The sequence below is a fragment of the Solenopsis invicta genome, chromosome 11 (genome assembly GCF_016802725.1).
Source record: "Solenopsis invicta isolate M01_SB chromosome 11, UNIL_Sinv_3.0, whole genome shotgun sequence".
Taxonomy (NCBI): domain Eukaryota; kingdom Metazoa; phylum Arthropoda; class Insecta; order Hymenoptera; family Formicidae; genus Solenopsis; species Solenopsis invicta.
The window spans coordinates 14002465-14290822 of record NC_052674.1 but is presented as its reverse complement, the minus strand read 5'-3'; the positions used below and the strand labels follow the sequence as shown (position 1 = coordinate 14290822).

The 288358-nt window shown below is 31.4% G+C and overlaps 12 protein-coding genes across 49 annotated transcripts; 8 read left to right on the top strand and 4 right to left on the bottom strand.

The window, feature by feature from the left end:
- Window positions 1-9949: 9949 nt before the first annotated feature.
- Window positions 9950-72383, top strand: LOC105203368. Of its 9 annotated transcripts, none has more exons than XR_005575820.1 (5): window positions 9950-10081; window positions 13193-13408; window positions 13973-14330; window positions 14445-14664; window positions 14765-14982. XR_005575820.1 is itself a non-coding variant. In XM_039454794.1 (5 exons), exons 2-5 carry the CDS (start codon window positions 14662-14664, stop codon window positions 16075-16077), a joined length of 276 nt encoding a protein of 91 aa, XP_039310728.1. In that variant the 5' UTR covers window positions 13415-14330; window positions 14445-14661; the 3' UTR covers window positions 16078-16342. The 9 variants fall into 9 exon arrangements, 6 of the variants coding, with proteins under 6 accessions (XP_039310727.1, XP_039310728.1, XP_039310724.1 ...); XR_005575821.1 differs by having other exon boundaries at window positions 9955-10063; XM_039454794.1 differs by lacking the exons at window positions 9950-10081; window positions 13193-13408; window positions 14765-14982 and adding exons at window positions 15001-15163; window positions 15884-15953; window positions 16038-16342 and having other exon boundaries at window positions 13415-14330.
- LOC113005664 lies at window positions 37057-39507 on the top strand. Its single transcript, XM_026141491.2, has 3 exons — window positions 37057-37371; window positions 37978-38137; window positions 39230-39507. The coding sequence occupies exons 2-3, from the start codon at window positions 38062-38064 to the stop codon at window positions 39460-39462; spliced, it is 309 nt and encodes a 102-aa protein (XP_025997276.1). The 5' UTR covers window positions 37057-37371; window positions 37978-38061; the 3' UTR covers window positions 39463-39507.
- Window positions 72384-81189: 8806 nt separating the features above from the next.
- Window positions 81190-103804, top strand: LOC105203367. Of its 3 annotated transcripts, none has more exons than XM_011172156.3 (11): window positions 81190-81425; window positions 85939-86209; window positions 88070-88308; window positions 88407-88738; window positions 89315-89350; window positions 90079-90691; window positions 92162-92513; window positions 93892-94297; window positions 97463-97728; window positions 100029-100213; window positions 101087-103804. In XM_011172156.3, the coding sequence occupies exons 2-11, from the start codon at window positions 86108-86110 to the stop codon at window positions 101148-101150; spliced, it is 2595 nt and encodes an 864-aa protein (XP_011170458.2). In that variant the 5' UTR covers window positions 81190-81425; window positions 85939-86107; the 3' UTR covers window positions 101151-103804. The 3 variants fall into 3 exon arrangements, with proteins under 3 accessions (XP_011170458.2, XP_011170459.2, XP_025996991.2); XM_011172157.3 differs by having other exon boundaries at window positions 81347-81567; XM_026141206.2 differs by lacking the exon at window positions 89315-89350 and having other exon boundaries at window positions 81347-81567.
- LOC105203366 (tudor and KH domain-containing protein homolog) lies at window positions 103343-198490 on the bottom strand. 7 transcript variants are annotated; one of them, XM_039455273.1, is made up of 10 exons: window positions 198357-198490; window positions 133368-133542; window positions 132163-132583; window positions 125927-126313; window positions 122444-122629; window positions 122101-122258; window positions 121354-121571; window positions 120868-121051; window positions 116402-116458; window positions 103343-104717 (listed from the first exon to the last, which is right to left on the bottom strand). In XM_039455273.1, the coding sequence occupies exons 2-10, from the start codon at window positions 133479-133481 to the stop codon at window positions 104400-104402; spliced, it is 2043 nt and encodes a 680-aa protein (XP_039311207.1). In that variant the 5' UTR covers window positions 133482-133542; window positions 198357-198490; the 3' UTR covers window positions 103343-104399. The 7 variants fall into 7 exon arrangements, 6 of the variants coding, with proteins under 6 accessions (XP_039311207.1, XP_011170456.2, XP_025996992.2 ...); XM_011172154.3 differs by lacking the exon at window positions 198357-198490 and adding an exon at window positions 136413-136736; XM_026141207.2 differs by lacking the exon at window positions 198357-198490 and adding an exon at window positions 136608-136736.
- LOC105196609 (glyoxylate reductase/hydroxypyruvate reductase) lies at window positions 161197-208136 on the top strand. 3 transcript variants are annotated; one of them, XM_039455275.1, is made up of 7 exons: window positions 161197-161577; window positions 181836-181921; window positions 182002-182129; window positions 189291-189480; window positions 190664-190827; window positions 195607-195897; window positions 207892-208136. In XM_039455275.1, exons 2-7 carry the CDS (start codon window positions 181842-181844, stop codon window positions 208005-208007), a joined length of 969 nt encoding a protein of 322 aa, XP_039311209.1. In that variant the 5' UTR covers window positions 161197-161577; window positions 181836-181841; the 3' UTR covers window positions 208008-208136. The 3 variants fall into 3 exon arrangements, with proteins under 3 accessions (XP_039311209.1, XP_025995934.1, XP_039311210.1); XM_026140149.2 differs by lacking the exon at window positions 161197-161577 and adding an exon at window positions 174898-175497; XM_039455276.1 differs by lacking the exon at window positions 161197-161577 and adding an exon at window positions 181141-181159.
- LOC105196606 (ejaculatory bulb-specific protein 3) lies at window positions 169801-172307 on the top strand. The gene is made up of 2 exons (XM_011162624.3): window positions 169801-170027; window positions 171946-172307. The coding sequence occupies exons 1-2, from the start codon at window positions 169829-169831 to the stop codon at window positions 172110-172112; spliced, it is 366 nt and encodes a 121-aa protein (XP_011160926.1). The 5' UTR covers window positions 169801-169828; the 3' UTR covers window positions 172113-172307.
- On the bottom strand, window positions 207843-215285 carry LOC105196605 (ragulator complex protein LAMTOR3-A). The gene is made up of 3 exons (XM_011162623.3): window positions 214935-215285; window positions 210980-211207; window positions 207843-208948 (listed from the first exon to the last, which is right to left on the bottom strand). Exons 1-3 carry the CDS (start codon window positions 214941-214943, stop codon window positions 208811-208813), a joined length of 375 nt encoding a protein of 124 aa, XP_011160925.1. The 5' UTR covers window positions 214944-215285; the 3' UTR covers window positions 207843-208810.
- A 1905-nt stretch (window positions 215286-217190) lies between these two features.
- On the top strand, window positions 217191-229563 carry LOC105196608 (sulfhydryl oxidase 2). Of its 2 annotated transcripts, XM_026140148.2 has the most exons (5): window positions 217191-217303; window positions 217403-217492; window positions 221264-221603; window positions 222656-222908; window positions 224949-229563. In XM_026140148.2, exons 3-5 carry the CDS (start codon window positions 221309-221311, stop codon window positions 226378-226380), a joined length of 1980 nt encoding a protein of 659 aa, XP_025995933.2. In that variant the 5' UTR covers window positions 217191-217303; window positions 217403-217492; window positions 221264-221308; the 3' UTR covers window positions 226381-229563. The 2 variants fall into 2 exon arrangements, with proteins under 2 accessions (XP_025995933.2, XP_025995932.2); XM_026140147.2 differs by having other exon boundaries at window positions 217214-217492.
- A 767-nt stretch (window positions 229564-230330) lies between these two features.
- LOC105196604 (probable palmitoyltransferase ZDHHC24) lies at window positions 230331-232209 on the bottom strand. Its single transcript, XM_011162622.3, has one exon. The coding sequence runs from the start codon at window positions 232039-232041 to the stop codon at window positions 231196-231198; it is 846 nt and encodes a 281-aa protein (XP_011160924.1). The 5' UTR covers window positions 232042-232209; the 3' UTR covers window positions 230331-231195.
- A 151-nt stretch (window positions 232210-232360) lies between these two features.
- On the top strand, window positions 232361-239846 carry LOC105196603 (coenzyme Q-binding protein COQ10 homolog B, mitochondrial). 6 transcript variants are annotated; one of them, XM_039455218.1, is made up of 3 exons: window positions 232361-232559; window positions 235548-235665; window positions 236711-239846. In XM_039455218.1, the coding sequence occupies exons 2-3, from the start codon at window positions 235649-235651 to the stop codon at window positions 237153-237155; spliced, it is 462 nt and encodes a 153-aa protein (XP_039311152.1). In that variant the 5' UTR covers window positions 232361-232559; window positions 235548-235648; the 3' UTR covers window positions 237156-239846. The 6 variants fall into 6 exon arrangements, with proteins under 6 accessions (XP_039311152.1, XP_011160920.1, XP_025995937.1 ...); XM_011162618.3 differs by having other exon boundaries at window positions 232362-232679; XM_026140152.2 differs by having other exon boundaries at window positions 232369-232559; window positions 235548-235670.
- An 8822-nt stretch (window positions 239847-248668) lies between these two features.
- Window positions 248669-262041, top strand: LOC105196602 (carboxy-terminal domain RNA polymerase II polypeptide A small phosphatase 1). 6 transcript variants are annotated; one of them, XR_005575914.1, is made up of 7 exons: window positions 249128-249549; window positions 250288-250721; window positions 251045-251230; window positions 251440-252372; window positions 252900-252968; window positions 253953-253975; window positions 254133-262041. XR_005575914.1 is itself a non-coding variant. In XM_011162616.3 (4 exons), exons 1-4 carry the CDS (start codon window positions 249048-249050, stop codon window positions 251635-251637), a joined length of 888 nt encoding a protein of 295 aa, XP_011160918.1. In that variant the 5' UTR covers window positions 248669-249047; the 3' UTR covers window positions 251638-253834. The 6 variants fall into 6 exon arrangements, 2 of the variants coding, with proteins under 2 accessions (XP_011160918.1, XP_039311150.1); XR_005575913.1 differs by having other exon boundaries at window positions 253953-262041; XR_005575912.1 differs by having other exon boundaries at window positions 251440-252968.
- Window positions 262042-262332: 291 nt separating this feature from the next.
- Window positions 262333-285386, bottom strand: LOC105196607 (LIM and senescent cell antigen-like-containing domain protein 1). Of its 9 annotated transcripts, none has more exons than XM_026140142.2 (9): window positions 284886-285016; window positions 284685-284810; window positions 281959-282069; window positions 280674-280787; window positions 278538-278650; window positions 278230-278422; window positions 276825-276966; window positions 270059-270317; window positions 262333-263836 (listed from the first exon to the last, which is right to left on the bottom strand). In XM_026140142.2, the coding sequence occupies exons 3-9, from the start codon at window positions 281964-281966 to the stop codon at window positions 263634-263636; spliced, it is 1032 nt and encodes a 343-aa protein (XP_025995927.1). In that variant the 5' UTR covers window positions 281967-282069; window positions 284685-284810; window positions 284886-285016; the 3' UTR covers window positions 262333-263633. The 9 variants fall into 9 exon arrangements, with proteins under 9 accessions (XP_025995927.1, XP_025995929.1, XP_025995924.1 ...); XM_026140144.2 differs by having other exon boundaries at window positions 281959-282066; XM_026140139.2 differs by lacking the exon at window positions 284685-284810 and having other exon boundaries at window positions 285010-285386.
- Between the last annotated feature and the right edge of the window lie 2972 nt (window positions 285387-288358).

Sequence of the window (288358 nt, the reverse complement as noted above, 5' to 3'; positions counted from 1 at the left end):
GTTCCTTGTTGTTGTAATTATCGAATTCAAGCCACTTGTTATCCTCGCTCGGTAGTAGAACGGCGCAGTCGTTTAATTGCTGACAATCCACTTTGTGTGACTGCAACTTTTCTTCTGAGCTGAAGTAATGCAGACAACTACAAAAATAGAAGACGATTTTTTAAAATTAAAACAATTTTTATAAGTGAGAAATATTTTTTTTTTAACAGATTTTATTATTACACTTACCGATCACAGATGAATTTCTTGTGTTCGTTTTTGCTCAGCTGTAAACTGATTAGTCGTGACAGGTTCTTAATCCACGCAAGTGGCCGAGACTGTTATCACGTTCATCTTCCAAGTACAGTAGATTGGCATGCTTCTCCTTCTTATCCTTGGTGAGCCTTATCGGGAATACGCGTAGTTTCTTTTCTTTTCTGTCGAATTCGGTACCGTACACATTTACCGACACGTCGTTCAAACGTTCAAATTTTCCAATGTCTTTTATGTTCATTGGAAATGTTATGTCACTAGCATTTAAAACAGTCGAATAATGCGGATATGACGACTCTCGGTCTGCATGTCTTTCGGCAGGGTACAGAGCGGCCACTACCGACCACGCGAAACACGCATTGTCTTTCGATTGCACTGTTACGTCCAGGGTTAAAGAAGGGTAGACAAGATATAGAGAGAGAAGGGAGGGACGTAACAATTCGTGAGCGTGCACGTGCGGCACGGGAGACCGCGTCGACAACCCGGGATATAGATCAGTAGGGCCCATAGCGGGGGACCCCAATGGCAAAATATCCGAGATGCTCCGTGTGCCTTGGTAGTATTTTGAGGCAACAAACTTAATTGCTTTACCTCGGGATTGGACCTAGTGCTTATCTTGTAAGAGCGAGGGATGGTGGTAGTGGTTATGAAATTAGCACCAATTAATTATTGTACCTGGTTTATTTTAATCAGTAGTAAATGAGAATACAAATTTGTTTATTTTGAAAAATGATTTATATTCATAAGAAAAAAAACGGTTAAACTAAAGGCTCTGTAATTTTTAAGTTAACAATTACAATGTCGAATACAACTGGACTTGTGATATAATTATAATGTTAAACTAAGAGAAGGCTAAAATCAAATATTATATCCCTATAGGAACGATTTAAACTGAAGGTTCTATACTTTTAAAGTAAACAATTACAATGTAGAGTATACTATACAACTGATTTATTCTTATATCGGATAATTACTACTTATAATTTTCTTAACTATATAAATACATATGTATATATATATACATGTATGTATGTGTGGATGTAGGTGTGCGATTTACATTGGAAGTTCTTTTAACACAGCGGTGTTGGGGCGGAAATGATTTAAGAATATTAGCTTGGGGACTAAACAATACCTTGGGTATGTATGGGGAAGGTACATAGGAACGAGCGCATCGGGGGGAGAACGGGAAAGGAAGGCACGGACCGCTTCGAGATCAAATTCTTTGGGCCCGAGCGAGAACGCGCCAGGAGGGAGTGGGGCAGTGGACATTGGAAGTATTGACAAAACAGATTCCAATGACTGAAGGGGACCAGGGGCAAAATAGCAACGTGGGGGGAGGGGTGGCAGCTCCTCTACGAATTCCACACTAAGCGCGGGGCTAGGAGAACGATTCTCATCCTCGAGATCGTGAGATCCGAGGATCGAAGGAGTTGAGAAAGTTTCCTCCTCCTCTTCAAGATCGCGGGCCCCTACACTAGGAGAATCCGCAGGAAGTTGGTCTTCCACCGGATCGTAGACAACAGGGATCGGAGTTCCAGGAGGAGAGAGTGAAACAGGAGAATCTGGGAAGATCCTATAAGTTAATTGAGAATCGGGGGAGTCGGCGCGAAGAAAATTATCTATGGGGGAGTCAGCGCGAAGATTTTCTACGGGGGAGTCAGCGCGAAGATTTTCTACGGGGGAGTCGGCGCGAAGATTTTCTACGGGGGAGTCGGGGCGCGGAGAATTATCTAAGGGGGAGTCGGCGCGATAAAAATTATCTACTGGGGAGTAGGCGTGGGGAAAATTATCTACGGGGGAGTGGGGGAAAAATGCGAATGGGGGAAGTCGCTCTTCTTCCGGTGCGACCGGCGAGTACGAGACAGGGGGGCAAAGCCGATTGACTTGGGACGCGATCTGGTGGATTTCCTCCTCAATGGCTTTGAGGCGGCGGATTCGGCGATTGTGGCGATTCCGGTGCCGCTTCACGGCTGCTCGGGACTTATATTCGTGGATTCGGGGAATATTATCATTATTCACTAAAAAAAAACGAAACTCCGTTTCTCTCTATGTTTATCGAAAGGTTGGAGTTTAAACACTCCCTCGGGTTAACCCGAACAGGGTTCTAGTGAAACCAGAAGAGATTGAAGGTAAAAAGGGTTCGGCTGAATCTAAAGAGAAGAAGAAGAAGAAAGAAATTCTTACGATTGGAAGAGAAGAAATAAAGAGATTCTTCCGGATTGACTCTTGTGAGTAAATCCCAAGAAGAATGGAAAATTAGTAAATAAAAGATTCCTCCGGATTGACTCTTGTGAGTAAATCCTAAGAAAGAGGAAAATTAATAATAAAAAGATTCCTCCGGATTGACTCTTGTGAGTAAATCCTAAGAAAGAGGACAATTAATAATAAAAAGATTCCTCCGGATTGACTCTTGTGAGTAAATCCTAAGAAAGAGGAAAATTAATAATAAAAAGATTCCTCCGGATTGATTCTTGTGAGTAAATCCTAAGAAAGAGGAAAATTAATAATAGAAAGATTCTTCCGGATTGACTCTTGTGAGTAAATCCTAAGAAAGAGGAAAATTAATAATAAAGAGATTCTTCCGGATTGACTCTTGTGAGTAAATCCCAAGAAGAATGGAAAATTAGTAATAAAAAGATTCCTCCGGATTGACTCTTGTGAGTAAATCCTAAGAAAGAGGAGAATTAATGATAAAAAGATTCCTCCGGATTGACTCTTGTGAGTAAATCCTAAGAAAGAGGAAAATTAATAATAAAAAGATTCCTCCGGATTGACTCTTGTGAGTAAATCCTAAGAAAGAGGAGAATTAATAATAAAAAGATTGACTCTTGTGAGTAAATCCTAAGAAAGAGGAAAATTAATAATAAAAAGATTCTTCCGGATTGACTCTTGTGAGTAAATCCCAAGAAGAATGGAAAATTAGTAATAAAAGGATTCCTCCGGATTGACTCTTGTGAGTAAATCCTAAGAAAGAGGAAAATTAATAATAAAAAGATTCCTCCGGATTGACTTTTGTGAGTAAATCCTAAGAAAGAGGAAAATTAGAGAGAGAGAGGGTGGGAGAGAGAGTATGGGAGGGGAGAGTAATAATTTTAGTGAATATCTTATGTTTATACAAAAATCCTTCGCAAAGAGAGAAAAGGTGTTCGAGAAAAAGAACAAGAGCGGAAGTAAACTAGGTGATTAATTCTAGACTTACTACTTGCTGAATGTGTGAGTGTTGATAATAGTGAATGGAATACTCTCGGAGCCGCAGGCCTCCAAACTGGGCCGCACTCAGCGGGAGATGGTCCGGTCGGAGGGATTCCGCGTGCGATGGGCAATGGTCTGCAAACCCCAAGCAGGCACGTTTCGAATGGCACTTTTCCTTTCGACCGAAACGTACGCTCCGCACGAGTTTAAAGGCCGCGATCCGAGAGTCAGAGAACTCGAGCATACAAGATGCCACGGAACTGCGACTCGGAATGATCAAGACTAGACTGCGCGCTCCGCTGGAAAACGCGCCTATTTGTACAAATTTTCGTCTATGATTCCCTTTGTCCCATCGAGGGCCGTGTGCACCACTTTATTCATTAATACGCCCACGTGCAATATTTGTTTTTATGACTTTTTATATTTCTCGGTAATTGTTATCCGAGAAAGCGGCAGGTTTGACAATTGAACTCCTGAAAGCATTAAATGTCAAAAATTTTCGATTTATTGCTATGTGGGTGCCGGACGTTCAGAATTCAAAGGGGTGCACACGTGCGTCTTCCGGCTCCCTGATTTCATTACCTTTGATGTCTTGGGCGTCAAGCGACAGTGTCATCTCAAATCTCCATGATTGGTGAATTTATCTCTACTTAATTCACGACATCTAATTATTGCCGTGAGAGTCACCATATTCTTGGAATCAGGGTGAGATCACCGCCGCTCGGCCCCCGTTAATTGGAATATCCGCTGGTTGCGAAGGAGAAGAATCGTTACTCCGCAGGACGTAACAGCACATTAATCACGGCACGTTTATTCTTTATTCCCCGCGGCAATTCGATGCAACATCCCGCGTGCATGGGATTATGTTTATTAATGTTTACCGTTAAATTCAGTATTCGCGTAAGAGCCCAACCACTATCGCGTTCTTGGAACTCGTCGAGCATCGCCAACGTGACATCGATGACACTCTGCTGATACCACTCGCGCAAATTTGACGACCTATAAAGTTCATTGTTCTTCGTAGCGATATTTTTAATATTACGTTCTTCATGATTATTAACATATTCACCATTAAATACGGTGTTTACCTTTACACTATCATGTTTCGCGATAGCGTCTTGCACTCGCTCAATCACCAAATCACTGGCGTCCTCCAAAAAATGTCGTGGCTCAATATAATCAATGTTAATAACAGCGCCAGTCACAATGCGATTCTTGAACGCGGTCTCGATCTCGCGCCATACGAGCGATTGCTTATCATCAGCGCCAGTGCTTGCATAATTGCCACCAACATGCATGAAACGTCTTTCTAACTGCGCTTTTTCACCTTTGAGTCGCGCGATTCTTGACACAAGTGATTGTCTTTTTCCCACGGCGAGTCGAGGACGTTTGGCACTACAATGTTCTTCGAGCTGCGCGAGGTACTCATCGCATCGTTGCAACCACTCGAAACATTCAGCTAAATTTGCAATCTGCGAGCATTGCTCGAGCAGTTCGCGTTCTACTCGCTCACTATTTTCCATTTTTTCAAAAATGCTTATCACAATATTTTTATGTTAAGGAAGTATAGTTTTATAACGAAGTTCCACTGGTGAAGTTTCACTATGTTCGTCAGAAAGCTTACCACGAATCATGTGATTGCACGTATACAGCTTTGAAATTATTTCATCATTACAATTACCATTATAATTTGATATATCAATAAATGTACGATAATGGTATCTGCCATGTAGAGAACAACGAAACAATCTATTTTCATGTTGACGTGTTAAGGTAGCACAGTATTTACTTGTATCAGAGGCAAGCGCGTTATCAAATCCAAGTTCTCGACCACGAAGGAGATGCACTAACAGACAAGAATGATTAGTGGTTTCCATGCTCTTTTTCACTGAGCATATTAAAAAAAATTAATTGTTCAATGTAAGCACACTCTGCACATGTTAGCTGGAATATATACAAACATGGGCTGGTGGCATTTGGAGCAGATACGTCCGTCAAGTTGTTCGAGGAAATTTGTTTCGTGCATTTGAACGGCGTCCATTGAGTCCGATTCGATGTCAGAAAGTTCAATCATGCATGATGCACAAACGGCAAGGGCACCACCCGTCGAGTAGTAAAATTGTATCATGCAATATTTCGTGCGATTCAAAGCGCGTAGTTCAGCAATTGATACAACGCGAATCTCAGGATGTTCACTTAGATCACTGTCACATCCGCTATCGTTTGACATCTCTTCGTCACTTTCTTTGTCTATTAAATTTTCAAAATTTATTTCTGCATTTTCAAATGCATCATTCACTATGTCCATAAACTCATCGTCTGCAATATGATCAACCATTTTTTTATTGTTGAGGTATGCAGATTGGACACATATTGGTTGGAAAATATGTAAATAAAGGCAATGCGCAGTGGGAGCAATATTGACCGAAGAGTTCACCAAGGGGACCGGTCTCGTGGTCTCGGACGGCGCGCATTAATCCCATTTCATTGTTCGAAAACCTTATCATACACACTGAGCATATGCCTGGCTCCATCGAATAATAATAATAAAGTAGAAACATGCAGTGTTTGGTATTTAAACTTAATGCATGGAGTTCCAGAGATGGCACGACTCATTTTACAAGTTCATCAATACTTTCACTACATTCACTGATATATGCACTTTCATCGGACAACACAGACTCTTCATCAGACGATTCCTCTAAAACTCCATTTTTGACTGCTTTTAATGTGAACTTCAATATGATCAACCATCTTTTCGAGAGTAACTATTACGACTGATTCAGTGTCCACATCGAGACTGATCGTATAATACATTCGCCAAACTTATAACCGAAACATGAGTTTTGTTTAATCGATCGAAATATTAACGCTTCTCTCTTGCATCATCTAAATATTGTTTTACCGTGCAGCAGCCGGATTATCGGCGCTTATCTTTACTAAGAAAGATACCTTGCAAGATTAGACATGCCACTGGGTGGCAACCGCACATGAAAAAGAGCTCACGTAAACAAATCTAAATATCATTTACACGTGTCATTAGAAGCCGGACTATCGGCGCTTATCTTTACTAAGAAAGATATCTTGCGAGATTAGACATGCCACTGGGCGATAACCGCGCACAAAAGAGAGCTCACGTAAACAAATCTAAATAATATTTCAACGCGTTATTAGCACAGCTGAAAAAGCTGTTTAGCGCTTTTCTCTCTCTCTCTCTTACATCCACCTTGACCAAAAAATTATTAGAGGATAGCGAGCGGCGGCGGTGGCGGCGGCGGGCCCCGCGGAAATAGCCGCGCACACCCCACAAAATATTCGCCATCGTATCGCTTATCCCCCTCGTGATGACAGACATTTCCGATTTCAAAGAACAGTCATACACACCTCCTCGCGGTGTGATTTATTATGTTTATGTAAACAGAGTGACAAGTACATGGTCCATGTTTACATTAAATGGTCAGTAGTTGCCTCCACGCGACACATTTCAAAGGTATCGGTCAAGAACATGGTCCTCGAATCGTTATCACTCTGTTTACTTAAACATTGATTACGAAGAACTACCGGTTAGGTTCATACACGTGTCCTCGATTTAATTCCCCCCCTCGCCCCGGTCGCATGACATCGTCTCCGGTTAGACTCCCCGTGAGACCCGAAATATCCCCCCCCCTTCCCCGCACGCGGCACATTTCAAAGGTGTCAAATTTATTTAAACATCGGTCAAGAACATGGTCCTTGTTATCACTGTTTATATAAACATTGATTACGCAGAACTACCGGTTAGGTTTACACGTGTGACCCCGTTTTAAGCCTCCCCCCTCCCCCTCCTCCACCCGTTTGGTCCACCCGCGGGACCTTATCGCCGGTTAGGTCCCCCGCGCGACCCGAAATATTCCCCCCCTTCCCCGCACCCCCCTGAGATCCCTGGGTTTGAACCGGCCCCTACATTCTACTTACATATTGTTACGTCCAGAATTCTCGAAATAGGTCTCTCGGGTCGATCGGCAGGTAGAGACTTAGGGAAATAATTTGAGCGAGATAGGAAGAACGGAACAGGCCTAATCTCGCGCACACATGTTTCCGGGCGAGTGCGACGAGTCGAATGCGTCAGGTGAGTCAGAATGTAGGTCAGGTGTCGAGAATGACGACCTATGACTCTCATTCAAACTCTTGCATTCGTGTAGTCCTTATTTAGCGTAAACGAATTGAATCGCTTTTACGCGGGATCGGACCAAGTACAATTTTATCGGAGCGGGAATTAGAGGTGATTGAAATAAACAAAAATGATTAAAATTAAGGGATTACAATTTATTTTAACATAATAAAAGTGCCAAACGTTCATAAAAATTACGCCGAACATTTTGCAAGTTTTCCGGGGTTATTGATGCTACAGTATCTAAAATGCGATTTCTTAATTCATTTAAATTCGTAGGTTTTGTTGCAAACACCAAATTTTTTAAATGACCCCAGAAAAAATAATCCAATGGATTCAAATCAGGAGATCTAGGTGGCCATTCAATTGCACCTCTCCTGCCAATCCATTTTCTTGGAAAAGTATCATTTAGGAATCGACGGACGTTTATGCCAAAGTGAGGTGGTGCACCGTCCTGTTGGAACCAAACGCTATTAAAAGCGACACCAACTACATTTTGAATAGCAGGCAGTATCTGATTTTGAATACGCGGCGCGCGCTCTACCGAGCGGTATTCGCAAGCTCGACCTTCGAGCGGCGAGCGGTAGTGGGGGAAGCAGTGGGCGTCGCCTCAGGAATCGACCCGAATGTGGAGATCATTGCAAGCACTGCAATACATTGAGCAGAACATTAAACATAACATAACATAAAATTAAAAATGCATTTATCTGAGAGAGAAAGAATAACATTACTCACAATGCGAGGATACGGAGACAATGTTAGATCTTATGAAGCAGTGGCTGCTTTATTTAACAATACATTTCCTAATCGTTTGCCAATTACAAAGTCTACTGTTCAGCGAACTGTAGCTCGATTTGAACAAACAGATTCAGTTAAAGACCGGCCTCGAGCAGGAAGACCGAAAACTGCAAGCAATGATGATAACAACATCGAAGTTCTACAATCATTTGTAGAAAATCCTCATACGTCAATCCGAAAAACAAGTCAGCAATGTGATATTAGTAAAAGTACGGTTCAGACAACTTTAAAAAAATGCAATTATCATCCTTTTAAAATACGTTTAGTTCAAGAACTGTCAGAAAATGATTATAATAAGAGGATGGAATTTTGCGAAGAAATGATGAGGCGATTTGAGACAATAACTTTTTTAACTGGATTGTATTTTCCGATGAAGCGACATTCGAATTGCATGGATCTGTCAATCGACACAATTGCAGATATTGGAGTGACGAAAATCCACACTGGATGAGAGATTCTCATACTCAGTATCCTCAAAAGTTAAATGTATGGGCGGGAATACTTGGAAATACAATTATAGGACCATTTTTCTTGAATGAGAACATCAATGCGGAGCGTTATTTGCATCTCTTACAAAATCAGATACTGCCTGCTATTCAAAATGTAGTTGGTGTCGCTTTTAATAGCGTTTGGTTCCAACAGGACGGTGCACCACCTCACTTTGGCATAAACGTCCGTCGATTCCTAAATGATACTTTTCCAAGAAAATGGATTGGCAGGAGAGGTGCAATTAAACGGCCACCTAGATCTCCTGATTTGAATCCATTGGATTATTTTTTCTAGGGTCATTTAAAAAATTTGGTGTTTGCAACAAAACCTACGAATTTAAATGAATTAAGAAATCGCATTTTAGATACTGTAGCATCAATAACCCCGGAAAACTTGCAAAATGTTCGGCGTAATTTTTATGAACGTTTGGCACATTGTCAAACCGTTCATGGCCGTCAATTTGAACATCTTCTAAATTAAACAAACATTAATACAGAGAGGGTTTGGAGTCTCTAAATACTACGGAAGTGACGAACCGTAGGGTCCCTATTTCTGTTCACACTCACGCACGTACGCATGCACACACGTACACACACGCACACGCACACACACACACGCACACACACACACACACACACACACACACACAAAAAAGAGGTGTAAATCCGACTGGGCAACCTCCACGTGGTACATCTTGGGTAATGCCAATGCCAGCGGTACTGTAACTTTCAAGTCTTGTAACTCGAAAAATACTCAACGAAAATAAACTTTCTTGTAGGGTTTTGGAAAGGTCTTGACACCAGCTATTAGATTCTAGAATCAAAAATAGGGTGTTCCATTTAAAAAAGTTAATGTGATTTCGTTATGACCTTGGCGACGCCATCCAAGGTCAAACTGATAAGATCAGTAAATAGGTCTTTTAAAACCCTACAACTTTTGTCTGAAATATTTTTTCCTAAAATGCTTACTTTTCGAGATATTTGACCGTTGCCGAACTTTTTGGACACTCTGTATATATATATATATATATATATATATATATATATATATATTAATATGTATGTATATATTTTTTTCTGTTACTAGATTCAATAAGTACGATCCGTGAAGTGTCAAGGACATTCACACTAGTCCAACGTATACGGAGAAATCCACCATTCCAACGCATAGCTGTTGAGATTGGTATTTTATTGAATAAAGGTTGTGTATATTTAACATTTGTTTCTACTGTACATGAATTATAAAACAAATAGTTTTATATTTCATGTACTGTAGAAACGAACAAATATTAGAAGATCTATTAATTGAAGCATATAGCTATTTCAGTTTTGATTAGTATATTATTTTATTATAAAAATGGATAGAAAACACAAAAATTATTCTTTTCTTTCTAAACGGCATTTCCGAAGAATTATTGTCAATAACACTGCTTCAGATTTATTAAATCTTTCCAATAATGAACATCTTGAATTGAGAGACGAATTATTACAATCTGATACTAGTGAAGATTTAGAGCTATTAGAAAACGAATTTGTCAATAGAAATGATGAACTTGTAGACAATTTAAATGAAAGTGACACGGTTGACGATAATGAATCAAATAATGAAGAGGGAGAAATGCATAGAAATGATAGTAACAATAGTAGTGAAAGTGATACAAATGCAAATGAATTAACTGAATCAGTAGTACATTATATAAATGTTGAGCCTGGCAATAAAACTGATAATCAAGATGATCAATTTATTAAGGATATAGCTTCTTGGGCAATTATGTTTAACATTTTCCAAGTTGCTATCAGGGCACTTTTGATTATATTACGTAAATATACGCGACATTTGTTTCCAAAAGATCCTCGAACATTACTCTCAACTCCAAGGCACACAGCAATTATTGAAATGGGCGTTGGACAATATTGCCATTTCGGTTTACAAAATGCATTAAAAAAAAATGTTAGATGAATATAATACAGTTTTAGGCCGAATACCTGCTAGTCTGGATATTTTTATAAACATTGATGGTTTACCGATTTCCAAATCAAGCAATGCGACTTTATGGCCCATTTTATGTTCAGATACAATTTTAAAATCAGTTTTCATTGTGGGAGCATACTATGGTCAAAGAAAACCGCAGTGTAACAATGATTTTTTAACACAATTTGTTGACGAAGCAATTTTATTAATTAATACAGGACTCTTTTATAATGAAATTCAAGTACAAATTAATTTTCATGGATTAATTTGTGATGCTCCAGCAAAAGCTTTTATTTTATCAATAAAATATCATACTGGTTACAATAGTTGTTCGCGATGTACTATTACAGGTAAATTTTTAGATGGACGATTATGTTTTCCAGCGACAAAAATAATTGATGCTTTAAGAACTGATGAAGATTTTGCTAATAATAAATACGACGATTTTCAAATTGGTGAGACGATTTTAAAGCAAATTCCTAATTTTGGATTAGTTTCTAGCGTTGTAATTGATTACATGCACCTTATATGTTTAGGAATAATGAAAAAATTGATATTACTTTGGATTAAAGGTCCGCGTACTGTAAAGTTATCTCAACAGTTATTAAATCAGATTTCAGGAGCTTTATTAAATTTGCAAAGTTGTGTACCAAATGATTTTGTTCGACGCCCACGATCACTAAAAGTGTAAAATTATGGAAAGCAACGGAATTTCGTCAGTTTCTTCTTTACACGGGTCCAGTTGTGCTACAGGATATATTAAGAAAAGATGTGTATATCAATTTTATAACATTACATATTGCTGTAACAATTCTTGCTAGTCCTAATCTTTCGAAAGATAATAATAATATTACATGGGCCCAAATGTTAATAGAGTATTTTTTTAAATGTTTCAAAAAAATTTACGGAGTTAAATTTATGTCTCATAATTTCCATACTTTGTTACATATTTGTTCTGATGTGCGGAAGTATGGACCCATTGACGAGTTTAATGCTTTCAGATTTGAAAATTACATGTCAAATATAAAAAAAAATGATTCGAAAAAATGAGAAACCTCTTCAACAATTGTCACGAAGATATTCCGAACTCAATAACTTTAATATGCTTAGTAAGAAACAAAAAAACAGTAATGAAATTTGTTTTGAAAAAATTCACTCAAACGGACCTTTAATTGATGGTTACAACTTTGCTTTTCAGTATAAAATATTACGTACTAAAACATATACGATCCATTCCAATAGCACAAGTAATAATTGTATTTTATTTGAAAATGGAACTGTAATATCAGTTTTAAATTTAGTCAAATTTAATGATAATACAAAATTTATAATAGGTAGGAAACTTAAAGTAGTAAAAAATTTGTATTCTGAACCTATCTATCCTTGCGCATCAGAAGAGTTGGGTATACAAGTTATGCGCGAAGACACTGCTGTATGCCTTTGGCCGTGCGAGAATGTTCGAAATAAAATGTGGAAAATGCCGTACGATCATAATCAGTTTGTTGTTTTTCCAGTAATACATACTTAAAAACGGTCGATAATAGTTCATATAATCATGAGAGTATTTTCAATTTGATAAACAAAATATATAATAATACATTGAACAAAAATGATTATAATGATTTTTGCATAATTAGATTATTTTATGAAAAATATTCAGTTTATTGTCGCGCAATAGTATATAATGTATTCAACTTTTTTTATATATTATATATAAACTTTAGCAATGCTTTTAGGCAGGATATGAAGATTTTTCATTAAATTTAATTAAATAAAGTATTACATATATACTGCGTATGTGTGTATGTGTAGATGCGTGCGTGTGTATGTATGTATGTACACACACACACACACACACTCACACACACTCACACTCACACTCACACACACGTGCGTATGTATGTACGCATATGTGTCTGTAATTGTCATTGACTTACATTTTCTGTAAAGAATAATATTCTTATTATTATATTATTAATGTTTAAATTATTTGTATTTATTTGTCAATTTATCGCGAGTCGGTTATTTGTCAATTTTTTACGAGTTTTTTTTATTTATATAAATTTAAATATTTTTAATATATATATATATATATATATATATATATATGTTATTTTTAAGTTTAATATGTATATGTTCTGTATATGTTTTATATGTATAGAATATTTTTCATACTAATTATAAAAAAAGTAGTTGTATTTAAAGTATACTTGTTTATGGTCGTGTTTCGACTTTATACTCAGACAAACACATATGTTCAAAATTAGGACACAAAAGATCTCTGTTAAAGGTATTTTAAGCTCCAATAGAGTAGACTGCGCTACAGTTTTTGTGTTGCAGAATATAATAAGTGAAAAGAAATGAATCGATTTTCTATCGTCGAATTCGAAGATGGACTGCATTTAGTCCCTACCAAGTGGTTAAAAGGATCATCAGAATGCTTCTGGCCAACGCATAAAAATATAAAAAGACTTCATAAAAATATTTCTGAGTGCGAAGAACCAGATGATGAAACTTGGGAAACCGTGAAAGTTGTCCGTATTTTTGGAACAGCAAGTGAGTAAATGTTTTAAGATACATGTATGTTATGATTATTAGTAATTAATGAAAAAAATTACCTACATATATCAATTGTTTTTATAACATCTCACTACAGAATTTAAAGCGTCTTTTAGAACCGATGTATAATATATTGCTTATGTTGATACAATTTATATCGTTTATATTGTTGTCATGATGGCTTTCTTTTCTTAGCGCATGGCAACAAACTTAATAACCTCTTGAAATTTGATTACACTTTTATATATTTGTATTATCCAAATTATAATAATTTACATTGCTTGCACTGTCTACATAAAAAAGATTTATATAAACGTAACATAAACAATGCGTAATTTGTAGAGATGTAATTTATTACAAATTTGCAAAACCAATTAGATATAGATAAATAAATACGCCTTTATATGCTTTTTAGCATTGATTTATAATCCTATTTTTTACTATATATAATTTTACTCATAATTAAATTTCAATTTTGGGCTGATATTGCAGAAAAATCACATGCTGATGTTATGGCATTTAGCTAAATGTGTTAATTGCATTAATTTGTTTATAATCCAGATTCATATGAAAGTGGGATGGCAAAAGTAAAGTTGGCTGAGAAGTTTTCGGACATCGAATCTTCTGACGTCGATGATGCTCATAAAAAAAAACTTCGTAAAACGACAACAACTAGCGTTTCTGACGAAAGCGATAATGATAGTCAACATATGTTACCTCCCCCGCCAAAGAAACCATTTTCGAAAACGTCCATGAATTCCAAAAATGATAATGTACCAATGGAGGATTCACCTTTAGAAAATGCTGCTAAAAAAAAAACACAGTAATGATAATACATCTGTGCAGAATGTTTCAAAAAAGTCTTTCACTGAAACAAATGTGTCAAAAGACAATAATGCAATACTTTTGGCAGATATCGGTATCTAAACATATTTATCTATAATCATATGAATCATGTTTTTATACTTCATCGACTTTTTTATACTTATGCGACTTACTTTTAATAATATTGTATTTATAACTAATATTTTAGATTTAAAAAAAGAATTACTACGTAGATGTAATAAAATGGATGCTAAGTTAATCGCATTGATGGGAAATTGAATAGTCTTGAAGAAAAACTGGAGAATAATCTTAAAAATAAGAAGCATGATATTGACATAATAGAAATTGTATCCTTTCCTTTAAAAACGAAAGAAGATCTGGACAAGTTAGAACTAGACCTTCAAGAAGCCGACTTTTTCCAAAACATGGTAAAGTATATTAGATATCTTATTGCAATATTTGTTTGTAGTAGTAATAGGACCATATCAATCTTTTTACGTCACCTACATCTAAAGAATTCTTTTGTAGCTCTTGTGAAGTTATCATTGCAATACGAAGAATTTGAAATCTGAATATACGGGGAAATCTGAATTACTTGAAATTTAAATATACGGGGATGTGGGCTCGAACTCGTGACCTGCTATTTATAATGCTCACACGGAGCTATACGATATCTTGATATTTATTGTTAATCCGGAATAAAAATTGTGTTATTTAATATCACAAATAAAATGTACTTATTATTTTAAATTTTTATGTTTTAGATAATTTATATGAAACACTTAGGTGGCAAAACTTATCATGAAATGACGGTTATTATTTTAAAACATACCATTAGTAATTTTTTTTCCACCCTGTACTGTTGGAATGGAAAAGATGGAAAAAAGACAGCATTTAAAGATTTAGTATTCGCCAAATGCATAAAACGTAAGTCAAACAATGAACAAAATGTTCTTATAAAAAAAGAAAAATTATTGTAAACAATTCTGAATTTCTATAATTTCTAATTAAATTGCAGAAATTTAGATATTTTCTTAGACCATAACTAAAGGAGAAAGCCATCGCTTGTGTGTAGGACAGAGAAGAAAACAGTAGATTGTGATGCTCTCTCTTTCCTTCAATTTTGATTGGCCCGTCAGACCTCACACCTATTCGGTGATAATTGAGTGTGACACAGAGAACATCATGATCAACTATTCCCCTCTCTGCCTTGTTTGCGTCACCGTTTGTTTCCTCCATAGTATATACTTTAAGGATGTTTTAATATATTGTTAACTCCTAATGGATTTTCATAATGTAATATATCTGTTCGCAAAAATTACTATTTTTTCAAAAATTTATTGTGTTATGTAATCAAAAATTTTTATAAATTTTCGTACTTTTTCTCATAAATATTCAATCTTTTTATGAAAATTTATAATAATGAAAAAATTATACTTTTGAATTGAGTTTTGTTTTATAATAAGAAAAGTTATAGACATTCTATTTCTTAATAGAAAATTTATAAACAAATTTTAATTAATTCTCAATCATGTTATTAATTAATTATTTAATTATGTGTTAGTCATACAGATTTTCAATAATTCTGATTCAAACGAACAATATTCCTTATTTTAAAATGTGTCATTTCAAAATTTGAAACTGCAGATGACCAGCAAATTACGCAAATTATAGCAAAATGGTTTATACAAGGAAAATTGCGATGTGACAGAGATGAGTAAGTAAATATTGGTGCGAAGTAAAACTTTTTCGTAAATTTATTACAAGAACATATTTTAAATTTAGATTTGTATGTTTTCAGGGAACGATTGCAACGTAATCAAAAAAAATCACAAGATTAAACTTTTTATAAGTTCGGACCGCTTTTGTTTAATTTTATATTTACATGCATGCATAACTTACAGAAATTTTGTAAACGTTTTTCTCAATAACTTTTAATTTAGAAAAAAGTTGATGTATTATTTTATGTTTCAAGTGTTTTACGTTTTCAATATTATATTATTTTAAGTTGTACCTATAATATATATGTATATATACATATATAGAATTTAAGCTTTTTATAATAAATACATAGAAATAATTTAAATAAAAATTCACTTTGTTATTAACATTACTTTTAAAATGCAAAATTTCTCTAAATTGAATTTTACACTCCTATCCACACTTCGCTCATTGCGGAGAAAAATAATTTATTCAATTATTGCATTATTTCCTGACAAACAGCTCTGAAAGGTTTCAAGTGAAAGAATCGCGGACATTTTGCTATTGCAGAGCTGTCTCAGAGATGTTGCATAAATATTTTGCAATGTTTCTGAGGTGTTTCAATTTTTACATGAAATACTTCTGAAATCTTTCAGAGATATTTCAGAATTATTTAATGTAAAAATTGAAACATCTCAGAAACATTGCAAAATGTTAATGCAACATCTCTGAGACAGCACTGAAAGGTTTCAAGTGAAAGAATCGCGGACATTTCCCTATTGCAGAGCTGTCTCAGAAATATTGCAGAAACATTTTGCGATGTTTCTGAGATGTTTCTGATGTGTTTCAATTTTTACATGAAATATTTCAGAAATATCTCTGAAAGATTTCGGTGCTGTATGACGTTTTATTGTAAGGAATTGAAACATTGCAAAATGTTTCTGCAACATCTCTGAAAGGTCTCAGACAGCTCTGAGACAGCTCTGAAAGATTTAAAGTGGAAGGATCGCGGACATTTTGCTATTGCAGAGCTGTCTCAGAGATGTTGCAGAAACATTTTGCAATGTTTCTGAGATGTTTCAATTTTTACATGAAATATTTCTGAAACATCTCTGAAATATTTCGGTGCTGTATGGGTTAAATTCTATTTGGTTACATTGGTGCTTAACGAGATATAAATGAGCGTGTATGAGTGTATATTGTGATCAGGGGATTTTTAGCTATCCAGGTAGGCTTTGGAGCGAGTCGAAGATTTCTTCCAATTCATTTAGTACTCTTTGATTCGTTTCGATATTTTCATTTACTATATTCTCTACTTGTTCGGGAGTAAATAATGAATCGGAATGCGGGTTTTCTTGGGGAAACTTTAGCGCGGGGGAATATGGATCTTCCGGGGGTCTTCGAACAGGTGAATCGGGATTACGATGAAAAAAATCGGGGGAAGGTGTAGGAGGAAAGTCTGTAGGAGAAAAGGTTGAATCCCGAGGAGATGCTAAGGGCTCTGCAAAGGGATCGAAGGTAGAAGAAGGTGACTCTGGTGATTGTTTAGAATCTGTTTCTACATGAGATCCAGGGGAGTAAGAGGGGGAGGGATAACGACAGGGAGAAAGAGACAATGATTCGGGGGACGGATTTGAGACTGGTGGAGATGACTTGGTCGGTTCGCCGGAAGTTCTTAAATTAATTAAAGCGTTAGGCTAAACAGAAATTTTTCCTCGCTGATTGTGTAATTTTCCGTAGAGCGATAACGATGCGCCAAGCTTCCGGAGCTTCTTATTTCGACGATTCCGACAGTTCTTAATGCCTCTTCGAGATTTATGTTCAGGGACTCGCTTACGCAGTAAAATGAATTTGAGAATTAAGGCTACGTTCTCTCTTTCTAATAAAGGAAAATGAAATCTATATTGTAACTTCTTGAAAGAAAAAAAAAGGGTAAAGAAAAAGGAAAAAGTTTGAATTAATAAAAGGAACAGAATTCTTTGTTTCCGATGGAAGGAAAGAAAGCTGCGAATTCAATCGAACGAGAGTTCGATTGTATCCAGCAGGGAATAAAAGGTAATTGCGGATTCAATCAAAGAGCGCGATTGTATCCTGCAGGAAATAAAGAGTCGCGGACCCAATCGAAAGAGGTTGATTGTATCCTGCGGGAAATAAAGAAAGTCGCGGACCCAATCGAAAGAGCTCGATTGTATCCTGCGGGAAATAAAGAAAGTCGCGGACCCAATCGAAAGAAAGAGAGAGAGTTCGATTGTATCCTGCGAGAGATAAAGAGAGTCGCGGACCCAATCGAAAGAGCTCGATTGCATCCTGCGAGAAATAAAGAGTCGCGGACCCAATCGAAAGAGCTCGATTGTATCCTGCGGGAAATAAAGAAAGTTGCGGACCCAATCGAAAGAGAGAGAGAGAGTTCGATTGTATCCTGCGAGAGATAAAGAGAGTCACGGACCCAATCGAAAGAGCTCGATTGTATCCGGCGGGAAATAAAGAGTCGCGGACCCAATCGAAAGAGCTCGATTGTATCCTGCGGGAAATAAAGAGAGTCGCGGACCCAATCGAAAGAGCTCGATTGTATCCAGCGGGAAATAAAGAGAGTCGCGGACCCAATCGAAAGAGCTCGATTGTATCCTGCAGGAAATAAAGAGAGTCGTGAACCCAATCGACAGAGCTCGATTGTATCCTACGGGAAATAAAGAGAGAAAGTAATAGAGGGAGGAAAAGAAGGGTGGTGCAATAATACTGAGTATATGAGTGTTTTGAAAAATATAATAAATATCTTATTAGAGAGAGAAGGTAGCCTTATGAAGAGTAAAAATAAAAAAAAATAATAATAATGGACGGCTGAGACTTACTGTTGGGTGAAGTTTTGAAGGTGCGAACGATTTGGTGGTTGGCGGGGCGGATTCAGCTTACAATGGCGGATGGTTGGTCGACGGTTGGCACTCAGAGTGTTCGGATCTCACAATGCCGCGTCAAATTTAAGTACGATAAATACGAATCCGAACGTCACAAACTCGGACATATAATGCCACGGAATGTGCGACGGATCGAATTAGAGTGAATCGCGAACGAAAAATGAGCGATTGAGCAGAATGAAAAAGGTGCGGTAAGTGCTCGTAGGTGATTGTAAATGACTGTAAGTAAGTAAGTAAGTAAGTGCTGTAAATGACCGTAAGTAAGTGCTCGCGGGCTTCGGAGCTCCTTCCTTTTATACCTGATTCCGCCTATGATTTCTATGGGATTTTAATCCGCAGGTGTACTGTCTCTTATTATTGCCCGCGCGCTACCTATTAATTGCGCGACAAGTGTTTCGTGTCGATGGGGTCAATCATCCGCCAAAATCGGCACGTGTCAAGGGTGGACCAGCCGTATTGACTCGACTTTAGCGTATCTGCGCGGTAAAGATAGATCATCTTTTCGAAATTTTCGGTCGCTTGGCTGCATCTATTTCGAAAGAAAAGAATTGTTACTCCACAGGACGTAACAATATCTTTGATAAATTTTTATTGTTATAGTTTAAAATTCTCAAAACATGTAAGTTTTCTAACAGCTTTTAATATTCATTATTTATTAACTCTTTTATTTAATAAAATGTTTAATAAAATCTTTAAATAATAACTTAATTTCTCTTATTTGAATCTTACTCATTAGGTTGGCCATTGGGATCCTTTTCAAGCCAAATTTGTGTATGCAGAATCGTTTCTGCATATCTTTTATACGCCAGACAAGCAGTTCCACTCTTCTTCGTGAATACAAGTACATTCAAAATGCTTGGTATTGCTAAAAGGGACAATAGGCCGCAAAGTTTTGCTATCATCATAGAAAATATATTGTTGCAAAATGCTTGCTGTCTTAATCGGAATTTCTTCTCGTCGTAGAACGACGGTAATTCTGGTTTCGCGTTTTCGAAGTCTATTAGACTTTTTGCTCCTTCATTAATAATCATTTGTAGACGTGCCTCCATATCTAAAATTAAAATTTTTTTTTGTAATAGTGCATAAAATATTTTTACCTGATAAACGCAAATCTTTTATGTGTTACGACTTTATATTTTTAAACGATGAATAATTTAAAACCGTGAACGAGTTATTTTTGGTTGTGCAAATCGTAACAATTTATTTTATTCTTATAGTCAAGACAAAATTGGTAGAATGTTTAGAATGTACTTGTTCTTTTTCAGCCACTTTACAGTTCTTCAGAGTTAATTACATTTTTCAATTATTTTATTTGTCATGCTTATTACAAATATAAAGTTCTACGTGAGCGCCTATCTATAAGATGTTGTCTATTGTCCATGTTACATGCAAAAAATCTGCAAAAATTTCTTCACAAGAAATGTATATAATAGGTATTGTACCTGTTTTTTTGTATAGATGTTACAGATTAATTGTTTTGTCATTAACAAAAGACGGATTTCCACAAAGTGATATAGACGTTAAATCTGTGTAAGATTTTTCGTACGACAAAGTCGTATTAAGCGATTTCTCGATTTGCTCGAGTTCAAGTGTGCAAGAAAAATTGTACTCATCATTGTCTTTTGATGTATAACATACTAATAGATACAAGGAATAAACGTTAAAACTAAATGTGAATGTCTTCAAATTTTTCTCTCACGGAAGAACTTATACATACGGCGTTGTAAGGTTTTAAAGTTACTTTCTTCTTGGTTAGAATTTTTAATATTCTCGGCACTCTCGTGTGAATCATTATGCATCTCCATAATGAAACACTTTTACAATAATGTGTTTCACAGTCTAAAATTAATAATTTCAAGGATATTCTAAACACCACACGCGAGACACAACAGAACACAACAGAAGCTTTATGGCTTATGGCTGCCGCTAATGCGGAGCATGGTTAGGAAGAAAGCAAAAGAAGACAGCCGACTTCGCGCACGCAACACTATGTTCAATTGTTCAATCATAAGCGTACAATTTTCTGTTACGCACCTTTTTTAAAATTTAAATGTTTTTGAACTTAATTCTCAATTACATTATTTTTAATAATAAATATAAGTAATTAATATGAAATATTACAAAATATGAATTAATATTTTAGTAAGAGCATTATTAAATTCATTAAATTTATGCGATCCAATTCATGCTGTAAATGGTTTGAAGCATTCATTTATTCGTCAATTTGTAAAATTCTTTCTTCTGATTAGTCAATAAAACATTTGCAGCATTAAATGGATTGCAGCCATAATTATATATTTGTTATAATATTAAAATCATATAAAATGCATAAAAATTAATGTAACAACCATTCATCATTATAAATTTCAGCAACAATGTAAATGTTTTTTTCAAAATAAAGTTCCGCATTTTGTACCCCTTTGATTTAACATCTCTAAGGCATTTTATACCCCTTTGATTTAACATCTCCAAATGAAATTTCATGTAAATCTTTAGATAACTCTGAACATTTAAAAATTCCTACTTCTCGTGAGTCTAGATTATTAATATTGTAAAGCGCATTAATGAGTTGAAATTTATTCACAATTAGACGATACTCGTTACTATCACTGTGTTGCAATATATTTACTATAATGCAAACAGTATTATCTCGTAAAATGCAACAATCATTGCTTTTGTCTAATTTGTAAGTAACTCCATTTATTTTGTACATGAAAATTGCTTAATGTTTTCTTGTTGGTACACAAGGAAACTATTACCACATGGGTTAGCATAGAAAAATTAAAGTTACAGGTAATTACCACATGGGTTTGCATAGAAAAATTTTTCTTTTAAAATACAAAGATAGTACCACTTGGATTTTGAAGAAAAATAAAGATAAATTGCTCGCAACATACGTTAGGCGCTTTTTTTTACCTTTTTTTTGAAAAGGTAATTTTGTACTGATATCACGTGTTTTGTAGTGTTAAGCAGTATGTATCTTTTTTTTGTAGTAAGACACGATTTACACTAACTTAGGTTTTACGTAATCAAATACATACCAATTAGGTTAGAATAGGAAAATTTTTTAATGGAAATATAAAGTACAAAGTAGTACTACTTGTTGGATTTTATGGAATTAAATTAGCATAGAAAATTTGTTTCTATTTGAATACAAAGATAGTATCACTTGGGTTTGGAAGAAAAATATTATAATTTACAAAGATATATTAAAGTTCAAGATATTACGATATGAGCTGGCATAGTAAGTTTTTCAATTAACACAAAGATAGTACCACTTGAGTTTTGTAGAAAAAATAAAGATTTTTAGGCGCGCGCGCACACACTTACTGCCTTTTCTTACCTTTTTTTTTTAAACGGTAATTTTGTACTGATATCACACGTTTTGTAGTGTTAAGCAATATGCATATTTTTGTATTTAATAACCTCTTGAAAGTTTATTTACTACCAACTTTTTCTAAAAATAATATATAAATATCTTTAGCACCCCTAGGCCATTGCTTTTTTGTAACTTGCATATCATCACTTTCAAACCATTTACCAGATGATCCTTCTCTACACATACTTGTAAAGTGACCGTTTTGGATACATGAACCGTGATGAAATACGGCATTCATAACTTTATACTCCTGACCAGATACTAATATTTTACTTGTCGGAACAGCAGTTGAATTAAATTTTTGTGGTACCTTCTCTAATACACCGTTATGTAGTGAAAATATAATTAAACGGATAATAAGTATCTGTTTGGTCTATGTTATTTCATTCTTACTTGACATATTTTCTTCACAACGTTCACACGGTTTGTCAGAATCAGACAAACGTAAAAATGAAATATTCAGTAAATCATTAAGATTAATACTTTTTTTCTTTACATTGCTAATTGCAGGAATTGAAAAGATCATCTGATTATAAGTATTAACATTTATGTAACTACATATTGGACATCGACTAATAGAAATAACTTGATGCTCTACCAAATATTTTATAATATCATATTTTTTTATAATATCACAAAGAGCGTTAAGAAAATCAAACGCATCTCGTTTAGTATCAGTCGAAAAATACTCTCCTAAATCACTTCGTATTGTACAGGTATTTAAATTGCGCATTCCGCTTTCATATTAATGCGCTAATGTACTTAAAACATCCAAATTATCAGAATTAAACAATTGTTTTCTAATAATATTTAAATGAAATATACATTGCAATGGAGTATTCGCATAGCACGAAATTTTGTCAGTATTTTGGAAACCATATATAATCCAATTACCAAAACTCTGGTGAGCTTGAGCTACTTCTGGAGCTGATTGTTGAACAGAAATATTTGTTTTCCTTAATATCCATGATACATCTTTAACTTTTTTACGGTAATATTCTTCTTTTGATACATTAATAATTTGAGCTTCTGGTTTATGTAACTTTTTTAAACGATTATATTCGATAATCGCTTCTTCACTGGTGAATACAGATGAAGGATCATAATTAATCAAATGCAATCCATCTAAACACGTTACTCGGAATAAAGCAACGTAAGTCTGACCGCAATTAAATATTGAGTTACCTATGTCCTGTATAATGGCAATGTATAATGGCATTTTGTAAACTTAAACCTTGACTTTTATGAATGGTGATACCATAACTCAAAGATAATGGAAATTGTTTTCTAATAACAAATGCTTTATCCATGACTTGAAACTTGACATTCACTCTTTCAATAAAATATTCTCAACCAGACGGTAAAAGAAGTTTGACTTTTTCAATTTAATCAGTTGATGTATCCTGTACAACTGAAATAACTTTAGCAATTGTGCCATTTAGAAGGCCCAAACTGGCATCGATATTGCGTCTTATCATTACTTTCGCTCCAATTTTAATTGAAATTTGTTTCGAAAGGCCAGCTGTTCTACTATTATCATCTTCTTTATCCGACAATACCTTTCTAACTCTTTTCTTTATATATGGAATACATTCAATCTCATCTTCAGCAATTAATAATATTTCTTTTGAAGCAATACGAGTTAACATTGCAGTGTTAAGAGCGTCACACATATCACAACGAGGTAATAAACAAACGGTATCAGAAGGCAAACTGTCAATATAATTACATATTTCGTTTAATCTTGCATCAAAAGATTCACCTTTAAAAAATAATTTTCTTTTTTCAAGCATGTTACAATCAGATTTTGTCAATAAACCAATACGAATTCTCGAGAGTAATTCACGATAAGATACGTCTCCTTGTTGACGCATATTGATCGTTAATTCATCATATTCGAATAAAGTAGTCCATAAATTAATAGCGTTTAAGGAACCAAGGAACTTTTGAATTTTTTCCTTCAATAAAGTGACAAAGGCAGGATCTTCGTGCACAAGAAGTAATTGAAGCAGATCTCCAAATAAAAGAATATGCTTTTGACCAAACCAGCCATCATCACAATTAGTAGTATCGAATATTTCAGACAATCGTAGATGGTATATACAACAAAGTAAAATTAGATATCATTGATACTTCATCAATTATAAAAAGGACGACATCTTTAAGATCTGCTCGTAAAACTTTCAATACGTGATCAGCTAATTGTTTATACTTAGGAGTATGACCGTGTTCAACGGGTAATTAAAGTAATCTGTGTACTGTCAAACCATCTACATTAAACGCTGCTATACCAATAGATGCCGCTATAGCAGTATCCTCGTTGAGATTTTGTTTTATCCAACATTTAATCGTTTTGATTAAGAAACTTTTGCCACTACCTCCTTCTCCACTAATGTATAATCGTAGTAACAATTTTTCATTTGATACAGTATTAGTAACTCTATCAAATACTCTTTTTTGGTCCACATTCAGTTTTGAAATCATTTGAGACATATCGACTTCTTCGAGACTTTTATTACCAAGATCTTTAAAATCTTGCATTGCTCACCAGCTTGAACAGTTTGAACACCTATTGGGTTATCAGGATCATCCTGAGACACATGCTAGTTTTCGTCCAATTGTTGTTGAACTAATTGCTTCGCAGTTTCGAATGCTTTTTGCAATTCATCCATTCTTTCGTGATACTGCAATGCCTCAACGAGATGTAATTTTATAGTGTGGAATAATTCCGTATAAATATCACAATCATTTTTAAGCTCTTCTATTTTCCGCCATGGTTGAAACAGAAGAAGTAACGCAAAGAAATAACTTTCCGGCTTAGTATTAACATCATATCTATAATGATTAATAAGATACGCACGCTGTCGTCGTTTAAGATAATAACCATTATCCATCTTGATAATAATAATATTTTTACCTCGTGGTTTGATTTTCATAATATCATACCATTGTGCAAATTCATATAAAGACGTAGATTCCAATTCTGTTGGTCTATACAGATAATGATTGTCTATTATAGATGGACAAAATATGTCTTTCGATACTCTACCAAGAGCTTCAACTTCCTTACAGCTTTTAACTTTTCTGTATCGTATTTGATTAACATCTAGCCATCTAATAGTCGTTTTTGGATCAGTCCCACATAAAGGAATGCCTAGCAATGTATCAGCAGCTTCAAGAGCTCCACATTCCCTATGATTTAAGAATCGTAAAGCAACGTTTCAGAGACAACTCCCTACTGATTTATTTTTCTTATCTACACTCTCAAGAACATTTTCAAATAATTCACACTTTCCTGCTTTATTTATACAGGGTGATTCAAAATAACCTATTGGTCCCGAAGCTGGCATATTCGTAATCGAATTTTGAGACGATTTTTTCATTTGCAAAAATTTGTCCGGAGCTTAGTTTTCAAGTTACAATAAGAATTAGTTAGCGTATGACGAGTCAGGTACAAGTGGTAGACAGGGGCGGCGCGACTCACTGTTACACGTGAGTGTTTACGTGGGGCACCTCCTGCGCTCAAATGACTGACAACAGTATATGGACAGCACATTCCTATTTAAACTTTCTTTCTCTCTCTCTCTCTCTCTCTCTCTCTCTCTATCTCTCTCTCTCTTTGTTACTTTAATTATGCTACATTTAACTTGTCAAATTTCGATCTGTCATCCGGCCGTCAAATATCGGGATAACCGTGAAATCTTCAAGTAAGTTTACATTATTATAATTGTAAGGTTATCTGATCTGCATAGAGAGGAAAACTGAACAATGACTACAAGTGAAAAGATTTAATTAAGACAACTGGAAAACTAAACAAAAAGTTAATACAAAGAATCGTCTCGACTCGACACGACACGACGAAGAAGGAGACGCGACGTTACCTAACTCCTTTTACAGTCACACATCATTGCATCATCTCACGACAGAGTGCGCTCCTTGTTCATCTCTCATACCAATCAGACACAAGCATATACAATGAGTGAAATTGAACGGACTTGACATCTTTAATTGTTACTCTCCAATACTTCCCCTACAATTTAAGATGATTGATCTCTCTTTTAATAACCGAAAGACTATTAAACAATACAAACGCAAAAAAAACTGTTTAATACATTCCAATGAGAGATCTCAAGTAGCAAAACTGAACTCGTGGAATCGGTTTCGTACAAATATCAGCTACTTGCTGCTTACTACACACATACGTCATACACAAACGATCATTTACAACTTGATCTCGCAAATAGTGGTAACGCACATCAATGTGCTTACTTTTCTTGTGAAATTCAGGGTTTTTAGACAATTTCATCGCACTGGTACTATCTACGATCAACGTTGGCACGGACTTTAAAGGCGAAATGTCCTCAAATAGATACTTTAACCACACTGCTTCTTTCGCCGCTTCACACGCAGCCACGTATTCAGCCTCGGTTGTCGAGAGACTGACACACTTTTGCCGATTACTCGCCCACGTAATGGCACCGCCACAATACATGCTGATCATGCCACTGACAGATTTACGCGTTTTCGGATCACTTGCATAATCAGCGTCACTATATACATGCAGCTCTCCAGACGCCAAGCTCGTCGAATAGCGAATCCCCGTAGATGATGATCCTCGCACGTACCGTAAGATCCTCTTCACCAATTCCCAGTGCTTCATCTCCGGTTTCTCCAAGAACTGCGATGCATAGTTGACAGCAAAAACAATATCTGGCCGGGTTGCCACTGCCAGGTACATAAGACAACCAACTGCCTCACGATACGGCGCCGATGACAGAACTACATCAGCAGTATTCTGATGAATATACTGATCAATAGGAGTGGACACAGGGTTTGCTCCATCCATTTTGAAGCGACGCAGCACTGTCTCGGCATAACCTTGTTGATGGATTGTTATTGAACCATCAGCATCCTGAGCAATTTGCAGATTCAAGAAGCAATCAAAACTCTCAATTGTAATTTTGAACCTTGACCGTAACTCCCTCAAGAATTTATCAATGTCACTCTGTCTTGTCGCTGCCACCAATCCGTCATCAACATACAGAACCACTAACAACTTGTTACCATTGACACTCCTGACGAATAAACAAGGGTCTGCACTACTCTCTGTCATACCAAGTCCCATCACGACCTCTTTGAATTTATAGTTCCAGCAGCGGGGTGACTGCTTGAGTCCGTACAAGCTCCGTTTCAGCTTGCACACTCGATTGCTACCATCTGCGAATCCCTCGGGTTGTGTCATGTAAATGTCCTCAGATAGGTTCCCGTTAAGAAACGCCGTCTTCACGTCAAATTGAGCGAGTTTCAAATGCTCAGTGGCTGCAACACTTAGCACCGACCGAAGAGTATCGAATCGTACCACAGGGCTAAAAGTTTCCAGGAAATCCACACCTGGCCTCTGGTTGAAACCGCGCACAACCAGTCTAGCCTTGTGTCGGTTAATACTACCATTAGGATTCCTTTTGACTTTAAATACCCAACGATTCGTGATGGCTCGACGATTGGAAGGCAGCTCCGTCAATTCCCAAGTAGAGTTCTCAGCCAGTGATTGAAGTTCCTCTCGCATCGCTTCTTTCCAAGACTCTCTCTCGACTGACTCCATTGCTTCCTTGTAGCTTCTCGGTTCAAGCTCAACCACACACATCTCAACATAACGTTCTGGTGGACATAAAGTACTCCTGTCTCGCAAACGTCCCTGATACTCAACTACAGGTACATTGTTACTTGTCTGCTTTCCACCGGCAAACTGAGTCTCACGTTCTGCGTCGATCTCAGACTCATCTGGCATTTCATCAGCTCTAACTCTTCCAGGATGAGACTCTACTGGCTCAACTGCCTTAGTCTTCGGCTCACAATCATCAGACACAACAGTAACAGTCTTTCCACCAACTTCAGGCTCAAAAGTCACGTTCTTGCTCCGGACTACAGTTTTCTCACCTTGAATCCAGACTCGATAACCGTCGATATCTTGAGAATAGCCCACCAAGACTCCTGGCTTTCCCTTTGCATCCCATTTGTGTCGTCGCTCCTTTGGAATTTGTACAAAACAACTAGTTCCAAACACGTGCAACTGATGCAAGTTCACGGATTTTCCAGTAAAAATCTCATAAGGTGCTTTTCCACTCTCTCCAGTAGGACCGGATCGATTGAGTAAGTGGACAGCGGTGTTGACTGCTTCAGCCCACAATATTTTAGGCAATTTCTTTGCTAAAAGCATCGTGCGTGCTGACTCCACGATTGTGCGATTGGTACGCTCCGCGCATCCATTCTGCTCTGGAGAGTAAGGGTTGGTAATCACAAACTGGACTCCGTTGGCCTTCATGAGCTTCTTCATCTTCTCATTATTAAACTCAAGTCCTCCATCACTCTGAAATACGCGCAATGGACGTCCACATTGATTTTCAACAAACTTCAAAAGCTCCTCGACTGTAGCAACAACCTCAGATTTTTCTTTCAAAAACTGTACAATGCGAAACTTCGAGTAATCACAGGTGAAACAGACAAAATACTTAGCGCCTCCCAAAGACTGCTCCTCCATTGGCCCACAGACGTCAGCATGCATGATTTCGCCAGCTCTCGTTGAACGTTGCGTTCTCGACTTAAAGGTAGTCCTCTGCTGCTTCCCCTCGACACACGCCGCACAAAAAGAGTCATCAGTGATGACTGTCACACCACGATCTCGCAGGAACTTTGTGACATGACGTTTGTCCTGGTGACCCAAGCGCTCGTGCCACACTTGAAGAGACTCAGCAGACGCCAGATTAACCTCACAAGGGGTATTGCTTGTTGCACGGATATGCAGTTTATACAGCATTCCATACCTCTCTCCACATAAACGTACAACTCCATCTTTGACAAACTCGCACCTCTTCCGATTCACTCGCATATTCAAACCTTTGTCAAGAATGAGACTAAGTGACATCAAATTGCGACGGCCGTCTGGAACATGCAAAACGTTATCAATGTGACAGGTCAACCACTCTCCATTTACCAGAGCCTCAGTATTGATTCTTCCTTTTCCAACAGCAAGCATTGTCGAGTTATTACCAACAAGAACAGTGAGAGGTTTTGCAAAAACTTCATAGGTAACAAACCATTCTCGATGAAGACAGTAATGATTCGTAGCTCCCGAGTCCATAAGCCAAACATCCTGTTCGCATTCAGCGTTCTCAACTTCCATAACAAAAGCAAAATCACCGCCACTAGTACTACTAGAGTTACTATTGCTTGACGTCTTCTTGCCCTTGTCCTTTTTGCAGTCCTTCCTCACATGCCCTTTTTCGCCGCAACCGAAACACTTTGGCACTTTCTTTTTCTTCGTGTCAGCAGGTTTCCGCTCAAGAACACGCGTCGAAGTAGCACCGTTTTTGTTTTTCAAATTAGCCGCTGCAAATAACGCCTCCGTTTTTTCTTGTTTCACCTTGTATACGTTGCGTCGCGTGTCGTCGGCGGTGAGAACTGCAATAAGTTCCTCGAGCGTCTGTTTGTCTTCTGGGCGTGCCCACCATGACTGTCGAAAACTTTCGTAGCTTTCCGGCAAAGTGTCCAGCAACCGCACCATTAGCGATGAGTCATCCGGCTTCTTGTTCAACTGTTGCAGTCTCAACACAAGCGCCTCGAATTTGGCAATATGGCTGACCAGATCGTCACCCGGCGCCATGCTAAAACCGAAAAATTCTGACTGGACTGCGTGAGCAGCCAGCTTCGTTTGCTGCTCAAAAATGGCGTGCAATTTTATCCACATTTCTCTTGCACTTTCACATGCCACAAGTAACGCCAGCACTTTCGGATCAAGTGTTTTCACCAAAATTTGAGCAGCAGCACGATCCGCTTTATCCCACTTTTGCAGGGCCGCCGAATAGGCCTGTTGTTCGGCCGGATTCGCACCTGCAGCAAGAACCGCCGGTTTTACCAGTTCACCAATGCACACCTCGTAAGCTCCTTCAACGCCTCTTAACAGATTCCGCGACGAGAACTTCCACGTGGTCCAATTGTCCTTTCCCGTTAACTTCTCAACTCCGTGAAAAAACTCCATGTCTATAGCGATCACCAGCAAAAACTTTCAGTCAACGAAAATGACAAAGTTCCACTCACGCCGAAACACGCGTCTCTCGAGAATGAACAGCAACGAAAAAAAAAAATGGCCGACGAAGATCACGCGAACACAAGAAATCAATATCGATCTCCCCTCCTCTACACCAAAAACCACGCTCTGCTACCATGTAAGGTTTTCTGATCTGCATAGAGAGGAAAACTGAACAATGACTACAAGTGAAAAGATTTAATTAAGACAACTGGAAAACTAAACAAAAAGTTAATACAAAGAATCGTCTCGACTCGACACGACACGACGAAGAAGGAGACGCGACGTTACCTAACTCCTTTTACAGTCACACATCATTGCATCATCTCACGACAGAGTGCGCTCCTTGTTCATCTCTCATACCAATCAGACACAAGCATATACAATGAGTGAAATTGAACGGACTTGACATCTTTAATTGTTACTCTCCAATAATAATAAATGTACGCGAATAATAAAAATTAATGCAAATTAGATTACTTAAATGTGCACTTGCAAGTTAAAGATAGCACTTTTAAAACGCACAAAAAGGGATAGAAAGAAGAGAGAGAGAGAGAGAGAGACGGAGGGGGCTTTGAACAAGTTTAAGCACGTTTACTTACGCACACGGCGATCAGCTTATTGTTTCCACGATGCGACAGTTCAATTTAAATTTATCCTTTATCCAGATCTATCCCTTGAAGTTGTTTCATAGTTCACCACATTTACACTATTTACTCTGCATTTGATTGATAAACGCGGAACTACGCGACGAACCGATCGATCGACTTTATTAATTACTATTAATCACTACTGTAAACACTACAATCATTTGATGCGTTAAAATTACTCGAAGAAATACATATTTACGTTACGATCACACAACACGTGTTCACTCGACGATATGAAGCAGTCGATTGAATGTTGTTGGTTATGTCGTTATAAGAGTGTCGAACGATTGGTTAAAGCCGTAAGTCAAAACGCGGTAATTCAAAATGAAAATATTGATTAATACGATTTATATCGATACAATTTATTAGAAAAATGTGGCAAATGCATGTTTATTATTACTTGTTGAAAATTGTAAATGACTTTATCAAGATAATTATTTAGAATATTTATTATAAAAAAAACTTCAAGGATATAATTCTTGAAATCTCCTTGCAGCAACGGATAATCTGCTCTTTTCAGGGCAACCAAATATTTTATTTCGAGGAATATTTTCACAGTTTTCGCAAATATTCAAAAATAAGAAATAAAAAAAAATGCTTAGAAAAAATTGATTTTGATAAAATTATTTCTTGAATATTTAGAATGAATAATAAATATCTTGATAAAGTCACTATCATACAATTTTTAACAAATATTGATAAACATGCATTTGCAACATTTTTCTAATAAATTGTATTGATGTAAATTGTATTAACCAATATTTTTATTTTAAATTGCCGCGTTTTCACTTATGGCTTTAATCAATCGTTTGACACTCTTATAACAACATAACCAATAACATCCAGTCGACTGCTTCATATCGTCGAGTGAACACGTGTTGTGTGATCGTAACGTAAACACGTGTTTCTACGAGTAATTTTAACGCATCGAATGATTGTAGTGATTAGAGTAGTAATTAATAAAGTTGGTCGATCGATTCGTCGCGTAGTTCCGCGTTTATCGATCAAGTGCAGAGTAAATAGTGTAAATGTGGAATAATATGAAACAACTTCGAGGGATAGATATGGATAAAGGACAAATTTAAATTGAACTGTCGCATCGTGGAAACAATAAGCTGATTGCCGTGTGCGTGAGTGAACGTGCTTAAACTTGTTTAAAGCCCCCTTCTCCCCCGTCTCTCTCTCTCTCTCTCTCTCTCTCTCTCTCTCTCCTTTCCTTTTTGTGCGTTTTAAAAGTGCTACTTTTAACTTGCAAGTGCACATTTAAGTAATCTAATTTGCATTAAATTTTATTATTCTTGGGCGTACATTTATTATAATAATGTAAACTTACTTGAAGATTTTACGGTCATCCCGATATTTGACGGCCGGATGACAGATCGAAATTTGACAAGTTAAATGTAGCATAATTAAAGTGACAGAGAGAGAGAGAGAGAAAGAAAGTTTAAATAGAAATGTGCTGTCCATGTACTTTTGTCAGTCATTTGAGCACAGGAGGTACCCCACGGAAACACCCGCGTGTAACAGTGAGTCGCGCCGCCCCTGTCTACCACTTGTACCTGACTCGTCATACGCTAACTAATTCTTATTGTAACTTGAAAACTAAGCTCCGGACAAATTTTTGCAAAAGGAAAAATCGTCTCAGAATTCGATTACGAATATGCCAGCTTCGGGACCAATAGGTTATTTTGAATCACCCTATATACTTAGTAACGTATCAAGTAAGTAACGATGATTTTTCACCAACAAATTGTATATCCATATTTCCTTCCCACGCAGTAAGAAGAACAGAATTATAATCATTTACATTAACTTCATTATCTGTTCGAGGAAGATCATAAAGCCTACTTCTATGCTTTAATTTTTTTCTACCTGCTATCGAACTTACAACGTCTTTGATGATTAACGTTTCCGTAACAAGACGAGGAAAACCAAAACGACATACACGAATAACCTTACGCCCCGCTTTCTTAGAACAAAAACAATAATCGTTATGTTTGTGTAGCTGATACATATTAACTCGTTTATGCAATGTTGGAGAAATATTTTTATCTGGCATTTTACAACTTATATGTTGTAAAATAAATTTGGCAACATCTTCGACAAATGATTCACCAATGATTGGAGCATCTTTTATCCAAATTAACAGATGAAAGTGTTGGATGCCTCTGCCTTAATATTCTCGCCGCCAAAAGTAATGTGTAATTTCTCCAATTGGATGATCTTTGGAACAAATAAAATCAAGCATCGCCCGAAATGCATTATCGAGAAATCTCGATGTTGATACAGGATCTCTAGCAACGAGACTACTGATACAAGACGAATCATTACACCATCCATTTACTGCACAAATATATTTACCTAAATCATTCCACTCCCATTCACAAGGACTCAATGTTACAAACCATGTCGCTGGTCTGTAATGTTGCGTCATATAATTCAAATCACTTCTTGGTCTACACCAGTACTGGTCCGTATTTCTCAGTGGCGAATATTGTGCTCAAGTTAGATTCTAATAATTCTTTGTGGATTGCTTCTAAATATTGCAAAGCCGTATACTGATCTCGCAAATTAGTTACATTGAGTTTATGGTAAATACCACGACTTAATTGACGATTATTTGTGTTATTTAATAAATAAAATATTAGGAGTATAAATAAGTTTCCGCCGTTTCACAAAAAATGGCGCCACTAGTATGTTATGGTTGAAATTGTTTGTTGTAAAACGTTATATCGTAAGGTTGGACATCTGGCAACAACATAACTTTAAAATATTAGCGATTTTGTATTAGCATCATATATCTTTTTTCGTGCTAAAATGTCGAGTTTTGAGCCGAATAAGCATCATTTGCGGGAACTTTCGATTTACTTCTTTAATTTGAAGAAATCTGCAGCCAAGGCTCATCGATTGCTTGTAGAAGCATATGGTGAGGCTGCCTTAAGTGAGAGAAGTTGCCGTGAGTGGTTTCACAAGTTTAAGAACGGTGAATTTGACGTCGAAGACAAAGAACGTAGCGGAAGGCCAAAAGTGTACGAAGACGCGAAATTGGAAACATTATTAGATGAAGATTCGTGCCAAACGCAAGAAGCACTTGCACTTACATTAGGAGTGACTCAACCAGCAATTTCACATCGCTTAAAATCATTGGGAATGATTTAAAAACAAGGAAACTGGGTTCCATATGAACTGAAGCCAAGAAACGTTGAACGCCAATTTTTCACATGTGAAATGCTGCTTGCCAGGCATAAACGAAAGGGTTTTTTGCATCGTATAGTCACTGGTGATGTAAAATGGATCCACTACGATAATCCAAAGAAGAAGAAATTATGGGGACCACCTGGCCATGCTTCAACATCGACAGCCAAGCCGAACATTCATGGAAAAAAGCTCATGTTGTGTATTTGGTGGGATCAGCTTGGTGTTGTGTATTATGAGTTGCTCAAACCGAATGAAATTATTACTGGGGCTCTCTACCAAACACAATTGATGAGATTGAGCCGAATGCTTAAGGAAAAACGTGCCCACTACTACTCCAGACACGACAAAGTTATTCTTCTGCATGATAATGCTCGTCCACATGTTGCGACGTCGGTCAAAACCTACCTGGAAACACTCAATTGGGAAGTTTTACACCACCCGCCGTATTCACCAGACATTGCTCCTTCTGATTACTACCTGTTTTGATCGATGGCGCATGGCCTGTCTGAGCAACACTTTACATCATATGAAGATACAAAAAATTGAGTCGATTTGTGGATAGCTTCAAAAGATGAAGCATTCTTCCGACGCGGTATCCATATGCTGCCAGAAAGATGGGAAAAAGTAATGGCTAGCGATGGACAATACTTCGAATAAAACATTAGGTACCCAGATAACCAAGCTAGATTCAGCACATCGGGCAAATTAATGCATTGCATGTATTGTTGTGAATTTGCCGGCAATTTGCTGGCTACAGAATTTAACGTAAAACTGAGTCAGCAACAAGAGAGCAAAAACACAACATCACTTAATGAAATGTTAAGAGCAAATGTTTATTAATAATAACATATCATGTTGACAGCAAACTGTCGGCTCGTCATGAGCTTGCATTTGTATATGTCTTAATAACAGCAATATGTTAGCAAAATGATGGCACGTATGATATCAAAAGTTTAATACAATAAGTAGAATATTTGATGAATATTGTTAAAGATTCTAGCTTATTATCGACAATTTGGTGACATGACAATATTTGTTTATTTTGACGACAATTTTTCGTCAATAAGCTATCATGCAGTAGTTTTATTATATTGAGATATCCTAAATAAATCTTATATTAAAAAGTTGGTAAAAATCTGTGAAGTGCGTTTTTGGTCGCATTTATCATGATGTATCCTATATTAAAAAGTTTTCTATATTTAAAAGTTGGTAAAAATCTGTAAAGTGCGTTTTTGGTCTCATTTATCGCGGTTGACCGCTTTCCGCGATGCCGATTGGCTGGCTGCCTGGCTGGCGTGGATGAGTCTATTATGGTGTAATAATGGTCGAGTCGATTAAGCTCACGTTTTGACGTACGGTGGGGTAAGGGTAAGGGCGTACTTAGTGTGTGCAATCCAGGAGTTATGGTACTAATGTCTCCGGATCTCATCTAGGAGACAAGTACCATTTAAAAGAATTGAATTAGTGTATGCAACCGGCAAGTCACGGCAAGTCTACTCGATACCAAATCTTTAATTTTGGCCGCGTATCAGTGAGAATCACGCTCACTGGTACGCGGTCATGAAAAAAATAAACGCCTTGCCTATAATCAGTGGTAAATATTATCAAATTATCCAAACTAATACAGATAAGTTGAATTCCACAATAATATACGAGGTGTGTTCAAAAAGTATCGCGAATTTTGAATTTTCGCGGGTTACGTATATTCGAATTTCGATCTTTTTGTGGCGTTATGTTGGTACTCATGTCTCTCACTTATGCCGACAAGCTCGGCCATTTTGAATGTTCACTTAATTGTTGACAGCTGCTTTGCTTGCACGTGTTTTGGATCGTCTTCGATTTTTACCTATTCAAAAAAATGGATCAAAGAACCTGTATCAAATTTTGTGTGAAAAACGAAATTAAGTGCGCGGATGCATTCCGAATGTTGACTGTGGCATACGGAGAAGCTACCTTGGACCGAAGCAACGTTTATCGGTGGTACAAAATGTTCTCAGAAGGCCGAGAAGATGTGAACGACGAAGAGCGTGCCGGACGCCCGAGCACTTCAACAACAGACGAAAAAATTAATGAAGTGGAGAAAATGGTATTGGCCAATCGTCGAATCACCGTTAGAGAAGTTGCTGAGGACCTAAACATATCGATTGGCTCGTGCCATTCGATTTTTATCAATGATTTGGGCATGAGACGGGTCGCCGCGAAATTCGTACCAAAATTGCTCAATTGCGACCAAAAACAGCATCGCATGAACATTGCTAATGAGATGTTGGACTCTGTCCGCGACGACCCAAATTTGCTCCAGAGGGTCATAACTGGTGACGAATCGTGGGTTTATGGTTATGACGTGGAAACCAAAGCTCAATCATCTCAATGGAAGCTGCCGCACGAACCAAAACCGAAAAAAGCGCGCCAAGTTCGGTCGAATGTGAAAGTTTTGCTGACAGTTTTCTTCGATTGCAGGGGCGTGGTGCATCATGAGTTCTTGCCACAGGGTAGAACGGTCAATAAGGAATATTACCTGCAAGTTATGCGCAATTTGCGCGAAGCAATCCGCCAGAAACGCCCGGATTTGTGGAAGAACAAAAATTGGCTTTTGCACCACGATAACGCCCCTGCTCACACATCGTTGCTTGTGCGCGACTTTTTGGCCAAAAACAACACACTAATGATGCCGCAGCCACCGTATTCCCCAGATCTGGCCCCCTGTGACTTTTTCTTGTTCCCTAAACTGAAGCGGCCCATGAAAGGACGACGTTACGCTACGCTTGACGAGATAAAGACGGCATCGAAGGAGGAGCTGAACAAGATAAAAAAAAATGATTTTTTGAAGTGCTTCGAAGATTGGAAAAACCGTTGGCACAAGTGTATAATATCTCATGGGGATTACTTTGAAGGGGACAAAATAGATATTCATGAATAAATAAATAATTTTTGAAAAAACACAAAATTCGCGATACTTTTTGAACACACCTCGTATGTACGCAAAGTGCAAAAACTTTTTTTAAAAAATAATACAGGTCGGCAATTACAATTGGTTGGACGTGATCGTGTAATAGTACAATATTTTATTTTTAGACTTATCAACACGAAATTGGATAAATTGTTAAGAAAAAGAAAAAATGTAATGCCTGTAAAACCTACGTCGTTCCCTTTGTCATCCGGAAGAAGTGAAAGCATTTGAAGATGTAAGCGATGAAGCATATGAAGCTGCAGTGAGTATTAATAAGATACATAAGAAATGAAAAATAGGAAACGAAAATAGATTTATGGTGCTACAATCTCATTCCTATAACGTGAATTAAAAATTGCGCTACTGTTCTCATAAAATACGATTAGAAAGAAAAGTATTTAATTGTAACATGTTTAAAACATAATAAATTGCGTACAAAATTTTTTACCATCTTTGAGGTGGGTAAATTGTAGTCATGTAAATCAGAATCGGTATTAAATTTTATTTCAATTTAATTATATTTTATTTTCGAGAACTGTGTTTGAAACTGAATGTAACGGCACGCAGTTCAATATGAATTGAAACATGTAAAATATTATTTCAGCGTCAAGATTTTGCTACGATTGTTTCAACCCATCTTTATTTAAATTATACATTATTTTTTGTTATACTATAGAAAAAGTATTCAGTTCTAACTCTCTGTTATTAAAAATATAATAAATTGCATATTATTTATAAGCGACTTCAGATACATTGATATTAATTAGAAAGGCATCTTTTAATCCATTCTCGTTTGCTAGAATAAAGCCAATATGAATAAATAAAAAAATGCAGTAACATTTATATTTTTCTTTTGTGTCGAATTCAGGTTGATTATTTTATATTTCTCGGCGGAAGAAATGTACACGAAGCAGTTATCTTTTGCCTAAAAGAATCAATATCAGATCTGACAATGTGCCACTACTCGACATGGGGAGAGCGTGGGAATCGCTCCTTGTACGATACCAAAATCATTAAAGCCATTTACGGTGAGTTAATGTTTATTAAATATTTTTAAAAGTTTCTCGCAAACTCGCCAAGAGTTCCCTGTGCTGTGTAGGTATACTATTGCAAAAAAATTAAATAGCTTTTTTTTTTTTGAAATCATATAATTAGCCATAACAGATTTGCTGTTTTATATGTTGTAATTTTGAATTCAAATTCGGAATTAGCAATCTTGAAAACCCGAGAATACAAATTTCTGACTTCGTTGACGAAAGCTTTCCACGTAAATGGTTCATAAAAATTGTTATACATAATCCAGACAGCGTGTCTCAGCTGTCTAAAATCGCTTAAATCTGTGATTGCTTATAATATTGGTAACTCGCCATATACTTCTCCTCAACGATTTCAAAATCAAACAACACGCAAACAACAATGTATATGTCGCAGGCAAATAGCAATTTTAGGCAAATAGCATTTACCAGGTTAGGTTAGGTTAGAATAAATTACATAATTTTTGTGTTTTTAAAGCAGGCATTTTGTGTTTTTAATTCTCTACTTTAAATACACAACATGCCTGCTTGAAAAACACAAAAATTGTATAATTATTGGGTTTTTAAAGCAGGCATTTTGTGTTTTAATTCTAAGCTATTTGACCAGGCAAATGCTATTTGCCTAGTCAGATACTATTTTCCTAAAATTGCTATTTGCCTACGACATATATACATATTGCCAGCAGTTTAACAGCAAAACACAGCAGTATTAAAATTACCTTGTCTTATCGGCAATATGGCAGCATTGTATGAACTCTGTAGTTATTATGATATAACGATAACAGTACGAATTTTATTGATTTAAAAATTGCCAATAAATCATCGGTAAATTGCTACTAAAAATTGAAATATTGCAAAGACAATTTATCAACAAATGTGAACTCAGTTGCTGCAATTCTACTAGTATATGCATCTGATGCAAGCAATAATATGCCAACAACAATACAAACATGTTGCTATCTAGGAAAATATTATCAATTTCCAATTAGAATAGACATTGTAAAAATCGTAATAAATTTGATAATTATTTAGAGCTTTTTCTACATAAGAAATTGTTTATTGAAATATGTTTGCTTTTTATTTCAGATGCCGTTGCTACAAATTTGCAACCACCTCCTAATCGCGACGAATTCTTCAGAGAAGTTTCTGAAGGTGTTCGTTTTGATAAACAACGTATTCGGAATGAAAATATTGGAAGGGCGGCTATTCGGGTTGGTATACGTAAACGAAATCGCAGAGCAGCCGACAACAATTTATACGGCGATCAACACGAATGCGAAGAAAATGAAAATGAACAAACGGATGCTAGTGAAAATTAAACTGGTATTATTCTTAAGAAGAAAATAAAATCAAAACTATTAAAATGTTAAAAAAATGTTTTTGTTTATTTGAAAAGTTTATTTTCTGTTTGTATGTGTATTTTCTGAGTATTTTCTGTTTATTACGTAAAATTAAAATAAATAGTGATTTAATATTACATTTCCTTTAAATATATAATCGATGTTATTAGTGTTTTTATCTAAATTTGGAATCCATCCTTATAAAAAAGTACCATAATTTCCCACAATTATAGTCCTGTATTACAATTATGGTTCAAACTCCCGTACTAAAACATCGATATTTGATATTAACTAAACTTTTTGTAATAACTTTTATATGTACAATGTTGTATAAAATGATTTGTGAAACATTCTTAGCTAACACAAGACCCAAAAAGTTGACCCAGTTATAATAAATAGTCAATTTTTTTCATAATTTTTTTTACAATTTAATGATAATTTACATCTATAAATTGAGTATATATTATTGGGTTAACTTTTTTATCTTGTGTTAACTGAGAATGTTTCAAAAATCATTTTATACAGCGTTGTACATATAAAAGTTATTACAAAAACTTTAGTTAATACAAATATCGATGTTAATACAAAAATCAGATTATACGGAATGCGTACTTTATATTATTAGCATATTTGATTAATCATGCCATCATTTTGTTGATCATTTTGTTGATTACAGCATCAAAATGCTGTAAAAATATGTTAACACAATGACATAAAAAATAACGTTAAAATGCTATAATTGCAAAGTAATCAAATTGCCGACAAGAAAACTTCACCTGTAGATATCATGTATGATGATGACTTGTTGACATTTTGATATCAAACACCTCGATTGAATGTGGTACACGCATGATAACAATTTGCTGCAAGTTTGCTGAATTTAAATGAAGACTTTAATGATGTTAGAACAATAGACAGTTTGTGGAAACACCTTGGTTCTAGTTTGATGAAATTGAATGCAGAATAAGTGACAACAAAATGTCATCTGATTATGGTCATTTGGCTATCAGGGTACCGTTCTTTCACAATAAATGTCCAATTTTTGATAAAAAACGGCGGAAACTTATTTATACTCCTAATATAACTTTCTAACAAAATACTATGTCTTTTTAAACTAAACCGTTTTTTAAAAAACTATTTTTAAGCTAGCCATATTACCACTACTTTTATCTTCCACCGATTATGCAATGCGTCACATTTTTATAAATCGCGTCCTAAGTACTAAACATTTTATTACTTTAAACGTAGAATCAATTAAACACGACGAATATAATCGTTCAACTTTCAATACAAAGTATTGATTGTAATCAAAGTTATTCAATAAAATAAAAATGGGGGCCATATTACTCTCTTCTCCTCTACATGTCGTAACAGAGCGATAATAAAGTAACTTTGAAGACACGGTTGTTTTCTTATTAACTTACAAAGAACGGTGACACTATATGTTGAGCAATTTTCAAACAAAATGAGAACAATTCTTCGCGAAAGTTATATATATAACGTCGTCTACTATTTAATCTATGTGTTTACTTTACTTTTATGATAAAGTTAGTACTTGGGAATATGTGATTATTTAATACGATAAGTGCCATGCCGATTTTACGTGCCGTTTTGTTGACGCCACAGTTAGCCGTCAAGCGTCCCCTTTTCGGGCCGTCGATAGGCAAGGCAGACAAAGGTCTGCCGCCGGTCCTACCAGCGAGACCTGAACGGAAAGTCTAGCGCCAGTACCTAAGGACCGCGTGGCAATTAACGTGTTAATAAAAATAAAATGTTATGGTTACATAAAATAATAATTAAATTAATAACGGAAAATTTTTATATACTGTATCAGAGATTTGGCCAAAAATAACACATGTATTCTATATATCTCAGAATTTTTTCAAATTGGTCTAAACCTCCGTCTGTTTGTAATCTAGGCAAAATCAAAAAACGTAAACTTTTCGAGAAAAATATTCAATCCACCAATGAGGACCAATCCCAGTAAACATTTCGCAGCAGTAATGTCTTTAAGACATCTAAAAGACATCTTAAAGACATCTCAGAAAAGATGTCTTGAAAAAGACATCTTCAAGACATCTAAAAGATGTCTTAAACAAAACGTCTTGAAGACTTCTTTAAATAATGTCTAAAAGATATCTTCAAGACATCTCGTAAAAGACATCTTTCATATATCTCTAAAAGATGTCTTAAAGATATCTTTAAAAGATCTCGTAAAAGACATCTTCCACTTGCACGCGCATGGTAACGGCCAATCAGACTTAGACACACTTTACCTCGTCGCAACATTCCGCAGTAGCTTCGCCCCGCATCGTAATGCTCTCTGTCCCTATATTTCTATGTCCATGGCGAGAACTATAACCTAACGTTGGTCCGTGGCCGTCATTGACGTCGTTGTTGACTCTGGTTAAATCTGCTGTGAAATCCGTTGGTCCGTTTGGGGCAACAAACGTATGTGGACGCGTTTATTGTTTATCCGTTACGAGTACCAAAAATTAACTAAGTGAACTGTGCTAATATAATCAAGTTTAAGAGCAACTTAATTATATTAACCTTATCAAAGATTAGTAAATTGGTTTATCATGAAATGTAATAATGCTTAAGCTCATTACAAAATGTCAATATTAATAAAAATAAGGCCAATATATTAACGAGTCTAATTTCTGATTGAGGAACATATACAGAATTCCGTTGCATTGGATTTTGTTGCTGTGCTTTTATTTGTATTCCTATTACTGTTGTTTGACATTGGGCAAAGGTCGAACTTCAAACGAAACAAATATGTGGTTTTGGTGTAATATTCTAAAGCTTCTTTTATATCTTTTCCGTTTTATATGCATGATACGCAGAAGTTTTTTTTTAAGAATTTTTTTCGGAAATTTCAAGCGGTCACCCATCCAAGTCGCGACTCCGGTAAACGTTGCTTGACCTCCATGATCGCTGCGAACTGATCTCTACCGATGATCCGTGAATACTTTGCGTTAATACATGTATATCGCTGATAGATCAGATAAATATATGTTATTAAAAAAGTAAAACACATATAATTAAAACATATTAGTTATATAAACATATATAAAAATATAGTTTTTTTACTGATTTTTACAAATAAGCATCTGAACTTTTCTGTTATTTTCATTTATATAAGAATACAATTAGAAAAAAAAACAAAAAGTACAATAATTAAATTAATATAAAAAAATTCTTATTGTTTTATTTTAAATCATTATTCTAAATAATTCTGTAAAATAAATTAAAATTTAAACTTTTTTAAAAAAATTTTAAAATAAATAATAATTGAAATATAAATAGTTTAAATGTTGAATACACATTAAATACATAATAAATAAATATTAAATAAACATTTGAAAAATTGAAAGAATTCCTTTAAACAAATATTTTATAAAAAATATACTAAAAAATATTTAATAAGAATATTTAATACATTATTAAAAATTAAAACAAAATTTTTTGAAAATTTATTTCTCAAATGTATAATACAATATAATTATTGACTCAAAGGCCGATATTTATAGTCGACTCTTATTTCAAAACTGTCTTAACACAATATATTATTGCTGCTATAGAGTAGATAATAAATTTAAACTTTTCAGTGATGTAACAACGTTAATGCAGGTTAGGAAAATATATCAAAGTTAAAAATGTCGCATATGCTACGTTGCTGTGGTGTTTTTGAATGTGTAAAAATTAATGTTTCAAAGAAAACATTGAAGAAACGTAGCGAAATGAATGTTTCACAAACATTATACATGTAATGTTGAGGTAATGTTTTTAAAGTTGCAAAAAAACGGTTTATATAAAACGTTACTGTTACGTCACAAAACGTTTATTTTGTAATGTTCAAAAAGATAACATTTAAAGTAAAAATGCAATGTTTACGACACGTTCCACGAACTAACCTAAGTCAAACGTTTAATTTACTTTTAAATGTTACAGGATTTGTTAATTATCTGTACATATAAAACGTTACAAATTCACTAAATTAGGATCAAAACGTAACGTTTCCTGAAGGTTTCATGTTTAGCGGGATGTGATTCAGTGTACACGACTTAAAGCAATAAATCGATAAAACGGTGTCACTGATTTATCGATTTGTTACGCAAGACGATCAAAAATGACTTTACAACCTTGAGCTCTTGTGAATGCAGTTTTCAGAGCTCTTATTATCCGCACCGGATTATTATCATCTAACAAACAAACACGATGTTTATTAATGATTGCATACATTTTACCATAAAAAATAATCTTGAATAAAGTATTGAACGAAAACAGAAAGAGAACAAAAATAAGATAAATTTGCTCCGTCTTTCAACGTAAGTACGTATATAAAAAATGCATAAAAAACGCAGCCGCATTGAAGCCGCACGTTTGCACGGTGTGTTATTGCGAGCGTTATTATTGTGCAGTGACATTTGTCAACAACTTTCAGAAGCACAGGCGCAAATTTGAATATTATCAAGTAAGTATTTTTAATTCAAAGTAACTTTAAAAATTACTGAAAACGATTATAGCGTTCTGATTATAGCGTTCGTAATTCTATCAATATAATTAATACTCTATTGTGGCCAAAATCCGCCACCAACATACGCGCGCGCGCGAGCACGCAGGCAAGCCGCAGGCGCCAGCGTGGGCGTGAGCGCCGGGGCTAGTTCAGGCGCCGCTGATAGGCGGCCGCTTTCTCGAGAGTCAAATGCATCCACCGAGCGCATATAATACGCGACCGCAACCCGTCAAGCACGCATCCTCCGATCGAGGCTGAGCTCCCTTTGGGCCCTTCGATCTCGAGAATCGTCACTTGAGGTGCGCTCCGTTAAGGGTCCTCTCTCTTGGTGTACCCAGAGGTGCGCTCCTTTACGGGCTCTCTCTCTTGGTGTAACACGAGGTGCGCTCCCTTCAGGGCCCTCAGTTTTTTGGTCGAAGAGCTTCGTGGCACGCCAAACTGCCTCGTCGACGTCTTCGACGGTACCATCCCGGTCCTTACCCGCATCCGGACTGTCCGGGCTGCATTTGTCCCGACGGTGGTCAGGGTACTTCCATAACCGACCAAGGAGTAGCGTTCCTTCCCTGGAAGCTAGTGGGAGTAGAGCTACCACGTCAAGACGATCCTCGACGCCGGTGCACCGTGACGAGGAATCAAGGGACACAAACGTCTCTACCCGCTTCGACTACGTCCAGCGGTATCCAGACGTCCCCTACGCCTGCCACGAGCACTCCGCCGAGGCCCAGTCGATCCAATAGGCTTCTTAGCTTTTACCCTTTACTTGGCTTCTTTAACTGCGCGTAACAAAAATCACTCCATCGAAATGGGTAAATTAATAAGAATTTTAAGATAATGAAACTATAAAATAGAATATATTGCTAATGAAAGTCATAAATTTATAACAAGATATTTTAGTTTGGCGCACGAAAAATTTTGCATTTTTTGGAAGTTTTTGAAAAATAAACTATTGTACACATATATTTCTCCGTGCTTTTACATACATTGTTTGTACTTATTGAGTAAATACCTAAAATTTTAATATAATCAATATTTATTAGTTTTTGCGTTACAAATATTTAAAAATAAATACATTTTTCAACTTGACTGATAAGATTTCTCAGAAACTACTAAAGTTATCGGGGGCGACTTTTGTATTTATGTAAAATATTGTAAAACACATATTGCTCATTTGCTAGAATAACGATATAATTTTAAAAAATATTTTTTAAGTTGTGCAAGAAATAACGAATCTTTAGAATTCTTACTACAGGTAGAATTATGTAAATGAGCTTATAAAATTAGAGCTTATAAAAAAGATACATGTAAAAAGAAAATTTTGTATTAAAAGTGTCATAAGTCAAAAATGGTTGTTTTTAATGGTTTATTTTTATCATGGATGAGAATTTAGTACAGTAAATAAAGAAATAATAATACTTTTATTCTACTATAACTAAATACTCCAAAAACGTATAAAGAAATAATATTTTCATGATTTTAATAATTTAATATTTTTATGATTTATAGTTTATTTTTTGATGGAAACCTTGTCTTTTTAGTTATGACATTGCTCTAATTCAAATGAACAATATTTGTTTGCTGCCCAAAAGGTTATTACAATTCTATAAATTCACTTTTTTTTATATAAGTTAAATTTAATCAATTAAAAAAGCAATATTTATTCTTTATAACCATGTTATTTTAATAATTTGCAATATTTTTTATTAATTTTAATTCGGGCAATAAACAAATATATATTATATACGCAAAAATTAAACGTACTTGAGTAGTTTTTGAAAAATTGTGTCAGTCAATTTGAAAAATGTGTTTGTTTTTGTGTAATACAAAAACTAATAAACATTTAGCGATATTAAAATTTTAAAATTTTTTATAAGTTTAGTATTAATTTATTTGAATAAAGAGAATTAATCCTAAAGTGCTTTTTATAATTAACACTATGCTGGATGAGAATTCTGTGGCTAATCACGAATACAAATCACGTGTATTCATTTAAAGAGATATATTTTTGAGAGTAATTTTATACAGATAATATAAACAGTCATAAACGTGAATATCTTCAGAAGGAGAGCGGGGCAACTGAGTAACATTCTGCGTTGTCAAGTGGGGAAAAAATAAAAACGTAATTCATAGTTCTTCCTCCTGTCACACATCCTTCAGTCATCTATAGCAATCTATCTGTATCCCTAGGAACAAAAAAAAACTAAAGACATAGAACATAAATGATAAAAACAATATCCCACAATCCGACCCCTTGATTTTATCAATCCATTGTATTTATGATCTTCTTTATATGTTTTGACAGAGTCGGAGCTCCTAGCGGCTTTGTCAAACAATCTGCTGTCATATTCTCGCTGGATACGTGCTTGACTATAATATTTTCCTTTCTAACAGCCTCTTGGATGTAGTAGCATCTTCGGTTCATCAATTTTGATTTAGTTTTAAAACTCCCTCCGTATGCCAATCTAACAGCGTTCAAATTGTCACAATTTAATTCTTTTTTTACTTCTTCTGTATATCCCATCTCATATAGTAATCTGGAGGTCCATATTATTTCCTTTAATCCCTCCAGCATAGCTTTTAGGTCGCTTTCCGTCGATGACAATGCAACAATTGATTGTTTCTTACTTCTCCAATGTATCAAGTTTCCGTTCCTGTATAATAGCAATCCAGTAAAAGATTTTGCGTCTTCTGTTCTGTCCCACGATGCATCAGATTCACATCTTATCTTTGTTGTTGAGTTCTCCCTTTTAAATTCCAAGCAGTAATTAATAGTACCTTTCAGGTATCGAAGAATTCTCTTTAATGCTGCCATGTGCATTACTCTTGGTTTGTTGTTGAATTGTGATAAACAGCTCAACGCAAATGATATATCTGGTCTAGTATGAACACTCAAGTACATTAGTTTTCCCATCAGCTCCTGATACGCTTGAACATCAGCTTTCTCACTTCCTTCACAATCTTCCATTTTCGTGTTTATGTCTATTGATGTCTTCACAACATTACACTCTTTCATTCCATAGAATTCAAGTAATTTTTCAATGTATTTCTTTTGATGTACAGATACTTTTCCTTCTTCTTGATCTACTTGCATTCCTAGTACAACTTTTGCTTCTCCAAGGTCTTTAATGTCTATATATTTTCTAATCTTGTCAATATAGCTCTTCTCAAAAATATTATCACTTGACACTGTCGACATATCGTCTACATGTATTCCACAGTAAAAGAATTTATTTCTCTCTCTGGCACAAAATAAACAAGGGTCTTCCTTAGATTGGCTTAATCCACATTTAATTAGAGCATTGGTGAGAAATTCATTCCAGCATCTACCAGCTTGTTTGAGCCCATATATACTCCTTTTTAATCTGCACACTTGTTTCTTATTTACTTGTAGTCCATCTGGTAACTCCATAAGTATTTCCTCTTCTAATCTTTCATGTAGAAATGCTGTCTTCAGGTCGTAGATTTTCATCTTCCTTTTTTTGTGCACTTATACTAAATAACAGTCTTGTGGTCTCAATTCTTACTACTGGAGCAAATGTTTCACCATAATCTACTCCTGGTCGTTGCCCACATCCTTGTGCAACTAATTGTGCTTTATATCGACATTGTCCTGTATTTGGATCTTCTTTTATATTAAACACCCACTTGCATTTAATAACTCTTTTATTCTTCGGTCGTGGTATAATGTCCCATACTCCATGTTTCTTCATTGATGTCAATTCATCGTTAATAGCTTCTCTCCAATATTTCCAATCTATTGACTTTTCTGCTTCTTGAACGTTTCTTGGAATATCTTTATCTATAATTATCATTACAGATTGCTGTTCTTTAATTCTTGTAGATCTTCTGACATTTTCCTGTTCTTTTCTTCTTTCCTCTTCTTCTCGTCTTAAATTTTTTCGCATTTCCATCATAGCTTTCGTTGTTCCTTTTGGTCTTCCTTTGATCTTCATTGTTGTTGGCTGCATTTGGATTTCCACACTTTCATTTTCTCCTATGCGTTCTTCAGTTTTCTCATTTGTACAATCTTCATTTTCCTCTTCTATTTCATCTCTATCATTAAGTTCTCCCATATCTGCATCTTCATATTCATTGCTTTCTGATTCTACTCTTGCTTCTCCTTCATTTTCTTGAATTTCTTCTTGATTTTCTCCCATATTACTATTATCTTCTGATTCCAGTCCTACAATAGTCAATTTATTATCTATTATATGTTCTTCTTCTTTCTCTCTTTTAAATAATTCAGATCTATTTTTACTTTCATCGAATTTAACATCACAGTCTGTTTTTATTCTCCCTGTTTCAGGAATGTAAACTCTATAAGTATTATTTGCTGCATATCCTACAAATATTCCTTTAATAATCTTTGAATCAAATTTTCTTCTTCCCTGTTCTTTATTCATAATATATGTCATGCAGCCGAATCTTCTCATATATTTGACATTTGGCTTTCTTCCATTCCACATCTTATATGGAGTCTTTCCATGCACAGTCGATTTGCTCCTGTTCTTGATATGTACCGCCGCACATGTTGCTTCAGTCCAAAAATTCATTGGCATCTTCGAATCCGCCATCATTGTTATGGTCATTTCTATTACGGATTTGTTTGCTCTTTCCACCACTCCATTACATTGAGGGGTCCTAGCAGGACTAAATTCATGTTTTATTCCCTTCTCATTCAACCATTCTTCCAACTTTTTTCCTGTAAATTCTCCTCCATTATCCGATCTGATTGCTTTCAATCTTAATCCAGACTGGTTCTTCTTCAGAAGGATTAATCTTTTTAATTTTTTACTGCTTCTAATTTTTTCGGATCTGGCTTAACTCCATCCTTACTAATCACGTGTCCAAGGTATGTTACTTCTGTTTTCAAAAATTTGCATTTATCAGGCTGTAATTTAAGATTAGCCTCGCGCAATCGATCTATTAATAAATTGAATTTTCTTTCGTGTTCTTTTAATGAGAGGTAGCGTAGATGACAATATCATCCATGTAAACATAAAGTTCCTTTCCTTGTAATCCTGTTAGTACTAAATCCATTAACCGTTGAAATGTAGCTGGAGCGTCTTTTAATCCGAATGGCATCCGATCAAATTCATAATGCCCAAAAGGCGATGTAAAAGCTGTTTTATGGCTGTCAGCAGGATCCATTTTTATCTGATGGAATCCTGAAAATAAATCGCATATAGTAAAATAGAGAGAACCTCCTAGTTGATCTATGATATCAACTATATTAGGTAGTGGATACGCATCACCAATGGTTTTTTCGTTTAAAGCATGAAAATCTAGTACCATTCTCCATCGTTTATTTCCTTTTGAATCTTCCTTCTTAGGTACGATCCATATAGGCGTATTATATGGTGATTGAGAAGGTTTTACAATGCCTCTTTCTAATAATTCTTCAACTTGTCTGTTTATTTCCTCTTTGTGTAATTGCGGAAATCTATATTGTCTCGTATTAATTGGTCGATCATCGGTCGTTGGTATTTGATGTTGCAATACCTGTGTTGCTGTTAATTTTCCTCCGGGAATATGAAATTGATCTTGATTATTGGTTATAAGATTTATTACATTATTTTTTTCTCGCGTATTCAAATGTTCTAACCGCAATAATTCTGTAATTTTTTCGAGCCTATTTTCTTTTGGCTCTTCAGATATTTTTAAGCATTTATACGATATATCATCGTGCGTCCTTTGTTTCTCTTTTTCCCTTTTAAAATTTTCGATTATCTCTTGAGATTGAGCTTGAATTGTCGCAGTTACTTCTGAAGACGGTTTATTTTTCTTGGGATTATAAAGATTATTAGTATTGGAATTATAATATTCAACTCTTTGTGCGAGTTCTTCAATAGTTACATGAGAGGGAGTGTTTTGTATACAATTAATTTTATAAAAGGCTCCAATTCTTGGAAATCTTATTTTTTCTAGAGGGGTTAAAGGGCCTTCCCTCGCTCTTATTATAAATGATTGTGCCGCGTCGCATAACGAGGCTTGCTTACTTGCCTCCTCACGATCGTCAGGCATGTAATTTATTAGAGGAACTGGATTATCATTTTCAACAATTTCACAAATGGAAGGAGAGGTTTGAAAATTACCTTCTCCAGGGATTTCTGGATCACTGGACAATCCAAGAGAGGTTTGGTAACTTTCCCCTTCATGGATTTTTGGATCTCTGGATAATTCAGGAGAGATTTGGAAACTTCTCTCTCCAAGAACTTTGGATCACTGGACAATTCAAGAGAGGTTTGGTAACTTCCCTCTTCATAGATTTTTGGATCTCTGGATAATTCAGGAGAGATTTGAAAACTTTTCTCTCCAAGGATTTTTGGATCACTGGACAATCCAAGAGAGGTTTGGTAACTTCACTCTTCATGGATTTTTGGATCTCTGGATAATTCAGGAGGAATCGGAAAACTTCTCTCTCCAAGGATTTTTGGATCACTGGGCAATCTAAGAGAGGTTTGGTAACTTCCCCCTTCAAGGATTTTTGGACCTCTGGGCAATTCAGAAGAGATTATGAAGTTATTTCTTCCAAGGTTCTGGATATCCGGAATTTCAAAACTCGGACTAAAAGTTTTATTCAATTCTTTATTTCTACTTAGAATTTTATTTTCATTTTTAATTTCATTTTCAATTCTATTTTCCTTATTAATTTTCTCGTTCCTCTCTTTAAATTCATTATCGTATTCATTTATAATCCCATTATTTGAAATCGTATGTTTGCAATTTTTATTATTTTCATTCTCGTCTTCATTATTAATGATCTCAGGGTCATGATCGTTGAACATTTCATCAAGAGATTTAAGGTGTAAGGTTGATACTTGGACTTCTACCTCTTCATCCAACGTACTTATGATTTTAAAATAGGCCTTTCCAGAGATATTTTCTACTATTGTTTCCTTTGAATAGATCCCGTGAGCTATTTTTAGCTTGGGTACAAATCCAATTTTAATTTCAGGATTTTCTATCCTGATGTAAAACAATGATTCTGATCGAGGTGCTGCTAGAATAGTCTCCGGCAAAAAGAAAGGCACATTAATTCCTGATATATTTAGATATCCCTTAGCATAATCAATTTTTGAGAATGTTTGCTCGAAAAAATCATTACCTTATATTCCCGATTGAGAAATTGAAAATTCACTTGGCACGATATGGAAAATCACTTCCTTTTTGAAGAGAGTTATCGTGATTTCTGCTAACGTATATACTGGATATTTATTTATGCCATTCAATTTTAATATATTATTGTAATTGACAGTTTTGCCAGCGGGTACAACATTTTCTTTAATTATATTTGGTCCAGAGCCTGTATCTAACATGAGCTTTATATAAAGAGTTGATTCATCAAGTTTTACCTGAATAGTGGGCACGCGACTTTGTTTGTCCAGATTTACGGTTACGGGTCGGGCCTCTAACGAGTTTTTGTCTACTGAGTTTTTTGTGACGTAGATGGGTGTGAAGTCCGCTCGGACCCCTGTTGCACAGCCGACTTTGAGGGGCCATTAAAGTTTCCCTGATTACCTGCTTTTCTGCGATTATTACTCGCAATGCGTAACTCGCAATTTTCGAGAAGATGCCCCGTTTCCTTACAATAACGACAGGTTAATGAATCGTTGCCAATCGCGTTTTTCTTTAAATTAGATCGACAATTTTTTGCAATGTGGCCAAAATTGTTGCAGATTTGGCAAACTATTTTTGATGAATTTTTATTTTGTTTTTTCCAACAATTGTTTGCTGTGTGACCCGTTTTTTCATACCACTGACAAACTACTGAGGGCCTATTTTGATTATTAAATGTGTTAGCTCGACAAGATTTCGCATTATGACCGGTTTTTGAACACAATTGACAATTTTCCTGTATTACTTTAACGGATTGGCGAGCTTGAGGGTCGCGCAATCTACATTTATCGGCACCATGCCCGCGTTTTTTACAAATTTGACAAATTAAAATTTCGGTGCCTAAATCTAAATTGCTTGATGCTTGCTGAAACGAATGTGTTAATTTTCTACACTTGGAAGCCGAATGTCCTATTTTATAACAAATTTGACAGGTCTCTGGTGATTGAAAGATATTTTTTACTTGACTTGTCGTACCGCCTTGTCGTAAATCAGTTATCGAGCGTAACTCTCTCTCTATACGTAACGCGTCGGCTACGGTTTCTTGAACGTTCAAATTTCTCGCTATTCTTTGCTCGATTTCTGGTTTTAAGCCTCTAATAAAACATCTGCTCATATCCTTTTCCAAAGAAGTTTTTACGTTTTGATCTAAGGAATTATTTCCCCAAGTTTTATATGCTTCTAATATTTGTTTTCCTAACATCTTTACTCGATTTGCGTATGTAACTACGTTTTCCTCATTTTTCTGATAAATGCTACCTAGCTCCCCTTGTAGTTGATATACCGTTTTGGATAGACCATAAACTTGTTTTAAAAATGCTGTTAATCCGGCAACACTGTCGAAATTTTGATCTTGAATTGTGCGGCGCGCTTCGCCCACAATTCTGGTTCTGATTCTTCGAGCAAACTGAGGTTCGGCTTCACTAGGAAGCATGGATTTTGCTTCCTCGCACCCTTCGATAAAATAAGATAAAGGGATATTTTGGCCGTCAAAGAAAGGGACGGCTTCAACCGCGTATTTTAGAGTAGCAAAAATATTTTGATTAGACATGGTTTCACTTATATTATGCTTATTTTCGAATATCGTATCGCCGTCGGAACCGTCTCCGGAATCGCTAGAGCCAGACGAGGGCGGTTTTATGCCTGAAGTTCCGGGTACTTCCCCCGGAAATTCAATTTTCTTAGGACGGCGTAGAAGGGATCCAGCAGGAGTGGATGTATATACTGCGGTTGTTTGTTTGAATTTGCCTTGGTTTTCTAATGCGTCGTTATATAATTTATCAATTTGCTCTTTATCGGAACCCAATCTCGTATCTGGCATACCTCCTTTCAAAAAGATCACACTTTATAACCCCGGACGAGCCCCCAAAATTTTATGGTTCTGTTACATCCAGCCTTAAAGAAAGGAAGGCAGGGAAGAATGCAACAAAAACTCTTTTATTCTCGTGACCGCACTAGTGGGACGTGCGGCACGAGCCGAACGCACTTTTGAAGATTCCGAAATTATGCGTCAACGTGTAATGACACGCTTTAACGCCTTTTCAAAATCGTGCGATCGTTGGTCCTAATTTGAGTCAGAGAATTCAATCTCTATAACTCGGGTTCGGACCGAGTGTAATCTTTTCGAGTCGGGAGGTTAGTGTGTGGGTACGAGATGGGTTTGATGAAATAAAACTTTACATTGGAGCTTCTTTTTAACTAGAATTTAACATATATTCTGATACTTGAAATTTACATACATAAAGGTTCAAAAAGAATTAGCAAATGAATACATTATCGGTTATTGTTATTTAATTGAAAAAAGAAAACAATATAACAAGGTAATCATTGTTAATTAAGACAGCAGTACGTAATCGGTTGGTTTAATTAAAATACAAAACGATTAGGTAATGATTATTCTAAAGATTAAAATTTAAATACATTGTTTAATGAAGTTAACATTATTTTTGAGGGTTGAAAACATTAAGAATTATAAGATAGAACATGATTAATTATCAAGAGTTACAAATAATTAAGAATTAATGTTAGTGTCTATTATCTATTTTAATTGAAAAAGCTAAACGGTGCATTTTGAATAATTAATCTAGAGAATATATATATATTGTCACGCACTTTTCGGACGCCGGAGAGCAACGGCGAAGTACGCGATCAAACAAGGTAGCGGAGACGCTACACGAAGCGCGCGCGAGAGCGACGAGAATACCGACAGCTAGATTCCAACCAGATCGCGAAATTGGGCGCCAGACGCGATTACGCCGGTCGCGTCGCCGGATTCACTTTTCCACGCTAAACGCCAATTCGTATCACGCGATAACTCGTCACACAAAAGCGGAATCGTCGCTCGCACGCGGCCAGCTAGCTCCTCTAACCGGTAGAGAGGCGGGGTAGCGGAGACAGGGACGAAGCGGCTCTCTTACTGGAGGAGACGGGTAGGCGAGAAATCAAGCAAAATCAGGCCGATATAACAGAGAGAGAACGCATGTATTGTAGTGAATAATAGCGACGGTAGACAATCAAATGAGAGAACAAAAGCGGTTAGCGTAGTAAAGAAAAACAACGAGCTAAGGAGTAGACAACAGAAATTAGTAAGCCGGACGCGGGAATTATTTCGACTCCGACCATAATTACGCTACACGCGCCGATCACGACGACCGGTCCTGCGTGAAGCGCGGCAGCCAATCACGCGCGCTCTGACCGGCGCGGCAAGAACGCGAACGCGGAGCCTCCGCCAAAGCGAGCCCCGTAATTCCAAGACGAAAGCGCGTACAATAAGATTCGTGCCGGCGACAACGTAGTCGCCGGAACCGCGCTACAAAATTAATATAACACGCACGCTGTCACAACGCACCGATAACCCGAACGGCCGTGCGATCACGGCCGAGACACGACTCGCGCACGTGCGCGAGGGCTTTGCGGCTTCCCGTTAAGCCGGTCGCTCGCGAACTTCTACGGCGGGACAGCTAAGACACACGCGGCAGCCGACAACTGGATGCCTCGACGAGGTCTCGCGCTTGAGGTGGAGAGCCAGCCAAACACCAAGAAGCAAGGTGCGTTCAATCGCCACGCGGCGGACGCACTCGCACACGAACCTAATGGCTCCACCTCAGAACGCGAGCCGGTCGACACCGACAGCTCGTGGCTTTACACGAAGGTTAGAGGGTCACCTCGACGCCGACTCTGGTCCTCCTCCGGGTCCCTCGGGTCCTTTGGGGGATCCTCCACTGGACGCTCTCACCAGGCCGGACACTCTCGCCGATCTTCCCGATAGCCACCGCCGATAGCTGGGACCGATATCCCACACTCGCTCGCTCTCTAACGCAACGTACCGCAGGGATCGCCGGGTCGCACGCAAAAGCCAAGAGGATTGCGCTCGATGCGCGATCGATGAGCGCTACCCCTTCCACAGGGTGCGCGATATCCTTGCGCCTAGCGGCGCGGCCTATCAGCGGCCGCCCTTATCTAGCCGTGACGTCACGGCAGCGCAGTGTCGGGTCTCCGCAGGTGTCGTGCGGTCCCCGTCGGCATCCGATATCCTCGCCGCTCTCGTCGTCCTCGTGGACGACAGCAGCAGAAATTTCCCGCGACGATTCTTCGCCGCTACCCTTCTCGACGGACAGCCGGCATTCGACGGCCCTTGTCCTGGCCCTTCGTCCGCCCTGGCCTGTCCCTCGGCTGCGCCAATTGCGAGCCTCTTTTGCGTGGCGCATATCTGTCACCACGTCGAGGCTCGTCCTTCTCTCCGCCGTTGGTTTTCCGTGCGCCGGCCCTGGACGATCGCCTTCTCCTTATCCTGCTGCTGCCCATCCTCCTCGCTGCTGCTGGCCCTTAGGCGACGTTTGTCGAGGTGCCCGCGGATACATGAAATGAGCCGCGAATAAATAAATGAAATCAATACGCGCCGCAGTCCCGCCGAAGATTTCGCTCTCTCGCTGAGTGCCCGACCCGGTCTTACGCGCCTCTTTGCGCTATGCTCAGGCGGAGGACGAAGTGGCGAGGTAGATAAAACTGCCACATCACAATATATATATATATATATATATATATATATATATATATATATATATATTGAATTAACATAGGTATTACAAATGATTATTTTTTGAAAACTTAAGCTATACGCATTATTATATACACAGGAGGAGATGGAATTAATTAATTTCGGTTATGGTAATCGTAATTATGCGTTGAGTTTCATATTTTAACTATTGAATCAAATCAAAACCTAAGATTTAAGAATGGAAGTAGAACATTTACATTTACATAGAGATTTAAGAAATATTTAGAGGGAAAGTCGGGAATTGTCTATAATGAGAATTGCTGTATTAATTCGAAAATAATAATATTGGGAACAAGGAGCTGAGACATGAACGGCTGTGATTGCTCATTAGCGATTGATTCCTGGCGAGTTGAATGGAAAATTGAAGTAAAACCGAAAAAGAGAAAAGAGAAAAACTTACTTATTAGTTAGACGAGAAGAGAAAGGGAAGAACTATGGAAATCTGCGGGTTGAAAGATGCTTGACGCAGCGCAGGCTGTCCGCTCTGGGGATGCTTCAACGGTGGGCTGCTCTGAGTTTTAATGTATGTGATTCTTGAGCACAGATTCTAAGTTCAAAACGATTTTGAAAATAACGCGCACAGCTTCGATACTTGTAACGCGTGGATGTGAGTGCGGACTTGAAACTTTTTGAATGAATCAATGAATAAAAGAATCAATGAATGAATCTCAAGACGTTCGAAGCTACGTATTTTATAGGGCTTAGGAAAAGGGCGTGAGATTAGTTTGGTGGGTGAGATGAGGATTTGATTGGGTGAAGCTTTTTGAGCTTTTTCCCTTTCCTTGGAGATTCCTTGTTGTTGAAATTTTGAGCTTATTCGTTGGATAGTTCACCAACGTTCACTACCAATCATATTCTCGTATGATTTTTTGTTGGCTAATTTTCCATCTTCTCCCGATTTTTCTTAACTCTAAGAGAGGCGAGCAGTTGCATCACCCAATCGCTTAAGGGATTCGTTATCTTCGGTTCCTCTTCTTGGAACGTTCGGTCTTGATTTTTTATATCGCCGCGTCCGTTTATTTGGGACTCGCTTTCCATATGAATTATCTTTCCGTTCGTGATGAAACATAGGTTCGAACAAACAAAGCCGGATTGTAAATTTCGATTTTATAGTTTTATAATTTCCATCCGGCGTCGCGACTCAATCTTATCTCTGATTGTTGCCAGACTTTAATAACGTTTAAATTTTTTCTCTTTCGAGTCCAGGCTTTGTTCGTCCATATGAATTATTAAATAAGCATCGTTGCTTGTAATTTTGTCGTCGCATTTCTCTTTTTTTGCTTCTATTTATTGCTCCGGATGTAATATGTGACCATTATATATATATTCCGAGAACAATGTTTGATTTTTTTCTTATAATAGCCGGGTGATTGTGTTATTTATAAAAGAGAAATCGTGGAGTTCCGGATATAAGTGTTGTAAATTTTACAGACAATCCCTTAGCTTGTTTAGCATAATTTATATAATGGATGCAAAAAGGGAAATCGTGAAATCCTCCGGATGTAACATTAATATTACCTGTTATAATCTCATCTCTAGATATTCCCAGTGAGAAATGATGACAAAATCGACGTCAATTCGACATCGATTCGACATCAAAATCATCAAAATGATATTATTTCGATGTCGATTTGATAGGTCATTTCTCGCTGGAAATTAGTATTAATTAGTATTAATTCGACATCAAATCGACTTGTCGATGACTGGTCGAAATTTAAACCCATTTTTAAGTCGAATCGACTACACATTTCGACCGTCGATCGACCAGTGTTATCGACGTCGAATCGACGTCGATTCGACTAATCATTTCTGGCTGGGTTTGACGATATAAATATGGACTGCTAGTACCCCCCCCCCTTTCCTATGTTTTGTGTAAGAAAGATCTGCAACGCTTCCATCTCCTAAGTGGCAGAAATGTGAAACAAAAAAGCAAGACAGCAATAGTAGAAGATCAGAAAGGAAAGAGACGGAATACAATTGTTACATCCGGAGGATTTCACGATTTCCCTTTTCGCATCCATATAAATTATGCTAAGGGATTGTCTGTAAAATTTACAATACTTATACCCGGAACTCCACGATTTCTCTTTTACAAATAACACTATCACCCGGCTATTATAAGAAAAAAAATCAAAAATTGTTCTCGGAATGTTCTCGGCCTTATATATATACCGGGTGTCCCAGACAACCCGTCCCACCCGATTTTTTCGTAAACGCGACATTTTAAAGAAAAATGTTTCAGACAAAAGTTGTAGGGTTTTAAAAGATCTATTTACTGATTTTATCAGTTTGACCTTGGATGGCGTCGCCAAGGTCAGATCAAAATAACATTAACTTTTTTAAATAGGACATCTCATTTTTGGTTCCAGAATCTAATAGCTGGTGTCAAGACCTTTCCAAAACACTATAAGAAAGTTTATTTTTGTTGAGTACTTTCCGAGTTGTGAGGCTTGAAAGTTACGGTGTACTGTAACCTTCAAGCGTCATAACTCGGAAAGTCCTTAACCAAAATAAACTTATTTATAGTGTTTTGGAAAGCTCTCGAAATCGACTACAAGAAAATGCAATGAAAAATATAAGCAGAGGACACCGACTTCGCCCATGGTATCACGTCGAATAATGCTTTCTCTCTCGACCCAGCGTCGAGCGAGGAGGATGCACTATCGTAAAGCCCCCCACCACTTTCCGCCCGCACCCCGATCGTCGCCGCGCAGCCTAGACACACGTACGAGCGCGGCTCCGCAGCCGAGCGCTAGCGTCGAGAGACACCATTTCTGCCGGTGCGTGTACCTATAGTCCTACGCGTAGAGTTTTGAAGATACATAATTACCGAGATCTCTAACATTCGGTACAGCTCTATGATGCCGTTTATTCTTGATTTATTAATATTAATCTTCATTTAATGTTGATTATTGTAGCAATAAAGTAATTTTCACGAAAAAGCACCCTTACATACCACTCCTAAAAGTCATTGCTTAGAATTCATAATATTACGCAACCGTCACCAATTCACGTTTTCTAATAAGCAACCCGGTCGTAAGCGTAATTTGTAGTTATGCCTTACCCGAACGAAGAAGCTGCGTTAATGATGTCAGTTTTGGGTAGAGCTGGAAGTTTTCGAGCAGCTGAAATAATGTGGCGAAGTGAATATCCCGATCATACACCACATTCGCGCAAAGTTTTCAGTCGGGTGACACTCTTTTGGACACAGCACGATTGGACACCAACCAATCATCTTGACTTATCTAACCAAACCAACGGAAAAACTCTAGGCATCGGCCGCTGTGAGTGGTGATGTCCAATCGTGCGGTGTCCAATCGTGCGCACCCCTTTTCAGTCGCTTACAACGTCGAATAATTGTAAAAGGTATTGTTCAGCCGGATCATAATAAGGGAAGGCAAATTCATCGATCAGTTCGTTCAGTAAGAGCACCTGATGTAATTGCATCTGCCTTTGTAACCCCGAATGATTCTTTAAAGCGACGAGCAAGAGATAGTGGAATAAGTCGAAGCACGATCAGTCGAATTTTTCGTGAAAATTCATTCCATCCATATCGAATGTCACTTCACCAGGCCATGACATTGAACGATCATAGACAAAAACTGATATTCTGTAATTGGATTACTCAACAATTACCTAATTTCCATAGAAGTATTTTATTTTCTGATGAGTGCACCTTTAAAAGTGACGGCGAAATAAACACACATAATTTTCGTTATTGGGCACAAGAGAATCCACATTGGTATCGAGAAATGGATCATCAACGTATCTGGAAAGTCAATGTTTGGTGCGGAATTGTTGATACGCATATCGTGGGACCATTTTTCTTTCAAGAGAATTTAAACCGTTTTTTATACGCCGATTTACTCGAAAACGAACTTCCACGTTTACTTGAAGATATTCCACTCCAATTACGTCTAAATATGTGGTTTCAACAGGATGGATGTCCCGCCCACACGTCTGTCATTGCTCGTCATCAACTGAACCGCATATTTCGCGGCCGATGGATAGGTAAACATGGTCCACATAATTGGCCACCACGATCACCGGACCTTACAATTTTAGATTATTATTTGTGGGGACGAATAAAAGACCTTGTATACCGCGAACGACCTACGACTGCAGAAGATATGAAAAACAGAATTCGACAAGTCATTCAGTCTCTAGATACTGACGAAATTCGTCGGGCGACGGATGATTTCCAAAGTAGGGTAACAGCCTGTATAAATGCACGTGGTGGACATTTTGAACATCGAGACTGAACAACATGCGTATGCACAAAGGTGACGGCAAGGGGAACCACCTTATGAAAGCACCCCGACAAAGGTGACGGCGAGGGGAACCACCTTAAAAAAGCACCCCGACAAAGGTGACGGCAAGGGGAACCACCTTATGAAAGCATCCCGACAAAAGTGACGGCAAGGGGAACCACCTTATGAAAGCACCCCGACAAAGGTGACGGCGAGGGGAACCACCTTAAAAAAGCACCCCGATAAGGTGTAAGTACGATCTTGTTACCTACACGTGGTACACCTTAGATAACGCTAATACCTACAGGCGGCACCGATTATTTCGTTTTTACATTTTAAAAATGTTACTTTGACTTATACCTTTATGCCCAAGATCGATCTCAAGGTCGAATTCAAGATCATCATCAGGTTGATCCCTCGAAATCATGCAAATTTTGTCTGAGCCATTTTTTTGTACAAGCACATCCCTACGTTTTAAAAGGGTGGGACGGGTGGTCTGAAACAGGTATATTTTTCATTGCATTTTCTTGTAGTCGATTTCGAGAGCTTTCCAAAACACTATAAATAAGTTTATTTTGGTTAAGGACTTTCCGAGTTATGACGCTTGAAGGTTACAGTACACCGTAACTTTCAAGCCTCACAACTCGGAAAGTACTCAACAAAAATAAACTTTCTTATAGTGTTTTGGAAAGGTCTTGACACCAGCTATTAGATTCTGGAACCAAAAATGAGGTGTCCTATTTAAAAAAGTTAATGTTATTTTGATCTGACCTTGGCGACGCCATCCAAGGTCAAACTGATAAAATCAGTAAATAGATCTTTTAAAACCCTACAACTTTTGTCTGAAACATTTTTCTTTAAAATGTCGCGTTTACGAAAAAATCGGGTGGGACGGGTGGTCTGGGACACCCGGTATATATATATATATATATATATATATATATATATAATGGCCATATATTACATCCGGAGCAATAAATAGAAGCAAAAAAAAGAAGAAATTGTGCGACGACAAAATTACAAGCAACGATGCTTATTTAATAATTCATATAGACGAACAAAGCCTGGACTCGAAAAAGAAAAAAATCTAAACGCTATTAAAGTCTGGCAACAAACAGAGATAAGATTGAGTCGCGACGCTGGACGGAAACTATAAAACTATAAAATCAAAATTTACAACCCGGCTTTGTTTGTTCGAACCTATGTTTCATCACGAACGGAAAGATGATTCATATGGAAAGAGAGTCCTAAATAAACGGACGCGGCGATATAAAAAATCGGGACCGAACGTTCCAAGAAGAGGAACCGTAAGATAATGGATCCCTTAAACGATTGCAACTGCTTGCCCCTCTTAGAGTTAAGAAAAATCGGGAGAAGATGGAAAATTAGCCAACGAGAGATCATCCGAGAAGATGATTGGTAGTGAGCGTTGGCGAGCTACCCAACGAATAAGCAAAATTTCGACAACAAGGAATCTCCAAGGAAAGGGAAAAGGCTCAAAAGGCTTTACCCAATCAAATCCTCATCTCACCCACTAAACTAATCTCACGCCCTTTTCCTAAGCCCTATAAAATACGCAGCTTCGAACGCCTCGAACATTCAAAATCCAAGTCCGCACTCACATCCATGCGTTGCAAGTATCGAAGCTGTGCGCGTTATTTTCAAAATCGTTTTGAACTTAAAATCTGTGTTCAAGAATCACATACATTGAAACTCCGAGCAGCCCACCGTTGAAGCATCCCCAGAGCGGACAGCCTGCGCTGCGTCAAGCACCTTTCAACCCGCAGATTTCCATAGTTCTTCCCTTTCTCTTCTCGTCTAACTAATAAGTAAGTTTTTTTTTTCTATTTTTCGGTTTTACTTCAAATTTTCCATTCAATTCGCCAGGAATCAATCGCTAATGAGCAATCACAGCCGTTCATGTCCCAGCTCCTTGTTCCCAATATTATTATGTTTATTTCGGATTAATACAGCAATTCTCATTTTAGACAAATCCCGACTTTCCCTCTAAATATTTCTTAAATCTCTATGTAAATGTAAATGTTCTACTTCTATTCTTAAATCCTAGGTTTTGATTTGTTTTAATAGTTAAAATATGAATCTCAATGCATAATTACTATTCCCGTAACCGAAATTAATTAATTCCATCTCCTCCTGTGTACATAATAATGCGTATAGCTTAAGTTTTCAAAAAAAAAAATATCATTTGTAATAGCTATGTTAATTCAACATATATATATATATATATATATATATATATATATATATATATTCTCTAGATCAATTATTCAATATGCACCGTTTAGTTTTTTTTTCTTTTCAATTAAAATAGATAATTTACACTAACATTAATTCTTAATTATTTGTATTCTTGATAAATTAATCATGTACTATCCTGTAATTCTTAATGTTTCCAAACTTCAAAAAATAATGTTAACTTCATAGATTTTCCTATCGATATTAAACAATGTATTTAAATTTTAATCTTCTGAATAATCATTACCTAATCGTTTTATATTTTAAATAAACAAACTGATAACGTACTCCTGTTTGAGTTGATAATGATCACCTTGTTACACTGGTTTCTTTTTTCTATTAAGTAACAATAACCGATTATGTATTTATTTGCTAATTCTTTTGAACCTTTATATATGTAAAACTCAAGTATCAGAATATATGTTAAATTTTAGTTAAAAAGAAGCTCCAATGTAAAATTTTATTTCATCAACCCATCTCGTACTCACACTCTAACCTCCCGACTCGAAAAGATTGCACTCGTTCCGATCCCGAGTTGTAGAGATTAAGTTCTCTGAATCTGATTAGGACCAACGATCGAACGATTCTGAAAGGGCGTTAAAGCGTGTCATTACACGTTGATGCATAATTTCGGAATCATCAAAAGTGCGTTCGGCTCGTGCCGCACATCCTACTAGTACGGTCACGAGAATAAAAGAGTTTTGTTGCATCCTTCCCTGCCTTCCTTTCCTTAAGGCTGGATGTAACAGAACCATAAAATTTAGCGGGCTCGTCCGGGATTTTAAGGTGTGATCTTTTTGAAAGGAGGTATGCCAGATACGAGATCGGGTTCCGATAAAAAGCAAATTGATAAATTATATAACGACGCATTAGAAAATCAGGGTAAATTCAAACAAACAACCGCAGTATATATATCCACTCCTGCTGGATCCCTTCTACGCCGTCCTAAGAAAATTGAATTTCCGGGGGAAGGACCCGGAACTTCAGGCATAAAACCGCCCTCGTCTGGCTCTAGCGATTCCGGAGACGGTTCCGACGGCGATACGATATTCAAAAATAAGCATAATATAAGTGAAACCATGTCTAATCAAAATATTTTTGCTATTCTAAAATACGCGGTTGAAGCCGTCCCTTTCTTTGACGGCCAAAATATCCCTTTATCTTATTTTATCGAAGGATGCGAGGAAGCAAAATCCATGCTTTCTAGTGAAGCCGAACCTCAGTTTGCTCTAATAATCAGAACTAGAATTGTAGGCGAAGCGCACCGCACAATTCAAGATCAAAATTTCGACAGTGTTGCCGGATTAACAGCATTTTTAAAACAAGTTTGTAGTCTATCCAAAACGGTATATCAATTACAAGGGTAGCTAGGTAGCATTTATCAGAAAAATGAGGAAGACGTAGTTACATACGCAAATCGAGTAAAGGTGTTAGGAAAACAAATATTAGAAGCATATAAAACTTGGGGAAATAATTCCGTAGATCAAAACGTAAAGACTTCTTTGGAAAAGGAGATGAGTAGATGTTTTATTAGAGGCTTAAAACCGGAAATCGAGCAAAGAATAGCGAGAAATTTGAACATTCATGAAACCGTAGCCGACGCGTTACGTATAGAGAGAGAGTTACGCTCGATAACTGATTTACGACAAGGCGGTACGACAAGTCAAGTAAAAAATATCTTTCAATCACCAGAGACCTGTCAAATTTGTTATAAAATAGGACATTCGGCCTCCAAGTGTAGGAAATTAACACATTCATTTCAGCAAACATCAAACAATTTAGATTTAGCACCGAAATTTTAATTTGCCAAATTTGTAAAAAACGCGGGCATGGTGCCGATAAATGTCGATTGCGCGACCCTCAAGCTCGCCAATCTGTTAAAGTAATACAGGAAATTTGTCAATTGTGTTCGAAAACCGGTCATAATGCGAAATCTTGTCAAGCTAATACATTTAATAATCAAAATAGGCCCTCAGTAGTTTGTCAGTGGTGTGAAAGAACAGGTCACACAGCAAGCAATTGTTGGAAGAAACAAAATGAAAATTCATCGAAAATAGTTTGCCAAATCTGCAACAATTTTGGCCACATTGCAAAAAATTGTCGATCTAGTTTAAACAAAACGCGACTGGCAACGATTCATTAATCTGCCGTTATTGTAAAGAAACGGGGCATCTTCTCGAAAATTGCGAGTTACGCATTGCGAGTAATAATCGCAGAAAAGCATATAATCAGGGAAACTTCAATGGCCCCTCAAAGTCGGGTGTGCAACAGGGGTCCGAGCGGACTTCACACCCATCCACGTCACAAAAAACTCAGTAGAGAAAAAATCGTTAGAAGCCCGACCCATAACCGTAAATCTGGACAAACAAAGTCCCGTGCCCACTATTGAGGTAAAATTTGACGAATCAACCCCTAACATAAAGCTCATGTTAGATACAGGCTCTGGACCAAATATAATTAAAGAAAATGTTGTACCCGCTGGCAAAACTGTCAATTATAATAATATAATAAAATTGAATGGCATAAATAAATATCCAGTATATACGTTAGGAGAAATCACGTTAACTCTCTTCAAAAAGGAAGTGATTTTCCATATCGTGCCAAGTGAATTTCCAATCTTTCAATCGCGAATATTAGGTAATGATTTTTTCGAGCAAACATCCTCAAAAATTGATTATGCTAAGGGATATCTAAATATATCAGGAATTAAAGTGCCTTTCTTTTCGCCGGAGACTATTCTAGCAGTACCTCGATCAGAAACATTGTTTTATGTCAGGATAGGAAATCCTGAAATTAAAATTGGATTTATACCCAAGCTAAAAATAGCTCACCGCATCTATTCAAAGGAAACAATAGTGGAAAATATCTCCGGAAAGGCATATTTTAAAATCATAAGTACGTTGGATAAAGAAGTAGAAGTCCAAGTACCAACTTTACGCTTTAAATCTCTTGATGAAATGTTCAACGATCATGACCCTGAGATCATTAATAATAAAGACGAGAATGAAAATAATAAAAATTGCGAACATACGATTTCAAATAATAGGATTATAAATGAATACGATAATGAATTTAAAGAGAAGAACGAGAAAATTAATAAGGAAAATAAAATTGAAAATGAAATTAAAAATGAAAATAAAATTCTAAAAAGAAATAAAGAATTGAATAAAACTTTTAGTCCGGATTTTGAAATTCCGGATTTCCAGAACCTTGGAGGAAATAACTTCATAATCTCTCCTGAATTGCCCAGAGGTCCAAAAATCCTTAAAGGGAGAAGTTACCAAACCTCTCTTGGATTGTAATCTAGAAATTCCTGGAGAAGGTAATTTTCAAACCTCTCCTTCTATTTGTGAATTTGTTGAAAATGATAATCCAGTTCCTCTAATAAATTATATGCCTGACGATCGTGAGGAGGCAAGTAAGCAAGCCTCGTTATGCGACGCGGCATAATCATCTATAATAAAAGGAGGGAAGGCCCTTTATCCCCCCTAAAAAAAATAAGATTTCCAAGAATTGGAACATTTTATAAAATTAATTGTATACAAAACACTCCCTCTCAAGTAACTATTGAAGAACTCGCACAAAGAGTCGAATATTATAATTCCAATACTAATAATCTTTATAATCCCAAGAAAAATAAACCGTCTTCAGAAGTAATTGCGACAATTCAAGCTCAATCTCAAGAGATAATCGAAAATTTTAAAAAAGAGAAAGAGAAACAAAGGACGCACAATGACGTATCGTATAAATGCTTAAAAATATCTGATGAGTCGAAAGAAAATAGGTTCGAAAAAATTACAGAATTATTACGGTTAGAACATTTGAATACACGAGAAAAAAATAATGTAATGAATCTTATAACCAATAATCAAGATCGATTTTATATTCCCGGAGAAAAATTAACAGCAACACAGGTATTGCAACATCAAATATCAACGACCGATGATCGACCAATTAATACGAGACAATATAGATTTCCGCAATTACACAAAGAAGAAATAAACAGACAAGTTGAAGAATTATTAGAAGGAGGCATTGTAAAACCTTCTCAATCACCATATAATACGCCTATATGGATCGTACCTAAGAAGGAAAATTCAAAAGGAAATAAACGATGGAGAATGGTACTAGATTTTCGTGCTTTAAACAAAAAAACCATTGGTGATGAGTATCCACTACCTAACATAGTTGATATCATAGATCAGCTAGAAGGTTCTCTCTATTTTACTATATGCGATTTATCTTCAGGATTCCATCAGATAAAAATTGATCCTGCTGACAGCCATAAAACAGCTTTTACAACGCCTTTTGGGCATTATGAATTTGATCGGATGACATTTGGATTAAAAAACGCTCCTGCTACGTTTCAACGATCACGGCTAATGGATTTAGTATTAACAGGATTACAAGAAAAGGAACTTTTCGTATACATGGACGATATTGTCATCTACGCTACCTCATTAGAGGAACACGAAAGAAAATTCAATTTATTAATGGATTGATTGCGCGAGGCTAACCTTAAATTACAGCCTGATAAATGCGAATTCTTGAAAACAGAGGTAACATACCTTGGACACGTGATTAGTAAGGATGGAGTCAAGCCAGATCCTAAAAAATTAGAGGCAGTAAAAAATTTTCCTAGCCCTAAAATGCCGAGAAATATCAAACAATTTTTGGGATTAGCCGGATATTATAGAAGATTTATACCTAATTTTTCTAAATTAGCCAAACCATTAACAAATCTATTAAAAAATGATGTACGATTTGAATGGAAATCGGATCAGGAAGAATCATTTAAAACGCTTAAACAAAAATTATGCGAAGAACCAGTCCTACAATATCCTGATTTTTCAAAACCTTTTGTTTTAACTACCGACGCTTCCGGAATAGCAATAAGAGTCATATTATCTCAAGGAGAAATAAATAAAGATTTACCGATAGCATACGTTTCAAGAACTCTAACCGACAACGAATTAAAATACGATACATATGAAAAGGAAGCTTTAGCAATAATTTATTGCGTTAAACATTTCCGACCGTATTTATATGGACGAAAATTTACCTTAGTTACGGATCATAAACCTCTGGTTTGGTTTAAGAATGCGCAAGACGCTAACATGAGAATACTCTGCTGAAGATTGAAACTAGCAGAATATGATTATGACGTTATTTACAAGGCAGGTAAAACCAACGTAAATACTGATGCCTTATCTAGAAATCCCGTAAATCTCGAAGAAGCAAATTGCAATGTGGTTAAACACAATAAATCTCTTAGTCCTAATGATCCAAGAGATGCAGAATTAATTTCAAAAATGTTAGAAGAATCAGATGAAAAAAAAGCGGACGAAAATTTCGAGCTTTATCTTTCAGACAACGAAGAAATAGACGAGTGCGTGCCGAGCGATGATTTAGCCGACGAGCACCACGATTTGACAGCGTCTGTACATAAGAAAACAAGTGAAGCACTAAAAACTCAGGTCGAAACAGCTCTTATACATGACCCTCCTGACCATAATGGAATACAGACACGGAGTCAAACAAAGAATAAGAATACTCAATTACCAGAAGAATTAAGAGATTATGAAGAGGAAATTAGAGAAATAGAAGATAAAAATGATCCACCAGACAAATCAATCGAGAAAAAGGAAGACGAGGAAATAAGTAGCGAAGATGAAAAATCGGATAATGAAAATCAAGATCGAGTCACAAATAAAACTCACACAAAACCTACAGTGATTAATATACAAACATTTAAAGGAAATGTAATTGAAACACGAAATCTATTATTCTTACGCAAAGATAACGTTGCCTATTTTACTGACGAAAATTTACCTTAGTTACGGACACAAACGGAAAACCATTAGATAAAGGTTCACAAAAATTATTCGAGCGGAATGAATTACCAGATTTAAGCTCTCTTACATTAAGCCAAGCAAAAGCAATAAAATATAAACAATATTATCACGTAGCCTTACCTATCAGTGAAGGACAGGGAGAAGGCCCGACTTTAGACAAAATAACAGTAGTAATAAAAGAATTGAGAAAAACTGTCGAGAATTTAAAATTAGAAACAATCAGCATTGCAAAATCAGACTATGTTAATAATGTACCATGGAGCAGCATCAAATCCGTACTACAAATAATCTTTGTTAATTCAAAAACTAAACTGATTATATGCAATGGAACAATAAAATACCCGCCTAAAGATCTCCGTTCTATTATTATAGGCGAAGTGGATTGTTCGCCTACCGGAGGACACCGAGGAGTTACAAAAACGTATCATAGAATAAAGCATAAACACTGCTGGGAAAATTTAAAATCTGATGTTCAACAATACATACAACAGTATCTGCAGTGTCAATTGAAAAAACTAGTACGCGTGAAAACTAAACAGCCAATGGTAATCACCGACACCCCTTCTTTTGACAAGGTGGCGATAGATATCGTTGGACCGTTGCCGAAAACGGAAAGAGGAAACGAGTATATTCTAACATTACAAGATCAATTAACAAAATTTAGCATGGGAATACCTCTGCCAGATCAAACGTCCGAAACAATAGCTGAAGCTTTTGTAGACAGATTTATTTGTATACTCGGAGCGCCTAAAGCCATATTAACAGATCAAGGCAGAAATTTTATTCGCGATTTAATGAAAAAGATAGCTAAAATATTTAAAATTCGCAAATTTCGTACGACAGCTTTTCATCCACAATGAAACGGATCGTTAGAAAGAACACATCACGCGCTAGGAGAATATTTGAAGCAGTACGCTACTGATCAAAGGCAATGGGATAAATGGACCGGCCTTGCAATGTTTAATTATAATACAAGCGTACATGAAGCAACCAAACATACTCCATACGAGTTAGTTTTTGGAAAAATAGCGAAAATTCCTTCTAATGAAATCTTAGCTCCAGAAGATAAATTAGCTAATTATTACCTGATAGAACTCGTCACACAGCTTCACGCTATACAGACAACCGCCCGTACAAATGTAATTGAAGCAAAAACTAAGTCAAAGAAATATTACGACAAAAAACTTAACCCTCAAACATTTAAGCCTGGTGATCAGGTATTTCTACTATAGGGGCCTAAACCCGGTAAATTTGGCAATCAATACACAGGTCCTCATGAAATTCTAGAAATATTAAATAGAAATAACGTAAAAATCAGAATTAAGAAAAATAGTCGAATTGTACATCCAAATCGGTTACGCATTTCTCATATTAATATTACGAAAAATTAAAACAACAAAGAGGGTCCCTCAGCCCCAATGGATATATATGTAAGATTATACATTTTTATGACAAGTGAATTAGAAAATGAAGCCTCGAATTGTATACATAACCATTGTATATATAAATTAACTTATTCATTATACTGTTTTTATGTTGTTTAGTATATTGTGTTAACTTGTTATTTGTTATTAAAGTTTAAATTGTTTAATTTTCCATAGATGACAAGCAGAACCAAATAAATATAAATTGCACTAGCTTGTGTAACGATATTAACAGTCATAATAACGATGAGGACAACAGTAATAACAAATAATATATTGGAACAAATGTTGTGGATGAATCATAGAACACTCCATTAATAAAGAAAAAAGATAAAAATATTAGGAAATTGAAAAAAGCTTTACAACAAAAAATACGAGAATGTAATATTTTGAAGAAAAAATTGCGAAAAAGAAATATAAATTTTGAGAAAGTGTTTAACGCAGATCAACAACTGTTTATGACAAATTATAATCACAGAGGATCTTTATGGTCTGCACAAATAATAAATAAAGCCTTGAAACTGTACGTAGCCTGCGGACAAAAAAGCTATGAGAAGGTGCAACGGCAGAACTTGCCATATCCAAGTATCCGTACTCTACAATATCGCATACAAAGTTTAAAATTTGGGTCAGGTATTTCAGAAGACATATTGCAGCTGTTAAAGATGAAAGTTAGTATTGTTTTTAATTAAGTTTTTCATATTTTTGTATATATATACACAAACATACATATTATATATATATATATATATATATATATATTTTTATTTATTTATTTATTTATTTTTATATAAGTACATTTTAACAGAAATTACTTTCATCAAATCAGCTGAATATAAATAAAAGTATTATATATATGCATATTTTAATGTAAAATGCTTATGATGTATTTTGTTATGTTATTTTAGATAGAGACATTTAAATCAGAAGAAAAACATGCAATACTACTTACAGATGAAATGTCCATAAAACCTGGTCTGCAATATGATAGAAGTACCAATACAATTATTGGCCGACCAACAATAAAACTGTCAGGAGGAATGGATTTTTCTAATCAGCTAGCTACACATATTACGATATTTATGTTGTGCGGCATTACTACTAAGTGGAAACAAACCATTGGGTATGAATATACAGCCAATTCATTTTGCCCGCAAGAAATGACGAGAAAGATTTTAACAATTATTGAAAAGGCACACAATATTGGATTAATTATTAAGGTAGTGATATGGGAGTTCGGATATGGGAGTGCAAAATAGGAGTTGGTGGAGACTTTTTAATATTACAGCTGGTAAATGTAGTCAGATAAAAAATAACATTCAACATCTATGTAACAATGAAGATAAACTATTTATTACACCAGATCCAGTTCATATTTTTAAAAATACTGCATGCGCATTAACTGCAGGTAACACCTTTTATTTAGATGAAACAATAGTGAAAAAGTATAACTTACCGCATAACGAAGTCTCTATCAAACCTATTCGCGAGGTATATATGCTAGACCAAAAAGATACTTTAAAACTGTGTCCACACTTAAAAGAAAAATCAATAAAACCTTCTCACTTCGATAAAATAAACATTGCCTTAAGTGTAGGATTATTAAACAACAACGTTGCTGCAGCCATATTATATCACATAGATAGAAAAAATATTGATTACGTGCATAAAACTACAGCGTGGTTTATAAGCACAATACACAAATGGTTTAAGCTTATGACTAGTCGTTATGAAAAACTTGCGCTATCCCATTTTCAGGAAAATATATACACAGAAAATATCACTTTTTTAAAAGAATTTAATGAAATTGTTTATCGAATAACAGTGGTTGGAAATGGAAAGTGGAAACCATTCCAAAGCCGTTTGGTACATTGTACACAAACTGCTCTCGATATACAACATGAATATCTAAACAAACAAAATTTTAAATATTTATTAATAGGCAGGTTTACTCAGGATGCGGTAGAAAATTTATTCTCGACAATACAAGGGCGAACATCTGTACCAGACGCACGAGAATTTAAACAATCATTGCGTCTTGTTTCTCTGTCACAATTTCAGGCAAACATTAATCGTGGTAATTATTCTACTGTTGATACCGATCATCTTGTACAATATTGTACAGAAATAAAACTATTGGAAAATAAAAATAAGTCTAGAGACATACAATGTCTCGAGAGCATTGAGAATGAAATATGGGATGATTGGGATGAAGAACTACACAGTCCACTAATGCAAAATGAACCTTTAAATAATGAAACGCAAACTGCATTGTATTATTTGACGGGTGCATTATTACATAAAATTTAAAAAAATTACAAACATTGTACTACATGTTTTAATGTGGGTGACACTCTTTTGAACACAGCACGATTGGACACCAACCAATCATCTTGACTTATCTAACCAAACCAACGGAAAAACTCTAGGCATCGGCCGCTGTGAGTGGTGGTGTCCAATCGTGCACACCCCTTTTAATGCACTTGTAAATACTGATACAAATTCGAATGATGTCAATAATAATAATTTAAGTCTTTTCACCAAATTAAGAGAATATAAGAAAAATGTATTATATTTTCCTACTATGGATGTGTATAATATCATATATAAATGTGAAATATTATTTTGGCAATATGAGACTGATTTATTATCTAATAAGTTAAAACCTATAGAATTAGTCAATAAATGTTTACAAATGTATTCGACGGATTTTATTCCTGCATGTCATAATATTATATATAAACTACTAAAATTATTTCACGTATACATTTTGTTTTAAAAACAAACTATGATAACATTATCAAAGCTATTCCTTCTTCTAATCGTAATGTCGCAATGAAGAAATCGGTGATAAATTATAAATGTTACGGAAAAAATAAGACTATATGTGATAAAAACAAATAAAATATATTTTATATTTAATTTTTATTTGTTTTTCCTTCTTTGTAATATTAATTCATATAAAAGTGTCATTTGAAATTGCCACGTTATGGAGCCAAAATGGCGGACAATTGCGTTACTTTATAGATCTAGTGACTTTATTTTTACAGCCTAAAAGAGCCAATCAACAATCCATATTTATATAGGGAGTTTACGATAACCTAAGTTGAGTTAGTTTCCACTAGGGCCAAAAAATATTAGGCGTGACTTTCTCTAGTACCTTTATGATTCATGACAACTCAACGCTGTGTCGTATTGCCTGAGTTAAGTTAGACCTCGTGCTCAATCGGTGGACTGCGTAGAATAGTCGAAATATAAAACAGTACGATTATAAAGCACGAATTAATTTTAGAAATAGAAACATTATGTATGCAAAATTAAATAAATGTTTTGAATATATTTCCAATTTAAAAGAAAGTTTATATAAAAAGATGCTCATTAATTTTTGTAGAAAGCTAGATTTTTAAGTTCTTGTATTTCAATTAAATGTTTAATAGGATTATACGTTGCAAAAACCAAATTCTTTGTTATAATATATTTGCCCTTACAAATTAAGTCAAGATCATTTAAAACTTTTGTTTAGTATTATAAGACAGCAATTTAGATGCAATAATAACCCTATAGTTTAAAGCAATTTTAAAGTACAATAAAAAAAATTTTGCTTCATATGGAATTGAAAGAAGATTCATCTGGAAACTGTATTTCATTATCAAATATAAATATATTATATTTTACTTTTTTGTTAAATTTAATTACGACAATAAATAAAACCGTCAATAATGGAAAATAAACATTAGTAACTGATACATTAAATTGTGATAATAAGAACTTACAAATATATGACATTATTTTGTATTGTAATAAAAATAACTCGCAGTTAATTACGAGATGCTCCCGCAGAATTATATCATACATATCAGGCATTGCAGTACGTTTTATAACAAAAAAAAAATTGTGAACAATGTATCGACGCTTTGACAGAACTCCAGCTAAATTTTTACAACCATAATTTGTTTTCCATAAAAAATAAAAGAAGCTTATTATTTCCTTCAAAAGATGCAATATTTATGTGTGAGGTTTATGAGAAACTTATACAAATAGCTATTATAAAATTTCTACATAGTACACCCAAGGACTTTGATTCTGTCCATGGGGAAATTTTCCAAACTGAGAAGTCAACACTTTCTACATACTCGCAGTTTATGATGAAACGACTAGGGCTGCGATCCACTTGACGCTACAAATGCTTCGAAGCGTTTGATTAACCAATCGGAACAATGAATTTTACAAATTGACCAATCGAAAAATACTTAGAAGCATTTGTAGCGTCAAGTGGACCATAGCCTAGAGCTTATTGGTCGTTACGTTAATCATGAACTGTAGGTATGTAGAAAAATAACGACGGGTGACACTCTTTTGGACACAGCACGATTGGACACCAACCAATCATCTTGACTTATCTAACCAAACCAACGGAAAAACTCTAGGCATCGGCCGCTGTGAGTGGTGGTGTCCAATCGTGCGGTGTCCAATCGTGCGCACCCCGATAACGACTTCTCAGTTTGGAAAATTTCCCTATGGACAGAATCAAAGTCCTTGGGTGTACAATGCGTTGCATTGATGCCTGGGGTACCGATTTTAAGGACCACGTTTCTTAGTTATTTTTACGTTCATGTCCAAATGCTGCCGTCAACAATCACCGCAGCATTCAGTCATGAACATAAAAATAATCAAGAAAGAAACGTGATCCCTAAAATCGGTACCCCAGGCATCAATGCAACGCACTGTACATCGGCTGAGCACTAGGTCTAACTTAACTCAGACAATACGATACAGCGTTGAGTTGTGATAAATGGGGTGCGCACGATTGGACACCGCACGATTAGACACCACCACTCACAGCGGCCTATGCCTAGAGTTTTTCCGTTGGTTTGGTTAGATAAGTCAAGATGATTGGTTGGTGTCCAATCGTGCTGTGTCCAAAAGAGTGTCACCCGTGATAAATCATAAAGGTACTAGAGAGAGTTACGCCCAACATTTTTCGGCCCTAGTGGAACCCAACTCAACTTGCCGTTTGTTTTCTGTTCCTGAACTCTCTAAATAAGTGTACACTTAAAATGAAATAGATAGATGTTTCAAAAGGCTTGTTTTCTATTCCTGCACTAGACTGCACTGGAACGTTCCTTCTTGCTTTCGCTAACTCTGAAACATCTATCTATTTCATTTTAAGTGTACACTTATTTAGAGAGTTCAGGAATAGAAAACAAACGGAAAGTTAGCGAAAGCAAGAAGGAACATTCCAGTGCAGTCTAGTGCAGGAATAGAAAACAAGCCTTTGGATTATCGTAAACACCCATGTTATCCTTCCATCATAGTTTCACCCCCGTGTGCAAGTTTCTCTGTTTCTACTAGAGTCCTATATAAAGAGAGAAGCTACATTGATGTCCAAAGCTCTGATTGGTAATCTGATTGATACTTGATTGGCTAAGCGAGCAGCCATATTGTGACCACAGCTCTTTGCAGAATGATACGAATGGTGTTTGATGACGTTAAAGCGGTCCCAAAATGGCGGTGGAGGACTCAATTGGATACTGAAGGTTGTAGTGGGGGTTTAATATCGCTTCTCTCTTTATATAGGACTCTAGTTTCTACTCCACTTCCAGTGAAAACGGCACGAAACCTACTGCACTGCGCGCTATACGATTTCTTCATCCTGATTGGTCATTCAAAGTTAAGCCTGCCGCAGACGATACGTTTTTTCTTACTGGATTTCTAACTGGATTTTCTTACTTGCTACCGTACGGGCAATGGTACTGGCAGTGCTACTGGCCGTGGCTTCACACGGTGTGAGTTTTCGTATGGGCTGAGCAACTGAAATTTGTTTCATAGAAGCGGCACGCTTAAATATGGATGAGATAGATGAGATGGATGAAATTATTGCAACAGTTGTACATTGTCGTAAAATTGCTATTGCATTATTTTTAATTATTGAAAAATTGCGACAACAAAATAAATATCGCCGACGTTTATGGAGTCGACAGTCAATACATTCTTTAATGCCTTACTTTTACTGTGCTTATTATGGTAATTTGGTGTGTTTATCGCATATAAACATGGTTCGTATTAGTAGGCCTCTATTAAACATAAAATACTTTTTTTGGACTATTTTGAAGTCTTTTCATTTTTGCACGACGTCATGTTTGCGAAGTGAATTCACGTTTGAATTTTGACAACACTTCGACAGTATAACTTGGGCTGTGTTCCGATATAACTGCCAGTACTAGCAGTAGTGAAAAATCCATTCCGTTATTGGTACGCAGCGCACTGCGACAGCATCTAGTAACATCAATGACGTCATGAATGGTAGCCATATTGCCACTGTGACTACTGCAGCTTCCAAGGTGAGGTAGCTACAGTGCAATATGGCTACTATGCTGTTCCGAAATACGATGTTATAGCAGTGCTGGCAGTAATGCAGTAATATTGGAACAGTTGTGACAGTGTACTGTCATGACGTCACGTTTACTGGCAGTGCAGTAAGGCTGTGTTCCGATATTAACTGCCAGTACTGAAAATGTATAGTATATGTGACGTGAACTATAAATTTTCAGTACTGCCAGTAAAAACGGAACACAGCCTAAATGTGACGTCATGACAGTACACTGTCACAACTGTTCCAATATTACTGCATTACTGTCAGCACTGCTATAGCATCGTATTTCGGAACAGCATTGCAGTAGCCATATTGCACTGTAGCTACCTCACCTTGGAAGCTGCAGTAGTCACAGTGGCAATATGGCTACCATTCATGACGTCATTGATGTTACTAGATGCTGTCGCAGTGTGCTGCGTACCAATAACGGAACGGATTTTTCACCACTGCCAGTACTGGCAGTTATATCGGAACACAGCTTTGGTATAACCCAGTATAACCTATACAGACTGCGTCCTGATTGGCTTTCACAATAAACCAGTACAGAATCACGTAAGAAAAATAGGACATGATCTATTACGAAAATCCAGTACGCGAGCCAGTGGGTGTTTACGATAACTAATCGGATCTCGGATTGGATTGAACAATGGTACTCAACGTAAGTATAGAAAATTTCCCTAGGCTAATCGGATTGACGATTGCTGTCTCAAATCATGGTGGAAGGGATAGCATGGTGTGCTCAATTTGCAGCCTTCTTTCTCTAAAATCTGCGCTCTCTGTCGTTTTTCTGCCTCTTATTCCAGAGGGCTGCCAACTGTGAAAAGTTGAAGTATTTCACTTTCTAAAGTCTGTACACCTGATATAACTGTCTTTGTCGGACGTTTTCTATTTTCACTCTGTCTCTTTTCTTGTAGATAGTTACCGCTGTAAATAAATGTTATTAAATACAACACGACACGAAAGACTAACTGCGCTCATTGTAAAAAATTAATAAAAATTAAACAGTTTGTGTAAAATATAAAGATTAATAGTATTTAATAATAAAATAATATTTGAAATAACACTACAAATATAAATATCGTAATAAATTTTACGATAATTTTAATAATAAAAAATAAAGTTCTTAAAAATTTTAAAAACAACCATTGATATACAAGAATTTTTTCCAAAACAAGAAATAAATAGAATTATTAAGTCCACAAATTGTTACAGAATATCAATTTTTTGTAAATAAGAAATTATTGAAAATTGAAGATATTGTTTCATTAAGAATAAAAAGAAAAAAATAGTTGAGATAGTTAAATTAAATAAAATAAAATAATATTCATTGATTTTATGCTTGAGGTATATGTTGCTGTTTTCGAATGAACTGACTAAGACAATCTCTACCGACAAAATGTGTAGAAATAAGTCATTATTTTTTATGCAGGTTTCATGATAAATATAATAATTTATTATACACAATTCTTATATTATACAGTTTTTAGATACACATAATTATTTATTATTTTATACATTTCAAAGTTAAAAAGCTAAGAGCTAAAAGTTCTATTTGATTTTTTTCATTTTTTTCTTGTTTTTGGTGGCGTTCGACACATTGCATATGTTTCCTCCAGCCTTCAATTACTGTAATAATGAAACAAAACATTATTGTTTATTGTATATACCAAGAATTTCGTGGCACATTAAGATAGCAAATTACTATCATCAGTAATCGTTCAATGTTGTTCTTACCTTCTAAATCGACCCTGGTGATTCTACATCTATCATACATTCCTGTATATTCGATGGATCATCAGGGCTGACGAGTAACTCGGAAGACTGCATGTACATTTTCGTGACGGGAAGCGGAAAATCTTCGGCTATGACTTTGAAGTCCATATTACTTTCATTGTCACTAAAATAGAAAACATAAATGTTACTTTGATAATGTTATGCAAAAAAAGGAATGTATTTTTCAGTAATTAATACATCAATTATTATTTATTCATGTTTACCTATTTTCCGTTTTTGGTAACAATAATGTTGGAACTGCACTCGGCAAAAGCGACCGTCTTCGAATGTCCATAGGAGGTCAAATCTTCTTACTTCTCACAAACAAATCTTCTGTGAAGTGTGCTAAGCGTATATTTGCTGAAAATTCAAATGACAGAATAATAGTTAAGTTAACTAACAATTAATAAGTTAACAATTGTCCTAGTTTACATCAAGCACTTGATGTGTGCTATGTAACTTCCTATTAAATTATTTTAATTTCGACAATATGTATAAATGTATACATGATATGTACATTTAAATTATCTTGAAACATATTGCATCAGTTTAATGTACTATTCTTTAAAATTATTGCAAAAGTTAAGATAATTAAATAGAAAGTTGTTGGTTAGTATGTATATCAAGTAATTGGTGTTAGGTTAGGTTGCTCTATTAAGATACGAATATTTACAATATTTTCTATTGGAACAGTATTGGAATGTTGTGTGTGTGCCTGTGTGTGTGTAATACAAATTGTAATGGAAATAATGTCATTACAAAAAATTGGCTAATAATATTTAATAAGACTTACCATTCTTAATATTTTTCGGCATAAAACTCTCTCCGATTCTCTGAATTCAGCCTTCACGCATTACTGCATTTTCCGGAAATCGGAAAAAGCTTACTTGCGCCGGCAAGCACGTTTCGTTGCAATTTTTACACGATTTCACTACACAACGTACCATTTTCACTTTATTTTACAATAAAGTTTAAAAAATAACCTAAAAATACGTGTTGTTACTATGGACGCTATGACGCTATGAAGCAAAGGCGCTGAAATTGGAGCAATGACGCTGGCGGCGCTGGTATGACAGAAAAAGACGCAATGCACGCATTCGTACATGTGACAAAGATGCGACCATCTAGGTTCAGCAACTTTCCGACATTAAATATTTCATTTTTTCACAGTTGGCAGCCTTCAGGAATAAGAGACACTTTGCCGTGAAAAGGGGCGTGGTTTAGCCAAATTGAGCACACCATGTTATACTTCCACCATGGTCTCAAATGTAATCCGATTGATGACGAAAGCGTGGAGACCGAGAAGCATGCTTGAAAAGTAAGTCTTTTTATTTTTTTAAATAATAACACAAAAAATCAAAGATTAAGTTACAAAGAATGATTTGAATTTAGATTTATTGTAATTTTTTTTGTCTAAACACTGGATTTCGTTTAAATTTCTGTTTGTAAAAATTAATTAATCTATTCTAAAGTTTGTGGTTATATCGGAAACAAATCAAAATTAATAAAACAATTATTAATTATTAGGTACATATTAAAGCATATAATATTTCAAGCATATCATATAGAATTCCTGTTTATTATAAACTTAGTAAACATAACTTTGAAATTATTCAACTACATTATATACATTAATCAATATTAATTTATATGTTAAAAATCAATAATGTTTCTAAAAATGTTCTTTTTATTCTTTTCCAGATCGTAAATAAACTTCAATTCCATGAATAAATAAAAATTACTGGAAAATGGATTTATATGAAGAGGGGATTATTGAACAATATCAATTTGTGCTAACTTAAAATTTGTAAAATCTACTTTTCTTTATTAGTTGTTTATTAGAGAGTAATAATATAAAATGTAATATACGCATCATATATGCATACAATTATTTTAATTTTATTTATGTATATTCCGTTCTTATAGTGTTTAGACAAAAAAAAATTACAATAAATCTAAATTCAAATCATTCTTTTTAACTTTATCTTTGATTCTTTGTGTTATTATTTAAAAAAATAACCATAAACATATCTGAATCTTGTTTCAATTCTTGAAAGAGGTGGTCAAAATCTCCTTGATAAAATCTTAATGTATTAATTGGACGACACCACCATCTTCTCTTATGTTTTTTTAATAGACGATGTCGACGACGTCTGTATAATATATAATTCAAACATGACAAAGCACATAACTCTTCAGCTTCCATATTTCAATTTTTAGATTTTTCAGAGGATATGTCGAGTAACACGGATTGCACAATATAATATTACAAATCCACGGAATATATATATGTCAATTTGATAATATTTATTCTACAGTGACGATTGAACGTTTTCTTTACGACGCTGCATATGTGTACACATATAAAGATACATTTGAGTAGCACTTTTCTTATTAGATATGTGATTGGTTCATTTCTTTATGCATATGTTTATGCAGTTATGCAAACTTCGTCTGAATTGACCCTTATTATGGTTATAATTGTGCATATGCTTATGGGCTTATGCAAGTTTGTGTGGATATAGCTTTACTTTTCAAGGATGCTTCTCGGTCTCCACGCTTTCGTCATCAATCGGATTACATTTGAGACAGCAATCGTCAATCCGATTAGCCTAGGGAAATTTTCTATACCTACGTTGAGTACCATTGTTCAATCCAATCCGAGATCCGATTAGTTATCGTAAACACCCAGTAGCGTAGCCCGTAAGCTACCTATTTCCAGTACGGGAGCACGTAAGACTGCCAGTATAGGAGCACGTAAGCAATCCCGTAAGAAAAAACGTATTGTCTGCGGCAGGCTTTACTCTACCCGACGAGTAGAATTTTGGAACACACCCCAGAAGGTTTGATTGACTGATGTTGGCACTCCTGGCGTGAGGCGTCTCGTTCGTTCCGTCGTCTGCATCGTGCGGGTGTCAATGTCAGTGACAGCTCCGTGTTCTGTCGATGTTATTGATACTTGACGTGATCACACTCGGCATTTCTTCCCTTACATCTTGTACCGCGGACGACATATAGCGTGTCCGTCGGTAAGAGCACGCGCGCAATGCCGCGATGCCTCTTACGGCGCCGTGAGCGGCCGACCGTGCCCGAAGCGGGTGACGGATTCGCTCATCGCGATCGAACGTCCTCGTCGACGCTGTACTCGTGCGGCCTCAGCCGCCCGCTCGCGCTCGGCCGCCTCTCGGATCTCTTCGTCGGGCGCTTTCCTCGCGCACCCTCTCGGTCGCGTTTCTTACTCCCCGTTGTCATCGATGTAACTGTCACGATCGAACGGTTAGATCGATCGTCGTTCTTGCCATCATCGTCGTTGTTGCCATCGTTGTCTCCGTAGTTGTCGTGAGTTATCTGCGCTGTCATAGCTGTCATCGATGCCGTCATCATTGACGCCGTCAACAGTTTTCCGCGACAGTGTCCTGATTTGACTTGATGGCAGTTCCGATGACTCAATTTGATTCGACGACTAGAGTATCTCCAATGTTTTCCACAGCGCTTTCACGACTCGTTGTGTGTTTCTCTGAGAGAAATGACGGAAGATTGTCCCGCAGCGGCGAAATCGAGCTTGTCATTACCGTGCGCTTCCTGAAAAACGTGCCTCGCACTGCTCGCTGACGGTAGACAGACGGTTGCTCCGCGAGTCACGACCTCGGATTTTCTAGGGATTTTCCGGCGATTTTCCGCTGGACTCGCTGACAACACGCCCGATGTGCGAGGATTAGTCTTTGATTAATTTTCCGTCGTCGGAAAATCGCTCCCTCCGATCACCGATGTTTCCAAGGATGCGGACTCGCTCGTCGCCGAATCTTTTTGAAACAAAGGTGAGCCTCCGTGGATGAGTTGTTTGTGTTGTGATTTCATTTGTGTAGTGAGTGATCATTCAAAAAATTACATGCATTTCCGGCTACAAAATGCGACGTAAATCGTGTGAGAAGCACTTGCTGACAAAAGAATAATATATCGGTAAATACTAAATATATATATTGTGAATTTTGTATAAACACTAAATTTTATATCTCCAGTATAATATTTTCCATAGACTAGTTAATTTTATCAGCTCATTGATTTTACTTGTATCAACCTGTCATAGCTATAATTTTTTGCTCCTTTTTAACGTGACATTGATTTTACTTTCTTGCGTTAGCTTATTGTAGCTACAACTTTTTATTGCTTTTCTGAAGGATGTCATATTGATCTTTGAAACAATTATTTAGTTTTGAAGTTCTGTGGACTGTGAAAATGATTAATAAATAATTTTTTGTTGAATCTTTTGCTTTTTAGTTTTATTTTTGCTGTTATGTGTACATTTCACAATATATACACACACATACAAGAATGTTAATGTTAAAATCATGTATTATATTGTCGCTATTTTTACAAAAAGATATTATGTGATAAATATCTTTTTTTAAACATTTTTTTTATTTTTATTAAGATTGTAAAATTTTTAGTTTAGATTATTCTGTTTGCAAATTTTTTTGTGAAATAATTATTTAGTTTTGTTTTATGAATTGAAAAATTTATTCAAGATTAGAAGAAAGTTACTAATACTGGCATACCACTATTTGGGTAATATTTCTTAAACAAATGCTAAAAATACAATTTTATTGAACAACATTAATATAAACTGGAAAGTCTCTTTTCTCAGATAGTATAGTTTTTATAATATTGTTTTTATTTTATAATAATTTATATTTTTAACATAACTTAAAAAGAATATCCAAGAAATTGGGCCCCAAAACTGGTACAGTGAGCAGTAACGGCAGAATTTAGACATAAGGAAAAAATTAACTATAAAATAGATTGATAAAAAAATAAGTAATAAAATATATTTTTATGTATTCAACAACAAAGTTTATAAAATTAAAAAATTAGAATTAAATCTTTTTTATACATTTTTTTCAATTTTATTAATATATAAGATAGAGCTAAGATTGAGCTAAGTGAGACCCATTTTTAAATTTACTACTTAAAAATCAGCTTTATGTTTAGAATATATGCTTGAAAAATATGTCATAGGAAATAAAGATGACCTGAGGAATTAAAACCAACAACAATACATTTATTTAGTGTAACACAAATTTATGACAAAGTGAATAAATAAGCTAGTGTTATAAAAAAAAACTGCTGCACAGTTTTATATAGTATATATTATGGTTTATTACAACATATAATATTATTAAACTATAAAAAAAATACAAATGTATATTATATGTACATTGATTTTTTGGAATAAATATAGTTTTTTATAATTAATGTACATATTAAATAAGGCTCATTTATACATTTTTATTATAGCTACTGTCATTTGTTTGTTATATATGTAACTTACAACAGAAAATAAAATTTTTAATGATGCTAACTTGTAAGAAGTTAAAATTGCATTCAAATGGTCAAGAATTTCCAAAAATTGAAAAATGAATTACAGATCAAATTAATTGTGATATTTTATAGTAGAATAGACCCTAAGGAGTGTCTCTGTGAAGTTAGCATCTCATTTTTCTGCACCGCAAGTTTTTATGCAAGTTCTATTTGCACCCTCAATAGTTCTAGAGTTCCTGATGGTTTATAACAATAGTTCTGCCGAAATAACATTAAAAATGATAATTTGAAAATATGAGGTGCCAACTTGGCGTAGCATCTCAAGTTTCAAAGCAATTGATTTTGACTATGGAATTCTATAGTTCTCGAAGAGTTCTAGAGTTCTCAATAAGTATAAACAATAATTCTGGTAATTAAAATAATTAAATATTTTTAAAAAATTATTTAATTATTTTGTCCGCACCTCAAGTGTCGAAAAAATTATTTTTGACTATGGGACTCTATAGTTCTTGAAGAGTTCTAAAGTTCTCAATAGATTACATTAATAGTTCCGACCTATATATATATATATATATATATATATTAAAGCAATTTTTAATACAGTACGTGCCGACCTATATATATATATATATATATATATATTAAAACAATTTTTAAACCAGCACGCTGGCACCGCACTACGAGAATTAAGTACCATCTTGTTAAGAGTTTTGGACGAGTTCTTGGCATTTTGCGACAGTTCTGCAATAGTTCTAAAGCTTTCTATAGATATTTTATCAAGAGTTCTAAACTTTAACTATTTTTTTATAATTTTTAAGTTTGCACGCTAGCATCGCGCTACACGAGTAAAGTATCATCTTGTTGCAAGTTCTGAACGAGTTCTTGGCATTTTTCGATAGTTCCGCAATAATTCTAAAACTTCCTATAGATTTCGTCAAGAGTTTTCGTCTCTAACCATTTTTTATTAATTTTTAAGTTCGTAAACTCTTGATGAAACCTATAGAAAGCTTTAGAACTATTTTGGAACTATCGAAAAGTGGCAAGAACTCGTCCAGAACTCGCAACAAGATGGTACTTTACTTTTGTAGCGCGATGCTGGCGTGCAAACTTAAAAATTATAAAAAAATAATTAAAGGTTAGAACTTTTGACGAAACCTACAGAAAGCTTTAAAACTATTGCAGAACTGTCGCAAAATGCCAAGAACTCGTCCAGAACTCGCAACAAGATGGTATTTTACTCTTGTAGTGCGGTGCCAGCGTGCTGGTTTAAAAATTGTTTAAATATATATGTAGGTCGGAACTATTAATGTAATCTATTGAGAACTTCAGAACTCTTCGAAAACTATAGAGTTTCATAGTCAAAAACAATTTTTTCGACATTTGAGGTGCGGACTAAAAAATTAAATAATTTTTTTAAAATATTTAATGACCAAAACTATTGTTTATATTTATTGAAAACTTTAGAACGCTTTGAGAACTATAGAATTCTATAGTCAAAATCAATTTTTTTGAAACTTGAGATGCTACGCCTAGTTGGCTCCTCATATTTTCAAATTATCATTTTTAATATTATTTCGGCAGAACTATTGTTATAAACTATCAGAAACTCTAGAACTATTGAGGGTGCAAATAGAACTTGCATAAAAACTTGCGGTTCAGAAAAATAAGGTGCTAACTTCACAGAGACTTTTTATGTTCCAACTGCACTATTGAAAAAATATGAAGGGAGAAAATATAAACGAATAGTTTTAAGAAGCTACAAATATGTAAAATTATCTAATATTGTCAATAATATATTCACTTGTTCAAACTATGCCATTTATAAGAGAAAATTGTGCAAATTTTATTTTTGCTGTTCAAGAATTTGTTTTTAGCAAATTTTATAGAAGAAAATTGAATGTAAAAAGATTATAAACTACGGTTTTTTATCTTTTTAATTATTTAAACAGATTATATTTTTATCAATATTAATATAGTTCAAGTTTAGTTTTTGAGAAATAAAGACTTAAGTACCTCTTTAAGAGTTATATGCCAGTATTGACAACTCTCTTTTATGTAAAAACACATAAGAAATATTTGAGCACTAAGATTTTGCTACATCAGCGTTTTCTTGATTTTAATTGTGTTACATCACAGTCTTATCTAAATTATTGTTTTAATTTCGTTTTGTTTAATATCTGGTTTTGCAATTTTATTTTTATTGTTGCATTTCACAACATACACATAGAGGATCTAATATTAAAATCATACATTACATTGTTGCCTCTTTTTAAAAAAATACCGAGAAAAATACCTATACATGAAAATATATTACGTCACAAATATGTTCTTTCAAATATTTTTTCAGGATTGTGAAACTTTTATAAGTTGATTTTATATTATATGCAATATTTGTAAACATTCATATTATAAACAGAAAATAGTTACCCTGTTACACACTAGTATTTATATTACATAAGAGATGTAGGGTATAAAGGATGTAATGAAGTTTTTTACATTGATCAAAATAAAATATTTGCTTTAATACTACTAGGTAATGTATTGATATTTAAACTAAATACTTGGGAAAAAATGGTAGAAACTTAATGTAAAATTAAATAAATAATAAATAGAGAGAAATAGACAAAATATCGATGATCTACTTGCAAACGTAAGTTTTAAATTTTCTAAATTGAATTTTTGGTATGGTTGTATTTAGTAGACTGTTTTTTTAGATTTTTTAATGATTTTATAAAGTGATCGTGAAGTGTTCCAGCGGCGATTAAAAATGTAATTTAATGTATTATAATGTTATTTAAAAACAGTTTTTTGTTTTTCTCAGAGAGAGAGAGAGAGAGAGAGAGAGAGAGTGAGTGAGTGAGTGAGTGAGTGAGTTACTGATTTTGTAAGTATACCATCGATATTACTTTAAAAAAATATTGAAAGAATAAAATAACCTAAAGAACACTTAGTCAATATTACTTAATATTAACAACGATCAGTCATTTGAAAATTTAATGTAACACTTTGCAGAAGAATCGAAATTTTCTCCCCAAGAAACGTGAAGAGATTTAACTGAATCGAGTGAAAGCAATTTCGCTGGAGAAAAACAAAAAAACAGCACAAAGAGCAACAGCAAATTCGGCATGATCCGTGGCGGAAGTAGAATCTACTTAAAAACATTAGCCGGGGTGGTGGAGGCATGGAAGCCGAAACTGGCCAACCATCTCTTCAGAAGCTCTTCAGGAGCACCTTGCCATCACCAGGAATACCTGGATTAGACGTCATAAGAGCCTTACATCAAGTACAATATTTTTTTTTGTTTCATTTTCTTATCTAAATATTTAATTCCTTAGAAGCCGCATTGTCTTATTATTATTAAACATTTTTTTGACTAATTTTACTCCAAAATATGTCTTGTAAGCAAAAAATCTATCGATATTTTATATTTTTCAAATATTTTTTCAACGTTAATTTTTTATGGTGGTAAAAAGCACTTTATTTTAGTAATTAATACTACACACACTTTCATTTTCAATTTTTAAGTGTTATTGAACTATACAGAAAGAATTTTCTTTTAGAATTTACTTTAAAAATCATGATAGTTATGGGACATAGTAATCGAATTTCAGGTTTGTTCGCGTTGAAATCTTCAAAAAAATTTTGCACTTGAAAATAAATACATATATATTTAAGCATAGAGGAGAGAAAGAGAGAGAGAATAAAGATAGATTGCAAAAAGTGAGAGTAATGCGCACAGACTGTGATTTTCATGAAATTTAGTAAACTTTTTCAAGTATCACGTTATTCCATAACTACCAAAATTTTGGGGATAAATTCTAAAAGAAAATTTTTTCCAATAAATCTAAATTTATTGATATGTTTTGTACCTGCGCGTGGAAAGTGAACGTTGCAAATTGCAACACTGGCCGCTAAAGGGTTAAATTAGTCCTTTGATTTTTTAATGCTAATAATAAGTTTTATTATTTTATATATGAATATAGAGTTAAAAAGGATTAATTCTTTTTTGACAGAGATTATTGGTAATTTTTTAATTGATAATATAAACTAATTAAAATAAACTATAGTAGAGATCAAAAGTGTCTGCTATAATTTATTGTAATTTATATTTAAAAACTGTTAATTATTATTAAAATTATTTAATTTTTGTTAAAACATTTTGGTCATTTTTTAGACTTTAAAGTCGTAATTGTTTTATATTGCGCATTTTAAATCTTGTCACTTATTTCCAAGCGCAGTACACACTATTGCTTAAACGCTTCAGCTTGAGATTTTCTTGAATTTCACGAAAAGTTAAGTATAAAAAAAGATCTACAAATTTTTGGGAAATTTTGTGCAAGTTACACGACAGTTACACTATCAAAATTGGTTTTTTTCTTTTGCCATAATTCTTTCGATGATTTGAAGTAATCATTGCATCAATTTTTTTGCTAAATATTTAAAAAACCATTTAAAACTTAAAAAGTCTTTAAAATAATTTTTTGTTAATTTTTGTCCGATCAGTAGCGCGTTTACCTATGAGCTTTTGGGGCTGAACTCTAAGGATGCCGAAGCGTGAGAGACGCTTTATATAAAAAAAAAATATGTTTTATTTTTTAATTAATTGTCCTTTAAGTAAATATATTTTAGTAGTTTAATAGACATTAAAAATGTCATTTAATTATTTACTGTTTATTGAAAGGAGACGGGGAGGAACTAGATTGGGGCATTCTCAAAAAATCTCAAGCCTTTGGATGTAAATTAGTTTAATTTTTATAATCGCGGCTCAATGATGTTTTATCAAGCTACAGCACTTTAAAATAAGAAAAGTATTGATAAAATATAAATTTTCCATTTTATATAATTTAAGAACTAAGCATTGCAGAAACAAAACTGAAAGACAGATTTAAAACTCTACCTTTCCTTTTTAAAATTAAAAATTTCTTTATGATTTTTTTATCAAGATAATTAACTTTTCATGAGATGCGAGAAAATTTCAAACTGCTGAAATTTTTGAGCGGTAATTTGTCTCTAAATTAAGAAAGTGTATGTGCTGTAAATTATGTATTCACCAAAATCACTAAAGCATATAAGATTGAAATTTTATAATCGTTTTTATTACTCCATACCTCTCGCCGAAATAAAGTTTGTTTTTGTGATACAGACAGTCGTGTCACTGCGCTCGGCTTTGGACTCGTCACGCGAGGAGCTCCGCCGATTGCAGGAGACCGTCGGGAATTTTTCCAACGAGAGTTACACTGATGCAATAGGCCGTTTAGCCCTCGAGAATCACGTGCTCAGGCGAAGAATTCTGAGTAGGAGCTGCGAATTCTCGTGCGATGCGACGACTAGCCCTCCACTTCAATCAAAACACGTTCGACTCGTTGTAGAAGCCCACGTGGAGTAAGTACAAATTAATTTAATTACTAACGTAGGAAATTGATCCTTTGATAGTAAAGATTCAATTGAATTAGATTTATCAAATTTTTCCATCTTTTTAGCCAATCGACAGATCCTGAGAAAATCACTATGGATGTATCCAAAAAGATCGCGACTGATGTTCAGAACACGTTTAACGAGTCACCTTCTGAACGTAACAACGGTAATAGTAGCAACAATAATAATTCTGATCCGTCTGCCAGCCGATTCGACAACCTCCAAGATTCATTAAAATCTTCCAAAGTTACCACAGTTACCACAGAAGACACAGTTAATACCAAAATTTCCGAAGCAGCGTCCACGATGCTGAATGTTTCCCAAAATGAGAACCACAAATTCTCGACTTTGACAACGAAAGTGAAAAACGAGGAAGCGTCTCAAGTAGAAATGTCAGGTAGGATAATTTTTTAGTCATTTAATGATTTACAAATATAATTATAATATAAGAAAAGAAAGTGAGATTGATGATTGTGACAATAATGACACTTGTAATAACGTGTGATTAAAAAACTTTCTTACAAGAGTTATAGAATAAAGTATATAATATAGAAAAATAGAGTATTTTTTAATATTATATAAAACTTTTGTTTAAAGAAATAGATGTATAATATGTTTTTATTTTAAAAATATGTACATTTATTTTAAAAAATAAGACATGCAAAATTATAATACATTAAAAAGTGTTATTAAATTTTGAACAATTTTTTTTAACTATTTTTTAAAGTGATAATTATGATAACTTAAATATAGTTTATTTGAGTTGAAATTTTAAAGTAATATTTTCATTAACATTCAACATCGCGCTGATTTTTTATTTTTTTAAATAACAAAATAACAAAATTTTTGAACAAAACGTAATTTTCAAAATTCAAATGTGTGCAATTATGTGAAAAATAAAATTAAAAAAAATTTTCCCCGTGATTTGAAAATAACAAGTGTAAAGAAAAAAAAAATTGCTTTTTAATTTCAGATAATTTATCGAGGTTGAATCGTGATTATCATGCAGGTACTCGTATTTATTTAAAACGCTATTATTTATTTATTTTTATGTTCTAATTTTGCATCTGTTTTTAATGAAGATACATATTTTTAAAACAAAGAAACATTATTTATTTTTTTACATAAAAGTTTTATAAAAGTTTGAAGAATATTTTATTTTTCGATTTGCGAAAGTTCTCTTAAAAATGAGATATTAAAAATGATAATAAACATGATTTACAAAGAAAGATCTTCAACTCAGAGATTTTAAAAATTATGAAATATTAGTAATACATAAAGTATATTCTGATATAGATATAATAAACTTTTTTTTTACTGGCCGAATTTATCTTGAAGGGATAAAATCAACCCTGGTGAAAAATCTAGAAAATTGGTTCATTTTTCATTTTTGTTTTATTCATTATAAAAGAAGATAGAACAAAATTTCGACCGAAAAAATTTATTTCTTTTAATAAGATTTATTAATTAGAAAACTTAACAAGATTTAATTGTCTAATGATAAAACAAAAATGAAAAATGGATCAATTTTCAGGAATTGATTTTAATTTAAGAGTGAATTCGGGCAGTAAAAAAAATAGTTTATTAGATATTAAGATATCTCTCTTTATGTGTTGCCGAAGTTTTATAATTTTTTGAATTTTTGAGTTGGAGATTTTCTTTTGTTAAATTTCTTAAAAAAATAAAAATATATTTTATTAAAATATTTTTAAACGTGCTCTTTTTATGTTGTTCTAGGCGATGCAACAAATATGGATCATTTAGACATTCCTGAGAAGGATCCTGAAGACTTGAGTTTAAAATCTATTTCTGAGGGCGATAATTCCGTATTCAGCGATCACGCTGACCAATCTCAAGTGCCTCGGCAGAGTCAATCGGGTGATTCGCCGAGACCGAACGAACATTCGGAGAACGAGTCAGAAGAATTGGACGACATTGAATTAATATTCACGACAGACGAAACATGCCGTGATCTCGGCCTGCAAGAGGACTTAGTGTCTATCACTGAGACAGAGACCTGGCAACACACAAGCACCGGTGGTCAGCCTATTTTACTCAAGTACACAAAGTCAGCGGAAGGTGAATCGTTGGTTTGCAACGGTGAAAAAACCAGTTCTGTCGAGGAGGCTGTTTCCTCGCAGAGTTCTAGTATCGATCGTGAGGAGAGCGTTGACAGGTTCGATGAGAGCTCCAGTACAAGGCTTAACAAGATGTGGTCTCAGTGCTCCGTCCTGGTTGAGACTGATATTAGCAAGTGCGGCGTATTAGAAGATGCTGAAAGTACAGCGGGATCATCTTTGCGACATGTTACGAGAAGAAATACTCTGGCTGCACCGCCGACAGCTTACAGGTTTACAATATCAGATAATTTGTTTGCTTTGAGAAACGATTTTCCAAAAGGGTTGCGACGAATGATAAATAAGACGTCATGTTACACGATATTCTTGCTTTTTGTTATATCATTTTGATTTTTTTCAGAACTTTTTTTGGACAAAATATATAAACGATAAACTCTTGAAACTTAATACATTTAGTTTAATATTTAAATATGCAAATTTTTTCAAAAATTAGAAAAAACATTTTTTGGCAATTATTTATAAATCTGTATGAGCGTCAAAAAATCCTGACTCATTGTCATAATCAAATTCAAGATTATTTGAAGCAAAAAATTCTTTATCAATACAAAAATAGTTCTTACAACTAAGATAAAAAATTAATTTTTACAGAAATAAGTTTCGAAAAAAATCACTTTTTTTGTTGTTTATTGGGATTTTTTTCTTATTAGAAAATCAAGAAGTTGAAATTTTTATTTGATTATAGGTAGATCGGAAAGAGAAAAACGTAAATGTTTTTTAAAAAATGTTACGTTAATCGGATTAAAACTATATCTTATTTACTAAGAGAAAACTTTTCAGATCGGACGAAAACTTGTCCGTTTTACGCAAGTTCCGCATAGAAAAGTTGAAAAACTCTCGTGTTCACTGCTCGCACAGGCTTATGCAAACTCGTAAGTGCCAGCGAGTTTAAGTGGCATCAGAACATATCATTGTGATTATTGATTTACAAAATAATACTGTCGAAAGGTTTAGTTCAATATTTTTGAGACAAATATGTAATTTAAATATATTACGATTTCGATTTAATATCATATTGAAATGTAGAGATTATTTCACCAATTTTCTAAGTTTGAGCCCGAATGAGTCGTATTTACGTACATAGTACTATGTAGCGTGCTATGCTTTCACTATGTTACTTATATGCGTAATCGAAGAGTTTTCTTGCAATGAATAGGGTACAAATAATTTATATCGTGGCAACAATTAAAAAAAAATGTTTCGAGAAAAACGCATAAAAAATTTTGCAAGCAATTTATACGTTATACAAATCTTTTAATCTTTAATTTGTACTTATTTATTTTTTCCCTCTTTCTCTTCTTCCCTTCCTTTTCTCTTCCTTTCTCCTTACCCCCCTCCCTCCCTCTCTCCCTCCCTCCCTTCCTTCCTTCCTCTCTTCCTCCCTCCCTCCCTCCCTCCCTATCCCACTTCATCCTCTAAGATTCAAATTTCAAATTATTAAAAAAATTTTTTTTTTAATCGATTTTTTTAAACCCAAAAGCGAGAATATTCTTTTAACAAATATTGTATCTAAGAAATTAAATTGCATTATGATACATTGATTATATTCTTTAGCTTAAAGTCGATTTTTTGCTTGAATGATTGAATGATCAATTAATCGATTTTCATTAGCAATTTATAATTTTATAGATTCGTTTTATTATTTTTTATTACAATTTTGTCATTATGTATTATTATCATTTTAGACCTATCATTCATCGAGAAGCTCTGGCTAGCAATCGGAGAAAGAGCTCTGCTCCATTGCGGCCAGTGATGGACCGTAGTAGTGGTGCCCGAAGAGAATCTGGTGCTCAGACTGATATCTCCGCGCTTCCGGCACAATGGCGATCAGAGAGCTATCTCGCGCACAAAGTCGCGCATACTTTTACTACGCTACCGAGCAAGTTCGCGCTACCAACGGGAGTACCTGGCCGACTAAGACTGTCGGATAAAACTCGAGAAGCTAGAAGAGTGATGTTGAGCGATATCAGCTTCACAAGTATGGTACCAGAATTATCAAGGAGCGCGGATCACTTGTGCCATGAACCACATGCGCAGGTGAAGTTAAAACATAAAGCCACTGAAAAAATTAGAAACAAAAAGTATTACTGATAATTCAAAGTAATTTGTCAATGCGAGCTTACGCAGTTATTGGTGCAAATACAATAAGATAATTATATGAGCTTACAATAAGATAATTATATTTTTCGTGTTTAACAATAACTAATATAACTTGAATATATTATAGTGAGAATATATTATAGAATGTATTATAGTGTTTAGATGTTTTTCGATCTATGATGTGGATCCTCCTCAGTGACACGACAAACAGGTGCAAATTTTATGGCTATGAGCTCTCCTCCTAAGTTACTTATTTACGTCCGATAATTGTATTAGTCCAAAGTTAAGTTACCTCATTGAGGAGGATCCACATAAAGATCAAAACATCTTGATACCATAATATTGTAATAACTTGGCATGTTACCATCGATTTGCTATGTGAAAATATTCAAGTTATATTATTTATTGTTAAACACGGAAAATCTCATATAATAATCTTATTGTATTCGTACCAATAACTACGTAGGCAGGCATTGGCAAATTACGTTAACTTGTTTTAATTTTAGAGCAAATAAATTTATATTATTACTAATAATGTTAACAGATCATGTATGTTATTCTTTATATTACATATTAAAAAACATTTTGTAAAAAACATTTTATATAAAAATCGGTTTTTGTTAATATTTTTGTATTATATTTTTTACAATATCCAAATTTTAATTTAATGTAATGTGTGTTATTTTGTGTTAAATTGATTTTATTATTTGTTAATATTAAAAAAAAACAATTTATGAGTAAATAAACAGAAAAATAATATTAAAACGTAAATTCTTTGAAATATATGAATAAAATGTGTGTCAACGTATTATAAATGTTAATTTTACTTAAGAAATATGCTACTATTTGTTTTTAAATTGTGTTCAAAGTTGTGGTTTACTTAATACTACAAATGCTTCGAAGCATTTGATTGAATAATCTAAATAAAGAATTTTACAAATTAACCAATCCAAGAATGCTTCGAAACTTTTTGTTTTAATTTTTTACGTAATATTTGCATTATTTTTTCACATATTTATTTTGTGTTACATTAATACTAAAATTTAAGGCCATTTGAAACATGCAATATATATGTTTAATACAAATTTTCTAACTGTATAGATTGTGTAAAATACATGATAAATATTTTCTCAATACCTTACAGTTTATTCTTTGGGAATAATTTAATATAAAGTTTAGTGATAGTAAAACAGGATTAATAAGAGTGAAATCTTTGTGCAAAACTTTTGAATCATTAAATTAACAGCTGCATAAAAAAACCACCAGATTTTCTAAAGAACCTGTGAAACTCAGTATCAATGGTTTTTTTCTTCAGACATGTCTTAGTTCGCGCGGCTGCGGTCTTCGTACACCAGAAGTTCACAGACGCGAATCTCTGGGCTCTCCTGCAGGATATTGGCCCCGTTGCAATCCCTCAACGGGTCTGCCGAGTCCTTGCGACTGTCGGCTGTCAACTGATTTATATTCTTCGCGATATCGCGGCTCTTTGACATCAATACCGTCGCCCGGTCTCGAAGGTGTCGGCGGTCCTCCACGGAGACATTCCTGGAGAGCGACGGCAGCGTCTTTTGACACATGGAAAGTCCCGGTTGCAACTTCCACACCACGTCCGACGTGGTCCTCGATGCCGTCTTCACCAACACACGTGCATCCTCCCTCAACCTCTTCCAAAACTTTAAAAAACATACCAAAGAGGACACGATCCAAGGTGACATTTCAAGGTATGCTATCTAACATGTAGGTATAAATGTAGATATAATGTGTACTATTTTATTTTTGGCAATGAAATATTTGGCAATCACGGGATTTTATAAATGTTTTAGACAAAAATTGTAGGGCCTGAACAGAGACAAATAATAATAAAATCAATTTTTGGAAAAAATTAATTTTACTATTATTTATTCCTCTTCAGACCATAAAACTTTCGAAATAATGTCCGAAATACTTTTTCGTATTTTCTTTAATCGTTAAATACTTATTTATAATTTTTTATCACGGAAACAACACTCGATATATGTAGCATATTCAATATAGCAACTTTGATTACTTATGTTGATAACTTGTAACTTTCATAAAAGTGAACATATTGTAACAAATTTTTTTTAATTGAAATGTTAGACATTAAGAAACATATTAATAAAATGCAAATTCATGTGTTTTTGTTAATAAAATAATTATAAGCAAAAGTAAACAGAAATTCGAAAGACCTTTTTGTTTAGAAATTTTTATTTTTTATATATTACGTTAAAAAAATTTGTAAATAAATATTTTAGAAAGTAGAAAGTTTGAACTTTAAGAAAAAAATCAGCAATATTGTGTTTAAAAAAATATGAATAATTACTTGAGAATTTATAAATAGAAAATTTGTAATTCACAGAGTATTCCTTTTTATAAAAAAATATACACGCTCTAATTTTTTTCCGTTTTTAATAATGAATGATTTAGATACTGATAAATGAATTGTAGTAATATATACCTCGCATAATAAAAATGTTTAAATAATTTTCTACAATTTTTTTTATTTATAAGTTAATATAATTATTTATAAAATTATTAAAACAAATGCATAATATAATAAATTAGTGAATTTATATGAAATAAACAAAAGTAGTTAAACAATAATTTTATTTTATTCCATTTATATATGTTTAGTTTTCACAATGAATAACTATTTTTTATTAATGAAGTAAATACTCATATAACAAGTACTATGTATATAAAAAACACTTGCAATAAGAAGAAAAGCATTTATCAAGAGGCGCGGTCGCGTCTCGGCGTCAAGTCAAGCGCAGCGAGCAAACCGCCTCGGTTGTGTTATTTATCAAATGTGTAAGAAGAAGCTTTAGCTATAAAATAACGGGTTTGATTTTTGCAGTATATGTATATACATACACGTGGTACGGCGAATTCAGACCGTTGAACCGTGCCAATTCAGACAACGACGCGTCACTTTTTTCGCTGCGCGCTGTTATCTATGAAATAGGCGCGATGGCGCGGCGTCACCGCACATTGGCTTAGATATTTTATTTTATAACTCGAATATCGCAAAATGGTATAGAACTTTTTTGTCCCTTTTCACCTCTATGTTCTCAAAGCCGTAGGTTTCCTTCTTCCCGGACACCCTGTATCTATATATATATATATATATATATATATGTATGTATGTATATATATATATATATATGTATGTATGTATTTCTTTGGTGTTACTGTTACAATTTTTGTCGCAAGATTGCGTTAGCAATCAATCCATATGCCCATGTGATGCATCATGGCCACACCTGTGAATACCCCAATATGACAGGTTTCCTAACTTGAATAGTAGCCAACAATATCTCCCCATACAGCACAAAACTTGCAACAATATTGTTACAACGTTGCAACAATATTTCTGCAGCCTTCTGTGCTGTATGGGTCGGTTTGCGGGACAAATGAAACTTTTTCTGCCGAATTCGTTCGTTTCGTGCAAAAATGCGTTGAATGAGCCTATAATAAATACGTGCAGTTAAAAATATTTATTTTGCATTAACTAGAATCAATATTATACTTTTACGAGTGCTATGCATCAAATTTTTGAAGTGTTATAACACATGATTGACAAAGTGCACATAAATATGGTAACAAAACAAAGCTAATTAGACCGAATGCACGTAAATAAAGATAAAAAAAAATAAAGATTTCATACATTTTTTTGAAAAAATATATTTAGGCTGGATTAAATTTAAGATATTTATTTTTAAGTAAATACAGCAGTTATTTCAAAAAGCAATATATTTTTTTTATAATTAACGCAATTTAAAGATTTCATACATTTTTTGGAAAAATACATTTAGGTTGGATTAAATTTAAAATATTTATTTTTAAGCAAATACCACTTGGAAGAAGAAGATTTTTCAATGATAATACAGAGATAGTACCATTTGGGTTTATAGAAATTAAAAAGGGTATCACATGGGTTAGAACAGGAAATTTTTTCAATGAGAGTATAAAGATAGAATACTTGGGTTTTGTAGAAAAAGATAAAGATTTAAGGGGTAGACACACACTCACACACGCGTGCGCGCGCGCGCGCGCGCACACACACACACACACACACACACACACACACACTGGCGTCTTTTTTTGAAAAGTTTATTTATGTTAATTTATTGATTTTGCAAAACAATCATTTATTTATTGTATTTGAAAATGTATGAAAGTTAACAGTACCCAGTAAACACCACGTTACATGTAACGTAAATGTTAATTGTAATTTCGTATTCAACAATGTAACTGTTATATAACACACTCGTTATATAACAGTTACATTGTTGAGTGGGAAATTACAACTAACATTTACGTTATATGTAACGTTGTGTTTGATGGGTACAATCATTTCGAACATAAAATAAATATATTCATTGAAAAAACCGCATATACAAGGTGATGATTTTTAATGATTGTACTCACTTTTTACCATAGGAGCACACATTTGTAATTTTTAATATAAAAATATGTTAGAAGTACATATCCGTCGGTAAATCATGCTCCTATGGTAAAAAGTGGCTAAAACCATTAAGAATCACCCTGTAGTTTATTCAATTTTCTTTTTTTTTGTATAGTAGAGTCTCCTTAAATTTGTCCCCTCTAATCTTTGCATTCCTTTACACGTACTTTCACTAATATCATACCCCTTTCTTAACAGAATACCCTCACCACAGCACGAGTTTACCAATCACCTTTGCTCGCGCAAGTACACGGTGTTGGTGGACTCGTACTGTGGTGAGAGTATTCTATAACTTTGGCATTCCTCTTTTATCGCCCCATCAGCCAAAATTAAGGAGATTCTACTGTATATTGATTCAGATAACAAATTCAAAAGTAAAAAAAATGATCGTAACTTTCAGAGTGTCCAATGACGCGCGGTAGTCTACCTAACTTACGTTCAGATTCGGTTGGCGGTGAGAATAGTGGAGACTCTACCGAATCGTTGATTGACGAAGCCGAGGACTATTTGCGGCGAAGCATCGATTCTATGTTAACGATATCGAGCGCTAGTACAGATTATTGGAGCAAACAGACAGCAAGACGAAGAAGGGCACGAAGACATTCAGAGCCGGACTTAATTCGCGATTGGCATCCCCCTCAAGATGCGAAGCCATATTTGCCAAAGGTATTTACATTCGTAATTTATTTTTATGCTTTAAGGAACATATATTAAGTATAAAGGTTAATTCGGTATCATTTTTATGTAAATTTACCGTTTATTTATAAGAAAATCACATACCTTTCAATCATCGAAATATTTGTCATTACTTTCGATAACATCTCTATCAAGTTAGCACCCCTACCACAGAAAATATGAACAAGATATGTATCAAAATTAAGTGCTCGATAACTTTATTCCAATGACTTTTATGATGGCAACTGACAAATTTCTTCTCGAAAAAGATAACGGTTTTAATGCAATAAAGTCGTTGATATTTTTTCACACCACTTCTAATGTTTTAAAAAACTTACGTATCAGTGAAAGATATTGAAGTGATCGAAACAAGTGTACTTCTATGGGGCTAGGTTCGGTGAATAAATCGCATGAAGAAAAACTTCCTAGCTTATTGAATAAATGACGTTTTTCCCATATTGCACTGAAATCTTTCAGAGATGTCTCAGAAATATTTCACCGCAAAAAATGAAGGTTTCCAAAGATCTCTGTAACGTTTCAGAGATCTCTATAGGATAGCAAAATGCAATTCTTGTACTTGAAACCTTGCAGAAATATTGCTGAAAAATTACTGAAAATATCTGAAATCTTTCTGAAATATTTTTATACCAAAAAGTTACTGAAAATCTGAAAATATTATTGATCGTAAGCCTCTGAATATAATAAAGGAGGAAAAGTGGTCAATTTTTGCCCTCAACGGAAAAGTAAAATTGGTATTTTTTTTTATATAGTTTTTGAGCTACAAAATCACGTCAAGCAATTACTTTTTTATAAACATGATAAGAACATATGTAAAAATGCGAAAGTAAAGAGTAAATAAGCATGTAGTGTGTTTATAAAATAAGTCATAAAAATAAAATAAGTAATATTTTTATTATGGAAAGTTTCACCCCTTGAAACCCATTAAATGGATGACATTTTGTTGTAATCGAAGTTAAAATAGATAAGAAGATAAGGAAGCAGATAGATGAGCGATTTACTTCCAAAAAGTCGCTTAGAAAATGCAGTAATCAACGTTTTAGTGGCTGAAAAAATGATTTAATTCGATTCCTTATATTAGTCTACGAAAAAATATCTATATAAACTTTATTTTTTTATATGGTTGTTTAATAATTATAAACAATTTTTTGTTTAATAAACCTAAACATTGACAAAAAATTCCGAAAAAATTATATAAGTTTAATTGGATCAAAATGAACATTTTTGTTTCTTGAACTTTTTTTAAATTTATAGATTTTCAGATAAAAAAATGTTTAAAACTTGAAAAATGACTATTTTTTTTATTATTTTTCTCACAAAATAATTATCCAATCAGTATGAGTAAAAAGTAGTCGGCCAATCTTAAATTATAACAATTTTATTTTATTTTAATGTGTACTGTTATTGACATTGGAAACTCTATATTACAATGAAACTCTTTTTGATGGCGCGTCTGCGGCGCGTGAGCAATAACAATATAGATCAAAATAAAATAAAATTGTTTTAGTTATTTTCGTTATAGTTTAAGATTAGTCTAATATTTTCATTTTTTTTTTTTTTTTTTTTTATTCACATTGATCGAATGATTTAAAGTACTTCAGAAATGTTATTTAAATTAATTAGAGGAAGGATAGAGGTTATCGAAATACGTGTGCGGTGAAGAGAGAAATTATACCATATTTCGTATAATTTGCATTGAATTATAAGAGCAACTGTTAAAATTACTTCGTTAAAATTATACTCTATTTAGACATTGTAGTATGGTTATTGATTTTAATGTTCACTATGTTTTCATAAAAGCTGAATTTCAGTTTTGCAGACAACGATTATTAGAGGTGTATATTTTCTACGTAATTTTGAGAAATATATTAGATATTAATTTTTTAGTCTAGCTTGAAAACCTTGAATGTGACTTCCAAATTATGTAATTCAATTTAAAGTGTGCCGTAACATGTGTATGAATTCGGTAAAGTAATATAAAGTTATATCATGTAGTAATAGAGGTTGTGAACTAGTCTTGAGCCATTTGCACTACGAGTATAAGATTGTTTTTTACAATCTCATAATGGACATTGCATAATGCTTACTAACATCAAATTATTTTACAAAGTTATTCTTTAAGCCAAAGAAATTATCTTCTCTATCTCTTTTCGTTTTTTTACAATAAATTCGTAAAGTTATGCCTCATTGATTTGTGTGATGCCGTTTCCTTAATTATTCAATTCTCAATATTTTAAATTTATAATTACACGAATTTTTCTGGTATCCTCTAGATACCAAGAGATCTCAAACTGGATCATCTCGTGAAGGTCATATCGCCGGAGGGTAGAGTTCTCCAAGGTCGCGTGAGATACGTAGGTCCTGTTCCAGGCCGAGAAGACGCACATGTGGGAGTGGAACTACCATATGTCAATGGTTCGTCCGACGGTACTTTTCATGGTAGAAGATTTTTCGATTGGTAAGTTTATAAAACTATGTCTAAAATGTAGAATATTTTGCAAATTTATGATATTAATAAAAATTGAATATTATACTTTTTTATTTGAATTATATTACAAAATAAGAAGAAAAAAAGACTGAATTATTGAATATAAAAAAATTTTTTAAGTCAAATTAATTATTTTCTCTTTTTTTAATTTTCGAAATTAAATTACTGTAATGTCCCTTCTCTCTCTAATATTTTCGGACATTATATCACCGTAAAATTTGAAGTGTTTGATATACAATTAATTAAATTAGAATTTAATAAATTTCGTGGACAAGCAAATGACTCTCTAAATTTGAATCAGTGAAATCTTACTGATTTACAGTGCTATACTTATAACTGTGATTATTCGAATCAGTAATTATTCGTCTTTCAGTGATTCCGCTTAAAAGGAGAGAATACTCTCATCAATCGGAATCACTTCATTATCACTGAAAAGCAGTGCATATATCACTGATTGATATAATTATAAATATATTTCTGATCAGGCTGTTTATTGTCTTTTAGTGAATAATTCCGATTTAGAGAGTAGAATGGAAGAATAAGAAAATTCTTTATATGAATATATTAGGAACATTTACTAATTTCAACTGTAATTAATGTTTTTTAGTATTTCAATGTCAACATATATTAAAGTTTAAAATTAAATAATAATTCTAATCAAAATAGCAACATTTATTATTTAAAATTACCGTTTAATTTTTCACATAAAAATTTTTCTTTCTTCCAATAATTGATTCGTCTTCGATCACTTTCTTGATTATATTGCTTTGCATCTAATGAATCTTGATTTTTTATTTTTAATAAATTTCATTTATTTTAATAAAAAATAAATGTCATTAACAGCGAGCCGGATCGAGCGATCTTTGTCCCGTTCAAGAAAGTGGTGCTCGCTTGGTGTACCACTTGACCCGAACCATCGACCGCTATGGTCACTCCTCGTATTTTACTTTCCCAATACACCATGTAAGAATTCGATGACGTGTAAGTCGTACTTGTGAACTGTCATCTTTGAAAGCAAACCAGTCTCTGATTAACGAGATCAACGGGATGACTAATCTATGACGATTCTATCATTTTTATATTCCCATACGGAATATTATCGTCCAACTACATATTAAAATTGTCAAAATTGAAAAGAAAAGACTTACGGACATCAATATAATAACAGATTCACCGACATATATATTAAAATTTGTTATAAAATTGCACCCATAACATTGGGTGATTCTTCATACGCAACAGCGAGCATTATATGAGCTACATACTGATGTATGCATATTAAATGTATATACAAGTATCCCTCTACTTACAACAGAGTTACGAGGTTTAATTGATCATAAATCGAATAGCATTTATATTTTATATTAGCTATGTCCCGCCACGCGTTCATGTAGCTCAGTCTGATTAGATGGAAAAGTAAGAAAAGAGAAAGCGCGGTATACAATTTTTATATAAAAACACGCGTGTATTCGAATGCAACGTTGTGTCAAAATTTCAAAGCATTCGTTAAAGAACTTTTAGAGATTTAAGATTTTGAGCAAACATTTACATTTTTATTTATATAGATAAATAAAATATTATCTATGCAAAAATAATTATTTTATTATAAAAAATGTAGACTTGTATTTAGGAAGTGGCAAAACAAAATTTCTTTTAAAGATTATAATTCTTAATATGTTTTCTATTATAAAATTAATTTTTAGTTAAACATAGATTAACTTCAATGAATAATTAAAAAACAATACTATTTTTTCTTGAAAATATAACTTTTTAATATAATATTTAGTATTATAAAATTAATTTGGATTTGGTTAACGAATGTTTGTTTAATCAACTTTGTTATAATCTATTAGTTAATTTTTAGTCAATAGCATTTGGTCGATTATAAGTCTGAAAATTCATAAGTCAAGGTAGTCGTAAGTAGAGAAATACCTGTGCATATATGCATACATTGGTATATCCAACAATATACCGATCAACTCCGTTTGTGTGATATCTTTAATGAGTGAATTATCACCACTAGTTGCAAAAAGTGATGAATTGCACAGTGCCACATTAATCAGTTTTACTCGTGAACTGAACTTCGGACACTTTTTTATAAATTATGTCACATAAAAATTTGTTTCGAGACTTATATTAAATCAAAAGTTACTAAAATCATCAATTGTTTACATATTTTATAACATTAACATTTTATCAAATGTCTAAAACTTTACAAGGTTCATAATTAAAAAATTGTTTCTTTCGAAATCTTGTTTTAATAAATTCTTTATTTATATTAAATTTAATTTATTGGGTATAATATTTTTTTTTAATATTTTCAATATTTTTCATCGCTTAACTGAAAAAATTCCTTTTAAAATTTGCCATTATTTACATAAGTCTGTAGTCCACTTAGCCCATGTCTTAATGCAGCACTGTGAATTCCGCTATCAACGTCTTATTTAATTTTTTAAGAAATGGTGAAAAAATAAAGCTCAGAGATACCAGATATCTTTGAGAAACTTAAATACATCATTGTATCAGTGGATGTTCCGAAAATTTCTAGCAACGTAAGAAATAATTTAGAAATGATGAAATTAAAATTATAATTTTGTATAATTGAAAAATATAAACAAAAACAGATTTAGCCGTCACACAATTAATTTCCAGCAGAAATAATCAAAATTAATTGATAGTTTCTATAAATAACGAAGAGGCTAACGTGCAGTAAACACTGGTGTTTTACTATTGCAGCGTACCACGCACATGTGCTCGTACTTCACGCGAGTAATCTCAACAACGATAATATTCGCTTGCCGCGATATTATAATGTTGGGTTGAAAGAGAGAGAATAAAATTATTTTTGGCTACTGCGATCAATTAATTTTTATTGATATATATGTATATATATTTAGAAAATTTTCGCGTCTCATTCAATTTTCATGAATTTTTCTCTTTATATCAAGATGGAAAATAAGTTTTTTTATATAACTTTATCTAACAGATTGTTTTTTTTGCATAATATTAGTATTATTGATGCCATTTCTCAAATGAATAAATGTGCAATTAAATCCATATAAAATAAGATTACAATATAACATTTGTTTTCGATGTGCATATTTTTAATTGAAATTAAAAAGAATAGAAAGATGAAAATGGTCAGTAAATGCAATCATAAATACTATCAAATTTGTTATCAACTTAATATCTTGTGCGTTGCTTACGAGCTTTCGATGAGCAAATGTTTTTAGTGTATGTATATGTATTTTATGTATATGTATATCTATCTGTACATTTTAAAGAGACACGCGTATATAAAGTGTGGGCACTACACTTGGCTGTATAAATACATATGTAATCATATCCTGAGGCTGTACCTATATCTTACTGATAAATCCGACATTTTCGGTTCATTCGAACGGCGATGAGGACAGGTTGATGTTCTATCGCTGGATTTTTAGATCCGTGAATACTTAGCTGAATATTAATGCAAAAACGAGATGAGATATCAGTCTCCATCACTATTTATTGTACCGTAACAAATATCAGAAAAATAAAGAAAATTTGATCATAAGATAAGCTACGTCGTTTTCCTTGTCGACTTCCTTTCTCAGAAATTTTGAATTCTTTGATATTAAAATATCTTGCTTAAATTAAAACTTCTAACACTTGTTTGTTTTATAAATAATTTGCATTATTAAACTTTTATCTTTTATCTTACAGACTTCTGATTGTTAATTTCATTCATGTAGCTTAGTCTTTTTAAAAATTTTTGGAAAAATTCTCAGAAACTTTGGGAAAAAACGGTTTTTCGTTCGATTTTTTCTTGTTGACATTTTTGGAGTTTTTTTTAAATGTTACTTTTATTGTCTTCTATGTCAATAGTTTTAAAGTTTCGAAATTTTTTCTGTATTTTTATAGCGTTTTTTCTGGAATTTTTTTGTCAGGAAATTAAGAACACAAACATTTGTACTTCAGTATCATAACTTTTTTCCAAATTTTTCGAAAAAAAAACCGAAAAACCCTAATTTTTTTATTTTATTTTTCCGGAAAATCAAGAATACTAATGCAGCCTTTATCGCTATACATACAAATTATATATAACTTCTAATTACTACATTAAAATGTTTCATAATATTCTGCGCTCTCTTCGATAAATTATCGTCTCGAAAAATTACAAACGATGAGCCGGATAGTCGGCGTACCAGCTGAAAGCTCCGTTGGAACCGGTATGTCCTCCAAAATCAACGTAATCCAGAACACGCGTGGCTGATCGCTCAGAGCGTTGTACTTCGGAATTGTCCTGATGAGCGACGTTGGATATAGCGACTGGTACGTATGCCTCCGTTTGTCTCGACACCCTTGATAATGAAGATGCGATTGGATTCACTTCGATGACATCGATTCCGTCAATACCATCGACGGGAATAGCGATGTAACGTCGACCTCCTAATACACCGTAAACGGCGTATAGCAATGTCAATGCAAGACGCTGGAGAAAAAACATCAAATTTTATTTAATACTTCATCAACCAGAAGCCTAACAATAAAAGTCTTTTATTGCTTATTTAGTTATCATCTATCAATTGGATATCTGATAATAATGAAAACGAATATTGTATTATTTTTATTATTCTGCTACAAAAAAATAAATTGAGTAAGAATATAAAATCTTTAATAGAGTTTGATAATCTCTTAAATTATCGCGAAATAGATTTTTATTTCAATATTGTAAGTCATCTAAAGCACAATATGATTGTTTTGATAATAGTAGCAAGGTTACGCTATAAATTTTAAGATTATTTTACCAGGATTATTTATATGTATATAGTTTACATTATGCTTATGTTACGAATCTTTTTCATGTAGATACAATGTAAATTATACAATAATCAATATCAAGACTGCGATATAATCCATCTAAAGACGAGCAAGTCCTAATATACAAAGTAAGGTAATATCATAGACATATTGTTCACATCAGATTTCTCACTTTTTCCGGAATGGGAAAAATCTGTTTGAGAAATGAGCTTGAAACCGAAATTAACGGTATACAATTTGAAAGAATTAGAAATTGTATGTAAAATCATATAAGAAATATTCTTTCACTTTGTAAGATCTTGCTTTGATCTTATGTTGGGCCTTTCTCATCTTTAATTGTAATATAAATTATTATAAATTTGATAATATAATATAGAGAAAAATTATTAATAATATTAATATATTTGATTTTAATATATCATTGAAAAATACTCACGAGCCAATGAAGTAGGTAGCTACGTTATTAAGTTAGACCACAATTTATATATTTTTTTGCGATGCTCTTATGACTTTATCTCATATTTTCACTCGTAACATTAATGTTAAATTATATAGTTCTCTTGTGAATGCACGTGTTTTTAAGACTAAATTTAATAGACTATAAGGTAAGAATGTTATATATTTTTTTTTGTGAACAGTGTTTGGAAAATTAGTGATATTTTCAATCAGACGAAAAGAGGCAAGAAAGGGATAGAAGAAAGTAGAGCAACTGCATGTGCTCAGTGAGATTGTGTATCGTATCTGGCTATTAACCACAGTCACTCATAGCATAATTTTTCTTTTCGGATAATTATCGACGTGGACAATCGAACTCAAGCGAACTTATGTTTTATTAACTTCACCTGTAAAAACTATAGGTCTTTTCTTTTTAGTTCCACTAAATTAGTTCAGAGTTTATTTTTCTTCTTTCAACGTAGCTATCAAATACGCAGCAATACTTTTTTACATGAATGTTTAGTTTTGCGATTCTGATCGATGGCTCACCTGAATAAACTTACGATTTTTGCTTCTTCAAATTGTCGTAGAGTATCCATTTTATATCATCAGTTATTATCTTATGCAAAAAGTCGTTCTTGAATCATAATAGCAGGGATATAGCTGTGTCGAGGTGTCTCTCTTTGTTTTCAAGACTGATTGTGAGCACATGCGGAACCCAATGGTCCGCTTTTTGAATCCCTCTTATATAGACGTTTCAAAATAGCTTGTTGGATCATTGCAAGTGCATTTTCAAGCTCTGATTGAGTATGACAAGGATTTTCTTCTAAAAATTGTTCCAATTCTTTGTCTTTAATTTTTTTCAGTTGTTCAGGGCGTTCTTTATCTTGGAGATTAAAATTATTATCCCCAAACTTTTGAAATCAGTTTTTATACTATAAAACACAGTATTTTTATTTATAAGGCTGAGCAAATCATTTCCTTAGTTTCTCGCCGGCATTTTTCTTCAATTAAAATACGAAAAAGAGGTAATGTTTTATAGATGTTGCTTTTCGAACGACATCGTTTTCATTACTTTTGAGATTATATCGGCAGTATTATCAACTATAGTATCATATTATACCTCGTTTTAAAGCTAAAGAATGATGCTTTAAAACAATCAACATACAATAGAAAAAAATTTTAACTTGCATAGGTTCTGTCGATTATAAATGAGAAGATCGAGAATTAAGTATATCTAATATTTTCTAATGTAAAATGATAATTTTGATAAATCAATTTATTTGATTTTTCTGGCAGCTAGTGTGGTAACTTGCTTTTTAGAATATTTTAGCTATAATCAATGACAAGCAATGTTAGTAGAAAATTTAAAATTAGAAACCGTTTTAATTATATATGTGTGTGTATATATATATATATATACACACACACACACACACACATATATATAAATTGTATATTTGCATATACAGCATTTGTAAAATATATTGTTGAAATTTACTATACAGGATGTTCATTTGGAAACATTCCAGCTGATTATCTCGAAAAATATGAAAGATACAAATAAAAAGTTAAAACACTTTCCATGATTTCGAAAGGGAAAGAGAACGGCACCCTCAATTTTTTAATATTTGAAGGTCAAATTTGTTTTTTTTAATGGAAATGTATATTTTTTATTACAGGATCGTATTTTACTAAAAAGAGAGAGAGAGAGAGTAACTTTTGTAGGAAACATTTTTTTGTTCAATCACTATTTTAGGAGATATGAAAGAAAATAACAAGGCATAGTTACCGCATAAAATTTCGTCATTTATTATAATGCTCAAAATGTTCTCCATTGTTTGCTAAACAATAATAAAAGCGATTCTGAAACTCTGAACGAACATTTTGGACATTTGGAAACAACGGACAACATTTTGAACATTTGATATAATAAGTGACGAAATTTTATGCATTAACTATGTTTTGCTATTTTTTTATATTTCCTAAAATAGTAATTAAAAAAAGTGTTTCCTACAAAAATCATTTGTTTTTTTACGTAGAATAAAATACTGTAATAAAAAATATACATTTCCATTTAAAAAACAAATTTGATCTTCAAATTACCTTGAAAACGCCCTCCAAATAAAAAATTGAGAGTGCCATTCTCTTTCCTCCTCGAAATCATAGAAAAATTGTTTGAACTTTTTTTGTGTCTTTTATATTTTTCAAGATAATCAGCTGGAAAGTTTTCCAATAAACATCCTGTATATTGAAAACAGAAATTCCACATAGATGAATAAAGACCCTTATACAAGTTTAAATTAAAGACCTTGTGTTTTTGTTAATTTTTACTAAGTTTTTGTTTTTGATATATGGTATTCATCAATTCAGTAAGGCAAAAGATTTTAGCAACAATTTATTCAAATGTTATTTCATAAAACCTTGTGTAGGGGCGTCTGCTAATCTTATGAAGTGTCCATTTTTAGTATCTATATGGTACTTATTAATTTAATAAGGTAAAAAATGTCACTAATAGCAAAACTTTTTAGATATGCAAATATAATACATAAATAAAATAATTTGTGCCGTTGTAAAGTTTTTTTAGACATTGGCATAAAAAACAAATAAATAAAAAATACATAATAACTCGTATTAAGTTATAACAAGTTGAGATTGTGGAAAACAGCCCTAACAAATACCAAGTTACATGTAATACAAATATTAGTTGTAATTTGCCACTCAACAATGTAATTGTTATATAACACACTTGATGTTATATAACATTATGAGTGGAAAATTATAACATTACTAATATCAAAAGACGCGGTCGCGTATCGCGCTAAGTGATTTATATTACTTTGGTGTTTGCTAAGAGACTGCTTTACGTTTTTGTAAAAATATTTTCAGTCTTTCAATCTATTAATCACATTGTCCACTTGGCCATGCAGATGCAGGTATAATGCAATGGTTGGTCATTTTGATTTAATTTGAACATTTTTGCTTTCATTATTCAAATTTTCCAAAATTAGCAGGCATCATGCATATTGACCGGCTATAATATCCGAATTAATCAAATTGCCCATACATATATTTAAACTAAGAAAAATCTTTTTATAAATTGGAGCATAATTCATCAAACACATATATTTTATTAAATTAAATATGTGCCATTTTGATCAATGGGCTGTCATTTTTCGGGTAGAACCATTATGTCATCAGTGTAACTTTTGGTATTTCTGGGCAAAAACCGAGACAAATTTTTTGCAGGTCTCTTTTAAAATCAAGTTATTTCATTAAGAGAGAAAATAATATCGGATGAGAAACCATAAATATCTTTAAGAATTTTTAATATTATTATTATGAAAACAATCGTACTGGGCTCTTTAGATGACTATTATAATATATAAATAAAAATAGAAAAAATACTTTGCTAAAGTTTAAGATTATCAGAAGACCTCGCACACTTTATAGAAATTTGGTTTCAGTCAAATACGTTGAAACTTTGGCAAATAATATCTTCTGTGATGCTGATCTAAAGTTGTCATTGCCGTAAGTTGATCCTACGAGCCCCATTTGCAAGGTACAAGCGCCCAAAGTTAAGAATGGGTATTGAATACACGAACTTCAAATATTTGAAGTTTTTGTATGTTTATCTATTTATCGTATTGTGTGTGTATATACAGAGAAAGAGAGAGAGAGGAGGGGGGGGAGTGAGTGAGAGAGCAATACATATTAAGAGTCAACGCTATTAACGGTGCGCAAATTATAACAAACTATCCTTCTAGAATTTTATTCTTTTGAGTACGAACGTTTCGATTCTGTTTGGAATCTTCCTCAGCGTTACAAATCTGTTACGTAAAGCATCCCTAGTCCGAATGAGACAAGTAACTATTCGGTTGTCAGATCCGTAGTAAAATCTTCAACTATAAATTAAAATTACAGGAAGGAACTCCTTTACAAATGGGGCAATGCCAAATGGGGCAATGCTTAGGCGTTCGTATGTACTCGGAAGAATAAAATTCTAAAAGAATAATTGGTTATAATTTGCGCATTGTTAACAGCGCTGACTCTAATTTGCCCTTATTATATTGCGTTTGTTAATTTTGAGTCTTAATTAATTTAAATTTGTTTAAATTATGTTTAATACTTTATTATGTTTAAATAAGCATGTAATGTAAACCTGGGAAAATTTGATTTAAATTCGAATAAAATCGAATCTCTGATTTATATATGTATACATGAGACAATAATAGTTTAATACAATAATAGTTTAATATTTGATAGTTTGAAATCAAAAAGATGGACAGTTAGAAAAAAACAAAAAAAATCTGTGAATGTGCAATTATTTTGTCAAAATTAAAACGAATACATTGAGTATAAAACATAGTTTTTTGTTTTAACATGATTCCTATTTGACCTTCATTATAGAATTTTTTCAAAATTATATTAATCATCTTAATAATCTAAAATAATTGTTTTTTATATTAGAGAAAAACTTACAAAAAATAATGAAGACTAAAATTTCAAACAAGTTTGTAATAAAATACGTATCAATTCTTTTCTTATTAGTATAAAAGATTATTTATTGTAACACTCATTTCTTTCAATATTGATTTTATATATATATATATATATATATATATATATATATATATATATATCAATCTGAATCAATATATATATATATATATATATATATATATATATATATATATATATATAATATCAATTGTATATAATCAATATTATATTAATATCTTTGACTATATAATTATGGACTGCCAGTTATCCCCATTTTTCCTATTCTTACAATGCTTAGCTGTGTCTTTAACATAACGCGCGCCTTGACGGTTAAATGGTAGAAAATTGAAACATGAAGACGCATTTCTTCTTTTTGCACATTTTATTTATGTATTAGAATTATTGGTTTTGAACTTTGCTAAATATAATAAAACTACGCAATGTCATATTCCATTTCTTTCTTATTTTCTATTTTACCGGCGAAATGCGACTTCGTTTTAATTTTCTGCTATTTAACCGTCGGAGGCGCGCGTTATGTTAAAGACAGCACGTGTAAAATGGCCAACTGGCAGTCCATAGTTATATAGTCAAAGATTAATATTATATAATCAAAATATTCTACCATTCAAATACAGTTTCAAATGATAAAATATTTCAATTATATAATAACAATGTAACATCAATATAATATTGACATCACATTCGAATTGACTCGGTAGAGATGAATTAAACGATTACAATAAATAAAACGATTACATAAATTTGTTATTTACCAAATTATTCATCATCCTTGTGGTGAAACTAAAAGTAAACGGGAATTCGATTCGTTCAACTAAAGAGAAGAACTTCGCCGTTGCCGTTTTATATGTTTCGCTTCACCGCAGCTTTCTAGTTCCGCTGGAAAGAACCAACAATTACTTCTAGTCATTTCTTGCATCATGTTTATCCCATCGCAAGTCAATTGTCGCGCTAAGTCGGCACAACCGCGAACAATTGAAACGCATGGCAAAGTCTCTCGAAAAAAATCATTATATTCTTCTTCCTGAATCACGCCTCACCACTTTTCATCTTTTTTCAATCGAACTTTCGATTAGTCTCTCTTTTCCCGTGCACGTTTTTCTTCCCGCAATTTGCTGCAGCTTCTCGATTACCAATTCAGCTACTTACTGACGATTTATAATAACTTAAGCAAGAAATTTTTCAAAAATACGTTTATTTTCGTATTTACATTCGTTAAATTAACAAAAATCAAGTTTTTATTAATATACATATACATATATATATATATATATATTAATCTTTAATCTGCGCACGCTTCTTCACTTTGAATATTAACTATATTAAAAAAAAATTACAACATATTTCCCTTCTTATCACCTTTAATCAACATTAGATGGCGTGAACTACTAAAAAAAAACTTACGTAATAATTATTAATATACTAAATCTTAATATTATTAAAAAAATTTCTTATTTAGATTCACATTTAATCTTTTTTTCAACTTATGTTAAAATTAATTATGTTTTAATTATCCTTAGAAAATATCTAACAAAAAATATTGTATCGTGTTACAATTTAACTATTTAATCAGTTCGCATATTTATCTTAACGCATTAATACAAATTAAAAAATATATATAAAGAAATAAAAAATCTATTTACGTATTGCCATAATTTCTCAATGTCTCAATTCTTTAAAATGTAACTTTAAACATCATTTGCTTAAAAATAAAATGTAAAATCTGAGTTCAATTGCTTCGTAAATTTTTAAAACTATTACAATAGTGTAGAAAAATATATATCCTATACTATAAAAAAAATATACTATAAGAAATATTTTACAATATTGTACAAAGTGTGCTTATAATAGAAAATTAATAGAAACTATCATTTAAAAAAACACAGAATTTAACATTCGTTTTAATTTACTTGATGTTTTGATAAATGTAAATAGTTCGTAGAATATGTCAATTATATTCCATCTAAAATCACTTTCTTATAGTGCCCTATATTAATAATTTTTTTATAGGGTATTGTTCATTTGATTCTTTATCGGCATTTCTTATTTCTTCGATTATTCAGATTTCTAAAAAAGATATATGAAATAAAGAATATATATTATCAATATTCACATCTATTATAATATAAAATATGCGTTAATGTATAAAACATGTTTGAAGGAAAATTATATTAATAAACACATCTTTGTTATCATATGGATCATTGATCTCGTGTTTTAAGAAAGTTCTTCAGTTTTTTATATAAGAATTCCATTAAATTTATGGTTGATATATTTGTATTCCTGAATTATTTTATCATTTTTTAATCGTAGTTTTCTTTGAATATAACTTCCTAAAATAGCATTAAGTTTTTTGGAAAGAAGAGTTTTACATAATTTAATCATAATGTAAGAATCATAAAAAATTATATTTATAAAAAAAATTATGAAGAACATTTTGTAATTAAAAAATAAAGTTTTACCGTATCACTTTTATACAAGATAAAATGTTTATGAATTAGACAATTCTTTTTAAATGTGACATTAATAAATTAATAAAGATGTACCTATTAATAATTATTTAAATCAATTAAAAATTGTTTTATCATATTTATTAATGTTATAAAAAAAAATTTACTTTTTATCATATCAATATTTATTAAAATATTATAAAGAAAATATTTTTAAATAACATTATCATTTTTATTGCTTTTTGTTCTAAAAATGTAAATAAAAATTATTTATTATTTTGAAAATAATAATGCCTACTACAAAGATTCTTATATTAAAAATTGCATGTGAATAAAAAATGATTTCTCTTTATTTTTTTCAGTTGAAGAACTTCCTTAAATAATTTTTATACTAAATTAACCCTCCGTCGGGCGCATGTGATCTTATAGATTCATGGTGAATATATTTATGATGAATTAAAAACTTATTTAAAAATAAGTTTACCATGAATCTATGAGACTACATGCGGCCGATGGAAGGTTAAAAAATGTAATCTCAGAATTTTTTATCTATCAGAAGTTTTGTATAAAAATATTAGAAATTTTCATTCTTTGCCACAATATATCATAATAATGATGTATTTGTATAATTTGTTAATGTCTTATAGAATTATTTTTTATATTTTGTGCTAAATAAAAAATATTATCAAGTCAACAGTTGTGCATAAAAAAATAGTAAATTAAAATTTATATATTCTATCTACAATTATTGTTCATATTTAAGCAATATAAAATTTTCTTTAAAAAATTTGATAATTTTAAATAAACACAACTTGTTTGCATAAAGATATTTATAATTTTATTTAAAAAAATATATTTATTTGTTTAATCAATAATATTCTTAGGTAATAATAATTTTCATAAGTTGAAAGAAAAATGTAACAAATAAGAAATAAAATCTTTAAACCAAGAATTTAGAATTTTTTAATGTTTTTTAAATCAATCATATTATACTATTTAATAACTATTATTAATAACTATTGAAATAAAAATATAATATATCGCTGAAATTTTAGATTGTCTTCAAAGATTTTACCTTAAACTATACATGAAACAATGATTGTTGTAATTTGATATTAATTTCTTTTGTGAATAAATGAACGTTTCGGTAAATTGACATTGTATTGTTGACATGAGAGACATGCTTCTATCAGTAATGAATTGATCTTAATTATATATATATAATTCCTTCAGATTAAAATAACAAATTGAAAACTTTTTATGATAAAAAGAAACAAGTGTTATATTCTAAAGCATAAAATATATAATTAGAAACACATTATTTTTTTTGATTAACGAAAAATAAATGTCATTTTGAAACCCAATATTACATGTACATAATACGTGTGCAGTACGGCGAGCAAATACATTCTTTTTATATGTACATACGTATAAACGTGCAGTGTGGAGTAAATGCATTCTTTTTATTGAATACATTTACTCCATCCAATACCATAGATTCATTGTGCATTTAAAAAAATATTCTTTTTAAGTTTAAAAATTAATTAATTTATAAAATTGATTATTTTTTAACATTTTTTAATAATTTGAATCTTACATGAGTATGAGAGGAACAAAGAGAAAGAGAAAAAAAAAGAAACTTGTTCCCTCAAGCATTAAATTATTATACAAAGTTTATCACAGTATTTGATATACTTAAGAACAGATAAGTATAGAAATATACAAAACAAAAAAAGAAAAAAAGAGAGAAAAGATTAAAGAGACTTACAACAATTTTTACCAATTATTTGCAAAATTTTAAACAAGTTTTTTTTCCAAAATAACATTTTTCAAAATTGTGATGATAACTCATTTAGTTTTAATCCAATTAACTAAAAATTTTTAAAAGATATTTACAACATAATTCTTTTTTGTCCAATCTGCAATCAAATAAAAATTCTAACTTTTCAATTTTTCAGTAAAAAAAGTCTCGAAGAAAGAAGCAAAACAATCAAATTATTTTTCAAAATTTTACCATTTTGCTAAAAACTAATATTTTATAATTTTGTTATAAAATAGGCGGACAAAACAGCACATTAGACATGACTTTATCGATTTCAATTACTTTACTTATTGTCAAGATAATAGTCCTGAGTAACTATAAAAAGATTTTAGTCATCGCTTGTTGTTTCATCAACAAGTTATTAACCCTACGAAGACACGAGGGATTTAAAACAAATTTTCAATTTTGATTTATTATACGATAAATGGAAAAGATTTTCTTTCCAAAAAAGTTGATAGTGAGAACATATCGGCCAAGTAATGTCGTATTTTGTCAGTTGTGTTTTGTATAGTTGCAAGTTGAGCTGCAGTTGGCAGTAATCCTCTCAGGTCTTGCCAGAAATTGCATTTTTCGCAAGTGAATGTTTTTTGCTATTTTTAGCCTTAATTTCTATACGTAATGTAAATAAAAAATTATTTTCATTATAATAAATACAGGTATTCAGAACAAAGCCATATTGAGATAACACAATGCTCTGTAGAAAAAATTTTATCTTTTTAGAAATGTGATAAAATGTAATAAAAACTTTTTAAATGAGCAATTTTATAATAACATGACTTTTTTTGAAAAAAGTAATTTTTTCTATTTTATATTACCTTTTATCCTATTTTCTATAAATCAAAATTACTAATATTTATGTTATCAAATAATTATACCTTTTTGAAGTAGGCACCATTACACTATTTTTTCTCATAAGGACTAATCTTTTTTTGATCTTATGGAAAATGTCCCTCAGTTAAATTGGCTGTAATTGAAGTATGTGTTGTTTACGATGTTCCGAACAAAAGTCTCAATGCGCATACCTCTCTAAATTCAGTACTTTTCTGTCCAGAGACGTTTGAAGTGATTGTATCATGCTTTTTTACGAACCAAGTATTGTATAAATATATGTACCATATACATGTATGTATGTGTACGTGTATGTGTATATGTACGTATGTATATACACACAAATGTACGCACGCACACATACACACATACATACATACACATACATACATATATTTATATGTATGATACTTGGTATTATAAAAAAGTATGAAACAATCGCTTCAAACGTCTCTGAACAGAATTTAGAGAGTAGTGCCCATTGAAACTTTTGTTCGGGAACATACTTCAATTGTAGCCAATTTAACCAAGGGACATTTCCCATAAGATTTATGCGAGGTCCTTTAATATTAAATCGAAAAATCATATAAAAAGATGTACATGGTATCACTCTTCAAAATCTCAGAAAAACTGATTAACTTTAATTGTCGTAAACTTTTTAATAACGAGTGCCAGCTAAAAACTTTTACTCAGGAAGATGACCTTGACACTATATCTCAAGATCACACTGATATCGATAAGGTCATTCCTGATATGCAATTTTACCGACGGACGAGAATTACATTTATATACAAATTAAGAATTTCTTTTATTTTTTATTTGAAATAATTTATGCATCTTGAATCATAGTAACAGTGAGTCAGTATTTCTGTGATACGCCTATACATATCTGTAAAAAATTGTCTTTCCTAATGTTTGAAAAAATTTATAAAAAATATTTAAATATCGAAGAATGTACCAAGTTTTAAATATTATCTTTTATATATAAAAAAAATTCTTTGAAAAAGATATAAAAATGATATCAAAAATGAGAATACTCTCTTAATGTCTCTCCTACTCTACATATTTCATTCTGAAATTTATGTTTCTAACATAGAAATTTGATGCTTGGTACAAAGGAAGAAAAGCTTATTACCTTTTTTGTGATATTAATATAATTAATATCACATTTCTTCAAATTAAAATTGGCTTCATCATAATTGAAACGCGTTAGTCAAGATAATGTGAATCAGGTATAAATGGAAGGAATGAAAGATTATTCTTATCATGAAATAATGCGGAATTCAATGCAGAACAGACCTCTTCCTCGACTTGAGCCATTTTTAATTGTACCAAACAGTCCCCAATATTAATCACCTGTGATAACAAATATTTAAAAAATTTTTTTTAAACAAACAAATGTGTAATATCGCTTATTTGCTGCAACAGCGATATAACTCTGTACAAAGTTTTCAAATTTAAAATCATTATAATTTTGTAAACTAAAATAAGTCAGCTCGTATAAATTTGTAAATAATTCGAAATAAAGAAATGCCAATAAGACGAACAAAAATTTTATTGTTAATATAAATAGTAATTCTTTAATTTAACATTCATTCATCGACTCTAAGGAGTCTTCTTCAGTGTGCAACAAAATTATTACATTAATGACGAGCTATATACAACGGTGTTCATGATTTCAAAGTTCGAACACAAAATAATTATTTAGGACTATGAAAGTCAAATATATTCTCTTGATTGATTCGTCGTTTTTTATGCGTGAACAATTGTGTCCGGATGTTAAAGAAACAGTCGCTTCCCATCAACGATGCAATTCGTTAGATTCTCGACCATGATAGCTTTAACATTTTCAAAAAACCTTTTTTACACTTGAAACTATGTGTAGTAAAAAAAGGAATATTTCTTCATGTAAATAATTAGACTTACGATTCGTCATTGGAGTCATTGAAACATATAATTTAGTGGTAAACTTATGCAATGAACAAATAGTCGATATATTATGTGTGATCTTTACTGGTCGGCGTGACAAAGAAAACTGAAGTAATTTGAACGCTGTAAACCGATATGACCTACATTTAAGACAGATATTATGCTAAGTGTTTACAATAATAATCCCTATATTTCTAAATTTCGACAAGTCTATTAAAGACGGTAATATAACAGTTGTCTAAAAGTTCAGTATCCGTTTTTAGATTTAACCCATTTTTTTTGCTCATTGATATGTATCATTTCAGAAATCAATCTTTTATTGTAATTGGGTTCAAAATCAAGGATCTTTACATTCTCTCAATCAAAAGAGAGATTTTGTGGCAATCTGTGTTTACTAATAACGGATAATTTTATCGTATCAAGTTTTATATTGTATATATGATCTTTAATTCTCGTTTTTAATTTTTTTTTATATGGCTTACATATGAGGCGTTACAATCCTTGAAATTCAGCAATATAAACAACGTTATTGCATTCTGTTTTCTTATTCTTATCCTTATGTACTTTAACAAACTTGTCTAGTTTATTTAATCTAAAGCCCACTGTGAATTCGTTATTGCTTACAGACACAGATATTCTTTCCGATGTTTTTTTATGTATGGAAAGACTAGAAACTTTTTCTCTTCCTTTTCAATGAGAGTGTTAGACACGTTTGTGATTGAATGTTAAATTAAAAAATTACTATTTATACGAGGTATGTTCGGAAAATAAGGTTACGACAAATATTACAAATCGAAAAATGTGAATTTATTTATGAAACTTACATGGAATGTTACGTAGATATATACCTATTTTTCAACATAGTCACCATTCATTTTCTTACATTTAGTGAGCCGCGGGAACAATTTTTTTATGCCCTCGTTGCACTCGTTTCCCGCCAACTTCCTCGACCATTCGTAAACCGCGTTTTTTACCTCCAAATTGAACGAAAATCGTTTTCTACTGAGATGCTCCTTTAGACGAGTGGAAAGGAAGAAATCAGAAGATGCAAGGTCCGGACTATGGAATGGATGGTTTAAAATATCCCAACCAAAAAGGTTGGGATGTTTTAAAAAAACTTTTTTGGTTGGGATGTTTTAAACCATCCATCCCATAGTCCGGACCTTGCATCTTCTGATTTCTTTCTTTTCACTCGTCTAAAGGAGCATCTTACAATTAGTAGAAAACGATTTTCGTCTGATTTGGAGGTAGAAAACGCAGTCTACGAATGGTCGAGAAAGTTGGCGGAAAACAAATGCAACGAGGGCATAAAAAAATTGATCCCGCGGCTCACTAAATGTAAGGAACTGAATGGTGACTATGTTGAAAAATAGTTATATACCTACGTAACATTCCATGTAAGTTTCATAAATAAATTCACATTTTTCGATTTGTAATATTTGATGTAACCTTACTTTCCGAATATATCTCGTATTAACAACCAAATTTTTGCTCGTCTTATTGGCCTTTATTTATTTCGAATAATTTTGTAATATCATTTTTAAATCAAAATTTTAGTATAACTGTAAACAAATAAAAGTATTAATCAGGTTACAACTCTTTATTCATTGTCTTAAATTTTCATTAGAACTATTTTTGGAAATAAGTAAAATGACATGCTTTTAGCTATGTCGTTATTATAGCAAATAAGCAATATTTTAACAATGATTTTTTAATAGTAAGTTTTTCTTAGATTTAGAAAAACGACTAACCGGTCGAAAGCGCATCTTAGTGCTCAATAATTTTCTAAGTAAATTTTGCTTCAGTGACGAACTAGCTAAAACACTCATAAAGAATGTAGAAGGATCTTTAAAACCTGGCCGAAGTAATATTTTTCACCACAATACTTTACAATTTTTCGGATAGTGCGGATTGTAGAGATGCTTGTAGGCATTGAAATTATTAAATTAAATACTAATTTAAATTATGATATTACATTTCTTGTTCTACTTAACAGCTGCGTTTTTTAAAATCCGGTAAACATGCAGCACGCAGTCCGAGAAAACTTGTAAATGTATATAAATTCGCCCAATTACTATTGAACACTAAGATCCACTTTCAACCGATTAACTGTTTTTCTCAATTTAAATGTGTTGATACATTTCCCGATCATAATAGGTTATAGTTTTTTCTTTTAGAAAATTTGAAGATTATTTCAATACAATCTTTAAGGCTTTTGAGTAATCGTCGTAGCCATAATAAAATCGTGATAAATCATGTCATAAATCACACGTAAAAATTCTTCCATGTCATTTGTAAATAAAAAGAATTTGGATAAAACAAAATAATGGGATTGCTTCAAAACACTTGTAAAAATGGGTCTTAACTCTTTTTTTACCGTTTAACAATCAGTAAATAGTCGTAAAAAGAATACGAAGTAAAGCCTATTCAAGTAGGAAAACATACGGACAGCTATTGAAAAGAGTGAAAAATACGTGCTTTTACGTATAAAATTTAAAGATAACTTTAGTTACAACCCATTTTTACAAATTTAGTTTAATACGAGACTAGTCACACATTTTCACAATAAAACACTTAATAACCTTTGACTTCTGGACTACTAGTGCCCCTACTTTTTCATAAGATAGAAGGAGAGATCCGTGAATCCAAGATCTCAGAGCCACCGTGACCGAAAATAATCAAATTAAGAACTAGCTGCATTTCAAGTAAGAATCGATACGATTGGTACAAATAACTCCGAATAAATAATTAAAGTGATCCAAAAGTATTGCTAAATAAAAAATAGTTCGTTGTTTTGCTAAATTATGTAATAATACGAAATACAAAGCTGTAGGAGTAATTAAATGTGATACGAGAAAAATACAAATTGTTTCAAAATTAATTTAAAAAAAATTACTAAATTTAATAATCGGCAATTAATAATAAAATAAAATAAATAGTATTTGAGATGTGAGGTTCACATCTCACAAAATCTAATTTACCTATAAAATAACACATTTTTTTATTTTGTTGAAGCTGCTTCTGCAGGAGTGTATCTTGTGTTTTTAATATTACATATTTCCGCAGAACAACAAACCATTTTTATGTTTTATATTTTAGTTCGTATATAGTTTAAATAATAATAATCTCAATACGCGTTCTGATTGTACCTTTGACTATACAGTCAAAGAATTGTACCAATTCTTACTTGAAATGCAGCTACTTGGTTCTCGGTTTGGCCAATTTCCGGACATGGTGGCGCTGACATCTTAGATTTCAATAATGGCTGTCGTTAGCAGTCAAAGATAATAACGAAATAATACATGCAAGATAAAATTTCATCGTCAACATATTGCGTTTCATGTCTATTAGTTATAATTTTTTTCGCGATACTACATCACCACTATCGATGCAGAGTACTTCAAACCTCCGCTACGTCACATCTTGCATATTTATTCACGTTATTATGCATTTTTTCGAAGGCTTTTTCCATTCTAACCCTGATATTAAGCCCATTTTGAATTTTCCAAAAAGCCAGATGGCATTGAAAAATAGACCAACAAAAATTTTAAGCTCTTTTAGAGCAGTTTATCTCAAAAATTGAAATGGACAGAAGGAGGGCTTTTTGACATAGAATATCCCATATGTATAACAATTATTTTTGAGATAATAAATTAATTCTAAAACCGTCAAAATATAAAAAAGATTGTTATAAAATCTCAAAAACAAATATTTATGGCACGATATTTAGCAAAAATCTCTAAGCATTTTTATAAAGCCAAAAAATATTTAAACAGCAAAGACATCAAAAGTTCGAGATTTTAGGAAATTTAGAAATTTTCTCATCTCTTTCTTACCTCGCTATCAGATTCGTATCGTAGAGCGATGCAAGGAATCAGTGAACTTTGACGATTGCGAGATCCTTTGCAATCGACCGGATGTTCCTTGTAGCCTTTAACTTTAGCGGTAACTTTTATTTCCTTTGCTAAATATGTAAGTTCGGCGAACTTATTAATAGCTTCAGAACTCCATTCATTTTCTCTGAAAATAACGGTATATTTCATTGAAAATGATCGATAATCGTGAAATCCGTTGGGATATTGATTAGCAGATAATTCAGAAAGAAACGTACAAAGGCGATATAAAAATAAAATTTTAACTGTAAGAAAATAATTCTCAAAAATCGCCTTAAAAACGGGTCTTCCAATTAGAATATCTCCTTAATTAATCATCAAGTTTAAGATATGTATGGATGTGTGTTAAGAAATATTGTAAATTAAATTTTTTTTGCGGCAAGAAAACTAAAGTAAAATTCTATTTTGTTCATCGAGATATTGATTTACCGTGGCTTCACGTTTGCTAACGAACATTCCACAGCCTGATGCCGTAAGCTCAACATGTCTGTACGAAGTTCTAATACATCATCTATAGGAACAAGATCCATGTCTCCATAATCCACAAAAAAGACCTCGCATAATTCATCGGATTCCATGGATATTATTTCTGCACGATACCATTTGTTATCTTTAAATTTAGCTGCTACCATTTTACCTGGTGTTATCTAGAATTCACAAATGTTATAGATAATCAAATATTATTATTAATAATGACAATAAAATATTGTATGTATGTGTATAACTCTATCTCTTATTTATGTTATTTTAAATGCTATACCGTCATATTTTAAAGTTAACTGACAAGGAAGGTCCCTAACTCAAAAATTGTTAAATTATGATACTTCGATAATAAATTTGAACATAAAGGGTATTTTAATATATAATAAACTTCTTTTTGGTGCTTAAATTCATCCTAAAGGGGTAAAATTAATTCCTAAAAATCAAAGTTTTTTTGTTTTATCATTAAATAATTATGTTTTGCTTATACTATTTAATAAATCTCAATAAAGAAATAAATTTTCTTTATAAAATTTTGTTCTGTCTTCTTTTATTAATGAAATAATAAAACAAAAAAACAAAAAATCAACAAATTTACGTACGTAAATTATGTACGTATTACCAAAATTTAATAATTTTTTTTTACTATCTGAATTGAAAACCTTCCCTTGTCTGAGTTAAGTTCTTCCCGCTTACTTTGTTTAAAATATGGAACTTGCGATTTTCCTCATCATAATAATAGTTTGTCATTTCATGTATCAACTTTTGTAATTGATCGTGAGCAGGACCAAGCACTTGAATCCAAAACAGATTGGGTGTTTCCATTGCAGTTACAAACACTTCCATTAAACCATCTATTAAAACCCAAATCTAATATAATGGAGTATACAAGAATCAAAAAGAATTTTGAATTTCTACATGTACTTTCAAATGACAAATTTACAAATATTTCCAATTTATTAAATATTTTATACAAAAATTCTTTATATATATATATATATATATATATATATATCAAGGCCGTCGCGCGTATGTATACCTTGTACTAATGCAAGATTTGGAATGTTATGTACTCTCGGAGATTCAGATAATTCGGAAACTCTTTTGATCATCAATTCGATTGGAATTCTATTTTCCTCTTGAATTTTACTTTCTATTTGACTAATAGCTAATTTTACTTGCGCAGCAGTGCCTCTTACTATTATTACGTTTTTCATTTCAAAATCTATAAAAAAGAAATTATTAAAATTATTGCAACAATTGCTAATATAGACTTTAAAATTAACACAAAGAATAATCCAAAGAATGAATTGAATTGTTTCCTATAAAAACCAAAGAGACCTATTTTTAAAAAATCCAAGTTATGGTCAAATTATTCTATAGTAGTGTTACATCGTGTACAATTTTATTCCCGCAAGAATCAAATAAAAATAAATGTAAATATAAATTGATAGTAAATATTAAATTTTTGCAAAAATCAAATTTAAAATCTTAATTTTTTAAATGGTTTTTTAAAACAATCAAAATTTAATCTTTATTTTTATACTTATTAAATGTCCAGTGAAAAATTATCATATTTATACAAAAAGAAATTTAAAAACAGAGGTCTATGAAAGGTCTATGTTTTTGTTAAGAACAATTTAAAAAATTTTGTAAGTGAAAAGTGAAAAGATTATCGCTTTATACTTTAAATATTTTTTACATCTTTATCATTATTAATGTTATTAAAAAGGTACAATATTATAGTAAAATACATAATATATGTAAAATTTCTAAAAGGACCAAATGAATCTATACTCTATTTACTGAGAGAAATCGAATCGATCTGCGCACACGAACAGCATAATGGGGAGAATGCTGGCTCTACGAACAGTTCTATGTGAGCAGAGAATAAAGGAGCTTCCCAGACATCCTACAGGCCACTGCAGGCGGAACGGACGAGTTTTTGTCCGAGCATTTCGATTTCTCACAGTGAATAGAGTATAGAGATTTTTTTTTTTTAAATAGGTTCTCAAAATATTATATTAATCAAAGCTTAAAACTATTTTATTAGGGCTATTGTTTTTGACAACTTCAAACATTCAAAAATTCGAAAAAATTCAATGTGTTAAAAAAAATGTGGATTCGAATTATTCCTAAATTACAAACTGCGTCGAAAAATCCTGTACCATTTTGCGATTTTCTCAATATGACCGCTCAGTGATCATCGTGGCTAAGTGAATGAGAAAATATTTAAAGGTGTGTTTTCCACATCGATTCAATATTGCTTATAAACAACTTCGGCATGCCTAACAACCTCGATCGCTAGATGGTTGCATTTCGTCACGCGTTTAAATTTGAAGGTAGGCTGAGCAAATTCGGCTATCTATAAATTAATAACTCATTGGCTATTGCAAAAATCGCAAAATGGGCTTTTCAACTCAGTTTAGTCTGTTCTATTACTATGTGAGAATTTAATAATTAATTATTAAACACGCGTGCACGCATGAACACAAATTTGATGTATCATAAATCAATTTTAAAAAAAGTGAAACAATTTTCAATGAATAATTATTAATAAAGTTTTCAAAATAATTAGTTAATCGAATTCGATACAAGCACATACAAATCAGAAAAGATAATGATCAATGATCCAATTAAAATTTAAAAAATAAAAATTAATTTATTCTCCAAAAATAAAGAATAATTAATATAAATATGTTAATTTTTTTTTTAATGTGACTTGGTCAACTTTATTCTAGTGTGATTTGGTTCAAAAAATTGATATTTTGCATATTTTTATCGATTGGGATCATGAAAATGTATTTGCCTCACAAGGGAATGTCTCCACCTATTTTGATAAGTTTTGGATACGTTGTAGAACATTAGAGAATATTACTCATTTTTTTCTGCTAATTTCAAAATTTAGAGATTGAAATACCTCCTCGAAAATAATAGATTTTTTTCGTTTTTATCGAATATCTATGAACTATAAAGTGAAAAAAATGTTTCATACAAAAGTTTTATAGTTTTTTTACACTCTGTATACTTTTATGAAAAAAATCAAATTAAAAAAAAATCTATTATTGAAATTACTCATTATCGACTTCGTAACTGTATGAAAAACTTTAAACGCGTTTTTCGCGACACGACTACTTTTTTTAAATCAAACATGTATTTTTCTCATAAACTATTGATCCGATTGACTTGAAGCTTTGCACATATACAAGGTGATATTTAAATTCATGTGTCAACATTTTGTACATATGCACACATACAAAGTGAATCTTACATTTGAAACCGGCAAATCATCTCTTATGGTAAAATGTTGACACAAGAATTAAAATTCACAGTATACATATTAAGCTATCGTTTGACTCCCTAACTTTTTGATACCTTTAAAATTATTTTTTCTCCAAACACAAAAAGTTTGAATTTTTTAGTAAAAATTAAAATACTTTTCTTCAAGCGCTACCATTTTGTCAATTTTTCTTCATATTATTTATTAAAAGAGGAAATGTCCCATTTGACGACGTTGCACTGACCATACGCTCTCAGCATATATTTTCTCTTGAAACAATCAATCAGAATATTAAATTGACCAATTAGCAACGTGCGCAATCTATATCATCTATTAAAGAATCAAATGATAACATTCTCGTAAGTAAAATAAAATTTTGTTTTCTTCAAATGACGAGGACGGCAATAGTCATCACACTCAATAAAAATATTATTTTGCAACATGACCTGTGTGCCCTTCTGTGCTTAGTTCAATTTTCAATAAAAAACTTTGCAAAAATTTTAAATGTCACTTTTCTGTTTTAAATATAAATAAATGTGAATACAAAACCTCATATTTTATAAAATTAATTCCCAAAAATCATCTTAATCTTTAACTACACTGATGGAGTACAAACATACGAATCAGTGTACAATATTTCTCACGTGACAAAATAATTTTGTACCATGCAAGAAATAATTACGTAATTATATGCGATGAAGTACGTTTGTACCCCACCAGTGTAGTTAAAGGTTAAAAACGGATATTTATACAAGAATGTTTTCTTAAATCTTTCTCAACATAAGATCTTAAAAATGATTAAAATCATATATTTTTTATTTTAAAAGCATAATTATAACATTAAAAATTCTATTTCAGATTTTGATACAATTATTTAAATGTTTAATACTATCGTGATACTATTACTATTAAATAGTATTAAATTAATAATGCATAGTTTTGATTTTTTGAAGCTTCAAAACATTAATTTTCGAAGATTTTAGTGCTAAAGCTTCAAATCTTTGAAACTTCAAAGTTTGAATGTCGAAGCCTTCAAAGCAAATTATTAGCCTTCTATTGTATGTTCAAAGAAAAATTACGTATTTATACAATAAATGGTTGAAGATAAGATTTTTGTGTTCTGAAAATTTAACTTCTTGGATTTTTTTATAGGAAACCTTTCAATTATGTATCATACAGTTAATGATAAAACAAAAATTAAATTAACTATTAATCGTAAAACAATGTTAAAATAATACGCACTTTCTAACTGCAATCTAACAGCAGTATTTCTAACCATGAGTTTTGCACCAGAAGATTTTACTACCTCTTGTATATCGTACCCACTTCTGTCTACGAATTTGTTAAAAACTTCATGTGGCATTAATATCTCATAAGTCTCAATATCAGTATCCTCTATTATATTTTTATCAGAATCATCTGTTGATTCTGATAAAACATTGTATTCACCAAAAATTGTATTCTTATACATATCAGTGTTATTAGAAGATGATGCAAATTTTGCTGCAAATTGCGTGCTCAACTGAGCTTGAGCTTCGACTTCCTCATTAATTTTCTCTTCTATATGAATAACAGCTGATGCTATTTGATCGGCAGTTCCCTGTATTTTTATCTTACTTTCCATGTGAGCTATAAAAAATTAGTATGGTTAAAAATAAGCTAATATCTTTTTAACTAAATTAAATTGAAATTAATGGTTTATAAAATTAATTTAGTTGTGTTCAAAAAATTGAAGGAACAAAACACTAACTCATAAGAAGAAGACTAATCTTTGACCCATATGGGATTTCTTAAAATTTTTAATATGTTGTATTACATCTCTCCCACTAAAGCGTGATAAAACAACGTTTACCATTGCACATTAGCTTTCAAGAATCATTTTTAAAGTATTTAAGTAATAAGTTAAATGGATTAGACATACATAACAATTGTTATGTTACACAAATGTATATAAATAAGTGAACGACTGTTTACATTCGTGCCAATTAAACTATATAAGGTAACAAAGATTTCGATTTTTCTACTAATGATCTTCATCAGTGTTTAATAATTGGAATTTCTTACAAAGTGGGAATATATTCGCAGCGTACGATGATAAGTGAAATCTATTTGTACAATTCTTTTCGATTTACATTTAACATTTTTAAGTCAATAGTCTGGACCTTTTTTATACAGAACTCACATTCTAAATATCTATGGCCTTAATTTTTGTCTCTCATCAGCAATTCTTTAATCATAATGTATCTCATCAAGAAAAATTGTACTCAATCTGGTTGCTATTACTATTATATAAAAATTGCTTACTATTAAATAAAAAATTGCAATCATGTAGAAAATGTAAGTCAAAATAAATAAAAATTAATAATTAAATAATAATAAAAAGAAATTTTATGTTATATTACAAAATTAACTATAATAAACTGATTAAAAAATAAAATGAGAATTTAGAAATAATTATATGCAGTCAATATATAAAATCAATAAAAAAAGAACGATTAATTAGAAATAATACAATAAATAATTAAAATAATAAAAATTAAACAAGAATACTTTCTACGATCGTAGCTGGATCTTAGTGCTTGTATTTATTCATGTAATTTTATATATTTTCTTCAAATTCATCAATAAAAGTATATAAAATCTACAGATTTCTAAACTAGATCGCTAACTTAGGTAGTGGGAATATAGCAAAATTGAAGCATGAATAGGATATGCCGCCATTCATGACACGGAGAATTGCGCCAACTTCACGAAAGATATACCGAAAAATGTATGTTTCTTCTTTACGGAAGAAGATCATCATTGTTGTTATGGCAAATTGGCACAACGTATTCTTTTAACCTCGGTTTGTTAGCACCTGGTCTTGCCTCATAATCTTTTGAGATAAAATGATCACTTATACAGATTACGCTATGTTTTGCAGGCTTAAAATTATCTCCAACTGTATCAATCCATTTCTTCAATACTTCTTCTCTCTTAAATGAGAATCTAAACGTATGATATTAAAAATATTTACAACATAACATTCCTCATAAAATAATAAATAAGTACAAAATATTGAAACTTAAATAACATAATTTATCTAACATAGTTTCGTACAAAACAGAAATTTGTGATATATATATATATATATATATATATATATATATATATATACCTACGTAATAAACCTGGTCGTCGAATATTTTTAAAATATTTTACACAACAAATTTGTGGTATTTTAAAGATTAACCTTCTAATTTTTTTTTAACACGTTTTTTAATACACACAATATAACACAATGACAGAAATATACAAAACATATGAATTGGACAAACGGAAGTTCGACCATTTGTAATGCGGATAATACTTATTGGTTACTTTACTCCCCACTACCTAAGTTAGCGATCTAGTGTAGTTTAGAAATCTGTGATAAAATCACACAAATAAATACAACCACTAAGACCCAGTTACAACCGTAGAAGGCATTCTTGTCTAATTTGTGTTGTCACAGTAACGGCCAAATATCTCTCTACTTTAAAATAACAAAGTAAATAAAATCAACATGTAATTTTTACAGATGTGACACAAATATCACTATTTAAGTACATCAAAATGTAATTACATTGTTATTTTTCATTAATTAATTCAATTTCTTATATGTTCATTGACTAGTGCAGTAAATCTAGTACACATCGGATTCTAAAGCAAAGTGCATATTTTTTTAAAAAAACAAATTAGAAAGCAAGACCAAAATAAAAATTTGTCTTATTGAAAAAGCATCTTAAAAGTGTATACTTTTGTGTATATTATGCATATTTGCATAAAAAATCCGATATCTAATAAGTAATATTATAGCCATATATTCGGTATAAATGTTAATAGAAATCACAATGTCAAAAATAATGATTAATAAGATCAATAAAAGTCAACACAACTCTCAGTGCATACTGGTAAATAACAACTAATTTTATTCAAAAAAACATAAGATGCTATAACCGACCTTTTCGCCCAAATTTAAGCCATCTTTAAATTACAAACTTTAAATTACAAACCACTTATACTTTTTGCATCACATAAAACAACAGTTCTATATGTGTCAGACTCGAATAGTAGATCAAATGATTAAATGGACTAAAAAGTCCTAAATATGACAACCAAATAATTAATTTATAACTCACAGTATTACTATGAGTAAATTAATTCATAATATTCTAGTCACCAGTAATAAAAATAATAAATAATTCCAAATTTAATTGAAATTTAATTTCTTCCATCACTAAACGTGAATTGACAGAATTTTTACGTTTTTATTGATTTAATTCTGAATTCCACTTGCTTCAAGTTTAATGGATAATGTTATGAATAAGTTTTTGGTAGTCCCATGGAATATTTGTTATGACCGATTTTAGCTGGTATTGTTCTTAACAATTTAGAGAGATTGCTTAAGAAAATTAAAATTTGATGTCTGTGTTTTACAGATATGTAGATGATATTCTCACTATTTTTCCAAAAAATAAAATTGATTATGTACTATCAGTTTTTAATAATTACCATCCACGTTTAAAATTTTTGAGATAAAAGCTAATGGCACAATTACATTTTTAGACACTATGGTCATTAGGAATAGTAATAAACTAATAACAAATTAGTTTCCTTTCCAGTCAGTATGTAAATTTTGTCTCCCGGCCTCTATTTAAATACAAGACAAATACAATTATTAATTTAGTTGACAGAACAATTTTATTGTCAAATGATAGATTTCACAAAGAAAATCTTAAAATAGTAAAAAATATTTTACTATTTACAATTATTTTCCTTGATAACATAATTGCCATAATTGATAACAATTAAAAAATACAATCAATTAATAAATAAATTAAAAAATTAAGGCACCGCCGAAATATAATGAATTTTAGTTCGTCCAACGCAGATACTGATTATTTTGTCGTTAAAAGCATAATACTACCATATATTAAAGAGATTAGTAAGAATATTAGCCACAGTCTAAATAAATAGTCTTGATGCACTTTTTACAGTTCCAAAAAAATGAGATAAATTGATTAAAAAAAGATAAAAACTCTGTAATCATGAAAATGAGAACAGACGTTTAGAATGCATGAATTGTAATGCTCATTATATTTGGCAAACTAAACACTATTTAGAGACTCGTGTCAGAGAATACAAGAATTATATTAAAAACATGAAAACAAAAAAAGTGCTAAAATATTTAAGAAGAATATACATACAATCAATCTACAGAAAGATACTAAGAACTTGAACGCAATTTATAATAAAATAATAATGTGCACTTAATGTTTGTTCTTCGCATCGTCCGCGTTCGTTTAATTTGTGTGTTTAAATTGTCAGTCGTAAATCTTCATTCAATTAAGATGCATGTGATTTTGATAAGCAACTTATTTTATTATATTTCAATACCCATACCAGACTTTATTAATTTATATATGTTTTTTGACAAAAGAAAGATGTAAATCTTATGGATTTACTTCTTTTTTCTCTTGTTGTTTGATTACTCATTATAATTCTTTTCTTTATTACAGTAGATAAATTTTCTGGAAAAAAGTCATAATTCCTGATTCAAAGATTCAATGTAATATTATTTAACCGATTCACTTAAAAAGGATTCAGACCTTAGATCAAAACGTTATGAAAAAGTTTCAATAAACATTTGTCAGTTTGTCGATTAAATTTGGAATTATTTATTAATTCATATGATAGAAATAATAGAATAAGTTTGTCACTGTCCATATAAAGCAAAGAGCAACAGTCTTACAATAATGTATATAAGATGTAAAATTATAGTATTAAAAATAAAAGAGTAATCTTTCTCGAAAAGGACGTCAATTATAATAAATAAATTCTTTTAGTAGAATTCAGACGCGATAATAAAACAACTGTATCTCATAATCATTCTTTTATTTAGGAAGATAAGGTATTGAGACAAACAATTATGATAACTTCTAGAAAAAGTGAGTTTATGACATCAATTAAACTCAACCTGTTACTTTTTTTTTTAAATCGTTACGTTGAAAAAGTTAAGGTCCCTGCCAAATTCTAAAATAAATTATAACTTTGGATAGAAAGAGTTAAAGATGTTAACTGCTGACTGTTTTTTGACTGAATTTTTACTTCTCTTTCTTATTTATTGTATAATTTATTCGTTATGTATAATTTACTGTGACTTATATACAAGGTGTTACAAAATATTTGTTTATGGTCTCATGGGTTGATAGAGCAAGTCATGCTGAGAAGAAAAGTTCTTTACCACTTTACAATTTTCGTAATAGTTAACGAATTATAAATTAATAAAATAGCGGATTTAGTCCCGCCCACCGCCAAATCTAACCGCGCGATTGTGGTTGCCAAGCGCGCGGAGAGTTGTTATTTTCTAACAACGATGGCTGCGTAATAGGTTTAATAATATTTTATATGTAGGTGCACAATATTATTTGATGTTAAATAATATTCTAATTAATATAGTATAATGTAAAATTAGTTAAATTAAGATTATGCTAAATAGTATTTTCAAAATATTAATGCAAATATGTACTTTCTTAAAATAAAATAAAATTTACGTACAAAATAGTACGTAAATACATAATACGTAAAATTTCGTACCATACAAAAAAAATGAGTTTAAATGTACCATTTATTATTATAATACTTGTATAAAAAAACATCTATTACTTTAAATCTAAAAACTATTTTTGTAATATTACATGTACATATTTATATTAATATTTCGTATAATTATTTAAATATAATTATTTAAATTAAGATTATGTTAAATAGTATTTAATATAAATACTATTTAACATAATCTTAATTTAAATAATTTTACATTATAATATATTTATTAAAATATTATTTAACATTAAATAATATTACGTAGCCATCGCTGTTAGAAAACAACTCTCCGCGCGCTTGGCAACCACGATCGCGCGATTGGATTTGGCGGCGGGCAGGACTAAATCTGCTATTTTTATTAATTTATAACTCATTAACTATTACGAAAATTGCAAAGTGGTAAAAGACTTTTCTCAATATGACTTGCTCTATCAACCCACGAAAGCATGAACAAATATTTTGCGACACCCTGTATATTGTGTGACTCTCGTTCTTTGTATAGTGGGTGATAAACTTGCTCTATATTACTTCATATATAAAATAATTGTTTGGTTGTCACCTTTTGGACTGTTCAGTTAATTAATCACCCGACCTACTATTGCGACTGACACATCTAGGATTATTCCATGTGATGCAGATAACGTGAGTAAAAAGGTTCTAGCAAGATTTATAATTTGCTGAAGATTGTTCAAATTTAGGTCAAAATGTTATAGCATCTTATGTTTTTTTTTTAACAAAATTCATTGTTATCTACGCTATGCGTTAATACGCACTGAAAACTGTTAAAAAATGTTAAAAAAATTTCATCAATCTTATTAATCATTCTTTCAATATAATTATTGCATACGTACGTTTATACACTTCATCAATAGAGATTTTTACGCCGTAAGTCTTTTGAAGCTCGTGCTGAAATTCAATCCTCGTTCCTTTCACATTTTTTTTAAAAACCTTTTTAAAAATTTCGTGAGGCACAGACAAATAAAAAGTTTCAATAATAGGTACATTTTCTATTACAGTCTGTATCATACTCTGTGCTGACTGAATGTTTTTCATATCGTCGGACAGTATGTGACACACACGTTCTAAAGAATATACATTTCTATTTTCCATTTTGATACGTGTGTTAGTTATTCCTTCTATATTTTTAATCACAGTACCACCTTTACCAATAATAGAAGGTACATACTTCTCGAGTATTGTAACTTTCACACTTATCTCTTTACGTCTGGTTGTTGCTATCTGATTATGTTTCTTTTTATTGTCATTATCATCCTGTAACACGATATTACCAGTTTGTATTTAAAGAAATAAAGTTAATTGAAGTTCATAGATTTGTCATCCACTTGAATAAAACTATGTTTAAGAAATAGGATATTGACTCAAATTTTGTAAAAATATTCTGAGAATTCCTGGATTTTCCAAGAATTTTATATAAAATGCCAGATAAGATTACAGAACTTTTTAATAGAGTTTTAAATTTATTTTATTATACATGCTTTTTAATGTCCCTTTTATATAATCACAAAGTTACTTAACTTTCAAATATCAAATTTGGAAAAATACTAATAAAAATATAAATCTATCATCTATACAATCTATCTGCAATACACAGATTTAGCTAATCAAAAGCAAAGAGTTCAAAGAATTATACATAAATTTAAAACAATATATTATCTTCTAATATCACTGAATTTTTAAATAAAAACTGCAAAGACACACAAGAATGTATAAGGATGTATATGTTATTTATTATTAATTGATTGTAAACATTTTACATGAAAGTGATCAAATAAACAATTTTATCAATTTAAAGATAAAATTCTCAAAATTTCTTCGAATATCAATAAAATTCTATAAAATTCCATGAATGGATAAATAAAAACTCCCTAAAAATTTCAAATTTAGATTTTTTTCTATGGTAAACAACCTGTAATAAGTTTGCATTTAAGAAAACAAGTAAACTTAATTAAACCTTGTAAACAGTATTGTATGTAATTAAGAGAGTATAAGAAAATGCTCCGCAGTGTGAAGAATTTTATGCAAGAACAAATCTTACCTTTCCAAGCATAGAATATAACAAGATTGCTACTGACAATCCAAAAGTTGTTATAGATATGCCGAGCAAAATCGGCAATACTGTTTGTCTATTCATACTTGATATCCACCTCATTTTTCAGTGAACTTAAACCAGAATGCAATATATTCCTATCACATATTTCGTTGTACAATCTCTGCAACAAATGTAAAAACATTTAAAATTTATAGGTATTATGTATATAATACCTATAAATTATATTAATAATTTGTATTTATATACATATTTGTATTTACATACATTAATAATTTGTAATTATATACATAAATGATAAACATATTATTTGATAAAATTGTGAAAAAACTTGATCAATGTATGAGTCTTCTAAAATAATACTATAGATGTATAATATATAATTATTTTATCTTTAATACATTGATCACTATATAACTCATGAATGATATATAAATAACATTTAGAAAAATTCGCAGAAAGCCAAACATGTTTTTAAAGTTTACTTATTTTTAACTATAAAACATTTCAGACTTTTTTCAATATTTTAATGTAAAATAATATTTCATGGCAAAAAAATAGAATTATAAAAGCAAACATATTTAGTTTTCAAGAAATTTTTTATGACATTAAGGATGTATGTGTTAAATCTCAAAGTATTATTAAAAATATAAAAATTTTATTGTTTTGTTATAACATTTGTATGTTAAAAATTTAAGTGTAATTCTCTTATTAGATTAAAAGTTGTTTTTAATTTTTTATGTTTCTTATTTTTATATAAAATTACGTTTGACATTTATTTATTTACAAAGTTAATAAAAAAAGTAACAAAATGAAATTTTTTACATAGAAGAGAAGAAGTAATAGAATACAATTTTATTTATTTTTTGTTAAATAACTTGGTAAGTTAATTATTCACAATTAATTTGTGAAATAATGGGGGGTTGTGAAATACTAACAACAAATATAATAAAAAACACTTTTAATATAAAAAAATCACTTTTCTTTTAATATGAAAAAATTAGAATCAAAATTAATTCTTCAGATTTTATTCTTTAGATTTTACATATTAATAATTAAATTGCAAAACAAGATTTTGTGAACAAAATAATTATAAAATATATTTTATTTGAAAAAATATTTTAAAATAATTTCTTTAACTTAAAAAAATAACTTTTTAAGATAAAAAAGAAGATTTCTTTCCTAGTATGCAATTTAAAGTCCACTATAAGGGTGTAAAGTTGAAAAAGTGATCACGCAAATGGCAAATGAATACATTTCACATCACCTTACTCTACATGACATAATTTTATATGCATAATTACGACACATATTAAATTCAATTGCATTGAAAAACTACATTCAAAGTTTTCAAGCCTAGGCTAAAGTTAAAAAATTGATATCTAACATACTTCTCAAAATTACATACAGAGAGTATACACTTGTAAAACTTGCTGCTACTTGCAAAACTAAAATTCAGATTTTCTAAAAATGCAGAATACTAATGGCCAATAGCTATCCTACAATATTTAGATAGATTGAAAAGTAATTTTAACAGTTGTTCAACACAAATTATGAAATATTATATCTTGCAATTCTCATCTTTCCTCTATACTAATAAAACTCTAATATTTGTGCAAAAGTTCTACTTTAGAATCACTTGTTAAAAAGTTTTTTTTTTACCTAAAATTACAGCAAAATATGATTTTTTGTGCTGTATAAGTCATTATAAGTCAATTATTAATATTGTTCCATTGTTTTGATTTTTGCAGCTAGTTTCAGAACCAAAATTCTCTGTCGATGAACAAGAAAAGAATAAAAGTAATAAAAGAAAAAAGAATGAAAAAGATAATAAAAGAAAATAAGAAGTATTATGTTATGTATTCTATTAATAATTTTTCAAATTTAATAACTTTTAGCTGATATTGTACAGCTAAAACATTTTTAAATCCATATAAAATGGCAAAAAATATGTTAAGAATGTTTTGGCTCTGTAATACCAAGTAAAAGTTATTGAAATTTAAAAAATAATTAGTTTCTTAGATTTATTCTTATTTTCTCAACAAAAAAATTTTGGTTGTAAATACCTAAATTTTGACTTTGAATCAACTATAAAGAAGAAAACAATAAAAAATTTAAATTATAATAGCTGTTATTTTGCATTAATTAGTAGAAAAAACAGTTTTACAATTGTAAGATTCTTTAATATAAACTGTAGTTTTATGATGTAAATAATGTTAAACAAGTATGCCAATCCAAAAAAATTTATACATAAATATTTATTAGTTTTACTAGTGTATGTAAATATTTGATTTAATTGTAATGTTATTTCTTTATCAAATTTGCAAATAAGTACTATAAAATGAGATTTTACATAAGAATTTAGAGCAAATAAAAAATTAAATAACTTTTATGAATACTCACATAAATGTTGCAATAAATGTTCCATTTATGTTCAAATTTTACAGATACTCAAACGAAATACAATAATAATCTAAAATTTAAAAATTCCTGATAATAATACTTTGAAATATGACATATACATTTTAATAATTGTTTTTTCAATTATTTTTATTTCTTTTCAAAATATACAGAATAAGAAGTTTTGTTAAAATTAATTATCTATCTATATTTTTCATATTTCTCTTGTTACTTTTGATCAATATTTGATAAAATATATGTATCATTCATTACTCTTTTACGTAGGAAAGAATAATAACTATACAAAACTCCAAATTGACGATAAATATTTTATAAACTTTTTGCAATATTTTAAAACAAAAATTTTAACATGAAAATATCATATTGGACTATAACTAACGCTGGTCAAAGGAAAAAAAAATTTCACAGTATCTGAGACATGCGATTACTTTACGTTTTTGGTATGAAATTCAATAACATATCCTAATATTTAATAACTTTATAAAATAATTTATTTTATATAAAATGTAAGTTCTGCTCATTTTTGTTAGGAAAGGATGCGCGCAAAAAAAAAACATGGTAACCTAAAAGACGAATTTGATTAACGATTACATATACACATGTTATTATAACCTCAAAAAGTAAACTCGCAAATTCATACAGACTACACAGTGTATGTACATACGCTCTTGATAAAAGTACATTCTTTTTCTTCTTTTAGACAATTTGGCACAATTTGTCATTCGACCCTGGAGTTATCTATAGTTATCTAAACTGATCTAAACCCGGTTTTTTCTTGTTTTTTTTTGGTACCCCACCTGTACCCACCATAGACTTATATATAAATAGACCCACTGGTTTAAGAAAAAAGGCGAGGCAAGTAACCAGGGGCACACAGTCTAGATATACCAGTTCCGACACTCCACTTTTTTTGATGGGACAAATCTCCAATGCGCATGCGTTAGTTTGTATATACTACAGAGAAGATGACTGCTCTTATAACTGTATAACATAAACGAATTCAAAAAACTTTGATCACAAGAAAAGCACAAGAATAAAAAAAATAACATTAATTAAACAAAACGTGTGTACGTATTATAATGAGAAATAAATAGTGATATTAAATGTAATCAAAAATTTTTGTATTGTTATTATGAAAGTAATAAAATATTTTTTAGTACAGTGTATATATAAATTATACAATAAAAAAAAGGTGGCTATTTTTGTGCAATGACAAATTGCAAAAATATTTCTGGTCAAATTCCTGGGCTCAGTTTTTTTCTTTTCCACGTGATCCAGAAAGGTATAAAGATAAATTGTTTATTAGCATTACATTTTTATGATAAAATTCTTGAGTTTTTATAATAAAATTTAAAATTTCTTAATTTATTTATAGTTATATGTTTGTATTTTTTAGAGCTCAATTATAGTTAACTAACTAATTATAGACGTAATATTGCAATCTCAATAGACAATTTGCACAAAAATTATCGTGTTTGTGCCTATCATTTTAAAGATTCAATGTTTTCAAATAATTTAAGAAATCGTCTCCATCCGCATGGAGTTCCAACAGATAATAATTGTAATAAATTAATCCTAAATTCTGATAATAAGGTGTTATTTTCAAATAATAATAAGTAAAAATTTTATTAAGTTTATATATTTTTCATGATTTTTGTTTAAAAATAAAGATATATTTTTGTAAATATCCAGTTAATGAAATTATTACTGAAGAAGAAATGAATAAAATAGAATACGATAAACAAGATGGAGAAACACAAGGACAAGAAATGTTATACCAGATGCAAATAGAAACCGAAGAATAAGCTGAAGAAATAATAGAACGACAAATACAAATTAAATCCCAATCAGCACACAATATTTTTAAAATGTTTTTTTAATATTTATTTAATATTAATTTTTCATTGTACAATTTATTATAACAAAAATATTTATTAAATATTTATTAAATATTTATTTAACATTAATTAAATATTTAAAATAATGATTTAGAAAACATATTTATTTAAAATTTATTTAACGTTTATTTAACATTTATTTAACATTAACTAAATATTTAAAATAATAATTTGGAAAAATGTTTATTTAACGTTTATTTAACGTTTATTTAATATTTATTTCACATTAATTTTTCATTTAAAAAAACATTTTCTAAAAACATTAATTTAACATTTATTAAACATTAATTTAATATTTATTTCACATTAATTTTTTATTTAAAAAAACATTTTTTTAAAATATTAATTTAAAATTTATTAAACATTAATTTAATATTTATTTCACATTAATTTATCATTTGAAAAAACACTTTTTAAAAACATTAATTTAACATTTATTCAACATTAATTTAATATTTATTTCACATTAATTTTTCATTTGAATAAACATGTTTTAAAAACATTAATTTAACATTTATTCAACATTAATTTAATATTTATTTTACATTAATTTTTTATTTAAAAAAACCGTTTATAAAAACATTAATTTAACATTTACTTAACATTTATTTAATATTTATTTTATATTAATTTTTTATTTGAAACAACAATTTCAAAAACATTAATTTTACATTTATTGAATATTAATTTAATATTTATTATTTATTTTTTTTAATAAACATTTTTTAAATATTTATTTAATATTGTTTAAGTATTTATTTTTCATGAATTATTTAATTGAAAAAATGATTTTAGTAAGCATTTTTTAAATGTTTATTTAATATTTATTTAATGTTTATTTAATATTCATTTTTTTTACTTATTTTTCATCTCTATAAAATTATGTTTATTTATTATTTATTTAACATTTAAGCTCTTTATTTTTCAATTATTATTAAATTTAAAATTTGTTTAAAAAATGTTTTAATCACATCTATGAAAATCAGTAAAAAATTAACTTATATATATTTAAATAAATAATATACTTTAATTACATATATTTCGTCTTTTCGATAACATATTGACCTGATCTATCAGTGATGTACATGCATGAACACAAAGTGTTTACAGATCATCACGAGGGATCAGTTCGCAGCGATCATAAAAGTCAAGCAACGTTCACTGGAGTCGCAACTTGGATGGGTGACCGCGAAAATTTCCGAGAAAAAAATTCTTAAGAAAAAAATCTCAATATTAAAAAAAATTGTTTAATGTAAAAAGGGGTGTAAATCCACTAATTTTAACGTTTTTGAAAAATTTTTTTATTGCAAAAGCTTTTTGTAAATATTGTTTTGCTCATTTATGCTTCGTTAAAAAGAACGTTACTTTAACATTTAATAAACGTTTTTTTTAAATGTTTTCAAACGTTTTTATAAAAAACGTTTGAAAAACATTTTTTTTATGTTAAAATAAACATTTTTTTAATGAAGAAAAGGGCACTTAACCCATTATTTTTAATGTTTTTATAAATGTTTTTAAAAAGGTTTTTGAAATGTTTTTAAAAACATTTTTTTAATATTGTGTGCTGATTGGGATATGATATGCGAACTGAAGCAAGAGAAAAAAATTATCAGATACCAGTGGAACAACATGATAAAGCAACATAAAGAAACACAAACTGCAAAATGTACAAATAATTCACCACGGAAATTAAAACTAAAAGGTAAAATACATTCTTTACAAAAAAAAATACATAAACTAAAACAACAATTAAAAAGACAGAAAGCTAATATTTAAAAAAATGTAAAAAAAGTTTCTATAGAAGAATATTCCCAAGCAGAACAACAAGTCAAAATGACATCAAAATTAATCGTAATTGATTGAAAAGTGACTTTTAATGATCATTTTGCAGTCACTTTGACATCATTTTGACGTCGTAATGATTCCTTGTTCTGCTTGGGTTGTGATATGACTGATCAGTTGTTACCACCAACGATCGCAATGTTTGTAAAGACACAAGTGCAGTTTAGTCATAAGCTTCCAAAGGGTAGGAGATATTCAGATGAATATAAAAAATTCTGTTTGAGTTTATATACTTCGCTGGATACAAATCCTATAACCTTTTAGTGCAACAATTTTATTTGCCAAGTGCAAGAAGTATCCAACGTATGATGGAAAATTTATACATTCGTCCAAGATTAAATAATTTTATTTTTGATTTTTTAAAAATAAGGCTAATTGGTTCAAAATCTCCTCTAGATAAATTTTATATTTTATGTATGGACGAAGCCTCATTAAAACCAAATTTATATTATAATATAACTCACGATGAGGTTATAGGTTTTGAAGATCTTGGTGAAGAAAAATTAAAATCTCCTGCATGCAATGTAGCAGTTTTAATGCTTAAAGAAATGTGCAATAATTGGAAACAGCCTTTGGCATATTTTTTTCTTCATTCTACATTTCCTGCTATTAAACTAAAATCTATTATAATTAAAACTATTGAAAAATTACAAGATATTAATTATAAAATAATTGCATTTGTAACTGATATGGGTGGAAATTTCATAACAACAGCAAATGCATTGGGTGTTACTGAAAATTCATCGTTCTTCATTGTTCAGGAACAACAGATTGCTTATTTCATTGATTCACCGCACGCTATAAAAGCCATTCAAAATAATTTTTATAAAAATAAAATAAAATATAACAATTCATTTATCTTGTGGAAGTTTGTCAAACAATTTTACGATATTGATAAAAAAAAACGAATTTAGATTAGCACCAAAACTTACAGATTGCCATATTGCTCCTAATAATTTTGAAAAAATGAAGGTTCGTTATGCAACACAAGTTCTGAGTGCCACAATAGTTGCCGGTCTACAAAAATTATTAATGACTTCTTCTATATCAAATGATGCTCTTGTTACAGTTGACTTTATTTAAAAAATGAATGATCTATTTGATATATTTAATTCATCAACACTTGTTCATGCTGCAAGATACAAACAAGCTTTTGCTAGTGAGAACTATCAAATTGAATTCCTTTTACAAATAAAAGAATATTTAAATAATTTTACTGTATTTACAAGCCAAGGTACAGTGCGTTGCATTGATGCCTGGGGTACCGATTTTAAGGACCACGTTTCTTTTTTTATTTTTTTTATGTTCATGACTGAATGCTGCGGTGATCATTGACAGCAGCATTTGGTCATGAACGTAAAAATAACTAAGAAAGAAACGTGGTCCTTAAAATCGGTACCCCAGGCATCAATGCAACTCACTGTACAAACATATCTAATAGAATTAAAGTATTTAAATATTGGCGCCAAAATATTAATTCTCTTCTGAAAATGTGGGTTTATTTATGCATTAATTACTGCTCTTGAAATTAAATATTTATTTATGCGTCGTTTTAATCAAGATGCACTAAAAAATTTTTTTTGTAAAATTCGAAATATGAATGGCAATTAATGCTTATAATCCCACTCCTATATAATTTTACTACACTTTTAAGAAACTATTCTCCGTAAATTTTTGTATTCCTATAAGAGGAAATTGCGAGCGAGACAACGATGAAATGTTATCAGTAATAACAAATTTTGCAAGGCAAAATAAAATTTATATTGAAGATGAAATAAATGAAGGCGAATCTGTACATTTAAATGATGATGATTATCGTAAAATCGATATCAATGAACAAGACGCATTTCGCTACATTTGTGGTTATCTCATTCGTAAATGTTTAAAGAAATACTCATACAATGTATGTTTAAATTACACAAAAGAGTATACAGACTTAAACGAAACATCGTTCTATTGCTTTTTTAGAGCATATAATTCCAACGAGAAAAATTTATTTGGTAGCTTGTATATGCCAAATGATAACTTTATTGCATATATAAAAAATTTGGAAGACTTATTTTTAAAAAATATTGAAGAATATATTTTACAAAAATCTATTATTAAAAAATTTGTTCAACTTTTTAAACAAATTAATTTTGTTCATCCATGTCAATATTTTCCACAAGATTATATGATAAAACTTTATGCTAGAGTACGGTTATTCTATACTTTAAAGTTTACAAATAAACGTTTTAAATCACAACCTAGACATAGAAAATGTGTAATTTTATCTCATAGTTGAAAAATTGTTTTATTTCTTGTTATGCTTCAATAAAGTTTATGAATAGTTCTATTAAAATATATGTTTAATGCTTGCTTTTTGTTACATTTGCATGTATATAAATGTATACATTTTGTGTACATATTTTGTTTTATTAAAACTGTTAGGGTCTATCCAGACAAATTTGCATATTATAGCTACATAACCATATGCATAAAGAAATTAATTAATCTATTAGCACGCGCATAAGAAAATGGATCAATCAATTTCCTTACGCAAATACCCCGTCAGCCAAACGTGAACAAACAGATTATTCGGAGAGTCTGCTATCACCTTCTGTTACCAGAAAGGCAACAGATTTCACACAGACTCTGCAATATCTGCGGTGTCAGCAAACTGCTGTCAGAAATTGGACAGAAACTGTTGGCATTTAATTTCAGCAGAAATCGAGCACATAGTGTTGACAGGACTGTTGTCAGATTGGCGGCAGAAATCAAGCATAACCTGCGCAACACAATCTAACGGCAGACTGGCAGCAGAAATCGAGCACCGCGTGCTGACAAGATCTGACGTCAGATTGGCGGCAAAAAACGAGCCAGATCTACGTGACAATCTAACAGCAGACTGGCAGCACCACGCGAACACGCCGTGCTGCCAGCAGCTTATGTCAGATATGCGACAGAATTAGAGCAAGATCTACACAACACAATCTGACGGCAGATTGTTAGCACCAATCGAGCACCCCGTGCTAAGAGAACGTGACATCAGATTGACAGCACAATTCAAGCATAACCTGCGTAACATAATCTGACGGCAAACTGACATCACAAATCGAGCACCCCGTGCTGTTTTGCATATTAATTTTTAAATTGTGACGTAACTCTTCATGAATTTATTAAGGGCCTTTTCAGACAAACTTGCAAAATTGCACGCATAAATAACATATGCATAAAGAAAGTGATTGATCCATTTTCTTATGCATTTGCTTAATTATTGGACAAATCAATTTCTTTATGCATATGTTCTGTCTGTTTCTGTTTGCATTCTATACGCCGCAATTTCTATCTGCACCTGTCCGTGATTGCGTATAGAAATTCTATCCGCATGTATTTGTCCAGATTTCTATCTGCATCTGCCCGCATATATAAATAATTAAAACCCGTTCCTGGCCATAGTCTGACTAACAAAAATATTCAAAAAAATTGTAATTGGAAATAGGACTAAAGCATGAAAAAACATTACTGATGTAAAAAAACTTTTCAAAACTCAATTTTGCAACTAATTGGTATAAACAAATTACTAAAAATTGACTGTAGAGAAAAACTGATTACTCCAATCGATTCTACGGGAAAAATTATTAAAGGAACGTTGCAAAAATAAATTTTGCAATTAATTTTGTAGAGATGTCGGAATGTATTTGTGTAATATTCTCTATTTCGAAATGTGCGCTCTCTCTCTTCGTTGTATCGCGACTCAGTCGTTCGGCTTGCTCCAAAATATTATTCGCCCCGAAAGTCAGTGCGAACTTAGCCGCGACCGAGACAGGATCGCAGAAGGAAATAAAGCCACATTCAAATCTTATAGACGTTACTTCCCTTCACCACACATCGCTTACAGAAATAAAATATCAAACAGGTTATGGGCTCAGGCCCCGTGTGTGCAAGGGAAGATAAATCAAAGTAAAAGTTATTGTGAGAAACAAGTGACAGTGCCGTATATATCAAGATGCAGAGTAGTATCCAGCATATCGAAAAATTAGTCGACGGAAATTACGAAGTATGGAAAATGCAGATGAAGAACATTTTAGTATACAACGACTTGTGGGAATATGCAAGCGGAAAATTAGTAAAACCAGAGGAAGCGCAAAGTAAAGCGGCTTGGATAATAAAAGATGAGAAGGCGCTCGCACTCATTACTTTAAGTATATCAAAGGCAGAACTCGGTCATATAAGAAAAGCGATCACGTCTAAACAAGCATGGGATGAATTGGCGAGAATCCACAATTCTAGAGGTCCAGTGAGAAAAGCAGTGTTGTACAGACAACTGTATAATTTGAAAAAGGATCCGTCTGAATCAATGTCGCAGTACATAAACAATTTCCAAGAGAAGATCAATCTGTTGAAGGATGCAGAGATACAAATTCCGTCGGAGTTGCAATCAATTATGCTGCTAAGTAGTCTGCCCGAGGATTATAAAAATTTCTGCGTGGCAATAGAATCGAGGGACCAAATTCCAACGGTCGACTTGATCAAAGGAAAATTAATAGAAGAAGAGGCAAGGCGACAAGGACAAGAAATGAAAGAAAACGGAGCAACAACAGCACTGGTATCACGAAATGGTCAAACCAAGGGATCATCCACACATACAAACAAAGGCCCGGTAAGGAGCGAGCAGGACAGGAGAAAGTTCAACGGAAACTGTTTTAATTGCGGTAAATATGGACATCCAGCCTCTCGCTGCCGTCTTCCGAAGAGAGAAGGAGGTAAGGCCAAGCATGCTGAAAATGTAAAAGACAATGACGGAGAAGATTCTTTGATCGCGATCTCGGCGTTAACTTGTTTGGCGGAAAAGAATGTATGGTATTTAGATAGCGGCGCGACGTCGCATATGTGTAACAATCGCCGCGCGTTCGAAACGTTGTCCGACGGGCCGTCGAGTAACATAAGTACAGCCGGAAAAGAAAATATAGTATCGCAGGGAATAGGAACTGTGCGTATACATGTAATGTTACAAGGTAGGATAAAATCAATAAAACTGACAAATGTATTATTTGTGCCCGAATTGAGAAGCAATTTATTATCAGTCCCCGCGATAACCGAGAAAAATTACGAAGTAAAATTCACAGAGGATAAAGCGTATATCACTAGACCGGATAAGTCGTTAGTTTGTATCGCAATCAAAAGAAATTACATGTATGTAGTTAAACAAGTAGCGAGCCACGAGGTTTTCAGCGTTCAGGATAAACATGAGTTAAAATTAAAGTTATGGCATGAAAGATATGACCACTTAAATTACAATGATTTAAACGAATTAGCCCGCAAGAAGAGAGTTTATGGAATAGATATATCGCCGAAAAATTCAAGGTTACCATGCGAAATATGCGATCAAACCAAGTTACACACGTTACCCTTCGCAGAAGGCATTCGAGCGAAATCAATATTAGAACTCGTACACACAGACATTTGCGGGCCCATAGATGTAAGGTCAAATGGGGGAGCACGTTATTTTGCAACTTTTATCGATGACAAAACGCGATATATGGAAGTAGTGTTTTTGAAGTCGCGTAGTGACATCTTAACGGAATTCAAAAAATATCAATTACGTGTCGAAAAAGAAACTGGTCGAAAGATAATAAAATTACGTAGCGACAACGCAAAAGAATATATTAGTAAAGAATTCGATAATTATTTAGAAAGCCAAGGCATCAAGAGACAGTTATCAGTTGCATATACGCCGCAGCAAAACGGTGTCGCGGAACGCGCGAATAGGACGATCGTCGAAATGGCGCGCGCAATGTTAATAAATTCAAATGTACCCAAAAGCCGAAGCTGTCAACACAGCAGTGTTCCTACGGAATAAATGCCCGTCAAAAGCAAACGACGGTCAAACTCCGTATGAGTTATGGTTAAATAGGAAACCTAATGTTAAGTACTTGAGAATTTTTGGTTCTCATGCTACATTTTTGAGAAAAGGACCAGGCATTTCGAAATTTGATCCGAAGGGCGAAAGCGCCATCCTAGTAGGTTACTCCAGTGAAATAAAAGCGTATAGATTATGGATCCCTGGCACCACAAGAGTAATTAAAAGTCGAGACGTCCGTTTTATTGAAGATGTAAATAAAAACATAACAGAGCTCATAGATATAAATTTATTATCAAACACGGATCATGAAAAAGAAGTAGAAACAGTAAATAACGTAGACGATGAGGAACTAGAAACTAAAAAAGAAAAAGGTGAACCAGAAAACTCAGAAGATAGCTTAGATCCACGCGACGATACAAATGATTCGTTGAAAACGCATGAATCAACGCCTGACGATATTAAAAGAGCTCGAGGAAGGCCGAAAATAATGCGAACAGGTACTCCAGAGCGTCCCAAGAAACAGTATCACATAGCAAACGTAGCATTAACTAACTTAGAAAATGATCCGGAAACAATAGAGGACATACGGGAGAGACCAGATAAAGAGAGATGGTTAGATGCGATGAAAAGTGAATACAATTCATTGTTAGAATGTAATACATGGGATTTAGTAGATAGACCAATAGATAAAAGAGTTATTTCGTCTAAATGGGTTTTTCATATAAAAAGATTTCAAAATGAAGAAATAGATAGATACAAGGCGAGGCTAGTCGCGCGCGGATGCGAACAAAAATTTGGCACCGATTACGTAGAGGTATACGCTCCAGTTGCGCAAATACAAACAATTAGGACCCCCTTAGCATTAAGTGTAGAAATAAATTATCATGTACATCAAATAAATGTAACAACAGCATACATCCAAGGTAACTTGTTAGAGACAGTATATATGGAACAGCCCGAAATGTTTGTTGATGGTAAAAATAAAGTATGTCGTCTACGTCGTCCTATCTACGGATTAAAGCAATCTGGCCGCGCTTGGCAACATAAACTTAGTCAAAAACTTAAACAAATTGGACTAAATGAATCTAAAGTAGAGCCTTGCGTCTATACGGGAAGAATTGATAATTACGACGTAATTGTCGTCGTTTACGTGGACGATCTACTTTTGGCCACTAAATCGATAAACATTATGCGTAAACTTAAGTTAGAATTAAGCGAACATTTTAAAATGAAAGATTTGGGAGCTGCAAGCGAGATCCTCGGGATTCAGATAAAAAGAGAAGGAGACGCGGGTTCAATAAAAATTTCACAACAAAAATATATATATGAAGTAATTGAGCGTTTTGGAATGAGCCTATGTAAACCTGCGCCTACTCCTCTACCCTCGGGTATAAAGCTGTCAAAAGAAATGGAGGCAAAAAGTTTTGAGGAAAAAATGGAAATGGAAAACAAACCGTACAGAGAATTAATCGGCAGCCTCCTTTACTTGGCAAACACTACGAGGCCTGATATTTCGTTTGCAGTGAGCGCTCTAAGTAGATATAATGTAAATCCCGGACCACAACACTGGAAATGCGCGAAACATATCGTCCGTTACTTGAAACAAACGGCTGATTACAAAATAACATACCGGAAAACAGAAAAACCGTTGCGCGCATTCACGGACGCGGATTGGGCTGGTGATCAGGATGATCGCAATTCTTGTTCATCGGGGGATGTACATATATTAACCGACGGACCAATAAACTGGTTTTCTAAAAAATAAGGGTCGGTTGCGATTTCAACGATGGAAGCTGAATACATGGCTCTCTCGGAAGCCACAAAGGAAACAATACATTTACGAAGATTAATCAAAGAAATGTACGGCAATCAATACGTACACAAACCGACGGACATATTATGCGATAATCAGAGCGCGATTGTACTTAGTAAGGAAAATATGCTTCACCAAAGAAGTAAGCACATCGAAATAAGGTATCATTTTTCTAGAGATGCCCAAACTCAAGGGTTAATTAATGTAGAATTTATTCCTACAGATAAAAACGTTGCAGATATTTTAACAAAATCTTTGGTGAAGGATAAGCACTTAAACTGCATTCAGTCATTAAACTTAGCATAGTAAATTAATGCATGTGGACGCATTTCGAAAGGGGGAGTGTAGAGATGTCGGAATGTATTTGTGTAATATTCTCTATTTCGAAATGTGCGCTCTCTCTCTTCGTTGTATCGCGACTCAGTCGTTCGGCTTGCTCCATATTATTCGCCCCGAAAGTCAGTGCGAGCTTAGCCGCGACCGAGACAGGATCGCAGAAGGAAATAAAGCCACATTCAAATCTTATAGACGTTACTTCCCTTCACCACACATCGCCTTACAGAAATAAAATATCCAATAAATTTGTTTATAACAATTAAGAAAGTGTTATATATGTTTCTTGAGTCAGTTTTCCCAAAGAATCGATTGGAGTAATCAGTTTTTCTCTACAGTCAATTTTTAGTAATTTGTTTATAACAATTAGTTGCAAAATTGATTTTTGTCAGCGTGCTTTTTACGTCAATAATGTTTTTTCATGCTCCCGTACTATTTTCAATTGTTGTTTTCTTGACTATATTGGTCTGAAATGGGTTTTAATTATTTAATTATATAGTTTATATAATTAATTTTAAAAATATTTAAGACTAAATCAAAGGATTAGTGAGAATGTTTGCGCGATACTCAACACGTAACTGTAAGTTTCTTCCTGTTCAAATCAGCTTTACTTTAAATATAACTTTTTATTAATGATATTACAAGTGTACGATTAGCTCAGTGTTAACGTATTAGGTTATTGTCCCGAAATTTTAGGTTCGAATCCCGCCGGCGCTAATGCGTTTTTAAAAATTGTAAAATAATGCGTAATCGTAATTAGTAAAATAAAATATATGCAAATTAGATTAACCTATAATAAAAATAAGAATAATATCTGCAAGAAAACTAAAAAAAACTTTTTTATAATAAAAATTTTTGAAAATTTTAAATACAAAATGCTTGATTTTTGCTGCCAGCGTGACGTCAGAACTTGTCAGCACGGCGTGCTCGATTTGTGCTAGCAGTCTGCCGTCAAATTGTGTTGCGCATATCATGTTTGAACTCTGCCGCCTATCTGGCGTCACGTGCTGGCAGCACGGCGTGCTCGTCTGGTGCTGTCATTCTGCTGACATAAAATATCAACAGGTTCTGTTAACAGAACGTAAGCAGAATTTGAGATCAGTTGAGTTCAGTCTGTCAACACGTCGTGATCGAATCTGCCGCCAGCCTGCCGACACAGTCCTAACATTTTGCTGATTGGGTAGTTATGCAACTATGCAAATTTATCTGGATAGGCCTTTATATACCGGGAGGGCTCCGGAAGTATGCTGCACGCGTTCCCGGAGCTCCCCCGTAAGGACCAGGGCAGGACACCCAGAGGGGTTTTAGTGAGTAGGCCCCCGTCGACACATCGTCGGCGGGGGAGAGCCCCACATAACCGCCAGGCCTCCCCCCGGGGCCTGAGGTATGCGGTAACGCATTTCCCCTCCATTACAAAAAAAAGGCCTTTATATAAGCATGTTTTTATAAAGACTATTTTTCTCTGTAATTTCTAAATTAATACGAATAAACTAATACATAAACGTTTAAATTTGTGAAGTATTAATTCCTCAATTCTTTTCAGTTGGTAACTTGAAGATATTATGATCATGCAATGACCGAAGACGAATAGAACGTATATATTTTATTTCCAGTTTACATTCGTTTCTGGAACTATAAAATTGTATTAAATCTGACTTAATATTTTATATTTAATATTTATAATTCCATTAATTACAATTTATATAATTTTCATTATCCTTAAGGGAAAAAAGTAAATTTGTAATTGTATATATATATATATATATATACATGTTTCAATCATTGTGACAAGTGTATTTTAATCATTGTGTAATTGAACATTACATTCTATTACTTTCATTTAATTATTATTATTATTATTATTTATTATTTACATTTATTTTATTTTTACGCTTACTTCTCAACATTATATTTATTATTACTTTTTTTAGTTATATAATTTAGAAGCAAAATAAAAATATTTGAAAAGCAAAATATATGTTACTTATTTTTATATTGTAAATGTATTAAATAATAGATATTTTGTCCCTTACTTTAATCTTTAATCTAATTATAAGAAGTTATTGTTTTATTAACCAATTTTATATTATCCTAATTCTTCTGTATTACTTGTTTTTACCAGAAAAACTGTTATTATATAAATTATTATAAATTATTATAATTAAAAAGTAATAAAAATGTTTAACTTTATAATTTTTGTTAAAATTAATTAAATAAAACAGTAATAAATTAATTTATTGTGTGCTAGTAAGACAAAATGGGTGGGTCCCGATAGCGCACATCCCGATAGCACACAAACCACTCACAATGGCAGATGCCTAGAGATTTTCCGTAGGTTGGGTTAGATAAGTCAATATGATTGGTTGGTGGGCTATCGGGATGTGCGCTATCGGCACCCACCCAGACAAAATAATCTTTAATGTTATTTAAAAATTATGTAACTTAATAATAGTAAAATTTTGTAACTTAATAATAGTATAATAATAAAAGATTTAGTTTATTCTGAAATAATAATAAATTTTATGACACAAAGTTATTCATTTACTACGTAATATATATACGTTTTTCAGTATAAGGCACACATTTGATATAATTTGAAACAGTTAATCATTTTATCCTTGTTGTTTGCTAATGTTGAACAAAGATAAAATAATTTGGACTGTTACACTGTGTAAATTTGTTTTTTGTGGAACATGCATAATTCATCTATAGCTTAAAGCATTCAAATGTAAGCGCCTGTACACCCAGCGACTTTGAATCTGTCCATGGGGAAATTTTCTAAACTGAGAAGTCGCTATCTTTCTACATACTTACAGTTCATGATTAACGTAACGACCAACAAGCTCTAGTCGTTTCATTAACCATGAACTGCGAGTATGTAGAAAGTGGTGACTTCTCAGTTTGGAAAATTTCCCCATGAACAGAATCAAAGTCCTTGGATGTACAATTCTCAATATGGTTACAATCACGTAATCTTGTCACCCGCTACATCAAAGATGCCAACGCTCAGTGTCGGAACTAGACACGTATTATGCATTTGTTCGGAATCAATTCCGATCGGAATCGATTCCGAACAAATGCATAATACGTGGCCTGGTATATCTAGACTGTGCCAGGGGGTCGATTGCGTATTCCAAAACTAGTGAAAATGATAAAAGTGAGCTCTCACTCGATTGGCTACTTTTCACTATAGCGGAAATGCGACATCTCTCACGTGACATTGCTCGGCAAGTATTTTGATGTTGAGTTCAATTAAACTGTGTCGAATTTGGTTGAGTTTGCGGAGTCTTGTATCGTTTCAGAATGCAATACTTTTTACTTTCTATGGAGCAAGAAAAAAATGCGAATAACACTGTAACTAACTACGCTTGTTCCGTAATAAAAGTTGAGTTTGTGATTTTAGGCTTGTTTTCTATTCCTGCACTAGACTGCACTGGAACATTCCTTCTTAAAATTAAAAAAAGAAAGTTAAATTTATTAAGAAGAAAACTGAGAGATACTCAGGCATTCGATATTCTAGATAATACATTTGTAAAATTGTATAAATAAAGTATATAAATAAATTAATAATTATATAAGTATATAATATAAAGAATAAATAATAATAAATAAATAATAAGATATAAATAATATAAGTATATATTGTAAATAAATTATAAAATATTTACGCACCGTTTTTTAAAAATTTGTATCTCACTTGAGACACGCGTCGTTAATCGTCAACATAAGGGACTTTGAGATTATAGGAGATTATTTAACTCAAAGGCAACGCACCGTTTTTTAAAGGTTATGTGAAGCATTCTAACATTGCTCGCACTCGTATTTGTGATTTTCACTCACGTGAGCATAGAGATATCGCATTTTCACTATGCTCATAGCCAATCACGCGTGTTTTTTCATGTGAGATGAAAATACGAGAAATGAGAAAAGTCGACAAAGATACACAATCGACCCCCACTAGCGGGATTCTGTTAGAGTTCCTAAAATAAAAGTTTGTGCAAATGTAGTGACGATTTTTGATTGGTTTTTTCAATCCGCCATATGTAACACTCAAACAATCAAGAATTTTAAATATGATATTTATAAAAAAAAACAATAATTAAGACAAAAATACTATACAGCTAATATATTATTTAATAATGCATTTTGTAAATGTTTTACAATGTTATATAAGAGGTGTGATCAAAAAGTAAGGTGATTTTTCATTTTTTATAAAAAAATATTCATTTATTCATCCAAAATTATGTTATCCCCTTCAAAATAATCCCCCTCTGATACAATGCATTTGTGCTAGCGCTTTTTCCAGTCGTCAAAACATTTCTGAAGTGCACTTTTGGGTATTGCCTTGAGCTCCTCCAGCGATGCAGCCTTAATCTCCTCAATCGTCGCAAATCTTCGTCCTTTCATAGGCCTTTTCAATTTTGGGAAGAGGAAAAAGTCGCAGGGGGCCAAATCTGGTGAATACGGTGGCTGAGGCATGATGATAGTATTGTTTTTGGCTAAAAAAGTACTCACTAGTAACGACGTGTGCGCAGGTGCATTATCATAGTGCAGAATCCATGAATTTTCTTTCCACACTTCCGGACGTTTTTTTCTTATTGATTCACGCAAACGCCGCATAACCTCAAGGTAATACTCCTTGTTTACCATATGACCTTGTGGTAGGAATTTTTGATGCACAACGCCATGGTAATAAAAAAAAACTGTGAGCAAAACCTTCATATTCGAACGAACTTGGCGTGCCTTTTTCGGTCTTGGCTCTCCTGGGCTCTTCCACTGGGATGATTGGGCTTTGGTTTCGACGTCATAACCATATACCCATGTTTCACCAGTTATAACCCTTTTGAGCAGATCAGGATCATCATTGACGTCGTTCAACATGTCTTGGGCGATGTTCATGCGACGCTGCTTCTGATCAAAATTAAGCAGTTTTGGAATGAATTTCGCTGACACACACGTGTCATACCCAAAACATCCGTTAAAATTCATTGGCATGAGCCAAACGATATGTTAAGATCATCAGCTATTTCTCTAATCGTGATTCGACGATTTTTCAACACAATTTCTTTCACTTCCTGAACATTTTCGTCGGTTTTTGACGTGCTGGGGCGTCCAGAGCGAGGTTCATCGTTAACATTTTCTCGGCCCTCTTGGAATAACTTATACCATTTATAAACATTTTTTTTGCTCAAAGTTGACTTACCGTACGCCACTGTCAACATTTCAAGAGTTTTTGAACACTTAATACCATTTTTTACACAAAAATTAATACAAACTCTCTGCTCCATTATTTTCAACAGCAAAAAATCGCCGAGCACGCAAACACGAGTCTAACCTTTATGCCTCTCACATAAAAACAACACATGCTATATAGTCAAAACTGTGAACATATGATCGTGACGAGTGTACCAACACAAAAAAAAAATTTTGAAATTAGAGTGTACAGAGCGCGCGAAATTCAAAAAATCACCTTACTTTTTGATCACCTCGTATGTATATTTAAATTAATCAATGAATTATTTAATTATTATCATAATGTTGATTAATTTATGATCTTAGCAATCAATTTATAAATAATCTGAATCAAACTGACATCAGACAAGGAACCACATCATGTACACCCATGGAATTTGATTCTATAAATGCCTAACAAAAAAGAAATGCTAATCTCTGGTAAAAATTACAGATAGAAACGGACAAAAAACATATCCTATCCGTATTTATCTACTTTACTATGCGTTTCTTAATCTGTAATTACAAACAGAAACCGATAAAATGTGTTTCGTAATTTATCGGTTTCTGTCTGTAAAAACGGATAGACAACTCCGAATTCTATCCGTTTTTGTCTGCAAATGCGTATATGAATCCTATATCCATTTCTGTCTGCAATTGGATACATACGCATCATGTCCGTTTCTATATAAAAACGCGTATACAAAAAATTTTATTATTTTATTATTTTTATTATTAAAAAGGTTTTTTTTATTTTCTTGCAAATCTTATTATTTTTATTTTTATTATAGGTTAATTTAATTCGGATATATTCTATTTTACTAATAACAATTATGTATTGTTTTACAATTTTTAAAAACGCATATTGGCGTCGGTGGGATTCAAACCTAAGATTTCGAGACAATAACCTAATACGCTAACACTGGGCTAATCGTACACTTGTGATATTGTTAATAAAAAGTTATATTTGATCAGTAAAACTGATTTGAACAGGAAGAAACTTACGTGTTCGCGCAAACACTCACTAAGTATCGCGCAAACACTCACTAACTCTTCAATTATTTAGGCTTAGATATTTTTAAAATAAACTATATAAACTATATAAATAATTAAAACCTGTTCCTTTTCTTTTTACATTCTACACGCCAAGATTTCTGTGCGCATCTGTCTGCAATTACGTATCAGAATCCTATCCGTTTTTATCCGCATTGTATCTGGCGCGTTCTTTATCTGCACCTGTAGGCGATTACGTACACCCAAGAACTTTGATTCTGTCCACGGGGAAATTTTCCAAACTGAGAAGTCGGTATCTTTCTACATACTTACAGTTCATGATTAACGTAACGACCAATAAGCTCTAGTCGTTTTATTAATCATGAACTGCAAGTATGTAAAAAGTGGTGACTTCTCAGTTTGGAAAATTTTCCCATGGACAGAATCAAAGTCCTTGGATGTACAGCAATCCTGTCCGTTTCTATCCGCATCTTGTCTGTAATTACATTTTACCTGTATCTGTCTGCAATTGCGTACAGAAGATCTGTCCGTTTTTACCCGTATTGTATCCGGCGCGTTTTTATCTGCATCTGTCCGCAATTACGTACAGGAATCCTATTCATATCTATCCGTATTGTATTCATTTCTAACTATTATCTGCCCGCATATATATAAGTAATTAAAACCCGATCCTGTCCATGGTCCGACCAGCAAAAATAGCAACAAGAATTTGAATTGACAATAGGACCAAAGCATGAAAAAACATTATTGACGTAAAAAGAATTTGTCAAAACTCAATTTTGTAACCAATTGTTATAAATAAATTACTAAAAATTGATTGTAGAGAAAAACTGATTACGAATCGATTCTACGTGAAAAACGACTCGATAAACATATATACTAATGCTTTCTTAATTGGTATAGTTGTTATAATTGTTATAAACAAATTAGTTTCAAAATTGCTTTTTGTAATGTAGTTTTTATGTTTATAACAATTTGTTTATAACAATTATAATTGTTCTCTTTTGCAATATGCTTTTTATGTTTATAACAATTTATTTATAACAATTATAATTGTTACAAACAAATTGTTATAAACATAAAAAACATATTGCAAAAAGCAATTTTTCAACTAATTTGTTTATAACAATTATAATAACTATTATAATATTAGTTAAAAAAGCGTTATATATGTTTATTGAGTCATTTTTTACGTAAGACTGATTAGCGTAATCAATTTCCTCTACAATCAATTTTTAATAATTAATTTATAACAATTGGTTGCAAAATTGAGTTTTGACAAGTTCTTTTTGAGTTTTGACAAGCTCTACGTCAGTAATGTTTTTTTATGCTTCGATTTTATTTCCAATTTAAATTCTTTTTGCTATTTTTGCTGAACCATTGGCAGGATTGGGTTTTCATTATTTATATATACGAGCAGATGCAGATAGAAATCTTGACGGATACAATGCGAATACATACGGATCGAATTTCTGTACGCAATTGCAGACAGATACAGATGAAATGTGATTACAGACAAGATGCAAATAGAAACGGACAGGAATGTTGTCCATAATCGCGGAAAGATGCAGATAAAATTGCAACGAATACAATGCGGATAGACACGGATAGGATTCTGACGTAATTGCGGACAAAAATCGCGACGTATAGAATGCAGACAGTAATTAACAGAACTTCTGTACGCAATTGCAGACAGATACAAATAAAATGTGATTCCGGGCAAGATGCGGATAGAAACGGACGGGATTGTTCGTAATCGTGGACAATTGCGGATAGAAATTGCGACGGATGAAACGCAGATAAAAACGGATAGGATTTGTTCACATAATCATGGATAGAAACAGACAAAAATCCTGATGGATACAATGCGGATAGTAACGGAAAAGTCTTCTGTACATAATCGCAGACAGGAGCAGACAGAAATCGCGATGGATACAATGCGGATACAAACGGATAAGATTTCTGCACGTAATTGCGGACATGTGCAGATAAAAATCGCGACGTATAGAATGCGGACAAATACAGACAGAACTTCTGTACGCAATTACAAACAGATACAAGTGAAGTGTGATTACGGACACGATGCGAATAGAAACGGACAAGATTGCTGTCCGTAATCGCAGACAGATGCAAGGGAAATGTGATTACAGACAAGATGCAGGCAGAGACGAATAGGATCTACTACTGCAAATGCGGATTTTCTATCCGCATGTTGTATTTGCAGATAGAAAGGACAGCTTGCAGTTAGAAACAGATAGACATCCTGTCTGTTTCTGTCAGTTTCTGTCCGTAATTTTTACTAGAAATGTGCTTTACCGCATGTACCCAGAAAACATTTTGCAGGTAAACGTTCAGCAAATCACGCGCAAAAGGGATTCCTACAACGCAAGCAAAACCTTATCCAACTGCGTCGTCATAGCGCTAGCAAAACACTAGTACATTTTGCGCGCGATCTCAATAAGCTACGAGGTGTGTTCAAAAAGTAACGGGAATTTTTAAATTTCGCGGGTTTGGAGAGTCCGACAGTTAAATTTTTTTTTGTTTATGTTGGTATACATGCCCCTGAAGTATGCTGAAATGTTGAGCTGTATTCATTGTTTACTTTGTCTGTGGCAGCCGCTAAGGTTACACGTGTTTTTATGAGCTCGGCGATTTTCGTTTCTGAAAAACAATATATCAAAGAATTTGTATCAAATTTTGCGTAAAAAATAACATAAAGTGTAACAAAGTGTGTGAAATGTTAACAAAGGCCTATGGTGAGTCTGCTATGAGTAAAACAAGAGTTTACGAGTGGTATAATCGTTTCCAAGATGGCCGTGAAGACGTTGAAGATGACGAACGCCAAGGACGCCCCAGCACATCAAGAACCGATGAAAACGTCGAAAAAGTGAAAGAAATGGTTATGAACAATCGCCGAATCACAATCAGAGAAGTACTACCTACAAGTTCAACGCCGTTTACGTGAAGCGATCCGAAAAAAACGCCCGAATTTATGGAAAAACAATTCATGGCTTTTGCACCACGATAATGCACCTGCTCACACTTCATTGCTTGTTCGTGAATTTTTGGCCAAAAACAATACTGTAATGATGCCCCAGCCTCCATATTCGCCAGACATGGCTCCGTGTGACTTTTTCCTATTTCCAAAAATAAAGAGAATCTTAAAGAGCCGTCGTTTTACAAGCATAGATAACATTAAAAGCGCATCGCTGACATTAAAAGCGCATCGCTGAAAGAGCTAAAGGCTATCCCAAAGATCGAGTTTGAGAAGTGTTTCGGGGATTGGAAGAAGCGCTGACATAAGTGCATAATATCTAATGGTGACTATTTTGAAGGCGACAACATTAATGTAGACGAATAAATAAATATTTTTTTCAAAAAACGAAAATTCCCGGTATTTTTTGAACACACCTCGTATACCCTGCCGAAAATGTGCTATTAAAACCAATTTAAAAAAAGTTAATCTAAATTGATCGGAATTTCCGCACCGAAAATATGGTATTAAGACCGATTGAAAAATAAGATCCAAACCCAGATAGATTTATTAAAACAGAATACATTAATGTAAACGTAATAAATGTTTAGTTTACGAAAAAAATATTTCTTGTATTCTTTTTGTTAAAAAAGATTTAAGAAAAGATTAAATTTGAATTAAACATTTAATTTATGTACAAGATTAAATAACAATACAAATTGTTATTTACTTGTAAAAATATAAAATTTTATGTGGAACAGCGTTTCACACACACGCTATGTTTGAAAAGAATGAGAGCGAATATTCGTCTCGAGGTTACAAAAAGCAGCTCCTCAAAGTATCACTAAAGTATATGAGCTGACGAGTTAGCGGCGGTGGCGCCTAGATATAACGCCTGTGGCCGCACTCAATTCACAAGAAAATCTCCTGCGGCGTGGCCGCCTAGCGGTGGCGTTAGCACTCACTTGTTAAACTTATTTCAATCTGAAATTACAGAATTTCAACTTGCTGGCAAAACTCACGCAAATCGCGTACACAGTTTACATGCATAAGACGCGCAAACTTTGCGCGCAAAAGATGTTATCTGGGTGCAAGCAACTTACGAGCAAATATAATTATCCAATACACCAGCAAATCACATGCAAAATGGTATCCATTTGCATGTGATATGCTGGTGTATCGGACAATACATGAGCTAGCCACTTGTAAGCAATATACACGATGTAACACGTTCTACGAATAAAACGCATGCAAATCTGTTACAAAGTTCGCATGCACATCGCGCGCAAAATTTGCCAGCAAAAAATGTTATCTGGGTATGTATTTCGCTTAGTAAAGCTGAACTGTCATAAACAGAGCAGTAATGGTGTCCAAAAGCAGTTAATAGGTCTTTTCGCAGATGGTAATATAATCAAAGAACAAAGACAGATCTATGCGTTGGAAAAAAAGCGATAGCCTGATCTCGCTCAAAAAATAATCTGCAGTATCGACGTCGAAGTTCTTCTGTTGCTTTAGTACCCTCTTAAACATTATTGATATAAGTATAAATCATATAAAAAATTCAAGTTTATTATATTAATAAAAATATTATAAAAATCTATTTTATAATAAATGAAAATACGTAATTATAACTTGATAATACACTTATGCAATAATATCATACTTATATTGTTCTACAATGCATTTGCAATATTATCGGTAAATGAAATTGACATGAATGACGCGCATCTATAGATATATAAGTGTTGATATTGATGATTTATATATAAGTGTTGATTCGTACAACACTAAACAAAAGTTTAAAATCACTTTATCATATAAATATATGGTTGTATATCTATATAATATTTTTTAAATAAATTTTCTACGCTTGTATTGTAAACATATTAAATAAATTTAAGGCCGATAGCCGAGTAATAACGGTTGTTACATATAAAATATTTATTCCGTTACAAAGTCAGTGGGACGTTTCGAACTTACTTGTCCTTCTTCAGCCGTGTACAAGTTATTTACATGATTTTGGATCGAGACAAAAATTAAATTCCTCCGTATTGAGTGTATGTCCGGATGTTGCAAATGACGGACAGATTGCAACATCCGGACATACACTCAATACGGAGGAATCTAATTTGTTTTGATCCGAAATCATGTAAATAACTTGTACACAGCTGAAGAAGGACAAGTAAGTCCGAAACATCCCACTGACTTTGTAACGGAATATATATTTTATATGTGACAACCATGGTGGAAGTAGACATGGTGTGCGCGAAACTCGCAAACCACGCCCCTTTTTCGCATCGAGAGACTGTAAGTCCCCAAGTCTGCCAACTACGAAAAACTAAATGTTTGATGATATCAGGTTACTACAACTGTTTTGATTGCATCTTTGTCACACTCTGCTATATGTTCGTTATGTCCTTTTCTCTCATACCTGATACATATCATTATGTCTCTGAAGGGTACCAAATAATGTATCCCTCTGATGAATTAATTCATATTAGTAAAATTGTTGAAAAATGCTTTATAAATTTTCATGGTGACTACTTTTCCCAAGAAAATTATGTAATACACAAAATAATTACACTTGTTAAAGAAAATATCGAATACTATCAATGCATTCTCGATGAAATATTATAATTAATGTTTGGTACGAACTCGTACTTATATACGAGTAGAAAAATAAATAAAAAATATGTTCAAAAAGATAGTAGATTAATGTTAACGTTACGGCTGAAGAAGGTCAAGTAAGACCGAAACGTTTCGTAATCACAATCTTTTTAGATTTTAATAAATTTATTAAATTAATAATCGTCTTGCTTGTTTATGGCCTATAATTAATCTGTGATTTATAACACGAGCGCGAAACCATTGGTTTAAATATATCAGAGTTTTTTTTATATAAATAAAAGTCGTTTATTATTATCCTTCATTATATTAGTTTTTTTCCTTTAATATTATCTTACATTTATATACTTTATTATTATCTTACATATCGTAGTTGTCGTTAAATAAAATTGACCAGAAATAATCAATTACAATTGATACTGAACTAGTCACAAACAGGAGATTTTAAAACCAGCTCTTAGAAATTGTAATAATATTACGATATTCTTTGATTACTATGGAAAAGTTTATTTATAAAAGCCCGCGATGCTAGAAATGGCTAGAAATCGGTCCGAGTTCTCAGATCGAAAAGTTTGTAACCAATCAATGTTTAGCTTTTACCGAGGGGAAATTCACAGCCGGCATTGGTGTACAAAATTTCGGCAGTGGACTGCCGAAAAAAGTAAGCAGTGACCTATAATATTGACGGCATTGTCGTCAGTGGTTGGGGAGTGGTGAGCTCACTTCAGAGTCGGTTTTTCGATCATGGGGTTGAGCACAACAATTTTTGAATACTTCGGGAAAGCTTTAGAATTCTTGTGCAGGCATTGGCGTATGATAATGGGCACGCGGTAGTGTTCATAATTGCATGGCATTGCCTTAATTTTAATATAGGATTAACGGCATTGTAGGCATTGACTAACAATAAGCATTGTCGGCAGTGTACAAAAATGTCGGCAGTGTTTTACAGCAATGCCAAAATCGGCATTGGTGTACAAAATTTTGGGTTGTGAATTCCCCCTCGGCTTTTACGGAAAAGTGACAAGCTAATTGATCACACAGTTCTCAGCTTGAAAAGTTGCACCGAGTTTTAGCATTGTGGAGATGAATCTTAAGATTTTCTTTTCAAAATTATCGACATCTTCCATACGTTTTTTATATCGAATTTAATGTACATTTTATTATAATTATACGATAAGTGCAATCATACGACATTCACGCATGTATATGATAAAAAGAGACCGAAAGAATACTAAATGACGTGCGTGCAACGAAAACAAACACATTCAGTTGTAACAACTTTACGGAGTTAAACAAGGTTGGTACTCATGGGGACTTACGGTCAAAAAATAAGTGAGAGGGCAAAGAATTAGAGAGAGACGCTTGCAAACTGCGCACACCATGTCTACTTCCACCATGGTGACAACCGTTATTGCTCGTCTATCGGTCTTAAATTTATTTAATAATATTTTTTATTTTGTACAATTTTAATTTTGTTATTTTATACAAACTTAAATTACAAATAAAATATTAAATTTATTTGATGATCCTGCATATCGTAGTTATTTTGTTACTTAGAATAAATTAATTTTAAATAAATTATAATATTCTAATAAAATTTATAAAATTTAATAAAATTTATCAAAATAAATATATAATGCTATTCAAAATTAACTTTTAAGTTAAGCTAATTTAATATTAACACAACTTTTAACTGAGTTTATTGTTCATGTAACTTTTAATATCACTAAATTAATTTTATAAGTTATTAAATTTAACTTAGTTTAGTTAAAAAAAATTAATTTATTGTATCTTGATTTGATATCATCTTAATTTTATTATAGTTTTGTGTTCTATCTGGGGCTGCGGTTAATTCAATGAAAATTCTCAGTTCTGCTACATTCACTATGTAGCTACAAGTATGTACATGTAATCTTGGTGAAATATCTCGTCATGTTATCTTTGTTTTGTTATCATAAACCGGTTTGTGCTAGCGTATGAAATCGAGATTTTAGCTCGTACATTTTATCATGTGTTTAGTATACGTGGAAAACAGTGATACGTGATACGTTAGAAACGGTGGAAGCATATTGCTGCGTTAGATTATTGCTTATTAAATTTCGTACCAATTAAAAATTGATATGCATCTTTAAAACTATAGTTAACAGACGGCTTCTTGTGCAATTTTTATTTCACTATCAAGAGAAATATTTAAAAACTATGTGAGTATGCCGGCAAAAAAAATTTTATATAAATTTAAGAAATGCTACAAAAATCTACAAAAAAAATATTGGAACTGAAACTTTTGATAATTTTAATAATTAAATATATATTACTAAAAACAAACAAATATATTTCTACAAAAAAACGAATAACTTTACAAATTTCTATTATTAGTAAAACTTCATATTTATTCATTAAATTTTGTCGTTAGAATAAGCTACTTTTAAATATGTAAAATGTTGAGATTCGTTATAGTTCGACGTAATTTCATCAAAAAATTTATAAAAATCACTAAAATAATGCACTTCAAAAATACAAAAATTTATAAAAATTAAAGAAATGTTCTAATTCTAGAATTTTCATGTAGATTTTTGTAGGATTTCTTTTTTTCCGTTAAGATATGTCTATGAATTCTATGAACAATAAGTTTTCAAATCTCCGATGAAAAAAATTCTTATATCTCAATATTTTTTTGGCAAAGAAAAGGTGTGTGTGAAGCTGGCGTATCATTTCGTGGAAACTCACGAAATGTTGAGAGTTCTGGCTTTATTTACAATAGTTCTATAGTTCCTGATAGATAAAACAAATAGTTCTGGCCTTTAAAGCGAAAAAAACGTATAGGACAAAGTGAGACGCCAGGTTCACGCAGCGTCTCAGTTTGTCCTGCGTCATTTTCCAGACCCAATTCTTGTAGGATTTTAAAAGATCTATAGTTCTAGATGAGTTCTAGAAAGAGTTCTAACGTTTAACATAGTTTATTTAATAAAAAAAAAAAATTATTATAAAATATTTATTTTATAATATTACATAATAGAGTTTCGTGTACAAAAAAATATTTTTCCTCCAGTTCTGAATGTATATAAACGCCTTCCGAAGAGTTCCGGTCGATTGCATAATTTATTAGTTAATAATAAATTATTAACTACCGCCAAACACGTATTCTGTCATATATGGATGAGACGCTGGTCTTTATTCGAGAGTTCTGTGTATCAAAAAATATTTTTCCAATAGTTCTTAACGTAACAAAGCGCCTTCCGAAGAGTTCCGGTCGATTGCATAATTTATTAGTTAATAATAAATTATTAACTACCGCCAAACACGTATTTTATCATATATGGGTGAGACGCTGATCTTTATTCGAGACTTCTGTGTACCAAAAAATATTTTTCCAATAGTTCTTAACGTAACAAAGCGCCTTCCGAAGAGTTCCGGTCGATTCCGTTATTTAATATTTAATAAAAAATTATTAACTCCCGCCAAACACGTATTTTTCCATACATAATTTACCATACATAATTTATTAGTTGACGCTGCAGCGTCTCACCCATATATGACAAAATACGTGTTTGGCAGGAGTTTATAATTTTTTATTAAATATTAAATAACGGAATCGACCGGAACTCTTCAGAAGGCGCTTTGTTACGTTAAGAACTATTGGAAAAATATTTTTTGGTACACAGAACTCTCGAATAAAGACCAGCGTCTCACCCATATATGACAAAATACGTGTTTGGCGGAAGTTAATAATTTTTTATTAAATATTAAATAACGGAATCGACCGGAACTCTTCGGAAGGCGTTTATATACATTCAGAACTAGAGAAAAAATATTTTTCTGTACACAGAACTCTCGAATAAAAACCAGCGTCTCACCCATATATGACAAAATACGTGTTTGGCGGTAGTTCATAATTTATTATTAACTAATAAATTATGCAATCGACCGGAACTCTTTGGAAGGCGCTTTGTTACGTTAAGAACTATTGGAAAAATATTTTTTGGTACACAGAACTCTCGAATAAAGACCAGCGTCTCACCCATATATGACAGAATACGTGTTTGGCGGTAGTTAATAATTTATTATTAACTAATAAATTATGCAATCGACCGGAACTCTTTTAGGAAGGCGTTTATATACATTCAGAACTGGAGGAAAAATATTTTTTTGTACACGGAACTCTATTATGTAATATTATAAAATAAATATTTTATAATTTTTTTTTTTATTAAATAAACTATGTTAAACGCTAGAACTCTTTCTAGAACTCATCTAGAACTATAGATCTTTTAAAATCCTACAAGAATTGGGCCTGGAAAATGACGCAGGACAAACTGAAACGCTGCGTGAACCTGGCGTCTCACTTTGTCCTATACGTTTTTTTCGCTTTAAAGGCCAGAACTATTTGTTTTATCTATCAGGAACTATTGTAAATAAAGCCAGAACTCTCAACATTTTGTGAGTTTCCACGAAATGATACGCCAGCTTCACACACACAAAGAAAAGTATTGAAATTTTAACTATGGTTGCCTCAATAAGAATATTCTACGTCTATAAATATTTATACTGCACACTCATATTTAAGAGTATAATATTATAAACATATATAGATGTAAAATATTCCTTATTGAGGCGGCCATAGTTAAAATCCTAATACAAAATTTAAGAAAAAGCAAAAGTATATTACGATAAACAACTGCCAGAATCTAATAAATTCTACACAAATTTAAGAAATATTATAAAAATCTTCACGAAAACGCTAGAATTAAAACATATAAATTTTTTTTTAATACGTTGCTTTTCTCTAAATTTTTCGGTGAAATTACGTTTATATAAATTAATTAAGTTATAACTGACATCTCGATAGAAAACTTTTTCAAAAATGGTTATATTCAATTCATGGTTGCCGTCCAATATTATTTAGGTTCAATTAGCATGTACACTAACCTAACCTAACCTAAGCTATAGCACATTTTAAAAATATATTTAAAATATATTTGAGATATTCCGGACATATTAAAAACATACAAATTAGATGAGTCGCAAATATTTTAAAAATGTTTTAAAAACATCCAGTTTTATTGTTTTGGACTTCTCAAAAATCCATTTTAGAACATAACAGATTAAAACTGGATTCCCAGAAAACATTTTGCGGGTAAACGTCCAGCAAATCACGCGCAAAAGGGATTCCTACAACGCAAGCAAAACCTTATCCAACTGCGTCGTCATAGCGCTAGCAAAACACTAGCACACTTTGTGCGCAATTTCAATAAACGATATGCACGCAAAACGCTAGCACACTTTGCGCGCGATCTCAATAAGCTATACCCTGCCAAAAATGTGCTATTAAAATCGATTTAAAAAAAGTTAATTTGAATTGGTCGGAATTTCTGCACCGAAAATACGGTATTAAAGCTCCTGAGTATTCGCCGCGGCCATATTGAAGTCGTGACGTCAGAAGAGAGAAATTGCGTGAAATGACACGTAATTTTGTCCGACATGCCATTTGTAAATAAAGCCAATTTGGATAAAACAAACTAAGCAGATGACTTTAAAACACTTCTAAATATCGGTCACGACTATCCTTTTTTCGCCTAGCAGTCAGTAAATAGTCGTAAAAAGCACGTAAAGTGACATCTATTCAGACAGGAAAACACACGGATAGCTATTAAAAGGAGTGAAAAATGTACTTTTATGTATAAAATTCAAAGAAACTTTACTCGCGGTCCATTTTTACGAATTTGATAAATACGAGACAAGTCATGTTTTTACAATGAAACACATAATAACAAAATGACATGCACGATAACATTTCATCGTCAATCTGTCACGTTTCACATGTATTAGTTCTAATTTTGTCCGCGACGAAATGTCGCTACCGTCAACGCGGAGTTCTCGGCTGAGGAGTCAGGAGCCTTAAGACCGATTGAAAAATAAGATCCAAACCCAGATAGATTTATTAAAACAGAATACATTAATGTAAACGTAATAAATGTTTAGTTTACAAAAAAAACTATTTTTTGTATTCTTTTAAAAAAGATTTAAAAAAAGAAAAAATTTGAATTAAACATTTAATTTATGTACAAGATTAAATAACAATACAAATTGTTACTTACATGTAAAAATATAAAATTTTATGTGGAACAGCGTTTCACACAGATGCTATGTTTGGAAAGAATGAGAGCGAATATTTGTCTCGAGATTACAAAAAGAAGTTCCTAAAAGTGTCACTGAAGTATGAACTGACGAGTTGATGGCGGTGGCGCCTAGATATAACGTCTGTGGCCGCACTCGACTCACGAGAAAATCCCCCGCGGCATAGCCACCTAGTGGAAGCCGCGCAAGCCGCGAAGGCACGAAGACTGGCGTCGCGAAAAAGCTTTGAGGCCATAGACATAGTACAAAGTCTATGTTTGAGACTCAAAACCAAAGCAAATCGCTCGATTTTTGAGAGCACCGTAATATGTTTTTACGTGTAAAATAACTATTAATAATTGAATGTCTTGGATTTTAACCGTATTCGGTGTTTCTGAAATGATTTATAAATGTTTTTCATTTCATAAATAATATACGTTTTCAATAAACTTTTAATTAGCTATATCAAATGTCTATAAAATACGTTTATTTGTTTAAATATTGCTGCAATAAAAACGTATAAATATAATTTACGCTTAAACTTTTATTAACATATTTAAAAAGTATATCATACCTGAATATTAAATCCTATTTTTGATACGTTATTTAAAGGGACAACTTTTACAAATCATAAACGTATTTAAGAAACGTTTAATTAGTATATGATAGTATTTTATAGTATTTTTATACATGTTATAAACGTAAATACATTTCTGGCATTTTATAAACCATTTTCAACGTATAAAATACGTTCCATATTATATATACGTAATAAGAACGATTATTATAAACGTATATTGCACTAACGTATAAAAACCGTTTTAACTATATACATATCTGCCACATACCTATACCTGTTTTATACCATACTTGCGTTTAATAAACGTATAAAACAATCCAGTTCTTATTGGGTTTATTGTGAATAGTCGACTAATAGTCATTTATATATTAACTATTAAAAGTAGTGTGCTGGTGATTATTCCAAATAACATGATTATGAAATCAATAATCATTCCATAAAAGAACTATTGGGGAATGATTATTGCAAATAATCTCATTATGAAATCAATAATCACTCATTCAAAAACTATTAGGAAATGATTATTGCGAATAATCCAATCATTAGATGCTACATAATCACTATTAGAAAATGAATAATCACTATTGTAAGTCAATAGTGATTATCGGCTTTCCAATAGTTCATTTCCGTAAGGGTTAGACGAGCCTGATCGCGAAAAGTTGGTCTAGATATGTCGTAAACTAGCCTATTCTCAATGTACATAAAAATGTATCATACTTGTTTATTAGCCTAACGTCCAGTAGCACAATAAACAATAAACAAATCACAATATCAAAATATTTACAGTTATGAATACGCAATACCACGTTTAAATCCTATATTAATGAATATGGGTAATTGGGCTGAATAATCCTTATTCACCAACTGTAAGATTTGAAAGTATTTCACATTTATAACTACATGTATTTTGAAATCAACATTCCCATGTAGAAACACATTAATCTATAATAAGCAAATCACGATTTCAAAATATTTATATTTATGAATACGGAATACCACGTTTAAATCCTATATTGATGAATGTGGGTAATTCAGCTGAATTTATCCACATTCACCAACTATAAAATTTAAATGAGGTTAGGTTAGGTATTCCATATTCATAACTGTATGTATTTTGAAATCAACATTTCCATAGAGAAATACATTAATCTATAATAAGCAAATCACAGAGGAATATAATAACGGTGTCACTTATAGAGACTTATACAAGCTGCATTGTAAAATGCTCATAAGAACTTATTGATTACGGAAAATCCTTAAATTATTAATACCGATAAATTCTGTGTAGTGAAAAACTATTAAAGTGAAAAACTATTCTATCTTATTCAGACACATAAATACTATATATATATATATATATATATATATATATATATATATATGTGTGTGTGTGTCGGTTGTTGCCTGCCATATAAAATCTGCACAAAACTATAGCTTACTATTTCACAAATTTTATAGTTCCTATATAGTTTTTTACAGTAAATTTGCGGCAGAGCTCTATTATTCCCATTAATAATTAAAAAATAATTAATTATCAAATATTAAAAAAGCTTGGAAGAAAATTTATATGTAAACCGTATTACTCAGATAGCAATGCATTTTTGACACAGAAAGAGAAACATTTACTGCTACAAATTTTCCTTTGGTTGCAATCACGTTGTTATAATGAAGATGCTAATTCCTTCGTACACGGCAACCTAAAGGCAACAAGAAGAAAACTGTTTCCCAGGCAACTGAAGAGCGTACAGAACTTATTAATATAAAATTTCTAATAACTTGTTATAAAGTCACATACGCGGCATACGTTGCTGGCAATATCTTACGCAGAATTGGAAGCAGCTTTCCTAAAAAAAAAAAAAAAAAAATGACAACTTAGCAACGCATTTTTATCAAATTGATAGCAATATGCGGGAAACTTGCTATCTGGGTATATGAATTAGTTTTTGATTTCACTAATTCACAGTAGTAGGATTCTGTAACTCTGACGAATAGTATACCGATACAGTTGTTAAGAATTATATAATCTCGTTACTGTCGCTACATATCATTGTACTGCCATTGTACAAATATAACAAATATTACATATGGTAAAAAATGGTATAAAATGATAATGTAACAATATTGTTGTTAAAGCCCATTTCCAAATATATAATTGTATATTTGTTTGTAATCTCGATTTAACTAGTTCATATATAGTTTTTTAACACTAAGAATTCGAAAAAGACAAAAAGTGAATTAAACCGATCAAAATTAATCTACCTTGACGGACATTAAGATTACAGACTTCTGTTATAAATAGATGGGGCATTGAGAAAAATTAATATTTAACAAGTATCACGCAATACGACAAACCAAAGCATAAAAACCACGATCAGAATACATATTTATGCAGAATGCAAAACGCAGAAACATGCAACATGTAAAAAAAATATAACTCGCGCGTCAAATATCTTGTGTATTTCTTTGCTTTTTCTTAGAATTATTTCTAGAACATGAGCAAAAAATTATGCTAATAAAAAGGTAATAACGTCTATTAAACTGGCATAGCATCTCCAAATGTAATTTATAAAAAACTAACTATTTTGCTCATTAATTACTTAGTTTTTTATTTTTGCTTCAGCCGATTCGCAAAAAACATGGCTGTATTAGTTTAAAGTTAAAGCACAAAAGAAATAAAGTAAATACAATAATTAATTTAAAAAAAGTAATAACTAAGTCAGTAGTAACTAGTGTCAGTAATATTCATTTCTATGTCTAATGTAGATTAACTTTGTCTATGATATCGATTTAACTTGTTTATACTTTTTTAATACTAAGAATTTGAAGAAGATAAAGACACTATTTTCTCTAATTAATTATTCTATTCTCAATTTTTTTAATCTTATATTTCTTATATCTTATAAAATCTTAGCAAATCGAAAAATAAGATATTTTTCAACATCATAAAGAAGCAGTTTTGTTTATATTCATATATAAGTACGTTTCTGTTTTGAAAATATACATATGTTTGTTAAAAAAAAATCATTTAAAATTACATTAAAAATGTTATTTTTTTAATTTTGAATGCGTTCTTTTATAAAACTTTTAAAAGCGATAGCCATGATGAATCAAACATGATCGAACCAATTTGAAATTTTAGAGCAATATTTGTAATAATATTTGACATCAAATTACGATAGCTTTTCTCAATTTAAAATTTTTTTGTTAAATTAGAACAAAAAGAAGAAAGAACTTTTTCAAAAAAATGCAATTTTCAAATTTAAATATGTACAGCTTCGTAAAAAATGAAATTTAAGAAACTTTCCCTCCTGAAAATAACAAGTGTAAAAAAAATTATTTCTTAATTTCAGATAATTTATCAATTATCAATTGTGGCCCTAATATGCTAAACTACTTTAATAATTCAAGTTTCAAAGTTATCAGAAATTATTATGTTTATATAATATACATTTATGCGAGTTATTAATGCCTGAACATTTTTCTGGGAACTGCAAGTTGTAACTGTATAATTATGACGTTATTAATTATTTATTATTCAAATACAAATTTACATTATTGCTTGCAGAAATGATTTAAGTAATAATCACAACTGTTTTTTTTATCACTTGCAATGAGGTAAGTGGATGTTACGTATGATACGTTAATGTCTAGATTTGTCATTTGTCTTAGACATCACCATTTTTTTCCTCATGCTAACTATATAAAAGACACGCAAATTTGATTACTCATTCAATATCTCACGAGTTACTGTGAAAAGAATGGCTCGGTTAAGCTGCATCGTAACAATCATTGGTATTGCACTGATGTGCGTTGCCGCACAAGAAGACCTCTACTCCGATAAGTTCGACGGCGTTGACGTTGCGAGTATCATTGTAAACGATAAATTGCGTAATGAATATTATGGTTGTTTTATGGAAACGTCGCCATGCATAACAGCCGATGCGAAGTTCTTTAAAGGTATTTCTATACAGAGTATTGCAACAAATAAAATTTTTTGACAGATTTTTTAATTAATTAGTAAGCAAGTATTCTTCAATATATTAATCAATTACTTTTTATGTATCAGTAGTTTTGTAATAATTAAATTTGAATTATACATAAGTAAGAAACTTTTGACAAAAACAATAAAGAAAACAAGTAAATAAATAATAATTCTCAGCTAATTTTGAGAAAATAAATTTTCATTCAAGAGACTTGAGTTTTTTGTATTTTATTGTGCTAATATTTTAGAAATTTTTTAGAGGAAAATCATTAAATATTTTGATATAAATTATTATTCATATTTTTATTTAAAAATAGGAAATTAATTTTTAAATAATAATAAATAAAAGACACAAAAAAAATTTTTGAAAAGTATTTATAATTTTCTTAAAAAATTCCTGAAAATCTCATAAAAAAAATTAACGCGATAAATTCAAAAATCTATTTAATTAAAAAGATATACAATTTAAAAAATTAAAAAATTGCAAAACTTGTAATATTAACATATTTTGAATTTTTTTAAAAGAAAAATTAACATTAAAATTTAATTAAAAATTTTGTCACTCAAATGTATCTTACACAATTAATATTAATAAACATTTTAAATGTGCATAGGAAATATTATATATTTTATTTGAAATAATCAGAAATATTTATGTCATTGAATTTTGAATAAATTTTCAAATTTCTGAAAATTATAACAAAAAAAATTTTTATTCTTATGTTTTGTAAAAACCGTATGTACATCGATAAGATATTTTTATTGTTCCAAACTTACTTTCCCAACATTTTATTTATATGTATTAAGCCTTAAATACATCGACCCCGTAAAATACGTAAACACATTTTTGGGTCTGTAAGACATTTTCAACTTTGAGAAGCTGTAACTTTGGTTTCAATCAACATTTTTCAACAATATTTTTTTTCACATGAAAGTTCGAAATCTCAGAAATGTGACTGCACAATCGACATTGTCAAAATATAATTTATTGTGAAGTTATACAAAAAAAAATCATTAAGCAAAAATGAGAAATTGTTCAAAAATCCACTTTTCCTTTAAAAAATTATATCTTCTCAACAAAAAACTTTTAAAGACTTTCAAATACGACGTTTTACAGCTAAAGAGTCATACTTTCAGAAAAAAATTATGTCATTTCTTTTAAAAGTTTAATTATATAACAAGGAGAAGATGAAGTATTTTTGGGTATCTAAAAATCCACTTCTTTTTAAATCATAACTTTGCAACAAAAAACTTTTAAGAACTTTACAATACGGCGTTTTAAAGCTAAAAAGTCATACATTCAAAAACAAATTATGTCACTGCCATTTCTATTAAAAAATATATTTACATAACAATGCAAATATGACGTATTTTTGATAAATTCAAGGTGTTTAAAATTGAAATTTGATGTGTTTGATAATATATTTCGGACCCTTCGCAGAAGTTTTCTTTTTCACGGCACTATAGTATTTTAACTCTAGGCAGAGTAACATACGCGTATGGATCTGTTTAAACGTGTTTTATCCAGTTTTTTTTACATAAGATTATTCACAAGAAAGTTTCACTCATACACTATATGGGTCCCATTGACTCTAACAAAACTTTGCTGCAGTGCCGTTCGAATTCTAATTGATCAAAAAAGTTGATCAACCATATCAATCGAAAGAGATTTTAAACTTTTTTTACGTCCTGGTTTGAACCTCCTATCTTATTCCGTCTTAACATAGCTAGCGTTCGAAACTTCATATGGGGTTTGTCAGGCCTACTTATGTGTTTAAGGGTTAATTATATGAATGCACAAAAAGAGAGACAGATAAAAATAAAAAAAATAATATAAAATTTTAAGCTGCCTCAAATACAATATATTTCAAGTTTCTTTGTTTTAAATTACAGGGGTTTTTGCAGATGCTCTAAATAATAAATGTAAAAGATGTACTGAGAAACAAAAGGAACATATGGATTATATAGTGGATTGGTATACAAAAAATAAACCTGATGAATGGCAGGCTCTCGTCGTAAAATCTATTGAGGATTTAAAAAAAAAGAACGCTCGTAAATAACGCTGCTACAAACGGATAAGACAAACATGAAAACAACAGGAAATATTAATTATCTATGAAGTTATTGAATCTTTTATATTCAACATCTCTTGAGGAAATAAAGGAACATTTCGAGATGTTATAATTATTAGCTTAATCAATTCTTGTATTGTAATAATGTGCTGTTAAAATACATTATACAAAAGTACAATAGAATTTGATTTTATTTCGTAAAAGTTTTTACCATTAATTTCTTCAGTACAAATTATGCTAATTATTTGAAATATTCTTATTAGATAAATGCATAAAAAAGTTGACAAAACAATAGTCTCATATTCTAAGTTATATCTTTACAAAAATTCTATTCAAAAACAAAAAAAAAGTAAGCAAATTGCAATTTTAATATTATAATATTTTAATATTATACTCTCAATCAAATTAAGTATAGCAAATTTAATAAGAAAATGAATAAAAATGTTTATTTATAATTAATATCTATAATAATATCTTTAACTTTACTTAAAAAATATAATAAATAATTAAAAAAAAAAGGTAAAAAATTTTTCCAATGTTTAATATTATACCAGGCCTTGAGATGCGATAATTAAATTTATTTTTTTTCAGTAATAATAATTCTACAAAATAGTTATTTTCTATAAGGTCTGTTTCTTGGAAATGTACTAAGTACAATAATTAAGATGTAGTAATTATATCTGCTTGATTATGTGTTATTAAAGTATAGTACAGTGCACGCATACACTTATATAACACTTTATTACAATTATATAACGGTAATTAGAAGTATATTACAACAAATCGTAAATAGTAAATCGCTCGTTGTTTGCAAACGCAATTAATAGAGAGAAAAGGTCAAATACGGAATTATTGGGTCGTACTTAAAAAATAAAAAAAATTTTTATGTGATAATTTACCAAAGGAATATGTTAACAAAAACATTTTGACTATACTAAGTCTTCATTGGTTACATTAAAAATAAACGCACGCAAAGAAATACAAAAAAAAGAAATGTAAAAAACGACGTATATTAGACGCAAGATAATTGATGTGCAGCTACTTAGCTGAAGTAATGCTTTTTTTTCCTTGATGTCATATGTGAACACATTCTTCGACCAGAACATTGTCAAACAAAATTTGAATGATAATTGAAAAAAACAATCTGTAGTTAAGGTCATGCAAAGATGTAAATAAACGACCAATTTAATGAGAGACAATAAACTTACGGTAACAATCTCTTAAATATGATGGAAAAATAGTGCAAAAAATCAAAGATTTTAAATGAAATTGTCCGTGGCTGTGTTGTCTTGTGTACTCTTAACGGGCTTTTAAAGATGACATAAAGGAATCAAGTAGGTCGTGCAAATAAATTCAGAGACAAGATTCGTTCAGTTATTGCCAAAACAATTCAAACAGATAACAACTAATTAAGTCCAAATAATGTAGGATGACAAAATATCAATTTACCACAATTAATAATTAATAATTAATAGGTAAAGTATAATAAATAATTAAATAAATAAGAGTCAACATTAGAATGGGTTAAAAGTTAAGAAACATAATTAGATAAAAATGGAAAGTTAAAATTAAAAAGAAAAAATTAATAAAATAAAATTAGCGAGAGAGTTTATTTAAATATAATACGAACAATGAAGTAACTCAATGTTATTTATACAATTTAAGCCATTTTCTTGTTCTTTAATGGAAATTATTTTGGAAATCAGTCTCTTATGATAAATATTTTCGTGGTCAAGAATTCTGACATTGTGCCAATCTATTTTGAAGTTAACGATGTGCTTCGTAATTATAGAATGTCTCTCTGGGTCTAATTTTATATTATTCTTATGTTTCTTTAAACGAGTTCTTAATTTTCGTTTAGTTTGTCCAACATAAAAGACGTTGTAATCAGTACAATCAATCTTACAGACAACGCCTGTATTAGATAATTAGTAGAGAAGAAAAGGGTAATATGACACTCATTTTTATTTTATTGAATAACTTTGTTTATAATTAATATTTTCTATTGAAACTTAAACGATTCGTCAAAGTGTTGTTTGACAGATTCTAAACTTAAGTAATGAAATATTTATTATTTAGGACGTGATTTATAAAAATGTAATGCACTGCATAATCAGTGAAAGAAAAAAAGTGGTTGTAATGTGGCTTTCCATAAAAATAGTTTTTAAAAATTAATTTAGTTTAAAAAAAACACAGTATTTTGTTACAAAATTATATATTTTTAATTTTCCATTGTTTAAAATTTTCACAATTTAGAATTTTTCTGCGTTTAAAAACTTTAGAAATACTATTAGAAATTTCATTAGAAATATTATTTTATCCCTATTTAACATTAAACAATAAGTATAAAATAATGTCTCTAATGTTTCTAAACACCGCCTTCTAGAATAATACTCGATTTATTAAGGAAATATTTCAATATAAAAATTTTGCTTAAAAAAACCATATTAACAAAATTCCATGTTATTGTTTTAACTTTGTATAAGTCGAAATGTATACGGTCAAATAAAAAGTTAAATAACAAAAAATCACTCGCGTGTACGTATATACATTTGTGTGATAATACATTCAAGTTTAAGAATAATGAGGAAGTGCATGTAATTAAAGATTAAAAGTGTATCTTAAAAAAGTTTAGAAGTACTCAAAAGTAAAAATACTTTATATCAAATTGTCACTCATTATGTATTGGCATATTAGCACCACTAAAAACGGTGGGCTACTAAACGAATAACTCCATAAGCAATTGTTAGAATACGTCTCCTAATAACAGAAATAATAGGGATAGCCATATTGTCGACAGTACCCATAATACCCTCTTCTCCTCTATTACGTAATTTTCAAAAATTACATAATTTTCAAAAATCACGTACTAATTTGGAACATTTCATTACGTGACTCGTACGTGATTTTGTCATATGATTTTGTCACGTGATTTTTTCAGTAGAGAAGAGCAATATATAGGAACACCAAGAATAAAGTAATCTACAAAATAATGCTGTAAGGATTGCGATGCGACATATATTGGTCAAACTAAGAGACAATTAGGCACTAGAATTAAAGAGCATTAAAATAACGAAAAAATAGCATAAAGTTAATGAGAGATACTGAATTGCTTGACTTATAATGCTTATTTTGATATTCTGAAAGAAATTGCTGATATCTCCTTCTCTCAATATTTTGTATTTATATTCATATTTACACTTCCAACATAATATCATCGACCTTTGGACTAAATCTTATGTTAGTCGAACGTGAGATCTCTTTCGGTTATGAAGTAGAGACGTCAAACAACTAGAATAATACTCGAAGGATAAAACACTCAAAGGACTAATACTAGATGGAAATTTGACATCCTACACAAAACTCCTTCGAGGTATTTATTTAAAAAAAAATTTTTTTTTATAACTTGTGTGACCATTAAAATTTTAGAATAATTACTAGTTTAATATAAGTTTTCAGATAACTCACAATACTTAATTCGTTTTAATTTTAACACATAAAGCCGGACAAAACACATTTTCGTCTCAAAACGTGCAATCAGTTGAATATATATATCGTAGCTCCTTCTGCACGAACAGTTACTGAACGGAAATTAAAAAATTTTTTTATATTTGTATATGTCAACCAAAATTGTAAGCATTATCATCATAGCTTTCTTGCACAAACGCATATTTGATGAAATTGTAAAAGTTTATATTAATTATGTTTACTCAAAAATGTAGCTCTCATTATTATTAATTTATATCATGGTAAATAGGACAACTGCAAAAAGCTAAGTAAAGCCAAAATGTTTTGTTAACAGAAATAAGAGACTCGATGTAAGAGTCGATTAAATACATACATTATCTTTACAACTATATCTTATTAATTTGCTTGGTTATTGACCTTCTGTTAAATTTGAGCGTTTGTTTATGTTTATTGATAAAAAATGTACTTTGATTATACATATTTCATCTTTACGACAATCTGATGAACTGATCACAAATATGTATCCATAAAAAAAAATGTTTATAGTTCGTCACGAAGTGACAATTCCTGTTCGATCTTTGAGGTTTCCTGATAGCCATGCATGTTTTGCAAAATCAGGCAACTTAATGCTGAATTTTCGACTAGTTGCTGTGTATTTGCTGAAAACGTAACGCATAGTCCTACATATTCAACAACATGAGAGCAGATTTGAGATATTTTATGTCAGCAGATTCAAAGCAAACGGAGAGCAACTGTTGCTTATTCTGTTGCCAACAAAATGACTTCTATTCATGGAAAACATTTTGCTTTATCAATCATTTTCAACAACATAAGAGCAACGTGACGGTAATAAAAAAAGATAACGATGCTGTGCTTTTGTCGTGTATTTGTTAAAAAACATTAAATATATTAATTATTGTCTTGTAGCCAAATAAAATGTCGAAAATGATTTGTGTGTGTGTGTGCGCGCGTATGCGTATGTGATCGTGTGTTTGCGCGAGCGTGTGTAATGTAATAAATAAACAGGAGTAAATTAATTATTTACTTGGCTATCAGATCGGATTGAAATGGATTTAACAAGTGAGTACTGGCGTCACCGCTAGGCGGCCACGCCGCGGGAGATTTTCTCGTAAGTCGAGTGCGGCCACAGGCGTTATATCTAGGTGCCACCGCGGCGGACGATCCTAGATCGTACTTCCGCAAACTTTTAAAACTTGCTTGTTGTAAGCTCGAGACAAATACTTGCTCTCATTCTTTTCAAACGTGACGTGTTTGTGGAACATTGGTCCACATAAAATTTTATATATTTTTATGTAAATAATTTGTATTGTTATTTAATCTTGTACATAAATTAAATGTTTAAGGCTCCTGAGTACTCGCCGCGGCCATATTGAAATCGTGACGTCAGAAGCGAGAAATTGCGTGAAATGACACGTAATTTTGTCCGACATGCCATTTGTAAATGAAGCCAATTTGGATAAAACAAACTAAGCAGATGACTTTAAAACACTTCTAAATATCGGTCACGACTATCCTTTTTCCGCCTAACAATCAGTAAATAGTTGTAAAAAGCATGTAAAGTGAAGCAATTGAAACAGGAAAACACATGGGCACATAATTTTGTCCGACGTGCCATTTCTAAATAATGCCAATTTGGATAAAAAAGACTAATCAGATGGCTTTAAAACACTTCTAAATATCGATCACGACTATCCTTTTTTCGCCTAGCAGTCAGTCAATAGTCGTAAAAAGCACGTAAAGTGACGTCTATTCAGACAGGAAAACACACGGATAGCTATTAAAAGGAGTGAAAAATGTACTTTTATGTATAAAATTCAAAGAAACTTTACTCGCGGTCCATTTTTACAAATTTGGTAAATACGAGACAAGTCATGTTTTTACAATGAAACACATAATAACAAAATGACATGCACGATAACATTTCATCGTCAATCTGTCACGTTTCACGTGTATTAGTTCTAATTTTGTCCGCGACGAAATGTCGCTACCGTCAACGCGGAGTTCTCGGCTGAGGAGTCAGGAGCCTTAATTTAAATTTAATTCTTTTTAACAAAAAAGATACAAGAAATACTTTTTTATAAACTAAACATTTATTACGTTTACATTAATGTATTCTGTTTTAATAAATCTATCTGGATTCCGATCTTATTTTCAATCGGTCTTAATACCGTATTTTTGGTGTAGAAATCTCGATCAATTCGGATTACTTTTTTTTAATCGGTATTATCGCACATTTTTGACAGGGTGATGATAATTCAGCAGAAAAAAGAATTAACTTATTTATTTTTTATATATTTGAAAAAAAAGTACAAAACATATATTTAACCGTTTTCGACATGGTGTTGAATTTTTGCTGAAATTTATGACTCAGCACATGTTGTTGGCAACTTACTCTCATGTTGCTCTTTATGTAGCGATGAACCGTTGACAGCAAATACGCAGCATATTGGCAGCAAAACGTACTGAATTCATATGATGTCAAACCAAAGGCAAATGAGACACACACCTTGTTCTAAATTTGCTGAACTAATGCTCTTTGTTTTTGACAACATTACAGCAACAACACAGACCGGTGGCTATTAGGGTTGGAACAACAATAAATAGATGATTTTTGAGAAAAAAAAATGGAATACATATTGATTGTAATTTGACGTAATTTTTTATCGAGGCATTATAGTACATCGTTATAGTTTGATATAGTTTTATTGATAAGTTTATAGAAAAAATAAACTAAAAAAGTACAAAAATTAACAAAAATGTTCCAATTCTAGATGTCATTTTTATGTAGATTTTTATATAATTTTTTAAAATTCGAGTAAAAAAGTTTTAGTTATTATTTTTTGTAGTATTTCATAATATATATATTTTTTAATTTTGTAGAATTTTTTTCATCAGAAAAATACTTTAAATTTAAAATATTTCAGAAATAATGCTTAAATTTATTATATTTAATGCTTAACCCTTAAACACATATATGTCTAGGAAACCCCACTATGAAATTTTAATCGTTTGCTGTGTGAAAACGGAATAAGATAGGAGGTTCGGACCAGGATGTAAAAAAAGTTTAAAATCTCCCCTTTCGATTGATATATTTGATCAGCTTTTTTAATCAACTACAGTTTGAATGGCACGACAGCAAAATTTTGTTAGAATCAATGGCACTCCTATAGTCTCTTTTGTGAGTGATCTTATAAATAAAACAAATTTTAGACACCTTGAGTTAGTTAAAAACTGATTACACTTATTATCTCCTTGTTATATATTATACATTTTTAAAGAAATGACAATGACATAATTTTTTTTAAGTATGACTTTAGCTTTAAAATTCCTAAAAGTTTTTTGTTGCAAAGATATTTTTTAAAGAAAAAGTGGATTTTTGAACAATTTTTTATTTCTGCTTAATAGTTTTTACTTTATAACTTCACAATAAATCATTTTTCGGCAATACTTGTGTCTACTAGTCACATTTTTAAAATTGTAAATTATTTCAAAAAAATTATTAAAAAATATTGATTCAAACCAAGGTTATAGTTTCTCAAAATTGAGTAGGGTTAATCTTAAGAAATGTGTTAATGTAATTTCCTAGATAAAATGTGTTCAAGGGTTAAAAATATTTCAGAAAGGTTTCAGATTTAATTCAATAAAACTTTCAAGAATATTTCTACAAGGTTTCAAGTACAACTTTTATTCATCCAATAAAAAATCTGAAATTTTTTTAAAACATAAAAATTATACAAAAATTCAAAATTTACATAAAAATTTTGATAAACTATATATACAGAGTGATTCAAAATAACTTTTATTGGTCCCGAAGCTGGCATATTTTCGTAATCGAATTCTGAGACGATTTTTCCTTTTGCAAAAATTTGTCCGAAGCTTAGTTTTCAAGTTACAATAAGAATTAGCGTATGACGGATCGGATACAAGTGGTAGACAGGGGCGGCGCGATTCACTGTTACACGCGGGTGTTTCTGTGAGGCGCCTCCTGCGCTCAAATGACTGACAAAAGTACATGGACAGTACATTCCTATTTAAACTCTCTCTCTCTCTCTCTCTCTCTCTCTCTCTCTCTGTCACTTTAATTATGCTACATTTAACTTGTCAAATTTCGATCTCTGTCATCCGGCCGTCAAATATCGGGATGACCGTGAAATCTTCAAGTAAGTTTACATTATTATAATAAATGTACGCCTGCAAATAATAAAATTTAATGCAAATGAGATTACTTAAATGTGCACTTGCGAGTTAAAGGTAGCACTTTTAAAACGCACAAAAAGGAAAGAAAGGAGAGAAAAAGAAAGAGAGAGAGAGAGAAACTGGGGGAGGCCTTTGAACAAGTTTAAGCACGTTTACTTACGCACACGGCAATTAGCTTATTGTTTCCACGATGCGACAATTCAATTTAAATTTGTCCTTTATCCAAATCTATTCCTCAAAGTTGTTTCATATTTTATCACATTTACACTATTTACTCAGCACTTGATCGATAAACACGGAACTACGCGACGAACCGATCGATCGACTTTATTAATGACTATTAATCACTATTCTAATCACTATAATCATTGGATGCGTTAAAATTACTCGAAGCGACACGTATTTACGTTACGATCACACAACACGTATTCACTCGACGATATGAAGCAGTCAACTGAATGTTATTGGTTATGTCGTTATAAGAGTGTCAAACGATTGGTTAAAGCCAAAATGCGGCAAGTCAAAAAGAAAATACTGATTAATACGATTTAAAACAATACAATTTATTAGAAAAATGTGGCAAATGCATGTTTATCACTACTTGTTAAAAATTGTATGATCCATAAATGACTTTATCAAGATAATTATTTTGAATATTTATTATGAAGAAAACTTCAAAAATATAATTCTTGAAATCTCCTTGCAGCAACGGATAATCTGTCCTTTTCAGGGCAACCAAATATTTTATTTCAAGGAATATTTTCACAGTTTTCGCAAATATTAAAAAATAAGAAATAAAAAAAAATATTTAAAAGAAATTGATTTTGATAAAATTTCTTGAATATTTTGAATAAATAATAATTATCTTGTTAAAGTCACTATCATACAATTTTTAACAAATAATGATAAACATGCATTTGCAATATTTTTCTAATAAATTATATTGATGTAAATTGTATTAACCAATATTTTTATTTTAAATTGCCGCGTTTTGAGTTATGGCTTTAACCAATCGTTCGACACTCTTATAACGAAATAACCAATAACATCCAGTCGACTGCTTATCATCGAGTGAATATGTGCTGTGTAATCGTAACGTAAACACGTGTTTCTTCGAGTAATTTTAACGCATCAAATGATTGTAGTGATTATATTATAGTAGTGATTAATAGTAATTAATAAAGTCAATCAATCGGTTCGTCGCGTAGTTCCGCTTTTATTGATCAAGTGCAGAGTAAATAGTGTAAATGTGGTAAAATATGAAACAACTTCGAGGGATAAATCTGGGTAAAGAACAAATTTAAATTGAACTGTCGCATCGTGGAAACAATAAGCTGGTCGCCGTGTGCGTGAGTAAACGTGCTTAAACTTGTTTGAAACCCCCTCCACCCCCAACTCTCTCTCTCTCTCTCTCTCTCTCTCTCTCTCTCTCTCTCTCTCTCTCTCTCTCTTCCCTTCCTTCCCTTCTTGTCCCCTTTAAAAGTGCTACCTTTAACTCACAAGTGCACATTTAAGTAATCTCATTTGTATTAAATTTTATTATTTGCGGGCGTACATTTATTATAATAATGTAAACTTACTTGAAGATTTCACGGTCATCCCGATATTTGACGGCCGGATGACAGAGATCGAAATTTGACAAGTTAAATGTAGCATAATTAAAGTGACAGAGAGAGAGAGAGAGAGAGAGTTTAAATAGGAATGTACTGTCCATGTACTTTTGTCAGTCATTTGAGCGTAGGAGGCGCCTCACAGAAACACCCGCGTGTAACAGTGAATCGCACCGCCCCTGTCTACCACTTGTATCCGACCCGTCATACGCTAATTCTTATTGTAACTTGAAAACTAAGCTCCGGACAAATTTTTGCAAAAGGAAAAATCGTCTCAGAATTCGATTACGAAAATATGCCAGCTTCGGGACCAATAAAAGTTATTTTGAATCACCCTGTATAAAGAATTCTAAGAAAAAATTTTATTAGAGATCTTGACGAATAATATTTTATTTCAATTTTTTTATTTAAACAGAGTACAATGAGTTTATCAACTCTACCGCGTGTTTTGGTGACTAGTAATGAAGTTCCCGCTGTCGGTATCGATTTGCTTCGCACAAAGTAAGTCTGATAAATTCTAATAAATTTGAAATTTAAACATTCCTAGAGATTATTTATTATTTTTACTATTGTTGATGTAGATGCGACGTTACTGTTATACCAGCTGGCATAAGCAGTCGAGAACAAGTATTGCAAGCTCTTCCTGGACATGACGCTGTATTCCTCGCTAGCCATCATATTGTCAACAACGAGTTTTTGAACATCGCCGGTAAAAATCCATTTTATTGATCTTCTTCATAGAACTTCTTTTTCTATTTTGAATAATTCAACAAATTATGCAATCGTTCACATTTTCCTTGTTTTAATATCTGAAGAAATATATTCCCAAAACTTAATCAACATTTTTTTTATAAGTGCTTGTTATTTGGATGAAACACTATGTGTGGAAAATGGGAATAACTTTCAATTATTAATTTGAAGTGAAAAATAATATCAATTAAGGAGGCTTTTTAACTTAGAAAGATGAATGAGAGTTCCATGACATCCCAAGGAGAACAGAAAAGACAAAAAATATCAAAATGACGTCAAAATATGATCAAATTTTAGTTTGTTACTATGACATCAAATTGCATAAATTTTTGATACCTTTTTGACGTCAAAATTATGTCATCGTGACATAATTTTCACGTTCTTTTGATTGTATACGAAAATATTGGCATAACGGAGTCGTCAAAAAATTTATTTTATGTATCATGTTTCGTTGTTTATGATATATCAGTTTATTATACATCTGTAGTGACAAATAACATTTTTATATGAATACATTTACAAATAGGTTATAGAGATATAATGTAGATTAGCATTTCCATTCAGTAATTTCTATGCAGTAATTTAATATAACTTTAACTTGGAAAATAAATAGAGGAAAATGATATTAATAGAAAAATGATTTAAGAACACAAAATGTATAATTTTAAATCTAATTAATCGAAATAAAAGAATTCATAATAAAGTATAATTATATAAAACGTGGAAATGTGGAAACTTTAAAAGAAAAAGCTAAATAAAAAATGTAAGAATAACGTAAATTATCTCATTAACGTTGACCAGAGGTATTCAATCAACGCTTCACAACTTCTTTAGCAGTCCTCAATAATAAACTGATATATCATAAACAACGAAACATGACACATAAAATAAATTTTTTGACGTCTCCGTTATGCCAATATTTTCGTATACAATCAAAAGAACGTGAAAATTATGTCACGATGACATAATTTTGACGTCAAAAAGGTATCAAAAATTTATGCAATTTGATGTCATAGTGACGAACTAAAATTTGATCATATTTTGACGTCATTTTGATACCTTTTTGTCTTTTCTGTTCTCCTTGGGATGTGTTTCTGTTTCTATTCTTTTTGACTTAGGAGCTTTTGGCTATTGCCAGTTTCAAAACAAATATAAGTAAAATTTAAACAATATAAATAATTTGTTATTTTTAAATATTTTCTTTATAATTTTGATATATTACGTCCAGTCTTAGAGGCAATTTTTGGGGGATTTCATAAAGGAATTGGGTAAGACAAGAAAAAATACAACAAAAAAACTTTTCTCGTAGACACGTTTTTAAGAAAATGCCACAAATCAAACACGCATTGTGTGACTCCGGAATATGGATCAGCATGCCAGAAAGACGCTTTAACTCCTATTTTTTGAGTTTTGCGATTATTAATTAAGTTTTAAATCGGAGAATTTAATCCTTTTAACTTAGAACTGAACCAAATGTTCTTACAAAGGAAAAAATAAGAAAGAGAGGTGACTTCAAAAATGAATTTGATAAGATAATCTTACTAACAACTAACATGTATATTTATTTGTATAAACTACAAAAGAATGTTTAAAGTTTAAATAGTCTCGAATTTTATATTATAAAATATAATATCATCCACTATTATAAAGAAACTTGTCTTTTAAAATAATCTAGAGTTGTTGACCTAATTATTTGAATTAATCTAGAGTAACATTACAATATTATAATTTATTGTGTTATTAAGAACCTACGTAAACGGAAATGGATTTAAAATATAATAAAATCGATAAAAATGGATTTAAAAAATCAAGAATTTGGATTTGGCAATGATCACACAAGTTCATTTTTATTCAATTGAGTTTAAGAATTCCTTGAATCTATTTTAATCCATAAAGTAAAATTGAAATTACGAGATTTCTATTTTTTTTTTCAATCTGAAAAAGTTATGTGGGCTATATAATCTATTTTAATCCATGGCATAGGATTGAAATGACTTAATAAATGTTTTTTAATCCAAAATGTATTCAAATGAATTAAAATAAATTACAATTTTTTAGTCTATTTCCATTTATTGGGAAAAAAAATGTTTTGAACTTTAAATTATAGGGATAACATAAATTATCTATCAAATTTTATATTGGGTGCTTGATCGGGTGAAGACCGAATTAGAAATTTAGATTTTCTATTGTCTCAGTTGAAAGGGGAAAGAAAATGGATTAAAATAGAAATTGATTCGTGCGGTCACTGCTGAATCCAAATTCTTGATTTTATGAATTCATTTCAACGTAATTAAAGTTTACGAATTCTTAAAAAGCCATTTTAAACCGTGGGATTAAAACTACAAGATTTCTGTGCTATCAATCTAAAAGATTTCGCGAGCCAAATCAATTCATTGTAATACATGAAACAGAATGAAACTATAATATGGGAGTCCTAGTCTTTCAATCCAAAAAAATTTTGCGGGCCACGCAATTCATTTTAATCCATAACATAATAAAATTAAAATTGCTATTCTTTCAATCCAAGAAAAGGTTCAACAAACTTAAATCCATTTTGTCCATAATATGGAATTAAAAAAGTCTTATTTTCAATCGAAAAAAAATTTCGCAGGTCATAAATCTATTTTAATCTATGACACAGTATTGAAACAAAAAGTTATTCCAACAATGCATACGATTCTTTTATGGCTTATGAATATAAAATGGTTATTTTTTAAACATTAAAAACAATATTTTCAGTTGTGAATTAATTTATAAGATGTGAACAAAAAGTTTGCGCACTAAATTTTTTCTACCAATCTAACAACACTGTAAGCTTTTATGTTAGTTTTACATCTAAAGGAAAGTCTTATGAGTCATCAGTGCAAATTTGATTACAATCAAGTGCGTATGTACTTTTCGTATCAATATTTTTGAACATAGTTTTTTGCGCAGTCGAAACAGAGCGAGATGTTTTAAGAGCAAAAAATCAAATTTCATCAAATTTCTCATAAAACTGTGTAAAAAGATCATGTATTAATAAAAATATTCAACATACATTCACGATTTGATAATGCCGTCGCATTATCACTAGGATGATCGTTGATGAGTTGGGAATTAGTAAAGGTAATATGCTTTTGTGCATATGCAAAAATTTTGAAAGATTTAAATCCATGTATGATTTATGAGCCCTCAGCGTTTATTATGCGTTTTTGACCAAAAACAACATAATTACCATCATCTCTATTCGCCTTTACGACTACTTTTTGTTCCATAAAGTAAAAACAATTATGCGGGTTGAACATTTTGGGGATGCCAAGAGCATCAAACGTGAAACGACAAGGTTCCTAAAAGGTCTAACTTTGAAGAACATGCAACACTGTTTTCAACAATGGAAGAAGTGTTGGGCTAAGTGCATTCAGTCAAAGGGAGCTATATGATATCTTGTTAGTTTTGCTGTATTTTTATTTTAATGCCTCTGATTGGACGTATGTTTTTGGCTACCAACATACTTTATCTTTTTGACATTAAGATTCAGTCCGCAATCTTAGCATGCAGATACGACACGATTTAAGAGTCGTTGCAGACCTTCTGTCTACCATTAATATGATGTCGTCAGCGTATCTAACACATTATTATTTATGATTATTATTAAAACTTGACGCTGTTCTAATAAAAAAAAAACAATAACAAAATTGAGTTTGTTTAGCATTTAAGTAAACAAGTAACATTATAAGTCATTACAATTTTTTAAATTACTATTAACTATATATAGTTAACAGTATAAATTACTATTACTATAAATTACTATTAACCATCTTGTATTTTACAACTTTATTATGTTTAGATGTTTAGCACCGCCAAGATTTTGTACATTAAAAATTTTTTATTTCCATAAAATTTTCTTATTTTTTACTGTTTTCTCTTTAACGTTTTGAGTTTAAATGTTATATAAAAATTGTATTTTTTTACAGCTCTATTTTTCAAACTAAATAATAAAAAATTATGACATTTTTTCACAATATCTGTTTCAGGTTCCTTCATCGCATGTTTGTTAAAGATTAGAGATAACGATAAAAATAACGATAATGTAAAGAATTAAAGATATAGATAAAGATAATGATAAAGAATTAAAGATATAACGTTAGAGTATCGGTATAGTTTCCTAATTAAAGGGTATCGGTGGTACCCTAACATTCTATATTTTTTGTTGCATTTTTTTGTAGTCGATGTTAAAAACTTTTCAAAACACTATAAATTTTGTTAAGTACTTTCCGAATTATAACGCTTAAAAGTTACAGTACACTGTAACTTTTAAGCCCCACAACTCAGAAAGTACTCAATGAAAATAAACTTTCTTGTAGGGTTTTGGAAAGCTCTTGACACCAGCCATTAGATTCTGGAATCAAAAATAGGATGTTTCATTTAAAAAAGTTAATGTGATTTTGATATGACCTTCGTGACCAAAAAGTTAAACTGATAAGATCAATAAATAGATCTTTTGAAACCCTACAACTTTTATCTGAAACTTTTTTCTAAAATGCTTAGTTTTCAAAATAATTAAGGAGTCCGATACTTTTCAATGATCCTGTATATCAATATGTTTCAGTATTAAAATGGTTCATTTCATTGTAATTGCATCAGCGTCAACGTCTTCTAATATGATGTAAGGGAGACCGGGGCTATTCATAAAACCTTTTTTTCTTTTGCGTTTCCTGAGTTTTATATTCATTAAAAAAAGAATATGAAACGGTTTTTTAAAGGTTGAACCTTCCTCTTCACAATGCCGGTATAGATAGAACATAAAAATATACTTGCTTTGAAGTACATATAAAAATGTCGACCAATGCCAAGTATTTCGAATAGCCCCAAGCCCGGGGTAACTTGAAAATAGTCCGAGAATATTCTGAAATTTGTGTTTTAAAATAAAGAAAAATGTGAAAAAGCTGTTGTAAAAACTTTCTTTTATTAAGAAAAGGATATATAGTGTTATAAAAAAATGTTACATACAACAAAAATAAAATACAAACACACAATAGAGAAATTTATTGCTTTAACGTTTTCAAAACAAATTAAAGACTATTAGTATTTTGTGTAATTACAACTGTTAAGTATTAAAATGTGTATTTTGATACATAGAACGCGAATATGAAAGAAAAAAATCGTCTAAACGATGATTCGACGTTTGGTTTTTCGAAGCCCCGACGTCAACTGTGCGCATTATTACATATATAATCTACAAAAATAGACATCACACAGCAAAAAGTGAACACAAAATGTTTCAAATACATTCAACTGGACACGATATACATTCAAAGTTTTTAAAAAGAATCTTATGTATCTTATTTAAATTTCAAAGAATGCTGGCTATTAGAAATTACTTTGACTGTCGCAAAACATATTTTTCATTACAACTTCAATATGACGCTGTTGCCAACAAAACTTTGTTAGCAACATCGTTATATTAGGACGTGTTTACTATATTTAAAGTAAATTTTTAATATGTACCCATAAAAAGATATTTCCATTTTTTTAATTACCCCGTTTGCCAAATTGCCTCGATTTTCTTCTATAATTTCTATATATTGAGTTGGCAACTAAGTGATTGCGGATTTTATCAATAGATGGCCTTAACACATTCTTTTGTTTCGTCAACGTGTTCAAAGCACCTAATCTATATTGTTTTCTTGTTGTTTGGACTTCCGCCTTTAATTTAGTAAAAATATTGATTAGTTATTTAGTTTCGTTTTTATCCCAATTTAAAAATGGAAGAACAAACGCGCATTTCAGACATATTTTACTGTATTTTCGAAAAGGCAAGAAAGCATCGCAAGCACACAAGAAGTTAAGTGCCGTATATGGGAATGAAGCCTTGAAAGAAAGGCAGTGTCAAAATTGGTTTGCCAAATTTCGTTCTGGTGATTTTTCGCTGAAAAATGCGCAACGATCTGGCCATCCAGTTGAAGTTGCTGAGACCCATATCAAGGCCATTATCGATTCAGATCGTCATAGCACAACACATGAGATTGCAGAGAAGCTCAATGTATCGCATACATGCATTCAAAAAAAAATTAAAACAGTTTAGCTATGTCAAGAAACTCGATTTATTTCCTTAAACTGATCTCTCATCAGTTTAAGGAAATTCATTTGACGCAACGCATTAGTATCTGCGATTCACTTCTAAAACGCAACAAAATTGATCCATTTCTGAAACGACTGATAACTGGCGATAAAAGTGGATAGTTAACAACGTTAATCGGAAAAAATCGTGGGTGATGCAACATGAAGCCCAGACGACACCAAAAGCTGAGCTTCACCAAGAAAAGATTATGCTGTCAGTTTGGTGGGATTATAAAGGAATTTTGCATTTTAAACTTTTATCAAGAAACCAAACGATTAATTCAACGTGTACGTTCAACAACTCGCCAAACTGAGCGATGTAGTTCAAGAAAAGCGACCAGAATTGGGTAAGAGTGTTGTTTTCCAGCATGATAATGCAAAGCTCCATACATCTTTAGTCACTCGCCAAAAATTATTGGAACTAGATTAGGATGTGTTGTCACATCCACCATATAGCCCTAATCTTGCACTTTCAGATTACCATTTATTTCGTTTCATACAGAACTTCTTCAATGGTAAAATTTTTAATGATATAAAATCACATTTAATTCAATTTTTTGCTGGCAAAAATCAGAAGTTTTATGAACATAGAATTATGACACTACCTGAAAGATGGCAAAAAGTCATCGACAAAAACGGACAATACCTATAATTGAATAAAGTTATATTTTTAAGCAAAAATTTTGAATTTTTCTTCTTATTTAAAATCCGCAATCACTTATAAGTTGCCAATCCAATATAAGTTTCAATTTCAAAAAATTCAGATTATTTTTAATTTGTGCGTACTTTAAGCCCAAATCACACCAGCGATTGCCAATTATAATTGACGATTAGCGATTGAAATTTGACCAGTTGGAACAAGGAAATTTTAGCTTCTTTTATTTTGATTGGCCAAAACTCAATTTTTAATCTTCAATATTTAATTTTTAATCGCTAGTGTGATTTAGGCTTTAAAGCGTGTAAAAAGTGATTTCAAGGTCTATCGTACGACAATTTAATAAATTTGATTTTCGTTTTTCAGGACCAAATTTAAAAGTTGTATCGACAATGTCTGCAGGATATGACCATTTAGATGTTCCAGAAATTAAAAAAAGAGGAATTAAAGTCGGACATACGCCGATGGTATTGTCCGCTGCAGTCGCGGAAATCGCGGTTCTATTGTTATTATCTGCGGCAAGACGCGCCCACGAAGGTCGCATGGAACTGGAACGGTAACTGTTTTATTTCATTTTAACGTTTAGATTACAATTTAAAGTTTCTAAGTAGTCACCGCAACAGTTGAAATCATGACGTCATAAGCGAGAAATTACTGGTAAAAATTATTTCTTGTTTGATATTGGTAAATAAAGAAAATTTGGATAAAACAAAATGTCAAACATAATGAGATCACTTTAAAACACTTATAAAAATGGGCTACAATTATTCTTATCTCTCTTATTGATAGTCATGTGTAATCATAAAAAGTGTAAAGTGAAACATATTCAAGTAAAAAAACACACGGAATAACAGCATATTGAAAGGAGTAAAAAATGTTTGATATGCTTTTACGTATAAAATTCAAAGATAATTTTACTTGTGACCCATTTTTACGAATTTGATAACTAATACGAAACAATTTAAGTCGATTTTCACAATAAAACACGTAATAATGAAATGACATGCAAAATAAAATTTCATCATTCAAGCGGCAAGCATACACTCTTGCATAGCTGCATATAATCATATGCATAAAGAAATTGATTGGTTCATTTCCTTATGCATGTGTTAATGAACCAATTAATTTTATGTATATGATTATATATATATATATATATATATATATATATATATATATATATATATATTATTCTATTTATTTAAATTTATATATTTATTTATACATATATAGAGTGCTCAATAATAAGTTAGAAAACATTGCATTTAATGAGTGATTCTAAAAGATAAAACAAGATAAAAATCAGAAATAACAAAATTTCGATAATTTTGTTTTTTTAATCATAAATGTTTAAATTCACGTATTCAAACATTTTTTAGTTAAATATTTAAAGACAGAATTTTAAATCAGAATTTTAAAATTAAGAATAACCAAACGTCGGTAGAGGCTTTATTTCTTAATTATATGTAAATATTCACTGTACTTTAGACATTTTTTACACGAGTAAACATTTATAATTAAAAAAAGCCTTAATCGCAATTTTATTCTTGATCTTCGTTTTATTTTATTATCGGGAATTACTTCTTCAATTTTCTCCCAATTCTTTTATTGTCGCATACTCTATATACATATAGATCTAGCTGAAATGTCTAATCTGGTCTAATCTATTTCTAATTTTTCATCGGGTTGTTTAATAAACAAGAATTGAATAATGTAGTAATATATAATACATAATTTAGAGGTATCTCAAAATCGGGACCGCAGTGGCTGTTGGGACAAGATTTACGAGGTTCTACAGTTGGCATTTTTGGTCTAGGAAATATTGGTCAAGCAGTTGTTAAACGATTAATGGGATTTGAAGTGGGGCGTTTTATTTATTCCGGACATTCGCGCAAAAAAGCAGGTATACTCACGAGATTTATTAAAAAAATAATTTTTTTTAAATTTCAATATCTTACAGATCTTTACAATGTCTATCTTCTATATTTTTATTTTAAGTATAAAAAGAGTCCAATTACAAAATATGAATTAATATATATTGTGTATTAACTTTATTATATTTATCTCAAAATACGTAGGAATTCTCCCAACTCTATTGTTAATTCGTTATTTTATTTGATTTTAATAAATAAATCTAAATATTTGCCTAAATCTCTAATTAATTTATTATGTAAAATTTAATACTTCTGAAGTATTTTCAAACGTTTCCTTCGTTTTCTATAGAAAAAGATGTAATACTATAATACTTAAAAAATTAAATAATTAAAACAAAATAGAATTATTATTAAAAATGAATTATTTTGACCTATTTAAAACGAGTTTTGATCAACTTCCCTGGATTAAGTGAAAAAAAATACTACCATTATATTGACTAAGAAAACGTAAAATTACATTTATAACTTACGTTGTACTTTTAGATAGAAACTGACCTTTATTCATCATCTTTCTTTCGCATTTATTATACAATTTTTATATTTTATTTACAAAATGGAATATATATTTTTGTATTAAATAATATTATTTATTGTGTTTATAATAAATATGTTTAAAATATATAGAGAGAGAGAGATTCTACAAAATCTTTATAAAGATTTTCTACTGTTAATTGCTTAATTTAATAATTTTCAATAATAATTAAATCTATAATTACATAAATCTCTAGTAAATTTATTACTTCGCAAAAATTTCTTCCGTAAATTTATTCAGAATTAAAAAATGTGGATTTGTAAGATTATTATTTAAATAAATCGTTTAAAACACAATATGTATTTGAATCAAAGACTCGAAATTTAAACAATTAATGAATCAAATAAAGGCTATTGAGAGTACAGCGCGAATACTAATGCGCAAGACAAAATTATTAGTTATTAACAAAATTTATTTTTAATATAATTAAACAAACAAATGTTTTGACTCACTTTAGAATCATCCTCAGTGTACCCAATAACAAAATTCCAAAAAAACTGTCTAACCATTATCAGTCCAAAAAACAGTTGAGTCACTAATGGTTGGCCAAATTTTGAAGTGACATCTTCAAATATGGTAATGTCAAAGGAGATGAAAACTCTCCCTGTAAAATTTTGTATATTTTGTTTCACAAAAAAGAGGGATAATCATGAAGATGGCTGACATTATCAGATCCAAAATTCCATAAAAAGAATATTGATTTTATTAATAATACTTTTTTAACTAACAACTATCCTGTTAAATTTATTTTTAAAGCAATCAATATTCGCCTTAAATCATTGATTCAAACACACTTAAATTTACAACAGTATAAGAAGCAATATTACTAAAGGTCCATGCCCGCACCGGATGAAACACAGACGTGCTATTTTGGTCACAAAGTCGCAGAAAATATGATATGTCGTTAGCATGTCGTTGCGACGTAACCAAATAATTTGAATGTTTCAATTAATTAGCTATTTGTTAAATTTTTTGTTATATTATGACTTATATTTTAAAGATAAATAATATTTTACTTTTTAAAGAATAATGTTTTTCATTTAATGTAATTAAATTTAACACGTAATTGTGAAGACGTTACGTCCCTGCCTGCACCAAACGTAACAAGCACGTCGCTGTGACGTGCTAACTCGTCGCATGTTACGTCTCAGCGACGTCTCAACTAGTGTTCGAAACGTAATTGGGTTCGTAAATAAATTTTTGAATTGGAAAATTTAATTGTTTTATCAAAATATAAGTACTATGATGACGATTTATTAAAATAAAATCAATTAATTTGTTTATATTTTTTTAATAATAAAGTTTAAATATTCATAGAAATTCAAATGGATGAAAACGTATCGCTATTGGTGTGACGTCAAGATGTTGTTCCTTTTCCGCGTGCTTCGAGCCTTCTGCTGTGTGATAGTTTCGCACAATTATTATTATCAAATTATAAACAAAAAGTAGTTTCAAATATAGCAAATATTTTAGAATCAGGTTTTATTAAAGCTGATTTAACAAATTTGTTTAAAATAGACGTATTTATGGTTTGTAAGTTTATTAAGGAAAATGACAAATTCAACGCTGCTGAAGTTAGGAAATGCAAAAGCTGTAATGTAAGTTCATTTATTTCTAACATCAAACGAAGAGTATCCTGCAGCCAAAATATCAGTAACCTCTTTCGTATCTCAGTAAGATGAAAGGAATAATTTGCAGTTCGTTCTCTATCGAGTTGACAGGAAAAAATATGTGGCATAACTCCAGATTTCATTTTTATAGGCTCACCCATTAAAGAGAAACAAATATAATTTTCCATGTCATCTTTTAGTTAGAAAATATCAACTAAAGAATTATTTGTACAACATATCATTCTTAGATACTATTCTCATAACCTAGCCTCAAAACTTTAGAAATATAGATACTAATGGAAATAATGGTTTGATATTGAATATTTATAACAAAATGATCATCACAACAAAAATAATTCGATTTTGTTGATTCATGCGGACGTCGAGCCAATCGAAACCACAACTACCTTATTACTTCTTCGCGTAGTACTGTCACAAATACTTTAGCGGGTGCACTTTTCGTATATTTTTGCACAAGAACACAAAACACCATCGATAATTCATGTTTATTTGTTGTAATAACAATACAGCAGTTCAAATTAAATAAAAATTGAGCATACAGCTGTACTAAGTACTATGTGCATACATACTATGATTTCGGCAACAACATCGTGACGTCATTTTTGAGTTCGGATAATCTCGAGCAATTCCGGAGCGTTCAAATGATTAGACGTTCGACTGTGTTTTAAAATTGCTATAACTTTATAAATAAAGAGTAGATTGCAAAAATAAAAAAGTTACAAATATATTTAAATATATTCTATCGATTGACAATGTTACTAAAAATTGACTTAAGAACCGAATTGAGCTGTCGCTGAGACGTAACTAACATCCCCATTTTTGGTGACAGCGACGTTGTAATAACGTGTATTTTGTGACTTATGCACTAATTGTGACCTGAAAATTATCGACCAATTTTGAAAAATTAAGATTGGTTTTTACTGCATTATGTACGTAAAATACTTGCTAGATAAAATGTATAATAATTTTACACTGAGAGAAGAGAATGATTGCAATTACCATAATTCAACTGTATTTATAGTGGTTTTCGGTGCAAACTATAAATTATAGTAATTCTAAATTATAATATTCTACCTTTTATGTATAGTTAATCTATTATGTTTATATGGTTCCAAATATTGGAAGTTTAAAAAGGTTAGTTTTAATCATATAGTAAATTAAAACATCATCCACTTGATTTCATTTTCAAGGGAATTCACCAGAAAAATTATTCTACTATAATAGAACATCAGTGAAAAATCTCATAATGCTCCGCCTTTTATACCATTTACGTGTTTACTTTCTTACGAGAAATAGAACGCTATAACAGCCATCTAGTGACTTTGTGTACTACTATACGCAGAGAAAAAAGTATTTGTGACTATAATTGCATGGTTAAGGAAATAATTATGAGAGATGCATCGGATAGTAATTTTTAGTGATCCGGGTAGCCGGATACCGCGATAGTATTTCCCCACTGCACATTACTCTACGTAACGTCTTCACAATTATGTATTAAATTTAATTACATTAAATGAAAAACATTATTTTTAAAAAGTAAAATATTATTTATCTTTAAAATATAAGTCATAATACAGAAGACAATTCAACAAACAGCTAATTAATTAAAATATTCAAATTATTTAGTTACGTCGCAACGACGTGCAAATGACGTATCATATTTTCTGCGACTTTGTGACCACAAAACAGCACGTTTCTGTTCCGTACGGTGCAAGCAGGGAGGCTTAATTAACAAAAGAGTTAATTATTGTAATGGTTTTGACTTGAGCAGAATGCACAAAAATTTACAGGAAAAGCATTTCATTTTTTTTTACACGACGTTGTTTGAAATTGTCACTTCGGATTTAGCAAATTGTTAATGACTCAACTGTTTTTTGGACTGATAATAATTAGACAATTTTTATGGAATTTTGTCATTGAATATGCTAAGGATGACTAAAGTGAGTCGAAACGTTTATTTATTTATTTAAATTAAAGATGAATAAACTTTATTAATAACTAATTAGTAATAATTTTATCTCGCGCATCAATATTCGTGGTGTACTCTCATTAAACTTTATTTGATTCTTTTGTTATACGTATAAATCTTTTATGTGAATATATACATATATATATATATATATATATATATATATATATATATATATACAGGGTGATTCAGAACGACCCATGTGTCCCTGTAAAGACGTGTTCTTGAATAAATTCTGAGACGATTTTTCCTGTACGAAAATTTTGTCCGACGCTTACTTTTTGAATAATAAGAGGATAAAGTTAGCGAATCACGGGCCGTGTACACATGGTAGACAAAGGCGGCGCAACTCACCGTTCGACACAGGTAAGCGCCCGCGTCGGACGTTGAGTTGCGCCGCCTTTGTCTACCACGTATGTACGGCCCGTGATTCGCTAACTTTATCCTCTTATTATTCAAAAAGTAAGCGTCGGACAAAATTTTCGTACAGGAAAAATCGTCTCAGAATTTATTCAAGAACACGTCTTTACAGGGACACATGGGTCGTTTTGAATCACCCTGTATATATATATAAAACTAGTAACAGTCATTCTTTAAAACAAATAACATGATTCAGGTGATGAACTTGGTGCGATATTTGTATCTCTGGATGAGCTTCTGGAACAGAGTGATTTTCTTGTGATTTCGGCGCCTTTAACTAACGAAACTCAAGGACTTTTCAACGATAGCGTTTTTGACAAGATGAAGAAAACAGCTATCTTGGTAAATGTATCTCGCGGTCAAATCGTCAATACCGATTCACTTGTGAGAGCTTTACGTAATAAGAAGATATTCGCTGCCGGTCTAGACGTCACAGATCCGGAACCGCTACCACCAGGACACGAACTTCTAAAACTGCCTAATGTCGGTCGGTAATCATCTTTTAATTTCTTGTTACTCCTTTTCATCATACATTTAAGTACTCAAAAAATCAATCGTATATATAGAAGTTGGACAAAATAATATGAATACCATGCAATATAGTACAATTTGTTGCATGTTGAAAACACTGCTTCCGTGTAAATAATGCGACGCGTATGTAATGCACAGTTTACGTCACACCTCTTGTAGGTTATATTTCAGTGTATTATACGAGCGGATCCCGATAGCACACGGGACCGATAGCACACCACCACTCACAGCGGCCGATGCCTAGAGTTTTTTCGTTGGTTGGGTTAAATAAGTCAAGATGATTAGTTGGTGGGCTATTGCACTGTGCACTATCGGATCCCGTCCATATTATACGCTTGGGATTGATTCATGACGGATCGTAGCGAGCAGACGTGTTTCAATGTTTCTCTGCGACATAATTGCATTCGTAGGCATTTTTGAGTATTTTTTTTTTAGTCTACTTGCGGCTATTTAGTCTCCTAAATAGATAGAATCATATTTTCTATCTATAAGTGCGCGATCTGCGAATGTACAACTTCATTTCGTGTACGACAAACAATGAACAGTATCCCCTCTGCCTCGAAGACAGGGGGCGGCAGGACGGGTGCTTCTACTGGCAATGTGCGCCGTTCGCATCCTGAGATTCCCGTACGTCTGCCTTCCCTCTCTCCCCTCCCCTCTAGCCCTCTTATCTCTATTCTGTCTAATTTTGGCGTTCCTGCTGACAAATTTAACGAGTTCAAATCAGTATTGAATAGTAACGCCTGCTTCAACTCGGACTTAACTGATAATATTCAAAATTTTCAGGCAATTACTCTTCCAACTCAAGGCGAAATATTATCTAATGTAAATACGAGCCGTGGTTGCACTAACTACAGTACAGCAGATTCCTGCCGACTAGGAAGTAAAAAGATTAACTCAGAAAAATGCCATGTTTTTATGGATATTGACCCAGCTAAATGCCATCGGAAAAGACAATCAGGAGCCGCATTCTTGAAAAATAACGTATACGAAAATATACGAAAATACTATAGTATATGTTACATAGATTATACAGTTCCCTAGTATTTTCGTATGCAATATTTTTCGAGAATAGACCCCCTGAAGAGCTACCAGAACAGTCCCACACGTCTACACTTAAGATGAGCCAACCAAATCTGATTCCACTATGAAGAACAACAACCAATCTCCGGCTGACAAGCTTTCTGGCTCATCCTCAAATTACTCTTATCAAACCGTTTTACTTGGCAATAACAAAGGGGACGCCATTAATACTTCTTCCTCCTCACCATACGGATCTCGCTCACTCTTATATAAATATTCGATAATGCTCCCTACTGTTTATGTCTACAATATCGACAATTCCAAGACTGAGGTCACTAACCCACTGTATTCTAGCTACATCATCTCTAAAGCAGCTCCCAATGATCTCGTTACCTCTCAGGTTCTTAACGCACATTGTCTGCGTGCATTTATCCCCGCTTACCGAACTATGCGTACGGGCATTATAAGAAATATTTCGCCTAGTATTAGTGTAGAAACAATTTCCAAATCAATAGACGTACGCCTATTCTAAATCATTGAGGTTAAAAGGCTGCAAAAACGAGTCACTATCGAAGGCTCGACTAAACTAATACTTCCATCTCTAATCAGTGTCAAATTCAAGGGCCAAACTCTTCTTAAACAAGTTTACATTTTCAAAACTAGACATAAGGTTCGTCCCTATATTCCCAAACTTCGAACTTGCTACAAATGTTACAGAGTCGGTCACATCAGATCTGTATGCAGGGGGATAGAAAGATGCCTTAATTGTGGTCATGACAAACATGAGGAGGAAGAGAGCTGCCCCATGCTAGACAAGTTTCCAATCCCTGCCGCAAATTTACTTTAGAACACTAGAAAAATGTCTATAGTTCTGAATGTGTTTTTTGTGCTAAAACAAATGTGTTATTTTAGCTAAAACGTCTTCTTACACATTTGATAAATAACACATTTGATTTTTGCAACGTATGTACACGCGCTGCGGCGAATTCAGATCGTCGCGCCGTGCAAATTCAAACAACGACGCATCATCTGTCCCGCCACGCGCTCTTGCCTACGAGCTAGGCGCGATGGCGCGGCGTCACCGCACATTGGCTCATACGTTTTATTTTATAATTCGATAATTATAGCAAATATCGCAGAATGGTATAAGACTTTTTTGTCCCTTTTTATCTCCTTTAAGTTGTCAAAGCAATAAGTTCCCTAGTTCCCGGACACCCTGTATATATATATATATATATAGTCCCTTCTAAATTTCATTATACTCATTCTGCCTTCACCTTTACTCCAAACATCAACATCTCTCTTACAAAGCTTAACAAGAATTCATTCAGAGATCTAGTCAACCAAAGTTTTCTACACATGACTGATAAGTTCTTCAACACGCATACTCACCTCTGCACAGATGGCTCAAAATCATTCATCGTCCGTCGGGGCCAGCGTTTTTATCCCTTATTTGAACAAATCAATGACACAGACTTCCAGCTAAAACATCTATCTTCTCTGCCGAAGCTTGGGCGTTATTCGAGGCCATAGGAGTCATAAAAGAATTACATTGAAACAATTCTGTCAGTTTCATAGACTCTTTAAGTGTGCTACAAGCCATTTCGCAGAACAGTCACAAGGCAGATAATCACATTATATACAGGCTTAAGTAGAAGCTTTTTCTTCTAGACAAGGCACATTTCAACTTGACTCTTTGTTGGGTGTTGTCGCACAAGGGGATGCCGGGAAATGAAAATGCGGATAGGGCTACCAAGGTTGCGGCCCGCCATGGCTTTGCTCCTCCGTTCCGCATTTCCTACGCTTATTTCTTTGCTCAAGTAAACTACACTACATATAATAAATTTAAAGCATATCTTGAAGAAGCGGCACGTTTTAATGGCATCCAACATGCCACATTATATCATCATAAACGCCCATGGTTCCATCGTAAATCTCTTAGTAAAGAAAAAATTGTGATCATAAATCAGCTCAGAAGCAACCACTACAATTTAAATTACAGCTTATTCAGGAAAAATATGACTAATTCACCGAACTGTCCCTGTGGGGAGGTTCGGCAGGACGCCAATCACATTATTTTTTACTGTCCACTTACTACTTCTAGATCTGCCAAACTCAGACAACACATTAAGAATAGTTATCCTTTATTTCAAATTAACATTTTTTCCATCCTTAGTTATCCCCAGCTCCCTCCGACTTGAGCTTTTGCCCGTTCCGTTAATAACCATAAAGTTCTAGGTGGCGATACTATCTAGTTGAGGTGGGTCCGTGATGGGATATATTATTTTCTTATTATGGGATCAACTTCGTTACTTTTAAGAGCAGTGTCTTTATCGTTATGTTGTTATTTTGAGTATAATATATAATATATAAATTAATTTATACAGAAAAGTTGAACTATGCAACAATAATAATACTAAGAATTACAGAATAAACTAATAGAGGCAACCAAAACGATATATGAATATTCTTTTACAGTGATTTGGCTTAAAAAAATGAAAAAAGTAATAAAATAATGAAATAAAATGATAAAATATCGTAAAATATTATTGTATGATGTTAGTCTGTAAATATAAATTTATTCATTTTTAATAGAAATTTTTATAAAAAAAATAATTACGCAAATAGTACAGAGAGTTTACAAAGAATTAAGTCGTATGTCATTAATTCTGAATTTATTTTCAGATGCAAAAGAAATTTTCTGAAAAGCTTAAAGAAAGAATTCTTTTCTTATCTGAAAACAAATTTAAAATTGATAATTTACGACTTATTAATTCTTTTTGAATTTCTTTTTAACTGTCTGTACTATCTGGAAATATAATAAAATATAAAAAATATTTTTATTACAATTAACTTTTCATGTTTTACAAAATTTGGAATTGTTTTTATATATTGGTTATCTTTTTTATTATTATTTAAATCGCAATAGTATTGTGTTAATCTTATTTGTAAATAATAATAAACAATACAAGAATTAAATTATATTTATTTTATGAATTTTACAAGAAAAAGTTAATGTATTCGATTCAATAATATCACAACCGACAACTATACATTTCATTTTTTTTTTGTTTTAACCTATGCAAAATAAATTTCCTTTGCTATTAATTTAATCCTCGTCAACCTCATCAATCCGTGGATTAAGGTTAGTCGGTTGGGACCCGCCCACCCATCGGCCAACTAGATAGTATCGTCATCTACAACTTTTTGGTCATTAACGGAACGCGGTAGCATATGAGAAATATACAAGAGTCGGAGGAAGCTAGTTATCCCACTACCAAAATGTGTCACCTTGTCCTTTCATATTTTAAATCCTGCGAATTTACCATTTAAATCCTCCCGCCTTATGTGTGAGCGCGAGTTCGCGTTTTAGACGCGATTTCAGGGAAGAGCGCTCAATTCTCAGTCTCGATCATGGTGAAAGGATTGGGCGGATCCCGATGGCACACGGGACCGATAGCACACCACCACTCACAGCGGCCGATGCCTAGAGTTTTTCCGTTGGTTGGGTTAGATAAGTCAAGATGATTGGTTGGTGGGCTATCGCACCGTGTGCTATCGGATCCCGTCCACAAAAATTACATGGTGTATGTAGTTCGGTTAAACCACACTTACTTTTGCTCTGCAAGGACTACGGCCCAGTTTCACAACTTTGGGTTTAACCCGAGCTTAGTTGAACTACCGTCAAGTTTAACGCCACGGTTAAACTTCTATCGCGTTTCACAACCAAATTTTAACTCTAGGTTACGTAAACCTATAATCTATGCGAAGAAACTTCAACAGACTTATCTTTCTTCTAGAACAAGTAGTGTGATTGGTTGTTACCGAAGAGTAGGGAATGAGATATTACAGGTTCTATACACCAAGGCAAAAAGTAATGAACAAATTTAAAAGTTTTAAAGTTTTCTTCTTACATGTTTCCAAATCAGTTTGAACTAAACAATTAAATTCAATTGTTACTGTAAAAATTTACACTTTATTAAGTACATTAAACATTGGAACACTAATTAGAAAAAAATTTCTCATAAAATAAAGAACAACAGATTAGAATGAAAGACAAAATTGAGTTTTGAAAAAAATAAATAAATCTAAAAGACAGCCACTCGAAATAAAAAAAAACTGTTCTTTTGAAAAACACATATGGTCATCGTAATTATAGTATGTAATCTATAAGTACTAATTTAATAATATTACAAAACTATTTTTACTGTTCTGTTTTATAAGAAATTTCTTCTTTGATTTCTCTTAGACTGCAGTAACAGATTCCTTGGTTAAGCGAAATCGAGCATAAAAATCAATGTCATCAAATTCTTCAAAATATGACGGTCGTCTTCTAATTATTCTCGGGCGTCGATTTATTATTTGCACAAAATCTTCATCGTCAGATGACGATAACATATATTCCAGAGCCATATCTTGCAACATAACCTTTTTACAATTCCGTGGAGATATCAGCCATGAAGTACAATACTCGAAAGATTACTGAAAGCAGTGGCGCTGCAGTATTAAACCTCGGTTATCTACCTTAAACGCCCGAATTTCGCCGTTCAACTTTAACCGCAGTTTAACAACGTTAACCGAGGTTTAAGACAGTTGTGGGACACAATATTTACCGTAAACCAAGTTTAAAGGTTTAAACTCCGGTTAAACTAAGTTGTGAAACTGGCCCTACAATTAATCAGAGAGCCAACTGTGAAAAATAAAACTATTTAGTGTTAGCCAGTTGGTATGCTGGATCTAGAGCTCTATATTAGGCTTGTTTTCTATTTCTGCACTAGACTGCACTGGAACGTTCCTTCTTTCTTTCGCTAACTTTGAAACATCTATCTATTTTATTTTAAGTGTACACTTATTTAGAGAGTTCAGGAACAGAAAAGAAACGGATTATAAGAATAGCGCAAACGCCGCCCTGTTGGACCTAATGCTGATTGGCTAAAAAGTGTGGAAACTAAAATCACTGAATGCTCATTGGATGATAAATCATTAGATCCATTAGTCGGCATCGCTAAAAGATAAAAGGATTGTGCTACTCTTATAATATAGAGCTCTAGCTGGATTTACCTTTTTTGTTTCACACATGTTAGTTTCTCTTTCGATCCTTGTATAGTGCGGTATAATAATTAGAAGGACCTAATAGATGGCTGATTTACCGACGCCACAGTCTAGCATATATTATACAGGGTGTGCAAAAAGTGTGGAAACCCCCTAAATATTTCCGTTCCCTTGCATTTTACAAAAAAATGTTTCAGACAAAAGTTGTAGTGTTTCAAAAGATTTATTTACTGATCTTATCAGTTTGACTTTGGATGGCGTCATCAAGGTCATATCAAGAATGTGCAATAAAAGATACAATATGAGAGTATCGGTAGTTTCCTAAGTAAGGGTATCGGTACTTTCCTGACATTCTATATTTTTTATTGCATTTTCTTGTAGTCAACTTCGAGAGCTTTCCAAAACACTATAAATAAGTTCATTTTCGTTAAGGACTTTCCGAGTTATGACGCTTGAAAGTTACAGCACACCGTAGCTTTCAAGCCTCACAACTCGGAAAGTACTCAACAAAAATAAACTTTTTTGTAGTGTTTTGGAAGATTCTGGAATCAAAAATAAGATGTTCCATTTAAAAAAGTTAATGTAATTTTGATCTGACCTTGGCGACGCCATCCAAGGTCAAATTGATAAGATCAGTAAATAGATCTTTTGAAACACTACTTTTGTTTGAAACATTTTCTTGTGAAATGCAAGGAAACGGAAATATTTAGGGGTTTCCACACTTTTTGCACATCCTGTATAATGTTAGATTGTGGCGTCAATAAGCCATCTACTAGGCTCTTCAAATCATTGCACCGCACTGTACGTATACTGCCCATCAATGACTACGTTTAAACGGCTCGATTTACGCCAAAGTTATAATTTGTTTATTTTTAATGATTTAAAAATTAGTTAAAAAAGTCGTAACATTAAATTGCCCCTTTTAAATTGCTTTTTTTATAAAGTGTTGTTTGTTCTACAAATAATACGACTATTCTGACTTATAATAATTATATTTTTAATTGTCTTTAGTATTACCTCATCAAATATTTATTATCTATCTTTTTTCCTTAAAAATTAATTCTAATATTAAGAATTATGCTTTAAATAGTACTAATTATTGATTACGATTCTGATAATAATTATATTTTCAATTATCTTTAATATTACCTCATAAATTATTATCCATACTTTTTTCCCATAAAAATCAACTTTAATATTAAAGATTCAAATAAAACAAAAATATAGCTTCAGGGTCGTGCAGGGTGTTGTGCGCCAATACAAAATAAATAACAATATAAATAAAGTAAACGTTTCGACTATTTAATAACTAGTCATTTTTAGTGCAATGTTTGAATCGGATATATCTACGATATCAGCTTACGCAAACGTACCATACGAAACATGCTTAACAAAAAGCGTCTTACTTCAAGATGTATCCTCGAGGAACGAGCGAAGGGACATCGTTTTTGGAACATGAGTCCATGAGTCCCGAAAACTATATCCTAATGCAGATATATTCAATTCAAACATTGTATTGAAATAACTAATTATTAAATAGACAAAATGTTTACTTTATTTATATTAATATTTATTTTGTATTGGCACACAACACTCTGCACGGCCCTAAAGCTCTTCTTGTTTTATTTGAATTGTTATTCTTTAGGAACTTTAAACCTTGTATTTATTTTCTAATTTGTTTAATATTAAGAATTATACTTTAAATAGTACTAATTATTGATGATTCTGATAATAATTATATTTTCAATTATCTTTAGATTATTTCATCAATTATTTATTATCCATACTTTTTTCCATAAAAATTAATTTTAATATTAAGAATTATATTTTAAATAGTACTAATTATTAATTATAATTTTGAAAATAAAGATTTTTTTATTTTTGACCCTTATTTACATCAATCAATTTATTTTAAAGTTATTATTAACATCGGTGTTAAAAGGGATACAATTTAATACACATTTTTTTTATTCAAATTTCTTGCAAACTCTTACGCTGTTGACAACGTGCAAAACAGAATAAATTTTTTATTTCTTTCTCACGTGTTTTCGCAATGAAGAGGAAACTAATCTAACCTTCGATTAAAAATTAGTGTAACACTTCTTGTGCATAACTGTTCCCGTTAGAAAGAGAAGTTTAGATATTTGAATAAGTCCATGAAACAAAGATAGATGACTCGGCATACCAACTAAGGAAATATCCCAATTAGTGACGTAGTAACCTCATTGTAATAATAAATTAATAAATTAATAATGTACATGTTAAAGAAAGTATATAAAATTGATTTTGTTAGGAAGCTTGAATATTTGGGATTCTAATTGTGTTCTCTTTTCTTTTATTTATGGGCAGATTTTAATTTGTTTATAATATTTTTTGAAAAGTAGCTGAAGTACCATTTAGTGATATGTCAGTTTGGTTCTGTCCCAATTTGTAACATATGCATGCTTTTATTACTGACAGGTGACGAACATATGAATGTCCCTATTACTGACAGGAGGTGAATATATGACTGATCTTATTGCTGACAGAAGCTATATAAAACATTAAACATATTTAATTATATCGTTTTGTATTTAACAAAATTTATTTATTTATAACATGTTATTTAAAACTTGTATTTATGTTTTGCTCTATTTATTAGACATATATAAAATCTTAATTTTTATTTCTGTTTCTTTTAAAACTTCTGTAGTATTTTCTTTATTTTTCAACGTTTTTTTTTCTTTATTCCTCCTCGTTCTTTTATTTTTTCCTCTTTTTCCAAAATTTGTTTTAATCTTGCTTCTTCTCTTTTTTTTATATTTTCCTCTTTTTCTGCAATTCTTTTTAATCTCGCTTCTTCTTGTATTTTCCTTTTTTCCATAACTTTTTTCTGACGTTTCTTTTTCCTTTCTTCAATTTCTATTCTTTTATTTTTTTCTATAGCTTTAAAAAGATGATATTCGTACCATTGTTTCGAAATAGCTACCGATAGAATTTTATCTTTAGACCGACGTTTTTTTACTTCATTTGTTTGTATTTTTGGCCAAAATAAAGCAGACTTAAATACTTCTGGTACATCAGGAGGATTTTATCTTTATTCATAATTTGACTCTCTGTAAATTAATTAATTGCATACAGTAGAGAAATTACTTGATACATATCTATGACTTTCTTTATTAATTTTAAAATATACCATTTTGATTTAAAGAGACGGGTTCTTGTTCTTTAGTCATTGTATTAATTGAAAAACTATCTTTCTGAACAGTAGATGTATACAGGGTGTCAGGTAACGATCGCCCGTGGTTTCGTGGATTGATAGATCAAGTAAAACTGAGCAGAAAAGTCCTTTACCATTTTTTAATATTTGCCATAGTTAACGAAATAAAAATTAATAAAGTCTGCGAATAAGCGCGTATCACCGCGCGATCACCGCGCGAAGGACCGCCCGCCGGTCGCCGAGACGTAGGCAGCCGCGGCTGTAGGCGTGGCGCTGTGCGGTGAGGAAGGAAAAGCAGTAGCTGTTTTCCCTCCTCACCGCACAGCGCCGCGCCTACAGCCGCGGCTGCCTACGTCTCGGCGATCGGCGGGCGGTCCTTGCGCGCGATGATACGCGCTTATTCTCAGACTTTATTAATTTTTATTTCGTTAACTATGGAAAATATTAAAAAGTGGTAAAGGACTTTTCTGCTCAGTTTTACTTGATTTATCAATCCACGAAACCACGGGCGATCGTTACCTGACACCCTGTATCTAAAATAAAATCTCATTTTAATTAGATATAAGCAGTGTTACGTTTAGATAACTTAAAATTTATGTAGATACACATAAGATAAATTACATTATTATAAATGTATCTTAGATAAGATAAAGATAATTTAATTTTCACTTATCTAAATAAAAAATAAAAATTCGTAAGTTTATCTAGATAATTTTCAGACAATACCATTATTGAGCAAAAAACATCTCAGATAATTTAAAAAGATATTTCTTTTATCTAAAATAAAGATAACGTACAGTATAATTTAGATAAAAATAAGATAAGGCTATTTCTTTATCTAGATAATTTTATATAAATAACGGCAAATATTGGATATAAATGTAAAATATAGTCTAAATAATATGTTTATATTAATTATGCAACATACTCTGAGGAAACTTCTGGGTTTGTCAATTCCAAAGTTAATACCAAATTTTCGTCACAGTTAGTTATATCATTGCCTACAGTTGTTAATTGTTCTATTTCTACATCTATTAACGTGTTAAATGTTTTATTAAAATTATTTTCTGTTATATCCTAAATTGCATTGTCATTACTTTCATTATTTATTTCATTTTCATTAATATAGTTGTTATTGGTAGCATCACTTGTAGAAATGTTCTCTGTTTGAGACGGTACAATATTTATCGACACTTCTTAAAAAAAAAGTAATAGGACAAAAAACAATAAAGGTAAGCAAAATGTAAATGAATTGATAGTGGAAAAATTAGGAAAAATTACTTGGAAGATTTTGAAGTGATAATCAATAGTTAAAAAGTTCTTGATTTTCAAGTTTACCATCCCAAATTCCTTTCTTCTTAGCCTCTGCGAAGGTCTTTTTAATACCTCAAAATTTATATATTTTTTAAAAAATTCCAAAAGCTTCTGTCCTTCTTCTTCTGATAGCGTAAAATCATTAGTAAAGTTACTCATATTTTATTTTGTTAATAATTTATCGTACTGTAAAGCATCTGCAGAAAATAGAAAAAGTCCACATGCTCGAAATCCATTAGCCATTATTTCGGGAATATTTAAAGTTCCTATGCTTTTCTCTAATAGTAGTCCAAATTGTTCATTTCTTATAAGTTTTCCATAATTTTCTGTACGCCATTCTTGTACCAGTCTCTTCCAAGCAGCTTTTAGTGGAAAAATGCTACATCTAATGGTTGCAATAAATAGGTAGCATTTGGATATAATGCTACTAATTCAATGCTATTTTCAATACAAAACTGTGCTAATGGCATTGTTAAATGAAAGCAATGACCGTCAACATACAAAATAATAGGCATGGAAATCTTGTTATGTAAAACCCAGATGACATACATTAACAATATATTCATAAAATGTTTGAGCTGTCATCCACCCATTATCAGATTTTCCAATAGCCCAACCATCTGGCATGCTTTGAGAAATACTGTACGGAATTCGCTCGTATTTTGTGTTGTATTGTAAAAATTCTATAATTTCAAAATGTTTAGGAATGTAATATGTAGAGATGTATGTACGAATTGATTTCTTTTTATACTGAATCAAACCAAATTTCATCTCTTTTTTCATATTGGAATTGAACCAAATTAACAAAATTTTCGTTTTAAGTCAAAACGAATTAAAATCGAATTAAATTTTTAAAATATAATTATCACAAAATGAAGACAATTTAAAAGAATTATATAATAATAAATGCATATTCAGAAATAATATTTATCAATTGTTATATACATATTTTTTTCATTTTTCAAAGCCTAAATTTATTAGTAAAAACATAATTATTTTGTGTGTGTGTGTGTGTGTGTGTGTGTGTGTGTGTGTGTGTGTGTGTTAGATTGAATATTAGATTTAATATATTTACATATAAATAATAAAAAATATTTTTATGTAAAAAAAATAATATATTGATTATAGTAATTTTAAATATTTTTACAAAACTGTTAATATATAATTCATATTTAACTCTTTTTAAATTTAAAAATTACGAATAATTTGGATATTCAAATCATAGAAATTTAAATCTGAATCGAATCTTACCTGAATCAATTTGATTCATATTCGAATAGTTCACACACTTTTAGTAATATACAATAATGTTATAATTTAGAACATACATGACATATCAATTTTTTATTTTGGTAATTACAGAAATTGTGCCACATGTGGGCAGCGCAACAATCAAGACCCGTAACGATATGTCGATAATCGCAGCGCAAAATATTCTCAATGGTCTTGAGGGCAAGGCCTTGGTTTACTCTTTATAATAATTCATATTTCTTCCATGTTGTGCATTTCTTATATTACTTTACTTATTCAAAAATGTTACTAGAAATGATTATTTATTCAATTTTATGTATGATTTAATAAAATTTTCTTTGATTCTTCTGCAGAAATTGTATAAATGTAATTATTTGAAATCCTAATCTCCATTTGATTATTCATATTCATTAAATTATATGTATCAGTTATAATTAAATAATATAGTTGATAAAGTAAATTATGCAATATCTTGTTAAATGTTGTTAAAAATCTCTTATCACAAATCCAATTACTTAATTTATTATTATATTCTAATAATTTTACAAAAGATTCTATGTAGTATATGTTTAAAAATTGTACAACTGCATTAATATATTTAGATGTTTTCTGAAGTTTCGTGATTTTGAAATTTATTCTTCTATTTAAAATCTACCAATTTAAAAAAATTCTTGACTATTTATTACTTGCTAAAATTACTTAGTCCCATAAATTGAAAAGTTAAAATACATGATTTTATAAAAAATATCACACGTATAGTATTTTTTTTAAATAAATAATATTCTAACTTCAAGTATGTCTATGGATTTCTCAAAAAGAGATCTGTAATACGTTTTGATAGTATTATGTAATAATCGTTACTTTTCGAAAACATACCTACAACATTACGAACAAATGCGAGTAAAAATGTGAAAACATGTTTGTTGTCCTCAAAAAAACAAAAAAAAATTACAGTTTACACAATCCTTATAATCCATATCTGAACAGTGTTCAGCAGTGCTTATCACCCGTAATGGACAACAGGTAACCATCAGGCTTCCACTACCGCATTTTTTAAACTACTTAAGATAGGATCAATCTTATTTTCTAGTGATAACACGTGGCCGGTGTTGCAATTATGACTAGCGATAAAACTAACAACCAACGGCAACTTATTCATTTGGATTACCTGAAAAGGAAATAAGAAAAATTCTTAATTATGAAATTCAGACGACAATCAGCACTATACACAATTAAATTATAATTCGTAATACATAATATTCGCAATACATTAATAATTTTATAAGTTGACCGAAGAGACTATGAAGATATCTGTCATTTAAGATAAATTTCATACAAAATTCAATTAACCCATAATGGGGTTACGGGTTAATTAAACCACACTTTCAAATGATAACATAATGGTCACACGGGGTTAATCAGTCACTATTTGTCAGCTTTTTAATATTTCGTCGCAAAAATTTTACTGAACATACTTTGAGGTCTGTTTTTTATTATCTAATAATTTTTTGTTTTATTAGAATTTAACATAATAAAAAAATTTAAATAAAAAAAACTACAAAATTACAAAAATATCCATAAAATTTGTAATTTTTGAGATAATTCAACAAAAATTTAGGGGTGCATTCTCAAGATAGTATACTTTCAGATAAATGTAACATAATAAAAAGATTCAAATAAAAAAAAGAAAAACTACAAACTTTGACTTTTTTTACAAAAATATTCATACAATTTTTAATTTTTGAGGTAATTCAACAAAAATTTAGGGGTATATTCTCAAGATTGTATACTTTCAGATAAAAATTAGTTTCATAGAAAGTTGTTCGATTTTGAATGGTCTGTATACCCTTAAAGTCAGCATGGGGTCCTTTGAATCTCGAGTGACCTTTACGGGTTAAAATATTGAAAAAATCATGCTATTATTTCAATATTTATAATCAGGAGAATCTCTTGCAATCTATTACAAAGCAATTTTTTGGAAAAAATAATAAACACAATAAATTAAGAACAGGTCAATTTTACAAGCCGAGAATTATGGATAGCCGAGAAGATGGAAGTAAAAAAATCTTTAATTCAAAAAATAGATTTACATATGGAACGTTTCGGCTATATTAAACCTTCATCAGCCAAAAAAAAAACATTTAGAAAAATTTACTTTAAAATTAAAATACATATTAAAGATTAAACGAGAATTTTAATAATAGCAGTTTGCAGAAGATGAAAAAATCGATATCGTTACAATTACGCTTTCTTTGTCGTCATTGTTTTCGCATACCATTGAGACTTCTGTCTATAGCAAACAGTGGGCAGTGATGACTCTCGCAATTTTGAGTTAGAATATATAATGTTGTTAACTCATCCTTTCTTTTATTATAAAAAAGACCTCATATAGCTGAGGTTGACAATTAAGATATACAAGACGTATTCGACTTCTCACAGAGAAATAATAACAGTGAAACAATATTTTGATGAAGATAGACGAGTTAGACAACACTTTCTGTTATGATAGTTTCGAGTTTCAAATTGAACATGAGATCTGAGATCTAATTCAATTCGACTCGGAGTAAGGTTAAGTTGATAATCGAATAATCTAATTTCTACGAGATAAAATATGATAAAGTACAGATATGTATCACGAATAAAAAATCGAGGTATAAATGTTGACTCGTCATTGGCCGGTCGACCTTTAAAATTTATTTTTTGAGGATATAAAATAATTCAAATTATTTAAATAAGTTAATGTAAAATAATTTCTCATAAAAAATTATTTATAGATTACTTATTAATAATTAAAAATATAAAAATATTTTATTATTTAATAAAAAAATATATTAAATAAATAATGTAAATTGTTTCTAATGTCTAAAAATAATTGTTCTTTTTACTAATTATTATCTTTATAATTTTGTTTTCAAGAAATTATTTTGTCTTAAAATTGCCAACATAAAATTTATACATGAATATAGTATAAATATTATACAAAACTCTTAAGTATTGTAAAAAACTTTAAGGAGTTATTCCTCATATTAATTCAAAATGAAAATTCCATATAATCATATATCTGAAACTAAGCCGTTTTGGACATATTATTATACAAAAAGTTTTTGTCTTGAATCAATGTAAGAAATTACTCATTAAAAATTTTTAAAATACTTATGGATTATCCTGTATATCTCATACATTTTATTGTATATTTTACCTGGTAATTACTATACATGCATATAATGGTTTTATTTTTGCCAAGTCCCAGTTTACTTCCTTGGTCTGTAGCCATTCCAAAAGTAGACAAGAAACTTGCTCTTGTAGCTAACTCTGGTGCCTTTTCATTGGCTACAGATATAACAGGTACTCCATCCCTGTCCGTAATTAATATACTATGTAAACCTTCTACATCAGTTAACAATCCATAGAGAAACTTCTTTAATTCCTAAAATAACAAAATCATAATCTAAATAAATTATTGTTTGAGCTCTATATGTGCAAAAACAATACATAGTCAACAGATTAATAGAGCCATCAAAAAATTTTGAAATTAATTTTTTTTTTTAATTAACAAGAAGAATTCATTAGATGAGAAACACAAATCGTAACTAAATTGTAATAAATTGTGTATTTTAATAAATGAACTTTTTAGATCTGATTATAATAAATAATAAAAAAATAGAATTTGACTAGTTCTACAAGACAACATTCTTAAGAAGATATTTAAATTTCATAAAAGTTGAGAAATATATTTGTAACATTTCAAAGCAACAGCTCTGGAACAGTAAAATATTTACCATTATTGCTTATATAAAATCTTATAGAAAAATTGCTGAAAATTTGCTAAAAAATTTACAATTTTTCTGAAATATCAAAAAGTTATTGAAATGGCTGAAACTTATTGAAACATTGTTGACTATAATTCTCTAATTGAGTATTATCTCTGGAGTATATCAACTTTATTATTTCATAAATTCAAAGTAATTCAGAAATGATAATTTATTATATTCAGAAGATTGTAAAAACTACAAAATTACAAAGTAAATTATATATAAAATATGCTTAGTTTTTGTTTTATGTTATTTAGTAATCCAATATCATAAATTGTAATCCAGTTATTGTAACTCAATTAATATCATAAATGTAAATATATCTAAATTGTTTAATAAAAAAATGCATTTTATATGTATAAATGACAATATTTTCTCTGCGTAACATTGTTATATCTTGAATCTTATTACAAATAAAAATTAGAAATCCATATTTTGGTAGCATTAATCTACTTTGAAAAATTAAAACTTTGTGGTTTTTAAAAAAAGTAAAGACAAATAGTATTTGCTATTTAACGTACTACTATATTACCTAATTTATTAATATGGTTATTATCCTACAGAATTCTAATAGTATTGTAAAACACATAATTGTATCAATCTGTTGCTTTGATATTATCACAAATCATACTCAAATGAAAAGTGCAAATCAAAATAAATAAAAATGAGTTGTAATTGATCAAAAAGTTACTTTTAATAATCATTTGGGAACCATTCTTACATTTTGATGATTTATTTTATTTTTGGATACATTTTTAAATTTACTGCATGTGATAGATTTTAGAAATATCCCATTGCAACAGTTTATAACATTTTGCAGAATTCTTCCAGAACTGTTATATGAGGCATTTTGCGTGAAAGGAGTCCACCTAAAAATAAACTGTTTAAGATTTTTTTAATGATAACGAAAACATGTTAGTGTACGTATTGTATAAAGTTAATGATAAAAAAATAAGCATTATATACCCTGCATCAAAGATATTGAAGGCTATCGTTTAAATTTAAAAAAAAAATTTCTTTTTTTAACATTTGTAGTTAAAATTAAAAAAATTTTAAATACATGATTTTTTAGGACTTTTTCCATATTTTCAGATAAAAATGTTAATTTTAGTGAGAAAAATTTAATAGTATCAAAAAAAAGTAATTTTTTAGTTTTAAATTAAATAATGAACAATTTTATCCATTTTTAAAAATCTCAAAAATACTTGAATACATGTAGAATATTGCATCATAAAACAAATTTTGGGATCGCAATGGGATCCTCTCGAAAACAAATATTTTTTTCAATACAAAATTTTAGCCAAAATCAGATAATATTAATTTTTATTGGCCAATTATTTAGTACTACGTAAATAACATATTTCTAACAAATAACTATAAAATAAAAAATAGTTGTAACATTTGCATTATATATTATTTAGACTTATTTATTTTTTTTTATTTTTTTGGAAAAAAGTCTCGTTCCTCATCAAAACTGAATTTTTTAAAAATTAATTGATTTTCTCTTGCAGGAATAATCGCATAATATTTTAATGTACCCGGAATTGTTTTCGCTAATGCGAAACGCATTCTTGGTTCCAAAAACTTACTTAATTTGTTGTGATTTGTCTTCGAACTAAATAAAATTGTTGTCTCTTTCATATTATTTTTAGCCAATGTGTACAATACCTCAGCGATGAGGATTACACTTTCTTGCAAAGTAGCTTTTCTTACTAATCGTTTAAAATTTCCACCAATATCATCACAGAGACCTTTCCCATGTGCTATAGCAAAGAAGTGCTATTCAGCCGTAATACCAAAAAAAAAAAAATCACCCACATGGTAAAGAAAATTCTAATTTAATAATTATAATTTAAGAATTATAATTTCCTTTACCATGCGCAAGATTTTTTGATATCACGGCCGAATGGCACTTTTTTACTACAGCACATGAAAAAGATCTCTGTGATGGTATTGATGGAAATTTTAAACAATTAGTAAGAAAAGTTACTTTGCAAGGAAGTGTAATTCTCAATGCTGAGATATTGTACACGTTGGCTAAAAATGATATGAAAAAGACAATTTTATTTAGTTCGAAGACCAATCACGACAAATTAAGTAAGTTTCTAGAACCAAGATTTGCATTAGCAAAAACGATTCCGGGAACATTAAAATATTATGCAATTATTCCTGCAAGAAAAGATCAATTAATTTTTAAAAAATTCAGTTTTGACGAGGAACAAAACTTTTCCAAAAAAATAAAGAAAAAATAAATAAGTCTAAATAATATATAATGCAGATGTTACAACTATTTTTTATTTTATAGTTATTCATTAGAAATATGTTATTTACGTAGTACTAAATAATTGGCCAATAAAAATTAATATTATCTGATTTTGGCTGAAATTATAATTTTGTATTGAAAAAAATATTTGTTTTCGAGAGGATCCCATTGCGATCCCAAAATTTGTTTTATGATGCAATATTCTACATGTATTGAAGTATTTTTAAGAATTTTTTCAGATTTTTAAAAATGAATAAAATTGTTCATTTTTTTATTTAAAACTAAAAAATTAATTTTTTTTTGATATTATTAAATTTTTCTCACTAAAATTAATATTTTTATCTGAAAGTATGGAAAAAGTCCTAAAAAAATCATGTATCTAAAGATTTTTTAATTTTAACTACAAATGTAAAGAAAACAAAATTTTTTTTAAGTTGAACAATAGCCTTCAATATCTTTGATGCAGGGCATACAATGCTTATTTTTTTATCATTAACCTTATACAATACGTCCACTAACATGTTTTCATTATCATTTTAAAAATCCCAAAAAGTTTATTTTTATGTGGACCTCTTTCATGTAAAATACCCCATATATAAAATGTGGAAACTTGAAACCTTCTGGAACCTTTCTGAAAATTTTCTATAACAATCAATAGTATACAGGCATTTTTAACAATGTAATTTTATATAAGAGAAGATTGATTTCAATAAAAAAGTATAAAGACAACAGGCTTTACAATGAAACATTTTTTAAATATTTCCTAATATAACCTGTGCAAATACAAATTCTGTTTACAAATTTTGTTTAACAATCTTATTACAAGTGCTCAAAGCAAAATTTCAGGTTAGAATGTTTGTATTTATTCAAGAGAAATACATATTTTTTTATAAAATTATATTAGCTATTACATTTTGTAATTTATGTCAGTTGTATTAGGCAGCATTTAATCTGTGCTCTTTGTCACAAATTTTTGAGCAGTTACAATATCGCGACAAAAAGACTTAAAAAAAAAAGATTGTAACCTCAAACTCGATGTATATACCAAGACACTATTTACAGTGAATATCTAAACTTACGACTGTCATTTTTTTTCCAGAAAATGTGCACGTATCCGTAAATGACAAACAAGCGATAGGATTAATTTTTTCGAACGCATACGATCATTGAATATTATCAACCGTCTCCTGTTGATAGTCCTATCGCACTATACTGCACGTATGCTTTTATGACCGATGAGGCGTGACGATTGCAACGTACGCGATAGTAATATAATAACAGTATAAATTTATCTAATTTTACAAAAATTTTCGAAAAATCTCACTCTCACACCGAATAAAAGTTCCATAAAAATTTAACCAACTTCGACTGATCGTGAATAAAAAATCATTCTTCACAAAAGTACTGCGATTAAAAAAATAAATTTTTTAAAAATATTTTACAACAATCAGATTATAAATATTTACAATAAATTTCATATTTATTGTAAATATTTATAATCTGACTGTTGTAAAATATTTTAAAAAAATTTATTTTCTTATCAAACTTCGATTGCATTCCATTTAGGACTAGTTTCACAAATAAAAAAGTAGAAATTATTACACAGAATTCAATAAAGTAGAATTAGGGAAGGAAAGACGTGGAGCATTTGAATTTTATTATTGCGATAATTTTTTTGAGAATCTAAGGTCCGAATTCATAGATGTCAAATCTCTAATCTGTCTTTGTCTTGTTTGTTACGGTACCACACACGAAACAAAGACAGATTTGAAATCTGAGATCGGAGAAACGCCTATGAATTCGGATCTAAAAGTTTTGAAGAATTATTAAGAGAGAAAAATATAGTATTTTTTAAGGAATTGCATTGATTCATAATATATCAATATTTTACATTTATTATAAATATAAAATTTCATATTTATTGTAAATATTTATAATCTGACTGTAGTAAAATATTTAAAAAAAATTTATTTTCTTATCAAACTTCGATTGCATTCCATTTAGGACCAGTTTCACAATCTTTGGTCAATTTAATCGGCTGATTTTTTTGTCGGAATTAACCAATCGCATTTATCGTTAAGTAGAATTGATCTGAAATAACCAATCACGGTTGACACTTAGGCCCGGTTTTTCATTATCTGGTTAACTTGTAGTTAAACTTAACTTGATGTTTCAACCAATGAGCTTCATTTATGGCATCATCATGAATGAAGCTCATTGGATAAAACATCAGGTTAAGTTTAACCACAAGTTAACCAGATAATGAAAAACCGGGCCTTAACCGGTCAGTTAAGTTAATCGGAGGTTGTGAAACTAGCTCTTAGGGCCACTTTCACCAACGCCGATTAACTTAATCGCTGATTAGTCTATCGGAATTGACCAATCGCATTTGTCGTTTTTACTTAACGACAAATACGATTGGTCAATTCCGATAGACTAATCAGCGATTAAGTTAATCGGCGTTGGTAAAAGTGACCCTTAGCGTTACAAATACTTCAAAAGAGGCTGTGTTCCAAAATTGTACTACAATAACTAAAAGCCATTCTACAATAAGCTATTAGTCGATGGCATAAGTTATAAACAATAAAAATTGGCCAATGATAGTCTAATATAAGAGAATATTTGACTGTTGCTGGATTCACACTGCGTCCAACGTGTGTCGTCTGTCATCCGACGACACAAAGCGGCGCGAAATGCTGTTCACACTGCATACGTTGGCTGATTAAAAATTCTCAGTTTATATTAATTATATTAATTGATCTTTGTTACAGGATGTAAAAGCAAAAGTTTGTAAACATAACCATACAACGATGAACATGATTAATTTCATTATAATTACGTATTGTTAATTTATTCTACATATTTTATTTTTACATTATTGGACAATATTAATTTTCAGTTTTATATATTTTGCTTACTTCAGATTTTGTTATCCATTTCGTAAAATTCAGTATGATTCAGTAGTAATTACAGAACATATACTAATGACAGAACATATAATAATGACATAAATTTTATAATACATCAAATTGAGCAACTATCTTTTCCTAATTTTGTCCAGATTTGGAGGATTGCAATACGTTAAAGTTGGTTTATAATAGCCGTAACCGTAAGAAATTGACCAATCATACTCGATGTATAAAAGAATAAGTCGACGACAGTGGCTATGTTCCGATATTAACTGCCAGTACTGAAAATGTATAGTATATGTGACGTGAACTATAAATTTTCAGTACTGCCAGTAGAAACGAAGAAGCGACAGACAGTATCGACACATCGACACTCGCGCCTCTAAAGTCACTAGATTTATATTAATCTAGTGACTTTACGCGCCTCGCCACTCGCGCGCCAGTTCACAGTTCACGCCAGTTCACGCCACAACGTCAGTTGATTACAGATGATACTTGACATCAGTGCGGGCATTATTTGTGAGAGGAGGTACTCAAAGGTAGTCAGGTTATGTCGATCATATCGTGTCGTATATGTACATATATGCGTACATCAATGTAAATTAGTAAATTAGGAGATCACTCCCTCTAATGTTAAGGTTGAATCGACGAGGTCTCATATCGCTCGACGTGTCGGCTGACTGGAAACGCATCTGTAACGGAAGATACGAACTAATACATATAAAAAGGTACTGTATTTTTTCATGCAATATTTTTTTGTGTAATCAGGCTATAATCTATTGGCACGTTGTATTATAAAATAACATTGTTGTATGGATGAATTTTTGTATGGATTTTTTTTGTATAAATTTCAAGTTCAAGTTTCGTATAAAACTTCTCAAATTATTCAAAAAGTTTGATTTTTTCATTTTACATAGAATTCAACTTGTTTGTAAGTCTTGTGGAATGTCTATGGAATTCTAATGGAATTCTCATTTTATCTAAAATGTAGATTACGTTAATTTTGGAAAGTAAATTTTATATTGTTATTTTTGAAAATGATGTGTGTGACATTGTAAAATCATTAGATGTTTTTTTGATCAGTTGTTATTTTGGTTAATTTTAAAATTATCTCTTTTTATTTAAAAAATGTATCATAAAAATAAACGTATCTTTACCATTAAATATAGGATTAAAGTTTTGCTCAAAATCTAAAATTTAAAATGAATTGGAGAATACGTCTTTGTCACATACAATTTTCTCATGAAAAAGATCTATATGAATTAAAAAAATTATGAAACTTTTGCGAAAACGAAAAACAGACAAATTTTAAATTTAGGGGTTGATTTTTTATCTTTGGCATGAATTCAAGTCAACAAAAAAAAGAGTTTATCACATATCAGCATTCTATATATTATCAAAGTTTCACAATTTTTTAATTCTCTTTGAATGTGAAAATTTTGTTCTTTGAATATTTAGAAAGCCAGAACTTTTTTGTTTTCAACTTTAGCACTTCGATTATTAAGAATAATCGATAGAACTCTTCAGGGAACTGCCAGAATTCATAACAGAATTCCAGATTTTTGAAAAATTTTTTGTCTGATTGGGAATTGATAATTTTTGAAAAATTTTTTTAGGAAATTTTGTAATTTTTTAAGAGTTCTGATAGTCCCCCCCCCCCAAGAGTTCTATCGATATAATGATTAAATGTGCTAAAAGTTAAAAAATTATAAACCTTTGAAGTTGGAGAATTATGAAGTTGGTCCCCCTCCCCTCGTTTCTTTAAATGATGTTTTTATTGCTTTAATCAACGGAACTCTTTTTTTTTATTGATCGGGAACTCTAGAACTCTTTTTATTGCTTAGTGCTTTTTTTTTTCAAATTTTGAAAAATAGGGCTAACTTTACAGAAGTCAAATATATGTCTTCCGTGAAAGATAACAATTTTTTATTAACTAATAAATACTGGAATCGGCTAGAATTTTTCGAAAGGCGTTTAGATACGTTCAGAACTGGAGGAAAAATATTGTGCAGTCACATTTCTGAGATTCTAAATTTTTATTTGATAAAAAGATTGTTGAAAAATATTGATTGGACTTAAAGTTATAACTTCTCAAAATTGAAAAAGTCTCTTAGACTGGGAAATGTATTTATATATTTTATAGGATTGGTGTGTTTAAGGGTTAAATAGTTAGCTTTTGTTGTATCTGTTGCGACTATCATTGCATTACTATCATTGCATTACTATCATTGCATTACTATCATTGCATTACTATCATTGCATTTACAGTTATACAACTTTGTCATTTTAAATAGAAAGAAACAACAATTTTATTAGCAACTATAATAATTTAAAAGTAAAATTGAGCAATAATTTTGAAATACTATTATTAAAATTCTGTTATTTGTAACATGTTAAACATGTATCTTATATTGTACAAATTACAATTATTTTTATATTATTAGACAAATAAGTTTCTTTTAGAAAAACTATATTTTATTATTTTATTATTTATATTTCATTATTTTATATATACTTTATTTACAAGTAAGATATTAAATTTATAGTATATTCTGCATTGCAATTATATTTTAGTTGTTCAACGCGCGTAAAGTTATTTACAAAAATTATATGTTTTAATTTAATCAAATAATGCTTTTTACTTATTAACTTTTAATTTAACATAAAATTTATAGCTAAGATAATTTTATAGCCAGCTTTAACTTTAACTTATTTATTATAGTTAAAAACAATCTTATCCTAATCTTAGAAATAAATAATATAGTAAGTAATATATATAGAAAATAATAAAAAATATTTTAATTACTAGAGATGTGAAGTTTTTACATTATAAAATTATTTTTAATTACAATTAATTCTTTGATTAATCTTTTCTTAAGAAAGCTTAATTAAAAAGATTTGGAGTGTAGAGATAAGGGGGGATATTAGAAAAAATAATAACTCAGATATTGTAACAAGAACTTTACATATATACAGGGTGTCCTATTTTAATCTATCACCCCAAATATTTCCGTTTCCTTGCATTTTACAAGAAAATGTTTCAGACAAAAGTTGTATGGTTTCAAGGGGGTCATAAGATGGTGTCATTAATTTGACCTTGAATAGTTGCTTGAAGGTCACGTGAAGGACACCTCCAATTTTTTTAATGGGACTATCTACTTTTTATTACATATTCTTGTAGTTTATCTTGAGACCTTTCCAAAACACTACAAGAAAAGTCATTTTCGTTGAGTACTTTCTGAGTTGTGAGGCTTCAAAGTTGTACTGTAACTTTCAAGTGTCATAACTGGGAAAATCCTTAACAAAAATAAACTTATTTATAGTGTTTTGGAAAGCTTTCGAAATCGATTACAAGAAAATGCAATAAAAAAATATAGAATTTTAGGGAAGTACTGATACCCTTTAATTAGGGAACTACCGATACTCTAACATTGTATCTCTTATTGCATATTTTTGTAGTTTATTTCGAGTTTTTTTCAAAACACTACAAAAAAGTTTTGTTTTGTTAAGTACTTTCCGAGTTGTGACGTTTAAAAGTTACAGTACACCGTAGCTTTCAAGACTCACAACTCAAAAAGTACTCAACGAAAATAAACTTTCTTGTAGTGTTTTGGAAAGGTCTCGAGATAAACTACAAGAATTTGTAATAAAAAGTAGGTAGTTCCATTAAAAAAATTGGAGGTGTCCATTACGTGACCTTCAAGCAACTATTCAAGGTCAAATTAATGACACCATCTTATGACCCCCTTGAAACCATACAACTTTTATCTGAAACATTTTCTTGTAAAATGCAAGGAAACGGAAATATTTGGGGTGATAGATTAAAATGAGACACCCTGTATATATCAAATTTAACGTATGTAATATTAAAATTTTACAGGATGATTTCTAAGGAAGTACAAAAAAATTTTAAGGGATTTTAAAGGGATTATTCTTTGGCTTATTAGCTTATTTTATAAAGAAAAGATTCTTCAAATATTGTCCTTAAATGCGTTGTTTAGTTAAAGTAAAAAATTGAAATTAAAAACGGTACATACCATCATCCGTATCAATAACTTTAATTTGAAAACGGCTAATCACATAAAAAAACACAAAAGACAGTTTTTATAGAGTTTTAGCTCTATTGTGAAAAAATTGTTAAATTTTTAGAAAGAAACAATAGCATACCATTCCATTAAAAAACTTTATATAATTATCCATACTCACACGCATGGATCTGAAAATGTTTCATTGATACTAGAAAATGTTCCTTAATATCACATGTGCACATAAGATTTAAATAATCTTTCAACGTTTTCTAGATTTTTGAAAGTTTTTTCTCAACTTTGATATTTTATTTTGCAAACAAAATGCTTTAGGACATATCTTCATAAAATTATATCGAACTTTTTCTTTATAAAATTAGTTAAGGAATATTATCTTACTTTTTTTGTATTTATTTACAAATCACTATTTTTATCATATCACGTTAATGATGAATTGATATTGCACTGTTACAGAAGAAGAAGTGATTGAATTCTAATGTCAATTATTGGAAACGCACGATGGAGCAACTAGAAGTAAGGATTGTACTAAGATTGTGCCTACTCAACATTTTAACAATAAACTGGAGCAGTGCAGCTGCAATAGGTCCTAAAGATCAATATCAAAGTCTGATTAGCCTAGGTGGTCAAGGCTTATACAATGCCAGTGACGATGTAGTAGTACTCAATGCCACAAATTTCAAGGCAAATGTTTATGGGAGCACTAAGAGCTGGCTAGTCGAGTTTTACAATAGTTGGTGCGGCTTTTGTTACAGATTTGCACCAACATGGAAAGCTTTGGCGAGTGACATTCTACGTACGTTTCGCGAACGAATATTTAGAATAATCTATAAATAAATTATTCATTAAACTATACATTTTACTCTCTAAGTGTTCCTCTTGAAGAATTAAAAAATCTTTCCTCTTTCAACATGTAAGAGAGAGAGCTAAGGCTATTTTTACGAATTTTTTTTTAAACTATACGACGGATCGGTTTAAAATTTTTTACGTTTATTCTATGTATTTTTGACAATGTGTAAAACAAAAATTGTTTAAGAGATGATAAAAATGCTTCTAAAAAAACTGCAAACACGCATATCTCAAAAACTATTGGACTGATTGATTTTCACTTTGTCATATCATATTTTTATTTGCCATTTTTGTCAATATATGTCTACTTAGGTCACTAATCTTTAAAAGTTCCAAAATTTTTTAAACAAATATTTTTTTTATGATAACAGCTAATTTTTTGCCAAAAATATGTCAATAACTTTAAATTAACTAAACAATTTTTAATTTTTCCATAGAATCTAGGTTCCTGCTCTATCTATTAATGTGTAAAATAAAATTTAGGTTTGTCATTTTGGATTATCCTGAGTCGAGTTATATTTACAAAAAAAAAGATTTTTTTCAGAAATGCCTTTACTATTTTATATCTTTTAAACGAATTAATATCTTAATAGTTTTTATTTTACATTTTTGAAGACACACACACACAGAGAGTGTCTGACAATTAATTATAAATCTCTCGCATGCAGATAGAATGGATCAAACTGAGTCGAAAAGTCCTGTACCACTTTGCGATCCTTACAATAGTTAACGAGTTATAAATTAATAACGAGGTATATATATATATATATATATATACACATACATGCATACACATATATGTACATATAGAATAAACATACAAAATTTGAAATTGATTTTATCGTTAACTAAAAAAGTTTGTAAAAATAATCTTAGTTTTCACGCGTTAAAAAGGGAAAGCCTCCTTTTAATTTGGCCAAAATAGAAAAGAGTTTTGACTTTTAATTTTTTTATTTACCTACAGACGTAATAATTAGATAACTAAAAATAATATTTCAGCTTGGAATGACATTGTCATCGTTGCGGCCATAGATTGTGCTGACGATGATAATAATCCAATCTGTCGCGAGTACGAAATCATGCACTATCCAATGTTGAAATATTTCTCTATAAACGCGCACCCACCGTCCTTGGGTATAGTAATAGAAAAAGGGGACAGCGTTGATTCAGTGAGGCATAATTTAATTAGTAGGCTCGAAACGGAACAACAGGAAGGACGAGGATCTACTTGGCCTAATATTGCGCCGTACAGGTATGTTATCAATTTTTTAATTCCTGATTTTTTCTTTATAAACAAAAAATTTATTTTTGGTTTCCACCAACTATATGTAATCCATTTAAAGATATATGAATTACAAGCATTTGCAAAGTCAAAGCAAATTTTTGATAACATGTTTGAAATTGAATTAAATTAAGGAGCCTTTTTTATAATCTTAACGATGTTGTTATGATCGTTATGTAGTTATTACATGATATAAAAAATTTTAAATTTCTTTTGATTGCTTTACCAACTATTTTATAAGTACTGATTATGTCAAATTGATAGAAGGCGAAGAAAATTGGTATTTTTTTTAATAATAATTTTATTAAAGGCCATTTTTTGTTGTGTTTTTCATGATTTTTCTAAAATTATTTATATTTTATATTCGGCGTGTGTGCAAAAGTTTGTACCCAATTTATTATTAAAATTTATACAGTAATTTGGTACATGCAAATTTTTTATTAATGATGTAATCGCCGTCATCTACAATCTTTTCTCAATGTTCTGGTAGCATATAGGTGTCTCGATCGTAAAACGATCTTGGTTTTGCCTTGAAAAAAGAAGAAATATGAATTTTAACGGCTTCCAAAGATGTGAATTTTTCCCGACTCAAATCGTTTTACAATGAAGCAAGTAATAATCTAATATATGGTGCGATATCAAAAAAATACGGTAAATGTGATATCCCATTTCAGTTTCTTTAGTTTGCGCAAGGTCTATTTTGCAATGTGTGATTTTGTCTTGATGAAAAATTACAATTGATCAGAATTGGATGCTTCTCTTGGATTGCTATCTTGTACTTGTCAGTTCTACTTGTACTTGACAATACTTATCAGAATTAATCGTTTGGTCAACAGGGAACAACTCAAATTATTCTTTTGCAATCTCACTCAACAAAAAGCATCACCTCAGGATGCAAATTGGCTTTTACTGTGAGTTTTGCAAGCTCTTCTATTAGTTTCCAAGCGCATTTGCGTTTAGCATTATTGAACAGGATCTATTTGTCATCGCCAGTTACAAGTCGATCAAAAAACGACTATTTAGTTGGCCAAACAAAGAAATAGCTGCAGAAACTCGTTTCAATTTGTTCGCTTCGATTAGCAAATGCGGCACCCATATATCGAGCAAAGTATATCTAATCTTTTTTAAATGCTAAAATGCAGTTAATCTATTAATTTTGAATCTTTCAACAATCTCTGTTGAAATTCGTGCATTATTTTGCACTAAATTGCGCATAATGTCATCTATGCTAGAGCATAACTTATCAAGGTGAAAATCACATCTAAATTTCGCAAATCATTTTTTAATAATTTAAATTGCTGATGCATGATCTTTATAGACATCTTGAATGTTTTTTACAATATTACGACTAAAATACAATTATTACATTCTTTCGAAACTCATATAAATGTAATATGCATAACCATACAAGTCTCTTAATGATATCTATTGAAATCAGGCACGAACTTTTGCATTTAGCCAATACATAGAATGTCTTTTCACTACCGTGTTTCCTCTTCTTAAAGACATATTTCTGAGGTAATTTATAAACGAAATTACGTTTTAACATTTACAAAACATTTATTCGAATAATAAAAGAATTTTATTATTGTGGCATGTGTGTAAATTTAATTTCTTTTATTATTGGAAAAAAGAGTTTTATCATTGCAAGTCGTTATGCCTGAGCGCAAAAAATTTAGCCGTTATAATTGGTAAACTTTAATCACTTTTAATTTAAAAAGTATTATAGCCTCGACACTTTTGTATTAGGATTTTTATCTGTAAATTATCTTAGGAATATATTTTTAAAGCGAAATGCGGAGGTGGTGGGACGTATATAAATAAAAAAAATATATATATCATTAATTTATTTCTTGTAAGAATTTGTAAAATGGAAAATAACTATTAATTATTTTGATAATGAGATTTAAATAAAATTTTGTTTGCATACTATTATGTAGACACATTATTTGTTATTTACACATCCTATTTTTGTATTGCAAAAAATACTTTAATGCTATGTATTCGTAGGAACGTCGAAATAACGGACATATGGAAAACAACGTCTAGCAGTGTAAAGTATTTCTTCCTGATTTTCGAAAGCACAGATTCACATTTGGGCGCAGAAATCATTCTCGATCTCCATAAAATCAGCAGTTTACAGATACGCAGGGTGACTTCCGACAATGAATTATTGTGCGTGATGAACAAGGTCACCAAATTTCCCACTTTGATAGCCTTCGGCCGTAATGAGTCGCAGAGAATCGTCAGCATAAAAATACCGACGAGACAAGGAGTTCGACGAGTCATCAAGGATTACGTGATCGCGAGAGGAGTGAACATCAACGAGGCGGGTACGACAGTGTCTCGTGACATCGTGCCAAACACGGGAAACACGCATCGAACAACAATTGCAACGATTGCTAAGAATCACGAAGTAGTAGAGGAACAACTATTATCATCGAGGAAACTTGATGATTATTTATACCAGCTCGATCTAGAGAGTGCGCTACGTTTCTCGATCAATCACGAGATACCCTTAATGAAGTCGATAGACGGTGAAAAAATGCAGGCGTTACGAGGATACCTTGCGCTTTTAGCGGCGTATTTTCCTCTGCAACGTAATAACGTGTATTTGGAGGTAATACGCGATGTTGTCGAGAAGAAAAATACCTTGACTGGCGAGGAATTCAGCCAGGTGGCGAGAACGACGGAGGAGGAGATGTCGCCGGTGTACTCGGGAGCGCCCCGTCAGTGGATAGGCTGCAAGGGCAGCATGGATTCATATCGTGGATATCCCTGCGGATTATGGACCATGTTTCACATGCTAACCGTGAATTTCGCACTGGAGCGTCATAAAGACGTTACTCGGGCTCTCTCACGAGATCCTGCGGCGGTGCTGCGAGCGATGTACGACTACATCAGGAATTTCTTTGGCTGTGCTGACTGCGCCGCGCATTTCGTAGAGATGGCCAACAAAAACAAGATATTCAATGTGCGCAGTAAGGACGAGGCCGTACTCTGGTTGTGGCGAGCGCACAATCAAGTGAACGCTCGATTGTCGGGCGACGACACGGAGGATCCTGAACATAAGAAGATACAGTATCCTGCGGTTGAGCATTGCTCGGCGTGTAGATATGTTAACAACAGTTGGAATGAGGAGGAGGTTTTACGATATCTAAAAACGAAGTACAGTTACAGCAGCATCAAGTTTGATGGGATCAACACTTCTGACAACATAGATATAACCAATAGCAACGGCTCGAGAGTGAGACCAGAGAGACTCGCCAAGGAGACGAAGCGCTCCACGGCTTTTGGATGGGATTTAAACATATTTGACATTAGCATCTGTGTAGTGTTGTACGTTACCTCAGCCGCAATACTCGTGCTAGTATGTGTTAAGTTCGCCGTTAAGAGGACATATAAGAAAAAGGGTCACATAAATCTACTGCCCAAAGTATAATTTTCCTTGTTATCCTAGGTAGCAAACTGATGGTATTTATCGTTATTTTAACGTCAAAATAACGTCTTTGAAAAATCAAAATGACGATAATAACATCAGCTTACTACTCAAGATCGTTTACGCTTTACACGCTTTACACATCGTGTAACGTTCTTGGACCAGCGAATATCACTTAGACATTTGAGTTCTAATCAAGACAACGGTAAGTCTCAATTTTTTAGGTTGTGATATCTTCCATTTGTAATGATCATTCCAACAGCGAAAGTTGAATTTGCATTTGAGCGAATACAATTTAAGAATTTTTTGCGTTAAACTAATGGCGTTGTAGCGATTTAAATACTATCGATAGTATTCCAGTAAATCAAAGTAAATTTAAACTCTAAATGAATTGAAAAACATTCACTTGATTTTAAGTAAAAAAAGTGTAATGCAATCAGATAATTTTTTGCAGATTATAATGATTAAAATTTTGTTACCATTAAAAACAGCATGTGCAATATTTTATGCAGAATGCTCGCAAGCGAGGGATTAACGATATCTTTTTTCGTACGTTTTTTCCTAATAATTTAATTTTTAAATAATTCTTTTTTAATTTTGTTTTTTATAACGTTGCCTGAATTTATTCAAAGAAAATATTTTTATTATCTACGAGAGATGGTTCTATTTAAAGGTTTGCATCGTTTTGTAAAAGATAGAAATATAGACGTATGTCTGGTAATATATACAAGTAATGAAATAAGAATGGATAAAGTATGTTTATAAAAGATGTATTCGATTGTTTAATAGACCTGTTCTTTTTAGTCGAACTTTTTATATAACTTTCTTTCTCTTTTTTTCCGGAAAAAAAAAGGAAAAAAGATGAACCATGAAAAAAGTTCAACCAAGAAGAACTGACCTAATGTATCGCTATACTGCGAGCAATGTTCTTTCATCACCTTTTTGTGGCGCGTCAGAGAGCACGCATATATCCATTTATAACCACATTATGTGAAACCATATATCATCAAAGATAATCGGGATGTTTATATATACTACTTGATAAAACTTGATATTTCAGAGGATTTCTTTTTTGTGTCTTCAAAAATTATAGATTTTTATGGGATTTTATTGGTATTTAGGGTAATTTTTGGAATTTTATTTTTAAATTCTTTTTCTGAAAAAAATTGTTTCTTTGATCATTTTATTAATCAATTAAGGAAAGTATATATCTCTATGAGTCAACACCAATTTTTCTTGTGTAAACAATTTTATTAATAATGCAAAATGTTGATAATCGGTTGTTAATAAACGGTCGATCGATATATTAATATACATCCGCGCATTTATTCAGTATCGTCCAAAAGATTGGAATCGCTTATGATTTTCTCGTATCTCATGAAAAGTTAAATATCTCAGTGAAAATAATCGTAGAAAAGTTTTCAGAAATATATTTTAAAGAGGAAAGAAAAAACTTTAATGTCTTTTACTTTCGTCTTTATAGTATTTTGTTTTTAATAGCGAATTTAACAGCTTACGGTGATTGTGAGTACAAACTTTTTCGGTGCGACACATTCGATCAATGTCCTCAGTCCTATGTTGTGTTTGACAAATAAAAATTGCGCGAGGGTAGCGCTAATTTTATTTTTTATTTGGACAAATTAAACTGAATGACGGCAAACTTTATTGCACTGAAATTTTTGACAGTACGGTTAAATGACACTGAAATATATGGGCGAAATGATAGCTAAAATTTATATTATAAACTTTTTATAAACAAACAGTAATAATTATGAAGTTCTTAGTATTTTGTATGGAAAACAATTATTAAGTAATATGTGTATTTGTTAAAATGAAATTAAAATAGATTATTTATTGCATACATATAAGAAATTACATGTCTCAATCATACACTTGGTATCAATCTCACGCCAATTCAGTACCATTTCATTTTAACATTGTCCTAAATTAATATTGAAATCAATTGAATTTATTCGAAGATTATGCTGCACTATCAGGGCAGAGTCGGTACAGAATCAGTAAAGGTTTACCTAATTCGCTATATAAATTATATAAAATTCATGCTTTTTCTAACATTATTTTTACTTTAAGTGCTGACGACTTGTTTGATGATTATCGAACAAAATTAACAAAAAATATTAATTTAAAAATAGTTTTAAATTTTAAAATGGTATTTAAAAGAAATTGGTGCAATAATTTCTCACACCAATATTGAATTTTTTGTGCAATATTTCACTTCTTATTAAATGCTTTTAATTTTGAAACTTTAAAGGGTTTACAGAAGAAAAAAAAAGAAAAAAATGTTGATAACATGCTTGATTCACATAATTTTTTTTGAAAATTTTTTTATATTTTTATGAAATGCGAGAAGATCTCAAACGTTTCAAACTTATGAACAATAATGTATATTTTTTTATAATTTCGCGAAATTTTATTTAAAAAAATTTAAGGTGATAGTAGAAGACAATATTATATTATAATGAGCCTTTGCTACTGTTTTATAGGTTTTGCAGCTTTAATTGTAGAAAAAGATATAGATTCCTGGAATCTTTGTCTTTTATTATGTATATTTACTTTGTTCGCGTTGCTTATACTCTAATTTATTTCAAAGTTTTATTGAAAATTTCTCAAATTAAAAATTTTGAATAGAAACATCTGAACATCTGAAAATTCTTGAGAAATTTTTTTAAGATTTGAATAAAAAACATTTTGGTAAAACAATGTACAACGCAAATGTTTAGTAACTTCTTTATCTGATGGTAGAGTGCAACATGACTGAAATGGTTTTCTGTCGAGTTATTATTGTTATTAATATAATATTATTATAGATATAATTGAAAACCCTAAACAGTATAAAATCATACTATAATTAATTGTTACAGAATGTAAGATTGAAAGAAAGATATTCTCCTATTATTACTTTAGTAGTTTTCAGAAATGTTTACATGAGCCTTCCTTATACATATTTTATACAGTCGTTCTTTTACACTTTTACATGAGAAACCTTATACCGTTTAGGGTGTACCGTACCGGCAGGTGTTCAGACGAAGAAAAGAATCGTACACCCAATAACTGTTGATATTTAATTAGATATTAAACAAATAAATGTCAAATAAAAAAGATATCGTAATACTCTGGTTGGCACATTGTAAATTGAAAATTTGAGTAAAAAGATGATATAAAAGATATGGTTGTGTGATTACCAAGTCACAAATGTGCACTGATGAAAGTCAATCTTTAATGTTTAATTTGTAAATAGGCACCTGAAAAAAATTACTCCTTATATTAATTATGTATATTATAAACCATTGTCTTTCTTATGTACAGTTTTTTAAAATATGTATAATTAAATGTATAAATTATAAATATATGATTACATATTAAATTAAACTTTGTTGTGTTTAAAAACAACAATCGACACGCTTCAAACAAATATTTAAAAGAATCAAAAATTTTTTTCTTATAAACATGATAATTAAAGATAAAGGTTCTACGCTTAAAAAGTAGAAGGAAATCGTGTAATTTTTTATTCATACATATCTTTTTTTTAACAAAGAAGTATTTAGCATTTCATCTTCAAAATAATGAATAATGAACAAAATTTAATAAAAAATGATAATTTATTTTTTAATATTTTCTTTATAATATTAAAAAATATTGATGTGGAAACGAGGGGGTAATCATTCAGAAAATAGGTGTACATTAGATTGCAGACTTCATTGGACTTTGATGGCATTCATTACAATTGCTGAGAGATCTCTTTAAAAAAAAGATGATCCAAAACCTCTCTAGTAACTAATTTCAACCAAAAATTCAAAAATTTGTTATAAAAGCCAAAAATTCATAACATATGGAATTTATCAGATTTCAATGAATTTAATGGACTACCAACAGGTTTTACACCAGAATTCAAGAATGGTTACCTCCCTCGTGTAGAAAAATTTGAAAAACAATTGTTTATACCAATAATTTTAATGTAGAAACAAGTCTCCTTACCACATTTTCAGCATAACATTATGTTTAAACAGAACTGTAATTCATGAACATATTTCCAAACTTTGACATGGAATAATGCAGGAACATAATTTTTTTCTAAAATGTTCTTTAAACTCCATTCTTTTTTATGAATATAGTTTTTTGTAATTATACATTTTACGATTAAATGATTTAAAACTTTTTTTTGTAAGATTCAATGTGTGCTTTAGAAAATTATGAAGTTTAAAAAAACTAGTCAAATGGAAAAAATTCAGGAATGCATGTAATCTGTTAATCATGAACTGATTTGCAAAATTTGATTAAGCTTCTATACATGTGAAAATATTGAAGAATCTTTTTAAGAAAATCCAAAATTTAGAACTTGATACATTCATACAGCTTTAATATAGACAATATTGATAATTAATGCTAATGTAATTTTAGTGCCAAAAAATACATTGTATATATAATTCAATAAAATTATATAATACTACCTGTTTGATATAAATCTTATCTACAATAATTGTACAGAATAGATACATTTTGTAATAAATTATTAATTCAACTCCTTTGGTTAAAAAAGTATAGTTTTTTCAGATATTGAATTAATAAACTTGAAAATGTATATAAAATCACACAATATTAGCACAAAAATCCAACTATGACTGGATAGGCTTTTCTTTAATTGATTGTTTTCACATATTGGTCTAAATTCTCTTGCTTATTACTGAATAATCTTTGTTCTTTGGTCATTTCTTTGATATTTTTTAATACAGACAAGAAAAGCTTGCTCCTAACACATTTCACAGTTTGTGGAAAGTCACGACAATCAATTGAAGTAATTCAATCTTTCTTCGAACACAAGTGATCCCAAGAGATTCCGTCATGAGGTAACTGTGACTTTACATAAGGAAGCAACCATGCCACATACCATTGTTCACCAAACACTTCCTTAATGTTATCCTTCCAACCCACGTCATAAGTAAAATCTTTTTTGTTGCTTTCATTGCCCACAACACCCTTGAAAATCAAATTAAAGTGATAAACACACAATACTCCAGTATACAAAGTGCCCACTGCAGAAACGACGTATAGCAATAAGTAGAACTGATCAATGGAACTGTCGAAGCCAAAGAAGAAGATTGCCACTGGAAAGACCATCTTGATGATAGACATCGGGAATTCAAAGGGTATCCTGCTCCAGATAAAGAGGCTACCATAACAGAAGGCGTATGCTGCGCCAAGGAACAGGTACCACAGGAACATGACGAAGTACCTGTGATTATAGTAGCCTACACAACAGCCGGTGAACACGCAGTGGTGATCGCGCTTGAGGATGCAGGTGTCGCAGATATTGCAATGCCATGAACGCGGCGGCGACAGACATTCACAGGTTGCACACAACCGCCATCCGTCAGTCACGCTTGCGGTGCTTATCGGCACGATGCGTCCGCCGCCAATGCTGGTATCGCACAGTACCGTGTACGTGAAATTGCCTATAATATTCAGCATGATGAAGCTGCCAAGGATGAAATGGAACGTGTACGCTACAGGATTCTCGTTCCCGTACAATCCCGGCAGCACTATCCATAGTCCGAACCAGTACAGGAGAGGCGCTATGATTAGAACGAAGGTCATCGACAGTAGATCACTGATAGTTCGCGGCCACACCTTTTTCCGGATTATCATCGTTGTACGTTCGCTGCTTTCGAATTACATTAACGAGATTATTCTGCTGCTTTTTCACTTTTATTGCAGCTTTATCATTCCTCTGGAGATATGGGCTAATGTTTACGTGTGTTTACGTTGGAGGGGCTACTCCATCCCCACCCCATGATTTACGCTATTTTGAAAACGCGCCATCTGCGATACCGGTGTTTTTTTGCGCGTGCGCAAGTCAGAAATTGCACTCAGGAGTGGGCACTCGCTGTTATTGGTGTATTCTTTTGGATCTAAAGGTTTGATATGATATAAAAGAATAAACCAATAACAGCGAGCGCTCACTCAATTGTTGAGTCCGCTGAACACACCCAATGCACAAAGTTCTGTCACAGACTTTGATCTTTCTCACAGTCTGATGTTTCTGTGAACGCAGCTCTGTTATACCATGAAGTATTTTTAAAGTGTATTATTTGCACAAATTAAAAAATCATGATTACATTCGTCACGATGTTATCATCAATAATTAAAGTTAATCATAGGATGGTGTTAGTTCAATTTTATAGTTACGGAATTTTGGCATGTTAGATATTGAAGTTAATTGCACATCGTCAGTATCGCGATAAAACATTTAACATTTTTTAACATTTTACACTCAGCATGCATAGGTAATGTATTTTATGTTGTTTAATTTTAAAATTTTGTTTTGCACTTTGAGGTTATAAAGGTTAAGTAGCGCAAATAACGAGTGCTTTCTAGCAACGTACTCAAGCGACACTATATAGTATGGTGTACAATTCAGTAGTTTTCAACCAGAGATGTAAAAATACTATCAGATTTAATGTGACAATTATGGCAAAGTTACAGTAAGATGGTAATTCATTGATAATTTTGGTAAAATTTGTTATCTTTGATAATCTTATACAAAAATAGGCTATATGTTTTTCATAATTGTTGTTTTATCTATATTCTCATCAATTGTATTTTCTAATTGATGAAATCAATTTCCCATATATATATATATATATTTTGCCTCTTATAATGAGAATGTGTAATCATCACTGACCATTATAAATGTTAATTTTATCTTTGAGAATGAATCAAAGAATTAACAGTGTGGATTGAAAATTTCAATGTTTTTTATGTAGTTCTTAATTTTTATCAACATTTAAAAATTTTGCATTTTTCCTATAGTAATACAATTATAGAAAGTTTATTTTATTTTCTATATACAGTTATAAATTTAAGTGTTTTTGTTTTTTGTTTCTTATATTTAAAAAAATATATGTATAGAGGAGACCAGGGCTATTCATTAAACCCTTTTTTCTTTTGTGTCCTATATTCATTAAAAAAAGAGAGGGCGGGGGGGGGCGGTTTGAAAGATTGAACTTTCCCCTTCACAATGCCGGTATAGATAGAACATAGAAGTGTTCTTGCTTTGAAGTACATATAAAAATGTCGATCAATGCCAAGAATTACGAATAGCTCCAAGCCCGGGGTAATTCGTAACTAGTCCAGGAATATCCTGAAATTTGTGTTTTAAGTTGAAAGACTGTACAAAAATTGTTGTTAAGACTTTCTTTTATTTAAAAAAGGATATTGGTATACAAAAAACAAATTCAAACATACATGTTTGCATGTCTTTTTATGCCATCGGTGTGACAGATTTCCTAACCTCACAAGTGTCAATCTTTATCGCTTTATAACTTTTTACCTGCTTAAGAGCAACGATTTTATATTCATATTCTATCTACTAAAATACACAATATTGAATTAAATCAAATTTGAACTAAATCAATGAAGAACTTCAGTTTACCTCAATGATTAACTCTGCGTAGCGTAAACGTTCGTAACGTAGTCAACGTAAGGTTAGGGTTACCCATAGGCGCTGCAATCAGTATTAACGAATTGCCCCAGTGCTCGGTATTACAAATAGTTCCAACATCAATTGTGCGCATTATTGCGTATGATCGACAAAAATAGACATCACACAACAAAAAGTAAACACGAAATGTTTCAAATACATTCAACTGGACACGATACATTCAAAATTTTCAAAAACTTATTATCTTACTTAAATTTCGAAGAAATGCTGACTATCAGAAATTACTTCAACCGTCGTAAAATACATTTTTCACTACTACGACTTCAATACAACGCCGTTGCCAACAAAACTTTGTTAGCAACATCGTTACATTAGAACATGTTTACAGTGTTAAAAGTAAATTTTTAATATGTACCCATAAAAAGATATTTCCAATTATCGAATTACCCTGTCTAACGATTTGCTCCGTCTCCCCTATATATCACATTTAATTGTTAAAACATTAAGATAATAAATGAAGATGTAAACCTGTTAAGTATATTGATATGAAAAATATAAATTAAGACCGTACTGCATCTGTCACATCTTTTATTTAAAAAATTCTAATAGAAATTTTTATCAAGTTTCATTAGTTACTATGTACCTGTATCTCATTTTCTAATTACTATATGTTATATGTAGCTTAAGAATATTCAGTAATAAAATATGGAAAATATGAATTAACCCTGTAAGCTCAAAATATTATTTAATATTAAATAACATTTTAGGTATATTCTTAGAATATTAAATGTAATAGTTAATATAATATTACATAATATTCCTGAAATATTAATGTTAGTATTAATATTTAACTCATAATTATTGATTCACTATGATGAATATATTTTTTATTAAAGTGAAATAAAGTTTATGTAAAAAATAAAGTATATAAAATGTACTACAAAGAAAAAGAGTTTAAACGTGCCATTTGTTATTAATAATTTTATAATATATTTCAAAAAATGTTTATTTCTTCAAATTTTAAAACTATAAATATTTGTATAATATTCCAATGATATTAAATACACCAAAAATATTATGTAAAATGAATATATAACATTAATAGAATATTTCTATTATATTAAAAGTATAATATTTTTGAAATATTCATAGTAATATTTATTTAATTTTTAATAATATTTGTATACTAATATTGTAAGAATATTGTGTGCTTATAGGGAAGTAAAATGTTTTCCTTATGTTAAAGGCTAAATGCTCTTTTTAAGCTGTATATTAAAATGTTTAAAATATAATATTTAATAACTAAATTACTATTTGACCAACTTTTGAAAATTACTAGGTAATTTACTGTAATTTAACGAATAAGTTACTATCAGATATGATTATTTTTATGTCTATGATTTATTTACACAAAAAAATAATAAATGAAAAAATTCGAAATTAAAACAAGATAAAAACAAGATCAATTTTTATATCAAAATTGTTAATCAATGTATTGGTACTTATTGTTAGTGTATCATAAACAATAAAACTAACGATGAGTTTCAATTCTTATTAATATATTCATGATTATCACCACAACATTAATAATAATTATTGATTGTTTTGTATAGAATACATTTTCATTATTGACCAATGTAATTTAAACTTAAAATTTATTTATATAAAACTTATTAGTCTACATTTTTTAGTTATGTGTAAAACATTTTAGGCATGCACTCAACTTGGCACAATTGCCATGGAAACATGATTCTTCCAAACAAAACTTGTGGCGAATGTACAGAACACAAGTAAATCACAAAACCAAAGAATATGAAGGCCGAAAATTAGTTGGGTAATAAAACAGTCAAATAAGAGGAAAAGACTTTACAAAAATGTTTTTATTTATTTTATATTGTTTTTATTTATTTTATTTTATATTATATTTATTGTATATTTTATTTATTTTTAAAAATGTTTTTTTTTTTTATTTTATGTTGTTCTCTAAACACCAATACTTAAATAATGTTTCATATTTTGTGCAAACTATTTCATTTATATTTTGATACTATTTATTTATATTATAAATTATATAAATCGATTATTTGAGAAACAATTAACTCAATTTTTGTCAAAATTGAAATATTAGAAGATTCAGAATCAGGGAAGCAAAATACACAATTGCCCTCAAATACTATATTAGTTGAGCATTCTTTTCTTAGATTCAAATTTACAAAATTGTTATTCACATTAAAAAGTGTAAGTCAGTAATTTTGTTTTTTTTTTTTATTCTCTGTAAAAGTACACTCAATGACAACAGAGCATTAATGAGACAAAACTGGAAATAAATACAGACAAACACACAGATGAAACTCACTTGAAACAGTGTAAATACAAATGAACATGTGACTTCTGTTGTTGTCTCAATTTGACGGACTAATTACCGATCGTTATTTTGTTGTCCATATTCTTATTCGAGGTACTCTATTTAAGATCAATTTGTCTTTGTTTCGCGTATGGTAAAACGTGATACATGAGACAAAGAAGCGTATCTATTTTACAATATTGTCGTTAAAATGATTCAAGTCTGTGCTAAAATTATGTGGTAAGAATATGATTTTTTTACCTCCATCATAAGATGGTCTTAAATATAAGAATCGACTATGAATACTGATTTTTAATGTATTTCATACAAAGTCGATATTCAATAAGAAGGTACTTTTACATATTTTTAATTATTTTTAGTACTGCTATTGTAAAAACTACACAATATTTTTTCAGTTTTTTGAAAGTGAGATTTTTAAAATTTGTGTTGTTTCTTAAATGATCGATTCATACATTTTCAATGCAAAATGTAAAAGTAACTTAAAGTAACAAAAATTTTCTGTTTTTTAGCTTCTCAATGGAGAAAATGTACTACGTGGTTGCTGATGTAGAAAATTATAAGAATTTTTTACCTTTTTGCAAGAAATCGGAAATTACTTTCAAAACCAATGACTTCCTGAAAGCCAATTTAGTAATTGGATTCCCACCTATAAACGAAAATTATACTTCCACGGTAACTATGACGTATCCAAGAATAGTTAAAGCTGAATGTAAAGATGGCAGATTGTTCGATCATTTGGATACCCTGTGGTTGTTCAGTCCTGGACTGAAAAACAATCCTGAGACATGCGTGATTGATTTCTCCTTGTCCTTTGAATTCAAATCTGCCATTTATTCTCATTTATCAAATTTATTCTTCAAGGAGATTGTAAGGCAAATGGAAAACGCCTTTATTGAAGAGGCCATAAGAAGGTATGGCCAACCATGTTTAAAAACAGTACGGCTGCAAAGATGACAAGAAATATTTTTAGAAACCATTGATTATAGATAATATTTGTTTGATTTAATGAATTTATTTATTGTTAACCAATACCTTTTAAAATAAATAAATGTGAATTTCATACAACAGAACATAATATATAACGAAACTTCATATAACAAAAGATAACAAATCACATTTCAACTAAAACAATTATTTTAAAATAAATGTTTAAATACTTGAAGTAAATTTTTTTGAGAAACTAGTCCAGTCATCTTCGATTCAATCCAAAGTTATATTCTCAATATAAAAAAAGTATGTAAAAAGTAATCCCAACGTGTCATCAAAAAATACTATTCAAGAGATGGTGTTAATAATTATTAATCTTCTTGTATCAACATTTTGCATTAATCTTTTTTAAAGAATGATTTAAATTTGACAGATTTGGTATTTTATTAATTTTTAAAGTTCGATTATTATGCATGATTGTATCTCAGGGTACAAGTTGAATAGTGAAAAAATATTTTTTTTTAGTATACTAAATTATGTGCTTTAGAAAAAATGACAAAAAGCCATGTCAAAGTAAAACAATTACAGCATGCAAACAATTTGTATGTGAAAAATATTTTAAAAACATGAGAGAAAAATTATTTGATTCAAATGTAATTATAATTGGTATTTTATGGTACAAACAAAATTAAAATGTGGTGTTGTATCTACGCGATTTTCTTGAACAAAAATAATAAATAAAATAAATCTATGAGTTTTTTTGTAAATTGCATAATTTACACAATAGTATATTATTACTATATTAGATTATTTACATGTTTATAGCTTCCTAAATCTGTTTTTCTTAATATTTTTATTTCATATTTTAACACAAGAAGGTTACTAGCGCCATTTATGAACTGTAATAATTTAGATACACTTTATTCAGTCGGAGAGAATTGATCTAGTCAAATAAACTTCCATAATATTTATACCATATATTTTATGAAATGACGTTTGGGTTATGGAAAAAGTCTTTTTACAAATTGAAGCATAATTAAAACATTTTTTTAATTTGTTTATAAATCTTTTATTAAACTAAATATGTTCCGTTTTGATTGATAATCTACAATTTTTTCGGGTAGAGCCATATTATTCTACCAGTGTAGAATTTCCAGGATGTTTAGGTAAAAAAACTAAGACAACTGATTTTTAGGCCTCTTTTGAAATTACTCCATTAAGAGAGTTCTGCAAAGACGGAAACAAATGATAATCTGATGATACAAAGTCAGTATTATATAGTAGATGCATCAAAATTTTCCCAGTCAAGCTCTCTCAATTTTTGTCAAGTCGTCAAAGATGTGTGTGGTCTAGCGTAGTCAGGAAGACAATGCTCTTTCTATTCTATGATTAATTTTTGACAGCTTTTCCTAAACGAATCGCTTCAATCATATTGGCACTAGAGATCAGAATCAATCGTTTTGCCTGGCAACAGTTCAGTGGGCAATTCCCTTCTAATTCCAGACACACAACATTATTTTCTTTGGCATCAAACAACAGGCTTTGTGATCGTTTGTAGTGTGTCACTTTGCTTTCCACGTTCTTTTTCGAACATTATTGTCGTATGTTCCACTTTTCATTGCCCGTTATCAATCTTTTTAGAAATGGCTTAATTTTGTTTTATTTCAGCAGTGATTGACAAACGTAAATTTGGTCCATTAAATTTTTTAAGTCATGTAACATACATTGTTTTTTTTTATATCTAATTTTATGCAAATGCTCTAAAACGATTTATGATCGATATATTTAACTCTTAGCTATGTCACAATTGCTCGTACGACGATTTTCAATTTTTTTGGAAGATTTTATCAACATTTTCCATAATAGATTAACCAGAGTGAGATGCATCTTTGACATTAAAATCGGAGAAACCAATTAGCTGCTATCTAATTAGAGCCTAAATATAACCAAGTTTTTCTTTGGTTTGTATAGTATTTTTACCTTTTCTATAATAAAAAAGTAAAATGTCGAAAATGTTCTTGAATTTCACTTATTTCCAAATTTGATTGAATGCACCAATGAAATTTATGATCTATTTTAAAATGTTCTATGAAATCGCATTTTTCCAAAATGATAACTTAATATGTTACAAAATAATGCCATGTCAAAAATCGAACAAATCTCCATCTAGCGAAAAGGACCTTGCACAATATATCAACATATGAAATTTTTAGAATTCCACCGAAATCCAATTTCTATAAGGATTGTTCTTTATAAAAAGGATTTTGTCCTAATACAATATAAGGAATCAACAAATTAATAGTAGACAAAGCAATAGTAGATGCCGTATACCTGTAAAAAAAAGTGACACAAATAAAAATTTTAAAATTTTGTTTCATGTGCTGATTATGTTTTAAATATATCAGCTTTTAATCAGAAAAAATGATACAAGTAAAATTCAAATAAAAAAAGCGAAAAAAAATGATAAAAATTAATAGAGTCTCATCAAGGCTGCATTTGGAAATATCTCCCGAGTGTCTTCATGTATTAGTTTATCTTTGTTTAAATCAAAATGCACAATATACAATTGAGAAATGTTTTTAAATATGTAAATAATCATTAAATTAGTTTAAAGTTTTTTGCATCAGTCATTGATATTTTGTTAATCATCACTCATAATCACAATCATTCATATGTAATTACGAATCATAATTGTGATAAAATTTAGTGATAGAATAATTTTCTTGAGTATGTTTTTCTTATTACACAATAGGTTTTTTTTTTGTTTTTCCATATTATAAGACTCCGCACGATTTGAAAAAAAAGTTATTGATTAATTTTCTCCAATTTTTAATATGTTTGTATAATTTCAGCATTCTTGACGAAAAGTCGAACAATTGACCGATAACGCTTTTTTTCACAAGTCGTGTAGAATCCCTTCAAGAATTTATACTTACAATATTATTGCTTAATTATTATTACTATTTATACTTATTATTATTGAGAACTTAAAATATCTTTTTAAAATATTGTTAAAAAAACTTACATTTAATTTTGAGATTTAAAATGCAATATTATTGATACCTAATTCTCTTCAATATATAAATACAATTGTATTTGCAAATGTATAGTGAAAAACATGAATGAGTTTTTTTTGGTGTAGGAACTCCAGCAATTTAATCATGTGTTTCTATCAGTTCGTCTAATTGGCTAAGATTGCTGTAACTTTTGCACTAGCTACACCGAAGAAATTTCTTCGGTGTAAAGAACTCATTCATGCACCTCACTATATTTACAATTCAAAATGTTACAATATATTATGTACAATCTATCAGCTCTTAAAGCTTATATGCAATGAATGCAATTAGATATTATTTATTTTTTTATTTTATAATATATTTTTAAATAATTTATTTTTTAATATTTAATATTTTAGATTATATTCTCAGACAGTATACAATATTTATAATAAATATGAATATTTATCAAAATATTTTATAAATATTTTTATAGTGTTAGATTGAACAGATCATAAATATTTAACATAAAATATTTATCATAAATTTATGATAAATACTGTATGAAATATTTTAAGATCTATTTAAAATACTAAAATAATCTAAGAATTATAAAGATATTTATAAAACGTTTTGATAAAATTTTATAAATATTTTTCAAGATAACCTCAAGTTGACCTTTTTTCAAATATTACAAAAAATGTGTTGTATATTAAATCTCAATTATTTCAGAAACTTTATTTGAAAATTGGCTTGCAGTATTCTTTTTAGCATCCAAAAATCTATAAAAAATGTCTGACTCGAAATAATTAAATTTCAAGTACGTTAAAAGATTTTAAGAGGTAATTTTTCTCACAAATTTAAGACGAAAACTTCATACGATTATAAACGTCCGAAATAGCTTAGTTTCAAAGATACAAGTTGATGAATTTGAAAAAAATAGTACGTTATATCGGTCTGACGAAATTAAAATGTGAGACTAGAAAACCTACATCAATCAGCGGTTCTTGATGCCGAATAATAATTTTTAATTTTTACAATCTTTATAATTTCCAACTGCATGTCGCATATTTGTTGGACTTGAAATGTAGTCATAAAGCTGGAAGTTTAATAGGGAGGGTCCCAGATGCGCACATACCCAATTGGATACCACCAATTATAGCGGCCGATGCCTAGAGTATTTCCGTTGGTTGGGTTAGATTAGATTACGTGATTGGTGGTGTCCGATTGGGTCCGTGCGCATCTGGGACCCTCCCGTTTATAAATATACGTCGTTTGAAAAAGGACATTCATTTAACTTATAATAATTATTGTGAGAAAATATCATTACATGTCTCAGTGGTTGAAATGGTAGGACGCCCGCACAGAATTCAGGAGATCCAGATTCAAACCGTGGCTGAACTGTTACTTTTTTGCAATAAAATAATTTATAGTTTTTCCGTGGAGGGGAGATATTATATATGCTTCTTATTATAGCATTAATATTACTTATATTTCAAGTCCGACAAATATGCGGTGCGCAGTTTGAGTTGAAAATTGTAAAAATTAAACATTTATTATTTCGCACCAAAAAACGCTATGAATGACATAGGCCTTCTAATTTCATGTTTGAAAAAAAATTCCGTTTTTTTTTTCTAAAAATATCGGAAACTATTCGGACTATTTTCCATTTTGGAAACTATTCGGACTATTTTCCATTTTGGAAACTATTCGGACTATTTTGATATAGTTTTGTTGTATGTGTTTGAAGGATATGAAACCTTATTTTTTGGAGTTATACATTCCTTTTTTATTTAATTAGAGGAAAAGCTGGTATTTTTTTTACGAAAAACCTGGTACGCCACTGGTTTTTCTTTATATATAGTTTAAAATTGATAAATTAAGGCTCCTGGTGCCTCAACAGAGAATTCCGCATTGACGGTAGCAACATTCCGTCGTGGACAAAATTAAAACTAATAGGCGTGAAACGTGACAAATTGATAAAATATTGTCGTGCATGTCATTTTGTTATTATGTTTTATTGGGAAAATGTGATTCGTATTTACCAAATTCGTAAAAATGGACCGCAAATAAAGTTTCTTTGAATTTTATATATAAAAGCATATTTTTTACTCCTTTCAATAGTTATCCCTGTGTTTTCCTGTCCGAATAAGCTTTACTTTACGTGCTTTTTACGACTATTTACTGATTGTTAGATGAAAAAAGGATAGTCATGACCGATTTTTACAAGTGTTTTAACTCTATGCTTACTGTGTGAAGACGGAATGAGATAGGACGTTTGGATCATGACGTAAAAAAAGTTTGAAATCTTTTTTGATTGATATGGTTGATCAACTTTTAGAATTCGAACGGCACGGTAGCAAAGTTTTGTTAAGGTCAATGCGACCCATATAGTGTGTGAATGAAACATTTTGTGAGTAATTTTATGTAAAAAACACTGGACAAAACGTTCAAACAGGTCCGTTCGCGTATGTTACTCTGTCTAAAGTTAAAATATAGTGCCGTAAAAAAGAGGACTTCTGCGTCCAAAGGGTCCAAAATCTATTATGAAACACATCAATTTTCAATTTTAGACACCTTGAGTTAATCAAAAATACCTCATATTCGCTTTGTTACGGAAGTATATTTTCTAATAGAAATGGCAATGACATAATTTTTTTTTTGAAAATATGACTCTAACTTTAAAACGCCGTATTGTAAAGTCTTTAAAAGTTTTTTGTTGAAAAGATACAATTTAAAAAAAAGTGGATTTTTAGACATCCAAAGATACTTCATATTCTCCTTGTTATATAATTATATTTTTTAAAAGAAATGACAATACCATAATTTTTTTTAAAGTATGACTCTTTAGCTTTAAAACGCCATATTTGAAAATCCTTAAAAGTTTTTTATTGCGAAGATATAATTTTTTAAAGGGAAAGTAGATTTTTGCCTAATAGTTTTTCTTTTATAACTTAACAATAAATTATTTTTCGGCAATGTCGATTACGCAGTCACATTTCTGAGATTTTGAACTTTTATGTGAAAAATAGATTGTTGAAAAATGTTGATTGGAACCAAAGTTATAACTTCTCAAAGTTGAAAAAGTCTCTTCCAGACCCGAAAATGTGTTTATGTATTTTACGGGATCAGTGTGTTTAAGAGTTAAAGCGATTTCGCATTATTCTGTTTTATTCCAATATTTAAAAATGCTATGTCGGAAACGTATGTTTCCTTTTATGTATGATTTCTTGCTTATAATGTCACGATTTCAATGTAGCCGCGGCAAGTAGACAGGAGCCTTGTCTACTCGTTAAGGCTCCTGTCTACTCGCTGCGGCCACATTAAATTGTCGTGTCATTGTAAGCGTGAAATGACACGTAATTTTGTCTGACATGCCATTTGTAAATAAAGACAATTTGGAACAGACTAATTAAATGTCTTTAAAACACATGTAAAAATGGGTCAAGACTATTCTTTTTCCGTCTAATAGTCAGTAAATAGTTGTAAAAAGCATGTAAAGTGAAGCTATTCAAACAGAAAAACACACGGTTAAGCTAAAGTTTCCGACGTGCCATTTGTAAATAAAGACAATTCTATTTTTACGAATTTGGTAAATACGAGTCATATTTTCCCAATAAAACATAATAACAAAATGACATGCACGACAACATCTCATTGTTAATTTGTCACATTTCACACCTATTAGTTCTAATTTTATCCGCGACGGAATGTCGCTACTGATTACTGACGGAATGTCAACGTGGAGTTCTCGGCTGAGGCGCCAGGAGCCTTAAGAGGAAAAGATTCTCTTTAATATTTTTGATGGAATAAGTCATTTCCGAGAAAAAAAATAAATTCAAATTTGTAAACTTCAAATAAACAAAATCATTAAATTATTAGATACAAAAAATAAAAAATAAAGTTCTAAAGCAAATGTTGAAAGTAGCCATCTTGTGTCATGGTGCACACATCAATTTTTCTTCGCATTGATTGTCGCATCAGAGTAAGAATTTTAGATGTATTTTACATTAAGCAATTCTTAAAACGTTAAACAATTCTGAATGTAGATAGTGTATATACTAAAGACTTCAAATATTCTGACAGAAAAAAGTTACATCAAAATAGTCAGAATGATTTTTGGAATTTTTGGAAAACTTTTTCCAATTTAATGTTTTGTAATAAAAGAAAATAAGGACTCTCGGTATTTAAAACAATAAATAAAAGTAAGGCCAGTGAGAGTCAGCGCGGAAATAATTGCGCAATAAAGATTACATGCTTTGTATCTTTGAAACTGTTATTTTGGAATAAATTTTTTGTCCTAAATTTGTGTAAGAAATCGTCTGTTTAAATTTTTTAGATAGAGTATTTGAGATAGACTCTGTATAGAAAAAAACTATATGAACTATATACGGGTTTTTTGAATATTTAACCCTTGAATATTTAACACACCGATCCTGTAAAATACGGAAACACATTTTTGGGTCTGAGAGATTTTTTCAACTTTGAGAAGCTATAATTTTGATTACAATCAATATTTTTCTACGATTTTTTTTTAAAACGAAAGTTCAAAATCTTAGGAATGTGACTGCACAATTGCCGAAAAATAATTTATTTTGAAGTTATAAAAGAAAAATCATTAAGCAAAAATGAGAAATCCCAGTCGCGACTCTGGTGAACGTTGCTTGACCTCCGTGATCGCTGCGAACTGATCCCTCATGATGATCTGTGAATACTTTATGCTGATATGTGATATATAATTAGTAGATCAGATTAAAATACGTTATTAAAAAAATGAAATATGTATAGTTAAAGCACAGTATTTATATAAACAAATATAAAATTATAGTTTCTTTTTACTATTTTCGCAAATGCAGAATAGCATCTGGAATAACTTTTTTGTTATTTATTTAAATAAGAATGCAATTAGAAAATATTCATTTATATAATTAAATTAAATATGAACAAATTTTTATTAAAAAAACAATTTAAAAATATTGTTTGTTCATTGGGATGTAGATTGAAGTTTCTTTATATATGCATATGTATATGGATCTATTTCGTTTATTTATATGAATATTCATGTTTTTCAACAATACTCTGATGCACACAACACCACGGAACCGCATGCCTTTTCTAGACGTCTTAGAATCAACATTTGTAGGATGTCTATGCAAAGTCAATTTGTAATCAACTCTGAAAACTTCACTTGAATAAGTCAACTTACAGTCGACATATGGACGGTTGTGCTGTTAGAGAATGTAAAGATTTAGCGGAAAATTTAGTAACGTCGCCCGACCTTAGTTTGCTAAATACAAATGAATAATTATGGATGAGTTAAATTAATATATATTAAACACAAATACTCTGCTTTGGGTCTTTATTGCCATTACTTTATTAAAAGTTATGATATTGGAATGTTTCTGGAATATTACTGGCATATGCCATGAGATATTGGCATATTGTTAATTTATTTTTCTGCACTGTCTCTATAATATTACATTGCAATCAGCAACATTGCAACATTGCTGCAATGTTGCTGCAATGTTGCTGCAATTTTTTGTGCTGTATGGGATTGGTCAAAAATTCACTTTTCCTTTGAAAAATCATATCTTCGCAACAAAAAACGTTTAAAGACTTTCAAATACGGCGTTTTAAAGCTAAAGAGTCACACATTCAAAATAAAATTTGACAAAGTCATTCCTTTTAAAAAGTATAACTATGTAACATGGAGAATATGAGGTATTTTTAGGCATCTAAAAATCTTTTTTAAAAAAAAATCATATCTTTGCAACAAAAAACTTTGAAGAACTTTACAATACGGCGTTTTAAAACTAAAGATTCATACTTAAAAACAAAATTTTATTATTGTCATTTCTATTTAAAAATGTACTTATGTAACAAGGCGAATATGAGGTATTTTTGATTAAATTGTGTCTAAAATTGAAAATTGACGTGTTTCATGATATATTTCGGAAAAACTCCCTTTTCTACAGCATTTTATAGTATTCCAACTTTAGACAGAGTATATGCGAGTAACATCCGTAAACCGACCTGTTCGAACGTATTTTATCCAACATTTTTATGTAAAATACTCACAAAAAAAGTTTCACTTACACACTATATGGGTTGCATTGACCCTAACAAAACTTTGCTGCCGTGCCGTTTGAATTCTAGTTGACCAAAAAAGTTGATCAACCATATCAATCGAAAGAGATTTCAAACATTTTTTACGTCTTGGTTCGAACCTTCTATCTCATTCCGTCACATAGCAAGCGTTCAAAACTTCATATGGGGTTTTTCAGACCCACTTACGTGTTTAAGGGTTAATTATCTAAGAAGGTTATTTTTATCAGTATTAATATAGTGCAATGTTTAAATTTTCGAAAAATAAAAGGGTTTTAGAGGGCAAGTGTTGGCAACTTTCCTCTACAATTACTGTAAGTATAACTTCTTCCATAAGCGCTATAATATTCCTAGAATATACGAATATTATTAAAAATTAAGTAATAACGTTCCGAGAATATAATATTTTTTGTCATAGGAATATTGTATTAATGTTATATGTCTGCTTTATATAATATTCGTGATATAGTGTTCTAATATCAGTGGAATATTATGAAAATGTTCTAATATCAGTGGAATATTACGAAAATCCCTTTTAACAAAAATATTATTTTTGTTAAAAAATAATGTAATTTATTATGCATAAAATATTCATAATTGTTATATTTAAAAGTTATAATTCCCGATAACTTATTATTTCCGGCAAAATATTGACGTACATAATATTATTTACTTATATAATATTCATATGATATCTATTATTATAAATTAATTAATATTATAAGTTACAATTTTAGATAATTTATTATTTCCGACAAAATATTTAAGTAAATATTTATTTTTCATAATGTTCATATAATATTATTAATATATTTTTTATTAATATTAAATAATATTTCAGGAATATGTATTATTTAATATTAAATAATATTGTAGCGCTTATAGGGTGTATTGTTTTTTTCTAAAGTATAATTACTTCAAGTCTTTTTTTTGCTGTTATTTACAGATTATAATGGGAAAAATTCATGTAGCGAGAATTCGAAATTTTTGTTAATTGGAGGTTTTATATATTTTTTGTATTTTCTAAATTAATTAAGGCACGTAACGCGCATTCTGAATGTGCTTTTAAAGACATTAATCTGCCTCTTTTCATTCTATTTTTCATTCACCAAACAAGAAATGACAAAAAAGCATGCTAATCCCTTTATAAGCGTGTTCTGAATACGAATTTAAAGTTATGCTTAAGTAAACAATTACGAGTAATTCATTATTTGGCATAAAAATTTTCTTATAGAAAAGCTACAATATTTTATCTTTCAAATTGAATACGTGATTGGTCAATTTTTGTATAACATGCTTTCAAGCCATTATGTAAATCCGTTTGAAAAGACCCTAAAGCGTAACTAGATTTGACCAATCAGAACAAAGAGGTCTCTATTACTCTTATCTCGATTGGTCGAATCCCATCAAATCCTTAATGTAATTTCAATCCTCGATGCGGATAGTCTGTCACGAGCTTTTTAAACTATCAAAAATTATTCTACTTTACTGTAATTGTAGCTCATGCCGACAAGTCGCGCGGTTGGTATATATGAAATTTCAAATTTCGACATATTTAGTTTTTCCTTCGTCGTATTAAAGTTCGAGTTATATTTAGCGCGGTAAAGTTCTGAGCGTTCTTTTACGCATCACGCGTATATGCAATGTTAGTCGTATGAAAATCATCGAGCCGTTTCGTGTCGCGTGAGGCTACTGCACACCGTCGGTCCAGTCCGAAAAGCAGGCTCCCGTGTGTTTCAAGGTCGAGTGTGACAACATGCCCGAGTACTACACGTCGTCGGAGCTCCGCGCATCGGGAACGTGTGATTGAAGTGTCGCCTTGCGTTACGACGGAGTACGTGCATGCATACACGCGCGCGTCGCGCTGCTTTCTACGAAGGACATGCAACATAAAAGCGGAGCCATGTGCGACCGGAGCACCGATGCACCGTCGGAATAGCAATGAACTGCGCAACGAGCGATAGGTGTGGCGCGTGAAAAAGGAAAGGAAAGCGCGTTGCGTCGAGTGCCGCAAGTGATCGGAGAGAGAAAGAAAAGAGAGTGGCGTAGTGTGTACATGTGCGTTTCGGGAGAATGAGGAAGTGTGTCTCGTTGCGCGACATCATCTCGTCTCGTCATTGCAAATCGTCCTGAGGAAGCTCTCGCTAAAGTTTCAGTCCACGCGTGAACGACTCCAACACCCGTCGGTCCTTTGCGCGCGTATGCTGGCGTATGCTTGCGTATGCTGCAGCAGCGACGCGTGTCGCGTCTGGTGATTTGGTCGTGCCTGCGCCTATGCGTCTCCATTTGTCGCGCGCCGATCTACGTAGTAGGGGCAGTGGAGGGGGGAACAGCGGCGCCGGTGGCGGCGACAGCAGTGATGATATTGGAGAGGGACGTGAGGTGCTGAGGGGGTTGCTCCGTGCGCCACGAGCGAGAGAGTGAGGTTAGCTTGTGTGCGCGTCGCGCTCGCTTTCTCTCTCCCTTTTCCTCGCACACACGTGCGCGCGCGCGCACTCTTGCTCGCTCGCTCGCTCGCTCGCTCGTCTCGTCCGATCACGGCTCCGTCTTGCTTGCTCGCTCGCCCTCTCTCGTCTCGTCCCAATCTTGCGCGCGCGGAGCCGTCGCACTCTTCGTGTCTCGCGCGCGCGCGTGTTCGTTCACTCGCTTGCTCGCTCGCTCGCGTGTTCGTTCACTCGCTTGCTCGCTCGCTCGCTCGCTCGTTCGTTCGTTCGTTCGCTCGCTCCGCCCGCCCGTCCGTCCGTCCGTCGGCTGGCGCGCGCGCGCGCGTTAACGGAATTCGCGATCAAGTACGCAGGGACCACCGACTAATGTTTAAATGGACGCATCGTCCATTATCACCCAAGTGTCGCGGGATGACGAGTTAGGCGCGTTCAACAGCGAGAAAGGTGCGTATCCCCGTAAATAGATCCGCGCCTTCATCCCGTCCTTCTCCTCTTCTTTCTCTCGCCTCCGCTCCCGCGACGTCTTCGTGATGCTCTCCGCCAGATGCTGCGCCGGGATTTCGTTTCCTCTACACCTGTTACGGTATCCGCACTCGCGTTTGTTTCCTCAACCTACGTCGTCCAACTTCATCATTTGTTCCTTTCTCGTATGCAACTTCTCGCGTGTCGTCTCCAGTGCCGTGTTTCTTGCCCCTTGCACTCCGCGTCCGTATTGCCATTCCTGTTCAAACCCTTGTCACTCCGTGTTGTGCAGCCTCCGCGGTGTCACGAATTTCCTTATTTTCTTGTGCCATATCATGCCCTTTAACCTTTCACGTGCCTTTCACGAGAGGCTCTCTAAGGGGAAGGAAACGGCAAAAAAACTCGCTGCAAAAGGTTAATTGCAGCACATTACTTCCATAATTGTACATATGCGCAAGGTGCAATTGCTTGTTTTGACCTAAACTTTCTGAACTTTTTGGCTTGACAATGTCTCCAATGAACTTTAAAGTTAATTTACAATGTGTTCTTTGCTTCTTATGTTTCTTGCTTTTTATCTATTTTATCTTTTTGCCTATCTCTTTATGCACTGTTATTGAAATTGGAGATAAAAGTTAAAAAATTCTCTTAAAAAGACAAGAAACATGATTGTTAATAAAATAGAGTGCAAAGATGCAAAAAGATAAAAAAGATAATAGGCCAAGAGCATAAACAAGAAGCAAATGCACATTGTAGATTTTAAAGTAGTCTAGATTAAATACATCAGGTCTGATCAGTATGCTTTTTTTATTGGTAACATTTGAGAAAATGTCTTCATCATGCATGTACAAGTATATGCATAGAAAAAGACATTGTAATATTTTTTAAAAATAAGTTTATCTATAATAAAAATATAGCATTATCATACTTTCGAAAACCAGAACTTGCAAATATGAATATATTTCTAATGTTTTTTCTGGTTTTCTGTCAGTATTCTGTATGGGCAACAAAATTGCCTATACAGACATTCTAAACAAGCCTGTTTAGAATATGTAATTTGAGAAAATATAATTTGTATAAACCTAAATTTCTAATTTTTCTTATATTTGCATGATAGTAGTTGACACAAGAAGTAATTGGTTGTTATCTTTTTAGCTCAGTTACCTCGAGAAAATGAAACAACCAACAATACTACATCGAGTGGCAAGAAGCCGAGAGGACGTGGGCTTTTGCGCTCATTGCTCTGCTGCTTCGGAAGGGGTCGAGGTGGCAGTTCAAAGAGCTCCAAGGCTAGTTCTTTGCAAGGTGATGGTCGTGGCTCACCACCACCTGGTACCGGATCTCCAAGGTTTCTCCTACCACCAGTCAGGCACCAAGACATGCACAAAAAGTGCATGGTAATTGACTTGGATGAAACTTTGGTGCATAGTTCTTTCAAACCAATCAACAATGCGGACTTTGTTGTTCCTGTAGAAATTGATGGAACAGTACATCAAGTGTACGTCTTAAAGAGGCCTTATGTAGACGAGTTTTTGCAAAGAATGGGTGAATTATATGAATGTGTACTGTTCACTGCGAGCTTGGCTAAGGTAAGTTCATAAAAAAAAAATAAAGAAGTAATCCTCTGATCTTAATAAATACAAATTAAACTTGTGATAATTGACTATTTATGTTTTATCATCTACTTATTCATGATTTAGTTTGCCATAAATTTATTAGCCAATGAAAGATAGAAGTAATAAACTTAAAATATTCTATAAATTTTCTATAAATTTTATTATTTAATTTTCTGTATTACACAGAAAATTATCTATTTAAATAAAGGATAAATTTATTATTACATATGTAATCATTAGAAAATAACTTTTATTACTAAAATTTGGTTAATAACAATATTTGTGACATTTTGCAGTATGCAGACCCAGTGGCGGATCTATTAGATCGATGGGGTGTATTTAGAGCGAGGTTATTCAGAGAATCTTGTGTGTTCCACAGAGGAAACTATGTTAAGGATTTGAACAAATTAGGTCGGGATTTGCAGCAAATCATTATTGTAGATAATAGTCCTGCCAGTTACATTTTCCATCCAGATAACGCGGTGAGTTATACCTATAATAATACATAAAAAAGACTACTTTAGTATTAAATAAAATATATACATATATAGGTGTGTATATATTACACATATACATGTACACCGTACGCGCGCGCGCACATATACACACATAATCGCTTTTATTTTGATAAATCAGATACTGTGAGTTCTGTAAGTGATGAATAATAAAGATGGTATATATTTTCTTGCAGGTTCCAGTGGCATCTTGGTTTGATGACATGACGGACTCCGAGCTTCTGGATCTAATCCCTTTTTTCGAAAAGCTCAGCAATGTAGATAACATCTACACGGTGCTGTGTAATAGCAATCATCCTTACAATCAGATACCTGCGCACGCGGTGCAGAGCAATCAAAGCCTGCCGACTTCAATTTCAATGGCTGCTTCCTAGCCCCACCTGAATCCTGGCAATGCAGCCAGTCTTGTCGCTCAATGCACCTTCCGAAGGATTCTAAGGGGACTGCTCCATGTGACCCACTCGCTATGTGGCGAAGGATCCCGAAGTGCTCCTCGTTGATCTTTGGAAAAATCACTTCGATTCAGCAGAGTCAAATGTCTTATATCCTGAAAGCGCGTCATTTAAGTCGACACACACAGTTATAGCTGCTGATATCTCTCTTCCTGGTGAGCAACGCAATGAAGACTGAATCAGCTTCGAAGCGCGAGTGTTCTTCCATTTTGCACCAAGTGTCGAAAGCGATGAACTATATCGACCTTGTCCGCATTGGACTGAAAATATGTCTGTACTCGATAAAAGAACCTAGTGAAGGATAAAACCAGGAATCTCCATCGAGCGGAAATTGTTTAGAGAAAGATTGATCGATCGCGAGAGAAAAGAGAGCGATGGTTAGGGTGACTGTCGGTGATTGTATACTGTAAAATGTATACTAAAAAATGTAAAGTTATAAGAAAGGAAAAGTATGAAGAGAGGAAAAGAAGAGAGATTGCTTCGAGTCGTTTGATGGGCCATGCTGTTGTTGCTGTATAGTTTTTCAATTTGAGCCGAGACACAAATTCTGTTCACTTAGATTTGATTGCACAGAAGTCATCAATGCTCCGATTACGTTTATGAGTGCTTCTGACCCAACTTACAGATATGTTGAAAAAAGGAGGGTAACAGTAGCAGGTAGCAATTTAAAGTATATTTTTTATTGTTATAAGTTCAAGATGGGGAAAATTTTATTTTAACTATTTTAATTTAAAATAATACTATAAAAAGATCAGAGATATTTTAAAATTTAGTATTAAATTACTATAACTTTTAAAATGTGTGGATACAAAGATCGAATATCAATACAAATCTAGAATAAATATCTAGAAATTAAAAATCTAGATAAGAATTTAGAAATTTGTTAAAGTAAAATATTTGATATGTTACTTTAACTGTTTGAGAATCTTCGAAAAATTGAATGTGCAAATTTAATCTTACTATAGCCCAAAAACTTTTAAATTTGGAGAATATTTCAGGACTAAGAGATTTTCAAGTTTATAAGAATATATTGTCAACTACTCGTTTACATTATCGAGGAATAGAAATAACAATTTTCTGCGTATTTTATTGAATAAACTTTCATCTTTATACTTATGAATATAGTGTTATGTAAATCGCTTGCTAAACATAACAAAAGATACTTTTTAAATCTTTTATTTCAGAAATCGGTATCTTAACCCCTTGACTGGCATTGACGCCTTTTGCCATCAAATTTTGCTGTGTTTCTGAAGGTATTGACATCTTTTGGTATCGCATGCATTTCTTTTGCGACTCATTTTCTTACATAGTTTACACCGTTAAATCGATTGATAGTGCCTAGATTACACCGATCGTTTAATCCGCGTATCAATTACTATATCGTAATAAATTAATTTAGTTCGACGGTGTAAACGATGACATGTTAATCTGATACTATATGTATCAAATAAATATATCGAATCAAAATAGTACGCATATTCAGCACACATGTAACGCTGTAAACATTTGCTTAGTACGCGTACCGAAGTATTCGGTGTAAACTAAAGTAGTATCAAGTTGGTACAGACTATACATTTACGTCCCTGTTTATATTAATTTATCATAAAACAAGTTAGATTAGGTTTCCAGATAAAGTTCTATGTTCTGGCCGAAAATATTTTTTTCTGTCAGCAGTTAAAAAAAAGGGAGTGTTTCATCATATGTATGATTTGCATTTTTTTTAAATCTCAAAACTTAATTCTATCCTCAACCTAATAGCAATAGTTGAGCTGGCGACTTTAATATGAATTAAGCGTTTACAGCATGTTGGAATCTTTTGATACGCATACCAGCTTAATCTGATAATAGTGTTCAAATTAATCCGCAAATGTTTATTGAGTGTATTAAATAATTTGGTATGGTTATAGTGATATGGTTATAGCTTAATACTTGGTACGCGTATAAGAGTTCGGTGTAAACTAGGTAATTAAAGTAATTTTCCTGAAACATTGTAGGGATTTTTGGATGTAAAAATCAAATTTGGATTGAAAAATTTTAAATTTGAAATGGCTGATTAGGCCAATATTTTAAACGGCAAAAAGGAACATATTTACAAAATAATAAAAAAAAATATTTAAAATATGTTTCACATTATTTAAAACTTCCATATAATTATGTAATTGTATAAGCTTTTTTAAATTTCTGCTAAAACAAAACTTAATGATTATTTCTAAACTGTTTTCTATAATACTTTTCAGAAATTGAATTGCTGCACCTGTGTGTGAGTATATGAAATTTCAAATAATTCTATTCTCTTTGAATGCAAAAAATTGCAATATTTCTCTTTGAATGCAAAAAATTGTAATATTTTTGGAGTTTTACATAGTCTTACATCAGCCATTTAGAATTTTAAATTTTGTTCATAAATTCGTTTTCAGGGAAATTATCCTCATCCAAAATCTCAAATATTTTATATGGTAAATTTTATGGAAATTGTAGTACTTTTTTTCTGATCCCACATATTTTGTCCGAAACATTCTGCTACTCAAGGGGTTAACAAGGTTTATAAAATTATGCAGAAATTATAATGATTCAATTCCTATTATTAAATATATCTGTAAAGCATCCAACAAAATCATTGGTTTTGGAAAAATTTGTGCGCAAATTAAGCGTTTTATTAATGTTATATTTGAGTACTGTGCACAATATTTCCTGCTGCTGGTACACATCTTTTATAGAACGCTCTGTATGCGGCATTTAAAATGGTGACATTGAAATTTTACAGGGTATGTACTACTATTCTTTTATTAACTTTGATATTTATAAACATTTCCATTTTTACTTTTATTTTTACCAATTTTCATTATTAAGTAAATAATTGTATTTGTTTCCAATATATTTATTGGAATAAAATATTGTAATTAGACTCATATCTTTCTGAATATATTAATTTTTGCTTTTCCAGCACAGCAAAGTTCTTTTTCTATGTTTGCCAAAAGTTTCAAAAAATTTAACATGATAAAAAGTATGTGATTTTTGAGTATTAATTAAAATTGAAAGAAAATATTGATTGGTTTGCAGAAATTTTAAAGAAGTCACATCAATAATAAATTAAATGTGTTGTTAAGAGAAAAGAAAGGATAAATTATATAATCAAGAATAATCACGAATCACATATTGTCAATAATGATAAACTGAAAGCTGGGCCAATGCATATCATTCTTTCCCTCCAAGCTATGAAGTTATGTCATGTTTAATTATTCGTTTTTTTGGAGCAAAAATAATTTATTTAATGTGGAATTAAATAGATTTTTGTAAGAATAACAATATATTCAGGCATTTCTCTTATTCTTTGATATAATATGAATGTATATATATATATATATATATATATATATATATCCTTTGAAAAAATATATATTATAGAGAGAGAAAGAAAGAGACAATTTATTTTCAATATATTATTTAATTGCGCGTGCGCGCGCGTGTGTGTGTATGTGTGTGTGCATATGTATGGTATACGCGCGTGCACATAAAATTAATATGTTATATTTAAACATTAGATAATCTCGCAATTTTTTTTTATTGTAAACTTGCTAATGTACTTTTATCCAGTCTTACTACTAACAACTGCCAATTTGAATTATCAGATATATGACTGCCAATCTGCACGAAATATATCACAGAAATAAAAGAAAAGAGGGGAAGGGAAGAATCACACGTGAAATTAAATTTTAATCTTACAATAATTTTTACAATGATCGAGAAAATATTAATGTTTAGTATTCTTTTTAAGTTTTATAATTTATTTTAACTCATTTATTTTGAAAACGAAACGTATATATATATATATATATATATAGAGAGAGAGAGAGAGAGAGGAAAAACATGTTTTAATAGAATTTACGAATTTTATTTACGAATTTTAATTAACAATTTTCTTGCTCCAACGAAACGAATTGTACGATAATGTCATTAACAAATTAGAATAATTTAGATATAGCCCAATGTGGGGGCAATAGATAAGCAGCAGTATATCCTTACGCGTATGTGCATATATTTACTAATGCGTAATTTATAAACAATCACAGCTGCTTGATCGAACATAATGAATGTACAAAGTGCATTGTACTATTATAATCAATTCAAACTGTTATTTTTTTGGGCTTTTACTTTTGTTAATGTTATTATTATATTAATATAATTATGTATTGTAATTATCGACATTGATGTCGTCATTCAAGTGTAGAAAAAAACTGAATATTTTACTTTGCATATCTTGCTACTGAAAAATTACACATCTAGACTTTGACTATAATAAGAAAATATTTTCCAAAATTACAATTTGAGGTGAAAGTAACAAAATTTTTTAAAATTTTGCGTTGAAATGACGACATTATTATCGATATATTCAATGAATATATTGATTACCAATATCACAGTTTGTAACAAACTCGGCTACGTTTGCGTCTTTTATTTTTTTTTTCTTCATTCGAATACAGGGTGGATCGAAAATCGAAATATATTAACGATAATTAATAAAAAAATTGTCTTTTGTTGACACGGATAATTTGGAAGACCAAAATTTTTTAACTTATAATGTAAAATTGTAAAAATCTGTTTTTCTTTGAGTGAGTAAAAAAATTATGGATATCAAATGTTCTTCATATTAAAAATGATGATAATATGATAGAAAATAATTATTTTTAATCTTTGAAAATAATAAATAGGATATACAAAGAAAAAAATACAAAGCTTAATTTAGATACATAATATGATTGTATGATCAATAAGAAAATTTTTACATATATGTATATTAGAGATTTTACTTCGTGTAAAAATATCAAAGCTATTCGTGCAAAATTTTTTTTAGTTATTTTATCAAAAAGTCTTCCTCCATGCATGCAACTGCGATAGAATTTTTGGACTACCCTGTATTTTGGAATGTTTTATTAAATTATATATATATATATATATATATATATATATATATATATATATATATATATATATATATAATAACTCGGAGAGATCCGATTGTTTGAATTACATTATTTCTACTTAAATAAGGCAGAGATTTTAACGAAAAGATTTTTGATGTGGCTTCCGATTCTTCCATCCTTCTGTACTTAGTAAGTGTGCCGGTGTTTCTTGTAAACATTGTTACGCGCGAATGTGTATCGTAATATTCTCTTTGTAACGCCCATCGAAACGACTCCGTTAACATAATAACCGTCATATGTCTGGTTTGGAACAAATCTGTGCACGATCTGAGGATCCGAGAATCCATAGGTCCAAGCATCCAAGCAGTTAAACGAAAATTATAGGAATTTAAAAATTCATCGATCTCTGCCCAGTCGAGGAAGAGTTGAGAATCGTAATCAATTATTCTAAATTCTGAGACTGTAAGAATATAATAAAAGTCCACGAATCCATCGATTATCTAAGCGTGCAATGATCCAACACTATGTTTTGTGATACTTATAAAAATTCACGTTAGCATAGTAAAACTATGATTTAGAAGTTAAGGATCGTGGATAGAATAATCAAAAGAAATTTAATTTTTGAGATATTAGAAGGATTGAAATCTGTCAAAAATTTGGGTATCGGAAAATCAGCTAGTAAGAAATCAAAAGAGAGAGAAAGAGTATATTTAAAGATCTTCGGAGATTTAACAATTTAGGATTGAAACATCGAACAATTTCCACATTGGTTAGGCTAGAATTCCAAAGAATTGAAGATTCAGACTTGAAGATATATAGAATCTAAGAATTCAAGGATGCACAGATGCATAGATCAAAATTGTACACAAACGCGAGGAAGAATCTAAGGATTCAAGGATCTTAAAGCATTTTAGCTACAGCACAGCATTATTATTACGTTATTGCGTATGAAAAGTCCATTTTTACTTTTTATCGATCTCGAGGAGTTTGGCGAATTTTATAGATATAGATTATATTAATAAGACAAAATAAAATCTTGTTATCTAAAACAAAAAGTTACACGAAAGGTATGTACAGTTTTCAAAAGGCCGTGCAATTCAAGCGTCCATTTTATTTATTTATTTGCAAGAGGTGTATACGTTGAAGGCTTTTTTTATATTTGCAGACTTGAAAATTCGACGTTTCGTACGCAAATACGTGATATTTCAACATAGTTTGAAACAAGGAGAAACACGAACAAGAAAGTTGCCAATAATGTTCTCCTTAAAATCGCAATCATCATTTCGAACCGCCTTGCTACGCATAATGAAGCGACGAATTTATAAAAAAAAGTGTGTGTGTGTGTGTACGTGTGTGCGTGGTGTATAATCGCACACATATATATATTACACACACATACACACACACACACACACACACACATCCAAAAATGGCATAGAGGAGTAGAGAATGTGCGCGCGTGTGTGTATGATGCGTGTATTTGTATGTAACATGTGTAAGTATGTGTGTGTGTGTGTGTGTGTGTGTGTGTGTGTGTGTGTATGTGTGAAGAAAAAAAAATAATAGCGTTTGAGGCTTTCGCCGAGCAACGGCCGTCGCGCCAATTCAAGTTGAGCCCTTTTTATATATGGAGATTCAGAAAAAATTTCTTAAAAGGAAAACGTGAAAAAAAAAGAAAAGATTAAAAGCGAGGACGCGCGGCTTTTGCGCGCTATATAAAATTAGGAACAATTGTATTATTATCATTGCTGCGCGAATTGTATAAAGGTTCTTTTTTCGTGATTTATTGTTAACCCGTTGAAGGCTCGCGCCGCCTTTCATTGCAATAAAGTAGCATGGTTCTGTGCTCACACCGATAGTGTTTTGGCACAAAATGCGGCTATCTGATTATATCCCAGAATAGAATCTTACAATTATATACATGTGCATGTATATACATATACATATACATATATATATATATATATATATATATATATATACACACACACACACACACACACACACACACACACACACACACACACATATATACATACATACATACATATATATACACATTTCCTCTCCTTTCTCGAGTTGAAATAAAATTCGTAGAAATCGGATAGTCGCATTGGGAACAGCAGCTGCACCGAGATGTAAATGCAGACTTTTTAAAATCATTCATATTCGCATTGCGCGATTAGCGCTAAATGTGGTTCTCCACGTTTCAACTTTATGTGATTATTCACATTGGATCCCGCAACTTTTGTATCGGGCAATTAGAATCGTAGAATTAACGGGCAGTCACACTGAAATAAAACCTTGTCAACTTAACTAAATTTTTCAATTTGATTAAATTTCTTTAGTTTAAATATTTATAATGTATTTAAGTTAAATACACAAAATTTCAGAATTTCAAGTATTTATATATTTAACGTAAATACATCATGAATATACATCATATTTAAACCAAAGGAATCAAGATAAAAAATTGTATTTAAATTAAAAATGCAAGTACTTGAAGTTAAAGTATTTTATGTATTCAAGTTAAATATATAAATACTTGAACTGAAGAAACTTAATTAATTTGAAAAATTTAGTCCAATTAATAACGTTTTTTTCAGTACGTATTTAGTGATTACTTGCGATTATGGATACAGGTTTGCCTGTAAGATAAAAAAGGGTTGTTATTCGCACTGCACATCTAGCGCTAAATGCGATCGATCCTCGATCGTATTAATTGTGATCTTCGTGTCGCTAATTAAAGTGGCACAATATAGTGGCTTTACGTATTTAAGTTTCGTGACTTTAGAAGATCTATCGAGATAATTTTACGAAAGCATGTACAATCATGAAAAAAGTATCGTCGAATTCTTAAAGAAGACCCTTTATCTTTATTTCCCAGACAGCTAAGATTTCTTTTTAGATTTCTAAAAGATTTCTTATTATGTCTTGAGATGTTTTGCATTTCTTTTGAAAAGTTTTAAAAAGATAGGGATCTAAAAAGTATTTTATCTAATGTGAGATATCTGGGAATGTTTTAAGGATATCTTATAGAAATCGTAAAGACAACATTTATGTGACCAAAATCTTTCAGATGTCTTTCAGATGTCTATAGACATCTTTTAGACATCTTATAAATTTTAAACAACTTTTAAATAACTTCTACAGCCTTAGAGGCTGTCTACAATATATGAAGTAAGCGTGAAGGCTGGAGTTGGAGTAAGAAATAAATTTATTTGCTGATGTTCTTACTCCAGCTTCTTACAGCGAAAATACATACACCTACTCTTACTTCTCTCAGCCAAGTTTACTCTGCACATTGTAGACCCTGCCTTAGTCATAACTATGAAGCCGTTACAAATTGACTTCAACATCTACATCTAATTAAAAATATATAAAAAGACAGTTTTATTGAAAAATATTATTTTTACAATAATTTTAATTTGTTTTTTTTCTGGCTTTTGTTACTATCTTTTTTTTAATAAAAAAGGATTATATTGAATGCTTCATATTTATAGTCAATGCTATAAAAAAATTTTGATACTTTTAAGTAGATATTTTTCAAATATCTACAAAATCTCAATGTTTTCTTGATTGTTACTTTTCATTGTAAAAATACGGAGAAATAAGTTTGATGAAACTTTACACATGTCTGGTATTAGTTAATTTAGCGAATAGTAAATATATAGATTAATTTTTGATATTGAGCTTTTTTAATTTTAAAAGTTTAATGAAGGCTATTTTCGCGGATTTTTTAAAATCTATGTGACTTTTCATACATGTATAGATTTATTGTACATGTCCCTCATTTTTATTACGATATAACTAAAAAATTATCATTTTTTACGTGTCTATAAAAAAATTTTGATAAAAATTTAATACGCTGAGTGAAGAACTAATGATATTTTTATTCCTTAACAATCACTAAATCAAGTTGTTTGTCAAAATCGTATTTGACCTGGAATATTACTATAGGTGAATTTTTATCTAAATGCTAATTCAAATTTAATACAGTTTTTGTTATTAAAAATTTGATAACTTAAAATAATGTTTAATAAAATTTTGTTTACATTAGTATTAGTTTAGTTATTTTAACATTTCGTAATCTATAAAAAAACCTACAGACATAAAAATAACTAAACAAACTTCTTGTGAATAAATTATGTGAATAAATTTTCACCCAGAAAAGTGTTAATGTAAGAATAATATAAATAGAATTCCAGAATTAAATCACAAGTCGGTTTTCTCGCATAAAAATTGATCTAACAGCAAAAAAATATAAATTTTTCAAGAAATACTATTTAAAAATAAATTCTAGGAACTTTTTGTTTTTGATTATCTATAACTGAGATATATGCACGTCACCGTTTTTGTAAAATGTTAAAATATTAATAATTTTGAAATTAATGAACATATCTATACCAAATTTTCCAAAGATATTTCAATATGTATAAGTTTACAAAAATCTATGAAAATCCATCGTATAGATTAAAACAAATTACCGAAAATATAGTCTTCTTTATTAGACTTTCAAGATCTGAAAATATCTATTAATGCCTGGATTATTTTTTTTACTTCAGAATATTATTTGAGCAAGCAGATAAGAAATTGACATCATGTCAATAAGTCTTTTTAAATTATTTATTGAAAAATTTTATCTTCGAAATTTTAAATATAATAAAGAGTGGTAGGTCGGTTTTTATATTATTCACTGACATGAAATATTTCTCATCTAATTTTATAATTTTTGATTTTGCCTCTTAAATCTTCTATCTTCCAGATTATGATTTTATATGCTTTTATAAGAGTACAGGTCACTATGGAGGAATTTCCGTAGATTCCCTTGTCTTTCTGACGTCATCGAATTATATATATAGCCGAATCGATTATGCCGCTTTATAAAGTTCAGGATCAATTGACCACATTTAGCGCCAAACGCAGCGTTAACCTTAGAATACTAATCATACTTTTAAGACATTAATACTAATCATACGTTAAATTGACGTTTGTTGAGATTTTTCCTAAAAAAAAAAAAATTATCAAGATGAGAGAAATAAATTTTTATTAGAAATAAACCATGCTATTTTAATGAGTAAGAATAACAAAGAAAAACTTAATGCTATTTTTTTATTACGTATTATTAGTATTCTAGGATTAAATAAAAGTGTGAATGCAAGGACTTCTCCTCGACACTATCTGTGGAAATAAAGTATACTTTGCATAAACGAGATAATTGAAAATAACTTGAAAAGTAAAAAAAAGTAAAACTTGTGTAAAGCGATTACTTTTTCATATTTTTTTATGACCTTGAACGGGTTACAGATTTTAACATATGAGTGAGAGTAGAGAACAAAGACACGCGTGTGAATATAAAATTAATGCCTTGATTTGTAAATAAAACTTCATTACTTCCAACAAATGCCACTTTTATTGCATTTTTTTCCATTGTTAGCCTTATTATTAATCCTGTATGTTGTTATCAATCACTTTAAAAAAGCTTAAATCTTAATTAAAATTACAATTGAAATGCAATATTAAAATTCCTTAAAATACAATTAAATATATATCATATACATAATTAAATATATTTATGGTTATTATTACATATGTTTATATAATAAAAATAGTTTTACATATTAAAATTTAAATATGTATATATCGGCAGTAGTCCAGACAAATTTAAAAACTAATGTACAGTTTGTTTCATTACATGTATATATATATATATATATATATATATATATATATATATATATATATATATGTTTATAGGGTCAAACCTCTACAAGACGAAAGTTTTGTTCATTTCCTTCCGCTCCGCTGCAGAAAACCTCTATAAGTCGAAATAAAATCTGCCTTAACTTGAATTATTTGTCAGATTATTTTACCTCTGTAACTCGAATTTAAAATAACCAGACCTTTACAAGTTTATCTTTATAAGTCAAATTTTATTGTCGCTGTTTCTATAACTCGAAGTTGCAGCTATGCACTATAATGTCTTTGAAAAACATGTCACTTGTTGCAGCCAGTCGCAGCTCTATCTCTCCCTTTTCTTTGTACATGTCAAGTAAGCCACGCGTTTATCGTTAAAGTTAAACGAACGCATAATTTCTATTTTCGTGTCTTTAATTATTTTTGCGTTTATGTTGTGTAAAATAAACGTTTTATGAAATTTTATAGAAAGATATAATAATATTGAGGCCAACATATTGCTTTGATTATCGTTGAAAATGACATTGACATCAACAATGTATTAAATCATTAACAGATTAATTACAGATTTTTAGTAACCATGAATAATAATCTTGTGTTTGCTTTATAATTATTATGTGAATGCAATAAATAATTCATGATTAAAAATTGAATTTTTTTCCTTTAAAAACCATTATAATCGCAAAATTACTATTAATTCTCATATAAAATATTCGTAAGTCGAATTTTCATAGTTAACTTTTTTTTATTTGAAAATTTCGACAAGTCAAACCTCTACAACTCGAAGAGTTCTTTTCTCTTAAGATTCGAGTTATTGAAGTTCAACATTATGTATAAATTGATGTTACATTTCACATATACAAAATGTTATATAATTATTGCACTTTTTCCCATTCATAGATGCTAATTTGAAGATATTTCAAATGGAAAAACATCAATAGCTTCTTAATTATAAGTTATATTATCCTTTAGACCATCGGAAAGTCTAAATATAGCTACGGAGGATTCCCCATTATATAGGTTATTTCCAAGATATTAGTACAATATTTCGGGAATTTTCTAAGGGAATTACATCCAATGCTGGCGGTCTAAAAATTAAAAAGTAGATACATATAGTAGATACAATTATGTTAAAATACTTGCAATTGATAAAAGAATAGCTTTGGTAGACTATATAATAATTAAATATATATTTATTTTATATTTATTTTAAGGCAGATATAAGGCACTATAAGTGCGAAAGAGTATTAATTATATTCCTTTTGAACGGTTTACACGAAAGACTCCAGATCTCTGCATTTACGTTGGTGGAACCCTCTTAGGATTCAGATCGTACATACGTCGCATTCGCTTTTTCAGCTCTTGCGGAAATTTATCATAGCATTTCTTGCACGCGGGCTTTAGATCGAATTCGAAAAACTTTGTCTTCTGATTCATCTTCTGGTCGCAGAATGCACACGCGAAGTGATGGACGCACCATGCCTTGTTCAATGCTGTAAAAACTAGTAAAAAAAAACAAATATTGCATTAGATTAACAATTAAGGAAAAGATGAAGAAAGATTCGTATAATTTTTCTTTTCTAACATTACGATTCAAAGTAATTGCAATAAAAAATTAATAACCTTAAGGCTCTTGACTCCTCAACCGAGAACTCCACGTCTATTAAGCTGGCACAGCCATTTCAGCACAATCAAATGAGACTTATACAGAATTTTTTTGCTATTTTTTTGCTAATTTTTTGCTCTGTTTAGAATTTTTTTGCTCCAGCCGTTTTGTTAAAAACAATGGCTGTGCTAGCTTAAGTTAAAGTTAGCACAGCCATTGTTGATAAATAAAGGGAATTAAAAAACAAGTACGGATTCATTTAGTGCTATTTTTTTGCTAATTTTTTGCTCTCTTAAGAATTTATTTGCTCTAGCCATTTCGCTAAAAACAATGGTTGTGCTAGCTTAAGTTAAAGTTAGCACAGCCATTAGTGAAAAATTGAAGGGGATTCAAAAACAAGTACGAATTCTTTTAGTGCTATTTTTTTGCTAATTTTTTGCTCTATTTAGAATTTATTTGCTTTAGCAGTTTCGCTAAAAACAATGGTTGTGATAGCTTAAGTTAAAGTTAGTACAGCCATTAGTGAAAAATTGAAGGGGATTCAAAAACAAGTACGAATTCTTTAGTGCTATTTTTTTGCTAATTTTTTGCTCTATTTAGAATTTATTTGCTTTAGCAGTTTCGCTAAAAACAATGGTTGTGATAGCTTAAGTTAAAGTTAGTACAGCCATTAGTGAAAAATTAAAGGGGATTCAAAAACAAGTACGAATTCTTTAGTGCTATTTTTTTGCTAATTTTTTGCTCTCTTTAGAATTTATTTGCTCTAGCTATTTCGCTAAAAACAATGGCTGCTTCTTTTTGCTAAGAACTGTCTTATCCGAGGTCTTATCTGACTTATCGAGACTCTTTATATAAGCACAATGTAGGTTAGAAAACTTGGTTATTTGTACAAATATGATGACGAAATTATTAAGTTGCTTTCGAAATACACCGTGTACGAATTTGTTGTTCCACTTTTAATACGAAAAAATAATCACGGAATGACGATGGTACGTTTACGAGAATCGCTGTACAAGAGTAAAGCTAAGTATTGTATACTGTGAAAATCAGTCTTACAGTATTAGAAATTATTTTTATAATATTTGTTATAAGAAATAACACAAAGTTTTCACATCAGTTTGTTTATTATTATATTTATTAATTTATGATTTATAAATTAATAGATGTGGATTTATAACCTCTATTAAGCTGGGCCCCCCACCAGCGAAAATCAAGTTCGCACTAGGTAAAAAATTTAGTGCTATTTATGTGCTAATTTGTTACCCTAGTCCGGATTTTTTTGCTCAAGCCGTTTAGCAACATTTAAAAAAAAATGGGGGGGTGCAGCTTAATGGCAAGCTGGACCCCCCCATAAAAAAAAATATATATATACAGTAGCCCCTAGGCAAAAACAACTACGCTAGAATTTGTTGCTAATTTGTTGCTCTCATATAAAACCAAAATAAATATAAAATTGTTTCATAAATATCATGCGTAGAGCTCGCGCGCTGCGCTCTATCATCCGTCACCTTATCTCTAAATAATTTGCTGTTTGCATAGTATTATATTAAATGATAGTCAGAAAACCTACTACTAAAATAAATACAACTTCGACATTAGTTGCTAATTATAACTTGTAAAAAATATGTTCGTTTATGCGAGGCGCGTACTTTTCACGCTCAAAGTAATTATTTTCAACGAATTGAAGCGAGCAAAAAAATCAAAATCATACTAAATGATCGTTAGACATTCTACTACTAAAAGAAATAGGTTTTGGATTTAGTTGTTAATTGTAATTTGTAAAAAAAAGTGTTCGTTTATGCATTGTCAATCGATCTAGATGGATCGGAAAAATTGGGTAAAGCTAAACAAATCATAAACATTGAAAAAAAAAGCGTAACAAGCGACGGCGCTGCGCGTCGGGCCTTACGGCTGCGTGGAAACGTACGACACGACGCGACAAGTCGCCGCGCAACACGGAACAATAGGAACGCAAATAACAAAAAATAAAGTAAATAAACCGTGTCCTGACCACATCTGCGAAGACTCCTTAAATAGTGTTAGTACCGTATTCACAAATAAAATTTACTGACAAGTTTGCGATGAATATTACAACAGGAAGCACGCATTACACAGATAACTAAATTATCACTAACAGTTTCCAGTTAGCAACAATTGAAGAAATTACACATTTAATAGTACGATATCTAAGGAACATTTTAATATAACATTTATGGGAGCCTCAATTTTGTTAAAGATCGATATAGCGTGGCGAACATTCTTGGCACATAAAAGAATATTTTCTTTACAGGTTTTAATTAGCAACAAAATCAAAAACGTATTACTTTAGTAGTAAAATGTCTAACGATCATTTAGTATATGATTTCGATTTTTTTGCTCGCTTCAATTCGGTGAAAATAATTACTTTGTGCGTGGAAAGCACGCGCCTCGCATAAACAAATATATATTTTACAAGTTATAATTAGTAACTAAATCCAAAAGCTATTTTTTTTAGTAGTAGGATGTCTAACGATCACTTAATATGTGATTTTGATTTTTTTGCTCGCTTCAATTCGTTGAAAATAATTACTTTGTGCGTGGAAAGCACGCGCCTCGCATAAACAAATATATATTTTACAAGTTATAATTAGTAACTAAATCCAAAACCTATTTCTTTTAGTAGTAGGATGTCTAACCATCACTTAATATGTGATTTTGATTTTTTTGCTCGCTTCAATTCGTTGAAAATAATTACTTTGTGCGTGGAAAGCACGCGCCTCGCATAAACAAATATATTTTTTATAAGTTATAATTAGTAACTAAATCCAAAATCTATTTTTTTTTAGTAGTAGGATGTCTAGCAATCATTTTGGTATAGGATTAAGATTTTATTGCTAGCTGTAACTTGTTGAAAATAATTACTTTGTGCGTGGAAAGTACGCGCCTTGCATAAACGAATATATTTTTTACAAGTTATAATTAGCAACTAATTCCAAAGTTCTATTTATTTTAGTAGTAGGATTTCTGACTATCATTTAATATAATACTATGCAAGCAGCAAATTATTTAGAGATAAGGTGACGGATGATAGAGCGCGGCGCGCGAGCTCCACGCATAATGATATTTATGAAACAATTTTATATTTATTTTGGTCTTATATGAGAGCAACAAATTAGCAACAAATTCTGGCGTAGTTGTTTTTGCCTAGGGGCTACTGTATATATATATTTTTTTTTATGGGGGGGTCCAGCTTGCCATTAAGCTGCACCCCCCCATTTTTTTTTAAATGTTGCTAAACGGCTTGAGCAAAAAAATCCGGACTAGGGTAACAAATTAGCACATAAATAGCACTAAATTTTTTACCTAGTGCGAACTTGATTTTTGCTGGTGGGGGGTCCAGCTTAATAGAGGTTATAAATCCACATCTATTAATTTATAAATCATAAATTAATAAATATAATAATAAACAAACTGATGTCAAAACTTTGTGTTATTTCCGAGGGGAAATTCACAGCCGGCATTGGTGTACAAAATTTCGGCAGTGGACTGCCGAAAAAAGTAAGCAGTGACCTATAATATTGACGGCATTGTCGTCAGTGGTTGGGGAGTGGTGAGCTCACTTCAGAGTCGATCATGGGGTTGAGCACAAAAATTTTTGAATACTTCGGGAAAGCTTTAGAATTCTTGTGCAGGCATTGGCGTATGATAATGGGCACGCGGTAGTGCTCATAATTGCATGGCATTGCCTTAATTTTAATATAGGATTGACGGCATTGTAGGCATTGACTAACAATAAGCATTGTCGGCAGTGTACAAAAATGTCGGCAGTGTTTTACAGCAATGCCAAAAATCGGCATTGGTGTACAAAATTTTGGGTTGTGAATTCCCCCTCGGTTATTTCTTATAACAAATATTATAGAAAAAATTTCTAATACTGTAAGACTGATTTTCACAGTATACAATACTTAGCTTTACTCTTGTACAGCGATTCTCGTAAACGTACCATCGTCATTCCGTGATTATTTTTTCGTATTAAAAGTGGAACAACAAATTCGTACACGGTGTATTTCGAAAGCAACTTAATAATTTCGTCATCATATTTGTACAAATAACCAAGTTTCCTAACCTACATTGTGCTTGATAAAGAGTCTCGATAAGTCAGATAAGACCTCGGATAAGACAGTTCTTAGCAAAAAGAAGCAGCCATTGTTTTTAGCGAAATGGCTAGAGCAAATAAATTCTAAAGAGAGCAAAAAATTAGCAAAAAAATAGCACTAAAAGAATTCGTACTTGTTTTTAAATCCCCTTCAATTTTTCACTAATGGCTGTGCTAACTTTAACTTAAGCTAGCACAATCATTGTTTTTAGCGAAATGGCTAGAGCAAATAAATTCTAAAGAGAAAAAATTAGCAAAAAAATAGCACTAAATGAATTCGTACTTGTTTTTTAATTCCCTTTATTTTTCAACAATGGCTGTGCTAACTTTAACTTAAGCTAGCACAGCCATTGTTTTTAACAAAACGGCTGGAGCAAAAAAATTCTAAATAGAGCAAAAAATTAGCAAAAAAATCCTGTATAAGTCTCATTTGATTGTGCTGAAATGGCTGTGCCAGCTTAATAGACGTGAGAACTCCGCGTTGACGGTAGCGACATTCCGTCGCGGACAAAATTAGAACTAATAGATGTGAAACGTGACGATGAGATGTCGTGCATGTCATTTTGTTATTATAGGTTTTATTGTAAAAATATGACTTGTCTCGTATTTACTAAATTCGTAAAAATGAACCGCGAGTTAAGTTTTCTTTGAATTTCATACATAAAAGTACATTTTTCACTCCTTTCAATAGCTATCCGTGTGTTTTCCTGTCTAAATAGGCGTCACTTTACGTACTTTTTACGACTATTTACTGACTGTTAGGGGGAAAAAAGATAGTCGTGACCGATATTTAGAAGTGTTTTAAGCCATCTGATTAGTCTGTTTTATCCAAATTGGCTTTATTTACAAATGGCACGTCGGACAAAATTACGTGTCATTTCACGCAATTTCTCGTTTCTGTCGTCACGACTTCAATATGGTCGCGGCGAGTACTCAGGAGCCTTAAAAACTGTAGTTTCGAGAAATTTGAAAAATTAATAGCTAAAGGAAAAAAATATTAATTTATTTTAACATAGATTCTTCAATTTTTTCACATATAAAAGTTTAATCAAATTTGATTAAGTGAGTAATTTATTCATGAGTAATTTATAAGCATTTTTAAATTTAAAATTTTTTGACCCTATAATTTTATTTAAAACTTAAAATATATTCTCTAATTGTAAATAACATTAAATTTTTATGGAAAGAAGAGTTTTAAATAATTTAATCGCAAATAAAATATAAAAGTTTTGAAAAATTATTCATGAGAAAGAATTTTAAAGAATATTTAAAAATTTTAAAAATAAAGTTTTACTGTATCATTTTCGTTTAAGAGTATGAAATGTTCATGAATTATACAATCTTTTACACATAATTTTAATTGTTTTTAAATAAATTTATTTATAATTTTTAATCATTTTTTAATTGATTATATATCAATTAAAAAATTTTTTATTTATTTAAAAAATAAAAGAAAATAACAAAATATGTATTTTAATAAATTTTTAATGTTGAGTCTATTTTGATTTTGAATATAGTCAAACGTATGAAATGAACACGATTAGAACACGAAGATTAATAATTCTACAGGCATCTTAAAAACTATAAAGAACTTATTGAGAATTTTTTTCCTATTTTTTACACAATATTTATCAATAACATTATAAACATTTTTAAATAATAAATTGTTCTTATTACTCAAATTTTGTTCATTATGTTTATTATTTAAAAAATGGTAATGTCAAAAGTTACTTTGATAAAAGATGTATATGAAAGTTCCTTCATTTGTGATGTGACTTCCCTCCATTTTTTTAAACTAGAGAATTTTGAGAATCCAAAGAAAAAATAAAAATTTGAAAAGATAAGATCTTAGAGAAGACAAATCTATGGATTAACTTGTGATCATTAATATACAGTAAGTAAAAAGTATTCTAAAAAGTACTATACTGATGATATTTTTTAACTGTATTTAGTAATCTAGATTATCATATATTTGGTACATACCATCACCAGAAATAACCTGATTACAGACGAAGCAGAGATTCCCAAATAATTGATGATAATGCGTCTCGCAATAAGCAAGACCCTTCTTCTCATAATGGCGGTGACCTAGGAAAGGTTTTTCGCATTTAGCACATACGAAATGCTCCACATGCCAATGTTTGCCCAGTGCTGTTACCACACGCTCTTCGATGGGACGCCGGCAGGCGCCGCAAATCGGGATTCCCATTTTATCGTGACATCGCAAACAATACAGTTCGTTCTATATAACATGAAGTTTGTTATTAAGATCGAATTGAATTGTAAAAACGTCTTTAGACATGTAATCACAAACGTGAAAATGGAAAATAGCCATATTAATTTTATAAATTTAAAATTTACTGTTTTATTGATAAAATTACGCTTAATACGACATATAGGTATTTTGTTCACAATAAATATACATATATAAGTCAACAGGTTAGAATTAACGATTTATTTTTTTTTTTTAAATTTGTGTCTCACGGACACGCGTCGTCAACCTGCCCAATGGCTTTGAGGTTATTTGACGCAAAGGCAGTGGTGTAGGGTGCCTGTATATATGTATAGGTAGAAATAACTCGCACTCGCGAGCCCAGTACTTAAATAATCCTTCCCAATTTCTTGATAAAATTAAATATGACTCTAATCTTCTCCCACTTTTCCCGCTTCAGCATGTCAGATATACTTTCAACTCCTTCCAGCTCTTTACTACGTAGAATGTCTCCCATTCTCATTCTTGCTTCATCGTATCGATGGCACCGCCATACCACGTGATCAAAGTCTTCAACTTCATATCCACAAACACATCTAGCGTCTTCTATGTATCCTTTCCTGGCTAAAGAAGCATTTAAATTGTAATGGTTCGCTCTTAAACGGTTAATCATTGTTACAAAATATCTATCCTCATTAAATGGGAGGAACCAAGGACTTTTACTATCTTTATCATAATAGTTTTCAAAATAATGAACACCTTTAAATGAGGCTTCCCTGACAATTATAGCTTGTGTGTCATTCCATGCTTCCTCCCTAAACAAACTTCTACAGTCGCTAATTGGAACTTCAATAAGAGTGTCCGCAGGTTCATCAGCGCCCACTTTTGCTAGCCAATCGGCGATTTCGTTACCCGATATGCCACAGTGAGAAGGAATCCATACGAACATTATTTTTTTTGACAAAACGTTTTTAAAACGACTATGCAGTCTTCTAATTTCGAGTATATATTTATTATGATAAACGCTAAGTACATTATTATTTATGGCTTGTAGAACAGATTTCGCGTCCGTAAGAATAATGAAGTTTTCAAAGGAATCAGCTTTACTTTCCGCAATCTTCATGGCAGAAAGAATTGCCATTGCTTCGGCTGTGAATATTGTACACTGTTTGGGAAGACTAATGTATAAGCCTTCATCTTGATCCTCGAAAACTATACCTGCGCCCACTGACTGAGCCTGCGGAGACTTTGATCCATCAGTATACACTACGCATGAGTTATTATTAAAGTTATATTTATTCTTAATTGTACTGATTAAATTACGATCCGCGGCATTATAGCCTTTAATGGTATTAATATTATTCTTGCGCTTTTTTCCTGTAGCTTTAACAGAAAGTCCGGCCTCATAATCTATCGCTATCGAATCTGTTAACGTTCTGTAATCATATTTCCAAATTTCGAAAATGTCTTCTTTATTTCCTAATTTATTACGCATTTGACATATATAATCCCATGCTTCGCCAATAATGCTTTTAACAAAAGACGGATTTCTATATCTTGCAAAAAGTTCCTTACTTTTTAGATCGTCCAAGCTTAATCTGACAGAACTTTCACCATACTTGTATATCTTACTACAAAAGTTTTTAGCGAGCATTTTCGCTCTATCTTTTATCAGAACAACCTTGGATTCCGCGATAATGACATTGTTCGGTGTGCTGTTTCGATAGCCAAGAGCCGTGCGTATCCCAAGGAATTGGCATCTCTCTAATTTAAGTTGAGTAGATTTCTGGCAAGGGTAATAAATGAACAAACCATAGTCCATGACAGATCTTACCAAACTTTTGTATAGAATTAGGGCAGTGTTTACCTCTACTCCCCTCGAAACATTACTCAAGTATTTCATTAAATTATTAGCTTTGTTTACTCTACCTCTTATATCCATAATATGTTTATTGAAATCAATTCTATTATCTAGCCAGATTCCAAGAAATCTGGCGCCTTGGCTATTGAAAATTTTAGTATTTTTAACTGTGATATAAAGTTGTCTATCGAGGTATCCTGACTTGGAAAATTCTACTAAATTTGTCTTCTGCGGAGACAAACTGAGATTCAATAGCTCTAAATTACTAGCCATTCTGTTTACCGCCGTTTCCAAATTAAGCCTATTATTCAGTCTACTGGTGTGTTGCACATATATTGCTATATCGTCGGCAAATTGCACTACTTGCGTTCCACTAACCAAATTATTCGTTAATTTGTTTGTGTACAAGGCGTATAGGATGGGACTCAAAACAGCCCCCTGCGGTAAACCCTTGTAAACTTTTCTAACTTCTACTTTTTGGTTGTTAATTATAAAAGTTGTCGATCGTGGCTCCAGCCATTTTATTATAAAGTTGGAGATGCCCGCAGGGCATTTTTCCTCAATCAATTTGTTAGTCATAATTTTAAAGTTTACATTATCATATGCAGAGGAAACATCTAGAAACGCTGCAAGGGAATAATTGCCCATTAAGTTGGCCCTTCTAACATCTGAGATCATCTTGGTTAAATTTTCAATACACGATTTTCCCCGGCGAAAACCATTTTGCATAGGAAACAATTTTTTGTTTTTCTCCAACCACCAAATTAATCTCTCGTTAACCAATCTCTCCATAAGTTTCCCAACACACGAAGACAAGGCAATAGGTCTAACCTTTTCCTTACCTATCTTGTCAATAAAAATTACTTGATAATCTTTCCATTCTAACGGAATAACATTGTGTTTCCAAATTCTATTAAATAATTCTAATATTATGTGTTGACCAACCAAAGGCAAATTCTTCAACATCTGGTAATCAATACTATCCAAGCCCGGAGCTGAGTCTCGTTTAATCATGTGAATCGCCCGTTGAAGCTCATCCATATTAAATTCTTTGTTCATATCATTATCTTCTGTGGAGTAACTAAACAATTTGATTCTATTTTCTTCTTCCACCCACGGGGGGGCAAGTTCATCTATAGTGTTTTTAATCTCTTGCTCTCTATTTTTGTGTTGCCAGGAGTTCCAATTAATTTTTTTCTGTACGTTTTTGAAAACCCTCATCATATTCCATACGTAACTCATACTAGTATGTTTATTAATGTTGTTACAAAAATTATTAAAATCTACTTTTTTCTTTTTTTTGATAACTTTTCTGGCCACTGCCCGACATCTCTTGTACTCAACAAAATCTTCAAGGTTGCCCGTACGCTGCCAATTTTTAAGTTTTTCTTTTCTATTCAAAATTACTTCTGCACATTCATCGTCCCACCATCTAACTGGGTGTCTGTTTTTAATAAATGTCTTATTAGATTGTACGTATTTTGAAGATGTCTTAGGATCTTTTTTAGTTGCCAGCAGGGCAGCCGTTTTAATTGTACTAATAAAAAAAGAGTAATCTTCTTGTACTTTTGTTGCATTAGTATCGCCGAATCTATCTTTGATTTTTTCTAATTTAATAGTAAGTAGTTTTTTATATAATAGCCAATTACTATTTTTATTTGTAATTCTATTAGTTAGTTTTTTGTATGGTACGACTTCCGCGTCTATATATAATTCAATAGGATAATGATCCGAGCCCCACGTATCCTCTAACTGATAGTAATCTAATGATCCTGCCAAATTATTATTAGCAAAAATTAAATCTAAATTAGAAGCCCTTTGATTGTTATAACTTAGGCGAGATTTTGTATCGTTGTTAACACTAATATAACCTTTATTAAACATAGCCAAGTATAAATTTTCCCCATTTTTATCTATCTTATCGCAATTCCATACGTTGTGGTGTGAATTAAAATCGCCTATTATAATAGAATTGTTATTTACTCCTTTGAATTTTAACAGTTCGTACCAGATTGAAATATTGTTAACGCCGTAAGGTTTTCTATAGACTGCAATAAGATTATAATTATTTGTAGTGCCTTTTAGACTAATACCGATAGCTTCTATGTTTGGCGAGTTAAATTTCCAGTCTTCCATGACTTCAAATTCAATACCGTTTCTAACTATGATCGCAATACCACCACAATTATCCGGGTTATTAGATTTAAGGGTCTTATATCCTGAAAAATATAAAGTTTGACTATGCTTAATTTTTGTTTCTGTGATTACAATTATGTCATAGGGAATTATATTATTACTTATTTCTTCTTGTTTGTTTTTAATTCCTCTGGCATTCCACAATAAGATAGAGGCCATTTTTACAAAATAGAATGTATATCACCTTCTCTTTCATTTCTATTATCCCAGTATGCCCTTTTACTTTCTAGGCCAAGCGATTTAGCCCTTCTCCACTCTTCTCGATGTTCTTCTATATTAACTCTATATCTTTCTATATCGTATTCCTTTTGATAGTCAGCTTGGGCTGACTTATTGCCTAAAGGTGACTCATGAGGTAATCTATATTTATATATTAGTTCAACGAGTTCTCTATTAAAATCTTTTGATATTTTACATTTATTTATTGTACACTCAATCACCCTATCAATGTCAAAAGTTCCTGACTCTCTATCATTCGTTGCACTATTCCCCTGGTTACATAAATTTTCTACCAAACTATTATCATGTGCGGGATACGCCACCCCCCGAGGTCCCTGCAAAAAAGTATATTCTCTAGGATTGAAGTTTTTATAGTAATCTGAGTACGCCTTTCTATTAACAGCTATCTTCTTTTCCTCTTTACTTTTATTTAAATCACGAGCCTTCATTTTATTGCTATAACTATGATCTCTTGTAGTGACAAATGGCCTATAAGGTAAAGTACTCACTGTCTCTTTTATTTGTTTAGGATTTTTGTTTTCCGCGACCTTCTTAAGTTCGGGCCATACGTCCGGTTTTGTGCATCTGTCGTATACGCGAGAGAAACGCTCATCGGAATCACCTTTAATCAACCTAACAGCTTCCGTAAATGAAATATTGTTGTATGACATGATTACTTTAATTTCTTTATTTTTTAAGAATACGGGGCATTTCCTAAACGTGGATTTGTGTTCCCCTTGGCAGTTTCTACAGCACAGTGGTTTGTTGCATTGCCCATGGGCGTTCTCCCCGCACACGACGCATTTAACTTCGTTTTTACAAAACGCTTTTATATGACCAAATAGAAAACAGTTAAAACATTGGGTGACCCGTTCAATATACGGCCTAATTCTTAAATGTATCCGTAGATTATCACAGATAGTAAGTTTATCTCTAATTCTAGCACCTTTCATGGTAACAATAATATTATCTGTATTTACTATTTTGAATTTGCCTTCAGTTTTGTCCCACACCCTTCTTTTCATTCTTTCAAATTTCAAAATATCGTCCCTGTCTAATATGTTATTCCACAATTCGGGAATGTCATACGGCCAGTCGGCAATTACTCCCCTGCAGGTAACCTTCCTTCTATCTACAATGCCTGCAAGCCATTTATCTTTTAATCTATCTAACTTATCTAAACAGTCATTTGCGTTCTTTACATTTTTGAAAGTTAACGAAGCCAAATTAAATCTCTGCATAAAGAGATCTGCAGGAAATATCTGATTTTTATTGCACCATACCAAAATTTTGGTGCGATTTTTATTTTTATTCATAAATTTAGATTTATCATCATCAATAACTTTAATCAATATATTGCAATCGCCTTTAATCGAAGAGTCTAATCTTTTAATATTAATTCCAAGCAAGCTATCCTGCATCGCTTTATCCAGAGAATCCACCTCTGTAAGATTTCCGTTAATAACAAAGTAAGATTCGCTTTTCGTTATTTGTGTATTTGGTTGATCTACGTCTGACCTGGTAACGCTGCTCTTATTAGTCCTCGTATTTGAACTGCTTTGTACTGGTGCTCTCTCGCCTTGTGATTGGTCGATACCAATATTTGAATGTTCCGTGCATTCCATAGCTGAAACCACTTGCTGGTCCTCACCTAAGATGATTTTCTTAACTAAATCGATATTTTCCAGCTGTGATCTTGGCTTTGCATGCTGCTCATCCGAATCAGATGTATTTACTTCCTCATCCATAATCTCGATCACTTTTTCACTTAGAGATGTAATACGTTTTTTGCTTCTACCCTTGTTTAGCTTATCTGTCTCTTTATCATATGGAGAATATCTTTTCCCCCGTCCGACCGGGGGAACGTTTTCCATCCCCTGATTAATACTAATCCGGTATTAATTTATAAAGGCACCCTACTATCTCACTCACTCCAACTCTCTCCCCCACTTCACACTGCCCCTGCTAACTCTCAAATGAATAGCCACTTGACGCTTCGCACGTCCGATCGCCACGGCGGTCCGAACGCGACTCCATCAAGATAGGTATTTTGTTCTCAATAAATATACATATATAAGTCAACAGGTTAGAAACGTTTACAATTTTCTTGCATTTCACGAAAAGTTAAATATTTTGGTAAACTTTTCAAATTTTGACCTGCACTGTATTAATTAATTTTTTTTTTAGATATAATTTCTTAAAAAAATCTAAATTTAAAATAATTATGTTTGATTCATATGTTAAAAAATTAGTGATCTTACCATTTCGTTAGCAGCATAGCCGGGTCTAGAACGGACCTCTCTGGCATCAGAATTGAGTTCCACACCGCAAGTTGTGCAATTGAAATGATACGGATGATAAAGTTCACCACGGAATCGTAAAGGTTTATCATCGATTACTCCACTGAAAAATTTTGAAAACGAGTAAATTAAAATGTAATATTTTAAAATAGTTTGTATTACATTAATTATTAGTTTTAAGTTTTAGTAAATTTTTCAGATACTTTAGACTAAATATAATATAAATGTAATATAAATAAAAAGCCTTAACGATCATAACTGGATTTTACAATTAGTGCTGATTTTATATACCTTATTAAGTTCACAAAACTGTGTGCTGAATAATTTTTTTATCTTAAAACATAGTTCTAAATTAAAATAGTAATATCACATTATTAAATTGAAAGTCAATTTAATAATAATCGATGCTAACAATCTAAATGTCAGAATTCTTTCCTCTCTAAAAATTCTAAAAAAATTTTGATGATTGTTAAGGCTTTTCGTTTATATTGTGTTTTCACATATTGGTCGAAATTCTCTATTTAATATGATTTGAGACTAATTTTTAAAAATGTTAAAAATATTTTTTTATCAAAAAGCAGCAAATGACAATATTTAAGAGAAAAATATCGTTTCTCCGGATAAAATTTAAAAAAATCTAAGACTAGGCATTTTAATAAATTTTAAATAAAAAAAGAACACTGCTTTTTCTGTCAAACCAAATTTTGGGGAAAATAGTATTCTATAATTCTCCCCTTTCCTCTATTCTAATTAAAATGACGTTTGAGTTTTTAATTTCAGGTCATTGAAAAATTCAATTATTAACAATAAATCCATTTGATCTCTATGCAATTCATCCAGTTACCGATAAATCGTGTAGAGATTAAAATTTTTTATTATCTAGTTAACTTACGATTAAACTTAAATTTGAAATTTTAGCTAATAAGCTTTGCTTATGGCATCATCAAGAGTAAACCCAATGGACATTGGATATAACATCATTGGATACATCAAGTCAAATTTAACCATAAGTTAACCAGATAATGAAAAACCGGACCTAAATGGATTTATTGTTAATACAAAAATAAACTTTTTTGGGACCTGAATAAACAAAGTGTTTTCCAATAAACTTTGCTCCCTGAACATAAATCCGGTGGCGAAATTGACCTATCACGTCAGGTTTCCAAGAAAATTAAGATTAAATGTGCTAAAAATAAATCCAATTGCAAAAGGATACAAAAGCAATGTTGAAAAATATTTATTTACTTTCTTAAAAAAAAAAAAGATTCTAAAAACCTTCTAAAAAATGATAAAATGGAAAACCTTAAGCTGTACATACTATCTATGGTACTAAAGACGTATCTTTTATGCAATAATAAGAACATACTGGCATTGATGACATATATGTTTTCCAAGCACACCAGCTTTCACATTGGCATTGCATGTGTGGCACAGGGCTCTGCCTTGACATTTGATGAAACCCGCATCCGCTAATTCACCGTTACATTCTTCGCAGCGGAAACATTGCGGATGCCAATTTGAATTCATCGCTTTAATCACACGGCCAATAACAAACTCACCTATTGCAAAGATGATAACTCGATTAAATACATTTAAAGTGTTACCTCACCATTTCACTATTCTAAAATTAATAAATGATATTTAAACAATTAATAAAATTTAACTATAACTTACCACACTTGCCACAGCATGGTGCAAATAGAACATGAAAGTCATGTTCGCAATACTTGTATCCTTCAAATTCGTAAAAGATTCCATCTGGAAATGGCCGGAAGCATTGTGCGCACCTATCAAAATGATATTAACATGACTTAAAAATCTATAAAATAATATTTTTTATTTCGCAGAAAATAAATTAATGTTTGAAGCAATCCAAAATAAAGATATATGTATATTATGATGTGACGTCCTGTTGGGCCGCTCGTCACAAGGGTCATAAGACCCGACAGAAAGTACGCTACGAGTTTTGCGTCCTCTCAGCTCTTGAAGATGTCGGGCATGTCGGCGGACATGTTAAGGTTCCTGTTTACTCGCCGTGACTATATTGAAGTCGTGATGTCAGAAGCGTGAAATTGCGTGAAATAACAGATAATTTTGTTCCTGCTATTTGTAAATAAAAACCATTTGGATAAAACAGACTAATCAGATGTCTTTAAAACACTTGCAAAAATGAATAAAGACTATCCTTTTTCTGCCTAACAGTCAGTAAATAATCGTAAAAAACACGTGAAGGCTATTCAGACAGGAAAGCACATGGATAACTATTGAAAGAAGTGAAAAATGTGCTTTTATGTATAAAATTCAAAGAAATTTTACTTGCGGCCCATTTTTACGAATTTGGTAAATACCAGACAAGTCATATTGTTACAATGAAACACGTAATAACAAAATAACATGCACGACAACATATAATCGTCAATCTGTCACGTTTCACGCCTATTACTTCTAATTTTGTCCGCAATGGACTGTCGCTATCGGACAAAATTAGAAGTAATAGGCGTGAAACATGACAGATTGACGATGAGATGTTATCGTGCATGTTATTTTGTTATACGTGTTTCATTGTAAAAATATAACTTGTATCGTATTTACTCAATTCGTAAAAATAGATCGCAAGTAAACTTTCTTATGTATAAAAGCACATTTTTCGCTTCTTTCAATAGCTATCCGTGTTTTCGTGTCTGAATAAGCGTCATTTTACGTGCTTTTTACGACTATTTACTGACTGTTAAGCAAAAAAAGGATACTCTTGACCCATTTTTACCAGTGTTTTAAAATCAACTAATTAGTCTATTTTATCCAAATTGTTTTTATTTACAAATGGCACGTCGAAAACTTTAGTTTAACCGCGGCGTGTGTTGTCTTGTTTTAATAGCTTCACTTTACATGCTTTTTATGATTATTTACTGACTGTTAGGCAGAAAAAGAATGGTCTTGACCCATTTTTACAAGTGTTTTAAAGCCATCTGATTAGTCGGTTTTATCCAAATTGTTTTTATTTACAAATGGCACGTCGAACAAAATTACGTGTCATTTCAAGCAATTTCACGCTTCGACGTCACAATTTTAATATGGCCACGGCGAGTACTCAGAAGCCTTAAATAAATATTATTTCGTAATGAAAACAAATAGAATAAAATAAATTAAAAACTATTTTATAAAAGAAACTCGTTATTTATATTAATATAGTACAAAAAAAATCAATCTTTTGCAAAATTGCAATCTTTCAAATGTTCTCCTATCATATTAATCATTTAAATCACCTAAAAATCTACTGAATTAAAATCTACTGCTCGGTATTGGACAACAATTTTATCTCAATTACAAATTTTAACTTTGTGCTAATTATTAATCTTTATATTTAATTTTAAACTAATTTCCTTTTATTAATCCAAGTATTAATTATACACTAAATCATTTTTTTTATTTTTACCAAGTATAGCCCAAGTTACACTAAAAAAAGGGGGGGAGGGTCGGATATTGCATAGCTCTTCTCTATAAGTTTATTGTATCAACAGACGCAATAAACTCGCGGCTCGCACCAATGTATATATTTTTCCTTCCATGTAAAAAACGCTACCGTGCATCATTTACAGAAAGTATACTTTCCACATTACATACTAAAAATGACGGATGTCTTGCACATTACAACATTTTGATATATTTTATTCTTTTATTTTTTTAACTTAGTCTTTCCATTTTCATTGGTCAATTTTCATTTACTATCGTTTATTTTATTCTATCCATTTGTTACAAAATAGTTTTATAATTTATTTTTAATAATTTCCTAATTTTTAACCAGCAACTTACACGAAACATTGAGGATGCCATAATTCACCGTTTGAGTTAACAATTTTTTCATGAGCGACAAAACCTTCTCTGCATCGGGAACAGAACATATGATCCAACGACATTTCTGTAACCCTGTATAAAATGTTAAATGTATAATTGTTAAACGTCATATTTAATTAATCATTAAATTAAATAATAGAAGCGTGTTGTAAATATATCGTAATATTAATTTCGTATGTTTGAATAATTATTTGATTAATATAGACAATTATGTACATATGGGTCCTTTGCTTATATTGCCAGGAAAGCAGAAAAATGAAGAAATAAATTGGTTGTTTAAAAAATTTCACTTTTGAAAAATTGAAAAAATTGTTTAGTTTTTATAACTAGTAATAAAAATAATTAATATATTTAAAAAATGCCTCATTATCATTAATTAAGTAGATTGTATTACTTTAAAATTTTTCTTCTTGTCTCTTCAGAAAGAAAATTAATTTTGACTTGCATTATTTGTCAATAAAATAAACATTCTTGTACAAAATATTTGTACAAGATTTTTTAATTAAAAAAATTCTGTAATAATCTTTCTAAAAATATTATAAAATAAATTATATTAGACACACAGAAAGAAAGAGAGAGAAAGAGAAAGAGAAACAGAGAGAGAGAGAGAAAGAGAGAGAGAGAAAGAGAGATTTAATTTTATTGTTGAAATATACAATTCTTAAAAAAAGCAAATTCATAATATTAAATTTGAATAAAGTGATTATTGAATATATATTTTTAGAGAATGAAAAAATATCCACTAACTTTTGCAGAGTATAACAAAAAAAAATTATTTACTATATTTACGCCTCACCTTTAATCGACAATTGGTCAGTTTCATAATAATGGATGTATTGTACATACTAAACCTGATTAATAGTGTTTAAGTGACTTCTTTCATTTTATTCTTTAGAGAAATACTTATGATTGACCAGTTTTATAATATCAATGTTATAACTTTGTTGTAAATCAGGCCATGTAAATGTAGTCACTGACTTGTAATGTATCTCATGAAAATATCAAATAAACTTGATATCTGAGAAAAGATTGCTTGACTAATATAATGTTTGAAGGAAATTGTGTATTTAAATTTGATTTTAAATCCTCTAATATATTAATTTTGATAAAAAATAACTTTTATGTTGTTTTTCAAAAAACTGATTCAATTATATATTTTATTAGATATGTGCAATTATGTAATTATGTATGCCCTATACGTGCTTATGCAAAAAAAATTAACATTTCTCAAGATGATGCTTACCCTGGCATATTTTAACGGCAAAAGACGATTACGTTTTGATGTTGACGAACACTCCTTACTACCTTTTCTTTCTATTTGTTTTGTGTTTGCTGAACACGATGATTATTACTACTGAAACAGTATTAAAAATACATTAACAAATAATAAAAGCAAATAGAGAAATAATGCAACTTTAATACGTTCAAAATTAATAATAGATTTAACACAATTAAATGGAAAAAACGGTTATAGCAGGATCTTAATGCTTAGTAATATTCTTTATATGATTATATATATATATATATATATATTTTTTTTTTTTTTCTAGTTCTTCAAATTGTCCACCACTTACTTTCAATCTTGAAAAAACTTTTAAATTGAATCACAATAATAATATACCATAATATATTAAATTAATAATTTAAAATCTTTATGTTAATAAGCATCTTTCAAACAATGCAAAGAACATATAGCAATAATGCAATAATAAGTTTGTTTTTTTATTAGTAATTGTTTTTTTTAGTTTACAAAGAAAAGAATTCCAATGAGAATTCAATACTCTCATGTACAGCAATGAAAATCTGTGAAGATTAAAACCATCATAAATATTATCTCAATTATATTTATGATGGTTTTAAAATTATCATCAATATATCATACCAAGTAAATTATGAAAACACTCGTGCATAAGATATTCAGAAGACATCTTATTCCAAACAAAGTAAATATGTACAGAGTACATCTTGGAGACATCCTAAAGACATATGACAGGTAGAAAATCTTTCAGACATTTCTAAAATGCCTCTATTTACATGTATATAGAATTTATGGAATACTAATAAATTTCTTTGATATATACTGATATAATAGTGCATAAAGAGATACTTGTATGATTATACTGTTTATTGAGGGGGAACGATACGTTTTATACATATATTGTGTATAGCTGAATGTTATTTTGTTTCGTGGAATAAAATATTGAATTTTCTGTGCAGTTTATCTTTTCTCTTTTTTCTCCAATGAAAAAAAAAAGAAAAAAAGAAAAATCGTGCAAGAAGTTTAGTTAAAAAAAAAACAAGCTTAAAATATTCATTACCAAAACTACTTACAAAGCGCTCTTGCATCTAATTGGCATACAAGGATCATTAAAAAAATAAATTTTGTGTACTCGGATATAAAATTCTTGATCTAGGTATTGTCTTATAAACATTACACTACATTCCCTAGCATATTATATTGAACAAATATCGCGATATCGTATAAATACATGTATATCATGATATTATAAGAATATTTGTATCTAGAATATTGTAGGATAATTATATAATATTTTGTGCTGTTAAGGTCCTTCAAGCAATGTAGTACTATTTTTAAATTTGTAATTTCCAAAAATAAGTCATGTAACTGAAGCTTTTATTTATCAAAACAGTTTTGTGTCAGAAGATTTTGGTGTCCAATTGCACAATTGACTTATTTCTTAGACTCTAACATTATTTTTGTCTATTATAAAACCTTCAAATAACTTTAAAAACATCAAAGTTTAATGTTTAATTAATAAATTTCACTGTAATTAATACAAATAGTTATTATATTCTTTAACTAATTTATCTATATGATAGCATCATATAAACAGATAGTACTCTCAATGTAATTACAATTGATAAAAGCTAAGTACAGTCAAATTAATCTTGTTCTTGTAACATTATCAGTTAAATTAGATTTGTGTTTTTAATCATATCCTGTAACACCCTTAATCATGCTCATCTTTGGCTTTTTTTATTTTAGTTAATAACTTGTAATCATAATAAAATATACATACAAAGAAAATAGTCATAACAAGTATGTGATTACAAATAATGTAATATGTTTTTGTACATTGTTATCATAAAAATATTTAATTCATTTTATGAAAAACATTTGTTAATTATTTTCACAGTAAAAGTGTAATAAAGTTAAAAATGTGTATACAAATAAACAAAATTTTCTTAGTATTCATAAAAAAAATCATTGCAACTATGTTATAATATATTTATATTGTCCACAATATATTTTCATTTCATGTAATATTGTTTTATTATATTATTTTAAATATTATGCAATATCAATATCTACTTTATACCAATCATTTATATACATATCAACTAGTTGATACACAAATTAAATAGTTTTGTGCAAATTAAGCCATTATTGTTAGATACACTCTCTTAGATATATCTCGATTATTATAATCATTTTTATTTTTCAATATATTTGCAATATACATTCAAGATTTTAGTGTTCAGCAATAATTAAAGGCGTAAAAATATATTTTATTTCCCTGACAGCACATGATATGGTTCCAGGTAGCAAGCTGACAATATTTGTTATCATTTTAACATGAAAATAACTTGATGACATTTTGAGGTTAAAATGATGACAATGTCAGCTTACTACATGGGATATAAATATCATGTAAAAAACTAAAAGCATTGTAATTAGTTATAACATTTATACTTAATTTTGTAAAATTAAAATATAAATACCTTTATAGATATTAAAGTATATACAAGAGTATATAAAAAAATTTGTTTGCTTGTAAAAGTAATGAAAATTAACATAGTATCATGACGTATGTTGAAGAGAGACCAAAAAATAACGTGTGTAAAATATTCAATGTTAATAAAAATATTACAAAATTTTAATATCAAAAATATTGAAGTTGAAAAACTATTTTTCGAATTATATTGTTGCAATAAGCGATATCTCACCTCTTTTTAGTCACCTGCTATGTACTAACATATATTTAATTTTAATTTGATAAAATATAATTTTGTAGCTAAGAATGAGTGTTTTAGAAAAACTTTGTAAACCAGTTCCCTTCTCGGCATTGTAAGCTGAAGAGAAATATTTATCTAATATAATTTTGTAGCTATAACTTTATCTCGGAAATATATCCTGGGAATCATTACCTGACTATAATTTTTGTTTAATTAACCAATTGTTAATCGAGAACAGAATTTGCGATAAATGTAAATATTGAATAAACTAAATGAATATATATAAATAACGTAATAAGGTTATATAAAGAACTACCTATGCAACTGTCACGTAAAGCCACAGTCTTGTCAGACTTTAAACAGAAATAGCCAATCCGATTTCAGCGAACATGGTATGACCTTTTATGAAAGCGCGAACATGGATTCTAATGGATTCTATGATTCGTCCTACGCCTACGTCACACCCGCCACACCCATGATACATACGCGAAATAAACGTAAATAATGACGGTGTGAAGATGTCAAAGCACAAACTTGGAATCAGGCAGTTTCTTAATAATGATTCAAAATTGACAGTGTTCCAGTTTCCTCCAAAATTCTATATTCGGTTCTACTTCGGTGTAGCTCAAAGTCATGGTGGAAGGGATAGCATGGTGTGCTCAATTTGTAGCCTTCTTTCTCTAAAATCTGCACTCTCTGTCGTTTTTCTGCCTTTAATTTCGCACGGCTGCCAACTGTGAAAAGTAGTCGTATTGCAGAGACCATCGGAGAAGTGAGGCTGGAGTCCTATGGATGCGGAACGTGCGCAATGCGGAATTGGCGGAACGCTCGTGATTGGTCCTACAAATATTCCGTCAAGAACGTTCCGCTGAATTATATTTCCCTATGTCCCATGGAGCGGAATTTGCGGATGCGTAATTGTCATCTGCCAATCGCAATATTTTTCCCATAGATCTTTCCATTGTATCTATCAAAATCAGTGTATATTATTGGCTCGCGCAGATTACACTTCCGCATTTTCCGCAGCATGGGACATAGGCTGGAGTCCCATGGATGCGGAACGTGCGCAATGCGGAATTGGCGGAACGCTCGTGATTGGTCCAATCAGTTTTACGTCCGCCGAATTTTATCCGCAAGTTTTTACTTTATGCGCAACGCCCCTGGGAGTCGATCATGAAACTTTTTCCCTAAGGCGGAAACGTGAAAAATGAAAAATTTCTCCATTAACTTCAATGGTAAAGATTTTCACTTTTCACGTTTCCGCCCTAGGGAAAAAGTTTCATGATCGTCCCTCAGATGTTAAATAGCGCAATGTAATTTGGAGCCGAATGATAGGTGAAATAGGTTCGCGAATAACGTTTTGTTTAGCAATAATAGGTCCAACTAATGCCAATAGTTTTTCAAATAGTTGATGTGGCATTCTAAAATAATCTAGATATTTTTCTGTGTCTTTGGCCACCATTTCCTTAACAAGATTATCGCTTGCTCCTTGTTGCAATCTCCTTTCAGCGTTAAATATAGGTCGCACCCAAAATTGTCGTTTTTTTTTATTTTTTTCATTTGTAATTGCAATGTTGTATAATACATATAATTTTGAAATCTTGCGGCGTAGCTCCTGCTTTTTAAATGCACACGTACATTTATTTAAAAAGTTTATTAATAAACCAACAATTAAATGTAACTTTTCCGACTTCATAATTAATAATAATTGTTTTTTACGGAGTGTTAATTGACACGTAGTTATTCGTCAATTGTGACCGATATATGATGGAGTTTTTCAACTTTGATGTTGTACACCCAAGGACTTTGATTCTGTCCATGGGGAAATTTTCCCAACTGAGAAGTCACTATCTTTCTACATATTTACAGTTTATGATTAACGTAACGACCAATAAGCTCTAGTCGTTTCATTAATCATGAACTGCGAGTATGTAGAAAGTGATGACTTCTCAATTTGAAAAATTTCCCCATGGACAGAATTAAAGTCCTTGGGTGTACACCCAAGGACTTTGATTCTGTCCATGGGGAAATTTTCCAAACTAAAAAGTCGCTATCTTTCTACATATTTACAGTTTATGATTAACGTAACGACCAATAAGCTCTAGTCATTTTATTAATCATGAACTGCGAGTATGTAGAAAGTGGTGTCTTCTCAGTTTGGAAAATTTCCCCATGGACAGAATCAAAGTCCTTGGGTGTACACCCAAGGACTTTGATTCTGTCCATGGGGAAATTTTCCAAACTAAGAAGTCGCTATCTTTCTACATACTTACATTTCATGATTAACGTAAAGACCAATAAGCTTTAGTCGTTTCATTAATCATGAACTGCAAGTATGAAGAAAGTAGTGACTTCTTAGTTTGGAAAATTTCCCCATGGACAGAATCAAAGTCCTTGGGTGTACATGTATATGCGATTCCGATCCGCAGAAGTTCGAATGCCTATTGGCTCTGGCAGACCAGCGCGATTTGCGACACGCGACGCACGATTATTCAATAGGCGTACGTCTTTTCAAAAAATTGTAAACGCCTATTGGATAATCGCGCGTCGCGTGTCGCAAATCGCGCTGGTCTGCCAGAGCTATATGTCCCATGCTGCGGAAAATGCGGAAGCGTAATCTGCGCGAGCCAATAATATACACTGATTTTGATAGATACAATGGAAAGATGGGAAAAATATTGCGATTGGCAGATGACAATTACGTATCCGCAAGTTCCGCTCCATGGGACATAGGGAAATATAATTCAGCGGAACGTTCTTGACGGAATATTTGTAGGACCAATCACGAGCGTTCCGCCAATTCCGCATTGCGGAATGTTCCGCATCCATGGGACTCCAGCCTGAGGCTCAATGCACACAGGACTAGAGTCCTGTATAAAGAGAGAAGCGACATCAAACCCCCACCACAACCTTCAGTATCCAATTGAGTCCTCCACCGCCACACTCTACACAAGACGCGCTCCAATCCAATAGGCGTTTACAATTTTTTGAAAAGACGTACACGCCTATTGGATAATCGCGCGTCACGTGTCGCAAATCGCGCTGGTCTGCCAGAGCCATTACGCGTGGCGGATAGCCAATCATTCTTTTGCTGTTTTATTTCTTTCCATAAAAGCGAAAAAATGATTGGCTACCTCACCACGCGTAATGCGTTGACGCGTGCTGTGTGCATTGAGCATTAGTTTAATTTCTTGTAATTTAATTATTTATAAAATAATTTTAATAACGTATTATTTATTAAAATAATTCTAATCATGTATTATTAAAATAATATTTACTAACAATAATTTTTATTTAGAAATAGGAATTAAGCAAAAGATGGATTTCCAAAAATTCCGTGAAGCTAAAAATCGCAAGTTCTGATTAATTAAATATTATTATAATATAATTTCATACTTATTTTATACAAAATCAAATAACTATAAGATTATAAAAAAATTATATTAATATTGGCAATATCAAAAAATTTATCCTACAAACAAACTTTGTAGTTAATTTTCAGTCTTTGGAAGTTCTTGTACTCTTTAATTCTTATTTTAAAATCAAAATTATTGTCAGTAAATATTTTAATCAATAATACATGATTACAATTTTTTTATAAATAATTAAAATATAAAAAATTAAACTAACCTCTTTGCTGATTTTTGCAAGGCAACTAATCTCAA

Bases quoted from the DNA above. Each gene is read 5' to 3' on its own strand.
- LOC113005664 (XM_026141491.2), top strand. From the start codon at position 38,062: ATGTGCCACTACTCGACATGGGGAGAGCGTGGGAATCGCTCCTTGTAC. The intron at 38,138-39,229 runs GTGAGTTAATGT...TTTTTATTTCAG, and splicing joins AATCATTAAAGCCATTTACG to ATGCCGTTGCTACAAATTTG.
- LOC105203368 (XM_039454790.1), top strand. From the start codon at position 70,704: ATGGGAGTGCAAAATAGGAGTTGGTGGAGACTTTTTAATATTACAGCT.
- LOC105203367 (XM_011172156.3), top strand. From the start codon at position 86,108: ATGGAAGCCGAAACTGGCCAACCATCTCTTCAGAAGCTCTTCAGGAGC. The intron at 92,514-93,891 runs GTGAAGTTAAAA...TTTTTTCTTCAG, and splicing joins GCCATGAACCACATGCGCAG to ACATGTCTTAGTTCGCGCGG. The intron at 97,729-100,028 runs GTATTTACATTC...GGTATCCTCTAG, and splicing joins CGAAGCCATATTTGCCAAAG to ATACCAAGAGATCTCAAACT.
- LOC105203366 (XM_039455273.1), bottom strand. From the start codon at position 133,481: ATGAGGTGGATATCAAGTATGAATAGACAAACAGTATTGCCGATTTTG. The intron at 121,572-122,100 runs GTAAGCGGGAAG...TGTGAATTCTAG, and splicing joins AGTTCCATATTTTAAACAAA to ATAACACCAGGTAAAATGGT. The intron at 104,718-116,401 runs GTCTGTTCTGCA...TTTTTTCTCCAG, and splicing joins TGGCTCAAGTCGAGGAAGAG to CGTCTTGCATTGACATTGCT.
- LOC105196606 (XM_011162624.3), top strand. From the start codon at position 169,829: ATGGCTCGGTTAAGCTGCATCGTAACAATCATTGGTATTGCACTGATG. The intron at 170,028-171,945 runs GTATTTCTATAC...TTTAAATTACAG, and splicing joins CGATGCGAAGTTCTTTAAAG to GGGTTTTTGCAGATGCTCTA.
- LOC105196609 (XM_039455275.1), top strand. From the start codon at position 181,842: ATGAGTTTATCAACTCTACCGCGTGTTTTGGTGACTAGTAATGAAGTT. The intron at 182,130-189,290 runs GTAAAAATCCAT...TTCGTTTTTCAG, and splicing joins CGAGTTTTTGAACATCGCCG to GACCAAATTTAAAAGTTGTA. The intron at 195,898-207,891 runs GTCGGTAATCAT...TGGTAATTACAG, and splicing joins TCTAAAACTGCCTAATGTCG to AAATTGTGCCACATGTGGGC.
- LOC105196605 (XM_011162623.3), bottom strand. The intron at 208,949-210,979 runs GTAAAATATACA...TTTCCTTTTCAG, and splicing joins GCATGTATAGTAATTACCAG to GTAATCCAAATGAATAAGTT.
- LOC105196608 (XM_026140148.2), top strand. From the start codon at position 221,309: ATGGAGCAACTAGAAGTAAGGATTGTACTAAGATTGTGCCTACTCAAC. The intron at 221,604-222,655 runs GTACGTTTCGCG...ATAATATTTCAG, and splicing joins TTTGGCGAGTGACATTCTAC to CTTGGAATGACATTGTCATC. The intron at 222,909-224,948 runs GTATGTTATCAA...ATGTATTCGTAG, and splicing joins CCTAATATTGCGCCGTACAG to GAACGTCGAAATAACGGACA.
- LOC105196604 (XM_011162622.3), bottom strand. From the start codon at position 232,041: ATGATAATCCGGAAAAAGGTGTGGCCGCGAACTATCAGTGATCTACTG.
- LOC105196603 (XM_026140152.2), top strand. From the start codon at position 232,504: ATGATTACATTCGTCACGATGTTATCATCAATAATTAAAGTTAATCAT. The intron at 232,560-235,547 runs GTTAGTTCAATT...AAAACATTTTAG, and splicing joins AAAGTTAATCATAGGATGGT to GCATGCACTCAACTTGGCAC. The intron at 235,671-236,710 runs GTAATAAAACAG...TCTGTTTTTTAG, and splicing joins GAAGGCCGAAAATTAGTTGG to CTTCTCAATGGAGAAAATGT.
- LOC105196602 (XM_039455216.1), top strand. From the start codon at position 249,204: ATGCTCTCCGCCAGATGCTGCGCCGGGATTTCGTTTCCTCTACACCTG. The intron at 249,550-250,287 runs GTTAATTGCAGC...TTATCTTTTTAG, and splicing joins AAAAAAACTCGCTGCAAAAG to CTCAGTTACCTCGAGAAAAT. The intron at 251,231-251,439 runs GTGAGTTATACC...ATTTTCTTGCAG, and splicing joins TTTTCCATCCAGATAACGCG to GTTCCAGTGGCATCTTGGTT.
- LOC105196607 (XM_026140139.2), bottom strand. The intron at 278,651-280,673 runs GTAAGTTGCTGG...TCATTTTGATAG, and splicing joins TGGCATCCTCAATGTTTCGT to GTGCGCACAATGCTTCCGGC. The intron at 263,837-270,058 runs GTATGTACCAAA...TTTTTTTACTAG, and splicing joins TCAGGTTATTTCTGGTGATG to TTTTTACAGCATTGAACAAG.